Raw genomic sequence first — 288,358 nt, 5'->3', positions numbered from 1 at the left:
TGCTTTTAGACAATCCCTGAAAACCCTCCTCTTCTGAGAAGCCTACCCTACCCACACCTAACAACTGTTCTCTGATTTTATGCATCAGCTCATCCCCCACAGCTATTACCTTTTGAATCTATTGATAGATTGTAAGCTCTAAGGAGCAGGGCCCTCTAATTCCTCCTGTATTGAATTGTATTATAACTGTACTGTCTGCCCTCATGTTGTAAAGCGCTGCCCAAACTGTAGGCGCTATATAAATCATTTAATAATAATAATAATAAGACCTCATGCACACTGGTCATTATAATAACGTTATAAAAACGCCAGTGGCTTTGCAGTGAGTTTTTCAACATTTTTCAACGTTTTTTTTTTTTAAATCAATGGGATCAAAAACGTTTTTGAGGGTTTATCTGTGTTTTTTTGACGTTAGAGCGTTTTTACAGCTGAAAAACTCCAATCAGAACCTACTAGTTTTGGTTTTTTTTTTAACAGCCAAAAAAAGCCCCAGCCAAAAAACTGTTGATAACAGCCATGTGTGCATGAACACATAGCATAACATTCCCCGAGACAACGTCAGATTGTGACGAAACGCGCATAGGAAGGTTTGACGTTCTGATGTCATTGCAATATACTCAGTGGACGGGTGTTCGCAAGCCGGCCGGCTGTTTTCTTGATCGTTTTTAATCATCATTCTGTAAGTGCAATTTTTAAGCTATAATAAATCGTTTTGGTACGTTTTACACTATGGAAAGTCTTTTTACATTTCTGGGTAAAGCCCAGGGCTTTTTTTCAGGGGGAACTTGGTGGAACTCAGTTCCACCACCTCTGGCTCAGACCCCTTGGTGCCTGCTCACCACAATCCCTTGGTCTGGTTTCTGTGTTTACAAGTGACAGCTCTGCACTTTGTGTGTAACCCCCCATGAACTCTGCACTCTGTATGTAATGCAATACTGGTTTTTAATGCCCCTTTAAGACCCTTCTACTGTTTGTGAAATATGACCACATCCACTATTTGCTGTGATTTGGTGTGTGTGTGTGGGGAGGGGTTTTGGGGGGTCGTGGTTGGGTTCCAGCACCTATTGCTTGAGAAAAAAAGCCCTGGTAACGCCTGACCTATTCCCCTGGTGGTTTGACGTTTCGAGTCTCCCAGGTCGCTTGGTGCTTAGTCCAAGTATCTTCCCAATCAATAGCTGTGGATATTCAACACCACTCTGGATAGAGGCCCTGGCTGGGTATTTAGCCGCAGGCTCATAGAGTTTGCTTTTTGGTAGGCACGCATTTTATGTGGTGGAGGTGCACTGTCTTCGAGAGGTGTTCATCACAAGAATCTACACTGATGTGCATTTTATGGACTGTTTATCAATTGTTATCACTTATGGTGCTGTGTGTGTTGTAGTTTACACATATTCACTGCTTTGATCATTCACTATTTTTTTAGCGCTGCTATATTAAATTATATATTTGTACATGTGTGTGTGTCACGGTTTTAGCAGCTGCTTCATTTATATATTTTTTTCTTTTTATGGTATTTAGCGCGGTATTTTCCATTTTTTATAACTGTATCATAGGATGACATGCTGGAGAGTTTATTGACTGTAGAAAAAAAACGTCTGAAGCCAAAAACAGCAGCTGTAAAAACGTCCAAAAACGTCCTGTGTGCATGAGGCCTCATACTTCTGTTGGTTGAGTATATTCATGTTTGTCCACCAGAGGGCACTATTATACAATGATACCTGAACAGGAAATATTTTCTTTGAAACAAATACTATGTAACATGCAATAATCTGAACTCTTATTCCTATGTGTAAACCAGACATTCTCAATCTTTTGTTCCCCGTGGGAACCCTTGAAATAATTTTTCGGTCTCAGGGATACCCCGCTAAAATCAATTCGTTGGGAGACAAAGGGAAGAATGTCATTTACATTGGTGGTCAGCGCCCCTTACACTGGTGATCACAATGCCACCCTTTACTGACAGCTAAAGAGATCATTGGTGTCATGTATCTGGCTCTGCCAAGTGGCATTGGACACAGAACTATAAAGGCACCATCATATGGGAGGTCGACAGGCCACAGATCAATGAACCCTTAGCAAGCTCTTGGGGGAGCCCATAGCTTCCAACTGTCCCTGATTTCGAGGGACTGTCCCTGATTTGTCCCTCTGTCCCTCTTTCCTCCTCATTTGTCCCTCATTTTGGTTTAAATAGTTGTATAAAAAATGCACTTTTTATCTTTCAAAAAGTGTTTCCCAGCGCTAAACCTTTCATCCAATTTCTAAATTGCTGCATTTGTAAATTTCATAAGCCAGTATAAAGGAATAGTAGCGGTAAAAAAGCACTTGTGGCTTTAACTAATCTTCTTTTTATGTATATTTCTCCTTTAAGTGGGCGTGGCAGGGGGTGTGTCCTATGCCTACAAACTTTTCCTGATAGGTGTCCCTCGTTCCCATCTCAAAAAGTTGGGAGGTATGGGAACCCTAGGGTTCCATGGAACCATGGTTGAGAATGGCTATTGATATTATTATCATAGTAATTATTACATCGGAGGTATGGAGGAAGAGCGGTGTTCCCCTTCCTGATTGATGATGACAATATAGTGCTTTAGGGTCTGCGTTGATGGGCTTCAAACTAGTGTTGACAGCATCGGTTTGACATTAGTTTGAGACACTTCTGAGATCATTTAAAATTCACTGATGGGTGCATTTGACCTGAAGTGGACCTCCTTCTGACCTACAGTTGTCTTGCCTCTGAACTGCATTTGACTTGCTTCAAGAAGGTTATGCTTTCTTATAGACTTATATGTAAATGCAAAACTCATCTAAAGCATCAATGCAGGCCCTTAGCATGGCTAAATGTCTAAGCCCCCCGTTCACATCGGTGCGACTTGTCATGCAATTTGAGTTCCAAGTCGCATGACAAGTCGTACCCTATTGTCGGCAATGGAACCATTTAAATTGGTGCGACTCCAACTTTGTGGTGCTGCACCAATTTTTTTTAAAAAAAAGGTTCCTGCACTATTTTTTGCAATTTCAGGTGCGACTTGCATAGACATATGTGCATGAAGTCGCACAGATTTTAGGCAAGTCGCACCTTAAATCGCACTGACCTGCGGCTTTGAAATCGTGCTAATTCCAGTGAAATAGCACGATTTCAAAGCCGAATTAAGTGAGAATCAGGGATTACTGTCACATTTGTTCCAGAAGCAGTATTTTAATTTGCACCCACCTGGAGCTTCTCAATAAGAGGGGAACTCTTCACCTTGACCTTAGGCATCTGTGTGTGAGGAGGAGACACTTTCTGCAAGAACAGAAAACCACAAGGTGTAAATATTTAAGACACCCGAGCATTGATCAGTATACAATTAATACACAGGCCATCCCCTTCCTATAGGATCTACATGGAACACTGTTTAAAGGTCAGTTAACTCTAAGCTTGGATAGAGGTGAAGCTTGGTGAGATACGTCATAACTCTTGGATTCTCTGCTGCACATTACTAACTCTGTTCCTGTCCACCTGGGAGCTTTGGGTGTTCTTACCAACGTTGTATCCTGGCCTAGGCCAACAAGGCCCAGGCCTAGGGCAGCACTTTGCAGGGGGGCAGCACGGAAAGAGTCCCTGCCAGCTTGCGCTACACTGTAAGTGTAGCACCACTCTTTTGGGGCGGACTGGGCTGAGAGGCAAATTAGTCTAGCACCCCCATAAAGCAGCTGCACTGCTTCCGGTATGCAAGCGGCCAGCATTCTGCAACTGGGGGGGGGGGGCGCCGCTTCTAATTTTGACTGTCCTATCATCCTGGATCACAAGCCTTCCTCACTGTGCTCTATGTTTTCTGCTGCACCATTGGCATGGTTATATCTTCTTAGTCCTCTCCATAAAATTATCTGAAATTTGTGCTTAAAGTAGAACTATAGGCAACACTTTTTTTTCATTTTGGATAGAGTAAGGGAGGGTTATAGCCCCTGTCAGTTTTTTTTTTACCAACCTGTCCCATTGCAGAGATTTCCCTTCACTTCCTGCCCCATAGTCAAACAGGAAGTGAGAGGAAATCTATGCAAATTAAGGGAATCCATTCCCCCCAGGCCCTTAGAACTAGTGTCCCCACTCAAAAATTTCAGGGCAGGTCTTAAACGGCAAGGGGTGTGACCTTGACAGGAAGGGGTGGGTCATATTTAAATTAGGGGGTGCTCGAGCTTAGTCAAGGCTTGGGCAGCACAAAACCTAAATACACTACTGGTTCTTACCAACCTTTGTGTGCTCCATCTTCTGTCATATTCTACATAATATAAGATAAATAAAAATTTATGGTAGGCATGGTGGGAACCCCTTATAATAAACACAGCAGGTGTGCACATCTGGGAATCTTGGCACAAACATCTCACCAACAGGGTCCCTGGGAGATAGAGGAGACTGTCAGGTGGTTTAACTCTCCAGCATCCACCGAACACTGAAATATCCGTATTAGGGGACTGACCTTTAATTGGCAACCATAAGGAGGAACAATCAACCCAGGAAACACCACCATTATGAATGGCTACTTAATTATTTAATCGATAGTTGTCACTGTGCTTCTGGATAGGTTTGCAGCCTCCCATGACTGCTGAGTAGGGATGAGCTTCGAGTTCGAGTCGAACTCATGTTCGACTCGAACATTAGCTGTTCGCAAGTTCGCCGAACACCGAACAATTTGGGGTGTTCGCGGCAAATTCGAATGCCGCGGAACACCCTTTAAAAGTCTATGGGAGAAATCAAAAGTGCTAATTTTAAAGGCTTATATGCAAGTTATTGTCATAAAAAGTGTTTGGGGACCCGGGTCCTGCCCCAGGGGACATGTATCAATGCAAAAAAAAGTTTTAAAAACGGACGTTTTTTCAGGAGCAGTGATTTTAATAATGCTTAAAGTCAAACAATAAAAGTGTAATATCCCTTTAAATTTCGTACCTGGGGGGTGTCTATAGTATGCCTGTAAAGGGGCGCATGTTTCCCGTGTTTAGAACAGTCTGACAGCAAAATGACATTTGGAAGGAAAAAACACATTTAAAACTACCCGCGGCTATTGCATTGCCGACAATACACATAGAAGTTCATTGATAAAAACGGCATGGGAATTCCCCCCAGGGAAACCCCGAACCAAAATTAAAAAAAAAAAAAATGACGTGGGGGGGTCCCCCTAAATTCCATACCAGGCCCTTCAGGTCTGGTATGGATATTAAGGGGAACCCCGGCCAAAATTTAAAAAAAAAAATGACGTGGGGTTCCCCCTAAATTCCATACCAGACCCTTCAGGTCTGGTATGGATTTTAAGGGGAACCCTGCGCCAAAAAAAAAAAAAAAAAAAACGGCGTGGGGTTCCCCCAAAAATCCATACCAGACCCTTATCCGAGCACGCAACCTGGCAGGCCGCAGGAAAAGAGGGGGGGACGAGAGTGCGGCCCCCCCCCCCTCCTGAACCGTACCAGGCCACATGCCCTCAACATTGGGAGGGTGCTTTGGGGTAGCCCCCCAAAACACCTTGTCCCCATGTTGATGAGGACAAGGGCCTCATCCCCACAACCGTGGCCGGTGGTTGTGGGGGTCTGCGGGCGGGGGGCTTATCGGAATCTGGAAGCCCCCTTTAACAAGGGGACCCCCAGATCCCGGCCCCCCCCCCTGTGTGAAATGGTAAGGGGGTACTTACCCCTACCATTTCACTAAAAAACTGTCAAAATAGTTAAAAATGACAAGAGACAGTTTTTGACAATTCCTTTATTTAAATGCTTCTTCTATCTTCCTTCATCTTCTTCTGGTTCTTCTGGCTCTTCTGGTTCTTCCTCCGGCGTTCTCGTCCAGCATCTTCTCCGCGGCGTCTTCTATCTTCTTCTCCTCGGGCCGCTCCGCACCCATGGCATTGGGGGGGAGGCTCCCGCTCTTCTCTTCATCTTCTTCTTCATCCTCTTCTCTTCTTCATCTTCTTCATCTTCATCTTCTCTTCTTTTCTTCTGCGGGCCGCTCCGCATCCATGCATGGAGGGAGGCTCCCGCTGTGTGACGGCGTCTCCTCGTCTGACGGTTCTTAAATAACGGGGGGCGGGGCCACCCGGTGACCCCGCCCCCCTCTGACGCACGGGACATGACGGGACTTCCCTGTGGCATTCCCCGTGACGTCACAGGGAAGTCCCGTCAAGTCACCGTGCGTCAGAGGGGGGCGGGGTCACCGGGTGGCCCCGCCCCCCGTTATTTAAGAACCGTCAGACGAGGAGACGCCGTCACACAGCGGGAGCCTCCCTCCATGCATGGATGCGGAGCGGCCCGCAGAAGAAAAGAAGAGAAGATGAAGATGAAGAAGATGAAGAAGAGAAGAGGATGAAGAAGAAGATGAAGAGAAGAGCGGGAGCCTCCCCCCCAATGCCATGGGTGCGGAGCGGCCCGAGGAGAAGAAGATAGAAGACGCCGCGGAGAAGATGCTGGACGAGAACGCCGGAGGAAGAACCAGAAGAGTCAGAAGAACCAGAAGAAGAAGAAGATGAAGGAAGATAGAAGAAGCATTTAAATAAAGGAATTGTCAAAAACTGTCTCTTGTCATTTTTAACTATTTTGACAGTTTTTTAGTGAAATGGTAGGGGTAAGTACCCCCTTACCATTTCACACAGGGGGGGGGGGGGCGGGATCTGGGGGTCCCCTTGTTAAAGGGGGCTTCCAGATTCCGATAAGCCCCCCGCCCGCAGACCCCCACAACCACCGGCCACGGTTGTGGGGATGAGGCCCTTGTCCTCATCAACATGGGGACAAGGTGTTTTGGGGGGCTACCCCAAAGCACCCTCCCAATGTTGAGGGCATGTGGCCTGGTACGGTTCAGGAGGGGGGGGGCCGCACTCTCGTCCCCCCCTCTTTTCCTGCGGCCTGCCAGGTTGCGTGCTCGGATAAGGGTCTGGTATGGAATTTAGGGGGAACCCCACGTCATTTTTTTTTTTTAATTTTGGCCGGGGTTCCCCTTAATATCCATACCAGACCTGAAGGGCCTGGTATGGAATTTAGGGGGACCCCCCCACGTCTTTTTTTTTTTTTTTAATTTTGGTTCGGGGTTTCCCTGGGGGGAATTCCCATGCCGTTTTTATCAATGAACTTCTATGTGTATTGTCGGCAATGCAATAGCCGCGGGTAGTTTTAAATGTGTTTTTTCCTTCCAAATGTCATTTTGCTGTCAGACTGTTATGAACACAGGAAACATGCGCCCCTTTACAGGCATACTATAGACACCCCCCAGGTACGAAATTTAAAGGGATATTACACTTTTATTGTTTGACTTTAAGCATTATTAAAATCACTGCTCCTGAAAAAACGGCCGTTTTTAAAACTTTTTTTTGCATTGATCCATGTCCCCTGGGGCAGGACCCAGGTCCCCAAACACTTTTTATGACAATAACTTGCATATAAGCCTTTAAAATTAGCACTTTTGATTATTCATGTTCGTGTCCCATAGACTTTAACGGTGTTCGCGTGTTCGAGCGAACTTTTTTCCTGTTCACATGTTCTGGTGCGAACCGAACAGGGGGGTGTTCGGCTCATCCCTACTGCTGAGGTGCAATGGGCTTAGGTCCCACTTAACGTAACACCAAGGGATAAAATCCCCCACCACCCTTGCCCTTCACTCCATTAACTAAGACACTTACAACCATTAGGTTGGAAAGGGCAAGGCCACAGCTTTATTAAATTCCAACACATAACATGTGAACATATTTAACCAGTACCAGTCACAGTCGTACTATGAGCACTTAATCAAAAGAGGGAGGTTGGGCCTGTCCTTACCATAAGTGCTGGACAGACAGCCTATTTCCAATTTTCCATCAAGGTCATAGCCCATTATAGCAACTTTAACTTCTGGCAAGCTCAAGAAAACCGCAGCAAGCTGTGACATACCAAACATAGGAAAAAAGGGGGCGGGAGGGTGGGCAGCTCTTCCAACGACTCTTCCAAAAGACCCAGAATTCCCAGGTGCACACGATTTCCTGAGCTCAAGCCCATCCCATCCCCATGTCCCAACCAATCGTTCCCCTTGTCACACACCTAGCCATGCCCCCATCAGTCAAGGCTCTCTTTCCCTAGGGGGCTCAAGAGGCCTTCATGATGAGAGTTACAGAGCTCAGGGTTAGAACCAGAGAGCTCATGGTCTGTAGGTAGGCAGAAAGACTCAAAACCTAAAAGGTGGACAGGAACAGAGTCAGGAATTCAGGTCAAACACCGGAAATCCCCAAAAGAAATAAATGCAGCTCATTGAACTCAAGCTGGAATTTAGATATTAGTTTTGGGCTGACTGAACTGTTAACATGGGTGACTGTGATGGCAGTAGATGTTGGCATTATGAAAATGGTACAATGTCCATCACTAAGGTCATGGCTTACTGGAGATCAAACTAGTCCATTGCCCTTTTTTAGGTGTGGATGGGTAATGCAGCGTGTTTGCAGGTTTATTTAGCTTATTTCTGAGATCACCTTGAGATGCTTCTGAGTTCCTTTACAGTTCCATCTCACTTGTATTTGAGCTCCTTCAGACCTGAAGTTGATCCCCTTTTTACCTGAAGTGTATCTCCTTCTGACCAGTGCTTGATCTCCTTGTGATCTGAATTCGATCTTCCATCCTAAATTCAGTCTTTTCCTCACAGTTGCATCTCACTTGCAGTTGAACTCCTTCTGGCCTGAAGTTGAGCTCCTTCTGACCTCCAGTTGACTACCTTCTTTCGACCTGATGTTGACCTCCTTCTGACTTGAATTTGACCTCTCTCTGACTTCAAAGAGAAGTATGGGATTTTTTTTTTGGGGGGGGGAATCATACTTACCTAGGTGTACCTGTCCCCCACCGGCTTTAAAGTGGTTGTAAACCCTCTAGCACCACTTTTACCTACAGGTAAGCCTAGATTAAGGCTAGGTGCAACAAATATCTCCTAAACCTACACAGTTTAGGAGATGTTTGCAAAAGACTGGCACTGATGTCTACGGCGCATGCGCCGTAGACAGTGGCGCGCAAGTGCACTGAGCATCCCACTGCTAATGGCGATCATGCCTTTAGTGGCGGCTCCCTCGCGCATGCGCGGGAGTGATGTCATCACGGCTCCGGCCAGTCACACTGTCGGAGCTGCGATACCTGGAAGTCACTCCGAGATAGATGGCGGCGATGAAGGAGAAGAACGAGGGTCGCTTCGGGGGCTTCCATCTCAGGTAAGTTATTCATAATGAGCTAGTATGCTAAGCATACTAGCTCATTATGCCTTTGCCTTACAGGGTGTGTTTTTTTTTTTCCTGCCTTTACTTCCTCTTTAAGACTGAGAAGTGAGCGATCAAACAATGCCGATCGATCAGTTCTCAGAGCTCCCTGAGCAGAGAGCTGGTGACTGTCAGTCACAGGTTCTCTGCTCTGCCCCCACCCCATTTTCATTGGAGCACTGGGCTGTGGAGGGGCAGGAGAGGTCGGCTCAGCCTCTCAGTGGCTCGCTGAGTGGCTGAGTCGGGTGCCGGTCCAGGAATGCGGGTGGAACAAACTGCATTCTTGTGATCCTCAGGAGAAGTACAGCTAAACAAGCTTTGGCTGTACTTCTCCTTTAAGGTTAATCTCCTTCTGACCTGCAGTTGACCTTCTTCTGACCTGCAATTGACCTTCTTCTGACCTGCAGTTGACTGGCTTCTCACGTGAATTTGATCTTCATTTAACCTGCAGTTGACCACCTTCTGACCTGCAGTTGACCTCCTTCCAACCTGCAGTTGACCTAAGCTGCATCAAGCTGCTTCAAGCTACTTTTGTAATCCCATTGACTTGTATGGGGAAAGAAGTAGTTCTGATGAGAAAAATCATGTACACAGGTTCTTATGCTTTTAGATGGGAACTTACCTCTTCGCCATTGTTGGTGGCCTCAAGTTTGTGTAAGGGCAGCGAACAAGGAGGTTTCTTTCTTGTTGGCTTGTATGGTGGAGCCTGAGAAGGGACATGAAAACACCAAGATTATGTCAAGGAAAACATCACTAATATATTACCTTTAGAGAGGGAGCAGTGCTACTGTGCCCAAAGGACACCATATTTAAAGTGAACCTCTAAGGGCGTACTATACACGCAGACACCAAGAGGAGACTAGAGGGACCTATACAATTCTCAAAATTAGTTTCTTGTGTGGTCAGGATGCTCCTGATGCTGGAGACCTACTCAGCTATGAAATGCAGTGGAGGAAGCCACACACAGGAACAAAAATTCACATGGCCTAACATGTGGATGGAAGTTAGACCGGACCTTATTTACCATAACCAGGCTATTTATGGCTCAACTCAAATGACTAAATAGTAAGTTGACTTACATGTACGTGAACTGTTTTAGCTGCCAAATTATTTGTGACTCCAAATACATTTTTGGCATTCACACATTGTATAGCAGGAAAGGGCGGCACCACCTTTCTATAACAGCTAAGAAATACTGCGGTGTCACCTCCATTCCCTTTCATGCTGATTGCACAGTAAAGGAGCAGCAGAATACCGAATTCCCTGTGCTTTACCTTTCTATTATGCCGCATACACACGAGCGGACTTTTCGACCGGACTGGTCGGACGGACTAAGTCCGGCGGACAATTCGACTGTGTGTGGGCTTCATCGGACCTGCAGCTGACTTTTTCGGTCGAAAAATCTGACGGACTTTAGATTTGGAACATGCTTCAAATCTTTCCGACGGCCTCGAGTCCGGTCGAAAAATCAGTTTGTCTGTATGCTAGTCCGACGGACAAAAGCCGACGCAAGGGCGGCTATTGGCTACTGGCTATCAACTTCCTTATTTTAGTCCGGTGTACGTCATCACGTACTAATCCGTCGGACTTTGGTGTGATCGTGTGTAGGCAAGTCCGGTCGTTAGAAAGTCCGTCGAAAGTCCATCGTAACTCTGTCGGAAGTTCGTCGGAAAGACCGTCGGACCTTTGTTGTCGAAAAGTCCGACCGCGTGTACACGGCATAAGAGTTAAATAAATCCTGAGTGGATAACACTTTCAGCCCTCTCCTGTAGAGGGCAGTGTAGAGTGTTGCTGCACAGAATAGTACGAGAAGCTGATATACACATTTTTATTTAATACATAATTCTATTAAATAGTGTTTTATATTCGTGCATATATCATTTACAGCAGTCCCCAAAACATATAAAAGGATGATTTAGTGGGGTTTTTTTTAACAATCACCCAATATTGAAACTTTAGTTTTTGGGTAGAGGTGGCCCTTAAGGACCCTATTTTGCTATAAAGTACATTTCCCCTTTGGTCTTACGCTATCATCTTGCAGGCGATCACTTCCGATAGCCGGAAACAAGAAAAAGGAAGGGAGGGCAAGTCAGATTGCAACAATTCTGATTCACCGGCTGTGATGTGACCACAAACCGAAGAAGGAGATTTATAACACGTGCCACAGTCCGAGTGTGATGGAGTCGTCTTAAAGTGGACCTTGTACCTAAGTAACAAGGTCTGCTTATTCAAAGGTGCTCCCCTCCCCCTTCCTAAAAGAGCTGATGGGGGGAAAAAGTTAGATAACCCGGGGTGCCTAGACAAGGGTGACGTCATCTTCTTTCTGGCCAAATTTTGGACAATGTTATGTTGGCCATATTTTGTGAAAAGATAATTCTGCACTGTCCCACACGTCATCTTGCGAGATTTAGACTATCGGGGTATTCCCAGGATCTTGCAGGAGAATGACCCCCCCCCCGCAGTATAGAAGTCAAGAAGATAGATAGGATAGTTAAATAGATAGATACAGATAGATAGATAGATAGATAGATAGATAGATAGATAGATAGATAGATAGATAGATAGATAGATAGATAGATAGATAGATAGATAGATAGATAGATACAGTTATGCTCATAAGTTTACATACCCTGGCAGAATCTATGATTTATTGGCCATTTTTCTGAGAATATGAATGATAACACAAAAACTTTTCTTTCACTCATGGCTGGTGTTTGTCTGAAGCCATTTATTATCTGATTCAATAGATTTTTATTGTTTAAAAAATATTGTACAATGTATGCATTGTAAAATACGTGTTACAAAGAGGTGTGAACATGTCAATATACATAGGTTTATGTTCGATGAGATGTGTTAACATAAAACAACTGACAAAAGTTTATAGAAAGGCAGAACTTATACGTCTGGTATAGTTAATTAAATAGTTACCTTGTATTATTAGTAGTACTAGTAGTACCTGTAGAACCTACTCCTCCAGGAGACCCCCCTATGGGACCTCTTGTGTCCCCTGGGAGAGTCAACTCTAGTGATACATGCGTAACCAAGGTATGTAACCTACAAATTATTCATATACTCAAATGTTTACATATTCAAATATTCAATACTGATTTGGTGCTATATCATGACTGATCTAAGCGTAAGCTTTGTTATATCACAGAAATTTTTCAGCACCCGCCCATTGAACCCATGGTAGCCACAGTATTTTTTTTCTTTCGCTAGGCGGCCTCCACTAGATGCCATGGTTATTTTGTAGCTGTAATGTATGTTTACTAGTTCGAGCGTGTGTTCCACTGAGGGGACCTTATCTGTTTTCCATAGCCTTGTTATACTTAGTCTTGCAGCTAGTAGGATGTGTGTTGTTGCATGTCTGAAGGGCTGTGGTATAGAACCTATATTTAGGTTTAAGGTCGCCAAGTCAGGAGATAAAGGGATGTGTCGTGTTGTAATGTCTGTTAGGATTTTGAAGATATTTTCCCAGTAGTTTAAGAGATAGTTGCACTGCCAGAATATGTGTATCATGCCACCTATGGATGAATTGCATCTCCAAAATGTGTTAGGGGAATTTTTACTGAACGAAGCGAGTTTTGATGGGGTTAAGTACCACCTAAGGGACAGTTTTTGGGTGAGTTCCCATAGGGCAGACCATTTAGTTGCTTTGTAGATTGTTTGTAGTGCTCGTTGCCAATGGTATTCTGTGTATGTTCGTCCTAAATCAGTCTCCCAGTGTATGTGGGGGGCTGTCTTAGTGAACCTGCGCTTTTGGTGAAGAACATTATAGAACAGAGATGTTCCTTGACCAGTGTAGATAAGATGCACACCTCCCCTTTTAATGACTGCCACCATTTATTATGCTCCAACCTTAAACTCCCACTTAACCTTACCTATAATGACGAGACCACACTTTATTGGAGTACAACTGGCCATAGCAGCCTTTTCTTCACAAATATAAAATATATATATAACATTTTAACCATAACAAAACTCAAATATCAGTTTCTGCCCCCGGTGGTCTTTGATGGCACTTCCCAACATAACTGTTCCACTTTTACACTGCGGGCCTTTTTCCGTACTAGGCCTACGGCCGTGATAATACCAGCCCGGAGACAACTCGTTACCCGCAGTGTCACCATTACCATCTTCAGCTAACCTGTGTTAACTGTACACACCAAGGGGGCCCATACCACCAATGAGTCCCCCACACTTCCATCTCTTGGCTTAGTTACCACCATCAAAGACCACCACCACCGCCAGTTGTCCGCTGCCATGACATGTCCTGCTACACCACACCTGAAAATAAATAACAGTAAAGCAAACAAAAAAAAAAAAACACAGGGAGGGCGGGTGGGAAACTTCTCCTCCAAAACTCTCCCTGCAGTGTTGCCCGGGACACCCCTCCTGCCCCCTAAGTAAACTAAACCCCTCCCCTCTCCACACTTTTTAACCAATCCCCCACTCATCACCTTTCCTGAACAACTTTCCTTTAACCCTTGCTGTACCCTTATTACCCCTGTCATGCCGGCCCTCTGCTAGCTCCTTTGCAATCCTCTTGCTCCAGGCCTCTCTTTTGTGTTTGGAGACAGATTCATTAAAAATTTCCATGCTATTGGATGTATTGTGTATAAGGGGAGACGCAATTTATCAAGGCAGCATTTCACCCTAATATACGTAAAAAGTTCTGTATTGGGCAGATTGAATTCGTTTTGTAGAAGAGGGAAGGATTTTGGCTTGGAGTTTTGGAATAGGTCTTGAACGGATTTGATTCCCTGGTCAGACAACTTTGACAAAGATAAGTCTGGTGATAAGTGGTGGAGAGATTCAATTGGGATTGGTATCAGTGGTGTGTTGGGGTAGGTATGACTAGTTTGGGCCAAGATTTTCCATGCTATGGCCGAAGTTTTCATGGTAGGTGGTAATGTCGATGGTAGTTGTGATTTTAAGGGGGAACATCACTCCTGAAAAACTACAAAGTGACATAATATGTGTTCAAGAAACACACTTACTGCCCTCGTCCATAGAACTTTGCTCAAATAACAAGTACTCTGACTCTCACATCTATCATGCTACTTACTCCACAAAAAAAAGAAGAGTCCTAATAGCAGTAAAAAAAAAAAAAGATGTAGACTTCCACCTGCTTCAAGTAATATCTGACCCCAACGGAAGATACTTAATCCTAAAATGTATCATAAATAAAACCACAAATACACTGCTCAATGTGTATCAGTGATGGGAGTAAGTCACACATGTGCAAGTCACAAGCAAGCCTCAAGTCTTAACCTTCAAGTCACAAGCAAGTCCCAAGTTACTGTGGCAAAAAGCAAGCAAGTCAAGTCGAGTCCCTGCTAGAAGTCAAGCAAGTCAAGTCAAGTCATTTATTTCGGTCAAGTCACAAATTAAGTCAAAATACTGATCTACCCCGAAGCAGGGACTTGGGGGGAGCTTTCTTTTGTCTAGGCCAAGACACAGCACTGGTGGTGCCAGGTCATTGCAAGTCAAATAGCCCAAGTCAAAGTCAAGTCGCAAGTCATTAGTGACAAGTCAAAGTCAAGTCGAGTCATTTATTTAATTTTGTCAAGCAAGTCGCAAGTCCTCAAACAGGTGACTCGAGTCTGACTCGAGTCAAGTCATGTGACTCGAGTCCCCCACCTCTGATGTGTATGCCCCCAACACTCAACAGATGAAATTCCTTAGATCAGTAATTCGCAAAACCCAACCAGTCCATCAGGGACACCTACTGGTATGCGGAGATTTTAACTTGGTTTCAGATATACACATGGATACAACATCAGTAGTGAAAAGAAGAGAATCACCCCTGAAAAAATATCTTGCAGCACAAGATCTATTCGATGTTTGGAGATGTTACCATAGTTCTGAAAAGGATTATACTTACTTCTCCCCGCGCTATAAATAGTATTCAAGAATTGACATGTTCCTCAAAGACAAATGGCTGTTACAAAAAAATAAGCGCATCTGTAATCCACGCCGTGACGTGGTCAGACCACGCTCCAATCACAATTACTATAACGGATTCCAAACACCAGCTGAACACTTTCCTCTGGCGTGCCAACAATTACATATTACAACACCCACAATACTCCCAAGACATTGAAGAACAACTAATTGAATACTTCAACATTAATAACGGATCGGTGTCTGATCCCGCTATGGTGTGGAATGCGTACAAAGCTGTCATTAGAGGCACTATAATGAAACTAAGCTCTGTTAGCAAAAAAAAAAAAAGAGGACGCAGTGTTTTGACAAACTCACCACACAAATTGCCAATATTGAGAGCTTACACAAAGCTGACCCACGCCCTAAATACTTGGCACAACTAATGACACTGAGACAGGAATTAACGATACTTCTTCTCTATTCCTTCGAACATATACAACGTAAGATTAAAGCCACCACTAACTCTACAACCAATAAAGCGGGGAAAAAATTAGCCCAACGTCTCAAAGGGAATAGAACCAAATCTAAAAGCATTCATTTGTTCCATCACCACACTAAAGAAAAACTAACCCCCAAGAAATAGCAAAGGCTTTCAGTGATTACTACAGTGACCTTTATAATATCAGACAAGACACCTCCTCATTTCAACCCTCAGAAGACGATATAAACACATTTTTAGAGCAGATTAAACTCCCTATACTATCTGAGGCGCAACTATCTTCTGTGAATGAACCCTTCACTGAATCAGAGATCCTCTCCACAATAACCTCGTTACCCTCAGGGAATGTTCCCGGACCTGATGGTTTGTCTGGAGAGTACTATAAAAAATTCTCGAAATCAATTAACCCCACACTTAACACACCTTTTCAACAACGCTGCCTCCTCTTCAAGTTTCGCTAAGGAATCATTAAATGCTATTATCATTACACTCCCAAAACCAGGGAAGGAACCGTCCTTGCCTCAAAACTTCCGTCCCATATCATTACTTAATCTTGACATACAATTATATGCCAAAACCATTGCCACACGCTTATTAGAGTTTATGCCAGACCTCATCCACATAGACCAATCAGGGTTCACTAGAGGTAGACAAGCACCAGATGCCACAAGACGCAGAGAAGGCGTTCAACAGAGTTCATTGGTCCTACCTCCAGAAGGTTTTGGTTTTAAAGATCACATCCACAGGGCCATCATGGCACTTTATTCCAATCCATTAGCACAAGTATACTCAGCAGGTGTGATATCACAACCGTTCAACATAACAAATGGTACAGGCCAGGGGTGGCCTCTGTCACCCATTATATTCAATCTGATGATGGAACCTTTAGCAGAACAAGTAAGCTCAAACCCCTTAATTACAGGACTAACAATTGGTAAAACCTCACATAAGATCAGTCTCTTCGCAGACGACGTGACCTGATTCTCACCAACCCAACATCTTCCCTAGCAGAAGTCCAAAAACTAACAGAATGGTTCGGACAGGTCTCCTATTACAAATTGAATACAACCAAATCACACGTCTTGGATCTTATACTAGACGCCACAACCAAAAACGTACTACAAATACAATACCCCTTTACCTGGCCAGATAAAAACATATCCTGCCTAGGTGTCCTTCTCACAAGATCAATCAAACAGCAAATTTCAAACCACTACTTTCCAAATTGCGAACAGAAAGCCAATCCATAACAAAATTAGAATCAACATGGTCCGCCAGATTGGCAGCATTTAAAATGCTCCACCTGCCACAAATTCTGCACCTATTCAGGAGCCTCCCCATTCCACTACCAAAACACTTCTTCAAATCTCTTCAAACACTATTCAATAAATGTATATGGAAAAATACCAAACCTAGAAGCGCACACACCACACTCATGAAACACAAATCAGCGGGAGGACCAGGAACCATTGACTTTGAGGACTACTATTTAGCATCAGCACAAGAACAACTAATCGAATGGTTCCATCCATGCCCTAGTAAACTGTGGGGCACAATAGGGCCATTTATTATCAATCAACTGTGTTTACTCTTTTTAAATCATAATGGCAACAGAAACTACCCAAATGACTCTGATCAAAAGTTTACATACCCTGGTTATTTTGGCCTGATAACATGCACACAAGTTGACACAAAGGGGTCTGAATGGCTCTTAAAGGTAACCATCCTCACCTGTGATCTGTTTGCTTGTACAGTGGAACCTCAGATTGCGAGTAACGCGGTTAATGAGCGCTTTGCAATACGAGGCATTATTTTTTAAATCCTGGCTCGGTTTGCGAGTGTTGTCTCACAAAACAAGCAGGACTCAAGCCTCTGCAGTGTGCAGTACCACATTTGGCCAGAGGTGCGGGGGCGCCGGTGACACTCGGAACGGTTTGGAGTCGTTCGGAAGTAACTCGGAAAGATGCGGAACAGAGTGTTTCCGAGTCTTTCCGAGCCTTTACGAGGGTTTCCGAGTGCAGCCGAGCGATCCTTGAGTATTCCCGAGTGTCTCCAGTGCCCCCCACCTCTGGCCACATGCGGTATTGCATGCAATAGAAGTCAATGCGGAACGAATTATCTTCTTTTCCATTGACTTCTATGGGGAAACTCGCTTTGATATGTGAGTGCTTTGGATTACAAGCATTCTACTGGAACGGATTATGCTCGGAATCCAAGGTTCCACTGTAATTAGTGTGTTTGTGTTTATAAAAGGTCAATGAGTTTCTGGACTCCTGACAGACCCTTGCATCTTTCATCCAGTGCTGCACTGACGTTTCTAGGACTCTGAGTCATGGGGAAAGCAAAAGAATTTTCAAAGGATCTGCGGGAAAAGGTAGTTGAACTGTATAAAACAGGAACTGAGAATGCCAATCAGCAGTGTTCAAACTCTAAGAAGTGGAAAATGAGGGGTTCTGTTGAAACCAAACAACGGTCAGGTAGACCAGCTAAAATTTCAGCCACAACTGCCAGGAAAATTGTTCAGGGATGCAAAGAAAAACCCACAAATAACTTCAGGTGAAATACAGGACTCTCTGAAAACATGTGGTGTGGCTGTTTCAAGATGCACAATAAGGAGGCACTTGAAGAAAGATGGGCTGCATGGTCGAGTCGCCAGAAGAAAGCCATTACTACGCAAATGCCACACAGTATCCCGCTTACAATAAGCCAAACAGCACAGAGACAAGCCTCAAACCTTCTGGCACAAAGTCATTTGGAGTGATGAGACCAAAATTTAGCTTTTTGGCCACAACCATAAACACTACATTTGGAGAGGAGTCAACAAAGCCTATGATGAAAGGTACACCATTCCTACTGTGAAACACGGAGGTGGATCGCTGATGTTTTGGGGATGTGTGAGGTACAAAGGCACAGGAAATTTGGTCAAAATTGAGGGCAAGATAAATGAAGTATGTTATCAAAAAATACCAGAGGAACATTTGCATTCTTCAGCCAGGAAGCTGCGCATGGGACGTACTTGGACATTCCAACATGACAATGATCCAAAACACAAGGCCAAGTCCACCTGTCATTGGCTACAGCAGAATAAAGTGAAGGTTCTGGAGTGGCCATCTCTGTCTCCTGACCTCAATATCATTGAGCCCCTCTGGGGAGATCTCAAACGTGCCGTTCATGCAAGACAGCCCAAGAATTTACAGGAACTGGAGGCTTTTTACCAAGAGGAATGGGCAGCTTTACCATCTGAGAAGATAAAGAGCCTCATCCACAAATACCACAAAAGACTTCAAGCTATCATTGATGTTAAAGTGGGCAATACACAAAATTAAGAACTGGGGTATGTAAACTTTTGATCAGGGTCATTTGGGTAGTTTCTGTTGCCATTATGATTTAAAAAGAGTAAACACAGTTGATTGATAATAAATGGCTTCAGCCAAACACTAACCATGAGTGAAAGAAAAATGTTTGTGTTATCATTCATATTGTCTGGAAAATGGCCAAGAAATCATAAATTCTGCCAGGGTATGTAAACTTATGAGCACAAAGATAGATAGATAGAAAACACAGCATGGTCAGCAGTGGCGGCTGGTGGTTCTTTCTTTTTTGGGGGGGGGCGGCAAACAGCACCCCCCTCCCTTTGGGAGGACAGTCGGGACATCAAGGCCCCCGCACTTACCCCATCTAGGAAGCGGGCGAGCGGGCAGCATATCCGGCGAGCGGCAGCTTTCTTTCTTCCTCCTCCTGTGGATCACGGCGGCTTCCGTCATGCATCTCCCTCCTCCTCCCCCTCCTAGGCATCCAATAGGATCACCTGTCCTTTCAACCAATCGGGAAACGGGTATCAGACCCATGCTTCCTGATTGGCAGAGAGGCAATTCAGTGTTAGAAAAGCGAATATTCATTTGCTTTCCTAAGACACCTGAGTGGGCTCCGAGCGCAATGCTCTGCGCTCCAAGTCCACTCTATTTTGAAGCCTATTAGAGCATCTGGCCCTTTAAATCCTATGGAACTCCTGACACTGGTCCGTTGCATTTTTAGTTGTGTTTTTAAAAGTCAGATGTAAAAAAAGGCACCTCTCTATTAAAATCCTCCTCCTGTCAAGTTTAATTCAAGTACAGGTACTCTTTAAACTGATATGTGTTGCTCCACCATCACCAAGCAAACACTTGTTCTACAGGAGTCATTTACCATTGTTGGCTTCAGTAATTGATGGCAGCAGGGCAATAAGAGGATTTCTCTGCTGTGCAAATACAGGAATTGCTGGTTTCCAGGCCTGGTGTGGATACAATGGAGTGCAAAACAGAATTTACTGCATCACTTCTGATTACTACAAGAGAATGAATTGTCGTAAGTGTAGTTACCTCTTTCCTGGGGCTGTTGACCTTGTCACCAAATAACCCAGCAAGTTTAGCAACAGATGGTGGTGCTGCCTCTTCGGCTGGGCTGCTGTCCTCTGACTTCCCCTGGAAAAGAAACATGACAAATATATACTGGTTAAAAACCATTTACATTCTTGTTCTAGAGTACATTAAAGTGTATCTAAACACCAACAATTATTTTTAGCTTTGGATAGCGTGTTGTTAAAACCCTTTACTTCCTGTCTTGGAGACACAACAGGAAGTGCAAAAAAAATCTCTCTAAAGTGGAGGGAAATAGCTTTCGGTTGGAGGGTCACCCACGCGAATGAATGGAGACACAGCATGCATGCCAACAGAACATTAGCCTTGAAAAGGCCGAGTGGCTCTGGGGAGGGCCACACAGTGAAGATTACTAGAATTAGGAGAAACTTCTGGTGCCTTTACATGACTTCCCTTCCTTCATTGTTATCATCTCATGCTTTTACATAATTTACCTCCCTTACTTGGTATTCTCTGGTTCCTTTACACACCGTCCCATCTTCTGGTGCCTTTCTACACCTTCCGTTTCTTACTTGGTCTTCTCTGGTGCCTTTACACACCTTCCCTTCCTTACTTGGTCACCTCTGTTGCCTTTACGAACCTTCCCTTCCTTACTTGGCTTTTCTGGTGCCTTTATGTACCTTCCCTTTCTTACTTGGCCTCCTCTTTTACCTTTACGCACTTTCTCTCCCTTACTTCGCCTCCTCTGGTGCCTTTACGCACCTTCTCTTCTTACTTGGTCTCCTCTGGTTCCTTTACGCACCTTCACCTCCTTACTTGGTATCTCCTCTGTGCCTTTGAGAACCTTCCCATCCTTACTTGCTCTCCTCTGGTGCCTTTACGCACCTTCCCTTTCTTGCTTGGCCTCCTCTGGTGCCTTTACGCACCTTCCCTTCCTTACTTGGCCTCCTCTGGTCACTTTACACACCTTCCCTTCCTAACTTGGTTTCCTCTGGTGCCTTTATGTACCTTCCCTTTTTTACTTGGCCTCCTCTTGTGCTTTACGCACTTTCCCTACCTTACTTGGCCTCCTCTGGTGCCTTTATGCACCTTCTCTTCTTACTTGGTATCCTCTGGTTCCTTTATGCACCTTCCCTTCCTTACTTGCTTTCCTCTGGTGCCTTTACACACATTTCCTTCTTTACTTGGTCTCCTCTGCCGCCTTTAAGAACCTTCCCTTCCTTACTTGGTCTCCACTGGTGCCTTTACGCACCTTCCCTTTCTTACTCAGTCTCCATTGGTCCTTTTACACACCTTCCCTTCCTTACTTGCTCTCCACTGGTCCCTTTACACACCTTCTCTTCCGTACTTGGTCTCCTCTGGTGCCTTTACACACCTTCCCTTCCTTACTAGGCCACCTCTGGTGCCTTTACACACATTCCCTTCCTTACTTGGTCTCCTTTCGTGCCTTTACGAATTTTTCCCTTTCCAACTTGGTCTCCACCGGGGCCTTTACACACCTTCTCTTCCTTAGCCGACCAACTAAGGAAGGGAAGGTGTGTAGAGGCACCAGAAGAGACCAACTAAGAAAGGAAAGGTGTGTAAAGGCACCAGAAGAGACCAACTAAGGAAGGGACGGTGTGTAAAGGCACCAGAAGAGGCCAAGTAAGGAAGGGAAGGTGTGTAAAGGCACCAGAAGAGACCAACTAAGGAAGGGAAGGTGTGTAAAGGTACCAGAGGAGTCAACTAAGGAAGTAAAGGTGCTGAAAGGCACCAGAAGAAACCAACTAAGGAAGGGAAGGTGTGTAAAGGTACCAGAGGAGTCAACTAAGGAAGGGAATGTGCTGAAAAGCACCAGAAGAGACCAAGTATGGAAGGAAAGGTGTGTAAAGGCACCAGAATAGTCAACTAAGGTAGGGAAGGTTTGCAAAGGCACCAGAAGTCAACTAAGGAAGGGAAGGTGTATTAAGGCACCAGAGGAGACCAACTAAGGAAGGGAAGGTGCGTAAAGGCACCAGAGGAGTCAACTAAGGAAGGGAAGGTGTATTAAGGCACCAGAAGAGACCAACCAAGGAAGGGAAGGTGTGTAAAGACACCTGAGCAGAGGAGGGGGGCACCCTTTTCAACTTCTCCCTAACCCAACAGAGCACATAGTTAGATGGGGGAAAAGACTTTGTGTACTTTGTCCCCTGGCAACAGAACTCAACAAAAATGAAAGTGAGACTTCGTCTTTTTAAAAAAGGATTTAGCTAGCAAACCAGTCATAGTGTTTTTTGTCAAGTCAACAGAACTATATACAACGTTGCAAAATTGAGGTCTGGACGTCTAGTCATCAATGACCTTCAAAAACACTTAACAACCATCATCCAATTAACAGTTATAGGGCAGCACAAACAGTACACATTTCAGACACTTTAGGAAATAAGGAACAACATCTGTTTCCTGTATCCTGCCTCATTGATAAGAGGGCCAATGGAGGTTTTGCGTTAACTTATTTCTGTCCCCCAGAGATTTCATTCCGGCAAACAAAACTTATCTCCCTGTACTTAGTATATAATGGGAACTAGAACAGCTCATCGTGGGAAATTCTCAGAATGCAGGATTGTCTAAAGCAAGCCGCTCTGCTTTTATTCTGCCGCAGAGAGCTGCAAATTCTCAGAAATGTTGTACAGAGGCCTCAGAGCTGGTAAACATCAGAGAGAACTGCGACTGTCATCCCAACTGTGCTAAGGGCCAAGAGGCTGATTTTCACCACACCAGCAGATGTCACGTCCCATGACACAGAATGCAAGGCAGGGAGGATACAAAATCATTGTTACAGGCAACTAAAGTGATATTGCCTTCATTTTTTTTCTTTATTATGTTCAGAATCTTAGTAGATGAGTGTTCTTACGGCCCACAACAGCCAGTAAGATTCTTCCTTTCGTCTGTAAATGTCCCTTTATAACAATGACAGCTGAATTGAGACCCGGTCACAAGACATTCTGCGGCACTTTGGAGTTGACATTTAATTCTGCCTGGAAAGAGCTTTTTTCAAATAGGTGTGCAGGAATCAGCATATCACCCTTCGATCGCCTGCTAATTGGCAGGCAGGCCTCTGCTGAGAAAGTGATCCAGTGCAGATCACGAGTCAGCAGCTATGCCCATGTGAAAGGTGCCCACTTTTGAAAACCAAAGGTCCCCCCCCCCCGACACGCTCCCATGTCCCAATCTGGTGGCTCACACTGTGGGAGCTAGCTGGGAAGAACTCGCCCCGGCTCAGTACATTAAATCCAGCGAACAAAATATCCCATCAACATGCCCGACCCTCACTTGAATGAAAGCAGCCTCAGCCCAGCTCTGTCCTGGCCACATCCCAATGCGTTTTGCCCTGGCCATGAGTAAGCCCAGTGGGTGAGACGAAACGTGTGAAGATAGTGGCCTGGACAGAGCTGCTTTCAATCATTCATACTCTGTCAGGCTTATTGGTGTGTGGCATTTGGGATATTTTCTTTGCTAGATTTATGTGCATGTGGCATTATGGTCCGATGTCCCTGCATTATAGACACAAACAGGGCCGGGACAAGGGGTGGGCAGGAGGGATAGCTGCCTTGGGCGCAGTTGTATACTGCAGGGATGGGGGCTCCGCCAATCTGACTATATGCCTGACAGGACTAGTGACAGCGGCATCACTACTCCTGTCAGCTGCTGGAATCAGTGAGGAGAGCAGCAGAGAGACAGGAGGCTTCGAATATAGGCCCTGAGATTTGAGATGCTGAAAAACCCTTGGAAACAACTGTAGCACGACCCCCTTGGGGACTGCTTAGGTTTACCTGCTCATCTTCACCACCATGACCCTGTGAACATTCCAACCCACCTGACACTCTGGGTTCAGACATCTTTGCACCACCTTAAAGTAATAAGTGAAACAACTCAGTGAGTATATACTCTATAAACGTTTACTGAAGTAACTCAAAGAAGATCTTGTTGCACAGAGGAAGTAATAGATCAACTGAGCTTTGGATAACAATCCTAGCTCAGTGGGAGAATTCCTCCACAATAATACAAGTTAAGACAATTTGGCAATACGGTATATTATATACATGCATGTACAATGGAGTACCAGTTGAACAGGACCTAAAAGGATAAGCAAGAGTTTAGCATTAATACTGGGAAGACTTCTAAAGGGGAAACCCAGGCCAGCCTATTTAACCTTTAATCCTAATGAGAGATCAATATAACAAGAATGGTATGAGGGCCCTTTAAATAGTATTGACAGCAATGTCCCAGTTGCAGGCCTGATGGTCTTCACCGGCAGTTGGAGCTCATTAACTGTATCCAAAAGGTGCAATAACAAGGTAATGGTATTCCTTGAAATGGTTGATGCCATAGGTGTCTATGTACAGCGTTCAAATAGAAGTGCAGTAAAGTGTTTCCCCAGGGTAAAGCTGTCTGTACACAGTGTCCCAATAGAGCAACAAAGGGAGGTTTGCAAAGGTGGGCAATTGCCCTCTCACCAACGACCAGGCAGATACAGCTCCTTCTGGACAGCGGCTCCCGGAGAGGCATCCTTGCAGCGGATCACTTGCAACAAACGTCTGATAGGAAGCACGAGGCACAAGTTGTCGGACTGCTGAGGTGGTGCTGGATAGATGTCTGACAAACATCAAGCAGTAATAGGACCTTCTCGACCGGGTTGGGATGTTGTACACCGCGTGGTAGGCCTGCAACCTCACTCTCCGTGTACAGAGAGGTCCGTCATACACAAGGCCCGGGAGGAAGAGAGCGCGGGGCAGGTTTCCGGGCTCTTTTATAACTCTTCCCAGCAATCTCGCGAATAGTAGCAAAGGTCCCTGGGATATGTAGTCCAGGTGTATATGCATGCAAAGTAATTGCCATTCTGAGGTACTACCAATCCCGCAACCCCCTTGATTTGCATACCTCCCAACATTTGGAGATGGGAATGAGGGACACCTACTAGCAAACATATGTAGGCATAGGACACGCCCCCTGCCACACCCCCTTAAAGGAGAATTAACAAAAAAAAGGGTAATTAAATTCACGGGATTAAGGGCTTTTTTTTACCACTACTATTCCTTTATATTGGCTTTTAAAATTTACTACTAGAGGGACAATACATATATGATACGATACGATACATGGAGATGATCAGGAATCGCTGTACGGAGCAATTATAGTCCATATTGCTACACTACTGAGGACAGAGCAGTTATATAGAAAATTAAGGTTAAAGTTTATTCCCTGCACCGATGCCCGTCTTCTTCCCTGAAAACTTCTGTGCACAGCTCGTCATTAATGTTCTGATTATACTGACAGTTCTCCTGCCACCTCTCCCCGATATAGACATACTTTCAGATCAGTGACACTAGGGAGGTCCCCATTTTGCTATTCCCAGCCCTGAAAGGGGCCCTCCTAAAAAAAATATGTTTTCCTTCCACTCCTGATTTTAACACTAAGCAGAGCTTTTGCTCACAGCTCCTTTCATTCCGTCTTTCCCAACTCTCCACCAGGCCGTTCTACAGCTGCCAAATTCACTTTAATTCCAGCTCTGTGAAAGATATCACCGTGCGTCAGATAAAGGCCTAATCTCTGTCTATGGAACAATCTTCGGTCATCCGACAAAAGCCAAGAGAGACGTTTCGTAATGAAGATTACACAACCCTTCCTGAATTATCTGTAGACACCGAGCTCAGAAGTACACATGAAATGACAAATAAACGCACACTGTGCCCCATGTATGGGGCGTCTTCCTGACTGTAGGAACACAGTCAGTGTTCTCATAGCATCTCATAGCAGTGAAAATAATAAAACCGCAACCAGTGCCGTCTTTAAATATCGATTGGACCCTGGGCAAACATTTTCTTGGCCCCCCCCCCTCCCCAATCCACTTATCAACTATTTTCGGGCACGTGGGCTGAAGGGGCAGCTGCTTTGGGCCCCACAACAAAGACTGGGTTGGGGGCAGCTGCCCCTTATGCCCTGCGTTAAATACAGCCCTGACTGCAACCCATTAATATAGATATAAATTGCTCAAAGTAACTGTATTCATTAAAGGAGAAGTACAGCCAAAGCTTGTTTGCCTGTACTTCTCCTGTGGATCACAGGAGTGTAGTTCGTTCTGCATTCCTGTGACCTGTTTTCAGCTGACAGCGGGCTGAAGCCCGCTGTTGGTTGATGTCACACAGGCAGTTTAGGCAATACCTTCCAACATTTCGAGATGGGAATAAGGGACACCTACTAACAAATGTATGTAGGCATAGGATACATCCCCTGCCACACCCCTTAAAGGAGAATTAACCAAAAAAAAGAAGGTTCATTAAATCCACAAGGACTTTTTTTTTACCATTACTATTCCTTTATATTGGCTTTTAAAATGTACAAATGCAGCAATTTAGAAATCAGATGAAAGGTTTAGCACTGGGAAACACTTTTTGAAAGATAAAAAGTGCATTTTATGTACAACTCTATAGATCAGACCAAAATGAGGGACAAATGAGGGGGAAAGAGGGACAGAGGGACATTGCTCCAAATCAGGGACAGTCCCTAGAAATCAGGGACAGTTGGGAGCTATGGTCTAGGCTCGGGCAAGAACCCGACAATGAAGTTGGGATTCGCCCACATGCCTGGACTGGCACCCAGCTCAGCCTCTCAACGAGCTGCTGTGAGCCTGAGACGGCCACATAGGGCCCCCTCCACAGCCCAGCGCTCTGGTTAGAGAGGAAGGGGGAGGGGCAGAGCAGAGAGCAGGAGACTTGCAGTCACCAGCTCTCTGCTCAGGGAGAACTGAGCAATTGGCAGTGTTTGATCGTTTGGTTCTCAGTCTTAGAGCCAGCGGAAGACCGATGCAGCATCCACCTAGGTAAGTATGATTCTTAAAAAAATAAAAAAATAAAACCATACTTGTCTTTTAATACATTCATTTTTTTTTTTTAACAGAGAAGTTTTTATTGATCTCTAGTAGAGAGGATTTGCATTATACAATATAATCAGTGAACATAAAAGAAAAAAAATAAAATCGAACAGATGATAGATCCATCTTTTAATACATTCTTAAATGTGTTTATTTTAATGCAAACAGAGCTCAGGCTGCAGGGGGAGTAGCAGCACAAGGAGCTAATTAGTGCTACAATGCAAGAAGAATGCTGATAGTAGGAGAGAGAAGAGTGACAGAGAGATGAGCTCATCAGTCAGCTGCTTCTCCTTCACAGACAAACAAAAAAAGAAGTTGAAATTGCACTCACATTACAATTTTAACCTTTTGTTTCAAATAAATCTACACTTAGATTAGCCAGGGGTTTGGCTAAGGGGACGATGGTAGACCCCCCAGGAGGCACACAGTAAAACCGCAGGAATTCGCAAGTGTGCTGCAAATGGAGTCCATAAACAATCAATATAGCTGCACTTTAATTGGAAGCTGAATGAAAAAAGTATATAGAATAAATAAGGAAAAAGATCACTCACATTAAATATACTATATATACATATATATATACACACACACACACACACATTATATATATATATATATATATATATATATATATATATATATAACCAAAAGTATTGGGACGCCTGCCTTTACACTCTTGAAATTTAATGACATCCCAGTCATCCCTTAGTCCGTAGGGTTCAATAATGGGTTGGCCCACCCTTTGTAGCTGTAACAGCTTCAACTCTTCTGGGAAGGCTGTCTACAAGGTTTAGGAGTGTGTCTATGGGAATGTTTGACCATTCTTCCAGAAGCGCATTTCTGAGGTCAGGCACTGATGTTGGACGAGAAGGCCAATAAAAGAGTTCCCTTCACTGGAACTAAGGGGCCAAGCCCAACCCCTGAAAAACAACCCCACACCATAATCCCCCCTCCACCAAATGGTTTGGACCAGTGCACAAAGCAAGGTCCATAAAGACATGGATGAGCGAGTTTGGGATGGAGGAACTTCACTGGCCTGACCTCAACCCGATAGAACATTTGGGATGAATTAGAGCGGAGACTGAGAGCCAGGCCTTCTCGTCCAACTTCAGTGCCTGACTTCACAAATGCGCTTCTGGGAGAATGGTCAAACACTCCCATAGACACACTCCTAAACCTTGTGGACAGCCTTCCCAGAAGAGTTGAAGCTGTTATAGCTGCAAAGGGTGGGCCAACTCAATATTGAACCCTACGGACTAAGAATGGGATGCCATAAAAGTTCATGTGCGTGTAATGGCAGGCGTCACAATACTTTTGACAATATAGTGTATGTCTGTATAACATATTCAAGCACAAATGGTAATTCTTGTTTAATACTAATTCCATGGTATTTTATGTTATGTTGAGCGGTGAGCGGGAGGTACTTTTGCCTCTTCACTTATAAATCCATATGCCCCTATATTTTAGTATAATCGTGGAGCGCTGTTATGCCCTGTACACACGATCGGACATTCCAACAACAAAACCGTGGATTTATTTCCGAAGGATGTTGGCTCAAACTTGTCTTGCATACACACGGTCACACAAATGTTGTTGGAAATTTCGAACGTCAAGAACATGGTGACGTACAACACGTACGATGAGCCGAGAAAAATGAAGTAAAAAAATTAAGTACAATAGCCAGTGTGGCTCTTCTGCTTGATTCCGAGCATGTGTGGACTTTTGTGCGTCGGAAAAAATTTCCCAGAATAGTGTGGATTACATAAACGCAAGCCCATCCACAAAATCGTACATCCTACTCGCAGTGCAGCATTTGCTGCCAGGGCTGCAAAAAAGGTAAATCCAGCCGAGCCTGAAAAGAAGTAGGATCCTTCTAAGGCTGGAAATGGGTGGTGTCCTGCTGAGCCTGGAAATAGGTAGGATCCAGCTATGCCTGGAAATAACCAGGGTGTTGTTAAACCTGGAAATGGATAGGATCAAACTTAAGCTGGCCATACACCTATAGATTATCTGCAGATTTTTTATGGTTAGATAGAAAATGTGCAACAGATCTCTCCTTGTTCGCTAAACTGTGTGGATGGAGGAATCTCCCACTTTTTCCATCTAACCATAGAAAATCTGCAGATAATCTATAGGTGTATGGCCAGCCTAAGTCTGAAACTGGGTAGACCCCCACTACACCTGGAAATGAGCAGGATACTGCTAAGCCTGGAAATTGGTAGGATCACACTACACCTGGGAATGGGTAGGAATCCATCAAGCCTGGAAATGGGTAGTATCCCACCAAGCCTGAAACTGGGAGGAATCCTACTGAGCCTGGAAATGGGTAGAATTCTGCTGAGCCTGAAAATGGGTGGGATACCACCAAGCCTGGAAATGGGTAGGATGCTGCTGAGCCTGGAAATGGATGGGATACCACCAAGCCTGGAAATGAGTAGGATGCTGCTGAGCCTGGAAATGAATGGGATACCACCAAGTCTGGGAATGGGTAGGATCATGTTATACCTATAAATGGGTAGGATCCTGCTGGGCCTGGAAATGTGTAGGACCCTTTTAACCCTTGAAATGGGTAGGATCCCACCAAGCCTGGATATGGGTAGGATCCCACCAAGCCTGGAAAAAGGTAGGGTCCCATCAGATCTGGAAATGGGTATGATCCCACCAAGACGAAATGGGTAGAATCCTGCTAAGCCTGGAAATAGGAAGGATCCCTACAAGTCTGGAAATGGGTAGGATCCCACCAAACCTGGAAATGGGTAAGATCCAACCAAACCTGGAAATGGGTAGGATCCCACCAAGCCTGGAAATGGGTAGCATTCCACCAAGCCTGGAAATGGGTAGGATCCCACCAATCCTGGAAATGGGTAGGATCCCACCAAATCTGGAAATGGGTAGGATCCCACCAAGCCTGGAAATGGGTAGGATCCCACCAAGCCTGGAAATGTGTAGGATCACACCAAGTCTAGAAATGAGTAGGGTCCTTCCGAGCCTGGAAGTGGGTGTGATCCTGTCAACCATGAAAATGGGTAGGCTCCAGTCCTTCTATGTACTGTATATGATTGGATGCTTAGTGTAATCTTAGCCATGTACAATGGCGCCCCTGGTAAATATATAAGAATGGCGGGTCAGCGTTTTTCTTTCTCATATACCTGCTTCCAGTGAGAAGACTATCATGTCTAATAGTTGGCTGTAGGCAGGGTGAGCGGAGCTTTAAGGGTTTATTCATTAAGCTGTCAAGTGGCTGATCAGGCAGTAATCATATGAAAGCCGCCACTAATTCTGGCTCATTGGAGGCCAGGAGAGTGTGAATAAGCCATTTAGGAATTTATTTTAAAGTGTGTCACACTTCCAGCCAATTGTGCATTTCAATGCGTGGATATCCCAGGACGCACATATCCCAGGACGCACAAAGGAACTGATAAATACCTTGCAGTGATGCCTTTAACCCTTTCGCTGCCAAGAAACCCTGATGTCTCATCTGCTCTCCATTGTAGCTTATGGAGAGCATATCAGATTCCATTAGCTTCTTCTCTGGCCACAGCGGCCAGGGAAAGTGGCAGCTGAACCCTGAAGTGATGTAATGCACCTCCGGGTTCTTACTAAGTAGTGGGGATCAGCGCACAGACGTTCACTGGTCCCCCCCTCCCCTCTCCCCGCTAGCACTTACCATGGGGTTCCTGAGCCTGTAGGTGGGAGCGCACAGCCTGAGAAACATGGCGGCAGAATGCGAATGTACCAGGGTGCCAGGGAGCGATCAGGTGTCGCTGGCAGTGAATGGGTTAAGTGAATATAAAGTCAACTCCTGTCCTGGAGGATCAACAGGAAATCTCTCCGAAGTGGAGAGGATTCAAATCTTCCCAGTACAGACACAGACAATAGAATCCAACACTCTAACCCTAAAAATCCTTTATATACTGTACACATTAAGGCTTGATTCATTCTTGTATGACCTGTCATGCAACTTTGGACATCAAAGTCGCACAACAAGTCATTCCCCATGTTTTCCAATGATAACCATTCATATCTGTGCGGCTTAAAGTTGAAGCGACTTCAGAGTAGTTCATGCACTACTTTGGTCTGACTTTCATGGAACTTGAGGGCCTTAGATATCAATGTTAACCCTCAAAAGCTGCATGAGAGTCATACCTGGATGGACATCAAAGTCGCATGACAAGTCGTTCCCCATGTTTTCCAATGATAACCATTCATATCTGTGCGACTTAAAGTTGAAGCGACTTCAAAGTAGTTCATGTACTACTTTGGTCTGACTTTCATGGAACTTGAGGGCCATAGATATCAATGTTAACCCTCAAAAGTTGCATGAGAGTCATACCTTAATGTTATACAATGCAACAGTTATCCATCATCACTGGTCAAAGCTAAATTCGTATCCAAGTCGCACTCATCCAAAATTGCACCAAAGTTGCACTCCAAAGTCAGCGCAACTTTGGAGTCGTACAAGAAGTGCAAATGGAACCTCAAGTGTATCTAAACCCAAGAAGAAAAATATAATGTATGGCAGCTTAGATGTCCTTTTGGGCAGCAGTAAAGTTCAATCACTTCTACAGAAGGTGCCTCCCCCCTGCTTGCCATGGGATCCCTGGCTCTGCTCCCCCTCCTGGCACCCAGGACATCCGTGGTGGGCATCTGGTGGGGGGGGGGAGAGAGAGAGGAGGGAGAACATCTGTTCACTGATTTTCCCTGCGGTAAATAAAGCCGGAGGTGATAGACTTTTCATCATTTCTGGTTCAGTACTGTCATTCCCCGGCAACTGTGGCTGGGAAAAAGCTAGTCAAGCAGGCTTTGCGCTCGATTAGCTGTCACTGTCACTTCCACTTGTCATCTCCCATATTTGAGAGTAAAAAAAATTACAAAAAAATTAAAACTTAAATAAAATCAATTAAAAAAACAACTAAAAAAACTTTTTTTAAAGCCACCCACCCCTACGTACAGGCACATACGAAGGTAGACACACATATTGGGTGGGTCTACATACAAAATCAATGTTTAGGTCACACATATTCGGCATTGCTGTGCCTATTGGAATGAGATCAGTAATAATAGGGCCATCATAGGATTTTAGGGCCTCCTGCACACAGGATGTTTTTTTTTTTCCCCTCCCCTAGATGCCTTTGCTACAGGGGAGGAAAGCGCAACTGAAAATGTGCGTTGACGCCATATTAATTTATTCTGGCCATTAGAATGCATTAACGCGCAAACGCGCTAGCATCACTGTGCGTTTTTGCACGTTAATACTTGATTATGCGCATTACACCATATTATGCTGCTCCAGGTGGACTATGCATCGCACGAAAAAACTGTTGCGTCTCTGAAAAGCGATCCCCATTTGACAGGTGGTGAGGAGGGGGTATGATGTTTTCTTGCCTTCTGTTTTAACCCTGTAAATGCCACACCCATGGGCTGCAACTGTGCGCTTTGCACATGGTTGTGGGGCAAGTCCAGCAGCGGTACTGTAACAGGAACGATCGTTTCTGCCACAGGCGCGCAGCAAAGAATCATGACTTGCAAATACCGCTGTCTTCTGGGTTTGTAGCTTAAGTGGGGTGTTGGGGGGGGCCACTAAAAATGAGGCTTAACCACGTTTTTTTAACATGTCCTCAACCGTAAGTGTAAGGCCCCATTTACATTAGGAGATTTAGAATAGTGGGCAGAATCAGCGTGATTCTACCAGCAATTCCAAATCATGGAAAAACGCACTAGGCGCATTTGGGTGCCATTATTCTATTCACCAGTTGCACGGTAATCATGGCACATTTACCACTTCCATACAGGGCACTTTCACCTCCTTCCTGCCCAGGCCAATTTTCAGCTTTCAGCGCTGTCACACTTTGAATGACAATTGCGCAGTCATGCAACACTGTACCCACATGACATTTTTAGCTTTTTTTTTGAGACAGATAGAGCTTTCTTTTGGTGGTATTTATTTACCACAGGGTTTTTTTTTATTTTTTGCTAAACAAATGAAAAAAGACCAAAAAATTTGAAAAAAAAAAAAAACATTTTCCCAAGTTTCTGTTATAAAATTTTGCGAATAAGTAATTTTTTTCTTCTTCGCTGATGTGTGCTGAGAAGGCTGCACTGATGAGCACTGACTGGCACTAATCTACATTGAGGGGTACAGAGGAGGAGGCACTGATGTGGGGACACTGATAGGCACTGATATGATGCACTGATAAGTGCTGATGAGGCTGCACTGATGGGCCGTGATAGGCTGCATTGATGGGCACTGATTGGCACTAACCTCCATGGATGGGTACTGAGGAGAGGCACTGATGAGGCGACACTGATGGGCACTGATGAGGCGACACTGATGGGCACTAATATGCTGCACTGATAAGTGCTGATGAGGCTGCACTGATGGGCCGTGATAGGCTGCATTGATGGGCACTAATCTGCATTGATGGGTACTGAGGAGGAGGCACTGATGAGGCTACACTGATGGGCCATTATAGGCTGCATTGATGGGCACTGATTGGCACTAATCTGCATTGATGAGTACTGAGGAGGAGGCACTGATGGGGCTACACTGATGGGCACTGATATGCTGCACTGATAGGTGCTGAGGAGGCTGCACTGATGGCCCATGATAGGCTGCATTGATGGGCACTGATTGGCACTAATGTGCATGGATGGGTACTGAGGAGGAGGCACCGATGAGGTGACACTGATGGGCACTGATATGCTGCACTGATAGGTGCTGAGGAGGTTGCACTGATGGCCCGTGATAGGCTGCATTGATGGGCACTGATTGGCACTAATGTGCATGGATGGGTACTGAGGAGGAGGCACCGATGAGGTGACACTGATGGGCACTGATATGCTGCACTGATAAGTGCTGATGAGGCTGCACTGATGGGCCGTGATAGGATGCATTGATGGGCACTGATTGGCACTAATCTGCATTGATGGGTACTGAGGAGGAGGCACTGATGAGGCTGCACTGATGGGCACTGATATGCTGCACTGATAGGTGCTGAGGAGGCTGCACTGATGGCCCGTGATAGGCTGCATTGATAGGCACTGATTGGCACTAACCTCCATGGATGGGTACTGAGGAGAGGCACTGATGAGGCGACACTGATGGGCACTGATGGGGCTACACTGATGGGCACTGATATGCTGCACTGATAGGTGCTGAGGAGGCTGCACTGATGGCCCGTGATAGGCTGCATTGATGGGCACTGATTGGCACTAATCTGCATGGATGGGTACTGAGGAGGAGGCACTGATGAGGCGACACTGATGGGCACTGATATGCTGCACTGATAAGTGCTGATGAGGCTGCACTGATGGACCGTGATAGGCTGCATTGATGGGCACTGATTGGCACCAATCTGCATTGATGGGTACTGAGGAGGAGGCACTGATGGCCACTGATAGGCGGCAATAATAGGTGGCACTGATGGACACTGATGAGGCTGCACTGATAAAAACCGCAGAGGTGATCAAATACCACCAAAAGAAAGCTCTATTTGTGGGGGAAAAAATTCTATAAATTTTATTTGGGTACAGCGTAGCACGACCACGCAATTGTCAGTTAAAGTAACGCAGTGCCGTATCGCAAAAAAAAAATGGCCTGGTCATGAAGGGGGGGGGAGAATCTTCCAGAGGTCAAGTAGCGTCATGTTGTAGTATAATAAAATCCTATCCAGGATATATAACATTCACTAGATGATACAATGTTTGCTTTTGCAACTCCCTTGCCAAAAACAACATCCCTCATTCGCTGAGAACGCCGGTAGCGGTGGCGGCGTTACATAATATACCACGATTGCTTCAGATAGATAGCCGTTTGCCGGCTGCCACACACTTCCCTACAGACCGATCACTCTTCTACTCTTCTACAATACATTTTTGGAAGCTTTAAAGCTAAACTCCAGCGCGGCTGTACCGGCTCCTCTCCTGGACTGAAACGGCTTACTCTGATGTCACTGCACACTGTGAGCTTCTCACAACGTGCATTAAAAGCTGCAGCAAGTCAGATAGAGCTCCGCCTCATTTCTTGGCTGGCGGTCCCTGGCCCCGCCCCTCCATTATTTTGGATTCCAGCTCTTTGAAGCACTTGCCGAACAGATGCTGCAGTTGCACTGCGGCAGAATTGGCACAGGCAGGTGAATCGCCGTTATGTTATGTCGGTTCCTAAGGCGGCCACTAGGGGCGTGCACGCGCCCCCCTGAAGCTGATGCAAGTGCCCGGCGGTCTCGATGGCCGCCAGGCTCCCGCGATCGCTTGTAACATGGTGAGAACTGGGATCTGTGTGTGTGAACACACAGTTTCCGGTTCTCTGAGGGGAGAAGAGACTGATCGTCTGTTCATACCCCCCTACACAGTCCCCTCCCCCCTTCAGTTAGAACACACAGTCAGGGAACACAGTTAACCCCTTGATCGCCCCCTAGTGTTAACCCCTTCCCTGCCAGTGACATTTACACAGTAATCAATGCATTTTTATAGCACTGATCGCTGTATAAATGACAACGGTCCCAAAATAGTGTCAAAATTGTCCGATGTGTCCGCCACAATGTCGCAGTCCCGATAAAAATTGCAGATCGCCGCCATTACTAGTAAAAAAAAAAAAAAAAAAATAATAATAAAAATGCTATAAATCTATCCCCTATTTTGTAGACGCTATAAATTTTGCGAAAACCAATCAATATACGCTTCTTGCGATTTTTTTTTTTTTTACCAAAAATATGTAGAAGAATATATATTGGTCTAAACTGAGGAAAAATGTGCTTTTTTTTAAAAAAAAAAAATGGGGATATTTATTATAGCAAAAAGTACAAAATATTGTGTCTTTTTTTTTTTTTTTTTTTTCAAAATTGTTGCTCTTTTATTGTTTATAGCGCAAAAAATAAAAATCGCAGCGGTGATCAAATACCATCAAAAGAAATCTCTACTTGTGGGGAAAAAAAGGACGTCAATTTTGTTTGGGTGCCACGTCGCACGGCCGCGCAATTGTCAGTTAAAGCGACGCAGTGCCGAATCGCAAAAAAAATGGCCTGGTCAGGAAGGGGGTAAAATCCTCCGGGGGCGAAGCGGTTACTCATGGAGGCTCACCATCAACATCGGGTGGTCTGCATGCAAAATACATGTCTGTCTAGGAACGCCCCTCCTCCAGACTGGCATCCACCTTATCAAGGCATTTTGATATTTGCATAACTCCTCCCAAGAGGCAGCCCACTGCCTGCATCAGGGACCCTGAGAAGAGTGCTGAGGCTTCTCTATGCAATACAGGCAGATTATGGCTGTAGGGAGGGGCCTGAAAACGTCACAGCAACCCGCTAGCCCCTCCCATCCAGCCAAAATCTGCTTGCATTGCATAGAGAAGCACAGAGACCCAGTGACAACGTCACCAGACCTAAAATAAAATATGTAATAAAATCAAGAAAGGTTTAATTTAAAAAATGTAATTGGCATGTTGATGGGGAGGGAGGAACCAGGGAAGAGTACCCATACAGCACGGACACAATGCGAGATACAGATCTCATAGCGGCAATGCGTTCATGGGAAGCGACACGTGTTTCTGCTCAGTGGCAAAACATTTGTTGAACACAAGAGGAAGTGTACTCATTTCCGCTGATTGCCTTCAAATGAAAAACTCTTACAAATTCTACTGAAAGCTATAGCATAGGAGAGCATCATTAGAATGATGGGGGATGGGCAGAAATAAAGATTTTTGTTTAACTTCATTGGTAAAAACAGCAAAAGGGTCATTGGATTTTTTTAACTTTTTTTTTTTTTTTCTGATGAATTCATACAGAACTTGTCTATCATATGCAATACAAGGGAAGGAAAAATTCAGCCAATTCTAGCCAGAGCAATGTGAACCAGTCCCAGCCGAGTCCCATTGGACCCCCTAATTGGTTTAGTCTGGGATGGCCAAAAAGTGAACGGAATCCAATTAGGTTGTCAAGATTACCGGGGATTATATGGGGGGGGGGTTTTCCAGTCTCCTTTGTGATGTCAAAAAACCTAATTAGGAAATATAATGTAGGAGGTACAAGGCCGTTCCTGCCTGCTCTATACCTATAACCATGTATGTTCAGTCTATGGGAACCCAGACAACACCATTCTCCCTCCAGAACAACAAAATCCATCATACCCGGACATCCTCACCTGTGTCTGGTCACAGTGATCGTTATCATATACAGAGATTTCCAACATATTAGAGTTTTCCATATTCTATCAAATTTACATTTTCCATAGAGATGGCAAACATGATACAGGAGACTGTTAGAGAATGTAGACATGATACAGGAGATGGTCAGAGATTGTAGACATGATACAGGAGATGGTCAGAGATTGTAGACATGATACAGGAGATGGTCAGAGATTGTAGACATGATACTGTAGCCATTCCCACTCCATACCCCCTACTTTCTGCCCCATACCCACTCCATTCACCCTCCTCTTTTCCTCATTCCCACCCCTAACCTTCTCTTCTTTGCCCCATTTCCATCAAATACCCTCTTCTCCTTGCCCCATACCCACCCCATACCCTCTGCTTTTTGCTCCATACCCACCCCATATCCTCTGCTGTTTGCCCCATACCCTTTGCTCTTTGCTCCATCACCACCCCATACCCTCTGCTCTTTGCTCCATACTCACCCCATACCTTCTGCTCTTTGCCCCCTACACTCTGCTCTTTGCCCCATACCCACCCATACCTTATGCTCTTTGCCTCATACCCGCCTCATACACTCTGCTCTTTGCCCCATACCCACCGCATACCCTCTGTTCTTTGCCTCATACCCACCCCATACCCTCTGCTCTTTGCCTCATACCCACCCCATACCCTCTGCTGTTTGCCCCCTACCCACCCCAAACCCTTTGCTCTTTGCTCCATCACCACCCCATGCCCTCTGCTCTTTGCCACATACCCACCCCATATCCTCTTCTCTTTGCCCCATACCCACCCCATACCTTCTGCTCTTTGCTCCATACTCACCCCATACCCTCTGCTCTTTGTCCCATACCCACCCCATACCCTCTGCTCTTTGTCCCATACTCACCCCATACCCTCTGCTCTTTGCCCCATACCCACCCCATACCCTCTGCTCTTTGTCCCATACTCACCCCATACCCTCTGCTCTTTGTCCCATACCCACCCCATACCCTCTGCTCTTTGCCCCATACCCACCCCATACCCTCTGCTCTTTGCCCCCTACCCGCCCATACCCTCTGCTCTTTGCCTCAAACCCACCCCATACCTTTTGCTCATTGCCCTATTTACTCACCCCATAAACTATGCTCTCTGTCCCTTACTCACCCCATACGCTCTGCTCTTTGTCCCATACCCACCCCATACCCTCTGCTCTTTGTCTCAAACCCACCCCATACCCTTTGCTCATTGCCCTATTTACTCACCCCATAAACTCTGCTCTCTGTCCCATACTCCCACCATACCCTCTGCTCTTTGCCCTATACTCACCCTATACCCTCTGCCCTATACTCACCCCATACCCTCTGCTCTTTGCCCCTTACCTACTCCATACACCTTGCTTTTTGCCCCATACCCTGTTGAATCTATCTCAGCAATCTCGACAGACAATACAATTTCCACTACTATACACTCCGAGAATTTGGTTCATGTGTTGGTATTTGTAATAAAAGTGTCGCACGGCCTTTGTGAATTTGACGCAAGACTTCCAACGGCATCCCCAGTAAAGTGTCGGAAACACTTTGTCGAATTGCCTTGAATGAATGTGTGTGTGTGTATGTATATGTATATATATATATATATATATATATATATATATATATATATATATATATATATATATATATCTCTATATCTCTACACACGCTGTGTGGAACGCACACTGAACGCAAAAAAAATGTAAACTAAACCACAGACGGGGAGATTTACTGAAATGGTAAAGTGCAAAGTCTAGCTGAAGTTGGAAGCTGATTGGCTACCATGCACAGCTGCACCAGATTCTGAGTGCTCTGAGTTTTAGCAAATTTTCCTAAAAATGAATGTGAACAAATTATAATCAACAGCTGGCTGCATTAACCAAAATCAGCAAAGACGAGAGATCTTAGTTCATTGTAACGTGCATAGGTGTGTGCACAGGGTGTACTAGGTGTGCCTGGGCACACCCTAATCACCTTGTGCAGTGCCGATTTCCCTGTGCTTCCTGGCATCATGTCATAAGCCTAGGCTAATGACCGGACAAGAAACAGGAAGTGGGCTGTATAAGGTATTTACCAGCAGAAAAAAAAATGTTTTATTATCCAAAGTTAAAACAACAAGACCAGAAGATTTAATAGATGCATACCTCCCAACTTTTATAGATGGGAATAAGGGACACCTATCAGCAAAAGTATGCAGGCATAGGACACACCCCTTGCCACGCCCCCTTAAAGGAGAATTTTACAAAAAATAAAAGATTGGTTAAACCCACAAGTGCTTTTTTTACCGCTACTATTCCTTTATATTGGCTTTTGGAATTTACAAATGCAGAAATTTAGAAATCAGATGAAAGGTTTAGCACTGGGAAACACTTTTTGATAGATTAAAAGGGCATTTTATATACATCTATATAGATCAGATCAAAATGAGGGACAAATGAGGAGGAATGAGGGACAGAGGGACATTGTTCCAAATCAGGGACAGTCCCTCGAAATCAGGGATGGTTGGGAGCTATGTAGATGTAAATATGAAAAATGACTGAAGGTCTGTTTTAACTAAAGCATAGTAAACTAGGTTACTATGCTTCAGTTTGTGAAAGAACAGGAATCCGCTCAGCACAAAACTGAGACATCGGGGGTCTGTTTAGACTCTTGATATTTCACCAAAGCCCCCCCCCAACAGGGCTGCTAAAAAAAAAAAAAAAAATTGTAAAAAAATAAAATAAAGATAAAAAACGACTGACACCGTCCTCTGCCCTGCTGACATATACACACGTGTGTTTGTGCTCTGGGGGTACACACACCAATGCAATAGGCATGCGCACACCTATAATAACGTATGTGAGCACCGCGAGGGACCCGTCTTACGCTGCACGCTCTCCTCCAATCACCGCTCTCTGCCCTCCGACACATCCGACTCATAAAAATAGAGATCTGTTCAGAACGGAAAAAAAAAACTCACAGGATGGCGAAGAATCCCTCGGTGCCCCCAGAGACATTGGAGAAATGTCCGTCAGTCCTGGTAGATTACTGGCGGAATGTCATACCAGCTGGTCGGACCAGGTCATCTGTGACAATCTGGAGCAGAAGGTGGTGGGGAGGGGGGGGATCATCACTGGGTATGACTGTCACAAGAAGCAGCACACACACCACCACAGAGCAGCAGCCTGGCAGCAGCGGAGGGGGGCACACATAGGCATGTACATGGCGGACCCTGGCCACACAGGCCGAGGCCCCCCCTGGGAGGGAATTAATAAACCACCGGTGACCCGCTGTGAGTGGTATCAGCACAGGATAATAACATGTCACATGGTGTCTTATAGAGAATGACATTCCCAGAGTGCTCAGCTGATCCCCCCCCCCCCTGCTGTGAACCATGCCTGGCACGCTTAAAGAGCCAGCGACGGCGGTGTGCAGGCTGCTGGAGTCAGAGGGTGCGGTGTAGGGTAAATGTAATGTATTCAGGGGTCACCGATGTCTCATTCACATCAGCTGCTGTCCACAGTCTATACTCAGTGCAGAAGAGGAGCAGGGTGTCCCCGTCACTGTAAAAATGTCTGGAATTCCAGGGACAAGTGACAGTCAGGAATGTACTGTCACTGGATGAACAGCACGGTGCAGGCGTCCTGCCAGAAGGGTTTTAATAAAAGTGCGGAACTGCTGTTTGTCCCATACCCACCCCATACCCTCTGCCGTTTGTCCCATACCCACCCCATACCCTCTGCCGTTTGTCCCATACCCACCCCAAATCCTCTGTTCTTTGTCCCATACCCACCCCATACCCTCTGTTCTTTGTCCCATACCCACCCCATACCCTCTGCTGTTTGCATAGCTCCCAATTGTACCTGATTTGGAGGAATGTCCCTCTGTCCCTCTTTACCCCTCATTTGTCCCTCATTTTGGTCTGATCTATATAGATGTATATAAAATGCACTTTTTATCTTTCAAAAAGTGTTTCCCAGTGCCAAACCTTTCATCCGATTTCTAAATTGCTGCATTTGTAAATGTTAAAAGCCAATATAAAGGAATAGTAGCGGTAAAAAAAAAAAAAATCCCTTGTGGATCTAAAGAACTTTTTTTTTTGGTTAATTCTCCTTTAAGGGGGTGTGGCAGGAGGCGTGTCCTATGCCTACATAGGTTTGCTAGTAGGCGTCCCTCATTCCCATCTCAAAATGTTGGGTGATATGCTTTTGTCCCATACCCACCCCATATCCTCTGTTCTTTGCCCCATAGCTACCCCATACCCTCTGTTCTTTGCCCCATACCCACCCTATATCCTCTGTTCTTTGCCCCATAGCTACCCTATATCCTCTGTTCTTTGCTCCATTCCCACCCCATACACTCTTTTCTTTGCCCCATACCCACCAAATACACTCTGCTCTTTACTCCATTCCCACCACAAATCCTCTGCTCTTTGCCCCATACCCACCCCATATCCTCTGCTCTTTGCTCTATCACCACCAAATACATTCTGTTCTTTGCCCCATACCCACGCTATACACTCTGCTCTTTGCCCCATTCCCACCCCATACTCTTGTCTCTTTGCCCCATACCAACTTCATATCTTCTGCTCTTTGCCCCATACCCACTCCATATCCTGGGTGCGGTGTAGGGTAAATGTAATGTATTCAGGGGCCACCGATGTCTCATTCACATCAGCTGCTGTCCACAGTCTATACTCAGTGCAGAAGAGGAGCAGGGTGTCCCCGTCACTGTAAAAATGTCTGGAATTCCAGGGACAAGTGACAGTCAGGAATGTACTGTCACTGGATGAACAGCACGGTGCAGGAGTCCTGCCAGAAAGGTTTTAATAAAAGTGCGGAACTGCTGTTTGTCCCATACCCACCCCATACCCTCTGCTGTTTGCATAAACCAACTGTCCCTGATTTGGAGGAATGTCCCTCTGTCCCTCTTTACCCCTCATTTGTCCCTCATTTTGGTCTGATCTATATAGATGTATATAAAATGCACTTTTTATCTTTCAAAAAGTGTTTCCCAGTGCCAAACCCTTCATCTGATTTCTAAATTGCTGCATTTGTAAATTTTAAAAGCCAATATAAAGGAATAGTAGCGGTAAAAAAAAAATCCCTTGTGGATTTAATGAACCTTTTTTTTTTTTTGGTTAATTCTCCTTTAAGGGGGTGTGGCAGGAGGAGCGTCCTATGCCTACATAGGTTTGCTAGTAGGTGCCCCTCATTCCCATCTCAAAATGTTGGGTGATATACGTTTGTCCCATACCCACCCCATATCCTCTGTTCTTTGCCCCATAGCTACCCCATACCCTCTGTTCTTTGCCCCATACCCACCCTATATCCTCTGTTCTTTGCTCCATTCCCACCCCCTACTCTTGCCTCTTTGCCCCATAGCCACTTCATATCTTCTGCTCTTTGCCCCATAGCCACTTTATATCTTCTGCTCTTTCCCCATACCCACCCCATATCCTCTGCCGTTTGCCCCATTACCACCAAATACATTCTGTTCTTTGCCCCATACCCTCTGCTCTTTGCCCCATACCCAACCTATATACTCTGCTCTTTGCCCCATTCCCACCCCATACTCTTGCCTCTTTGCCCCATAGCCACTTCATATCTTCTGCTCTTTGCCCCATAGCCACTTCATATCTTCTGCTCTTTGCCCATACCCACCCCATATCCTATGTATTTTGCCCCATACCCATTACATACCCTTTGTCCTATACTCACCCCATACCCTCTGCTCTTTGCCCCATACCTACTCCATATCCTCTACTCTTTGCCCCATACCCACCTCTCCTCTTCACCCCATACCCACTCTATACCCTCTGCTCTTTGCTAGGTGTCATGCCACAATGGTTTTAATAGAAATACAGAGCTGCTACTTGCCCCATACCCACCCCATACCCTCTGCTCTTTCCCTAATACTCACCCCATACCCTCTGCTCTTTTCCTAATAGTCACCCCATACCCTCTGCTCTTTTCCTAATAGTCACCCCATACCCTCTGCTCTTTTCCTAATACTCACCCCATACCCTCTGCTCTTTTCTTAATACTCACCCCATACCCTCTGCTCTTTACCCCATACCTTCTGCTCTTTGCTCCATACCTACCCCATACCCTCTGCTATTTGCTCCGTGTCCATCCAGACCAATGATACCCCCTGGCTAGTATCTGAACAACATAACATGGCTGATTTACTAAAGCATTTTATTGATTGATTTTATTAATTATCATTACAGGTATTTATATACAGTAGCTCTGACAGTTTATGCAGCACTACATATTGAACATTAACCACAGTATGTCCTCTTTGCAAAGTGCATTTTCATTTTGCAAGGGGATTTTTACTTTGCTTAGTCTATGGGGTGATCCAGTCATGTGAAAATTTCCTTGCATTGATTGGGTATTCCCCTGCAAAGGAAATTTTCAACACAGTCATTACAAGAAGTGAAAATTGCTAAGCAAACAATGTGAACACATACATTGTTCTACATTAATAAAACCTTGTTGCAATAAACCCCATATTCCTCCTTTGTATATTAATGCTTAGAATTCAGTACTAGGATTGATTGCAAACCTGCGATCGAAGACCAAAGCACAGAATTTGTTAAATCTATAACAATTGATAAATAATCCTCCCATCTGTGATCAGTATCCGGCAAAGCTCGACTTTGATCGATCTTAATGATCTTTTTTATTGAGAGATACTTGTTTGATCTGAGCACTTTTGCTGATCATTTTGGTCAAAGGTTCACAAAAATTCACACCAGAAGAGGAAGAACTTCAGCTGGGATGATGAGGCTGTATATGAACTTTTTATTATATGTACTTATATAGCACCCCCAATTTACGCAGCCTATTATGCACATTCAAATCAGTCCCTGCCCTCAAGGAGCCTACAATCTAAGGTCCCTAACTCACATTCATATTCATACTTGGGCCAACTAACCTACCAGCATGTCTTTGGAGTGTGGGAGGAAACCCACACAGAGAACATGCAAACTCCATGCAGGTAGTGCCATGGTTGGGATTAAAACCGACGACCCCAGTGCTGCCATGCGGAAGTGCCAACCACTTAGCCACTATGCTGCACATACATTCATATCACAGGGTGCTGGTGCAAAGCTATGAGACCCTTTCCTTGATATAGAATATCTGTCAACTTGTGGAATCGGTTATATTAGTGTGTTCCCCCAGGGTGCCACAAGCATGGGATCCAGTTTGCCCTGGATCAGCGTTATGAGTTGCCATTGTGTGATCTGGACACCACCACCACAACAATCATGGACACTCTAGGGCCAGAACGGTGTCATTCATTGCTATGGTGATGGCGGCTGCCTCACCCACACCATGGCAATGCATGACTCCAGGGCAGGCGGCATGGCACCGCACCCCAATATTCAAAGAAAAGATGGATGTCCATCTCCTCCAGACCTTCTCCAGCTCCTGCCCTCTGCCATGCTGTTGGAGTCAAGAGGGAACTGTGTGATTGGGGAGCTCTGTGATGGGGGGACTGTGTTATTGGAGGGCATTGTGATTGGGGGCTCTGTGATGGGAGGACTCTGTTGCAATGGGGGGACTTATGTATGGGGGTCCTCTGATGTGCAGAGGTGACTCAGATGTGAAGGGGGATTTCATGTATAGGAGGGTTTCTGATGTAAAGCAGGACCTCTGATATGATGGGGGGACTCTGACATGATGGGAGACTTGTGTATAGGGGGCCTCTGATGTACAGAGGTGACTCAGATGTGATGGAAAGCTTCTGATGTGAAGTTAATTTTATAAAGGCAGTTGTGTGCACAGGGCCCAGACAAGGGGTGGGCAGGAGGGGAAGCTGCCCTGGGCGCAATGGATTATTGCAGGGATGGGGCTGCCCAGACCCTAACCCTAAGGGAAGTGGGGAGGGGGCGCAGTTTGGCATCTTTGTCCTCGGCGCTGGATGACCTTATCCCGGCACTGTATGTGCATTGTCCTAGGCCCAGGTTTATGGGGTTTCTTGAAATTTTGCATACGTTTAAATGGTTCCACAACTGGAATAAACAATATATACAGTTAGGTCCATATATATTTAGACACGGGCACAATTTTTTTTTCAGGCATTTACCAAAACATATTCAAGCTATAGATATATAATGGATATGGGCTGAAAGTGCACACTCTCGGGTTTAATTTGAGGTTATGTAAATCCAAATCGAAGAAAGGGTTTAGGAATTACAGCTCTTAAGAATAGCCCTCCCCCCCATTTTCAAGGGACCAAAAGTGATTCAACAATTGAATAAAAAGCTGTTTTATGGCCAGGTGTGGGCTCCTTCATTATTTCTTCATCAATTAAGCAGGTAAAAGGTCTGGAGTTGATTCTAAGTGTGTTTTTTGCATTTGGAATCTATTGCTGTGAACCTACATCACGCGTTCAAAGGAGCTGTCCATACAAGTGAAACAGGCAATTGTAAGGCTTCAAAAACAAAACAAATCCATCAGAGAGATAGCAGCAACATTAGGAGTGGCTAAATCAACAGTTTGGTACATTCTGAGTAAAGAAGAACGCACTGGTGAGCTCAGCAACATAAAAAGGCCTGGACGTCCACAGAAGACAACAGTGGTGGATGATCGCAGAACCCTCTCTATGGTAAAGAAAAACCCATTCACAACATCCAGACGAGTGAAGGACACTCTCCAGGAGGTGGATGTATCATTGTCAATGTCTACAATCAAGAGAAGACTTCATGAGAGCAAATACAGAGGGTTCACCACAAGGTACAAACCATTCATAAGCCTGAAGAATAGAAAAGCCAGAGTAGACTTTGCCAAAAAAACATCTAAAAAAGCCAGACTAGTTCTGGTAAAGCATTCTTTGGATGGGGGAAACTAAGATTAATCTGTACCAGAATGACGGGAAGAAAAAAGTGTGGAAAAGGCTTATAACAGCTCATGATCCAAAGCACACAACGTCATCTGTAAAACCTGGTGGAGGCAGTGTGATGGCATGGGCATGCATAGCTTCCAGTGGCACTGGGTCATTGGTGTTTATTGATGATGTGACAGAAGACAGAAGCAGCCGGATGAATTCTGCAGTGTTTAGAGATATACTGTCAGCCCAGATTCAGTCAAATGCAGCAAAGTTGATTGGTCGACGCTTCACAGTACAGATGGACAATGATCATAAACACACTGCAAAAGCAACCCAGGAGCTTTTCAAGGAAAAGAAGTGGAATAGTCTGCAATGGCCGAGTCAATCACCTGATCTCAACCCAATTGAGCATGCATTTCACTTGCTGAAGGCAAAACTAAAAGGCAGAAATAGCCACAAGCAAAGAACAACTAAAGACAGCTGCAGTTAGAGCCTGGCAAAGCATCAGAAAGGAGGAAACTCAGTCTTTGGTAATGTCCATGGGTTCCAGACTTCAGGCAGTCATTGCCAGTAAAGGATTCTCAACAAAATATTAAAGATGAACATTGTATGTATGATTTATATTCATTTGTCCAATTACATTTGAGCTGCTGAAAATGGGGGGGCTGTGTATAAAAATGGTTGCAGTTCCTAAAATTTGTACTGGATATTTATGTTCAACCCCTTGAATTAAAGCTGAAAGTCTGCACTTCAAATTCATTTGGATTGTTTCGTTTTAATTTTATTCTGGTGGCATACAGAGCCAAAAGTATGAAAATTGTGCCTGTGTCCAAATATATATATATATATATATATATATAGACCTAACTGTACAGTATACGCACACAGCACGGTTAAGTGATTATTCGTACATTTTTTTCCAGCATCTGAAACCTGTCTATTTTTGGTACAGGGCCCCAGAAATTGTGGCATGCAAATTTTGCACACAAATGCCATTTGTTGCATATGTTACATGCTTGTATTGACACAGACGGTAAAAGATTGCAACTAAAAAAAAGAAATACAAGATGCCAAATTGCGCCCCCCGCCCCCTCCCAATTATGATGTTCAAGCTTAGGGGATCCTACACCCAACAGTCACTTGTTAAAATCAATGCTGCTGTCACTACTTCTGTCAGCCTTGCAACAAAAGAAAGGCACCCCCATCCCTACATTAAACCATTACGCCCAGGGCAACCGCCCCTCCTGCCCACCCCTGGTCCCGGCCCTGTGTAGAAGTTTAGGTTTACAGGAAGGGTTAAAGTAATATAGAACCCTCAGTGTTTTTAAGTTTAACACAATAAGCACAATAAAAATATAATTCTCCAGTAAACTATTTGTTAAAGTTTACAAAATTATTAATAAAAAGAAATTTGCAAAAAAACCTGTTTGTTAAAGTTCTTACCCCAGCACTTGCAGTTTATAATGTTTAAATGTTGCTGGCTCCTGCTCTCTCAGTGCTGCTTCACTGACTTTCTGGCCACCACAGGTAATTGCTAACAGCGGACAGTGCAGTCTGGAGTCAGTATATTAGCTTGGAAAAAGGGGAAGGAAGAGGGAGGAGCAGGGGACTTCTTTGCCATACTAAGCTATGGGGCTGTGTGTTTCTATTGATGCAGACAGTGTAGGGAGACACAACTCTAGTCCCTGCCTGCAAGAGTTGCTCCATAGAATGCTGAAAGAGAAAGGAGCCACCCTAAAAAAAAGAAACCTGGGTCAGCAGTCATGACACCAGCCTTAACTGGAACATAGGCAAGGGTTAAAAGATAAAGAAGCTGCATACTCAGCAAGTGAATAAATCAGCTGCTGAAAGCACTTAAATAATTGAAGGATTAATATTGCTTTAATGGTAGTGTTACAGGCAGGGCTGTCTTTAATATTGATTGGACCCTGGGCAAACATTTTCTTGGGCCCTCTCTTCCATGCAATTTCGCTCTCCACATGCTTTGAGACATACAATAAATAGCAGCTAGACTCAAAATCAGTTTACTGAATCAGATCATACAGCGATTGCGATTGGTTGCCAGAGGTTACAGTGTATCATTACCGCTTACTGACTGGCTACTAGAGGTTACAGCACACATTATGGCTCACTGTTATTTTCTAGAAGTTACAGCACATGACTTCTGTTTGTTGCTAGAGATTACTGTACATCAGTACTGTGCACTGATTGGTTGCTAGTGGTTACTGAACATCTATACCACTCACTGACTGGTTGTTAGAGGTTACTGCACATTATTACTGCTCACTGGTTGATTGCTAGAGGTTACTGAACATTTATACTGCTCACTAATTGGTTGTTAGAGGTTACTGCACATTATTACTGCTCACTGATTGCTAGGTTACTGAACATCTATACCACTCACTAATTGGTTGTTAGAGGTTACCACACATTATTACTGCTCACTGATTGGTTGCAAGAGGTTAGTGCACAGCATTACTGCTCACTGATTGGTTGCTAAAGGTTACAGCACATCATCTCCTCACTGCCTGCCTGCGTATTCACATGCACCAAAATGCAGGGTGCTGTGGCACCATGTTATTTTGAAGAAGGGTTCCACCTCCAATTTGCTTACTTTTGCAGAAGAGGCTGATGTTACGCTTAATGACCACAGTTGTAGGCAGGACTTTCAAGCATGATCCTTTACCTCCCCAGTGGGCAGCATTCAGCAGAAGTGATGGTGGATGTGACCTCAGGGGGACATGATATACATATGAATGCCACCTCTATTTACATTATTGTACATCAATACTGCTCACTGATTGATTGCTAGAGGTTACTGAACATCTATACCACTCACTAATTGGTTGTTAGAGGTTACTGCACATTATTACTGCTCACTGGTTGATTGCTAGAGGTTACCGGACATCTACACCACTCACGAATTGGTTGTTAGAGGTTACTGCACATTATTACTGCTCACTGATTGGTTGCAAGAGGTTAGTGCACAGCATTACTGCTCACCGGTTGGTTGCTAAAGGTTACAGTACATCATCTCCTCACTGCCTGCCTGCGTATTCACATGCACCATGTTATTTTGAAGAAGGGTTCCACCTCCAATTTGCTTACTTTCGCAGAACAGGCTGATGTTAGGCTTAATGACCACAGTTGTAGGCAGGACTTTCAAGCATGATCCTTTACCTCCCCAGTGGGCAGCATTCAGCAGAAGTGATGGTGGATGTGACCTCAGGGGGACATGATATATATATGAATACCGCCTCTACTTACTTATCAATGCCACAGTCCATGACTATTTACATAAAGTTGGGCAGCAGCAGCAGAGGTTTACACTGAGATATCGGAGCACAGCACGGGACTAAAACTTCAAGGGATAAGGGAATTTAAACTGGGATAGTTGGCAAGTATGAGGCAGCTGCTTTGGGCCCCACTACAATGATGGGGCCCAGGGCAGCTGCCCCTTTTGCCCTGCCTTAAAAACGGTCCTGGTTATAGGGAGGGTTACTGTTGGGATTACAGGGAGGGTTAGTGTTAAGGTACTAAGGTTAGTGTTAGGGTTACAGGAAGGGTAACTGTCGGGATTACAGGGAGGGTTAGTGCGGGGATTACAGGGAGGGTTAGTGTTAGCGTTACAGGAAGGGTTAGGGTTACAGGGAGGATTAGTGTTGGGTTACAGGAAGGGTTAGTTTTGGGGTTACAGGGAGGGTTAATGTTGGGTTACAGGAAGGATTAGTGTTGGGGTTACAGGGAGGGTTAGTGTTAGGATTACAAGGAGGGTTAGTTTTGGGTTACAGGAAGGGTTAGGGTTACAGGGAGGGTTAGTGTTAGGGTTACAGGAGGGGTAGTGTTATGGTTACAGAAAGGATTAGTGTTGGATTACATGAAGGGTTACTGTTGGGGGTTACAGGGAGGCTTAATGTTAAGGTTCTATGGAGGGATAGTGTTGGGGGTACAGAGAGGATCAGAGTTAGAGTTATGGGGGGTTAGTGTTAGGGTTACAGGAAGGATTAGTATTGGGTTACAGGAAAGTTTAATGTTAGGTTTACAGGAAGGGTTAATGTTGGGGGTTACAGGAAGGGTTACTGCTGGAATTACAGGGAGGGTTACTGTTGGGTTACAGGGAGGATTAGTGTTAAGGTTCTACACAGGGTTAGTATTAGCATTACAGGGAGGGTTAGTGTTGGGTTACAAGAAGGATTAGTGTTAAGGTTCTAGGAAGGGTTAGTGTTGGGTTACAGGAAAGTTTAATGTTAGGGTTACAGGAAGGGTTAGTGTGAGTATTATAGGCGGAGTTAGTGTCAAGGTTCTAGGGAGCGTTAGTGTTTGGTTACAGGCAGGATTAGTGTTGAGGTTCTAGGGAGGTTTGGTGTCAGGGTTATAACTTCGGGTATCTTGAGGGGAACCATATGATGGAGCATAACCGTCTGTGCTGATCTCCTGGTGTTAAAAGCAAATGTATCACATAATCACATAGGTACAATCTAAGTGATCCTTGTCTAGTGAAAGGAGCAGACTCCCCCAGCAGGACAGAGTGTTTCAGACGACTATTATGATGATCTGCACTTCCATAGTATGTGGGTGAAAACAAAACACAGATGTTGCAGGTTTTCTCAAATGCGATTGTTTCTTCTTAACATGACTATAAAAACACAATGTAATGCCACTGCCATAATAAAACAAGTTTTACATAAATCACATAAGAGCAATTTGTCTAGGCTGATGCTTTAGCCTCCCTGAGCGCAGCGCTCTAGGCCTGAACCCAGCCACCAAATCATCAGCAGACATCTTGTACCCTAATCAGGGTTAATTACACCGGCTCCCCCAAGCTGCATTCTACAGGAAACATCTGGAGCACGAGCGGGAAATGAACTAATTATCAGACGACCAACAACATACTTCGCTGTGGACACGAAAATAAGGGGAAAGGCTGCCGTTCGGAGCCGGGATGACTTCACATGTGTATCAAAATAGGTTTGAAAATAGAACTGGTGCACAGGCCACTTCTTCCGAGAGAACAATTTGTACCGAGGAGCGCCAGCAGGTGCAGCCAAGAATGGAGCTTGCTTTAGGAAGGTCATGGAGGGCGCTTTGTCACTTTGACATGAATCTGTGCTATGCCAATGCAGAGTTAAATGCAGGGTTAGAGTGGAGAAAAATGCTCAGTACTTCCAGGTATGGTGGAAACATGTCACTCACTACCCTTCCTCTCATTTGACCAGCACCAGCAGGAGGCAGGAGGTCCTGGTCCCTCTTTGTAGATTTTTAGTTATCACTAGAGGGGTCACCAACAGGAGGAAGGAGGTCCTGATTCCTCTATATCGATCTTAAAACCCCTTCCCGCCGAGCGTATGCAGATGTGCGTACTCGGCTTTCCGGGGTTTTACCGGGATAATGCCCGCAGCTGCAGGCATCATCCTGGTACCGTTTTTTAGATCCAGCAATCGGCTATCCAGGTATAACAACCGATGTGGCTAAAAGCTGCTCGGCTGTTAAACCGGAGTGGCGGGAGGGGACGCCCCCCCTCCCGCTGCCTTCCGCCGCCTCCCGCTGCTCTTACCGGGCCTCCCGTTCCATCGGGAGACCCGATGACCAATCGTCCGCCTCCGGCGGCTGGGGACGGTCTGGAACGAAGCCATGAACGGCTTGGTTACAGCCTTCTAATCGTAAACACGGAAGCGACGTCATGACGTCACCTCCCGTTTACTCGGCTGCCAATGGCGCTGGTTTTAAAAAAATACACAGTATTCAGAATCGCCAAAAAGTGCAAAGGAGGGATCAGGGGTCTTTTAGACCCCCGATCTCTCCATAAAGAGTACCTGTCACCACCTATTACTGTCACAAGGGATGTTTACATTCCTTTTGACAGCAAAAAAGTGATCAAAAAATTTTTTTTTTAAAACACAATTTATTCATATAAAAATTAACCACTTACCAACCGGCCCATAGCCGAATGACGGCTGCAGGGCGGTTGGATAACTCTGGGAGGACGTACTATGACGTCCTCCCAGAATTCCCCTCTCGCGCGCCCGCTGGGGCACGCACCCGAACACATCCGTGACCGCCGGGTCCTCAGGACCCAGCGCATCACGGATCCCGGTAAATGGCCGCTGTAAACAGACCGTCGTCATCTGATGACGCCGGTTCCTCCCCTCCTGTGTACCGATCGGTACACTGTGAGCGGAGAGGGAGATGGATGGATGGCTGCAGCGCTGTGGGCTGGATGTGTAGTGCCCACAGCGCTGCACAGAGACATCCAGCCATCCATCCATCCATGCTCAGCCATCCCTAACGCTCTGCAATGCTGTGCAATACTCTGCAATGCCCCACATTACTCTGCAATGCTGTGCACTACTCTGCAATGCCCCACATTACTCTGCAATACCCCCACATTACTCTGCAATGCTGTGCACTACTCTGCAATGCCCCACATTACTCTGCAATACCCCCACATTACTCTGCATTGCTGTGCACTACTCTGCAATGCCCCACATTACTCTGCAATACCCCCACATTACTCTGCAATGCTGTGCACTACTCTGCAATGCCCCACATTACTCTGCAATGCTGTGCACTACTCTGCAATGCCCCACATTACTCTGCAATGCTGTGCACTACTCTGCAATGCTGTGCACTACTCTGCAATGCCCCACATTACTCTGCAATACCCCCACATTACTCTGCAATACCCCGCAGTACTCTGCAATACCCCACAGTACTCTGCAATACCCTGCAGTACTCTGCAATACCCTGCAATACTCTGCAATACTCCGCAATACTCTGCAATACCCCACAGTACTCTGCAATACCCCGCAGTACTCTGCCATACCCAACAGTACTCTGCAATACCCCGCAATACTCTGCAATACCCCGCAGTACTCTGCCATACCCCGCAGTACTCTGCAATACCCCGCAATACTCTGCAATACTTGGTGATACCCAGTCATACTCAGCGATACTCTGCAATGCCCCCCCATACTCTGCAATACCCTGCCATACTCTGCAATACCCCGCCATACTCTGCAATACCCCGCCATACTCTGCAATACCCCGCCATACTCTGCAATACCCCGCAATACTCTGCAATACCCCGCCATACTCTGCAATACTCTGCAATACCCCACCATACTCTGCAATACCCCGCCATACCCTGCCATGCTGAGCCATACTCGGCTGTACTCGGCCTCTCTATGTGGCCAGGCTGTAGAAGTCTCACACATGTGGTATCGCCGTACTCAGGAGGAGTAGGAGAATCTATTTTTGGGTGTAATTTTTGGTATGTACATGTTATGTGGTAGAAATATTGTATAAATGGATAACTTTGTGTTAAAAAAAAATAATGCGTTTTAACCACTTCCCGCCCACTGGCCGTCATACAACGTCCTTGACTTTGTGCGGTGATATCTGAATGATGCCTGCAGCTACAGTGAATGGTCAACTGGGTGAATGTCAACTGGGCTGCCTGAGAGGGCAGAGGACCTCTCCTCCTGGACAAGGAAAGGGCTGCCTCTAGGCCCAGACTATTTATGCACTCTCCATCCCCCTACTGGGCAGCCTACCCCAAGGTATTGGCTGGAATCACATTAATATTCAGACTACTTATTTGACTCTCCCAGCGCACTACTTTCCAGAACTCTGCAGAAAACAGGGGAAAACATTCAGACCTGCAGCCTGCAGAACCCAGAACAGCCCAAAGCAATCACAAGCTGCTCCACTGTTTACAAGGGAGCTACTAGAACTAAATTTACCTAGCTTATCTAGCAACCTATCTAAGAGGGTGCTACAGTTATCACAACAGGGATTACCAGCAGGAGGAAGAAGGTCCTGATTCCTCTATGTAGATCTTTAGTTATCACTAGAGGGATCACCAGCAGGAGGAAGGAAGTTCCGATTCCTCTGTATAGATCTTAAGTTATAACTAGAGGGATCACTAGCAGGAGGAAAGAGGTCCCGATACCTCTATATAGATCTTTAGTTATCACTAGAGGGACCACCAGCAGGAAGAAGAAGGCCCTGATCCCCCCCAATAGATCTTTAGTTATTACTAAAGGCATCAACAGGAGGAAGGAGGTCCATATTCCTCTATATAGATCTTTATATCACTAGACGCAGTGATGGCGAACCTTGGCACCCCAGATGTTCTGAAACTACATTTCCCATGATGCACAACCACACTGCAGAGTGCATGAGCATCATGGGAAATGTAGTTCCAAAACATCTGGGGTGCCAAGGTTCACCATCACTGCACTAGAGGGATCACCAGCAGGAAGGAGGTTGTGATTCCTCCATATAGATCTTTAGTTATTACTAGAGGGATCACCAGCAGGAGGAAGAAGGCCCTGATTCCTCTATGTAGATCTTTGGTTAGCACTAAGGGGATCCCCAGCAGATGTAAGGAGGTCCTGATTCCTCTTTAGAGATCTTTAGTTATCACTAGAGGGACCACCAGCAGGAGGAAGGAAGTCCTGATTTCTCTATGTAGATCTTTAGTTATCACTAGAGTGACCACCAGCAGGAAGAAAAAGGTCCTGATCCCTCTCAATAGATCTTTAGTTAACAACTAGAGGCATCGTTAACAGGAGGAAGGAGGTCCTGATTCCTCTATATAGATCTTTATATCACTAGAGGGATCACCAGCAGGAGAAAGGAGGTTCTGATTCCTCTATGTAGATCTTTACTTAGACCTCATTTAGAATATTCTGCCCAGTTCTGGAGACCTCAAATACAAAAAGATATTGATAAGATAGAACAAGTCCAGAGATGGGCAAAAAATGGTGAAAGGTCTGAAGTATAAAACATATTGGGAGAGACTGTATGAACTTTAAGGCTGGGTTCACACCGCCGATGGATGAGGCTCACAGCAGGGGTCCCTGTTTTCCATTGCAGTGATGAACCAGGAACAAATTTTTGCCCGAATTCGGCCCTGAAATGGAGCCAAAGACGCACAGGACTCCTGCGCAAGCCATAGAGAGCCAGTCACAATCTCCTGTCATGCGAATTGGCTGCAGGAAAACCCACATCCAATTGGCACTAGTGTGAGCCCAGCCTAAATGTAAAGTCTGGGAGAAAGAATAGAAATAGGAGACATGATTGAAACCTTTAAATACATGAAGAGTGTGAACAAGTTTCAGGAAGGCAATATTTTCTATATGAAGCTAAGATCAAGAACACGGGAACATGATCTCAAACTAGGAGGGAGGTTCAGAACTAACCTTAGAAAGTATTATTTTACTGAAGGTGTAGTTGATACTTGCAACAGAGTTCCAGGAGAGGTACTGAGTAAGGGCCGAATCGCAGCAGATGTAGTCCAGTATGTTTAAAGAGGAGCTCCAGCCCCCCCCCCCAACAAAAAATTAGCAATCAGCAGCTACAAATACTGTAGCTGCCGACTTTTAATATTAGGACACCTTCTGCACCCCAGCCAATTTCCCGATCGGCTCTCGGGTGCTGCCACCGCCATTCCTTGTAAGGGAAAACCAGCAGTGAAGCCTTGTGGCTTCACAGCCGGTTCCCTACTGCGCATGCGCGCTGTGCTTGCTGAATTGCCCGGTGGCTGGGGAAGAAGGAGGGGGGCCGAACTTGCTAGGGACCTAGGAAGTTCAGCTACACAGGTACTCGCCCTCCCCCCCCCCAAGGTGGCAAATGTGGCAGCGAAGCGGGGGAGGAAGCAAAGGGAAGCTTCCCCTTTTTGGTGGAGCTCCGCTTTAACATGGATTCCAATGGCCCTGGTTCACACCAGTGGAGTGTGTTCCAGGGCAGTCAACAAAAGTAGAACCTGATGCATTTTTTTTCTGTACAGAACGAAGCAAAACGCACCGGAACGCACATGTCCTAAATTGAGAGATAGGAAAAAAAGTGGGGAAAAAAATGCACCGGAATGCTTTAAAATCTTGCATGCTGAAGAGCACTCGGAAAACAAAGAAATTGTGGTGTGAACCGGCCCTAAGGCCTGATTCACACCGATGCATTTTTAGTGCTTTTTGCATTTTGCAGATTTGCACTGCAGTCCATTTCACATGGTTTCCTATGGAACACGTTCTGTGGTGCAAATCTGCAAAAATGCAAACAGTACTAAAAATGCCATAGGTGTGAACCAGGCCTTCGTCAACAGTCGGTGAATTCAAACAAGTATGTGAGAGACATATATCTATACTCAGACAAAAAAAAAGAGGCAGACTTGATGGACCACTTGGTCTATCTCTGGCGTCACTCTTCTATGGTAAACAGCTGCAGCCTCTGATAAATGAGCTGTGCTGTACTGTACGTTGTACATTGAATGTAGACCATATACGGCTATGCACAATATTTCCCATTCTCCCATAAAGTTTGGATGGAGTCCGCAGGGGATATCAATTCTCAGGAGATGGTAGTAACTGACTTTGGAAGGAAAATAGCTACTTATCAGGCAATAAACACTTTAAACCCCATTTACTGAGATCCCTTGTAATACCGTGAGAATAATCTGGCATTAGTTGCAGTAAATGGCTTCGGAGTTATTGTTCTATTTTCTCTGTTATGATGTGTAAGGCAGATATAGTAGCGGATAAGTATCACGTATCTGAATGTATAAATAGCTAGGGATTGGCCGCTAGAGAGCTGCAAGTGCCAAGTCATGGGGATGCAGGGGAGTCACATTAAACCAGGCCTTGCACTTCAGGCAAGCTCAGTTTATTCAGTGAGGGCAACATTCCCATCCTCAAAAGTTGCATAAAAGTATAAAAAAACCCCCATAAAAATAGTATGATCATCCTCCTACAGACAAGATCCCTGGGAATGTTGTGTAGGCCAAACTTCATAGAAGACACCATAGCATAGTCCAAGATTGTCTTCTCGCAAGATCTGGGCTACTCAACATTCTACGACATCTGGAGGATGATGTCACCCTTGCCTAGGCTCTGTAGGATCGTGCTAGAGAAAGGAAGTAAATTGTCCCCCCCCCCCCCCCATAGGATTTTTTGCACTTTCTTCCAGCTTTATAGGTAGGATGGGAAAGGGTTGGCATCTTGAATAGGTGGACCTTATTAGGGAGGTGCAAGGTCCACTTTAAAGTAGAGCTAAAGGCAATTTTTTTTCCTGATTTTTTTTCCTATCTCTTAACTTTCTGTTTTAGAGACATAAAAAGGAAGCGTAAAAAAAAATATTTCCAAAGTGAGAAGAAACACTTGTTTCTACTGTTGTCATCAAAACAGACATCGCCATTGGAACATTTCCTCTCTGCTCCTGTTTCGGTGAAAACTGTAAACATTTGGGATTTTTCCCACCACTCTCTATCCTGGTAACAGTGGTCAACCAGGACAGATAGAGAAGGGAAATTCCTCTCCCCCCGTGGGCACCTGACAGCAGTAAAAACCTGGAAGGGGTTCTAAAATGATATAACACCTCCTGCACACAAGTGTGGTGGACTAGGGTCAGTTCGCACATGCCTTTTGACTCAGTTTTTGTATCTGGGGTATCCAAAACCCAAGAAGGTATAACGATCTACAGATTAGATCATAAGATGTTATCTGTTTGTTTTCTCCCTCGTGGCTCCAGCTTTGGATCCTCGTGGATCCAATCGTCATTGCAGGCATAGATAATATGCAATTGAAATGTAACAGACAGTTTGTCATTTAGTTCAGATTGATGCATAGACTCCTGAAGAAGCCATAAGTTTTTTGGGGAAACATGTCGAGATTGATGCATCCTCTGTAACATGGAATATGTAAACTATGTCTGTTGAACAAACCTATTTGTCTATGTCTGAATTTTTTTTTTTAATGTTTTTTAATGATATGAAATAAAATAATGATGTATTAATGGTTGCTTTAGTTTGTGTTCCCAGAGTTCAGCTTTAATTGTACACAGACACTATAAAACCAGACTACACCTTCATCACCCTCATCCAGGTCTGCTCTGTTTTCCCTGGAAAAAATAGAACCTGCTGTGTCCTGGTGAAGTTTCCTCTGCTAATTATATCACTTACCTTTTTTTTTTAGCAGCCCTGTTTTTCGTTTAAATAAACATTTCCTGCCTGCAGTAACCTGGTGGGCCATTATATATCGGTAAGGATGACTTCATGAGAACATTGTACACTGGCTCCATTGTCAGCTCCCCTCCCGCTGATGTCACAGGAAGACATGACTTCATGACATATGATCGCACAGCAATCACACCCGCCGGACTTCAGGGCGACACCATTTTTTTATTTACCTGGCTGCTATCTGCTGACATATCATGACATGCTCCAACTGGCTCAGAGGTCTGGCCTCAGTACCCGTCAGATCTTCCCCTTGCAGAGACCCGGGGCGAGGTCCGAGCGACTATAAGTCTGGACACCCCAAGATTATTTGGTCTTGGCTTGGGACCTGATGTACTGGGGTTGAACTAAGACTGTTGGGGGGGCGCTGCCTTGCTGGCTGGGAATGCTGACTTGGTCAGTTATCAATGTGGTCATTGGTGAAGGCACCTACAGCTGTCCCTGGGGTGCTGTAACAAAGAATTCCTTTTCTTTTTTTCTTATTTATTTATTGACAGGTTCATATGTTTACCCTTTCAGATTTGTATTGGTAACATTTATGTATTGATACATATTGGTATTCTTCATCTGCATTCCTTATAGATATGGCCGGGTACTTTCTGGCAGTTGCATGGAGACTCCCAGCTAAGAAGTTTGATTTCTGGCTCTCTACACTGCTGGGAATTCAGTAGGGATTGTATTTCATTGGGTATTGCTTCCTTCTGATAATATAACAAATAGAGACATATATTGATACATATTTAAAAGAGAAGTATGGGAATTTTAAAAAATTCTTTTTTTAGAATCATACGTACCTAAGTGGATGCTGCATCTGCCCCCCACCTAAGATTGAGAACCGAGTGATCAAACACCGCTGATTGCTCAGTTCTCAGTGCTCTGTGAGCAGAGAGCTGGTGACTGTCAGTCACGGCTGTCTGCTCTGCCTCCACTCGCTCACTGGAGCACTGGGCTGTGGAGGGATAGGGTGGCTCACTTAGAGGCTGAGCCGGGTGATGGTCCAAGCATGTGGGCAGATCCCGGCCATATGGTCGCGATAGTTCCCGAGCCTGGAACGGCTCTGTGATGTCAGTGAAAATGGGTCACAGGAGTGCAGAACGAACTGCACTTCTGTGATCTATAGGAGAAGTACAACCAAATGATAAGGGGGATGGAGAAGCCAGGGGAGGGGGGATGGAGAAACCAGGGAAGGGGGGAATGGAGGAACCAGGGAAGGGGGGATGGAGGAATCAGGAAAGGGGGAAGAGAGATGAAAGAACCAGAGAAGGGGGATAGAGGAACCAGAGAAGGGGGGATGGAGGAACCAGGGGAGGAGGGATGGAAGAATCAGGGAAGGGGGGATGGAGGAACCACAGCGGGGAATGGAGGAACCAGGTGAGGGGTGATGGAGGAACCAGGGAAGGGGGTAAGGGGAATAGAGGAACCAGAGAAGGCGGGGATGGAGGAACCAGAGAAGGGGGGATGGAGGAATCAGAAAAGGGGGGTGGAGGAACCAGGGAAGGGGGGATGAAGGTACCAGGGGAGGAGAGATGGAGGAACCAGAGAAGGGGGAGAAGAGATGAAGGAACCAGAGAAGGGGAATAGAGGAACCAGAGAAGGGGGGATGGAGGAACCAGGGAAGGGGGGATGGAGGAACCAGGGAAGGGGGGATGGAGGAACCAGGGAAGGGGGAATGGAGGAACCAGAGCAGGGAATGGAGAAACCAAGTGAGGGGGGATGGAGGAACCAGGGAAGGGGGGTGGAGGAACCAGGGAAGGGGGGAGGGGAGGGGAAAAGAGGAACCAGAGAAGGGGGGATGGAGGAACCAGGGAAGGGGGATGAAGGAACCAGGGGAGGAGAGATGGAGAAACCAGGGAAGGGGGAGAAGAGATGAAGGAACCAGAAAAGGAGAATAGAAGAACCAGAAAAGGGGGGATGGAGGTACCAGAGAAGGGGGATGGAGGAACCAGGGAAGGGGGGATGGAGGAACCAGGGAAGGGGGGATGGAGGAACCAGGGAAGGGGGAATGGAGGAACCAGAGCGGGAAATGGAGGAACTAGGTGAGGTTGGGATGGAGGAACCAGGGAAGGGGGGGGGGGGGGGAGAGGAACCAGAGAAGGGGGGAGGGAAAGTGGAGGAACCGGGGAAGGAGAGATTGAGGAATCAGGGAATGGGGGAGGGGGGGTGGAGGAACCAGGGAAGGGAGGGTGGAGGAACCAGGGAAGGAGGCATGGAAGAACCAGGGAAGGGGGGATGGAGGAATTAGGAAGGGGGGGAATAGAGGAACCAGAGACGGGGGAAATGGAGGAACCAAGGAAGGGATGGTGGAGGAACCAGGGAAGGAGGAATGGAAGAAACAGGGAAAGGGGGATGAAGGAACCAGGGAAGGGGGGAATGGGAATAGAGGAATCAGAGAAGGAGGGGTGGAGGAACCAGGTAAGGGGGGAGGGGGGTGTAGGAACCAGGGAAGGGGGGTGGAAGAACCAGGAGAGGAGGGATGGAAGAACCAGGGAATGGGGGATGGAGGAATCAGGGAAGGGGGGAAGGGGAATAGAGGAACCAGAGACTGGGGGAATGGAGGAACCAAGGAAGGGGGGATGGAGGAACAAGGGAGGAGGGATGGAAGAAACAGGGAAGGGGGGGATGGAGGAACCAGGGAAGGGGGGAATGGGAATAGAGGAACCAGAGAAAGGGGGGGGGGTGGAGGAACCAGAGAAGGGGGATGGAGGAACCAGGGAAGGGGGGATGGAGGAACCAGGGAAGGGGGATGGAGGAACCAGGGAAGGGGGGAGGGGGATAGAGGAACCAGGGACAGGAGGATGGAGGAACCAGGGAAGGGGGAGGGGGGAGAGAGGAACCAGGGACAGGGGGATAGAGGAACCAGGGAAGGGGGAGGGGTGGAAAAACCAGAGGGGGGGGGGATGGAGGAACCTGGGAAGGCAGAATATAAGCAGATTAATCTTCAATGATAAACCCATCTGCAGATTTGCATTGTGGGAATCTGTTTCAACAACACAACTTCTCTTTCATAAACCAGGAAAGTTACATAGTCCTCATTTTGCAATATTGGTATAACGGAAGCTAAATAAGATAGAGATGAAGTCATGGATGCGTAAAAAAAGATTAGCAGTCCAAAAATGCTTTAAAGAAGTACTTCACCCAACAGTAAAAATTGTGTGGTAGGCTTTGAGAAAAAGCCTTCTGTGTGTTTATCACACATCGCCCTTTACTGAAACACTTTGTGCTTGCTTATATAAGAGTATCCGATGGGATCTGAACATCATTTTCAGTTCTGAGTGGAGTTTGTGGAATGTCAGATTGGCAGCCAGCTCTACTACTATGAACCTCTGATGGACCCAAGGCTAAAGAGATTTACAAATATTTGAATAAATGAAATTGCATTGAAATGTTAGCAGGCCATTGTTGCTTGTTGAGCTCTTCCTATCCAAGGCCAAGGCTGAGCCAGTGATGGCGGCCACTGGAACAGGAAGTGATGGGAAATCTCTCCAATGGGGGCATGCACAAAAAAAAAAATGTAGCAAGGTCTCAGACCTTGTCCAGTCTAATGAGGACCTCCAGGGCCAAAGATAGCTGATATCCTTTAATATGTGGGTTGTGAGGCAAAGTGGGTGCAAAGATGGTAAAAGTCATTGGGCGCCAGACACTTCTTGGATGTAAAAGAGGTTTTATTTCTTTTGACAGTCCTTTTTGTATTTTTGCGGGAAAGAGGGTTAGGATCAGGACACCCTTAAGTAATTGTATATTCAATTGGCAGACTCCGAGACTTCAATAGGAAGACAGCTGTGCAGGAAAGGTCCCAGCAAGGTGCCACATCTGCACATGCAGGAATGCTGTCTTCTATGGTAACAGTAATTAACAGTTCCTAACTCAAACATAACAGTCCTTTCAGCTTCACTACAACTGCCTGTTGTAGTTCTTCAAAACTGAGCTCCCGGTCTCTCACTAGACCCTCTGATTCACTGACTCTGAATCCCTTGAGCTCCTCCAAGGTTGGCGGTGGTATCCCCTCAAGCGTCACCCCTGCTTCTCTGCTGGGTCCCTAGCCTTGCACTCCAGATACTTCTCAAGCTTCACCCCTGCTAACCGGCGAGGTTCCTGGCTTGACACCCAAGGCTGCTTGCAAGCGTCTCCTCCACGGGTTGGGTCCCTGACTTGATCACCACCTGAAGTTTCCTGATTCTCCACCGTGCCCATTCGGTGAGAATGTGGTTCTGGTACTTGCTTCAGTTACTCACTGTGGTCCCTGGTAAAGGTGGTTGGCCCCTTTGTGGCAACAGTTTTCCTTCTACCTCCAACCACTGACAGGTTCTCCGGCCGACAGAACCATCACTTCTGGTTGGACTGCAAGCCACAATCCCAACCCTGCGCTGCTCTCTTGCTCCTAGATAAGCCCTCACACAGCCTAGCAGCCAGATGCCCCTGGCCCAATCTTCGGCCTAGCAGCCCAGGGCAATACAACACACGTCCACCCAGACAGCCGTCCAGGTGGCACAGAACCCCAATCACCTGACCCAAATATATAGGTTCTCCCAGCAGGCCAAAGGATTCAAGAAAACCCCTGCCCATTGGCTGAGATACCCCATATATTCAAAACCTGACCTTGGGTTGCCCTTCTCATATCTAGTACCACCAAGTACCCGGCCACCTAGTGGTAGAAGAGAAAAGTGCAACAAGGGCAAACTTAGGGAGAAATCAATAGATCTCTATCAATCAACCAGGATAACTACTCCTGGCAAGTAAATTTGTGAGGAGCTCCCTGCCTAAGCTACAGGGTGCTACAAAAATAACCAACCATGTCCCTCCAATTAATTCAGTGTAGAAGCTGCGGCAGGCTGGAGCCAATCTCATTTTGTCTGCCTGGAGGACACCTACCATCACCCAGCCTGTCTGTCCCTGGCCCAGCCCTTTCATTCACTGGATTTCAGTTTCATCAGTCACGGAGGCTCAGCATCAAATGTGGGTGGTCTGCATGTAAATACAGCCTGCCTAGGACTACCCACCTCTCCAGATTAACAACATCCACCCATCGAGGCATTTTAATGTTTGCAAGAGCCAGCCCACTGCTTGCTCCAGGGCTAAGGTACTGAGACAGGGCGCTGTGATGGTTTTAGGAAGTTAAGTACAGCATCCTGCTAGCGCCCCCCACCATGCATAGAAAAGCACAGAGACCCAGTGATGGTGTCACTGGGTTTAAAATAGGTATGTAGTGAAAATGGAAAGGTTTTATGTTGTTAGCATGTTAACACTGAGGGGAAGGGAGGAACTAGAGAAGGCCAAATATAAACAGATTAGGCACATCTGACTAGAGTACTGAGAGCTGAGTGCTTGATGAAAAATATAAAATCTATCATTTTTCTGATGTTTAGTTTAGGTGGTTAGGGGGGATAATTTGATGAAGGGGGGCCCTGAAGGCAGTGAAGTGAGGTATACATGATCTGTGGACAAGTTGCAGCTGGCTGGAAATATTTGTGATTATTTCATACATAATGTCTATGAGATGAGTTTAGTTGAACTATTTTGCCTAAATTAAACCCATCAATATCCCGGGGCATTCCAAACCAAGCATATGAAAAGAAAGGCCACCATCAGTGAAAACCACATGTCAAAATAATGAGTAGAATACAAGAAACGAAGATTGTGCAATCAGATTGTGAAGTGTATGGCCAGCTTTAGATGTACCAATGACTACATGATTAGAAACAAACTGAATGGATTGTCTCGCAATTTATTTAGCTGTTGGTAAACACAAATGAGGCTGTACAGAGATCATACAATAAGATGGAAAAGTGTGTGGCCAGCTTAGGAAATAATTAGAAATATGCAACCATGTTCTGTACTACTGAACATTCTTTCAAAGCCTTACAGTCCCTGTACTGCAAGAATATTCAGTATGAGCTTGCATCTCCTATAAGTAAGGATTCAGCTGACTCTTCAGGGGTGTGACCTTCATTTTACAGCTTAGCTCCTCCCCTGAAGCCTCCTGTCTCTAAAACTCAACTCCAGGCAGAAATATTCAGTATGAGCTTGCATCTCCTAAAAGTAAGGATTCAGCTGACTCTTCAGGGGTGGGATCTTCCTTTTACAATGCAGCTCCTTCCCTGAAGCCTCCTGTCTCTAAAACTCAACTCCAGGCAGAAATAATCAGTATGAGCTTACATCTTCTATAATTACGGGTGCAGCTGACTTTTCAGGGGTGTGACCTTCCTTCTGCAGATCTTAGCTCCTCCCCTGAAGCTTCCTGTCTCTAAAACTCAACTCCAGGCAGAAATAATCAGTCTGAGCTAGCATCTCTTATAAGCAGGGATTTTTTTCTCAGAGAATAGGTGCAGGAGTTCCCCCTTTTGGGAGTTACCCCTTGTCTTTGCCCCTACCTACCTCTGAGCACCAGTCCTTGGTTCCACCCCCTATCCACCTCCCAGCACTACCCCTTTTAGAGAATACAGAACCAAGTAACCTTTGTGGTACTAAGTAAATTGTATGGAATTTGTTATTGATAACATGAAAAGCAGTAAAATAGACCCCCCCACAGCCAACAACAATAGATCCACCAGCAACAATGGATCCCCCCTGCAACAATGGACCACCTACAACAAAATACCCCTCAGCAACAATAGATTCTCCCACCAGCAACTATAGACCTCCCCAGCAGCAATCAACCCTCCTGCAGAAATAGATCGACTCCAACAACAATAGATCCACCAGCAGCCAGCATCAATAGACACTGTAGCACAACCAAGCACTCCTTGCTATTACATACATTCAGTGCTGGAGGTGCCGGAACTGTGTTCCCCCGCGTCCCCGCTGAAAAAAGCCCTGCCTATAAGTAAGGGTTCAGCTGACTCTTCAGGGGTGTGCCCTTCCTTTTACAGCTCTTAGCTCCTCCCCTTAAACCTCCTGTCCCTAAAACTCAACTCCAGGCAGAAATCATGAGTATGAGCTTGCATCTTCTATAAGTAAGGGTTCAGCTAAATCTTCAGGGGTGGGACCTTCCTTTTGCAGCTCTTAGGTCCTCCCCTGAAGCCTCCTGTCTCTAAAACTCAACTCCAGGCAAAAATATTTAGTATGAGCTTGCATCTTCTATAAGTAAAGATTCTGATGACTCTTTGGGGATGCGACCTTCCTGCTGCGGCTCTTAGCTCCCCCCCTGAAGTCTCCTGTCTTTAAAGCTTAACTCCAGGCAGGAATATTCAGTATGAGCTTGCATCCCCTATAAATAAGGGTTCAGGCGACTCTTTGGGAGTGTGGCCTTCCTTCTGCAGCTCTTAGCTCTGCCCTGAAGCCTCCTGTCTTTCCGGTACAATCACTTTCTATTGAAGTCAAAAATAAACAGTACACAATGCATAAAGGAATGTTCAGTTTCCATACAAGGGAAATGGATGACAGGAGCAATAGTACAACATTGATGTTTACATTTGTAAAGAGATCCCACAGTAATATTGAAAAGTGTGTGGCCAGCTTAGGAAATAATTAGAAATATACAATCCTGTCCTATACTACAGAACTATTTTTTAAAAGCCTCACAGTCCCTGTACTACATGAATATTCAGTATAAGCTTGCATCTCCTATAAGTAAGGATTCAGCTGACTCTTCAGGGGTGCCACGTTCCTTTTTTAGCTCTTAGCTCCCCCCCCCCCCCCCCGAAGCCTCCTTTCTGTAAAATTCAACTCCAGGCAGACATATTCAGTATGAGCTTGTATTTTCTATAAGTAAGGGTTCAGCTGACTCTTTGGGGGTGTGACCTTCCTTCTGCAGATCTTAGATCCTCCCCTGAAGCTTCCTGTCTCTAAAGCTCAACTCTAGGCAGAAATATTCAGTATGAGCTTGCATCTTCTATAAGTAAGGGTTCTGCTGACTCTCTGGGGGTGTGACCTTCCTTCTGCAGCTCTTAGCTCCTCCCTGAAGCTTCCTGTCTCTAAAGCTCAACTCCAGGCAGAAATAATCAGTATGAGCTTGGATCTTCTATAAGTAAGGGTTCAGCTGACTCTTCGGGAGTGTGACCTTCCTTTTGCAGCTCCTGGCTCCTCTCCTGAAGCCTCCTGTCTCTGAAACTCAACTCCAGGTAGAAATTTTCAATATGAGCTTGCATCTTCTATAAGTAAGGGTTACGCTGACTCTTTGGGGGTGTGACCTTCCTTCTGCAGCTCCTAGCTCCTCCCCTGAAGCCTCCTGTCTTTAAAACTCAACTCCAGGCAGGGATATTTAGTATGAGCGTGTATCCCCTATAAGTAAGGCTTCAGCTGACTCTTCGGGGTGTGACCTTCCTTCTGCAGCTTATAGCTCTTTCCCTGAAGCCTCTTGTCTTTCTGATAGAATCATTAAATCAATCAAGTAGATCAAGTAAAAAGTAAACAGTACACAATGCATAAAGGAATATTTGGTTTCCATACAAGGGAAACGGATAACGGGAGCTATAGTACAACATCGATGTTTACATTTGAAGTATCCAACACTATAAACCAATTGCCCTGACCAACAGGGTAGTCTCAAGTGTTGGGCCCGAGGGACCCAGCTCAGTAATCAAGAGAAACAAAAAAATAAAAGGGAGGGATGGGTTCCCAAACTCATTGGAGCCTCCTGTCTTTAAAGCTCAACTCACAGGAATTCAGTATGAATTAACATCCCCTATAAGGGTTCAGTCGACTCTTTGGGGGGTGTCCTTCCTTCTGCAGCTTATAGCTCCTCCCTTCAGGCCTCCTGTCTTCAAAGCTAAACTCCAGGCAGAAATATTCAGTATGAGCTTGCATCCCCTATAAGTGAGGGTTCAGCCGACTCTTTGGGGGTGTGGCCTTCCTTCTGCAGCTCTTAGCTCTGTCCTTGAAGCTTTTTTGTCTTTAAAACTCAACTCCAGGACACCTCCTGGCCCCCTAGCATGAAGTTTGTGTTTTTTTTTATATATACTTACCTTGTCATTAGTCTAGTCACATGAGGTCCTCTATCTCAGCACTGGGTGGCCCTTACAATCAAGAAAAAAATAGCTGGACGACTCTGAAGTAACACCCTTATTGTATAAAGTAAAATCCACACAGTCAATCCATGGATAGGAGAGGTATAGCAAAGGCATCTAACGCGTTTCACACCATTATAGGCGCTTAATCATAGCTGAAGATCATATATATATATATATATATATATATATGTGTTAGACCAACCGAGAACCAAAGTTCCTCAGAGCCCCTCCCATAGACAATGAGATACGAATGGGAAACACATGCGTGAGAAGGACATCAAAGGAACAGAGACTTGTGAAACATCAAAGTCTGGATGCAATATGCAGGATGATCACCTATTCTGTGACCATAAATAAGCTTCTCATCACAATAAAATAAAAAATGTAGGAGTGGTCCTTCATGATGTAAAGATCAGCACTGCCCTCTGGATCATTGTACGTGAGTGCAGGGTGCCATAGGGACAAAAGTTGACAATAGGGGTCCAATAGATCCCTGGTGTCTCCTTAACCAGGAATCGTCATGTCCAATGTGCTATCACATAGAGGGTTTCAATAGTTGAGTAAAAAAAAAATGCATATTGTTTTTGGTGCATTTCCAGTGCATTTTCTGGGTGCCTATTACCCAGCATGCACCAGTGAAACTTGGACATGTGACTCAAAAAATGCACCAAAAACGCAATGCAAGTGCATTTCTGCTGCTGTTTTTATTCATTTCAGCGGGGACCTGTGTCTTCAGCACGGCTTTGAAAACTACACCAAAAATGCAGTATGCAAAATGCACTGCCCCTGCAGCGCAGTGGTGTGAAGAGTCCCCTTAGACATTGCGTTTTTAGCACGGTAAAAGGCAGCAAAAATGCATCAGTGTGAAAGCAGCCTAAGCTGGAAGAGAAGAGTGAGAGAAAGGCGGCTGCAGGACATTTTGCTGGCGCTTTCATGCAGCCACGGTGAGTCGGGGGAAAGCTCCATCCACCACCCGGTACAGCAGAGGACATTGTGATTGGCTACTGTGCAGACTGGGAGAGAAAAGAGACTGCTGGGAGCTGCCTGGAACTATGGGGGATGTAGTCCCCAGGAGACAGTTCTCTATTAAGCCTAAGCCAAAGACTGCATGGGACTACAAGTCCAAGGAGGAGGACAGAGAGTCATAGGAGGAGGAAAAAGGGAGAGAAGCCTAGGCTTGGGGTTGCCTACATTCGGGGTTTAGAGTATTTCCCGAAGTTAGACTTGGTGTGTCAGAGGTTGCGTCATTGCCAGAAGGGTCATTTGTCATCTGAGATCAGTGGACTGATCCATCAGTGGCTCCTTCGGGGATAAGTGCTACATAAGGATCACCCAATACTACAACTAAAAAAAACAAAAAAAAACAATTTTTTCAACATTCCACCACAAAACAAAAGCACAAGAAGACCGCACGCAACCTTCTAGTGTTTGAGCCTCTGCCCTAGTCCAACCTAACTGCCAACTTTCTACGAAACCTTCCAAGTGTGAACACAGAGCTCCCTGTGCTGCTATTCTGGGTGGAGTGTTAAGACTGAAACCTCAAATAAAAATAGCCCCGGCTCGGCTTTTATAGACAAGGATTATCGGAGGTCAGTGTGAAATTTTCCAGCTGTTTTGTGAACTGCAACTCCCATGATCCTACACCAGGCCTGGATGTAGAAGAGTATGTTCAAGTTTCATGCTTCTACCTCTGAGCATTTTTTTGGGAATAGAGAAATAATACTGGTATTTTATTGATATAATTGTTTAAAGCAGGGGTCTCCAAACGTTCTAAACAAAGGACCAGTTTAGGGTCCTTTAGACTTTATGGGGGGCCAGACTGTGGCCATTCGAATTAGATAATGTCCTGGCATCAGTGGCAGTAAACAATGTCCCATCTTTGGTGTCAGTGAGAGGACTTGTGCCACATCATTGGTGCCATTTGGTGGGAAGAATCATGCCCCGTCGTTGGTGTCACAGGGAGGAACTGTGCCCCATCATTGGTGTCATTGGGAGGAACTGTGCCCCATCATTGGTGTCATTGGGAGGAACTGTGTCCCATTATTGGTGTCATTAGATGGATTTGTGCCCCATCGTTGGTGTCATTTGGTGGGAAGAATCATGCCTGGTCGTTGGTGTCACAGGAGGAACTGTGCCCCATCATTGGTGTCATTGGGAGGAACTGTTCCCCATCGTGGTGTCATTTGGAACAACTGTGCCCCATCGTTGATGTCATTGGATGGATTTGTGGCCCATCGCTAGGGCCGGACTAGCCTACCAGGATAGCGGGAAATTTCCCGGGAGGCTGACTGCCCTGGGGCCTCTTTCCAGGGCCGATCTTGGGTTTGTGCACCCGCCCAGGTGCCGCAAGCTGAGGCGGGGGGGGGGGCAACCAGGGTCAGCCCTACCATGGGTCCCACTGGGTCCATTGGACTGCCTCTGAGGGGAAGGGGGGCTGCATTGATGGGCACTGGTGAGGCTGCATTGATGGGCACTGGTGAGGCTGCATTGATGGGCACTGATCAGGCTGCATTGATGGGCACTGGTGAGGCTGCATTGGATGGGCAATGGTGAGGCTGCATTGATGGGCACTTATCAGACTGTATGGATGGGCATTAATGAGGCTGCACTGATGGGCACTGGTGACGCTGCATTGATGGGCACTGATCAGGCTGCACTGATGGGCATTGATGAGGCTGAGCTGAAAGGCACTGACAAAGCTGCATTGTTGGGTACTGGTGAGGCTGCACTAATGGGCACTGATCAGGCTGAGCTGACAGGCACTGGTGAGCCTGCATTGATGGATACTGGTGAGGCTGCATTGATGGGCACTGATGAGGCTGAGCTGACGGGCACTGGAGAGGCTGCATTGATGGGCACTGATCAGGCTGAGCTGACGAGCACTGGTGAAGCTGCATTGATGGCCACTGGTGAGGCTGCATTGATGGGCACTGGTGAGACTGCATTGATGGGCACTGATGAGGCTGAGCTGATGGACACTGGTGAGGCTGCAATGATGGGCACTGATGAGGCTGAGCTCATCAGGTTGCACTGATGGGCACTGGTGATGCTGCATTGATGGGCACTGATGAGGCTGCATTGATGGGCACTGGTGACACTGCATTGATGGGCACTGAATAGGCTGCACTGATGGGCATTGATGAGGCCAAGCTGATGGGCACTGACGAGGCTGCATTGATGGGCACTGACGAGGCTGCACTGATGGGCATTGATGAGGCCAAGCTGATGGGCACTGACGAGGCTGCATTGATGGGCACTGACGAGGCTGCAATGATGGGCACTGCATCAGGCTGCATTGGTGAACACTGGTGAGGCTGCATTGATGGGAAATGGTAAGGCTGCATTGATGGGCACTGGTGAGGCTGCATTCATGGACACTGGTGAGGCTGAGCTGATGGGCACTGATGAGACAGCATTGATGGGCACTGTAAGCTCCATCTTGCATCACCACCCCCATCAAATCATTCTCTGCAGCTATTACCTTTTGTACCACCACCCCTTCCCTGTAGAATGTAAGCTCTACGAGCCGGGCCCTCCTGTACCTTTTGTATTGTACTATAAAATTGTGTTGTCCTCCCCTATACATTGTAAAGCGCTGCGTAAACTGTTGGCGCTATATAAATCGGATATAATAATATAATAATAATAATAATCACTATAAAACAGTTCTTGAACCACAGTCCAGTGACTTTGTCTAGGCTGAGACAATGTCATCAGTCTGCTGCAGGCATGAGAAAGCATTTCCTCAGTCTCCTCTTCCCAGTGATCAGACTGTACATTGTAACTTCGTAGCAAGTTAGGAGGTGAGAGGCTGCAGCAGGGGCTGATTTGTGTCAGACATTTGTGAACACAGCTAAGAACTACACATCCCAGTCCAGGAAGTAGATGGTGGCTCTGTATGACGCCTGAACAAAGATGGCTCCATCAGGGGTGGTAGTGTGGTCTCTGTGAAAAGCAGATGAGTGCATCACATAGCATGCATGCACTCCACATACAATGATATAGCTGATGCTAGGCCTTGGCCAGAGATGGATTCCCAGTTGTGTATCCTTATAATGGTGAACAGCACACGTCATATGGGAGTGTGACTTGTGAGTCGACACGTGTTGGGTATGTTTGGTACAGGGGGACGCGGCGTGGTCAGCACTCTCTGGGATAATGGGATTAAGGGAGGGTGTGACATTCCAGAACACAATGTTAAACTGGCTATGCGAGGCACAGCACAGCTGATGTACATTAACGTTCATGTGACAGGGCGGGATGTCCCCGTAGACGTGAAATGCCTGAGAACCGACGGACAGTAATTTCTGCATTAACCTCCTCTGACAGCAGTGTTGTAGCCCCGGGGGCCACAGCTGAAGCTGCCCTACTGCCTCAGGATGTCTCATGCTAGTCAGGTTCCAACATGACAGCTCGGCTCGGGGTGAACATCACACTCGCTGACGTGTCTGTCATCCCTTCTATACCATGGAACAGTTTATAGGCATATTTTACCCAATGGAACATCATGAACACAACCCCCATCTGATCATTGCAGTCCTGGAAGATGGTGGTCTTTTCAATTGGACCCAGGGGCAGTGATTTCATAGGCGGTGGAGGAGGCAGGATGGGCATCCGATCCAGGTTCAGTGTTTTCATATGGGGGGGGAGGCATTGTCCATCTGTGGTGTCACCTCCTCATTACCAGGGTGATGGTGGGCCTACGCTGGATCACTAATCGTTCCATCACCAGGTACTACTTCATTAGGCATCATGAAGAGGCATTGTAGATTATTGTACATGCAGAATGGCAGCAAACCTGCCATCAGTAAAGTCTTGTACTTCCTCTCCCCAGTCATGAACCCATCATATGCCTGAGGAGAGGAAGACTTTTCCTTCCCATTAGGGGCCCATACTTATAGCAGGCCTGAAGTAAGTGGAGCAATAAGTGATTGTATTCCCACAGTGCCCCCTGCCTGCTGCAGAGCCTCCAGCCCACCATAGTGCTACCACCCTCCAACAGTGTCTCACAGTGCCTCACAACCTCCCACAGCCCCCCCCCCCCCCCCCCTCACTCCTGAAGCCTGCTGCAGAGCCACCAGCACCCTATAGTGCCACCAACATCCAACAATGTCCCGCAGTGCCTCCTAACCTCCCACAGTGCCCCCAGCATGCTGCAGAGCCTCCAGCCCCCTATAGTGTCCAGTCCCCCTCCAACAGTGTCCCACAGTGCCTCCCAACCTTCCACAGTGCCCCCCCAGCCTGCTGCAGAGCCTCCAGATCCCTATAGTACCACCACCCTTCAACATTGTCCCACAGTGCCTCCCAGCCTCCCACAGTGCCTCCATGCCTGCTGCAGAGCCTTCAACCCACCATAGTATCACCACCCTCCAACAGTGTCCTATATTGCTTCTCAACCTCCAACAGTGCCCCCCAATCTGTTGCAGAGCCTCTGGTGTCCTATAAAGCCTTCAATTTCTAACAGTGTCCCACAGTGACTCCCAGTTTTCCACAGTGCCCCCCCCCCCATCCAGCCTGCTGCAGAGCCTCCAGTCCCGTGCCACCAACCTCCTCCAGTGTCCTATAGTGCCTCCCAATCTCCCACAGTGCCCCCCCCCCCCCAAGCCTGCTGCAGAGCCTCCAGCTCGCCATAGTACCACCAACCTCCAACACTGTCCGTCAGTGCCTCCCATCCTCCCACAGTGCCCCCCCCACCCTTCTGCAAAGCCTTCAGCCTGCCATAGTATCACCACCCTCCAACAGTGTCCTATATTGCTTCCCAACCTTCCACGGTGCCCCCTAGTCTGTTGCAGGGTCTCCGGTACCGTATAAAGCCACCAACCTCTAACAGTGTCCCGCAGTGCCTCCCAGCTTGCTACAGAGCCTCCAGCCCCCTATAGTGCCACCAACCTCCTACAGTGTCCTATAGTGGCTCCCAATCTCCCACAGTGCCCCCCCCCCACCTGCTGCAGAGCCTCCAGCTCCCCATAGTAACACCAATCTCCAAAAGTGTCTCTCAGTGCCTCCCAACCTCCCACAGTGCCCCCCAGCCTCCAGCCCCCTATAGTACCACAACCCTCCAACAGTGTCCCACAGTGCCTCCCACCCTCCCACAGTGCCCCCTCCCATCGACTGCTGCAAAGCCTTCAGCCTGCCATAGTATCAAGACCCTCCAACAGTGTCCTATATTGCAGTGACCTATAAAGCTTCCAACCTCTAACAGTGTTCCACAGTGCCTTCCAATTTCCCACAATGCTCCCCCCCAGCCTGCTGCAGAGCCTCAAGCTTGCCATAGTACTACCAACCTCCAACAGTGCCCCACAGTGCCTCTCAATCTCTCACAGTGCCCCCAGCCTGCTGCAGAGCCTCCAGCCCCCTATAGAACCCCCACCCTCCAACAGTGTCCCACAGTGCCTCCCATCCTCCCACAGTGCCCCCCCCAGCCTGCTGCAAAGCCTTCAGCTTGCCATAGTTTTACCACCTTTCAACAGTGTCCTATATTGCTTCCCAACCTCCCACAGTACCCCTCAGCCTGTTGCAGAGCCTCCGGTGCCCTATAAGGCCACCAACCTCTAACAGTGTCCCACAGTGCCTCCCAATTTCCCACAGTGCCCCCCAGTCTGCTGAAGAACCTTCATTCCCCCCATAGTGACACCAACCAGAGCCTCCGGCTTGCCATAGTACCACCAACCTCTAACAGTGTCCCACAGTGCCTCCCAACCTCCCACAGTGCCCCCCCAGTCTGCTGCAGAACCTTCATTCTCCCCATAGTGACACCAACAACCTACAGTGTCCCACAGTGCCTCCCAACCTCCCACAGTGCCCCCCACTCTGCTGCAGATCAATTACCACCCCCCCTCCATAGTGACACCAACCACCTACAGTACAGTGTCCCACATTGCCTCCCAATCTACCACTGTGTTTTCAGCCTGCTGCAAAGCCTCCATCCCCCTATACTACCCATAACCTCCAACAGTGTCCCACACTGTCCCCCACCTCCCACAGTGCCCTCTAGTCTCCAACAGTGCCCTCTCAAAAACCCCAGTCCCCCTAGAGAGACCCCCAGTCACCTCTAGAGACCCCATAGAACACAGCCCCTCGATCCAAGGTTCCTAGCATATATTTTTCCTCCCACTGACACCAATGTCAGGGAATCTTTTACCATTTATGCCAAAGCATTCTTCATCCTGCTGACCACCCAACACCATATTTTGCATCATTGTGGACAAAGGAGGCCAGGTCAGGTTGGGCAAGAAAAAGCAGGCAGCTGGGTGACAGTGAACCAACGGAACCTTGGTCAGTGGAACAGAGAGGCCAAGAGGAGAAAGAGCAATGGGTGACGGCTAGAGCCGGAAGGCCATGGCAGCAGTGTACAACATTCCAGTCCAGGAAGTAGATGGTGACCCTGGATGGTACCTAAACAAAGATGGAGCATGAGATGTTATATCCAATGCCAGGTCCACCTCACAAGCAACATTTTCATATTCCATGCTTTGCTTAAAGTCCTACATGGTTGGACGTGGCTTCTCGGTTGTGGATCCTGTAAGTTGATGTGTGTTGGATATGTTTGGACACAGTGTGGTCAACAAATGGGATTAAGGAGGGGTGTGACCTTCCAGAACATAATGTTAAACTAGTTTTTATGATTTAAAGGCAATTAAGCGCTCACCACAACTCGCCCTTCCTTCTATCCTACCGGGGTCTGTTGCCTTAGCCAAGAAAAACCTTCTCAGGTTTTTCTTCCTCACCAGCAAGGTGGTCATGCCTAGACACTGAAAACCCATCATTGATGGAAAAGGTGTATGTGATCACCATACACAATATTTGTCATATAGAGCACCTGTGTTCTGCCCCATTTTCATGTAATTTTTCAGTGTTATATTGAAGTGCCTCAGGTGACCATTGTTTTATAAGTATGCCGATAACTAGTGGCAGTTTTGGGCCACTACATCCTCTGTCTTCCCCTCCTGTTTAGTTCTAGTTGGTTCAGTTATAGCTAGACCTCCCCATTTCTTCCACGTTCCCTCAGTCAGTGTTACACAGGCATTGAACTTAGGAAAATCATCCACACCACTTGCGGACCCTCCACCATAGATATACATCGGCAGGGCGGCTGCTCTGCGCCAGATCACATACCTAGTACATGATCAGACACTTCCGGGTCTGGGGGGGGCGCCGCCGCTGGCCTGCTCCCGCTGTGATGACATTAAGTCCGCGGTACCCGCCGATCGTTCAGTACACAGGCAGAACGGCGATTTGTCAGTAGGGAAGGCATGGATCCTGTGCTCCTGTACAGCATCAATGCCTTCCCTTAGTAAAAACACCTCCCCCACAGTACACAAGCAATGGCTAGGAGCACAGTTAACCCTTTGGTCGCCCCTGATGTTAACCCCTTCCCAGCCAGTGTCAATAGTACAGTGACAGTGCATATTTTGTTAGCACTGATCACTGTATTAGTGTCACTGGTTCGCAAAAAGTGTCAGTTAGTGTCCGATTTGTCCGCTGCAATATTGCAGTCCCGCTATAAGGAGGTGCGCTTGCAGGGTGGTCTAAAAAGTCCTGCAAGCCGCATCTTTGGAGCGCTGTAGAAGCGGTGTATTTACCGCTCCTAAAGCGCCCCTTCCCATTGAAAACAATGGGGCAGCGCTCCAAACCCGCCTGCAAAGCGCCGCTGCAGCGGCGCTCTGCGGGCAGATTTAACCCTTTTTCGGCCGCTAGCGGCCGAATAGCGCCGCTAAAACGACGGTAAAGCGCCGCTAAATATAGCGCTGCTTTACCGCCAGCGCCCGCAACGCTTCAGTGTGAAAGTAGCCTTAAGTTGCCGATTGCCGCCATCACTAGTAAAAAAATTAAAAAATTTAAAAAAATATCCCATAGTTTGCAGACGCTATAACTGTTACGTAAACCAATCAATATACATGTATTGGGATTTTTTTTAACCAAAAATATGTAGCAGAAAACATATTGGCCTAAATTGATGAAGATTAGATTTTTTTTTTTCATTTTTTTTTTTATTGGGAATGTTTTATAGTAGAAAGTAAAAAAAAAAAGAAAATACAAACCGCAGTGGTGATCAAATACCACCAAAAGAAAGCTCTATTTGTGGGGGAAAAAAAAAGGACAAAAATGTTATTTGTGTACAGCTTTGCACGACTGCGCAATTGTCAGTTAAAATAACGCAGTGCCATATCGCAAAAAATGGCCTGGTCATGAAGGGGGGTAAATCTTCCGGGGGGGGGGTTAAGTGGTTAATAAAGTTGAAGACCGCAAAATCTGGTGCAGCTCTGCATAGAAACCAATCAGCTTCCAGGTTTTTTTGTCAAAGCTGTGAACGGAGCCTAAGGATGGCTCTATAATAATAAAAGGCGGGTCTTTTGGGGAAAAGAATACTGGTATGTGTCAGGAATGGATTCATGCAGAATTATCGATCAGTCCACTTTATTTGCTTCCGCTGGGGCTGTTCTGTGTCAGGCATTTGTGAATACAGCCAAGAACTGCGCCGGCAGCCAGGATTGAAATGATTCTTTCATCTCTGAGCCGGCATCTCAATCCAGGAAGTAGATGGTTACTTTGGATGATGCCTGAATAAAGATGGCTCAGTCCTTTTGGAGAGAAAAGCAGATGCAGTCAGGTAATGAATACATCACCATGTTACACATTATTTTATTCACACATGACTTAGCATGACTTCACTTAACATGAAAAGAAATATCTGATGCTGGAGCCACTTGCTTGCCGCTAAACTTTGTGTGAACCCACCCGGGGATTATCAGTGTCATCCTTCGGGGGGGGTCAGTTATTCAGCTGTAAGGTAACATTTTGTGTCACCGGAGGAAAAGAATGCGGTTCCACCAGTCCTTAGTCTTCGGTCTGTTCATCACTCAACGCATCAACGCAGAACGCTAAACCTGTGCTTAGCTTAATAGTGCGACACCATGAGAGCCGTAAATCATAGAGAACCATCTGCTGGATCATACTGCACTGGAGGAAACTGGTGTCAGCCTGGGAAAACTTTCTATATATATATCACAGAAGTCCGTCCTCTAAGTACACCATGATATGAGATAGATAGATACAGTTGTGCCCATAAGTTTACATACCCTGGCAGAATTTATGATTTCTTGGCCATTTTTCAGAGAATATGAATGATAACACAAAAACTTTTCTATCACTTATGGTTAGTGTTTGGCTGGAGCCATTTATTATCAATCAACTGTGTTTACTCTTTTTAAATCATAATGGCAACAGGAACTACCCAAATGACCCTGATCAAAAGTTTACATACCCCCAGTTCTTAATACGGCCCCCCTTTAACATCAATGATAGCTTGAAGTCTTTTGTGGTATTTGTGGATGAGGCTCTTTATCTTCTCAGATGGTAAAGCTGTCCATTCCTCTTGGCAAAAAGCCTCCAGTTCCTGTAAAATCTTGGGCTGTCTTGCATGAACGGCACATTTTGAGATCTCCCCAGAGTGGCTCAATGATAATATTGAGGTAAGGAGACTGAGATGGACACTCCAGAACCTTCACTTTATTCTGCTGTAGCCAATGTCATGTTGGGATATCCAAGTACGTCCCATGCGCAGCTTCCTGGCTGATGAATGCAAATTTTCCTCCAGTATTTTTTGATAACATACCACATTCATCTTGCCATCAATTTTGATCAAATTTCCTGTGCCTTTTGTAGCTCACCTATCCCCAAAACATCAGCGATCCACCTCCGTGTTTCACAGTAGGAATGGTGTACCTTTCATCATAGGCCTTGTTGACTCCTCTCCATATGTAGCGTTTATGGCTGTGGCCAAAATGCTCAATTTTGGTCTCATCACTCCAAATGATTTTGTGCCAGAAGGTTTGAGGCTTGTCTCTGTGCTGTTTGGCGTATTGTAAGCGGGATACTTTGTGGCATCTGCATAGTAATGGCTTTCTTCTGGCGACTCGACCATGCAGCCCATCTTTCTTCAAGTGCCTCCTTATTGTGAATCTTGAAACAGCCACACCACATGTTTTCAGAGAGTCCTGTATTTCACCTGAAGTTATTTGTGGGTTGTTCTTTGCATCCCGAACAATTTTCCTGGCAGTTGTGGCTGAAATTTTAGTTGGTCTACCTGACCGTGGTTTGGTTTCAACAGAACCCCTCATTTTCCACTTCTTGATTAGAGTTTGAACACTGCTGATTGGCATTCTCAATTCCTTGGATATCTTTTTATATCCCTTTCCTGTTTTAGACAGTTCAACTACCTTTTCCCGCAGATCCTTTGTCAATTCTTTTGCTTTCCCCATGACTCAGAATCCAGAAACGTCAGTCAGCAATGGATGAAAGATGCAAGGGTCTGTCAGGAGTCCAGAAACTCATTGACCTTTTATATACACACACACACTAATTACAAGCAAACAGATCACAGGTGAGGATGGTTACCTTTAATTGCCCATCAAACCCCTTTGTGTCAACTTGTGTTCATGTTATCAGGCCAAAGTCACCAGGGTATGTAAACTTTTGATCAGGGTCATTTGGGTAGTTTCTGTTGTGATTATGATTTAAAAGAGTAAACACAGTTGATTTATAATAAATGGCTTCAGCCAAACACTAACCACGAGTGAAAGAAAAGTTTTTGTGTTATCATTCATATTCTCTGAAAAATGGCCAAGAAATCATAAATTCTGCCAGATAGATAGATAGATAGAGCCTTGGCCAAAATTTTTGAGAATGACACGAACATTAATTCTCACAAAGTCTGCTGCCTCAGCTTTTATGATGGCAATTTGCATATATTCCAGAATGCTATAAAGAGTAATCAGATGAATTGCAATTAATTGGAAAGTCCCTCTTTGCCATGAAAATGAACTTAAACCCCATAAAAACATTTCCACGGCATTTCAACCCTGTCACAAAAGGACCAGCTGACATCATGTCAGTGATTCTCCCGTTAACACAGGTGTCAGTGTTGACGAGGACAAGGCTGGAAATCACTCTGCAATGCTGATTGAGTTAGAATAATAGACTGGAAGCTTTAAAAGGAGGGTGGTGCTTGAAATCATAGTTTTTCCTCTGTTAACCATGGTTAGCTGCAAGGAAACACGTGCAGTCATCATTGTTTTTCACAAAAAGGGATTCACATGCAAGGATATTGCTGCTACTAAGATTGCACCTAATTCAACCATTTATCAGATGATCAAGAACTTTAATGAGAGAGGTTCAATTGTTGTGAAGAAGGCTTCAGGGCACCCAAGAAAGTCCAGCAAGCACCAGGATCGTGTCCTACAGTTGATTCAGCTACGGGATCGGGGGGCACCAACAGTGCAGAGCTTGTTCAGGAATGGCAGCAGGAAGGTGTGAGTCCATCAGCACGCAAAGTGTGGAGAAGACTTTTGGAGGATGGCCTGGTGTGAAGAGGGGCAGCAAAGAAGCCACTTCTCTCCAGGAAAAACATCAGGGACAGACTGATATTCTGTAAAAAGGTACAGGGATTGGACTTGTTCTCTCTGATAAATCCTCTTTCCGATTGTTTGGGGCATCTGTAGAAAAATTTGTCCGGAGAAGAATAGGTGAACGCTATCATCAGTCCTGTGTCATGCCAACAGTAAAGCATACTGAGACCATTCATGTGTGGGGTTGCTTCTCAGCCAAGGGAGTGGGCTCACTCACAATTTTGCCTAAGAACACAGCCATGAATAAAGAATGGTACAAAAACATCCTCCGAGAGCAACTTCTCCCAACCATCCAAGAACAGTTTGGTGAGGTTACGGAACAATGCCTTTCAAGCAGGATGGAGCACCTTGCCATAGTTTCCCGATAGTAATTAGGCTCTATTACTGGCCAGAGTCGCGTGACGTCACTCCTGAGCGGGAGCCGATGACACGGGCACTATAGAAACACCACAATTGTGCCCTTTCCTCAGTGCGCATGCGCCGATGATGTGACACATCAGGGCCTGTATCATGTATATTTTTTTATATAGATGATTTTTTACTATCTTTTGTCAATGTCTTTGTATTGTATGTATTTATATTGAATAAAATTGATTATATTATTTTGATTATGCTTTCTCAGGTTTGTTGTGCCTCTAAAGTCTGCTCAGGGGGTCACCCCCTTCTCTTTTCTTATGACATAAAATTTATACAGATGTGGCCATAGGAGTGTTTTTTTCCCTGAAACTTCCCTATTAAATTGGGGTGCGTGTTATACGCCGGCGCGTGTCATACGCCGATAAATATGGTAATTTTCTAGCAAAAAATACTGATTTTAACTTGTAAACAACAAATGTCAGAAATAGGCCTGGTCCCTAAAGGGATAGTTCACCTTTTAACACAAAACTGCCTATGCCTATAAGGGGCATCTGTAGATAAAAACAAACTGTGCAGCTCTGACTAAATTTGAATAAAGCCCTTGGCTATAGGTGTGTAGGCCATTTACACACCTTATGATCATATAGATGATTTTTTACTATCTTTTGTCAATGTCTTTGTATTGTATGTATTTATATTGAATAAAATTGATTATATTATTTTGATTATGCTTTCTCAGGTTTGTTGTGCCTCTAAAGTCTGCTCAGGGGGTCCTTGTTGAACCCCCTTCTCTTTTCTTATGACATAAAATTTATACAGATGTGGCCATAGGAGTGTCCCTTTTTTTCTATTTTTTGTCATGTCCATCATAGGATCCAGGCCAAGGGGCAGGACTGGGCAGGACTGGGCGTGACTGGGCGTGACGCCGAGTACACAGGAGATCCGCCTCTATTTTGGCAGCGCTCGTCCCCTCCTTCCCCTTGGCAAGGCTGCAGATGGACACTGATCAAGCTGCAGCGAAGAGCAATGCTGCAGGTGGGCACTGATTAGACTGCAGGTGGGCACTTATTGGGCTGCAGATGGGCACTTATTAGACTGCAGGTGGGCACTTATTAGACTGCAGGTGGGCACTTATTCGGCTGCAGGTGGGCACTTATTAGACTGCAGGTGGGCATTTATTAGACTGCAGGTGGGCACTTATTAGACTGCAGGTGGGCACTTATTAGACTGCAGATGGGCATTTATTAGACTGCAGATGGGCACTTATTAGACTGCAGATGGGCATTTATTAGACTGCAGGTGGGCACTTATTAGACTGCAGGTGGGCATTTATTAGACTGCAGATGGGCATTTATTAGACTGCAGGTGGGCACTTATTAGACTGCAGGTAGGCACTTATTAGACTGCAGGTGGGCACTTATTAGACTGCAGGTGGGCACTTATTAGACTGCAGGTGGGCACTTATTAGACTGCAGATGGGCACAGATCAGGCTGCATTGATTCTCTGACCATTATTTTGCTTCAAAGTGGTTTATTTTTTTTTAAAGTTTTTTTCCCTGAAACTTCCCTCTTAAATTGGGGTGCCTGTCATACGCCGATAAATATGGTAATTTTCTAGCAAAAAATACTGATTTTAACTTGTAAACAACAAATGTCAGAAATAGGCCTGGTCCCTAAAGGGATAGTTCACCTTTTAACACAAAACTGCCTATGCCTATAAGGGGCATCTGTAGATAAAAACAAACTGTGCAGCTCTGACTAAATTTGAATAAAGCCCTTGGCTATAGGTGTGTAGGCCATTTACACACCTTATGAGGCCTGACTGGAATACTCCCAGGATGTTGCTAAGTGAGGCCTAGTCATCACTGCTCACCTCCACCATCACAGGAGGGAGCTCTCAAATGCTGAGCTCAGAGCTACTGCATCCGGGGAGAGAAAGAGCATGTGAGGGGGGTTTGAATCTGAGAAAGAGCTCACTCCTGTGATGGTGGAGGTGAGCTGTGATGACTAGGCCTCAGGAGTACTTAGAAAGGTCCTGGGTTGGGAGTATTCCAGTCAGGCTTCATGAGGTATGTAAATGGCCTACACCTATAGTAAGGGTATTATTTGTCTTTAGTCAGAGCCGCCCCCCACCCCTCCGTAGCTCTAATAAAACCAAAAATTAAAAAAAAAATGTAAAAAACATTAAAAATCCTGTGGTAATATCCCCATACAGTAAAGATAAGCCCATCACTTTACACAGGAGGAAGGTATAGGGATCATGTCTTCAGCTGAAAACTTATTGCATCATGTACACAGTTCTTACAGGATGCTGAGCTATTTCTGGTGTTTGAGAGTAAAAATTGCCGCGAAAAACAGAACAACCCGACAAGGTGCTGAACTTCTACAGGAAAAACACAACCACAACGCAGTCCCTGCAGGGGTTCGCTGATGAGCGGAGGAGGGGCGACCTATAGATCTGCCAACGTATGACATAAGAAACATTCAGTGCAGAACAAGATCACTTTTTATTTTATAAAAACAAAAAAAAAAGTACTTCCTCCGCTTTAACCACTTGACCTCCAGAAGATTTACCCCCCCCCCCCTTCATGACCAGGTCAGTTTTTGCGAAACAGCGCTGCGTTACTCTCACTGACAATTGCGCGGTCATACAACGCTGCACCCAAATAGAATTTCTATTATTTTTTCCTATGAATAGAGCTTTCTTTTGGTGGTATTTGATCACCTTTGCATTTTTTTATTTGTTGTCATATAAACATAAAAAGACCAAAAATTATGAAAAAAACAACTGACAATTGCGCGGTTGTGCGACGCTGTACCGAGATGAATTTGATGTCCTTTTTCTCCCACAAATAGAGCTTTCTTTTGGTGGCATTTGATCACCTCTGCGGTTTTTATTTTTTGCTCTAAAAACAAAAAAAATGCCGTCAATTTTGAAAAAAAAAAAGAAAAAAAACAATATTTTTTAATTTCTGATATAAAACACATCCAATAAAAACATTTTAAAAATCGAATTTCTTCATAAATTTAGGCCATTATGTATTCTGCTACATGTTTTTGTTAAAAAAGAAAAATCCCAATAAGTGTATATTGATTAGTTTGTGCAAAAGTTTTAGACCCCTTTCACACTAAGGCGGTTTCCAGGCATTTTAGCACTAGAAATGGCCTCTAAATAGCGCCTGAAAACCGCCTCCCATTCATTTCCGTGTGTCTTTTCACACTGGGGCGGTGCGCTTGCGGGACGTTAGGAAAAGTCGTGCAAGCAGCATTTTTGGGGCGGGCTTGTATTTAGCGCTCCCAAAATGCCCTGCCCATTGAAATGAATGGGCAGCGCTTCAAAATGCCTGAAAAGCGCTTCAGAAGCGCCGCAACACGGGCGTTTTTAATCCCTTCTTTGGGGTTAAAAGTGTCCCGCTACTGGACGAAAAGCCCAGCTTAAACAGCGCTAAAGCACCCGCTAAAACGAGCGGCGCTTTAGCGCTGACGCGGCCCTGGTCCCAGTGTGAAAGGGGTCTTAGTGCCTACAAACCATGGGATAAATATACTGGAATTGATATTTATTAATTTTTTTATGCTAGTAATGGCGGTGATCAGCGACTTATAGTGGGACTGCGATATTGCGGCAGACAGCCTGACACTAACTGACACTTTGTGGGAACCAGTGACATTAATACAGTGATCAGTGATAATATTATGCTGTACTAATGACACTGGCTGGTAAGGGGTTGAACATCTAGGGTGATCAAAGGGTTAATTGTGTGCCTAGCCAGTGTTTGTGTGTACACTATGTGAGGTGCTTTACTAAGAGAAGTGATGGATTTTATTCCCTGCTTTTCAGGGACACAAAATTCATCCCTCCCCCCACCCCCGTCAGAAGGGGGAATCTGCCTTGTTTACATAGGCAGAGCTCCGTTCCGTGTCTCTCCTCGGCGATCAGTGGGTGCCGGTGAACATCTATTATTGTCACCCGCTGATTGGCTGATGCTGCGTCAAGTCACAGCGCAGCCACGGCACCAGTGGGGCGCGCGCCCCCCTACCCCGGAAGTGCTGGATCATGTACTAGGTACAAGATCCGATGCAGGAGAGTCGCTCTGCTGCCGTATAACGAAGTTATGCAGTCGGCAAGAGGTTAAAGCTGAACTCCAGGATAAGTAAATATGGTCTAAATCCATTCATCATGTGTATTCTTTCTGGAATCTCGGTGTTCTTTGTGTATTTCTTCCAGATCTGTGCAGTCATCCAGTGTGAGACTTCCTGTACTACAGACCGCTCACTGCTGCTCTCTCTCCTTGTGCAGGGTGGCTGGTCTTGTCTCCGCCCCCTCCTGTAGTTTCCTGCTGGGCCCCTCCCACATCTCTGCTCTCTGCACAGACTATATACAGACAAGGCTTTTTGCTGATTTTGACGATTTTGGCTGCGACTTCGGTAGGCATCTGCGCATGAAGCCGCACAGATGTCTTTTCAAGTCGTACCCGAAGTCGTGCGATTTCAGATGAAGTTGCACGATTTCAAAGCCGTGTTCAGTGTGAAAGAGGGTTTAAAGATAAAAAAGTGCATTTTATATACAACTATATAGATGAGACCAAAATGAGGGACAAATGAGGAGGAAAGAGGGACAGAGGGAGCTTTGTTCCAAATCAAGGACAGTCCCTCGAAATCCGGGACAGTCCCCCGAAATCCGGGACAGTCCCCCGAAAACCGGGACAGTCCCTCAAAAACCGGGACAGTTGGGAGCTATGCAAAACAGGAAGCGAATCCCTCCTGGATGTCGCCAGAACTAGTGTCCCCATTGGAAGATTTCCCCTCTATTCCTGTTCTGGTGACAACCAAAAATGTAGAATTTTCTTTTATTTTCACTTTCAATGATAATGGTAAGCAGGACACATAGAGAGGGTGACTCCCCCTAACTGGGGGCACAGACAGCAATAAAAACCTGACAGGGGTTCTAATCCCTTCTCCACTCTTTCCAAAGCTAAAAAATAAAAGTTTAGCCGTCAGTTACACTATAAAGCATGCAGTGACGGCGAACCTTGGCACTCCAGATGTTTTGGAACTACATTTCCCATGATGCTCAACTACACTGTAGAGTGCCAGAGCATCATGGGAAATGTAGTTCCTAAACATCTAGGGGTGCCAAGGTTCGCCATCACTGGTATAGAGCATGGCAGACCCCCCCCCCCCCCAGCCATCTGTAATCCACAAGTGCCAGTATGTACTGAGCCCATCTGACGCCATTCTGGAGCGTTCGTTATCTCCTCTATGGCTCGTCACACATCAGCCCCGCATCGTTTCCAGTGCTGGGTCGCTGTGTTGCGATATATACATCATTCTACAAAGGATATCCACTGAACGGTGCAAACAGGATCCCACCCCCCCCCCCACAGGAAAAACGTGACTTATCGCCTTGCATCGCCCCCTATAAACTTCGCAGCTCGCAGCAAATAGGCACCCGCGTGATGAAACGCTGCAGATGTCGCAAGAAAAAAATAAACGCGGTCACAGGGGAAGGAAGAGGAGATGGGGGAGATACTGAAGATTTAACCCTCCGATGATCAACCTGATCACATGACAGTCTGTACATTGAGAAGACGACCCTTCCCCCCGCAGTTATTACTTTTATCTAACATTGCAAAGAGCACTCAGCCAATCACACGTCGTCTTCCCCTGATCTGGATACAATGTGACCATATGGAGCACTTTGCACTCATTTGCACTCCTTATTACGGCTCCATTCACACCTAGGCGATTGGAGGCGTGGGCGCAATCGTGGGGATTCCAAAATCTCGGCCAAAACGCAGGGTGCGTCTGCGCTGCCATGACTTTTTAATGGCACCCCAATCGCGGTGCGATTTTGCCGTGACAAATCCTGCTGCAATCGCAGCAAAATCGCAAAAAAACACAACGCCGTCGCTCAAAAGAAGCTCCTGCTCCTTTTTTGCGTGGCAAGCTTTGCGCGTTGAGATTTTTACCGCAATTGCAGCGCAATTAATTGTGGCAAAATCACACCAAGAATGGGGGTGCTATTAACAAGTAATGGCATTGCAAGCGTGCCTTGCGTTTTGCCGCAATTCTGGAATCACGGGCAGAATCGCGCGCCTGCAATTCCAATCGTGTCTTTAGAGATACATGTCACAATCTGATTGTACAATCTCCTTTAGTCTACGTTTCCACTATTGGGACCCCAAAGTCGCGCGATTTAGAGTGCAAGTTTGGAGTGCGACTTTGATGCAACTTTAAGTGAAGCTTTGATCCAGCTTTACACTCTCTGGATCAAAGCCGCATCAAAAGTCTCATAAAAGTAGTGCAGGCACCTTTTTAAAGTTGCTGCAACTTTAAGTCGCATAGATTGGAACGGGTGCCATTGAAATCAATGGGCCGTGACTTGTCATGCGACTTTATGTGTCCAAAGTCGCATGACAAGTCGCACTAGTGGAAACAGAGCCTACGGCTCCATTCACACTTGTACGACTCCAAAGTTGTGCAACTTTAACGCAAATTTGATGCATCTTAGACGCAACTTTGGATGGGTGCGACTTGGATGCGACTTTGGCTTTGACCAGTGATTATGAACAACTGTTGCACAACTGTCGCATGTATAACATTCAAAGTGTGACTTTCATGCGACTTTTGAGGGTTTACATTGCAGTCTATGACACTCAAGTTGCATGAAAGTCCGACCAAAGTAGTGAATGAAGTCGCTGCAACTTTAAGTCCCACATATATGAATGGTTATCATTGGAAAACATGGAGAACCATTTGTCATGCTTGACTTTGATGTACAAAGTCGCATGACAATCACACAAGTGTGAATAGGGACTTAGATCTACCAACAACTATGTGGTGCAAAGGGTCTTTCTGATTGGATACCCTCTATACCTAAGCTATCCAGTTCATTTCTATCCAATCAGGCAGGCCCTTGCAATAGATACTTGCTGGTAGATCCGAAGACGATTGTACAACCAGATTGTAATGTGTGTGGTCACCCTTACATAGACTTGGTAAATCTAAAGTTGATTGTACAAAGGTTGTACTGTCAAGTTGTAATATGTATAGCAAGCCTAATGAAGATCATCCAATCCAATTGTAGCATATGTGGCAAGTAGGCTCATCATACATGTTACAATCTGACTGTACAATCGGCTTTAAGCTTACCACACACATTGCAATCTGATTGTACAATCTCCTTTAGATTGGATATGGTGCTTATATTACATGGTTTTGGTAAATCCAAAGTTGATATGGTCAGATTGTAATGTGTATGGTGATCCTAAGAGCTGCCAAAACAAGGAGGACTGACATAAACTATCCAATCAACCTAAGTTATCAGGAAGCCCATTGCTTCCTGTTGGTCGTTCCAAAGGAGATTGTACAATCAGATTGTAACGTGTGGTGGTAACGGCATTGCATCCACCAAAATATGTCAAATGAGGACCTACCTAAAATATCCAATCAATGAGGACCTACCTAAACTATCCAATCAATGAAGGCCTACCTAAACTATCCATTCAATGAGGACCTACCTAAACTATCCAATCAATGAGGGCCTACCTAAACTATCCAATCAATGAGGGCCTACCTAAACTATCCAATCAATGAGGACCTACCTAAACTATCTAGTTAATGAGGGCCTACCTAAACTATCCAGTTAATGAGGGCCTACCTAAACTATCCAATAAACGAGGGCCTACCTAAACTATCCAATGAACGAGGGCCTACCTAAACTATCCAATCAATGAGGGCCTACCTAAACTATCCAATCAATGAGGGCCTACCTAAACTATCCAATGAACGAGGGCCTACCTAAACTATCCATTCAATGAGGACCTACCTAAACTATCCATTCAATGAGGACCTACCTAAACTATCCAATCAATGAGGACCTACCTAAACTATCCAATCAACGAGGGCCTATCTAAACTATCCAGTTAATGAGGGCCTACCTAAACTATCCAATCAATGAGGGCATACCTAAACTATCCAATCAACGAGGGCCTATCTAAATTATCCAATCAACGAGGGACTACCTATACTATCCAATCAATGAGGGCCTACCTAAACTATCCAATCAACCTGTTACCGATTAGGGAGGCCACTGCCTGGCTGCACCCTTGTTGGAGATTGTACAATCAGATTGTAACGTGTGGTAGTGAAGTTAAAGGGGTTCTAAAGGCATTCTATACACGAAGGTTAAAAACTTTCTCAGTGCAGCACCCCCCCCCCCCAACACTTACTTGAGCCCCCTCTCGATCCAGCGATGTGCACGAGACCCTTGGCTCTCTGGGGGACTCTCCCGCCTCATTGGCTGAGACAGCAGCCATTGGCTCCCGCTGCTGTCAATCACAGCCAGACAGCCAATGAGGAGAAAGAGGGGGCGGAGCCCCAGCTCTGTGTTTGACACACATAGCAGTGGCTCGGGAGCGTGCCTACTAGGGTGCCCCCATTGCAAGCTGCTTGCTGCGGGGGGGCAATGGGCAGGATGGAGGAGCCAGGAGCACCGGCGGACGACATGTTTGTTCTTTATTTTATTTTTTGGCCTTTATTATCACTTTAAGGCCCTTTTCACACTGCCGCGACTTGAAAGCCCTGGGATTTTGCCGCGATTTTGATGTGATTTCAGGGAATGCCTGTGACCTCAACTCGCATCAAAGTCGGACCAAAGTAGTACAGGGACTACTTTGAAGTCGGTGATATGAACGGCACTCTTCGGAAATCATGGGGTACAACTTGTCATGCGACTGTGCGGTCCCAAGTCGCAGGAAAAGTCGCACAAGTGTGAAAAGGGCCTAGAGGCAAACACAAGAGCTGTCACCGATCCTCTTTCTGAAAAAGGTAACTGCCTGGCTGTCTCTGGCTTCCATGCCTGCCGGGACGCTCACCTACAACACACAGGTAGGTCGGAGAACCTCAAAAGACCGGATTTCTTTCTTCTTCTGTGAAATCAATTTTTATGTTTCTGTTATTGGAATTTGTTTGGTGTACGGATTTTTGTCTCATGTTTTTCTAAGTAAGACGTGCAAAGAAACGATAGCGCACCGAATACATTAATAGCATTAATGGCGCGTTTTTGGTGCATCTTTGATGCGTTTTCGTTGCATTCAAAAACGCTTGCCTCTCGGCTAGTAACACTTTCTAAAATGCATCTCAAAACTCGCTGTAGTTGCATAGGGATGTTTGTGGCGTGGTTGCCGCATGCAATCCGAATCCGGTGCGGAAAAAAAAAAAAGAGTCCTGCGCGAGTTTGCTGCGAATGTGATATGAATTCAGCCATACAGTTTGTATGGCTGAATTCGCATTGCACAGACATCGCATGTGATCTACAAAGCAATGCGGTGCGAATCACATGCGATGTTTGGCATTGCACTAGTGTGAACCCGGACATTATTGAAAAAGCTTAATTGAACAAGATGAAGTTAGAAGCTGATTGGCTGACATGCACGGCTGCACCAGATTCCGAGTCCTCCTGTTTTACTAAATCTCCCTTACAGTCACATGGTCAAAGCCAAAGTTGCACTCGTCCAAAGTCGCATGAAAATTGCCTTAACGTTGCATCGACATCGCATCAAGTCGCACTGTAAAGTCACAATGGAAAGCGCGCAATTTTGAAGTCGCACAAGTGTGAATGTCATTCGCACTCAATGAGACTTTAAAAATCATGCGACTTCACTTGAAGTCACACAATTTCAAAGCCGCAGGTCAGTGCGATTTCTGGGGCAACTTGCCTGACATCTGTGCGACTTCATGCACAAGATGTCTATGCAAGTCGCAGCTGAAATCACAAAAAAATTGTGCATGAACTTATTTTTTAAATCAGTGGCGGCACAGTGCCAATTTGAATTGTTCCATTGCTGACAATAGGGTACGACTTGTCATGCGACATTTTAGAACTGTTAGATCACATGACAGGTCGCACCACAGATGTCTATGCAAATCGCACCTGAAATTGCCAAAAATAGTGCAGGAACCTTTTTTTTTTTTCGAATCGGAGCGGCACAGCAAAGCCAGAGTCGCACTGATTTGAACATTTCCATTGTTGGCAATAGGGAGCGAATTGTCATGCAATTTGGAAGTGTCAAATCGCATGACAAGTCACACCGGTGTGTTGCTTTTTTTTTTTTTTTGGGTTACGTTTGCGTTTGTATGGTTTTTATTGTCATTTGTTTGTTGTGTATTGTCTTATGTTTCTCTATGTAAGAAAAAGACTTTTTAATAAAATTAACCGGACAGATTTGCCAACATTAGGGTGCAACTTTGATTTGGAACTGTCAAATCGCATGACAAGTTACGCCAGTGTGAACTGAGGCTTGGCTTTTTTTTTTCTTTGGTTATGTTGGTGTTTGTGTTTTGTTGTCATTTGTTGGGTTTTGTCTTATGTTTCTCTTTGTTACATAGTTACATAGTAGGTGAGGTCGAAAAAAGACACAAGTCCATCAAGTCCAACCTATGTGTGTGATTATGTGTCAGTATTACATTGTATATCCCTGTATGTTGTGGTCATTCAGGTGCTTCTCTAATAGCTTTGTGAAACTATTGATGCTCCCCGCTGAGACCACCGCCTGTGGAAGGGAATTCCACATCCTTGCCGCTCTTACAGTAAAGAACCCTCTACATAGTTTAAGGTTAAACCTCTTTTCTTCTAATTTTAATGAGTGGCCACGAGTCTTGTTAAACTCCCTTCTACGAAAAAGTTTTATCCCTATTGTGGGGTCACAAGTACAGTATTTGTATATTGAAATCATATCCCCTCTCAAGCGTCTCTTCTCCAGAGAGAATAAGTTCAGTGCTCACAAAGTAAGAAAAATACTTTTCAATAAAAATAACCGAACAGAGAAGCAAAAAAAAAAACAACAAAAAAAACCCCCAAAAATACAAAAAACACAAAACAAAAAAAAACAAAAAAACAAAATAAAACAAAAAAGAAAAAAAAAGAAAAGAAAAGAAAAAAAAACAAAAAAAATAAAAAAAAACAAAAAACAAAATAAAACAAAAAAGAAAAGAAAAAAAACGAAAAAAAAAACCAAAAGAAAAAAACAAAAGAAAAAACAAAAAAAAGAAAAGAAAAAAAAACACAAAACAAAAGAAAAAAAAAGAAAACCCCAATAAAGTCATTATCTAGCTCCTGATTTTGGATGGTACCTCATAGTAAGGAAGCCTCTTGGTCACCATGACAGAGTGGTGATCTGTATTGGTGGAGCTCAGTGGTGGTGACCTCCAGGTACAGAGCACCGCCGGTAGAAAGGTCGCACCGGACATCAGCGCCCAATGCCAAATAAGCGCAAAACACGACACAATGCAAAATAAATCTAATACAATAATAAAAAATAAAAAAAAAAAAACAGTTACCTCCATTTCCTGAACGTTCAGAGCTGTGCCACGGTCAGACTTCTGCAGAAAACTGCGCAACTTCTGAAAACTTCTTGCTGGCTGCCAGCTTCCGCTCCTCGCCTGTCACTCGGCGTTCTGAGCCTTGGCGTGGTGTCCCCGGGGCTGAGATACGAGGACTGCGACCCTCCCCACCAAACTAGACCTGAACCCGAGAGAGAGAGAGAGAGAGAGAGAGAGAGAGAGAGAGAGAGAGAGAGAGGAAGGAGGGGAGGGGAAGCAATCAGGGTTTAAATATAGACACAAAATCTAAACAGATACTGAGAACAGTGAGCCGAGGAGACGCACCGCTCACCGCTCAGCTGCCCATACATGGGGACGCATGTCACCAATTTCCTCCCTATTTCTACCGTCTCTTCCGACACGCTGCTTTTTTTTTTTTTTTTTTTACTTTTTAATGATGAAACGTAGAAAAAAAAAAAAAAGTGACGGGTTGCTAAATCCATAAATAAAATTATTACTTTTAGCCCCGGTTCACACCGGTGCGATTCATCATGCGATTTGACAGTTCCAAATGAAAGTCCTCCCTATTTTTACTGTCTCTTCCTATCCGACACGCCGCTTTTTTTTTTTTTTTACTTTTTAATGATGTAACGCATTAAAAAAAAAAAAGGGACAGGTTGCTAAATCCAAAAATAAAATCTTAAATTGTTATGATGCGATTCATCATGCGATTTGACAGTTCCAAATGAAAGTCCTCTCTATTACCGACGTCTCTTCCTATCCGACACGCCGCTTTTTTTTTTTTTTTCACTTTTTAGCCTAGGCTTCCACTAAAAGTTGCGCAATTTTGTTACAATTTTTTTGCTGCGATTTTGATGAGACTTGAAGCGATGCCTGTGTAATCTTTAGGTCTATGGACCTCAAGTCGCATCAAAGTAACACCAAAAGTAGTAACGAGAGTACTTTAAAGTCGCTGCAACTTGAAGTCGCACAGATATGAACAGTACTCATTGGAAATCATAGTGTACGACTTGTCATGCGACTTTTGCAGTCCCAAGTCGCACGACAAGTCACACAAGTGGAAACCGAGCCTTAATGATGTAACTCAGAAAAAAAATGACAGTTTGCTAAATCCATAAATATCTAAATTGTTACTTTTAGCCCCGGTTCCCACCGGTGCGATTTGTCATGCGATTTGACAGTTCCAAATGAAAGTCCCCCCTATTTCCACCGTGTCACCTTTTTTTTCACTTTTTAGGCTCCATTTCCACTTGTGCAACTTGTCCTGCGACTTGGGACTTCAAAGTTGCATAACAAGTCGTCCCCCATGATTTCCAATGAGTACTGTTCATATCTGTGCGACTTCAAGTCTACTACTACTACTTTGGTCCGACTTTGATGCGACTGGAGGTCCATAGAACTCAAGAGTACACAGGCATTGCTTCAAAATCGCTGCAAAATTGCACGACTTTCAGGTCGCAGTAGTGGAAACCTAGGCTGAATGATGTAAGGCAGAAAAAAAAGTAACAGGTTGCTAAATCCATAAATAACATTTCTAAATTGTTACTTTTAGCCCCGGTTCACACCGGTGCGATTCGTCATGCGATTTGACAGTTCTAAATGAAAGTCGCAAGCCCCATTGTCAGCTGTGGGGCCGCACAAATTGCCGCGACTTACGTTGTAGCGACTTTGAAAAAGGTTCCTGCACTACTTTTTGCCGGTTTCATTGCAACTTGCATCCACTTCTGTTGTAGGACGTTGCAAGCCGCAAACTCGGCAGTGAAAATCGCACCAATGTGCGGCTTTAAATTTGCGCTGAAGTAGCACGATTTCAAAGCCGAATCGGTGTAAATGGGGGCTTAGGCCCCTCCCACACTTAAACGACCTGAAAGTTACGCGGCTTTGCCACGACTTGAAGCAATGCCTGTGTAACCTTGAGGGCTATGAACCTCAAGTCGCATCAAAGTCGACTACTTTGAAGTTGCACAGATCTAAACGGTATTAATTGGAAATCATGGGGTACGACTTGTGATGCGACCTTGCAGTCCCAAGTCGCAGGACAAGTCGCACAAGTGTGAAAGGGGCCTAAGGCTCCATTCATACTTGTGCGTCTTGTCCTGCGACTTTGGACATCAAAGTGGCATGGCAAGTCCTTCCCCATGTTTTCTAATGATACCCATTCATATATGCACAAAAGTTGCAACAACTTCACTACTTTGGTCCGACTTTCATGCAACTTGAGGGCCATAGCCTTCAATGTTAACCCTCAGAAGTTGCATGAGTGTCGTACCTGAGGCCCCTTTCACACTTGTGCCACCCGAAAGTCACGCAATTTTTGCCGCAAACTTTGACGCGATTTTGCCGGGACTTTGACGCGACTTGAAGCAATGCCTGTGTAGTCTATGGACCTCAAGTCGCATCAAAGTTGGACCAAAGTAGTGCAGGGACTACATTGAAGTCGCACAGATATGAACGGTACTCATTGGAAATCACGGGGTATGACTTGTCATGCGACTTTGCAGTCTCAAGTCGCAGAACAAGTCACACAAGTGTGAAAGGGGCCTACAATGCAACTTGTGTGCAACAGTTGTCCATTATCACCGGTCAAAGCCAAAGTCGTATCCAAGTTGCACCCATCCAAAGTTTTACCGAAGTTGATCTCCGAAGTCGGCGGAACTTTGGAATCGTACAAGTGTGAATGAAGCCTTAGGCCCCTTTCACACTTGTGCGACTTGTCCTGTGACTTGTAACTGCAAAGTTGCATGACAAGTCGTACCCCGTGATTTCCAATGAGTACCGTTCATATCTGTGCAACTTCAAGTCGCACCGACTTCAAAGTAGTCCCTGCACTACTGTGGTCCGACTTTGATGTGACAAGATTACACAGGGATTGCTTCAAGTCGTGTCAAAATCGCGTCAAAGTCGCGTCAAAAATTGTGCGACTTTCAGGTTGCACAAGTGTGAAAGGGGCCTTACGCATTCCGGATCGCAGGTGGAATCGCCACAATTCTGCCCGCGATTCCAGAATTGCGGTGAAATGCGGAAACGTGTTTGCGATGCCATTATGTCCTAATGGCACCCCAAACGCGGGGTGATTTTGCCGCGATGGTCGAGCTTCAAATCGCACTGCAAACGCTCCTGACTCTGTGCCAAGATGAGCTTCCTTTGAAGTGTTTTTGCAGCGGATTGAGGCCCATTGAAATGAATGACGCCGGTCAAAAAACGCTCCAAAAAAATAAATAAAAACCGCCGTACAAATTTCCGCGACTCACGTTGTAGCGACTTTGAAAAAGGTTCCTGCGCTACGTTTTGCCGATTTCATTGCAACTTGCATCGAATTCTGTTGTACGAAGTTGCAAGCGGCAATGGAATTGGCAAATCGCACCGATGTGCGGCTTTAAAATAGAGCCGACGTAGCGCGATTTCAAAGCCGCAGGGGTGTGAACGGGGAGGCCTAGGCTCCATTCACACCCTAACGTTACCAATCGCAGGTGGAATTACTGCAATTCTGCCCAACGCGGAACGCGTTTGCGGATGCCATTATTTCTTAACGACACCCCAAACACGGGACGATTTTGCCATTATGGTCGAGCGAAACAAATTGCGCTACAATCGCGGCAAAAATTGCTGAGTTTTTGGAAAGGCTAAGCCCCGGTTCACACTGATGTGGCACAAATTTGCTGCGAGTTCAGTGCGGATTCCGCATAACGGCCAAATCGCACCCTATTCATGCGAAACCGCTGTGTGTGTGTATGTGTTATGCTAACGACATCCCGATATCAGTTCCCGAAATGCAGTGCGATTTGCAGAATCGGATCTGATTCTGATGTGCCAAAAAAAAAAAAAAAGGGTCCTGCACGATTTTGATGCGATTTGCGCCATACAGAATGATGCCTCAAATCGCACTGATGAATAGTCGCTTGTGATTTGAACAGGAATGCGGTGCGATTCCTTTTCAAAATCGCATGCGGCTCCTGCGCCTTATAATGTGAACCGGGGCTCGGGGACTTTTTTTAAACTCAAAACGGTGCGTTTTTGATTCAACTTTTATGTCTTATTGAATTGAAGAGTTAAGCTGTCTGTGGATAATGCCGAAGTAAGCAGGTGCTAGGGCTCAACAAACCCCAGGCGCCAGGTTGCGGGCCCCGGGACCGGCATAGCAGGTGCTGCCGGGTGGAAGGGAGGGAGGAGAGCGGACACACGTCCCTTCTAGTTGTAGACCCGGAAGTGACGTGTGACGTCACTTCCGGGTCCCCGTTGACTGTTTCCCCGGCCATCAAGGCCAGTGAAGAATGTACTGCAGTGCGATGTGCATTGCATTACATTCAGTGGAGTACAGGGGAGACATCCAGGGTCTTTTAGACCATGAAGGGCTCATTAAAGAGAACCTGTCACCAAAAATATCATCACATACAGTGAGGGGGGGGGAAAGTATTTGAACCATCAGTCTATAATTTTAATGGTCGGTTTATTTTAAAGTGAAAGACAGAAAAACAACAAAAAAAATCTAGAAAAACGCATTTCAAAAAAGTAATAAATTGATTTGCATTTTAATGAGGGAAATAAATATTTGACCTCTTCGCAAAACATGACTTAGTACTTGGTGGTAAATCCCTTGTTGGTAATCAGAGGTCAGACGTTTCTTGTAGTTGGCCACCAGGTCTGCACACATCTCAGGAGGGATTTTGTCCTCTTTGCAGATCCTCTCCAAGTCATTAAGGTTTCGAGGCTGACGTTTGGTAACTCGAACCTTCAGCTCCCTCCACATATTTTCTATCGGATTAAGGTCTGGAGACTGGCTAGGCCACTCCAGGACCTTAATGTGCTTCTTCTTGAGCCACTCCTTTGTTTTCTTGGCTGTGTGTTTTGGGTCATTGCCATGCTGGAATACCCATCCACAACCCATTTTCAATGCCCTGGCTGAGGGAAGGAGGTTCTCACTCAAGATTTGATGGTACATGGCCCCCGTCCATCGTCCCTTTGATGCGGTGAAGTTGTTCTGTCCCCTTAGAAGAAAAACACCCCCAAAGCAAAATGTTTCCACCTCCATGTTTGACGGTGCGGATGGTGTTCTTGGGGTCATAGGCGGCATTCCTCCTCCTCCAAACACAGTGAGTTGAGTTGATGCCAAAGAGCTCGATTTTGGTCTCATCTGACCACAACACTTTCACCTCCTCTAAATCATTCAGATGTTCATTAGCACACTTCAGACGGACCTGTACATGTGCTTTCTTGAGCAGGGGGACCTTGCGGGCCCTGCAGGATTTCAGTCCTTCATGGTGTAGTGTGTTACCAATTGTTTTCTTGGTGACTATGGCCTCAGCTGACTTGAGATCATTGGCAAGATTCTCCCGTGTAGTTCTGGGCTGATTCCTCACCGTTCTCATGATCATTGAAACTCCACAAGGTGAGATCTTGCATGGAGCCCCAGACTGAGGGAGATTGACAGTTATTTTCTGTTTCTTCCATATGTGAAAAATCGCACCGACTGTTGTCACCCTCTCGCCAAGCTGCTTAGCGATGGTCTTGTAGCCCATTCCAGCCTTGTGTAGGTCTACAATCTTGTCCCTGACATCCTTGGACAGCTCTTTGGTCTTGGCCATGGTGGAGAGATTGGAACCTGATTGATTGCTTCCGTGGACAGGTGTCTTTTATACAGGTAACAAGCTGAGATTAGGAGCACTCCCTTTACTGCCGGTTCACACAGGGGCAACACGACTTGCAGGCCGACTCACCGAGGCGACCTGCACACGACTTCAGCGGCGACTTGCAAAACGACTTCTGTATAGAAGTCAATGCAAGTCGCCTGAAGTCGCCCCAAAAATAGTACAGGAACCTTTTTCTAAGTCGGAGCGACTTGCGTCGCTCCTATTAGAGCAGTTCCGTAGTACAGAACGGGACGCGACTTGTCAGGCGGCTAAGTCGCCTGACAAGTCGCCCCGTGTGAACCGGGGCTTAGGGGAGTGCTCCTAATCTCAGCTCATTACCTGTATAGAAAACACCTGGGAGCCAGAAATCTTGCTGATTGATAGGGGATCAAATACTTATTTCACTCATTAAATTGCCAATCAATTCATAACTTTTTTGAAATGTGTTTTTCTGGATATGAATGACAGCAATAATTCTAGCACCAGACCTCCTCCGTAACGCTAAACTGATGACCTATTGGGGGCTTTTAAAGCGTCACCTATGGAAAATATAGGGTACTGACATGTTTACGGGTTTGACATGGGTGCAGTGGCGGCCCGTCTGTGTGCCGCCCCCCTGTCCATGCATCCGGCCCTCTGATCTACATACAGGGTGCCAGATGCATGGATTCCAATGAGGAGGGGTGTTTTCTTTGAAGCACGTGATTAGAGCCAGAGGCTCTAATAGGCTTCAAAAAAGGGTGGTCTCGGGGCGCAGAGCACTCCGTTCTGATCTCACCCAGTTGTGTGACAATAGCGAATTAATATTCACTATTTTCACACTGAATCTCCTCCCCACCAATCAGGAAGCGGGTCATGAGACCCATTTGCCGATTGGCCAAAACATCATGCGATCCTATTGGACGCCTAGGAGGAGAAAGGAGGAGAGCACGGCCGGAGGAGAAGACTGACCGTCCCACCTACCGCTTCTGTGATCATGGATCGCTCACCTACAGCGGCTCAGCCACCCGGCACTCGTACGGGGCAGGGAGGGGAGATCAGGGTCATCCCGGGCAGGTAAGGAGGCCGTTCGTCTTGCGCGCGCGGGGGGGGGGGGGGGTGTTCCCCGCATTCCCCCCCCCCCCCCACACCTAATTATTGAGCACCAGCCGCCACTGGTTGGGTATTTATTTACTCAGTGCAACCTTGACGTTTAGATTTTATTAAAAAATTGGGTCATTTATTGCGTTTTTGTGCCCCCTAATTATCTTTTATTACTTTTTACGCCTTTGCGGTAATATCGCATGACATAAAAAAATTGGAACTACCACTATTTTATTCTCTGCTTTCTGAAAATATATAATGTTTGGGGGTTTTATATAATCTTCAGGCCTAAAATGAATGTTTAAACGTGTGCAAAAACACAATAACGTCTCTGGCTGTGAAAGAGTTAAAGGATAAGTTCACCTTCGGGAATATGTTACATGTTCCACCCATAAGATTTGTTAGTTACAAAAAAAAAATTGTCAAAACCCTGGCAGGTGACCATACTATCCACCACAGGCTGGGATTATGGAGGTATGTCAATGCCTTAAGCCGCAGTTGAAACAAAACAGTACTCTAAGGCTCAATTCACACCTATGCATGTTGCTTTTGAGCGTTTCTGCAGTGTTTTTTGAGGTGCTTGCCGCGTTTTTGAACATGTGTTTTTGCGGCGTTTTGCGTTTTTTTTTATTTACAGTTTTTTTATACTGTATACAGTTTTAAAAAAAAAATGCAAAAAAATGCGGCAAAAACGCGGTACTTGCGTTTTTGATGCGGGTCCATTGAATTCTATAACATGCAAAATGCTGCATTTTGCATTAAAAAAAAGTCCCTGACCCTTTCCAAAAACGCAGAAGCACAAAAATGCATTGATGTGAACATGTTCCATAGGAACCCATGTTAAAATATTCCCATGCATTTATGTAAAATGCAAAATGCATCAAAAAACGCATTAGTGTAAATGGAGCCTTAGTGGTACAGCCTACAAAGCCATTTAAGACAACTGTGCACCTTCAACCTTGTTGACTGCCGCTGACCACAGCGTATGTCCAGAGATTATGAAGGACCAATAGCTTTAATATAGATTCTTAATAAGGGTTCCTCTAGTTTTGATTTGATGTTTGAGTCCATTTCAAGTCTTTATTCCTGTGCTCCAAGCCCTGATGAAGGGAGAGTTTTGTTGGGTTTTTTGTAGCGCTGGAGTACGAGTGATCTTTAACCTGCTCCTGCTCAAACCCAGGGGTAGTGACCTTGTCTTCACAGAGTACCATGGGCATGGGGAACCCCAGGAGAACTATCCTACTTTACATTGCTTAAAGGGATGGCAGTGGGACCTTCTGTCCTGGCTTACAACCAAGGTATGCAGAAAACCATATCTGAACTCACAACACATCGAACCTTGAAGCAGATGGGCTACAGTAGCAGAAAACCAAACCAGGGGCCACTCCTGTCAGCTAAGAACTAGAAAATTGAGGTTACATTTCGCACAGGCTCACCAAGATTGGACAATAGAAGACTGGAAAAATGTTGCCTGGTCTGATAAGTCTCGATTTCAGCTGTGACATTCAGCTGGTATGGTCAGAATTTGGCGTAAACAACATGAAAGCATGGATCCATCCTGCCTTGTATCAAGGTGGTGGTGTAATGGTGTGGGGGATATTTTCTTGGCACACTTTGAGCCCCTTAGTACCAAATTGAGCATCGTTTAAAAGATACCTGAGTATTGTTGCTGACCATGTCCATCCCTTTATGACTACAGTGTCCCCATCTTCTGATGGCTCCTTCCAGCAGGATAATGCTCCATGTCACAAAGCTCCAATCATCTCACCACTGGACAATGAGGTCACTGTACTCCAATGGCCTCCACACTCACCAGATCTCATCCAATAGAGCACCACACTCACCAGATCTCATCCAATAGAGCACCTTTGGGATGTTGTGGAAAGGGACATTCCCATCATGGATGTGCAGCCGACAAATCTGCAGCAATTGCGTGATGCTATCATGTCACTATTGAGCAAAATCTCTGAGGAACGCTTCCAACACCTTGTTGAATCTATGCCACAAACTAGAATGAAGACAGTTCTGAAGGCAAAAGGGGGTCCAACCCAGTACTAGCAAGTTGTACAGTGGCCGGTGAGTATATTTTTGGCTGGAGCTGGGTCTTAATTAAAAAATAAAGCCCAGAAGACATAATTAGATGATAAGAACTTTAAATTGTAGAACAAAAAAAAAAAAAAAGTTTGTGGGTACAGGCAGTCAGTACTGAAACCAAGAAAAAAAAATGCTTGCAGGGGCAAAAATGTTGAATCCAGACCTTCAAACCTGATACTGTCCTCGAAATTTGCGACTTAAATGTTACTGTGACAGGAAGGAGATATTAAGTTCATTTCTGAGAATAACCAGCAGGTTCTAATCTGATCTCTGCTGTGGTAGCTATCAGAATATTCAGATGTTATCTGGAGTGACATCTGATAACTTGAATAGAAAATGCTGGACTGGGTGACTCTTATGCCCCGTACACACGGTCGGACTTTGTTCGGACATTCCGACAACAAAATCCATGGATTTTTTCCGACGGATGTTGGCTCAAACTTGTCTTGCATACACACGGTCACACAAAGTTGTCGGAAAATCCGACCGTTCTAAACGCGGTGACATAAAACACGTACGTCGGGACTATAAACGGGGCAGTGGCCAATAGCTTTCATCTCTTTATTTATTCTGAGCATGCGTGGCACTTTGTCCGTCGGATTTGTGTACACACGATCGGAATTTCCGACAACGGATTTTGTTGTCGGAAAATTTTATAGCAAGCTCTCAAACCTTGTGTGTCGGAAAATCCGATGGAAAATGTGTGATGGAGCCCACACACGGTCGGAATTTCCGACAACAAGGTCCTATCACACATTTTCCGTTGGAAAATCCGACCGTGTGTACGGGGCATTATACTGTAATACCATGTGGTCCATGGACTGCTGCCAACATCTTCCCTGCTCTCCAAGCCAAGAGTGTCTTAGGTGCTGAGATGTAAACCCTAACTTGGCAACATTTAGTTTCCTAAATATCAAAAATCATTTCATGGCAGAATCACCCATTAATATTTTATTGAAAGATTTAAAGAAATTACGTGAACACATCAAAGCTTATTTGTTATATTATGTTAAAGCTTGGATTTACCTATATGTTAAAGGATGATTTCACATGATATTTGAGCTTTGGATTGAGTGGGGAAGGGTTAGAACCTATAAGGTTTTTATTTATTTGTGTGTCCCTGTTGAGGAGTTCAACCACCACACCCTGGCCCAATGACAGTTTTCGACTACAAAAGTGAGGGGCAATCTCATGACGGGGGGCATCTGTTCCACTAACAACCATAAAAGGTGGGATCTCCTTTCACTTCCTGTAGTTATCACCTCCTACTTTTGCCTTTTGAGGACAAAGTGTCACTCACAAACTATCTGCACATCTGGGGAAGGTGTGAGCCTTAAAAAAGGGGAGAGGTTCTGAATCTAAGCATATGCCACCAGAACTTCATCAGTCCATCCCAAAAAAAGTGATGGACTTTCCTGGTGGGTGTGCCAGGTTGTAGCCCTCAAGTGGAATATCCTGGAGATGACTTAATGCAAGTGGGCAGTGGCGGCTGGTGGTATTGTTTTGGGGGGGGGGGGGGGCAACAAACAATCCACCCGCCGCAGCTCCAACCCCCCTCCCTCCCTGGTTGGTCAGTTGGGTCACAGGCAGCCCAACCCCCCCGGTCGGTCACCAGCCCCGTACTTACCCCAGCCAGGGCCGTCTTTAAGGCAGGGCAAAAGGGGCAGCTGCCCTGAGCCCTGTCATTGTTGTGGGGCCCAAAGCAGCTGCCTCATACTTGGCAACTATCCCAGTTTAAATTCCCTTGTCCCGTGAGGTTTTATTCCTGTGCTGTGTCCTGATATCTCAGTGTAAAGTTCTGTTACTAATGCTGCCCAGCTCTGCCCTATTGTTTTGTACAGATGACTCAACTGCAGACCCTGTGTTTATATGTAAATACCAACATTGATATGTAAATAGCAACGGCATTCATATGTAAATAGCGACAGACCAGCAGCATTCACATGTAAATAGAGGCGGTATTCATATGTATATCATGCTCCCCTGAGGTCATATCCACCATCACCTATACTGAATGCTGCCCACTGGGGAGGTAAAGGGGCATGCTTGAAAGTCCTGCCTACAACTGTGGTCATTAATCCTAACATCAGCCTGTTCTGCAAAGGTAAGCAAATTGGTGGTGGTGGTGGTGGTGGTGGGGGGGTGGGGGTAGTGTGGGATGTGCAGAGATAGGCAGAGAAGGAATTATAGTTTGGGGTGCACAGGTGAGCAAGAGCTAAGTAAGGTGGGTGCAAAGATGAGCAGAGGAGGCAGGTAGAGTGAAAGGGGAGGGGGAGTGGAGAGGATGGTGGAGGTCTGGGGTGCAGAGGTTGGCATGGGTTTAAGGATGCAAAGGTGTACTTGACTAGTGTATTCCAGATGTACCCACCTACTACCTCTTATCGCTATACCATTTTACTCTGACCCCTTTTACTTCTTATCTTAATTAACGAGACCACACCAACTTGCTGGAGTATAAACTGGCCACAACAGCCTTTTTATTAAACAAAATGAATAAATAACTCCAATAACTTAAAGTATAAAAATACCATATAACTTCAGTGCAAACGACATATTATTAACCGCAATCTGTTGGTCAATGGCAGAGCTACCCCCTTTTACCACATATCAAAACAATACACTGCGGGAACCATTTCCAACTTGATAGGCCTCCAGCTGTGCCGCTCGGAGACAACCCCTTGCCCACAGTGTAAACATACCGGTATTCCCATTTCGGGAATACACCGGAGGGGCCATACTATCGATGACCCCCCACCCCTTTTACCACATTTGTTTACTGCTACCGCCACCGACCAACAGAAACAACACAGCCAACCCCCCAGCTGTCATGACGACCTCTTCTTCCGAACCTGAAAAATAAACACACACGTTAACCACACTAAAACAGACCTAAAAAGGGAGGGAGGGTGGGAAAATCTGCCTCCTCGTGTCTTTCCTCGATCCACTGACCCAGAGCAAAACTCCGCCCCTCCTTTTGTATGGCCGCTCCCCTCAAGTTTCCTGCTGCCTCCGCCCCCCACCAAAACACAACCCAGGTTAACCCTGTGTGTCACTAGACACACTGTCATGCCCGGCCCTGCACTATTCTTTTCCTTCTTTGACGTTCCGGGCCTCACTTGACTAGTGTATTCCAGATGTACCCACCTACTACCTCTTATCGCTATACCATTTTACTCTGACCCCTTTTACTTCTTATCTTAATTAACGAGACCACACCAACTTGCTGGAGTATAAACTGGCCACAACAGCCTTTTTATTAAACAAAATGAATAAATAACTCCAATAACTTAAAGTATAAAAATACCATATAACTTCAGTGCAAACGACATATTATTAACCGCAATCTGTTGGTCAATGGCAGAGCTACCCCCTTTTACCACATATCAAAACAATACACTGCGGGAACCATTTCCAACTTGATAGGCCTCCAGCTGTGCCGCTCGGAGACAACCCCTTGCCCGCAGTGTAAACATACCGGTATTCCCATTTCGGGAATACACCGGAGGGGCCATACTATCGATGACCCCCCACCCCTTTTACCACATTTGTTTACTGCTACCGCCACCGACCAACAGAAACAACACAGCCACAGCCCGAAAGGATGAAACCTTATCCTTAAGGGCCCCTCCACACCCTCAACGCCCTTTGGATTCCATCCTGCAACCCCATGGTCCACAAATCTATCCCCACATCCGTGAGGTGAACACCATCCCTGCGTAAATAAAGGCCAACATTAATCTCCAGCTCTCTATGCCTTATCACCATACCCCCCTGTTGCACCAAAAACCTCCCCACTACCTTGTTAACGCGTATTCGTGCTTTGTTAAGCCGTGCAACAGATCTTGCCATCCGCCAGGTGGTTCGAGCCACCATGTCGGACCATAACAGAAGTGTATTAGGAAAAATCGTGCGGATATATAACAAATCCGACTTAACATCTGCCATTAATGCTCTGACCGTACGTACCCCTAGATCATTTCCTCCTGCGTGAATGACCAACACATCTGGTGGTCTGTCTAACCACGCATAACGTTCTACTTCTGGAACAACTCTACTCCACATCATACCCGGTCTCCCCAGCCACCTGATATAAGCCTCTCTCCTTGATATTCCCAGCTGCCGCCCATCGGGTCTCGCATCACCTCTCCGGGCCCCCCAACACACGTAAGAGTGCCCAAGAATCCAAACAAGGCGTGGAGCACCTCCTTCTGAAATGAAAAGATCACAAACCAAGGCATCGTTATTTATAATGAACTTGACAAGAACCCCCACTTACCCGGACTTTCTCTTTTTATATTATTTTTTTTTTTTTTTTTTTTTTATTCTACAATCAGCTGAGGTCGTATGTAGGTGCGGAACCTTCTCGATTCCCATCTACCGATCCTCCTCACGGCTGCCTCATCCAACCCACATCTGGCAGCTTCGGTAGCCGCCCCAATGCGGAAGGAGTGTGAAGCGTAAGCCTTCCCATCCAAACCCAACTTCATCAAACATTTTCTAAATACTGCTACAAATTGAAACCTAGATAAATAGGACCCGTCCTCATGACGCAAAAATGGTCCCCCACCCGTCGGCCTCACTCGTGCCAATTCCTCGACCGCCCTTACCGGGCATACCGTGGATCCAGGCAGAGCGAACAACCATACGTCTACCCCCTTCCCCGACTGATCAGTCTTTGACCTCCGCAATCGCAAACACACTTTATCCCTGTGTGACCTAACGTCCTTTGCCAAAATGCCACCCGCAGTCCCCCGTGTCGGGCTAACCAATTCCCCAATCCTGAACGCTCCAAAAAACGCTAATGAAAAAGCTGCTGTAAACAGCAAACGTTCATAACTAGAAGAACATATTGACCCTAACTGCCCGCAAATGGACATCAGGTTTGCAAAAGTGACGGGCCTTCTTGTATCTTTTCCTTTTTTCCCTTTTTTGTACCCCTTGAGGGCTTGCCTAACCCAAAAATCCTTCGTCCAGTCCTCCCTCCTTTGTAACTTGAAAAGAAATGACAAAGCCGCCATCTTCTTTTCAATAGACGAAACCGCAACCCCGTTTTCTATATGTCTGGACGCAAAATACAAGACCAGTAGTCTCACCTCGGACCCATCCTTCTCCACCCCAGCTTCTTGTATTAGATCTGCCCATTCTCTCCATACCTTCACATATGCCATCCAAGTTGAATTACTCACTGATTGCTGGATCCATCCTGCGGCGACTCCAATGCCAGCTCCCAAATCCACTCCGGGCAAGGAATCCCTTCCTTCTCTGCCGCAGGAGCTAGTTCCCTGAACTTGTCCCACTGAAAGCGAGACAGCGAATCAGCCAATGAGTTGTCAATTCCCGGTATGTGTACAGCATATATAAAGATATTCAATTGCAAGCACCGTAATACCAACTGTCGCATCAGCCTAATGACGGGTTGGGAAGACGCTGACATGCGATTGACCACCTCCACAACCCCCATATTATCGCAATTAAGCCTCAACTTTAAATTCTGGCAGGACCGCCCCCATAACTCAATAGCCAGCACCACTGGAAACAGTTCCAACAGTACCAGGTTACGAAGAAGCCCTGCCTTCCCCCATGATTGTGGCCAAGGTTCGGCGCTCCATTGCCCCTGAAAATATGCTCCGTAACCCGTAGAACCCGCCGCATCCGTAACTAGCTCCACGTCAAAGTTACTTACCGGACCTGACATCCACACTGCTCTTCCGTTATACACTGACAGAAATTGATACCATACCTTCAGGTCCTCACGATGCTCCCGAGTCAACCTGATAAAATGTGTAGAGGCTTTAACTCCCGCCGTGGCTGCGGACAGCCTTCTACAAAACACCCTACCCATAGGTATGATCCTACAAGCAAAATTTAGCTTACCTAGCAATGACTGCAGGGTCCGCAATTGCACCTTCCGCATGCCATGCATCTCCCGGATCTCCTTCTGCAAATCCACTAATTTTTCTTGCGGTAACCTGCATTCCATTTGTATCGTGTCGATAACGATACCCAGGAAACTAATCTCAGTTGTCGGGCCTTCTGTTTTCTCAGCTGCCAATGGCACACCGAACCTTTCCGCAATGTGCTGCAACGTGGACAATAAAATCGCACACACACTGGAGGAAGGAGGACCTATACAAAGGAAGTCATCCAAGTAATGGATAACCGAGTCCAGCCCTGACACATCCCTAATCACCCACTCCAAAAAGGAACTAAATGCTTCGAACATGGCGCAAGAAATGGAGCAACCCATGGGCAAACATTTATCGACATAAAACTGTTCTTGCCAATGGCAACCCAGCAGCCTAAAGCTGTCCGGATGCACTGGGAGAAGCCGAAACGCCGCTTCTATGTCGGATTTTGCCATCAGTGCCCCCTTTCCGTACCTCCTAACCCACCGCACCGCTGCATCGAATGAAGTATAGGATACAGCGCAGGCATCAGGGTCAATGAAGTCAGTGACCGAGCCCCCTCTTGGAAAGGATAAATGTTGAATTAACCGAAACTTATTAGGTTCTTTTTTGGGGACCACCCCCAGTGGGGACACGACTAAATCCGGTAGTGGCTTCTCCTTGAATGGCCCTACCATGCGGCCTAACGCCACTTCTTTTGCCAATTTTTCGCCCACCACCCCCGAGTGTTGCCATGCTGATTTTAAATTCCTTGCCATGGGGGGAACCGCCTCCAATGTGCATGGTATTTTGAACCCCTCCCTAAAACCTGCAGTGATTAGCGATGCCGCTTCCTTATCCGGATACTTACTTAGGAAAGGCAGCATCCTTTCCACCTTCACCGGCGTCATCCCTCTTGTTAGCAGGCTCCCCGGTACGTTTCCCTTTTTTGAAGCATCTGGCAAATGTGTGGGCTCCCCCGCACCCTGAGCATTCGTGCTTGAATTTGCACGAACCCCCAAACTTACAGTTGCCTTCGTTGTATTGCCAACACACTCCCCATTTTTTACCGGCCGGTAGTCCTGGGGAGTGTGTACCCCCGGCCCCCCCTTGAAAAAACTGAGGCGAGGCCTTGGCCGAGGACATCAGTCTCATCCACAGACTAATGTCCTTATGGTCCCAACGCAGGGCCGGACGAACCGCTCTGCGTTGCCGGAACTGCTCGTCATAGCGCAGCCAAGCCGTTCCCCCATAAACTCTGTGAGCCTCTCCGATAGCATCCATATAACAAAACAACCCTGAACAATGTTCAGGATTCTTTTCGCCAATGACGCTGGCCATGATAGCGAACGCTTGTAACCAGTTAACAAACGTCCTTGGAATCAACCTGTATCTCCTCTTCTCCTCCTCTTCCTTCTTGGAGTCATCGGGCCTAACCCTGTCCAAGTTAAACTTTTCCAACGGCAACAAGGAAAAGATTTCCACATATTCCCCTTTTTGAATTTTTTCCCGCACCTCCTGTTTCAGATGCGCACCCAGCGGGCCCTCAAAACAGACGTATACCTCGCATTTCGCTGCGTCCGCGATCCTGACAATGTCCGTTCTACCCAGAGCCTCCGCTGCCCCTCTTTCCCCCATCCTTTCCTTACTGACCCCCGATTCCAGGGTCTTGTCAGCAGACGCCCCTGAAGTGACTTCTACCTCCCCCCCCGCGGACACACCCCCGCCAGTCCCTTGCGCTCCTTGCGATGCTGAACTCGTGGTCGCCTGAGGAGGTTGTTCCCCAAAGCGCCCCACTAGTGCCCTCAGGCCCTCCAACAGCTCCTGAAGTTGTCCCCCTGACCCCGAACTGGCGGATCCTGGTCCCGCCAATTGGTGGTCCTGGCCCTGTCCCTGCAAATGTGGCGGGTAGGCGGCTACCCCTGCCGTACCCGAGGTAGCCATGGCCCATATACTTTGTAACTCATTGGTGACAGAAAAATTATTACTGGACTTACCGGGCCGACCCGGAGACCTCCCGACAGCCGCTGATCTGGTTTCCACCGCCGTATCTTGTGGGCGTGTCTCCACCTCACCTTCTTCTGACTCCTCATCATCCGACGGGTCCCCTTGAGATGGGCTTGCCGGCGTAGTGAGCCCCCCAGGCGCGTCTCTCCTGGAGGCCGTGTGTCCCCGCTGGGACCCGATCTGTCCGACCTCCGAAGCCCCGCCTCCCGACTGGAGTCCGCGCTGCCCTGGAGTGACTGACACCCGTCCGGCCTGATCAATCTTCTGGCCTTCCCTCTGCAGCTCTCTCCCAACGCCAGGTGACCGATGCCCACCTGCGGTGCCGGTCCGACTTCTAGTTACGGCCCTGGACGCCGCTGCAGCTGTCCTCTCCCTTCTGTCCTCCCCCCTCGGCTCGTGCTGAGCTGCTGGGGGGTTCGCTCGCTCTCGCCTAGGCCCTGTAATTGTGCCACCGGCGCCATGTTGCCTCGTAGCCCCGCCCACCGCGCCGTGGTCCCGGCGTGTGTTCCGCCCGGTCCCAGCAGCGGCCGTCGGGTGACTCCTCTTGGCCGGTGGGGCTGACTGTTCTCCCCTAGGGCTTCGTGCCTGGCGACCCGATCGGCCACCGGGTCCCGGCGAATAACGCGCCGGAGGCCGCGACCTCCGCGCACGCGCAGTCCCCTCACCTGCCTCCGCCGAACCGCCAGCCTCAGTATCGATGATCCCCGCCACCTGGCTATGGAGCCACTCCGGTCCCCTGGACGCCGCTGCCTGCCGCAAACGAGCCAGGATCAGATCAATGTCGGCCATAGCTGTAGAGGAGCAGAGAAAATCTGCCTCCTCGTGTCTTTCCTCGATCCACTGACCCAGAGCAAAACTCCGCCCCTCCTTTTGTATGGCCGCTCCCCTCAAGTTTCCTGCTGCCTCCGCCCCCCACCAAAACACAACCCAGGTTAACCCTGTGTGTCACTAGACACACTGTCATGCCCGGCCCTGCACTATTCTTTTCCTTCTTTGACGTTCCGGGCCTCACTGACAGGGTGGATAAAGATGTAGATCATGTGTAGGGCAGCCCATTCATTTCAATGGGCTGCTCTATGAGCTACAAATGCAGAAGAAACTCCCAAACACTTTTCCAAAATCACACGGTGCCAAGGAACATCAGCAGATGCGTGAGGGTGTCATTTAATTTCAATTAATGGCACTGCTGTGTATCTGCTAAAGGGTAGCACATTTCTGTGGTTTCAGGAAAGCGATTTTGCATGCTTTCCCAACACACACAAATGTGAACACAGGCTAAATGTCTCAGTTACATTGGTGGTCAGTGTAAATCTTCTCATTACATTGGTGCTTGATGTAGAATCCTTTCATTCACACTAGTGGCCAGTGTGAATGTCCCCCTACATTGGTGGTCAGTGTTGAAACTCCTCTTTATATTGGTAGTCAGTATAAAAAAATCAGCATTGCCATTGTTCACACCCTCCCCTGCCCCCAGCACTGCCACTGAGCCCAGGAGTCTTAGTATCCCTAGGAGTTTTCTGTCTATCAATGGGCCCCCTCACCTCCCCAGTCTATGGTGTGCAGGCAGTGAGGAGATGATGTACTGTAACCTCTAGCAACCAATCAGTAAGCAGTAATGATGTGCAGTAACTTATAGCAACCAATCAGTGAGCAGTATTGATGTACAGTAATCTCTAGCAATCAATCAACAAGCATAAATGATGTGCTGTAACCTCTAGCAACCAGTCAGTGAGTGGTAATGATACACTGTAACCTCTGGCAACCAATCGCAATCGCTGTCTGATCTGATTCAGTAAACTGATTTTGAGTCTAGCTGCTTTTTATTGTATGTCTCAAAGCAGGTGGAGAGCGAAATTTCCTGGAGGAGGGGGGCCCAAAAAATTTTTTTGCCCAGGGTCCTATCAATATTAAAGATGGCCCTGACCCCAGCTAAGTATAATAATTCGCTATTGTCACACAACTGGGTGGGCTCGGGGCGCAGTGCTCTGTGCCCCAAGCCCACGCTTTTTTTTAAGCCAATTAGAGCCTCATTAGGTTGGCCAGTTGGGTCACAGGCAGCCCAACCCCCCCGGTCGGTCACCAGCCCCGTACTTACCCCAGCTAAGTATAATAATTCGCTATTGTCACACAACTGGGTGGGCTCGGGGCGCAGTGCTCTGTGCCCCGAGCCCACGCTTTTTTTAAGTCAATTAGAGCCTCAGGCAAGCCTGATGAAGGCGTCCCTTAAAACGTTGCAATTTACTACTGTGATATGGTCACTTAAACCAATTCCCGACCGTGCTATAGCCAAAAGATGGCTATAATGCATTTCTCCAGTTCTAGAAGGGCTTTCATAGACGTCCTCCCAGGACCCCGCCCTCCCGCACCTCCCGTGGCACGCATTGGGTCCACTCTGTGCCCACTGTTGACAGGCTATGTCACAAACAGGGACAGGTTAACCACTTGCCGACCGCCGCACGACTATATACGTCGGCAGAATGGCACGGGCAGGCAAAAGGACGTACAGGTACGTCCTTGCCTGCCCGCGGGTGGGGGGTCCGATCGGACCCCCCCCGGTGCCAGCGGCGGTCGGATCGAGGTCAGGGTCGATCGAAGGTGAGGGGGAGGCTCATTCGTGGCTCCCCCCTCGCGATCGCTCCTGGCCAATGACAAGCTTCCTCGGCTTCTGTGAATGTAAACAGAAGCGGAGGAAGTGATGTCATCTCTCCTCGAGCCGGTCTTTTCGTCCGGCGCCGAGGAGAGAAGACATCCAAGTAAGTGCACCAACACTACACATACAGTAGAACACGCAGGCACACTTGTCACCCCCCAGTCACCCCCCGATCACCCCCCTGTACCCCCACACATACTGACACCAATAGCAGGTTTTTTTTTTTTTCTGATTATTGCATTGGTGTCAGTTTGTGTCAGTTATAAGTGTTAGGGCAGTTAGGTTAGCCCCCTTTAGGTCTAGGGTACCCCCCTTAGGTCCAGGGTACCCCCCTAACCCCCCCTAATAAAGTTTTAACCCCGTGATCACCCCCCGTCGCCAGTGTCACTAAGCGATCGTTTTTCTGATCGCTGTATTAGTGACACAGGTGACGCTAGTTAGGGAGGTAAGTATATAGGTTCGCTGTCAGTGTTTTATAGCGACAGGGACCCCCATATACTACCTTCTAAAGGTTTTAACCCCTTGATTGCCCCCTAGTTAACCCTTTCACCAGTGATCACCATATAATTGTTACGGGTGACGCTGGTTAGTTGGTTTGTTTTTTGTAGTTTATTATAGTTTTTTACAGTTTATTATAGTTTTAGGGCACCCGCCGTTTATTACCTTATAAAGGTTTAACCCCCTAATTGCCCGGCGGTGATATAAGTTAAGTTTTTAGGGTCAGATAAGGTCTGCGTCGCCCCAGGCAGCGTCAGGTTAGCGCCAGTACCGCTAACACCCACGCACGCAGCATACACCTCCCTTAGTGCTATAGTATCTGAGCGGATCGATATCTGATCCGATCAGATCTATACTCCCCAGCAGTTTAGGGTCCCCCAAAAAAACGCAGTGTTAGCGGGATCAGCCCAGATACCTGCTAGCACCTGCGTTTTGCTCCTCGGCCCAGCCCAGCCCAGCCCACCCAAGTGCAGTATCGATCGATAACTGTCACAAAACACTAAGCACACATAACTGCAGCGTTCGCAGAGTCAGGCCTGATCCCTGCGATCGCTAACAGTTTTTTGGTAGTGTTTTGAATCAGTCGCTGACAGTCAGGAGCTTTTTTGCCTGTGAGTCTCACTAGTGTACCCCTAGATTTAGAGCCCAAAATGGCAAATCGAAGGTACACTAGTGAAGAGGCCTACACGTTTCTGAGTATGACAGATAGTGAAGAGGAAGTCACTCATCTGTCAAGTTCAGGCTCAGAATACGATCCTGTAGAGGACAGCGGCTCCATGACAGATAGCTCTGACGACGGAGTTGTGGTCCCTGCTAGGGTCAGGCGTACCAGACCCCGAACTTCTTCTTCTGTCCTTGAAGTGCAAGAACCACAGGTCCCTCGTATGGAGCAGAGCAGTACTAGTGCCGCTACTCCTTCTGGTGAACTGGCAAGCACCAGCGGCCTAGTACACCCTGGTCGTACATCCAGCACTGCAGTATCACGTGGTGACGTGGCGAGTCCCATAAGTGCAGTTCAAGCTGGTGAGGTGGCAAGCACTAGTAGGGTCCCGCTGCCACCAAGAAGACAAAGACAGGCCCGTCGTGCCCATAGTGCCCTTCCTGCTGCATTGGCCAATCCGAATTGGGTACCCACCACTTCTGCAGCACCCGTATTGCCCCCATTCACTGGCCAACCCGGAATTCAGGTGGAAACAGTTGATTTTACGCCACTGGATTTTTATTCACTGTTTTTCACCGAAGATCTCTATAGATCTATTGTGGACCAAAGCAATTTGTACGCTGGTCAACACATCGCCACTATTCCCCAGTCCTCCCTTGCCAGAGATTGGAGACCAATTACGGTCTCCGAATTTAAGGTCTTTCTGGGCCTTTCCCTCAACATGGGCATAACCAAAAAGAGTGAGTTGCGGTCATATTGGTCCACTGACCCAATTCACCATATGCCCGTGTTCTCTGCCTCCATGACCAGGGCACGATACGAGCAGATTTTGCGGTTCATGCACTTCAACGACAATGAACTCTGTCGTCCTCGTGGAGACCCTGAATACGATCGGCTCTACAAAATTCGGCCCCTCGTAAACCACTTCAACCAACGTTTTGCAGACTTGTTTACTCCCCATCAAGTTGTCTGCGTTGATGAGTCCCTGATTAAATTTTCTGGCCGCTTGTCATTCAAACAGTACCTTCCCAGCAAGCGTGCCAGATACGGGGTCAAGATGTATAAGCTCTGTGACAGGGCCACAGGCTATACATGAAGATTTATGGTTTACGAGGGCAAAGATAGTCACGTAGAGCCGACAAACTGCCCTGACTACATAGGAAGCGCTGGCAAGATAGTGTGGGACTTGGTGTCACCCTTATTCGGAAAGGGGTACCACTTGTACGTGGACAATTATTACACGAGCGTGCCACTTTTTTAGTCACCTTTTTGATCATCAAATTGGAGCATGTGGCACCGTGCGACCTAATCGCCGGGGCTTTCCTCAGCGGCTTGTAGATTCCCCTCTTAGGCTGGGGGAGAGAGCCTGCTTGCAGTGTAATAATTTGCTCGCTATGAAGTGGAGGGACAATAAGAATGTTTTCGTTCTTACCTCCCTTCATGCAGACACGACGACCCAAATTACTACGGCGACTGGTGTTGTGGAGAAACCCCTCTGTGTCCACGAATATAACCAAAATATGGGAGGGGTGGACCTCAACGACCAGTTGTTGGCGCCGTACCTAATTGCCCGTAAGGCCAGACGCTGGTACAAAAAAGTGTCTGTATACTTATTTCAATTGGCTTTGCTGAATGCTCATGTGCTATACAGAGCTTCAGGACGGACTGGATCCTTCCTTAAATTCCAGGAAGAGATCGTCAGAGCCCTTCTGTTTCCAGACGGTGCTCCACCTCACCTTCCCCAACCAAATGCAGTAAGCCGGCTGCATGAGAGGCATTTTCCTTATGCCATCCCGAGTACCCCTACCCAACAAGCCCCCCAAAGAAAATGTCGTGTTTGCAGAAAGCGCGGATTTAGGCGTGACACTCGGTATTATTGTCCCTCCTGTCCTGGCAATCCTGGTCTTTGCATTGGTGAATGTTTTGAATGCTACCATACACTAGTTGAGTTTTAACGTAGGGTACAGCACTGCACAGACTAGGACACACTTTCACAGGGTCTCCCAAGATGCCATCGCATTTTGAGAGACCCAAACCTGGAACCGTTACAGTTTTAAAAGTTACAGTTATAAAAAAAAAAATGTAAAAAAAAAAAGTAAAAAAAAAATAAAATACACAAAAAAAAATATAAAATAAAAAAACCAAAAATAGTTGTCGTTTTTATTGTTCTCTCTCTCTCTATTTTCTCTCTATTGTTCTTCTCTTTTTTACTGTATTCTATTCTGCAATGTTTTATTGTTATGTTTTATCATGTTTGCTTTTCAGGTATGTAATTTTTTTATAGTTTAATGTGTTTTAACCATTTTTTTGTTTTCAGGTACGCCATTCAGCTGCAGCGCGGATTTATTTATCTTGACAGCAACAGCGTTTGCTCCCACGATACATAAAGCCGTGACTCCAGCGCTGTCGGAGGTGATTTCACCACCACAGTTACTTACATATATGCCAAAGCGTGGGGGCAGCAGTGGGTGGAGGAGCGATTTGCTCCTGCCTTTTGTGGGAGGATGCCCCCATGCTTCGGCATATATATATTTTAGGTAGGCACAGGTTGCGTTAAATGTTTTATTTTTTACTATGTTTTTTTTTTTTGTATTTGCTTTGCAGGTATGGTAAGTATTACTGTTATACTGTAATGTTACTTTGTTTTTTGTTAACCATCATTTGCTTAGCAGGTACGCCATTCAGTTGCAGCGCGGATTTATTTATCTTGACAGCAACAGCGTTTGCTCCCACGATACATAAAGCCGTGACTCCAGCGCTGTCGGAGGTGATTTCACCACCACAGTTACATACTTCAGCATATATGCCGAAGCGTGGGGGTAGCAGTGGGTGGAGGAGCGATTTGCTCCTGCCTTTTGCGGGAGGATGCCCCCATGCTTCGGCATATATAAAACGGTGCATGTATGCCCATCATTAGAAGTGGGTGGATGAAGGGAGGTATTCTAATGGTGGGCATACCCACCGATCAAGATCTTTTTTTCGTTCAGCCCACAGGCTGCATGAAAAAAAAGTTTACAATGTATGCCCAACAAGGACCAGCAATGTACTGGTATGTTGCTGGACTTTGAGTGGTTATACCAGAATGATGCCTGCAGGTTTAGGTATCATCTTGGTATCATTCTTTTCAGCCAGCGGTCGGCTTTCATGTAAAAGCAATCCTAGCGGCTAATTAGCCTCTAGACTGCTTTTACAAGCAGTGGGAGGGAATGCCCCCCCCCCCCACCGTCTTCCATGTTTTTCTCTGGCTCTCCTGTCCCAACAGGGAACCTGAGAATGCAGCCGGTGATTCAGCCAGCTGACCATAGAGCTGATCAGAGACCAGAGTGGCTCCAAACATCTCTATGGCCTAAGAAACCAGAAGCTACGAGCATTTCATGACTTAGATTTCGCCGGATGTAAACAGCGCCATTGGGAAATTGGGAAAGCATTTTATCACACCAATCTTGGTGTGGTCAGATGCTTTGAGGGCAGAGGAGAGATCTAGGGTCTAATAGACCCCAATTTTTTCAAAAAAGAGTACCTGTCACTACCTATTGCTATCATAGGGGATATTTAAATTCCCTGAGATAACAATAAAAATGATTAAAAAAAAAAAATGAAAGGAACAGTTTAAAAATAAGATAAAAAAGCAAAAAAATAATAAGGAGAAAAAAAAAAAAAAGCACCCCTGTCCCTCCCTGCTCTCGCACAAAGGCGAACGCAAGCGTCGGTCTGGCGTCAAATGTAAACAGCAATTGCACCATGCATGTGAGGTATCACCGCGAAGGCCAGATCGAGGGCAGTAATTTTAGCAGTAGACCTCCTCTGTAAATCTAAAGTGGTAACCTGTAATGGCTTTTAAAGACTTCTAAAAATGTATTTAGTTTGTCGCCACTGCACGTTTGTGCGCAATTTTAAAGCATGTCATGTTTGGTATCCATGTACTCGGCCTAAGATCATCTTTTTTATAACATCAAACATTTGGGCAATATAGTGTGTTTTAGTGCATTAAAATGTTAAAAAGTGTGTTTTTTCCCCAAAAAATGCGTTTGAAAAATCGCTGCGCAAATACTGTGTGAAAAAAAAAAATGAAACACCCACCATTTTAATCTGTAGGGCATTTGCTTTAAAAAAATATATAATGTTTGGGGGTTCAAAGTATTTTTCTTGCAAAAAAAAATAATTTTTTCATGTAAACAAAAAGTGTCAGAAAGGGCTTTGTCTTCAAGTGGTTAGAAGAGTGGGTGATGTGTGACATAAGCTTCTAAATGTTGTGCATAAAATGCCAGGACAGTTCAAACCCCCCCAAATGATCCCATTTTGGAAAGTAGACACCCCAAGCTATTTGCTGAGAGGCATGTCGAGTCCATGGAATATTTTATATTGTGACACAAGTTGCGGGAAAAAGACAAATTTTTTTTTTTTTTTTTTTTGCACAAAGTTGTCACTAAATGATATATTGCTCAAACATGCCATGGGAATATGTGAAATTACACCCCAAAATACATTCTGTTGCTTCTCCTGAGTACGGGGATACCTCATGTATGAGACTTTTTGGGAGCCTAGCCGCGTACGGGACCCCGAAAACCAAGCACCGCCTTCAGGCTTTCTAAGGGCGTAAATTTTTGATTTCACTCTTCACTGCCTATCACAGTTTCGGAGGCCATGGAATGCCCAGATGGCATAAACCCCCCCCAAATGACCCCATTTTGGAAAATAGACACCCAAAGCTATTTGCTGAGAGGTATAGTGAGTATTTTGCAGACCTCACTTTTTGTCACAAACTTTTGAAAATTGAAAAAAGAAAAAAAAAATACGTTTTTCTTGTCTTTCTTCATTTTCAAAAACAAATGAGATCTGCAAAATACTCACCATGCCTCTCAGCAAATAGCTTGGGGTGTCTACTTTCCAAAATGGGGTCATTTTGGGGGGTTTTGTGCTATCTTGGCATTTTATGGCCTTCGAAACTGTGATGGGTAGTGAGGAGTGAAATCAAAAATTAACGCCCTTAGAAATCCTGAAGGCGGTGATTGGATTTCGGGGCCCCGTATGAAGCTAGGCTCCCAAAAAGTGCCACTCATGTGGTATCCCATACTCAGGAGAAGCAGCAGAATGTATTTTGGGGTGTAATTCCACATATGCCCATGGCCTGTGTGAGCAATATATCATTTAGTGACAACTTTGTGCAAAAAAAAAAAAAATTGTCACTTTCCCGCAACTTGTGTCAAAATATAAAATATTGCATGGACTCAACATGCCTCTCAGCAAATAGCTTGGGGTGTCTACTTTCCAAAATGGGGTCATTTGGGGGGGGTTTGTGCCATCTTGGCATTTTATGGCCTTCAAAACTGTGATAGGTAGTGAGGAGTGAAATCAAAAATGTATGCCCTTAGAAATCCTGAAGGCGGTGCTTGGTTTTCGGGGCCCCGTACGCGGCTAGGCTCCCAAAAAGTCCCACACATGTGGTATCCCCGTACTCAGGAGAAGCAGCAGAATGTATTTTGGGGTGTAATTCCACATATGCCCATGGCATGTTTGAGCAATATATCATTTAGTGACAACTTTGTGCAAAAAAAAAAAAAATTGTCACTTTCCCGCAACTTGTGTCAAAATATAAAATATTCCATGGACTCAACATGCCTCTCAGCAAATAGCTTGGGGTGTCTATTTTCCAAAATGGGGTCATTTGGGGGGGTTTTGTGCCATCTTGGCATTTTATGGCCTTCAAAACTGTGATAGGTAGTGAGGAGTGAAATCAAAAATGTATGCCCTTAGAAATCCTGAAGGCGGTGCTTGGTTTTCGGGGCCCCGTACGCGGCTAGGCTCCCAAAAAGTCCCACACATGTGGTATCCCCATACTCAGGAGAAGCAGCTAAATGTATTTTGGGGTGCAATTCCATATATGCCCATGGCCTGTGTGAGCAATATATCATTTAGTGACAACTTTGTGCAAAAAAAAAAAAATTTGTCACATTCCCGCAACTTGTGTCAAAAAATAAACTATTCCATGGACTCAACATGCCTCTCAGCAAATAGCTTGGGGTGTCTACTTTCCAAAATGGGGTCATTTGGGGGGGTTTTGTGCCATCTTGGCATTTTATGGCCTTCAAAACTGTGATAGGTAGTGAGGAGTGAAATCAAAAATTTATGCCCTTTGAAATCCTGAAGGCGGTGCTTGGTTTTCGGGGCCCCGTACGCGGCTAGGCTCCCAAAAAGTCCCACACATGTGGTATCCCCGTACTCAGGAGAAGCAGCTGAATGTATTTTGGGGTGCAATTCCACATATGCCCATGGCTTGTGTGAGCAATATATCATTTAGTGACAACTTTTTGTAATTTTTTTTTTTTTTTTTATTTATTTTTTTTTTTTTTGTCATTATTCAATCACTTGGGACAAAAAAAATAAATATTCAATGAGTTCAACATGCCTCTCAGCAATTTCCTTGGGGTGTCTACTTTCCAAAATGGGGTCATTTGGGGGGGGTTTGTACTGCCCTGCCATTTTAGCACCTCATGAAATGACATAGGCAGTCATAAACTAAAAGCTGTGTAAATTCCAGAAAATGTACCCTAGTTTGTAGACGCTATAACTTTTGCGCAAACCAATAAATATACGCTTATTGACATTTTTTTTACCAAAGACATGTGGCCGAATACATTTTGGCCTAAATGTATGACTAAAATTGAGTTTATTGGATTTTTTTTATAACAAAAAGTAGAAAATATCATTTTTTTTCAAAATTTTCGGTCTTTTTCCGTTTATAGCGCAAAAAATAAAAACAGCAGAGGTGATCAAATACCATCAAAAGAAAGCTCTATTTGTGGGAAGAAAAGGACGCAAATTTCGTTTGGTTACAGCATTGCATGACCGCGCAATTAGCAGTTAAAGCGACGCAGTGCCAAATTGTAAAAAGTGCTCTGGTCAGGAAGGGGGTAAATCCTTCCGGGGCTGAAGTGGTTAAAGGTCAGGGCAGACTGCAAACAAGTGTAGTCAAAATACTAGCCAAAGTTGTTAACCAGAGAAACAGGCATGAAGAAGCACAGGAACTAGTGCCAACTGGATTATTGGGCTAGGAAATGAACCTATTGCTCAGGCAACGGGTGCTGGTCTGAGTAGAGCTAAATAGCGAGTTTGATTGACAGGCTAGGCAGGGACTGGCCTTGTAGGTGATATATTACTCATTAAAGCGGTAATAAACCACTGCAGAATAAAAAACAAAACAAAAAAAACCACTATGGCATAATGTGCTAGTACTAGCACATTACGAAATACTTACCTTAGAACTAAGCTCTTTCAGTGGTGCCCAGTCACTCCTGAGAGAGCTGATGTCTTCCCCCAGGCCTTTCTTCCGGGTTCGTGGGGCTCCAGCACCTTGAGTGGTCAGAGCCATTATGATGTCACTTTCGCGCATGCGCCTGGGAGCCCTCGGTTCCGGTGTTCTGTCGATTACTGCAGATCGTCAGATAAGGCCTCCGACGATCTGTGCATGCACAGTAGTGAAGTCACTCCAGCTGATCTGCTGAGACTTGCATGCGCGACACTTCATGATGTCATTTGCTGATCATCGGATAATGCCTCTGACGATCTGCACATGTGCAGTGTTGAGGTCACGCCAGTTTATCGGCAGATCAGCTGGAGTGATGTTACTATTGCGCATGCGCAGATTGTCGAAGGCATTATCTGAGGATTTGCAGTGATCGACAGAACACGTGCAAGGAGCTCTGAAGGTCTGGCACGGTATGCCGGGCCTTCAGAGTGCATGCGCCGGTGACGTCAGTGTACATATAGGAGATATTCATTTTACCTACAGGTAAGATTTTCATTCTGGAATTCTCCAACCCTTTGGGAACAGTTTGGTGAAGATCCTTTTCTGTCCCATCATGACTGTTCCCTTGTGTACAAAGCCAGCACCATGAAGACATGGTTTTGATTAGTTTGGTGTGGAAGAACTGAAGTGTCCTACACAGGGACATGACCTTAACCTCACTGATCTCTATCCATAAGGACATGATTTGATGAGTTTGGATTGAAGGAACCAAAGTGTCCCACAGAGACACAACCTCAACCCTTCTGATCACCAATTATAAGGATATGGTTTGATTAGTTTGGTGTGGAGGAACACAAGTTTCCTACTACACAGGGACATGACCTCAACCCTTCTGATTACCAATTATAAAGATATGGTTTGATTAGTTTGGTGTGGAGGAACACAAGTGTCCTCCTACACAGGGACACGACCTCAAGCCTTCTGATCACTATCCATAAAGACATGGTTTGATGAGTTTGGATTGAAGGAACTCAAGTGTCCCACACAGAGCCATGACCTCAACCCTACTGATCACCATCCTATAGGCTTACCTGTAGGTAAACATAACAAAGTGGGCTTTACTACTGCTTTAAGTGCAATACTTGACATCTTATATTGCCCAGTACCCAGTCCTGGAACAAAGCATGTTGTAGTAAGGTAGAAAAAAAAATACATGTCGAATAACAAGTAGCAGATCAGCTATGCTGCTAATCTGTTACATTATATATTTACATTTATTATTAGATGTTTTACTATGTTTATTGTTTCTTTTGTGTCTTTTAACATTCTCTAGTTCATTTGAGACAAATGAAGTTCATGTGACAAGTTTGTTGTTATGTTTGATGTTCTAAAATGTGTGGTATATACTCATATGAGGTGTGTCTATTAAATAACGAGACTGATTAAAAAACTCACCCTTGTATTACAGATGTAATGCTTGTCCCCTTCAATATATTCCCCATTTGCACTAATACATTGCTGCAGTCTTGTTTTCCACTGTCAATGGACACAGCAGCGAGACTCGGGAGCGCGCCTGCACAGGTGCCCCCACCAGGGAAAGTGGCACACAATGAAGAGTAGGGGCCTGGAGCACCCAGGTGGGTGACCCAAGAAGAGGAGGATCAGGGCTGCTCTGTGCAAAACCATTACACAGAGAAGGTAAGTATAGGCATGTTTTGTTATTTTTCTTTTTTAAATCAAACATTTACAACCACTTTAAGCAACCTGGAAAACAAACCTGGTTTGTCTGATTGGCTGATTCGTTTCTGTCATCGGTAGCGGGGATCGCTGTCATGTGACTTGAAGCCCATCCCCCCACAGTTAGAATCACTCCCTAGGACACACTTAACCCCTTCTTCGCCCCCTAGTGGTTAACCCGTTAATTGCCAGTGTCATTTACACAGTAATCAATGCATGTTTATAGCACTGATCGCTGTATAAATTCCAATGATCCCAAAATAGTGTCAACATTGTCCGTTGTGTCCGCCATAATGTCGCAGTCCCGATAAAAATTGCAGATCGCCGCCATTACTAAAAAAAAAAAAAAAAAATTAAAAATAAAAATGCCATAAAACTAGCCCCTATTTTGTAGACGCTATAACTTTTGCGCAAACCAATATACGCTTATTGCGATTTTTTTACCAAAAATATGTAGAAGAATACGTATCGGCCTAAACTGAGGAAAAAAAAGTTTTTTTATATATTTTTTGGGGATATTTATTATAGCAAAAAGTAAAAAATAATGCTTTTTTTTTAAAAAAAATTGTCGCTCTTTTTTTGTTTAGATCGCAAAAAATAAAAACCGCAGAGGTGATCAAATACCACCAAAAGAAAGCTCTATTTGTTGTAAAAAAAAGGACATCAATTCTGTTTAGGTGCAACGTCGCACGACCGCGCAATTGTCAGTTAAAGCGACGCAGTGCCGAATCGCAAAAAGTGCTCTGGTCGGGAAGGGGGTAAAATCTTCCGGGGCTGAAGCAGTTAAGTCGCAAGCCACAATAAAATAAATCGCTTTCAGCTGTGTGTCTTTGAAATTGTGATATTTTGGGACCTCTGATTTCATTGCGACTTGCAAACCATTTGCCAAAAAATCACCTACCTGTACGTTATTCTGCTTCAAGTGGTTGTACCGGGGGGGGGGGTCACCTGTGGCCCATTTTTAAGAGGCGACGGACGGCTTTCTTGTGATAACAATTGATGCGGATAAGCAGCCGCTGGATTGTTAATACGTTCTCCCCCTCCACCTCCTGCCACCTTCCGCCGCCTTCCGCCACTCCACCCGGGCTCTCCCGTCCCACCGGGAAGCCCGAGTGACCAGCCGGCACGTCCGCCGACTGGCCTGTGACCCGAACAAAGCCAGAATCAGATCTCGGATCTAGTAGCCTGGAAGCAACTTCACGTCACTTCCGGTTTTCTGGAGCCTTAAAGGCGCCAGATTTTAAAAAAATGTCAGTGTTCAAAACAGACAAACTTGATGAATGACTTTCCGATCGTGTGTACACAAGTCCGTCGCACAAAAGTCCACGCATGCTCGGAATCAAGTACGAGCCGGAAGCGCTCGGTCTTGTAAGACTATCATTCGTAATGGAGATATCACGTACGTTTTGTACGTCACTACGTTCATAATTGTTGGCCAACATTTGTGTGGCCGTGTGAATGCAGGACAAATCGGAGCCAACATCCTTCGAACAAAAATCCACGGTTTTGTTGCCGGAAAATCCGATCGTGTGTACGCGGCATTAGGGTCCATAAAGACATATATGAGCAAGTTTTGGGGTGGTGGAACTTGACTGGCCTGCACAGAGTCCTGACCTCAACCCGATAGAACACCTTTGGGATGAATTAGAGCGGAGACTGCGAGCCAGGCCTTCTCGTCCAACATCAGTGCCTGACTTCACAAATGCGCTTCTGGAAGAATTGGTCAAACATTCCCATAGACACACTCCTAAACCTTGTGGACAGCCTTCCCAGAAGAGTTGAAGCTGTTATAGCTGCAAAGGGTGGGCCAACTCAATATTGAACCCTACGGACTAAGACTGGGATGCCATTATAGTTCATGTGCGTGTAAAGGCAGGCGTCCCAATACTTTTGGAAATATAGTGTATACACTTCTCACTGCCTCCAGCACATCACTTGCTTGCAGAAACACAATCACAGATCCAGCTAGAACACTGTTTGGGTGGGATCTGACAGGGCACACTGTCAGATCCAGATAAAGCCCTTTACAGGCAGGGACCGCGGGCCCCTTTGGTGTTTAGCAAAGTCCCGGTGTCCAGCTACCTTCCTGTGGGCTACTGATCCCTGCACCACCTACCCCAGGCATTGCCGGCCCACCTGGCTGCAGCTGCCCCTTTCACTAGCCCTCCAGGCTATTCTTCCACAGTCCTCCCAGACTGTCTCTCAGTCCTTCCTGACTGTCTCTCAGTCCTTCCTAACTGTCTTACTCACCAGCTACCCAACTGTCTTCTCTCTGGACGTGCTCGCTGGTTCCTGCTGTCCTCACACCTTCTCCCGTGTCTCTGGACAGGACTCCTCCATGTGTTTTATAAGGATCCCTCCAGCACCCAAGCTCCCAGGCCAGAGGTCACCCCCCCCCCATACTAGGCCCCCTGTCAGCCTCCTCAGCACCCCATCTCCATCTTCCAACCCAACTCACTCTGCCCCTGCTGGCCTGACTCAGAGTATTCAGGAGGACCCTCCCCCTGCCAGCCCACTTGGCCAGGGATTGGTTGGGGCCCTCATCAATACTCCAGGCAGCTCCTCCTAACCTCCCTCCCATTCTTCTGGAAGTTTCTACATCTATCCCCTATTTTGTAGACGCTATAACTTTTGCGCAAACAAATCACTATACGTTTATTGCGATTTTTATTATCAAAAATATGTAGAAGAATACATAGCCTAAACGGAGGAAAAAAATTTGCTTTTTTAAAAGAAAAAATGGGATATTTATATAGCAAAAAGTACAAAATATTGTGCTTTTTTTTTCAAAATTCTCGCTATTTTTTTGTTTATAGCGCAAAAAATAAAAACCGCAGACGCGATCAAATACCACCAAAAGAAAGCTCTATTGGTGGGGGGAAAAAAGGACATCAATTTTGTTTGGGTGCAACGTGGCACGGCCGCGCAATTGTCAATTAAAGCGACGCAGTGGCGAAACGCAAAAAATGGCCTGGTCATTTAGCAGCCAAATCTTCCAGGGCTGAAGCGGTTAAGGAGCGCCGTTGGGGGGTTTTGGTGAAATATCAGCAGGGGGAATCTGCTCCGCACGGGGTGATTAGGGTGTGCCAGGTGTGATTAGTAGGCACACCCCCTGTGCACGCCTATGTACTAGGTTAACAGCTAGTTGAGCATATAACAGTGCTGCCTCTCTTTTCACTGTCTAGCTGCATACTTGGGGACAGGGCCAGGAGGACCTGGGTTTAAAGGAAGTGGAGGGAATGATGCTGGCCATCAGTCTGGACACATCTAGTGGCAGAAAAAAGTACTGCAGGGGAAATGTCTGCATTGAGGGTGAATGAATGATGTAACAAATGCTGATTTTGTTGTTTTATCTTTTAATGAGCTATTCGTTTTTAGCTTGATATTTTTTGTCTAGAGTACTGCTTTAAAAAATAAAAATAAACAACATTTGATGTTGTACGATTGAATACAGAGCTGCATTCATTTGTGTCTTTTGATCTGCACCGAGTTCAGCTCTAAATACTGGTTTTGCTATAGTTCAAAGAGCATGGCGGCAAAAATGTAATTTACGCGACAACGTGACTTGTTACTGTTTGTGCATCTCCCTGCAATTACGACCAAGAATATTTCAAAGTAGACATGTGAGGTTCGTTTAGTTCGGAATTGAAATTCAGACAAATTTTTGTTTTTCGGAAATTTGGATGTATCCGAATTTCCAAATTACAATAGTACCGAATTTAAACAAATCCGAAATAACAAAAAAGAAACATTCGGTCGAAATTCAAAATTCAAATAGTTTTCCAATTTCCAAAGAAAATAACATTTTACGGAAAAAAAAAAGAATAGAAGAGAACAGACTATAATAGAATAGAATTTATTCTAGACTATATAATAGTCTAGAATAATATTTATTCCAGACTATATAATAGAATTAAAAAAAAAACAAAACAATAGAATAAAATAGAAACAATATAACCATTTCCCAAAATTCAAATAGAATCAATTTGAATTTGAATAGAATAGAAAAGAATATATTAGAATAGAATAGAAAATAACAGAATAGTATAGAAAAAAAACTGAATACAATAGAAAGAAAATAACCATCTCCCAAAATTCGAATTTTGAATAGAATCAATTTAAATTTGAATAGAAAAGAATAGAATAGTAAATAATAGAATAGAATAGAAAATGCAATGGAATAGAAAAGAATAGATTAGAATAGGAAGATGGTTATATTCATTCTATTCTGTTGTTTTTTTTTCTGTTCTATTCTACTCTATTCTTTTCTATTCTATTCAAATTTGAATGGATTCTATTTGAATTTTGGATTATGGTTATATTATTTCTATCATTCCGAAAATGAATTAAACGGATTAAACAAAATTTAACTAAACAAATTCATGTTATTAACTAAACGAAACAAAACAAAAACAAATTTTTTGTTGTGCACATGTCTATTTCAAAGTTCCGTCTTCACCTAAAAGCAAAACCATTTATCAGAATGTCCCCTTTGTAGCCTCTCCCGCGGCGAGACGTGTGGAACAGGAACAACTTGTTCTTAACTGAATGTATAATATTTTTCAGAATTTGTTTTAATTTTTATTTATTTATTTATTTATTTATTTTTTACCAACTATGATTATAACTAAAAAAAAAAATGTTGTTCTTAGGTAGACATTACATTTTATAAATTATTATCATAACGATCGTGCAAAATTGATTTTGCTGCGAAATGACTAATTAGAGGAATTTCATCTACATGCAAACTCTCAATTTAAGGCTCCATTCACATCAGCGTTTGCCAGTGCGACTTTGATGCGACTTTCTGTGCTTCTTTGATCCGACTCTACACTCAATGGACCTAAGTCGCATCACAAGTCGCGCCAAAGTAGTGCAGGCACCTTTTCAAAGTTGCTGCGACTTCAGGCCACACACCGGTTTGAATGGGTGAAAATGGGCGACTTTGATGTCCAAAGTTGCAAGATGAATGGACGAGTGTGAATGGAGCCTTACTCATTGAGATGTCGAAAGTTTACTCGTGGAGATGTTGAAACTTGCTTGAAAAATAAGGCCTTGTTCACATGGGGCATTTCAGTACGCCCCCCATGTAAGGCCCGCACGTTACCCGCACGGGGATGCACAGGTGTATCCGTACATCTCTGTGCAGGAAGTCTGATTCATGTCAATTGGGATGCAGCAGCTGCACGGACACAGTCGCTGCTCTTACTTTGATACCCGCATGGGTGAACGGTCACCAAGCACAGACAGTGTGAGTTCCGGGACACTCACCCGCACCCTGTGAAGTCTGGAAGTTCAGGAAAGCAGTATTTAGAGAGCAGCATTGAAAGCTGAAAAACTGCAATTGCGGTGGTAAAATTTTTACCAGTTTAATGTGGAGTAAGCTAGTAGAACACTGAGGGTTGGCCCGCACAATACATAATTTGTCTCCATCAGTTAAATTCCCCCTCTCTTATTGTCCCAGTGACTGTGACACTGATGGAAAATCCTAATTGAATCCAATGATTTGCAGCCGCTGATCAGTGTGATGAGGGCCATCGATTGGAGGGTACCACCTGGCCTCCTGTAGGGAGCCCGGGCACATGGGGGGCTCAGACAGGAGGGGGATTGGTGTGGCGGGACAGAAGGATAATTACAGAACCATGCACTGGGTCTGTGTCTCTCCCTCCAGCAGCTGAAAGCCGGTTTCTCCCCCTCTCCCTCTCGCTGGCTTACAGCAGCTGGAGGGAGCGAAACAGACACAATGATCTGCAGCTGCTGATCAGTGTGATGAGGGCCGCCAATAGAAGGATACCACCAGGCCTCCTCTAGGGAGACCAGGCACATGGGGGCCCGGACAGGAGGGGCATTGGTGTGGCCGCGCAGAAGGACAATTACAGAATGATGCACTGTGTCTGTGTCTCTCCCTCCAGCAGCTGAAAGCCGGATTCTCCCCTTCTCCCTTCCGCCAGCTTCCAGCAGCTGGAGGGCGCGACACAATGGTCTGCAGCCTCTGATCAGTGTGATGAGGGCCGCCGAAAGAAGGGTACCACCAGGCCTGCTGTAGGGAGACCTGGCACAGGGGGGCCCGGACAGGAGGGGGATTGGTGTTGTGGGACGGAAGGACAATTACAGAACGATGCGCTGTGTCTGTGTCTCTCCCTCCAGCAGCTGAAAGCCGGTTTCTCCTCCTCTCCCACCCGCCGGCTTCCAGCTGCTGGAGGGAGCAACACAGACACAGCGCATCGTTCTGTAATTGTCCTACCATCCCACTGCAACAATCCTTCTCCATGTGCTGCCCACATCTGATTCCCCCATGTGCCCCCCCCGTAGGGCTGTCGGCTTTCCTCTCCCACCCGCTGCTGGGGGTGCACAGGCAGATAGAGAGTGGGGGAAGGGTAAATATGTCATATGCCCCTTAGCTGTAATTGCAGTGAAAGGTGGTTCTACAAAGTGTTGACTCAGGGGGGCTGAATACAAATGTACTCCACACTTTTCACATAGTTATTTGTAAAAAATGTTGAAAACCATTTATCATTTTCCTTCCACTTCACAATCATGTGCCACTTTGTGTTGGTCTATCACATAAAATCCATTTACGTTTTTGGTTGTAACATGACAAAATGTGGAAAACTTCAAGGGGTGTGAATACTTTTTCAAGGCACTATGCCTTGAGTGCCTTCAAAAATAAATAGTTATGGGAAAAACGGTTGAACGGTTATGGAAAACAAATGTTAATAAATGAAACAGCAGAGTTAAACTGCTTTGTTCAAAGGAAGTTCCTCCATCCCTTGTGATCTTATCGTAGCTTCTCTTCAATGTGTGAAGGTGCCTTGTTCAGTCACCGCACTCTGCAAATAGGAAGTGAAACAGCAACGCCTGCAGGTGGCCTATTATAACACAGGAGGCTGGTGTATGAGACGGGACTGAAGATATGAGCTCATCAACACATTCCTATAGTGAAATCAGAGGAACAAGTGACACATCAGTGGGGAAGCAAACATGGCAGCAGTGTCCTCAAAGTAGAACTATAGGCAAAACCTTTTTTTTTACATTTTGGATAGAGTAAGGGAGGGTTATAACCCTTGTAAGGTTTATTTTTGTCATCCGTGTCCCATTGCGTAGATTTACTTTCACTTCCTGTCCCATAGCTAAAACAGGAAGTGAGAGAAAATCCCTGCTAATTAATGCGGTAGTAAACCGCAGTTTAAGAAAAGAAAAAAAACCCCTACAAGGCAATGTCATAATATGCTAGCATTACATACAAGCTGATTATGAAAGACTTACCTCAAAATGAAGCCCTCAAGTGCCACGCTGTCACCGCAGAGAGGGCTTTCATCTTCCCCCGGTCTTCCTTTTGGGTTTGCGGCCTCCGGCTACATGAGTGGTCGGGGCCACGATGACGTCACTCCCACTAGTGCGCGTGGGGGCCGACATTTACGGCACGGGCCCTTAAGGTTCGGGGCTGTATGTCTGACCTTCAGAGTGCATGCGCCAGTTAGGTCACTGGCTGCATGCACTCCGAATATCTCCTAAACAGGGCAAGTTTAGGAGATATTCACAGTACCTACAGGTAAACCTTATTATAGAGATTTTATCTTCTGCACTCTCTGTGGGGACGGGATGAGTTCTGAGACCTTCCCCTTATAACAGTGGTCAAGGAGGGTTGCCAACCAGTAATCATCCTTCTCCTTTATGCCACGTATTCTTGGGTCCTTTCGCAGGCTTTGAAGCATGAGGTTGCCCATGCGCCTCAAATTTGCCGAGGCTTGAGAAGCAGACTCCTCGGGGTCACTCAGGATGACAGCATCTGTAACTTCCTCCTCCCAGCCACGTACTACTCCCAAGGATCCTGGGGTTGGAAAGCCATCGCTTACAGATTGACGCAAGTCTTCCTCTTCTTCGAAGCCTATGAAAGTGCCAGAATCCTCCGCCTCATCCTCCTCCCCTCTCTCCTCCTGTGTGTTCTGTGACATAGGAATGATGGTGTCTGAATAAAGTGGGCCTTGAGAGGAAAGGAAGTCCTCCTCTTCCTCCTGCTGCTCTGCCTCCAGTGCCCTGTCCATAATGCCACTCAGAGTCTGCTCCAGCAGGAACACAACAGGGATTGTGTCACTGATGCATGCACTGTCACGGCCCACCATCCTTGTGGCCTCCTCAAATGGTGACAGTACAGTGCATGCATCCTTAATGATCAGCCATTGGCATGGGGGAAAAAAAGTTGAGGCAGCCTGAGCCTGTCGTCATGCCGGATTCGCACAGGTACTCGTTGACAGCCCTTTGCTGCATGTAAAGCTGATGCAGCATTGACAATGTTGAGTTCCACCTGGTGGGCATGTCACAAATTTAGGCGGTTTTTACGTGCAGGTGGATTTCCCGCTGAATTGCGGTCAACCGAGCGCTGGCTGTGTATGACCACCTGAAAAGGCTACAGACTCTTCTGTCCAGCTTTAGCACATCTTGCAACCCTGGGTACGTATTTAGGAAACGCTGCACCAGCAAATTGAGGACATGTGCCAAGCATGGCACATGTGTCAACTTTCCCTATCTAAGGGCGGACAGGAGGTTTAAGCCATTATCGCACACCACCATTCCTGGCTCCAGCTGGCATGGTGTGAACCACCTCTGGGCCTGTCCCTGCAGAGCTGCAAGAATCTCTGCTCCGGTGTGGTTCCTGTCCCCTAAACACACTAGCTGAAGGACTGCATGGCACCTTTTAGCCTGACTCTGGGAATAGCCCTTTTGAATGCTTAGGGGGTACCTGATGTTCACAGGACCAGAGGAGGGCATGGAGGTGGCAGAGGAGGAGGAGCGGGTAGAGCTCACAGGTCTAGCATCATCACCACCAGCTGTATGGAGATGTGGGGGCACGACAAGCTGCAGCACCAAGCCCTGTCCTGCATCCTTTCGAGTTGCAAGCAGCATTACCCAGTGTGCTGTGAACAAAATATATTGTCCCTGTTCATGCTTTCTGGAGCACGTGTCAGCAGTAAGGTGGATTTTACGGCTGATTGCCTTGCCCAATGATGCCAGAACATTCCCTTCCACGTGATGGTAGGGAGATGGAACGGCCTTATGTGAAAAGAAGTAGCAACTGGGAACCTGCCATTGTGGTACAGCACATTGTGCGAATTTATAGAAGGGGGCAGAATCCACCAGGCTGAAAGACAGAAGTTGGAGAGCCAACAGCTTTGACAAGCTTGCAGTTAGACTCTGGGCATGTGGGTGGCAGGGACTGTATTTTTTTTTCCGCTGCAGCAGATGGGGCAGAGAAATTTGCCGGCTACAGTCTACAGCTGGTGGTGTGCTGCTGGCAGATGTGCTGCTAAGACCTGGGACACCTTGTGCTATACCATCATCCCTATCAGTGGAGGCTGCTGAGAGGTACTGACTCTGTATATCAGGGGCAGACTGAAGTGGGTAAGGAGGAGGAGGAGGGACAGATTTGTGCCCCTTTTGTGTGACTTTTAGGTGCTCTTGCCAACGGGCTGAGTGACTGGTTGGGCGTTAAATGCCTTGTTAAGCATGTGGTACCCAAATGGTTGGTGTTTTTGCCACATTTGAAGTGCCTGACACACAGTTTGCATATAGCAACAGTGCGATCTGCTGCAGATGTGCTGAAAAAGGCCCAGACAGCTGAGCTTTGGGGAGTTGGCCGGGAGATAACAGCTGCAGAATGTGATGGAATAGGGTAGCTGTTCTCTACTCTTTCTTGATGTTGGCGTCCTTGGGGTTGTGCCGCCTCACCTTCAGTTTCCTCCTCTGCTATATCTGGCACCCAAGTCGAATCAGTGACCTCATCATCATCATCTCCATCTCCTCCATCTTCTTCATTATTACTGGAAACAACTTGGCAATGCGCTGCGGCTGGGGGAACATGAATGCTAATTTGTCTACCAGTGTTCCTCCCTCTCTCTAGGTTCATGTTCCTGTCATCCTCAACCTCAGAACCAATATCTGAATCCAGTAATGGCTGGGCATCATCAAGGGGCAAGTGGCTGACGCAGTGGTCAAATAACTCAGCTGACTTCTCAATGGCTGATGTTGGGGCTATGGCAGGAATAGATGTGGACCAGGAGGCAGGTTTATCCACTCTGGCAACTGCAGGGACTGCACACTTGTCTCTGCTTGCGTGACAGAGGATGAGGAGGATGAGGAAGGTTTAGTAAGCCAGTCCACCAGCTCCTCTGCATGCTGTGGCTGGGGAAACTCACTAAACAGAGGAAATGATGCCCTGCCTGAAGACTGACCACCACGTCCACCTTTGCCTGTGGACACATTTGTTGCTGGCCCCTTTACATTGCCAAGGGAACGTCTGCCTCTCCTTGTTGTCCTCCCAGACATTATTGGAAGGAAGGGGGCGGTGCTTATAAGCAAATGTAAAGAAGAAGTTGAAAACTGCATTTTAATCAATGTAAAGAGGTGTTTGGTGCACTTGTTTTATTTTGAGTACTCACACTACACAGACACACTCCACGGATGCACTATAATATAATGCAATATAATGCGCCAAACGTACAGTGACACACAGAACTATATGGCGTTAAACTGGCAGTAATGCACACAAAAGTAAATGGCGTTAAACTGGCAGTAACGCACAAAACTATATGGCGTTAAACTGGCACACAGAACTATATGGTGTTAAACTGGCAGTAACGCACACACAAAAGTAAATGGCGTTAAACTGGCAGTATCGGACACAGAACTATATGGCGTTAAACTGGCAGTAACGCACACAAAACGATATGGCGTTAAACTGGAAGTAACGCACACAGAAGTAAATGACGTAAAACTGGCAGTAACGCAATCAAATAGATGGTGTTCAGCGGTCACTACACTGATGCTATCTGAACTGTCCCTACTCTATCTATACGCTAATGTAAAGATTACTGACACAGTCTCACTACACTACACTGGAACTATCTGAGCTGTCCCTACTCTACACTAATGTATGTATGAATGACATGGTCTCACTACACTACAGTGAAACTATCTGAGCTGTCCCCACTCTAGCTACACACTATGCAAAGCTGAATGATGGTCCTCCTCACTACACTCACACTATCCCTAGACTGACACTAAACTAATATTCTACACTGACAATTGAAGCAAAATAGCACAGTATAGCACACTAACTAATAGCACTGAACAGAGCCCTGTTTTATCCCTCTCCATGCCAAAATCACACTGAAAATGGCTGCCATTGAAAGAATACTGTTATACAGTGGGGCAGGAATGAGCCATGATTGGATGAAGTCATGATGACAGTGTCCATTCATGACTCTGACAGTACTCTGTGCCCTGATTGGCTGAAGCTTTCACTGCTTTAGCCAATCAAGGCTTGCAATGCACTGTTCAGCACCGCAATGCATTGTGGTCGGTTCGGGGGCGAACAAACGGTTGAACGACCCGTTTGTTCGGATGTTCGCAGAATGCACGAGCAGCGAAAGTTCGGCCCGAACTTATGCTCGGGCCTAACCGTTCGTCCATCCCTAATTATGAATAATGTATGTAAAGGGTGCTGCTTTTATTAACTGATCCTTAAGTTTCTCATCCCTACTTTGCAGGGATGAAAAACTCAGACACCGTTCCTGTTGAATGTCAACACACAGCTCTCAGCTGTGAATGTACACAGCCAATCAGCATGTCCCAGCCATGAATATTTGGCTGGGTCTTGCTGACAGGCTTCTGCTGTGCACAATCACAGGCACGGGGGGGGGGGGGAGGGAGGGGGCGCACGTGTGCATGCCCAAAACTCTGAGGTAAGCAGCGACATACGTACAGTACATTGTGGGTGGGCATTTTTCAAGTGGATAACAATACCCATAGCAGCCCATAGTCTGCTATGGGGCCTGTGGGTAGATGGAGACCCCATTGAGGGACCATTGAAGCAATTTAGCCACTTGTCCCTGGGTAAACGCCATGTCGTCCTCAAGTTCAAGTGGTTATACTGGGATGATGCCTGCGGCTGCAGACTTAAAGGGAGGATATAGTTGTTTTAAAATGTGAGTTTACAATTACACAGAATCCCACCAGCCTAACCTAATCTACCCTAGACATCCCATTCCCCAGTGCTTAAACTTGCCTGACAGCTCCAGTCTCTTCTGATCATTACCCTCCTCCAGCTCAAAATGTTAGGCTGACCGTACACTATACAATCCCCTTTAAATCTACCAACAACTGTTGTGTACGGGCCTGCACTTTTGGATACAATTAGAATAGATTGTTTAGGTTTGCTCTCCTATTTGGTAAAATGTAAAAGAGATTTATACAGATTGTACAATCTGATTGTAATGTGTACCGTCACCCTTTCCATGCATGCGCAGTAAGCTCCCATAGACTTTAATTGGGTTGTACTCCAACACTAGAAAAGCTCTGAGTAAAGCCCCATTCAAGATTATGGGGGACTCATTGCGTAGCTAGCACTGGAAAAGATTTCAGGTCAGAGGAGGCTACACACTGTTATAAAGGTAAGTAAGGAGACTACAAATGGCGAGCTGGTGGAGTTTTTATTAATAAGAGTAAATTTGCCATTGAAAAAGACAATAGGGTTCATTTACTAAAACTGGAGAGTGCAAAATCTGGTGCCGCTGTGCATAGAAACCAATCAGCTTCCAGGTTTTTATGTCAAAGCTTAATTGAGCAAGCTAAATTTAGAGGCTGATTGGCTACCACGCAGATTTTGCGCCAATTTTAGTAAATCAACTCCACAGTATTATGTGATTTGGCATTAGCAGTCTTTCAGCAGAGATGCTAATCATTTTCCCAGATGACCACTGGGGGGGCATTTACAGGTTTGCTTATGTCACACAATATTGAAATGATGGAACTACACACAAATAAAAAAAACTATTACTTTGCACCAAACATTGCAATAATAAATGTAAAACTTGAATGTGTGCTCACAAAAAATACTCTTTATGTAAGACTGGATTGTGTCAGATCCCCCAGAATTGAGCCCTTGCTCTGTCCACATACAGAGACGGTACGGAGTGGAACACGGAGGCTTGGTTGAAATGAGTCATCTTGGAAGGTCTGCTACATCCAGTGAAGTAACCTTTCCACTTCCACTTCATTGAATCCTGACCCAAAGCCAAACCTAACACCTTTCACTCCTCCTGAAGGAGCAAGAACTCTACAAACACAGTGTAGGAGGGATAAAAACTCATAACACTGTTGTATGTCTGGTGTACAAAGTGTGCCCCTCCAGGGCCTCCAAAAATCTCAGCCTTTAAAGAGAACATGAACCTCATGAATCTCTTATGCCGCGTACACACGGTCGGACTTTTCGTCTACAAAAGTCCGACAGCCTGTCCAACAGACTTCCGACGTACCTTCGGCGGACTTGCGGCAGACTTTCTTACGAACGGACTTGCCTACACACGACCACACAAAAGTCCGACGGATTCGTACGTGATGACGTACACCGGACTAAAATAAGGAAGTTCATAGCCAGTAGCCAATAGCTGCCCTAGCATGGGTTTTTGTCCGTCGGACTAGCACACAGACGAGCGGATTTCGGGGTCCGTCGTACTTACGACGTAAAGATTTGAAGCATGTTTCAAATCTAAAGTCCGTCGGATTTGAGGCTAAAAAAGTCCGTTGAAAGTCCGGAGAAGCCCACACACGATCGGATTACCAGCCAGCTTTAGTCCGTCAGCGTCCGTTGGACTTTTGTAGACGAAAAGTCCGACCGTGTGTACGCGGCATTATAGTTTTTAAGCTCTGTGCTCATGAAATCTCTGAATATAACATGAGTTCCTAGGCTCTACATGGGGCCTTGACTTCTACCCAAGTCAAGTGTAGCACTTACTCCTGCAGGAGCTTCTGGTGATGATGGCTCCTCTGTTCTGCCACAACTCTCTTAGCCGCTCAGCCCCCAATGACACACTTGGTCATATACTACAGCCGTCTACACCTGTGAACTTAAGTGTTGACAGTCTACCACTCTTTAAGGCCACAAACAGCTTAGCGGTAAATCAAGTGAATATATTATGGCAATTCAAAGCAGCACGGTAAAATTAAAATTACACAGACATAAGGGCAATATGGTCAATATGCCAGTAAAACTGGCAGTAACACACACAGAAGAAATGGCGTTAAACTGGCAGTGTGAGTGAGAATGTTTCAAATTTTCTATGCACTCCAACTCTGAATTTGAATTGCACTGAAGTTAAAGGAAGACCATTTTTGGTGGTCCCTTGGTAGTCAAGATATAGTAACCCAAAAGACACGCTAAGCCCCTTGCTGCTATGTAAGACCTTTGTGAAAAAAGAAAAAACAATGGTTACAGCATAAAAAATGGAGGAGGGCTTTGGAGGGGTCTTTATTTGGCTTCAAGGACAACAATGGGAATACACAAATTCTTTAAATTACAAGTTTGGGGGATGCCCTGAAGCTGTCCACTGTAAAGCCTTGGTTGCCCTCAAAGGCTCCTCTCCTCCAAAGTAATGTTTTTTTCTTTCCAGATTCTGGTGTTTTAATGCATAAGCAAAGGTCCCCCATAGCTGTGCTGTGAGAGTGAGATTAGCCTGTCTAACAGACCTCCAGAGGGCCAACAATGGACATCAAAAACAGTCACTCGTAGATTTCAATTCAAATTGAAAATTTAAATTCTGGAAATGCGGGTTTGACCCAAATTCGTATCCCAACACTAGAGTAAAAATCTTATCCCCAGGGCCCCAGCAATAGGAAGCTTCTATAAAGTTGTGAGTATTGAGCCCCTTGCCCCCATCATTGAATGTTCAGATGCCAAACCTTTAGTGGGCTCTGGTATTAGACAGTTGAATGGAGCTAGACTGAGTGACAGGCATAGGTGGATTAACTTGGTGGAGAGAAGTCAAGGCCCCAAGTACAGCCCAGATCTTGGATCCATGGTAGCTTCACATAGGCACAGGAACAGATTTGCACAGTACCACATGTATTTGCAAGCACCACAAGGTCTTGGAACTTTAGCACTATATCCTTAGAAGATGTTTAGTGCAGCTCAGGTTCGCTGAGTCAAGATGACCACCCAAATCTCATGGGATTTCAGCAACTAACTAGAGATGCCTGCCTCTACAAGATGGCCCCCTGAAGCCCATAATAGGGGACACATTAGTCCTCAATGGTTTTCTTGCCAGCCTGAAGAAATGGCACAGCAGCACCTTCAGGTGGACAAACTGCAGTCCACCACCTGCTTACACAAGTTAAAGCGGAACTCCACCCAAAAAGTGAAGTTCCGCTTCAAGTCCTCCTCCCCCATATTTGGCAGTTCATTTTTTTGGGGGGGGGGGAGCGGGTACCTGGTTTTGATACCCTCTCCCATTTTGCTGAGACGATCCAAGCAGAAGTTCTCCTTCCCCCTCCCGGGAGTCTTCTGGAACATGTCACAGGTCCCAGAAGACTGCGGGACCATTCGCAAAGTGTGCATGCGCAGTGGGCCGCCAGCTGTGCAGCCAATTGCCCAGTTAGGATGCTAGCACCGGGAACCTGAAGGCTAGTGAAGAACTAGTTTAGGCGAGGACGGCGTTGGATCCCTGGACAGGTAAGTGTCCTCATATTAAAAGTCAGCAGCTACAGTATTTGTAGCTGCTGACTTTTTATTTATTTCTTGCCCAGACTGGACAATCGCTTTAACTCCTCAAAATCCACGCTTGCCCAAAAATACTGGACTATCCCGTGCATGGAAACCACCCGGAAACTGCACCAGAAAGAAGCAGTGCCAAGCTGCCAGCACCAAAATGAACAACCAACGTCAGCAAAATGCCAAAAACAGCAAAGCAGCATTGGATCTGTTAGTAAAGGAAAGTCCACTTTAAGCTGTTACAAAAGACTTATTAGCTTGGACATCAGACTGAGTGCATTTCTCCCCGAGCGGGGGGCCCAGGACTGAACTATCCAGCTGCTGCTCCTAACGCTGACATGACATCAGAAGTATTATGAAAGAGTTGGCCCGGTGTCCTGGCTGTATTGGGGGAATTTGTGCATCAGACCTGGAGAAATATTATTCACTTTCAGTAGCCTAAAAAAATTATAAAGTAAAAGGAAAATGTATACCAGAGGCTTGCGACTCCAAATCGTGCTAAAATCGCAGCAAAACCCAGAACATATGCTTAGGTGCCATTTAATATTTAGTGGCACCCCAAACGCGGTGCAATTTTGCCACGATTGGCGGGCAACAAAATGCACGTGTGTTCGGGACCAAGATTTAGTCCGTGAGCAAAGGCGCAAAGGGCAGCCCAGTAACCACTTCAGCTCCGGAAGCTTTTACCCCCACCCCCTGACCAGGCCATTTTTTGCGATACGGCACTGTGTTACTTTAACTGACAATTGCGCAGTTGTGCGACGCTGCAATCAGATAAAAATTGATGTTCTTTTTTTTCCCACAAATAGAGCTTTCTTTTGGTGGTATCTGATCACCTCTGCTGTTTTTATTTTTTTGTGCTGTAAGCAAAAAAAAAGACAGACGATTTTGAAAAATAAAAACACATTTTTTCCTTTCTGCTAAAACATATCCACTAAAAAAATGTAAAAAAAAAAAAAAATAAAATTTCTTCATTAATTTAGGCCAAAATGTATTTTGATACATGTTTTTGGTAAAAATAAATTCCAATAGGCGTATATTGATGGGTTTGCGGAAAAGTTATCGCATCTACAAACTATGAGATATTTTTATGGAATTTTTATTTATTTATTTATTTTTTACTAGTACTGGCGGCGATTAGTGACTTAGAGCAGGACTGCGACATTGCGGCGGACAAATCGGACACTAAGTGACACACTTTTTGGGAACCAGTGACACTAATGCAGTGATCAGTGATAAAGATGCACTGTCACTGTACTAATGACACTGGCTGGGAAGGAGTTAACATCAGGGGCGATCAAAGGGTTAAGTGTGTGCCTAGGGAGTGCTTGCGAACTATGTGGGGAGGTGCATTTACTGTGGGAAGGCAAAGATCTGTGTTCCTGCAAAGCAGAAACACAGGATCACAACCTTCCCTTCTCAAAGAATGGCGATCTGCCTTGTTTACATAGGCAGACCGCCGTTCTGCTAATCTTCAGAACAATCGGCGGGTCCTAGACGAAAATCGGGTCCACTGGACCCACTGATTGGCTCCCGCTGTGATTGCGCGCCCAGGCCCGGAAGTGTCAGATCACGTACTAGGTATGTGATCTGGCACAGAGCGGTCGCCCTGCCCCAGTACATGTGCATGGGGTGGTTGCAAAGTGGTTTGTTTGTTTTTGACCGCAGTGACAAGCAATTCAAAGGAGGAGGGTGGAAAATTCTTCTCAAACTAGAGTCACAACTCTTCCCAATTGACCCCGGGACTACAACGGGGGGGGGGTGCCATAAAAAACTTGACAAAGTATGGTCTAAATAGCTTCAAGATAATTTCACGACACAAGTGCAGACATCCCAAGTCTCCAGCGAGCCGGGGAGTCTCCTGCATTTGGCTGCGGACTCACGGACACCTCCGAGCGCCGGGTGTCCTCCCGGCTGGGCCACTCACTCAGCCACAGACAGAAGACAGAGCAGCCTGAGCGGTCGAATGGGGTATGGCCGGGGCGGCCACTCATGCTGCTCTATCTTCTGTCTGTGTTGCCCATAGGAACCAATTATCTTCTGTCTGTGGATGAGTGACAGGCGGATGTGATGACATCCCCGTCTGTGCGAGGTGGAGGACTGTAACAAAGTCCTGCCTTCTAGATAGACAGAACACTGATCTAATGATACATTGAATCAGTGTGACGTGTATTATAGGAGGCGGGACTTTGTTACAATTGCCGCCGGGACACTGTATTCAAATCCATTCAGAGCTCTGTGTGATCAGGCTGTATTTCATGGGCAAAGATAAGGCTGCATTTAATTGGCACTGGTAAGGCTGCATTTAATTGGCACTGGTAAGGCTGAATTTAATTGGCACTGGTAGGGCTGCATTTAATTGGCACTGGTAAGGCTGCATTTAATTGGCACTGGTATAGCTGCATTTAATTGGCACTGGTAAGGCTGCATTTCATTGGGGTGGGGGGTTGGCGCCGGTGCGAAGCATCACCTCCCTGAAATAAGTTTTTGCTGGTTGGTATGTCGGTAAGTGGCAACCTCTTATGTTCATAATACTTAGAATATGATAGGGGGGTGGTTGAGGCCCTTGCTGGCCCCAGGCCGGGGGGTGATTTCTTCACCTATTTCTTTCTTAAATGCTGAGCGTGAGACACACACACACACATGGGTCATGTAGTTTGTTTTTAAAGGAGTGCCAACATACATAATGCAGTAAAAATGGTACCTTCGTCCCAACAAATGGAAAGGAGTTTTTGGGGGGAGGCTGGGGTGGACTTTAATGGTACCATAAAGACTTGAGATGACAATCTTATTATAAAAAAAAAAATTTAATTCAAAATTAAATTAAATGTAGCAAGATCCCGAGCCCCCAAAGGCCGAATGGTGACCTCCAGAGTTAGGGACAGCCGACAGCCTTCTGTGTAGAGTGGGTTACAAGGCATAGCGGGTGTAATGCAAGGTAGATTGATGGGCGCCAGACACTTCTTGAATGCAAAGAGATTTATTGTCTCTTAAACAGAACTGTGGGAGAGAGGGTTAGGGCCAAGACACCATTAAGTAGATGCAATGTTAATTGGCAGACTCTGAGACTTCTATAGGTAGACAGCCATGTAGGGAAAGGCATCCAGCATCACATCTGCAGGAGTAGAAATGCTGTCTCCTATGGCAACAATCTTGTAACAGTTTCTAACAAAAGTTTCAACAAACTCTTTCACTTCTTCTACAATCTCCTGTTGTAGAACTTCACTCAGCTGAGCTCCCGGTTTTTCACTAGACTAACAGATCCACTTGCCACTGGATCTCCTGAGCTCTTCTAATCTGCTCACCCAGTATCTTCCTCAAGCGTCACCCCCGCGTCCCTGCTGGGTCCCTAGTTTGGCACTCACAAATACTCCTCAAGCGTCACCCCACTGGCCTGCTCGGTCCCTGGCTTGGCACACAATAATGCTCTGCAAGCGTCACCTCCACTGGCTGGGTCCCTGGCTTGATTCCCACTGAAGTTTCCCAATTCTTCACCGTATCCGGTTGGTGAGAATACTGTTCCGGTACTTGCTTCAGCTACTCACTGTGGTCCCTGGTAACAAGGTAGTTGGTCCATTGGTGGCGACAGCTTCCCCTCTACCTCCGACCATGACAGGTTCTCCGGCCAGCAGAACCATTACTGTTGGTTGGACTGCAAACATGCAGTCCCAACCCTACGCTGCTCTCTTGCTTTTGGATAAGCCCTCAGACAGCCTAGCAGCCAGATGTCCCCGGGATAGGCCTCAGGTCTCTGGCCTAGCAGTCCAGGGCAATACGACACGCGTCCACCCAGACAGCCGTCCAGGTGGCACAGAACCCCGATCACCTGACTCCACCCAAATATATAGGTTCTCCCAGCAGACTAAGGAGCCAAGAAAAGCCCTGCCCATTGGCTAAAACACCCCATTCAATCCTAATCTGTCCTTGCAATGCCCTTGTTTTATCTGATGCCACCAAACACCCGGCCATCTAGTGACAGAAGAGAGAAGTGCAGCAATTCCAGAGTTAGGGTGAAATCAATTGACCTCCTGACGATTGGCCAACATTTAATAGCAACCCTGCCTAAACATCAAGGTGCTACATAGTATACATACCTTTAAAACAGACTTAAGCCTCATACACACGGTACGATTGTTGGCAGGAGATTGTCTGTTGTCCTAAAATCTGACAGTTAGTACGTTCCTTCTAATAATTGTTGTCCAATTTTTGGCCAACAAATGTTGGATGGCAGGCTAGTAAATTTTCGGCGGACAACGGTCTGTTGTCAGATTTTCGTATCGTGTGTACACAAGTCCGTCACACAAAAGTCAAAAGTACAAACACGCATGGTCGGAATCAATGCTCACCAAACACGAAATTAGCAGAAGGGGACCAAAGGGTGGCGCTCAAGAGCTGAAATTCCTCGTAGAACGTCACTACATTCGTGTTTGTTGGCCGACAATTGTGTACCGTTAGTAGACAAGATCCTGGCACACGCCCTTTTGACAAAAATCAGACGCTCGGTTGGCCAACAATCTGACTGTGTGTACGAGGCTTAGGACAAGAACAAGAGCTCTATACGGTCACAAATATTGTGACCGTATAGAGCTCTTGTTCTTGTCTTAGTCTGTAATAAAATTTTAAAAACTTTTTTTAATAAGATTGTTATCTCAAGTCTTTATGGTACCATGAAAGTCCACCCCCGTCTCCCCCAAAAAACTCCTTTCCATTGTAGTTTGTTTAATATTAATATAAATAACTTCTCTTTTTGTACCAGCATGATGCACGGCGGTTGCCAAGCAGTCTGCTTAGGTTTGGGCCCCTGCATGGGCATATTTTTTGTACTCCTCTTTAAACTCCAATAAAATGAAATAAATAAATGCGCACAGTCTTATAACACGCACATTCATTTTAAGAGAGAAGTTTCAAGAAAAAAACATAAGTTTTAAATTACGGAACTTTGAAGCAAAATAAGGGCCAGTGCCCATCTGCAGCCTCACCATTGGCATCAATGCAGCCTGATCAATGTCCATCTGCAGCCTCACAAGTGTCATCAATGCAGCCTCATCAGTCCGCATCAATGCAGCCTCAACATTGCCATCAATGCAGCAGCCTCACCATTGCCTTCAATGCAGCAGCCTCACCATTGCCTTCAATGCAGCAGCCTCTCCATTGCCTTTAATGCAGCAGCCTCACCATTGCCTTCAATGCAACAGCCTCACCATTGCCTTCAATGCAGCAGCCTCACCATTGCATTCAATGCAGCAGCCTCACCATTGCCTTCAATGCAGCAGCCTCACCATTGCCTTCAATGCAGCAGCCTCACCATTGCCTTCAATGCAGCAGCCTCACCATTGCCTTCAATGCAGCAGCCTCACCATTGCTTTCAATGCAGCAGCCTCACCATTGGCATCAATGCAGCCTGATCAATGCCCATCTACAGCCCTACAAGTGCCATCAATGCAGCCTCATCAGTCCACATCATTGCAGCCTCACCATTGCCATCAATGCAGCAGCCTCACCATTGCCATCAATGCAGCAGCCTCGCCATTGCCATCAATGCAGCAGCCTCGCCATTGCCATCAATGCAGCAGCCTCACCATTGCATCAATGCAGCAGCCTCACCATTGTCATCAATGCAGCAGCCTCACCATTGCCATCAATGCAGCAGCCTCACCATTGCCATCAATGCAGCGGCCTCACCATTGCCATCAATGCAGCGGCCTCACCATTGCCATCAATGCAGCGGCCTCACCATTGCCATCAATGCAGCGGCCTCACCATTGCCATCAATGCAGCAGCCTCACCATTGCCATCAATGCAGCAGCCTCACCATTTCCTTCAATGCAGCAGCCTCACCATTGCCATCAATGCAGCAGCCTCACCATTGCCATCAATGCAGCAGCCTCACCTTTGCCTTCAATGCAGCAGCCTCACCATTGCCTTCAATGCAGCAGCCTCACCATTGCATTCAATGCAGCAGCCTCACCATTGCCGTCAATGCAGCAGCCTCACCATTGCATTCAATGCAGCAGCCTCACCATTGCATTCAATGCAGCAGCCTCACCATTGCCGTCAATGCAGCAGCCTCACCATTGCCTTCAATGCAGCAGCCTCACTATTGGCATCAATGCAGCCTGATCAATGCCCATCTGCAGCCTCACAAGTGCCATCAATGCAGCCTCATCAGTCCACATCAATGCAGCCTCCCCATTGCCATCAATGCAGCAGCCTCACCTTTGCCATCAATGCAGCAGCCTCACCTTTGCCATCAATGCAGCAGCCTCACTTTTGCCATCAATGTAGCAGCCTCGCCTTTGCCTTCAATGCAGCAGCCTCACCATTGCCATCAATGCAGCAGCCTCACCATTGCCTTCAATGCAGCAGCCTCACCATTGCCATCAATGCAGCAGCCTCACCTTTGCCATCAATACAGTAGTCTCACCTTTGCCATCAATGCAGAAGCCTCACCTTTGCCATCAATGCAGCAGCCTCACCTTTGCCATCAATGCAGCAGCCTCACCATTTCCTTCAATGCAGCAGCCTCACCATTGCCATCAATGCAGCAGCCTCACTTTTGCCGCAATGCAGCAGCCTCACCATTGCCTTCAATGCAGCAGCCTCACCATTGCCTTCAATGCAGCAGCCTCACCATTGCCATCAATGCAGCAGCCTCACCTTTGCCATCAATACAGTAGCCTCACCTTTGCCATCAATGCAGAAGCCTCACCTTTGCCATCAATGCAGCAGCCTCACCATTTCCTTCAATGCAGCAGCCTCACCATTGCCATCAATGCAGCAGCCTCACCTTTGCCATCAATGGAGCAGCCTCACCATTGCCTTCAATGCAGCAGCCTCACCATTGCCTTCAATGCAGCAGCCTCACCATTGCCATCAATGCAGCAGCCTCACCTTTGCCATCAATACAGTAGCCTCACCTTTGCCATCAATGCAGCAGCCTCACCATTGTCATCAATGCAGCAGCCTCACCATTGCCTTCAATGCAGCAGCCTCACCATTGCTTTCAATGCAGCAGCCTCACCATTGGCATCAATGCAGCCTGATCAATGCCCATCTACAGCCCTACAAGTGCCATCAATACAGCCTCATCAGTCCACATCATTGCAGCCTCACCATTGCCATCAATGCAGCAGCCTCACCATTGCCATCAATGCAGCAGCCTCACCATTGCCATCAATGCAGCAGCCTCACCATTGCATCAATGCAGCAGCCTCACCATTGTCATCAATGCAGCAGCCTCACCATTGCCATCAATGCAGCAGCCTCACCATTGTCATCAATGCAGCGGCCTCACCATTGCCATCAATGCAGCGGCCTCACCATTGCCATCAATGCAGCGGCCTCACCATTGCCATCAATGCAGCAGCCTCACCATTTCCTTCAATGCAGCAGCCTCACCATTGCCATCAATGCAGCAGCCTCACCATTGCCATCAATGCAGCAGCCTCACCTTTGCCATCAATGGAGCAGCCTCACCATTGCCTTCAATGCAGCAGCCTCACCATTGCCTTCAATGCAGCAGCCTCACCATTGCCATCAATGCAGCAGCCTCACCTTTACCATCAATACAGTAGCCTCACCTTTGCCATCAATGCAGCAGCCTCACCATTGTCATCAATGCAGCAGCCTCACCATTGCCTTCAATGCAGCAGCCTCACTATTGCCATCAGTACAGTCTGATCGATGCCCATCTGCAGCCTAGAGGGGACAGGGAGGGGGGCGGGACAAGCGCCGACAGATTACATACAGTGAGAATCTCCTATGATAGACAGAACAGTGGTGCAATGGCGGCCCAGGAGACGGGAATTCCTATTACAGAGGCCACCAAGTAAACAGGAGATTCTTACTATATGTAATCTGACGGCGCTCATCCTGCCCCCTTCCTGTCCCCTCCGAGGCAGCTAAAATTGAAGTATTGGCGTATAACACGCACACGCTATTTGCACCCAATTTTCATGGTGAAAAAGTGCGTGTTATACGCCAATAAATACAGCAATTACACTGGTCCTGTGACCGGGCAGTCCGTCCCACCCTGTGGGAGTAAAAACCCAGGTAAAGATGCACCGCAGCGGGGTGAGAAATGGGTTAAAAAAAAGTAAACACTGATGTGTTAAAACGCAAACCAATGCACGATAACACGCATCTGCACTTGTGAGCCAATCACGTATTCTGCATAGAATGTAATGAGAAGGAATAAGCTGACACAAAGAAGTAGTAACCTCATTGGTCTTCTGCTACTCCATTATTGTCCATTCACAGGCTGTATGGCATTACTGCAGTGGAGGAATCTGACTCTGCTGTATGGCAGAGCAGTGCAAATCTCAGAACTGGATGGACAGAACTACAAATCGTTTTTTGGCAGGTAAAACACCTTCCATCTCATCTCATCTTTGTATTCAACCGATTGCCTGGAACTCAACAACTTCAAAGTTAAGGCGCTAACTACAACCGCCCGAATGTTTTCTCGGGATGGGAATTACGCATCAGTCAAAGTCGGGGTTGTTTATGCCTTTGATACGACTTTTGCTGTTTTTTTCCTGTTTGTTGGAGCCCCCACCCAGCTGTTTGTGTCTGGAAAGAATAGAAGCGGTTTTGCAGCGCGGGTCGGTTTTCTTGTGTTGCGGACGCGGTTACATCCTGTTTTTGTACACGGACCTTCTCTAAATCTCACCCATTGAAGGCCAGCAGGGAGGAAGTGTCAGCTCTCTGTACTGGGAGTGATCGGAGCGCCATCATCTCTCTCTGATTCTAAATGCTTTATTTATGATCTCATGTGTCAGAGCTGAGCACCAGGCAGAAATTACTGAAGCTCTGGAATCATTACCAGTGGCGGCTGGTGCTCAAAAATTTTTGGGGGGGCGCAAACTGAAAAATACTGAACCCCCCCATTGCAGCCTCACTGTGGCCATCAAATGCAACCACTTGTGCCCAGTATATGCAGCCACTTGTGCCGATCATATGCAGCCACTTGTGCCCATCATATGCAGCCACTTGTGCCCAGTATATGCAACCACTGTGCCCATCAAATGCAGCCACTTCCCTATCAAATGCAGCCACTTGTGCCCAGTATATGCAGCCACTTGTGCCCATCATATGCAGCCATGTGTGCCCATATGTAGCCACGTGTGCCCATCATATACAGCCACCTGTGCCCATTATATGCAGCCACCTGTGCCCATTATATGCAGCCACCTGTGCCCATCATATGCAGCCACCTGTGCCCATCATATGCAACCACTTGTGCCCAGTATATGCAGCCATTTGTGCCCATCATATGCAGCCACTTGTGCCCATCATATGCAGCCACTTGTGCCCATCATATGCAGCCACTTGTGCCCATATGTAGCCACCTGTGCCCATCATATGCAGCCACCTGTGCCCATCATATGCAGCCACCTGTGCCCATCATATGCAGCCACCTGTGCCCATCATATGCAGCCACTTGCCCATCAAATGCAGCCACGTGTGCCCACCATATTCAGCCACTTGCCTATCAAATGCAGCCACTTGTGCCCATCAAATGCAGCCACTTGTGCCCATCATATGCAGCCACTTGTGCCCACCATATACAGCCACTTGTGCCCATCAAATGCAGCCACTTGTGCCCATCATATGCAGCCACGTGTGCCCATCATATGCAGCCACTTGTGCCCATCATATACAGCCACTTGCCCATCAAATGCAGCCACTTGTGCCCATCAAATGCAGCCACCGTGCCCACCTACCCCCCCCCCCTTGTGGGGTTTACGGCTCTGGCAGCTACCCCCCAAACCCCCCCCCATGCAGTTCTGGCAGTAAACCCCCCCCCCCCCCCCACTGATTAATACATTATTACATTTTAATGTATTTTTTTAAATGCAAGCGCAGCATTAAAGTGGAGTTCCACACAAAAAAGGTACTTCCGCTTTTCGGAACCCTCACCCCTCCGGTGTCACATTTGGCACCTTTCAGAGGGGAGGGGGTGCAGATACCTGTATAATACAGGTATTTGCACCCACTTCCGGGCATAGACTCTTGCGGACAGAGACAACAGGGACCATCCAGATTGCGCAGCGTGACTCGCGCATGCGCAGTAGGGAACTGGGAAGTGAAGCCGCAATGCTTCACTTCCTGATCCCCTCACCGAGGATGGCGGCGGCAGCAACCAAGAGCCGAGCGATTGATCGGCTTCGGCTGCCGACATCGCTGGACCCTGGGACAGGTAAGGGTCCATTTATTTAAAGTCATCAGCTGCAGTATTTGTAGTATTGTAAACAATGCAGATGCCTGTCAGCAGGGAATAAAATCCATCACTTCCCTTAGTAAAAGCATCTCACATAGTCCACCAAAACACTGGCTAGGAATGCATTTAACCCTTTGATTGCCCTAGATGTGTACCTCCTCCCCAGCCAGTGTCATTAGTACTGACCACGGGAATTAGTGTCACTGGTTCCCACAAAGTGTCAGAATGTCAGCCGCAATATCGCAGTCTTGCTATTTGTGGTAAAAAATGACATACATTTTATTTGGGTACAGCGTCACACGGCCGCGCAATTGTCAGTTAAAGTAATGCAGTGCCGTATCTCAAAAATTGGCCTGGTCATGAGGGCGGGGGGGGGGGTAAATCTTCTAGAGGTCAAGTGGTTAATATTATATCTTTTGTATTATATTGAGTAAATATCCATCATAGTTTTTGTAGATATTTCATTTATAGATTTACCCGGTGAGTCCAGAATCGAATTGTGTGCGGAGAGCCCCTTTAATTTAAATTTTTCTTTGGTTGTCAGCAGGAATTTTTTACCTGTAGCATATTTTATATATATATATATATATATATATATATATATATATATATATATATATATATATATATATATATATATATATATATATAAAGCTCGGGTTGTCTCTTCATCAATCTCCAAAGGGGGCTCACAAAATTTGGGAATTATTGGCTATTTAAAAAACTGAATAACAAAATGGTAATTCTCTTGATTTATTTACATAGACTGTACAAAGAAAGATGTATCCAAATCACTATTTACAGTTCCTGTGTAAAATTCAGACAAAGGCATTAACAAAACATCAATAGTATTAAAAAAGGAAAAAAAAAATAATAGTAAAAATTAAACCAACTGCAAAAAAAAAAAACAAACAAACACAGGCACAGAATTGTTACTTGTATCTAAAACCTTTCCTGAGAATTTTTAGGAGCACAGCGCCATCTAGAGGAATGCTGGAAAAAAGGCAAAAATGATCTAAACCCAGGCACTAGGAACACTTTCACACTGAACCGCAGCCACGTTTTAGCGCTGCACTTTAGCGCTCTTTAAGCGGTGCTTTTCAGCTGCTAGCGGGGCGATTTTAACCTCAAAGAAGGGGTTAAAAGCGCCCGTGTTGCGGCACTTCCGAAGCACTTTTGTGGCGATTAGAAAGCACTGCCCATTCATTTCAATGGGCAGGGGCGTTTTGGGAGCGCCGTATACATCGCTCCCAAACTGCCCCAAAGATGCTGCTTGCAGGACTTTTTCTAACGTCCCGCAAGCGCACCGCCCCAGTGTAAAAAGTCACACTGAAATGATTGGGAGACGCTTTTCAGGCGTTATTTAGAGACTATTTCTAGCGCTAAAACGCCTGAAAACCGCCTCGGTGTGAAAGGGGGTCTAAAATCTCATATAAACTGCAACATATATTCAAAGTTTTCAGTCTTTTTAAGACCCCTTTCACACTGAAGCGCTGCTAAAACAGCGCCGGTTGTTTTTTGCGGTGCTTTAACGGCGCTTTCCAGGCGCTAGCGGGCCCCCTTTTGCGGCGCTTTCAAAGCGCTTTTAAGGCGCTGCCCATTCATTTTGATAGGCAGGGGCGTTTTGGGGGCTCTATTTATAGCGCTCCCAAGCCGCCCCAAAGATGCTGCCTGCAGGACTTTTTTCTAACGTCCCGCAAGCTCAGCGCCCCCAGTGTGAAAGTGCTCATTGCAATGAGTGGGAGGCGGTTTTCACTGGCTATTTCTAGCGCTAAAACGCCTGAAAACTGCCTCAGTGTGAAAGGGGTCTAAAATCTTTTTTAAACATTTTTTATACCCAAAGGTTGTCACCAGACCTCAGAAACGTTGTAGTAAACTCATAGTTGTGTTCCTCTCCACGTAAAACTTTAATAAAAAAGACAAAAGTTTTATTCGCTCTGAAGATAAACCAGAGTATTCCTGCTTTGACACTTCCTGGTACGGGGTGACAACTGTTTTTCAGTTGCCCCTGAACCCTCCTCTATGTTATCTTATCAGTACATGTAACACAGGGTCGTTTATAGTAGTTTCTAGGCAGCTGAGTTTAGAGGCTTTTTTTTTTTTTTTTTTTTTACTGCTCCCCTTTAAATTTTGCGCCTGGGGCAACTGTCCCAACTGCCCCCCCCCTCCCCATGCTACTCCCAACTTGGCTACTTGGAAAGCACTTAAGGCACAAAAAACGTGCTGGAACACACACGTCCTTATTTAAGGTTTAGGCTGCAGTCACACCAGAGCTTTTGAAAGTCGCGCGTTTTTACCGATTTCGCTTTGCCGCGATTTTTACAGCTTATTTTTGCCGCAATTTTGTACAGGTCATCAATGTAAAAAGCAGAAAAAATGCCTATAATCTGCCCCAAAGAAGCTCATGTTCTTTTTTGAGCTTAAGGCATTTTTCAAGGCAACAAAACGGTTAGATGTGAACAGGTGCCATTAAAATGAATGGGATTTTGCTTGTTGGGCGTTTTTACGAGCGTTTCATGAGCTGAAAACGCTCAGGTGTGAATGCAGACTAAGAAAAAAAGAGGGGGGAGAAAAAATGCACTGGACTGTATCAAAAACGCACTGGAATGCGCGGGAAACGCATCAAAAACGCAGATGTACAAAAGCATCCGGAACGCGTTTCTATGGTGTGAAGTGGCCCTAATAAAAACGTCTTGCCTTTAGTTATACTTTCCATGACTGCTGGCACCATCTAGTGGCCATATTGTGGTATAAAATAAGGTCAGAATTAGCGACAGTTGGGGAGAAGGCTTGTGACATTCGCCCAGCGAACGTTTTATAAATACACCCCTCAGTATCTTCCTACCTACCTCTACTTTAATGGCTGTTCTGGAATATTAGAGGCATTCATTTGTAAACTGTCCTGATGAATGTAATCAGTTTTCTTCAGCAATTAAAAAAAGTGCCCGGGGTGAGTGTCCCAAATAGTGCCCAGGGTGAGAAATAGTACCTGGGGTGAGTGCCCCAAATAGTACCCGGGGTGTGTGCCCCAAATAGTACCCGGGGTGTGTGCCCCAAATAGTACCCGGGGTGTGTGCCCCAAATAGTACCCGTGGTGTGTGCCCCAAATAGTACCCGGGGTGTGTGCCCCAAATAGTGCCCGGGGTGTGTGCCCCAAATAGTACCCGGGGTGTGTGCCCCAAATAGTGACCGGGGTGTGTGCCCCAAATAGTACCCGGGGTGTGTGCCCCAAATAGTACCCGGGGTGTGTGCCCCAAATAGTACCCGGGGTGTGTGCCCCAAATAGTGCCCGGGGTGTGTGCCCCAAATAGTGCCCGGGGTGTGTGCCCCAAATAGTGCCCGGGGTGAGTGCCCAAAACACATGGGGGTTCACCAGAAGCACCTAAGCTATAAAAAGGGGGGGGGGGCAAGGTTGGGCTCTATAAAAGGACCAGACGTTGACCTGTATAGGGAACATGACGCTCTATCAGAGCTGATGATGTCATAGGAAGAAGAAAGGTCACAATGTCGGAGAACACATGAATGAATGACACAAGTGATCAATAAAAAGGCCCATCTTGAGAAGAAGGAGAAAGTCTTGGCTTGTGGCACTTTATTTGGACAAATAGTTCAGCGGCAGAGAGGGGCGTCTGCCCCCGGAGCTGGAGAATTTCCTGAATTTGTCCTCTTTTTGTAACTTGAAGGTTTAAAGAGTAAAAAAAAAAAAAAAACTCCCCTCTGGGTGATCGATGTACTTTACAAGGATTTTAAGTATAGGTATCACCCAACCTACATCTACCTTCATTGCTGTTCTGGAATATTAAAGGCATGCATTTTTAAATGTCCTTATGACGCAGGGCAGCATGTATTGTCACCTGACTGGCCAGGAGACCACCGGATTTCAAGTAAGTATTTTTTTGTAAAGTGTCCGGGAAAGGGGGCTTTAGGGAGGGATAAGAAGGTGGGGCTCCTCTTCAACAAGCTGGTGTGATGTGCCCTAAAGTGGTTCTAAAGTCGGAATTCTATGCATTAAGATAAAAAAAACCTTCTGTGTGCAGCAGCCCCCCCCCCCCAATACTTACCTGAGCCCCCTCAGGTCCTAAACTGGCGGCCCTCCAACTGTTGCAAAACTACAAGTCCCATGAGGCATTGCAAGGCTGACAGTTACAAGCATGACTCCCACAGGCAGAGGCATGATGGGACTTTCACAACAGCTGGAGGGCCACCAGTTTGAGACCCCCTGCTCTAGATCCTGCCATGTTGCCCGAGAGTCTCGACTGTACCGGGACTCTCCCTCCACATTGGCTGAGACAGCAGTTTGGGGCGGCATTGGCTCCCGCTGCTGTCAATCAAAGTCGGTGAGCCAATGAGGAGAGACAGGGGGCGGCTCGGCTCGAAATGGACACACAGAGCAGTGGCTCGGCTCAGGTGCCCCCCAAAGCAAGCTGCTTGCTGTAGGGGGCACTCGGCAGGAGGGAGGGGCCAGGAGCACTGAAGAGGGACCCCGAGAAGAGGAGGATCCGGGCTGCTCTGTGCAAATCCAACTGCACAGAGGAGGTAAGTATAAAATGTTTGTTATTTTTAACCAAAAAATACATAATTTTAATGTCACCTTAAATCTGATAGTTACAGAGCCCTTAAATTGGCCATACATTATACAATCTCCTTTAGCTTTACCAAAGCTAGCTAATATAGGGACAACTCTAACCACTTCTGGACCACCCACCGTCGTTATACGTCGGTAATTTGAAGAGGAATATCGTTGTAATGGCAGCAGCTAGCTACCAGAACCCCGGTATCCTCTTTTTCAGCGGGCGGTCCGCTTCAAGATAAAAGCGGTCTCTGTGGCGGATTCGCCGAAAGATTACTTTTATCGGCAGTGGGAGGGGGGCCCCCCCCTCCCACCTCGCTCCAGTGCCCTCCGCTGCTTACCGGAGCCGCCGGCAGTGGAGGAGGCGATCGTATCCTTCGTCTGGCCTGACATGGAGACGAGTGAGGGGAAGATGGCCCCCACCCGTCTCCATATCATTGCAGGGCGGAAGCGACATCAACACGTCACTTCCGCCCATAGCTCTTAAAGGGACATTTTTAAAAAAAAATTTTTTTAAATGACAATTTTTTTTTTTTTTTTATGGCATTTTAGTGTAAATATGAGATCTGAAGTCTTTTTGACCCCAGATCTCATATTTAAGAGGACCTGCCATGCTTTTTTCTATTACAAGGGATGTTCCTTGTAATAGGAATAAAAGCGATACCATTTTTTTTTAAAGAACAGTGTAAAAATAAAAAATAAAAGGTAAAATAAATAAGAAAAAAAAATTTTTAAAACGCGCCCCGTCCCGCCGAGCTCGCGTGCAGAAGCGAACGCATACGTAAGTAGCGTCCGCATATGAAAACGGTGTTCAAACCACACACGTGAGGTATTGCCGCAATCGGTAGAGCAAAAGCAATAATTCTAGCCCTAGACCTCCTCTGTAACTCAAAACATGCAACCTGTAGAATTTTTTAAACATCACCTGTGGAGATTTTTTAAGGGTAAAAGTTTGTCGCCATTCCACGAGCGGGCGCAATTTTGAAGCGTGACATGTTGGGTATCAATTTACTCGGCGTAACATTATCTTTCACAATATATAAAAAAAAAATCAGCTAACTTTACTGTTGTCTTATTTTTAATTTAAAAAAGTGTATTTTTTTTCTAAAAAAAAGTGGGCTTGTAAGACCGCTGCGCAAACACGGTGTGACAGAAAGTATTGCAACGACCGCCATTTTATTCTGTAGGGTGTTAGAAAAAAAATAAATAATGTTTGGTGGTTCTAAGTAAATTTCTAGCAAGAAAAACTGTTTTTAACAACAAATCTCAGAAAGAGGCTCGGTCCTTAAGTGTGGCTAAATAACCCAATATATATTAGTATCAAGCAGGCCCTCGTGCAAAAAATAGTTGATGGTCGATCTACAGGAGGTTGTACAGTCAACATTGTATAGTGTATGGTCACATGTAGAGAGGTATCCCAGGAACAGATGTCCCCATTGGAGGATTTTTACTCACTTCCTGTTCTGGCGACAACTTCAAATTCTCCCTGACTTTCTGTTCTGGTGGCAATGGACTCCAGAACAAGGAAAAAAAGGGAGAAACATCCAGCAAGGACACAGAAATAAAAAAAAATTTTAAAAAACTTCCCTACTCCATCCAAATCTAAAAGAAACAAAAATACATTTTAATAATCCAACAATTCAAACAAAAACGTTCAGGCTTTGACAGTGAAGCTGCCCAAATTGCAACCAATCAGGTCAGCCATGCTCGGGATTGATCCTGATTGGCTGCTACAGGTGACGGCACCTGGCACAAAGCTCTTCCCTAAATAAGTCCATAGAGATTGTGGGTTCCGGAATTGTTTGCCATGCTCAGAGACGACTCAGGTTTTATTTTTATTTTTTTTTCTGGTTTTACTAAAACAACCTTCTCAGTCCTTTCCTTGTCGCAACACAGTCCATTAAATCATCATGCTCCTCCCGCTTCTGGAACTGGCCTGGTCCTGGAAGACATAGGTTTGGTTAATCTAGAACCGTACTTTATACATTGCTGTCAGATCACTTACCAAATGGGTTGCAGAACTTCTAACACTGAAGTCAACTTAAAGTGGACCTAAACCCTCCTCCAATCCTCCCAGGATGGCCCCACCTTAGGCCTCTATTTAGGTTAACAGTAGACATGTGCAATTCGTTTAGTTCTGAATTCGTTTTTTAACGAATTTCGTCAAATTCGTTAATCCGGAAACACCTGAATTAACGAAAACCCCTTTAAAAAATTTTCATAAATTTTAATATTCATAAATTCGTACATTCAAAAATTCCAAAAAAAAAAAACGAAAATCTGAAATAACTAACTATCAAATTATAGGTTTGCCGAAAAATGTGTTCGTTTTCGTTTCATTCGTTTTTTTTTTTTTTTTTCGTTTTTCGGGTAATTCGTATAATCACAATTCGTAAATTCGAAAATTCGTAACCCGCTCCTGCCCGAAAAGTGCCAGCACCGCCCCAGTGTGAAAGTAAACTAAGACTAACTTATGTGTGCTCTTGGCTGCCCCCAGAGGTTGGCGTAATAGTTGCTCAGGTGTGCAGCGCCATGGCCACTGCTAACTAGACATGTGCACTGCCGAAAAATTTGTTCGTTTTCGTTTTCATTGGTTTTTTTTTGTTTTTCGGGTCATTCGTTATGATCACAATTCGTAAATTCGAACATTAGAAAGAAAATGCAAAAATTCTAAACAATAACTAACTAATAATAATTAACTATTAAATTATAGGTATTGGAAGTTTCTTTCAAATTTTGCTGTTAGCCAATGTAACAAATACGAATTTATCCGAAGATACGAATCATCTGAAATAACGAATGCCGCATCTAATCAAATGAAACGGAAAGAATGAACAATAAATAATAATAAAACGTTTTTATTATTATTATTGTTCATTATTATTAATGCATTACGTTCCATTCGTTTTAGATACGGCATTCGTTATTTCGAATAACTTGTAACTTCGGATAAATTCGTATTTGTTACGTTCACCAACAGCCAAATTTGAAAGGAAATTCCAATACCTATAATTTTAATAGGTAATTATTATTAGTTAGAAAATCCAAAAATTTGAAATAATAACTAATAATAATTACCTATTAAAATTATTATAGGTATCGGAATTTCCTTTCAAATTTGGCTGTTGGTGAACGTAACAAATACAAATTTATCCAAAGTTACAAGTTATCCGAAATAACGAATGTTATCTCTAAATGATAAATTTGTATTCGTTACCTTCACTAACAGCCAAATTTGAAAGAATGAATAATAAATAATAATAAAACGTTTTTATTATTATTATTGTTGTTTATTATTATTATTAATGCGTTACGTTTCATTCATTTAGAAAGGGCATTCGTTATTTCGGATAACTTGTAACTTCGGATACATTTGTATTCGTTACATTCACTAATAGCCAATTTTGAAAGGAAGTTCCAATACCTATTATTTAATAGTTAATTATTATTAGTTATTATTTAGAATTTTTGGATTTTCTAACTAAAAATAATTAACTATTAAAATTATAGGTATTGGAATTTCCTTTCAAAATTGGCTTAGTGAATGTAACGAATACAAATTTATCCGAAGTTACAAGTTATCAGAAATAACGAATGCCCTTTCTAAATGAATGAAACGTAATGCATTAATAATAATAATAAACAATAATAAAAACGTTTTATTATTGATTATTATTCATTCTTTCAAATTTGGCTGTTAGTGAAGGTAACGAATACAAATTTATCCACAGTTACAAGTGATCCGAAATAAGGAATGCCCTATCTAAATGAATTAAACGTAACGCATTAATAATAATAATAAAAATGTTTTATTATTATTTATTATTAATTCTTTCCGTTACATTTGTTTAGATGCGGCATTTGTTATTTCAGATGATTCGTAACTTCGGATAACTTCATATTTGTTACACTGACTAACAGCCAAATTTGAGACCTCCAATATCTAGAATTTTATAGTTAATTATCATTAGTTAGTTATTATTTAGAGTTTTCGGATTTTCTTATTTTTGGATTTTCGAAAATTACGAATTGTGATCATAATGAATGACCCGAAAAACGAAAAAAAAAAAAAAAAAAAAAAAAAACGAATGAAATGAAAACGAACACATTTTTCGGCAGTGCACATGTCTAGTTAGTAGTGGCCACATGGCGCTGCACACCTGTGCAACTATTACGCCAACCTCTGGGGACAGCCAAGAGCACACATACCGTATATACTCGAGTATAAGCCGAGTTTTTCAGCACATTTTTTTGTGCTGAAAGTGCCCCCCTCGGCTTATACTCGAGTCAAGCACTTTTCTGGTGCAAATAATGACATTTTCCGAACCGAATTTGGACCCCGTATCTCGGGACCACTTGGTGCTAGGAACCCCAAATTTGGTGTGCAAACCCAGTGGAACTAGCACTACAACATATTCAAAGCTGGGGTTCCTAGCATCAAGTGGCCCCGAGATATGGGCCCCAAATTCAGTTCGGAAAATGTCATTCTCTGCTGCAGAAAAGTGCTTGACATTTTCCAAACCGAATTTGGGGCCACGTATCAAGGAGTCACTTGGTGCTGGGAAACCCAAATTTGGTGTGCAAACCCAGTGGAACTAGCACAACAACATATCCAAAGCTGGGGTTCCTAGCACTAAGTGGCCCCGAGATATGGGGCCCCAAAGTCGGTTCGGAAAATATCATTCTCTGCTGCAGAAGTGCTTGACATTTTCCAAACCGAATTTGGGGCCCCGTATCTCGGGGCTACTTGGTGCTAGGAACCCCAACTTTGGATATGTTGTAGTGCTAGTTACACTGGGTTTGCAGACCAAATTTGGGGTTCCTAGCTCCAAGTGGCCCCAGGATACAGGGCTCCAAATTCGGTCAACTGTGTCCACCTGCAGCAATGTCATTTCGGGACCCTTTGGGTCCAGAGACCCCAAATTTTGGCTGCAGCTAGAGGGCATCTAGGAACCCTTAACTACCGAGTTTGAAATTCGGGGGACCTATGGCTGCAAATGGGCACAGTGAGGCTGCAAATGGGCATTGTTGACCCTCTTTTCCACTTACAGTAGCTGCGCATTTCTCACCCTAGGCTTATACTCGAGTCAATAAGTTTTCCCAGTTTTTTGTGGTAAAATTAGGTGCCTCGGCTTATATTCGGGTCGGCTTATACTCGAGTATATACGGTAAGTTAGTCTTAGTCTACTTTCACACTGGAGTGTGTGCTGGCACTTTCCGCGCAGTAGTGGGGCGCTTTAAACCTCCAAGAAGGGGTTAAAAGTGCCCATGATGCGGTGCTTCTGGTGCCCATTCTTTCCATAGGCAGAGGCGGTGCGGGAGCTGTGTATACACCACTCCCACACTGTCCCAAAGATGCTGCCTGCAGAACTTTTTTTTCCCCGTCCTGCAAGCGTGCCGCTCCAGTGTGAAAGCACTCGGGGTCTCACACTGGGGAGGCATGAGAGGCACATTTCAGTCGCTTTACAGGCGCTATTTTTAGCGCTAAATAGCCTGAAAAGTGCCTCAGTGTGAAAGGGGTCTTAGTCTTGTGGGTTGAAGGGCTCTCAGAGGATGAAGCATTGAACGTGTGTGATGGGTGTCGTGGCTCTGCAGGGTGTGCGTGTGGGGCGGAGGGATGGCTGAGATCATCACACTAATTCTACTCTCTGTATCAGCCCACCACCCAGAAAAAGGAGAGGACCCTGCAGTTTAATGTGACTGGAAAAAATAAAATAAAAAAATATTGGCAACGGGGGGCCACAAGGGAAATTTTTTTGGGTGTTGGGCCCAGAGGTTTATCTTAAGCTGGCCATACATGGATCTAAATTTGGCCGGTTCAGCAGGGACTGGACTAATTTTGATCCATGTATGGGATAGCTGGTTGTACACAATGACTTGTGTATAACCAGCCTGTCGGGATTTTCCTGAACAATCAGTGTCACCGGCTATAACCGGCAACACTGATCATTGTATTCTGCTGGCAGGGAAGGCTTTAGTTCAACTGGTTGAACAAAAAAAAAAAAAAAAAGAATTATTTATGGCCTGCCTTAATTACATTAGTAGGTCACAGCAGCATCTCTCATATACCCATCATTAGCCTTGTTCTCCCATATACTTATCCTCATCCTTGTCCTCCCGTATACTGAATCCTCATCCTTGTCCTCCCGTATACTAAATCCTCATCCTTGTCCTCCCGTATACTAAATCCTCATCCTTGTCCCCCCATATACCAAATCCTCATCCTTGTCATCCCGTATACTTATCCTCATCCTTGTCCTCCCGTATACTAAATCCTCATCCTTTTCCTCCCATATACTTATCCTCATCATCCCATATACTTATCCTCATCCTTGTCCTCCCATATACGTATCCTCATCCTTGTCCTCCCATATACGTATCCTCATCATCCCGTATACGTATCCTCATCATCCCGTATACGTATCCTCATCATCCCGTATACTTATCCTCATCATCCCGTATACTTATCCTCATCATCCCGTATACTTATCCTCATCATCCCGTATACTTATCCTCATCATCCCGTATACTTATCCTCATCCTTGTCCTCCCATATACTAATTCCTCATCATTGTCCTCCTGTATACTAAAGCCTCATCCTTGTCCTCCCATATACCAAATCCTCATCCTTGTCCTCCCGTATACTTATCCTCATCCTTGTCCTCCCATATACTAATTCCTCATCATTGTCCTCCCGTATACTAAAGCCTCATCCTTGTCCTTCCATATACCAAATCCTCATCCTTGTCCTCCCGTATACTTATCCTCAGCCTTGTCCTCCCGTATACTTATCCTCATCCTTGTCCTCCCGTATACTTATCCTCATCCTTGTCCTCCCGTATACTTATCCTCATCCTTGTCCTCCCGTATACTTATCCTCATCCTTGTCCTCCCGTATACTTATCCTCATCCTTGTCCTCCCGTATACTTATCCTCATCCTTGTCCTCCCGTATACTTATCCTCATCCTTGTCCTCCCGTATACTTATCCTCATCCTTGTCCTCCCGTATACTTATCCTCATCCTTGTCCTCCCGTATACTTATCCTCATCCTTGTCCTCCCGTATACTTATCCTCATCCTTGTCCTCCCGTATACTTATCCTCATCCTTGTCCTCCCGTATACTTATCCTCATCCTTGTCCTCCCGTATACATATCCTCAGCCTTGTCCTCCAGTATACTTGTCCTTATCCTTCCATATACTTATCCTCATCCTTTTCCTCCATTATACTTATCCTCATCCTTGTCCTCCTGTATACTGAATCCTCATCCTTGTTCTCCCAAATATGTATCCTCATCCTTGTCCTTCCGTATACTTATTTTTGTCCTTTGGTATACTTATCTTCAGCCTTGTCCTTCCACATACTTATCCTCATCCTTGTCCTTCCATATACTTATCCTTATATTCACTTATCCTCCTCCTTGTCCTCCTATATACACCTATCCTAGGGGACTATATAATTCTACAAATTCCTGTCCAATTTTACAATTTCGTAGAACTCACCGACTGCCTCCCTCGCTGGTTTTTGCTCTTCCCTGTGTTGCTGTCGATAGATTTGTAGCTGGGAGGTTTGTCCTCTGGCCAGACAGACTGCGGGCGCCGTTCTCTCCTGCCGCGGGCGTATTGACTTTCATCGTCTGAGCTCCAGGAGTTACGTCTGTAGGGGGGCGAGTGGCTCCTCCTTCGCCTGGAGAAGTGGTCTGGACTGCCCCTTCTCCTTGACCTGTCTGGAGACCTTCTGCGATCGGAGTTTTGGTTGGAATGCCCACGTTGGTCCTCATAAGCTGACTCGTCGCTGTGATTAAAGCGGTCGAATCTGCGGGGAGGGGAGGGGTCTCTCCTTCCACGGCTGTCATTTGGCTGCCCTCTCCTATAGCCGTGGGACCGGTCGCTTCTATCTCTGTCGGGAAGGTAGGGGTCTTCCTGGGGTCCGTTCCTCCTCCTGTCTCGATCGCTCTCTAGGGCATCCCATGAGTTGTGTCTGCGATGTTGGCTGGAGTTATTGCTCCGTTGAGAGCTGACAATATGTTCAACGATGGGGGGAAGCTGAATCACCCTGCGATCTACTTCACGGACCCCAACATCGCTCAAGGAAGATAACATGCTGGGGTGGTGGCTGGCCCCGCTGTAGTGAGGGCCCGAGGCCAAAGGCTGAGCTGTATTGAAGTTCCTGAGCTCGTTCTCCAAAAAGTCAAGAACTTTGTTATTGGGGGGTGGGAAGTTTGGCTGTCTGGCCATTGGAATGCTCCCCTGAAGTGAGAGATCTGCAGAGGAATGAAAACAGTTTAATTAAATACATTTGCTTCTGAAAGAGGAGAGGGTATGACAGTGGGCAGTATGTACAGGAGAGGAGTGTGGAGGGTATAATGGGGGCAGTATGTACAGGAGAGGAGTGTGGAGGGTATAATGGGGGCAGTATGTACAGGAGAGGAGTGTGGAGGGTATAATAGGGGCAGTATGTACAGGAGAGAAGTGTGGATGGTATGACAGTGGGAAGTATGTGCAGGAAAGGAGTGTGAAGGGAAAGATAGTGGGCAGTATGTACAAGAGAGGAGTGTAAAGGGTATGACAGTGGGCGGTATGTACAGCAGAGGAATGAGGAGGGTATGACAGTGGGCAGTATGTACAGCAGAGGAATGAGGAGGGTATGACAGTGGGCAGTATGTACAGCAGAGGAATGAGGAGGGTATGACAGTGGGCAGTATGTACAGCAGAGGAATGAGGAGGGTATGACAGTGGGCAGTATGTGCAGGAGAGGATTGTAAAGGGTATGACACCAGGGGGGTATGTACAGGAGAGAAGCGTGGAGGGTATGACAGTGGGCGGTATGTATGGGTGAGGAGTGTGGAGGGTATGGCAGTGGGCAGTTTGTACAGGAGAGGAGTGTGGAGGGTATGACAGTTTGCTCTATGTGCAGGAGAGTATGACAGTGAGCGATATGTACAGGAGAGGAGTGTGGAGGGTATGACAGTGAGCGATATGTACAGGAGAGGAGTGTGGAGGGTATGACAGTGAGCGATATGTACAGGAGAGGAGTGTGGAGAGTATGACAGTGAGCGGTATGTACAGGAGAAGAGTGTAGAGGGTATGACAGTTTGCTGTATGTACAGGAGAGGAGTGTGGAGGGCATGACAGTGACCGGTATGTAGAGGAGGGGAGTGTAGAGGGTAGAACAGTGAACGTAGGTACAGGAGAGGAGTGTGGAGGGTATGACAGTGAGCAGTAGGTACAGGAGAGGGGTGTGGAGGGTATGACAGTTTGCTGTATGTACAGAAGAGGGGTGTGGAGGGTATGACAGTGAGCAGTAGGTACAGGAGAGGAGTGTGGAGGGTATGACAGTGGGCACTATGTACAAGAAAGGAGTGTGGAGGGTAGGACAGTGAGCAGTATGTACAGGAGAGGAGTATGGAGGGTCTTACATTATGCTGTCTGTACAGAAGGGGGGGTTTGGAAGGTACAATGGGGGGCAGTATATGCAGGACAGGCATGTAGAGAATATTACGGGGTTGCAGGCAGTACACGCAGCATTATGGAGGTGTGCATTTGGTTTAGTACATAGACAGCAGCTGTCTTTCCAGCATACACAGACATCCAGTGTAAAGTTCTGTCCTCACCTCTCTGAAGTAAGGGGTTGAGCTGATAGGAGGAGTGTTGAGAATTGCGGTCGGCTCCGGCGTAGAAAGGTTTCTCCATCATCCAGGGGACGTGGCTTTGTATCTGCTTCATGTACCGATGACGGGCGAGTGCTGTGGGAGACAAATGCAGAGCGCCATACAGAAAAGGCCACTTAAAATACTCTCAGGGGGTCTCATCAGTGTGCGGACAGTAGTACCCGTTCTCATTACAGCAATCAGATTCAGTTTTCTTTATTCTCCAGCGATGGGAATGATTTTTGGAGAAGATTGCAAGCAGATTGTCAATTTAAAACAGAACTGTAAAATAATTCCTTAGCGCTCACTGCAAGCCAGCAAAGAGAACTTGCTTTATGCAAACCCATTACAAACCTTGGACCATTCAAACCTAGAACATGATGCATGCAGCCCTGATGATGTCACACGTAAAAGGGGGTGCAGCAACGCGTTTCGGGGTGGAGTCCTCTTTCTCAAGTCACTGGTCGCCACAAAACATGTTGACACAACCCCCTTTACATGTGACATCATCACGGCCGCAGGTTGCTTCCTTGTGTATTCAGCTGATTCAAGCTGGCTTCTCCTGGTTCCTGTCTTGTAGTGCTGCCTCATCCATCCACTAGATTAGCTCCTGTACAGCTGCCTAATGGGACCAAGAACTACACCATCTGCTGGTATTATTTAAGTACTGCATGTGTCCATTGTATTACATGTGCATTACTATCCATGTTTAGCCATATTGTCAAAAGTATTGGGACACATGCCTTTACACACACATGAACTTTAACCATCTGACGTCCGCGCTATGGTCGAATGACGACCACAGCGCGGACCTGCATTCCCGGGAGGCCGTCATACGACGGCCTCCCCTGTGCACGCTCCCTGCCGGTCCCGGTCTGTCAGCCAATGACAGCTGATCACATGATGTAAACAAAAGATCGGTAATTGTTTTTTTTTTTTTACTCACGCTAACAGCGTGAGTAGAAAAAAAAGCCGATCACCGACTGGGATGGAAGAGGCACATCTGCCTCATCAGTGCCACCTACTAGTGCCAATTAAAAGAGCCCACAGTGCCACTAACAGTGCCCACAGTGCCACCTAACAGTGCCCACAGTGCCACCTATCAATGCCAACAAGTGCCACCTATCAATGCCCACCTGTAGTGCCAATCAGTGCCACCTGGCAGTGCTGCCCATCACTGCCACCCATCAGTGCCCATCACTGCCACCTATCAGTGCCCATCACTGCCGCCTCATCAGCGTACATCAATGAAGGAGAAAAATGACCCATTTTAAATTTTTTATAACAAAATATAAAAAAATAATAATTTTTTTTTTTTTTAAATTCAGTTTTTCACATTTTTTTAACAAAAAGTAAAAACTGCAGAGGTTATCAAATACCACCAAAAGAAAGCTCTATTTGTGGTGAAAAAATGATAAAAATTTAATTTGGGTACAGTGTTGTATGACCGCGCAATTGTCATTCAAAGTGCATCAGCGCTGAAAGCTGAAAATTGGTCTGGATAGGAGGGGGGTTTAAGTGCCCAGTAAGCAAGTGGTTAATGGCATCCCAGTCTTAGTCCGTAGGGTTCAATATTGAGTTGGCCCACCCTTTGCAGCTATAACAGCTTCAACTCTTCTGGGAAGGCTGTCCACAAGGTTTAGGAGTGTGTCTATGGGAATGTTTGACCATTCTTCCAGAAGCGCATTTGTGAGGTCAGGCACTGATGTTGGATGAGAAGGCCTGGCTCGCAGTCTCTGCACTAATTCATCCCAAAGGTGTTCTATCGGGCCAGTCAAGTTCCTTCACCCCAAACTCGCTCATCCATGTCTTTATGAACCTTGCTTTGTGCACTGGTGTGCAGTCATGTTGCAACAGGAAGGAGCCATCCCCAAACTTATATATATATATATATATATATATATATATATATATATATATATATATATATATATATATATATATATATATATATATATATGTATAAACCTTGTGAGCTACCAAAACTAAAAACTCAAAAAACAAAAACTTTTAAATAAAGTCCTTAAAACCCCCCCCAAAATAAATAAAAACAAATGAAAAAAAAATACTAGGAAATAGCTGCCAGCTAAGACTGGGATGCCATTAAAGTTCATGTGTGTGGAAAGGCAGTCGTCCCAATACCTTTGACAACATAGTGTATATAAAAACTAACTGAATCACAATATTAAAAATCCATGTTAAAAACAAGTGAATTAATGACAAAGATCCATTATATTCCTTTACACAGTGGTACAAAAGGTAAGTGCTCCCAACATATTTCGCCCACTCGGGCATCTTCAGGGGCAAATGTCTGCCGACAATCCAAAAACTGTATCACAAACACACAATATAACCAACCCAATCTAGCAAGTGTGTACAACATAATTTCATAAATATATTTTACTTATACAAGTGACTCGGCACGTGACATCAAACGGAGACAAGATTGTTCTGTTAATATATTGTTGACCATTCCAAGGGTAAGCACGATTGAGCCAACACTGTGAATGTTGAACATACGTTGTACACTTTTTATAGATTGGTTAGTTATATTTTGTTTTTGTGATACAGTTTTGGATTATCGGCGGCCATCTCACCCTGAAGAAGCCAGGGCGAAGCGAAACATGTTGGAAGCAATTACCCTTTGTACCGCTGTGTAAAAGGATGATAATGGATCTTTTTATGAATTCACTTGTTTTAACATGGAGTTTTAATATTGGGATTCAATAAATTGTTCATTTTTATATATGTAGTAATTTACTGTGTACTCTAAGCACCTTAAAAGTCTTATAGCAAACCTGTCTAGTAAAGGATGTGGTGCTGACAATTAGCCATCATCCACCCACATTACTCAACGTATTCTTTTAACCCCTGGAATGCCATATAGGCTACACTCAGACAGTGACGCTTTCTCTCCCTCTTTCGTATTTTTCTTCACATGCTGAATAATGTCTCAGTCTAATGCCCCGTACACACGATCGGACATTCCGACCACAAAATCCGTCAAGTTTTTTCCGACGGATTTTGGGCCAAACTTGTCTTGCATACACACGGTCGCACAAAGTTGTCGGAAAATCCGATCGTTCTGAACGCGGTGACGTAAAACATGTACGTCGGGACTATAAACAGGGCGGTAGCCAATAGCTTTCATTTCTTAACTTATTCTGAGCATGCGTGGCACTTTGTGCGTCGGATTTGTGTACACACGATCGGAATTTAACCGATCTGATTTTGTCGTCGGAAAAATTTTATATCCTGCTCTCAAACTTTGTGTGTCAGAAATTCCGACGGAAAAAGTCCGATGGAGCCCACACACGATCGGGATTTCCGACAACACAATCCGATCGCACTTTTTCCGTCGGAAAATCCGACCGTGTGTACAGGGCATTACACTTCCCAGTATCACAGTACTCTCCTTAATGAGTTCATCTGCTTTTCTCTCCAGAAGGACAGCACCATCCTTGTTCAGGCATCATCCAGGGTAAGACACAGATCCTCCCCTGCTGCAGCCTCTCACCTTGTGACTTGCTACAACGTTGCAATCTAATCACTGTCGGAGAGGAGACCAAGGAAATGCCTCCTACTGCCTGCAGCAGACTGATGGCATCATCTCAACCTAACTCCTTGAACTGGAACTCAAGGACCTTTTTTTTTTTTTTTTCATGGTACAGTTGCTGTATATTGTAATGTGTCAGGAATCTATTAATACAAATGTGTTAAATTCCGAGAGGTCCACTTTAAAAAAAAAAAAAGGACGTACCTTCCTCTGGACAGCAGCACTTGGTAGGGCAACAGGGACAGCGGACGTAGCAGCAGCAGCATTGGGGGCAGCACTGACACCAGCATATGCAGAGGAAGAGGATAAGAAGAAGTCCTCCCATTACGATGAACATCACGGTCAGCCAATCTGTGTAGGATGAAGAGGTACAACGTTACATCAAGGAACAAGGACATTTACCATAATTGGCTTCCTCCTGGTGCGGGAGAGTGAGAGGACAAAGATCCATTGTACCTAGAACTTTGACACAGCATTTGACACAGTTCCCCATAAACGTTTACTGTACAAAATAAGGTCCATTGGCATGGACCATAGGGTGAGTACATGGATTGAAAACTGGCTACAAGGGCGAGTTCAGAGGGTGGTGATAAATGGGGAGTACTCGGAATGGTCAGGGGTGGGTAGTGGGGTTCACCAGGGTTCTGTGCTGGGACCAATCCTATTTAATTTGTTCATAAACGATCTGGAGGATGGGATAAACAGTTCAATCTCTGTAATTGCAGACGACACTAAGCTAAGCAGGGCAATAACTTCTCCGCAGGATGTGGAAACCTTGCAAACAAATTAATGGGGTGGGAAACTACACGGCAAATGAGGTTCAATGTAGAAAAATGTAAAATAATGCATTTGGGTGGCAAAAATATGAATGCAATCTATACATTGGGGGAGAACCTCTGGGGGAATCTAGGATGGAAAAGGACCTGGGGGTCCTAGTAGATGATAGGCTCAGCAATGCCAAGCTGCTGCTAACAAAGCAAACAGAATATCGGGATGCATTAAAAAGGGGATCAACTCCAGAGATAAAACGATAATTCTCCCACTCTACAAGACTCTGGTCCGGCTGCACCTAGAGTATGCTGTCCAGTTCTGGGCACCAGTCCTCAGGAAGGATGTACTGGAAATGGAGCGAGTACAAAGAAGGACAACAAAGCTAATAAAGGGTCTGGAGGATATTAGTTATGAGGAAAGGTTGTGAGCACTGAACTTATTCTCTCTGGAGAAGAGACGCTTGAGAGGGGATATGATTTCAATGTACAAATACTGTACTGGTGACCCCACAATAGGGATAAAACTTTTTCGTGGAAGGGAGTTTAACAAGACTCGTGGCCACTCATTAAAATTTGAATAAAAGGGGTTAAACCATAAACTACGTAGAGCAGTGGTTCTCAACTCCAGTCCTCAGGGCCCCCCAACAGGCCAGGTTTGCAAGATAGCTGAAATACATCACAGGTGATATCACTTGCTGCTCAGTGATTGCAGTATTCTAGTCTGCAACTCCCCAAGGTAATACTTAAAATCTGGCCTGTTGGTGGGTCCCGAGGACTGGAGTTGAGAACCACTGACGTAGAGGGTTCTTTACTGTAAGAGCGGCAAGGATGTGGAATTCCCTTCCACAGGCGGTGGTCTCGGGGGGGGGGGGGGGGGGGAGCATTGATAGTTTCAAGAAACTATTAGATAAGCACCTGAACAACCACAACATACAGGGATATACAATGTAATACTGACATATAATCACACATGGGTTGGACTTGATGGACTTGTGTCTTTTTTTTTACCTCACCTACTATGTATGTAAACTTCACTTACGTAAAACAATCAGCTTCACCTCCTTATCGCGGTCGCCGGCTGTGTCCCCCTGGGCCTCTACAGAGCAATAATAAACTCCGTGATCCCACCACATCACCTCGCTGATGACCAGGTCGGCTTCTGGAGACAAAGAAAAGGAGAAAACTGGTTATGGAGCTGTGTCAGGGGTTCCAGCGATAGGTCTAGACCAGGGGTCTCCAAACTTTCAAAACAAAGGGCCAGTTTACGGTTCTTCAGCCTTTTTTTTAGGGGCTGAAGTCTGGCCAGTGGGATTAACAATGCCCCATCTTTAGTATTAGGGGGAAGAATAGAGCCCCATCATTGGTATCAGTTGGAGGAATAGTGCCCAATCATTGGTGTCAGTGGGAGGAATAGTGTCCCATCATTGGTGTCAGTGGGAGGAATAGTGTCCCATCATTGGTATCAGTGGGAGGAATAGTGCCCCATCATTGGTATCAGTGGGAGGAATAGTGCCCCATCATTGGTGTCAGTGGGAGGAATAGTGTCCCATCATTGGTGTCAGTGGGAGGAATAGTGCCCCATCATTGGTGTCAGTGGGAGGAATAGTGCCCCATCAGTGTCAGTGGGAGGAGTAGTGCCCCATTGTTAATGTCAGTGAGAGTAACAGTGCCCAAACAGCCAGATAAAAGCAAAGGGCAGCATCTGGCCCCCTGGTTGCAATTTGGAGACCCCCGGCCTAGATTATCAAAGTGTCTGCAATTCAAACTGTCTGTGCTTTACAACCATGACCAACCAATATTCAAAATGTATCAAACTCAAAAAGAGGAAAGAAAATATTGGCTCTCTTATTGCTTCCCAACTCAGCGCAAAAGTGGTTCCAATATATAAATTCAACAGGCAGTAATGCTGTAATTGCTCACAATACAGAACAAATTATATTAAGCTGCCACTTAAACTAAAAAAGCAGACATGTACATGAAGGATAAAAATGATCTGTCACAGTTAAAACCTCAAACGTAAAAAAGAGCATCATATCCAAGCGGCGCTACTGTCAAAATGATATTATATGTATTGACACATCTGCATATAAATTGGTACAGTACATGCAATAGTGATAGCAAAAACAATCAATCGCAGAAACAGAATTGGTGATTTGTGCACTATCCGATTATTTCCCCTCTATGAAGCCTACCACGGACTTGATCTTCGCGTTTACGCAATTCTGTTTCTGCGATTTATTGTTTTTGCTATCACTATTGCATGTACCTATTTATATGCAGATGTGTCAATACATATAACATCATTTTGACAGTAGCGCCGCTTGGATATGATGCTCTTTTACGTTTGAGGTTTTAACTGTGACAGATCATTTTTATCCTACATATACAATATTCAAATGTATGTTTGAAATTGACTTTTGGGAAATAAAAAAGAGAATACTCTTCCAGGTCTCCACAGTGCCAGAGAACTGACAGAGAGCACAGCAGGTCTGTGCATGCGCAGGGGATTTGGCACATGCACATAACATACATGTTGCGGGCATCTCTGCCAGGTCCCACAGACCTTCCTGAGCCTCGCAGTGTGTCTGCCCATGTGCCGGGTCTCAATTATGGTGAGAGTTGGAGAAGGGAGAGCTTTTGCATCAAGCAAGACAACGCTGGACTCTGTGGTGCAGTAAGTAGGGCTGAAACAACTAATCGATTATGAAATTAATCAATTACTATTTTCATAATCGATTAATCGGACATTAACATAATGGGGTTAAAAAAAAACTAAAATGAGCCCTTTATAGCACAAAAAGAGCAAATAATCGTTACTGTAAATCAAACTTTCACAGTTCTACAGTAAAAAAATGAACCCCTTACAGTAGTGATTATCTAAAGGGCTAATTTTATTTTTTTTAACCCCATTATGTTACTAAATGTCTTAGACCTGCTTCACATCTATGTGTGTTTTTTGGTGCTTTTTGCATAAACGCACTACAGCTCATTTACATGGTTTCCTATGGGACACGTTCACATCTATGCTTTTTTCAGCCAAGTCAATTTTCAGACGAGAATATTCAGACGAAAAATCTTTGTACATTCGCTGAATGAAAGAATGAAAAAAATTGATCTTGACCCCAGATATGAGTTAACGACTGTATTATCTTTACTTGGTCTGTTATTACAAAATTCTCAATAAACATATTGAAAGAGAAAAAAATTGATCTCTGAGTCTGATGATATTTACCAGATTCACCCTTTAATAATATATATCCTCTAATAGTATATAAAGTATCTCTTCTAATAGTATATACAGTATATCTCTTCTAATTGTATATACTATACTATATACTACAGTATATCTCCTTTGTCTTATTCTCAGAGTGGATTAGAGCTTTTGCTCCCTAACCATAAAGTTGGTAATTTATATTTACCACTGCATTGAGATATTTAGGAATAAATTTCCTTTTTTTTTAAACTTTAAATATTAAACTAAATTATACACCACACTTTTTTTTTTAGGTTATTAACCGAATAATCGATTAATCGAAACAATAATCGGCCAACTAATCGATTATGAAAATAATCGTTAGTTGCAGCCCTAGTAGTAAGTATTTTTTTTTTAAAGCAAGGACAAGCATGAGATTTTTTTTTTTTTGGGGGGGGGGGGGGGGGGGGTGATTAAGCTGAATGAAATTCCCTTTTTTTTTTTTTTTTTTTTTTTTTTTTATTCTTTTGTTTAAGCAATTATTATTCACAAAGCCGACAGGCAAATTGCCAGTATACACAGAGTACTGGGTATTAGTATAAGAGAGAGAGAGTGCAATGTCATACAGTCAATAATGAAGTTCCTCTTTAGCCCTTGTAGAGTATTTCACCAAAACTGAAATTCCCATTGCATTGAATGCCCAAAATCTGACTTGTATGTTAGTGCAGATTTCTGGGAAAACCTGTGAGCCAATCACACAAGAAGGAAATTACATTTCCAAAGTCGCTCTGTACACCAACGGTACGCCTCCAAGTTGTCATGTTGCATTGAATAGAGAGGGACATTTTTAATACCATTAAATTATGACATGACTTGCTATACATATATATATATACACACACACATACACAGTGGGGACAGAAAGTATTCATACCCCCTTACATTTTTCACTCTTTGTTCTATTGCAGACATTTGCCGAAATCATTTAAGTTCATTTTTTCCCCTCATTATTGTACACACAGCACCCCATATTGACAGAAAAAAAACAGAATTGTTGACATTTTTGCAGATTTATTAAAAAAGAAGTGAAAAAGAGTGAAAAATGTAAGGGGGTCTGAATACTTTCCGTCATACATATACATACACACACACAGTGGAACCTTGGATTACGAGCATAATCCGTTCCAGGAGAATGCTTGTAATCCAAAGCACTCGCATATCAAAGCGAGCTTCCCCATAGAAGTCAATGGAAACGAAGATAATTCGTTCCACATTGACTTCTATTACATGCAATACCTCATGTGGCCAGAGGTGTGGGGGGTGCCAGAGAGCCTCGGAAATACTCGGGGACAGCTCGGCTGAACTCAGAAAGCCTCGTAAAGGCTCGGAAAGACTCGAGAACAAAATATTTCCAAGTCATTCCAATTATTTCCGAAAGGCTCCGAGTTTCCCCGCCGCCCCCGCACCTCTGGCCAAATGCGGTACTGCACCGCCCATTAGCTTGAATTCTGCTCGTTTTGCGAGACAACATTCCCAAACCGAGTCAGAATTAAAAAAAATAAATAAAAAGTTGTTCGTCTTTCAAAGCGCTCGTTAACCGCGTTACTCGTAAACCAAGGTTCCACTGTGTATATATTATTATATATATATATGCTTTTATTTATCATTGCAATTTATTTAATCAAAATTGCATATGTTGGTATAGATTTATCGATGACGCCTGCCTTTGCAATTTGGTCGGGCGACTTAAATCTTAAATATAATCAACATGCATCTCTCTATTCCCAGGCTTGAATTTTAATAGGACAGTCAGTGATACTCAAATATCTTTTTTGGATACTTTATTAAGCATCAATGAACAGCACATGGCCATTGATTTATACACAAAACCTACAGAGCGTAATCAATAATTATTATATTCCAGTTTTCATCCACCAGGTGTTTTCAAGTCCATTCCTCGTAGCCAATTAGTTTGTGTGTCCCGCATTGTTAGTGATCCAGATTTAATGAAAGTCAGACTGGATGAGATGGAGGGGAAATTACAACAACGAGGTTATCCTAAGCAAATTATTAAAAAAGGAACGAGATGATCTGATTGGTCACAGATCTATACATAGTAACACTTGCCGTCTCCCCTTCATCTCACAATTCCATCCTTATTCCTCCAGGGTTTATAATATACCCTGTTTCCCCGAAAATAAGACCTACAAGGAATTTAACTACCCTGTTTCCCCGAAAATAAGCCCTACCCTGAAAATAAGACCTACAAGGACTTTAACTAGGGCTTATTTGGGGGGGTAGGGCTTATAATGCAGCCATCACCGACAATCACGCTAGGTCTTATTTTCGGGGAAACAGGGTAGTAAATAAACACTGGCCTATCTTGCATGACGCTCCGTCAGTGCTTGAATTTCAGCGTCCTTCCCTACCTTCTTACTGTCAAAGTTGGACGATATTTGACAGATTGGTTAAATATGATCGGTATCGTCCTCCCCTCGCCTCTTACAACCTTTTTGGGACCACGTCACTTTGGCTCTTTCTCCCTGTTTATGCTGTATTCAATGTAACAGCATGATAAAAAGGGAAATCATTTTCTCATCCACACAAAGGCTATAATATTAACCACTTCAGCCCCGGAAGAATTTACCCCCTTCCTGACCAGAGCACTTTTTGCGATTCGGCACTGCGTCGCTTTAACTGACAATTGCGCGGTCGTGCGATGTGGCTCCCAAACAAAATTGACGTCTTTTTTTCCCCACAAATAGAGCTTTCTTTTGGTGGTATTTGATCGCCTCTGCGGTTTTTATTTTTTGTGCTGTAAACAAAAATAGAGCGTCAATTTTGAAAAAAACGCATTATTTTTTTACTTTTTGCTATAATAAAGATCCCCCAAAAATATATAAAAAAACAATTTTTTTCCTCAGTTTAGTCCGATACGTATTCTTCTACATATTTTTGGTAAAAAAAAAAATAAAAAAAATCGCAATAAGCGATTATTGATCGGTTTGCGTAAAAGTTATAGCGTTTACAAAATAGGGGATAGTTTTATGGCATTTTTATTAATAATTTTTTTTTTTTTTTTAATGGCGGCGATCAGCGATTTTTATCATGACTGTGACATTATGGCGGACACATCGGACATTTTTGACACATTTTTGGGACCGTTGTCATTTATACAGCAATCAGTGCTTTAAAAATGCACTGATTCCTGTGTAAATGACACTGGCAGTGAAGGGGTTAAATACTAGGGGGTGGGGAGGGGTTAAATCAGTACTAGGGAGTGTTTTATAACTTTCAGGGGGATGGGCTGTGTGTGACGTCACTGATCTCTGCTCCGATGACAGGGAGCAGAGATCGAGTGACACTGTCACTAGGCAGAACGGGGAGATGCTTGTTTACATCACCATCTCCCCGTTCTTCCTCCCCGTGAGGTGATCTAAAAGGGCAACGTACAGGTACGTGATTTTGCCTGTACGTGCCCTTCTGCCGCAGTATATCTGCGTGAGGCGGTCGGCAAGCGGTTAACATTAAGACCCCTTTCACAACAAGGCGCTTCAAAAACGCCCTAAAAACGCCTTAGCGTTATTACCGCGTTTCTACAGCATTTTAGGGGCGCTAGCGGTAAAATTAACGCTGCAGGTGTTTTAACAGCGTTTTTCAAGCGTTATTGAAGCATGTGTTATTGATGCTATCTTTCTGCTTGCATGTTTATCCTTTGTGAGATCATGTAAAACAAGCAGTGTCTTGTAAAGTAACAAGCAGCGTCTTGTAAAGTAACAAGCAGCGTCTTGTAAAGTAACAAGCAGCGTCTTGTAAAGTAACAAGCAGCGTCTTGTAAAGTAACAAACAGTGTAACAAGCAGCGTCTTGTAAAGTAACAAGCAGCGTCTTGTAAAGTAACAAACAGTGTCTTGTAAAGTAACAAACAGTGTAACAAGCAGCGTCTTGTAAAGTAACAAGCAGTGTCTTGTAAAGTAACAAACAGTGTAACAAGCAGCGTCTTGTAAAGTAACAAGCAGCGTCTTGTAAAGTAACAAACAGTGTCTTGTAAAGTAACAAACAGTGTAACAAGCAGCATCTTGTAAAGTAACAAGCAGCGTCTTGTAAAGTAACAAGCAGCGTCTTGTAAAGTAACAAGCAGTGTAACAAGCAGTGTCTTGTAAAGTAACAAGCAGCGTCTTGTAAAGTAACAAGCAGCGTCTTGTAAAGTAACAAGCAGCGTCTTGTAAAGTAACAAGCAGCGTCTTGTAAAGTAACAAGCAGCGTCTTGTAAAGTAACAAGCAGCGTCTTGTAAAGTAACAAGCAGCGTCTTGTAAAGTAACAAGCAGCGTCTTGTAAAGTAACAAACAGCGTCTTGTAAAGTAACAAACAGCGTCTTGTAAAGTAACAAGCAGCGTCTTGTAAAGTAACAAGCAGCGTCTTGTAAAGTAACAAGCAGCGTCTTGTAAAGTAACAAGCAGCGTCTTGTAAAGTAACAAACAGCGTCTTGTAAAGTAACAAGCAGCGTCTTGTAAAGTAACAAGCAGCGTCTTGTAAAGTAACAAGCAGCGTCTTGTAAAGTAACAAACAGTGTCTTGTAAAGTAACAAGCAGCGTCTTGTAAAGTAACAAGCAGCGTCTTGTAAAGTAACAAGCAGCGTCTTGTAAAGTAACAAGCAGTGTCTTGTTTTAATTAAAATCTTCATTTTTCTGGGATTCATTCTTTTTTTGGCACTTTGATGGTCTGTTTAATCATTCTGACCTTCCCACAAGTTCAGTCCTGTTGTTGTAGATGCTCTCTTTTCTGCTTGCATGTTTACCTTTTTGTGAGATCATGTGACTTTTCTACAGCTCAGGGCGGACTATAGAGAGGGGCGTTTTTGAAGCTCTTTTTTCAACGCCCAAAAGCTGCTCCAAAGATGCTGCTTGCAGGACTTTTCTCAACGCCCCGCCAGCGCAACACCTCAGTGTAAAAGGGTCCATTGAGATGCATGGGGAGCGTTTAATGAGCGTTTTCATATCGTTATTTTTAGCGCTAAAACGCTGCAAAAACGCTTTGGTGTGAAAGGGGTCTAAAAACCATTCTACTTGCCAATCGTCTTATGTTGTATACATCAATCAAATGTCCATGTGGGTTATTATATGTGGGAAAAAACACCCAAAAAGTGAAGATAGAATTGCTAGACATAAGGATTCCATTAGGGATAAATTAGACAAAATTACCCTTAGCCCAACATTTTAAAGAGAAAGGACATACCGTTTCTCAATTAAGATTCATGGTTATAGATGGCATACCTAAGAACAGACGTGGAGGGAACAGGGAATTAACCCTTAGAAAGCAGGAGGTTCAATGGATACAGTGTATAAAATAATTATGGCCAAATGTATTGAATTCTGATTTTGATTTATATTTATTTCCTTAAATTATTTTAGATTTTTAGGAATGTTTTTCTTTTTTTACACTTTTTTTCTTTTATAGAATATTTTATATATATATATATATATATATATATATATATATATATATATATATATATATATATATATATATATATATATATATATATATATATATATATATATATATATATATGTGTATATATGTATATATATATATATATATATATATATATATATATATATATATATATATATGTATATATATATATATATATATATATATATATATATATTTATTATTCTTTCAGCTGGTTATTGTTTTGTTTTTCTTAGTGCATACCGAATGTAATAGGAAAAATAATAGCGCCTGATGACCCAAGATACCATACATACCTACATGTTTTTTATTGTATGTTTCTTGCTCTGAAGATATGTATAGCCCCAAACCGTATGCATTTGACAATCAATGGAATTTGAAATTTTGGAACACTTTTTTAAGTGCAGCAATCCCATCTGATTTTTATACATATATATCAAATATTATCTCTCTCTCTATATATATATATATATATATGTCAAATATTATCTCTCTCTATATATATATATATATATATATATATATATATATATATATATTTTGATAGATAGATAGATAGATAGATAGATAGATAGATAGATAGATAGATAGATAGATAGATAGATAGATAGATAGATAGATAGATAGATAGATAGATAGATTGATAGAGATATATATTCAAAAGTATTGGGACACCTGCCTTTACACACACATGAACTTTAATGGCATCCCAGTCTTAGTCTGTAGGGTTCAATATTGAGTTGGCCCACCCTTTGCAGCTATAACAGCTTCAACTCTTCTGGGAAGGCTGTCCACAAGGTTTAGGAATGTGTCTATGGGAATGTTTGACCATTCTTCCAGAAATACATTTGTGAGGTCAGGCACTGATGTTGGACAAGAAGGCCTGGCTCGTAGTCTGCGCTCAAATTCATCCCAAAGGTGCTCTAGCGGGTTGAGGTCAGGACTCTGTGCAGGCCAGTCAAGTTCCTCCACCCCAAACTCGCTCATCCATGTCTTTATGGACCTTGCTTTGTGCACTGGTACACAGTCATTTGGTGGAGGGAGGATTATGATATGGGGATGGTTTTCAGGGGTTGGACTTGGCCCCTTAGTTTCAGTGAATGGAACTCTTAAGGCTTCAGCATACCAAGACATTTTGGACAATTTCATGCTCCCAACTTTGTGGGAACAGTTTGGGGACGGCCCCTTCCTGTTCCAACATGACTGCACACCAGTGCACAAAGCAAGGTCCATAAAGACATAGATGAGCGAGTTTCGGGTGGAGGAACGTAATTTTTTTTTTTTGTTTTTTCATGAAAGTGGTGTTATCCTATTAAAAAAAAGCAAATAAAAAAAAAAAAAAGCTGTAAATCGAAGCTTAAAAAGGAGGAGACACTACACTACCAGATTCTGGTAGTGTGAAAATACAAATCTTCCCCGGTAAGAGGCTTCAGAAACCCAGCTTCATAATCCACCGCCAATTCACCAATCCATTTAGATAATGTGTAAAACCATCCAGCCTGCTCCCATCATCCAATCTAGTTACTGCCGGCGGTTAATCTTTCGAGCTGCTGCGGTTTTATGGAGATAGAGATTCACCGATGTTAATCTGTCAATTGCTTATTGACCCGGATTATCACGAGGTATCCACAGCTTAATTGCCTATCTCTAGCCAAGCAAGTTCAACTACCCACAGGGCTAATGGATGCAGAACACTTATGTTGTAATTGAGCTGAAAACAATTCCTCATTAGCGAGTGTCACCACGTGGGCGGGGGCACACAAGAGATTTTAAAAAGGTGGCGTAGAACAAGAGGCAAGCTTAGCTTGCTATTGTGCATCTGCCCTGCATAGGAAGAAATGGGAGCCCCACTTCCGGCATAAGAAGAAACCCCACCGCCAACATAGGAAGAAATGGGAACTCCACCGGCGACAAAGGAAGAAATGGGAACCACACTGCCGGCATAGGAAAAAATGGGAACCCTACCAGCGATATAGGAAGAAATGGGAACCCCACTGCCAGCACAGGAAGAAATGGGAACCCCACCAGCGACATAGGAAGAAATGGAAGAAATGGGAACCCCGCTGCCGACGTAGGAAGAAATGGGAACCCCACTGCCAGCATAGGAAGAAATGGGAACCCCACCGGCGACATAGGAAGAAATGGGAACCACACTACCAGTATAGGAAGAAATGGGAGCCCCACTGCCGACATAGGAAAAAATGGGAGCCCCACTGCCGGCATAGGAAAACATGGGAGCCCCACTGCCGGCATAGGAAGAAATAGGAACCCCACCGCCAACATAGGAAGAAATGGGAACTCCACCGGCGACATAGGAAGAAACGGGAGCCCCACTGCCGGCATAGGAAGACACGGGAGCCCCACTGCCGGCATAGGAAGACACGGGAGCCCCACTGCCGGCATAGGAAGAAACGGGAGCCCCACTGCCGGCATAGGAAGAAACGGGAGCCCCACTGCCGGCATAGGGAGAAACGGGAGCCCCACTGCCGGCATAGGAAGAAACGGGAGCCCCACTGCCGGCATAGGAAGAAACGGGAGCCCCACTGCCGGCATAGGAAGAAACGGGAGCCCCACTGCCGGCATAGAAAGAAACGGGAGCCCCACTGCCGGCATAGGAAGAAACGGGAGCCCCACTGCCGGAATAGGAAGAAATGGGAACCCCACCAGCGACATAGGAAGAAATGGGAACCCCGCGGCTGGCATAGGAAGAAATGGGAACCCCGCTGCCGGAATAGGAAAAAATGGGAGCCCCACCAGCGACATAGGAAGAAATAGAAACCCCACCAGCGACATAGGAAGAAATGGGAACCCCACCAGCGACATAGGAAGAAATGGGAACCCCACTGCCGGCATAGGAAGAAACGGGAGCCCCTCTGCCGGCATAGGAAGAAACGGGAGCCCCACTGCCGGAATAGGAAGAAATAGGAACACCACCAGCGACATAGGAAGAAATGGGAACCCCGCTGCCGGCATGGGAAGAAACGGGAGTCCCACTGCCGGCATAATTCCCCCCCCCCTCTTTTGATGACCACATACAAGCATATGTGTATGCATGTATATGTGTATATGTATGCATGCATATTTACTCATATATATTTTTTGCTGGGTGGAGTTAGGGAGGGTGACAGTCCTATAAACCAATGTAACATACTCCACCTCTTTGTCTTTTCTTCTTTTTTCCCATACTTTTACAGCAAGGGGTATACCTCCGAGGGCCAACCTGGGTTGTCTTTTGTGTGGGACTCTGTTTTCTTTTCCCCCTCCTGCTGCCGATGGACCTACCTACTTGTGTTGGTGCATTGATTTACCCCGCCAGGCCGGGGGCCTCGCAGGCTGACAGCTGCAACACACACTGTTTTTAAATGACAAATTCTGGATAGGAAACTAACTCAAGAACCACACAGTTTGCACGGTCAGTTTCCAAAACATTTAAATGCAAAGTATGGTGTGACTATATACGTACCTACTTTTTGAAAACTGCAGTTTTTGTACAATCAATATTACGCATTTAATTTGTGTTCATTTGTTTAAATTGCAGACGTTTGCACGTTCTGCGATAAAATCGCATACACCTCTGATGAAGAAATAGCAATTTTGAAACGCGTTGGGTTTTTTCTGTTGTGTTCACTATCAACCCAACAGATCTCTGCGATTATCAGCTGCTGGCATAGGAAGAAATGGGAACCCCGCTGCCGGCATAGGAATAAATGGGAACCCCACTGCCAGCATAGGAAGAAATGGGAACCCTGCTGCCGGCATAGGAGAAATGGGAACCCCGCTGCCGGCATAGGAAGAAATGGGAACCCCGCTGCCGGCATAGGAAGAAATGGGAACCCCACTGCCGACATAGGAGAAATGGGAACCCCGCTGCCAGCATAGGAAGAAATGGGAACCCCGCTGCCGGCATAGGAAGAAATGAGAACCCCACTGCCGGCATAGGAATAAATGGGAACCCCACTGCCGGCATAGGAAGAAATGGAAACCCCACTGCCGGCATAGGAAGAAATGGGAACCCACCCGCCAGCATACAGTAGCACTGAAAACTATGAGTGCTGTATTTTAGTGTTGATGATCTACAGATGTAGGACCTCGTGGATCATTCTGGAACAGGGCCTGTGCTTAGTGCACCTACCCTGCCAGTGGTGGAGGTCGTCAGCAAAGGGCCCCCATGCAAGAACAATTATTGGGTCCCCTTCATTCAAATAAAGTGGACCTTTGCCCCTATAGCAGTATTAAACCCAAAAGCAAACATTCATTGTGTTGCAGCTTACCAATTCTTGAATGTGGTGGCTGCATTAGTTTTATTTTAAAGCTTTCCTTCTTTTATTTTCACCTGATGATCCAGCCAGTAAGTCAGTTTTATAAAAGAACATGTTCTCTTGCAGGTACAGGGATGAGACAAACCATTTACCACTGGCATGGGTGCTTAAAATGATCAGCTTTTATTTTTTTTACGTAAAACCTTTATCCCAAAAGGAAAAAAAATGTTTTCTGTACTTGCTTACAAGGTATTAGCTGGAGTTTGCCTTTAATTGTTTAGTGTATTTAAATCTGCTAGTAAATCTAACACTTCCCTCCCCCCAGAGTAACAATGCTGCTGTCCAAAAGAGGCCCATGTGCTCTTTCATTAGTGGGACTCTAATAAAGAAGGTGTGTTACCGGGCAGATCACCTGGAGAAAACAGAGGGGAAAAAGCTTAAAAAAATGATTGGTAAGCTACAATATATTACATTTTTGGTTTCAGGTCTAATGCCGCTTTAAAACTGGTTACTAGTGGCTTAAGCATATGTAAAACACAGGATAGACATATATAATCGATACTATCATATCTCAGTGATTTGGACCTCAATATAAACAAAGTGTCCAAATTCACTATAGATTGACCGACGCGTTTTGAATACATGAAATCATACAAAGAAACACAACTAAATGGTATAAATGCAGAAAAAAAAGCCAATCAATATGAATATATTTTTTCTGTATTTATACCACTGATTTCATGTATTCTGTTTTTTACATCAAAGTTTAATTGCCCCTGAAAAAGAAAACTGGAAACACTTCGGGCATCTATAGTGAATTTGGATACTTCATTTAGTGCAAATTACGGATCCTGCTGAAGGTGATTGCAGGTATGGACCTTGATGTCTCTGGCATAAGTGGAGAGCGCTTTGGTAACATCGGCATAAGGATGAATGGATAGGTCATTTAGGAAAAGAGAAGGTGAGTGCAGGTATGCACCCTGTTGAAAGTGGGTGCAGGCACGAACCCTGGTAAAGGCGAGTATCTAGGTGAAGTTGAGTCCAATGTACAGACCCTGATGAAGGTGAGTGTGGGCATGGACACTGGGGATCGTGAGAGCAGTTTGGGCCCAGGTAAAGGTGAGTTCAAGGTATGAACCCTGATGAAGGGGAGTGTGGGTACAGACCCTGGTGAAGGTGAGTGCAAGGTACGGACCCTGGTGAAGGTGAGTGCAAGGTACAGACCCTGGTGAAGGTGAGTGCAAGACGTGGACCCTAGTCAAGGTTAGTTCAAAGTACAGACACTGTTGAAGGTAAGTGCAAGATTTGGACCCTGGTGAAGGTGACTGCAGACCATGGTGAAGGTGAGTGCAAGGTACGGACTCTGGTGAAGGTGGTTGAAAAATGCAGACCCTAGTGAAGGTGAGTGCAAGGTACAGACTCTAGTGAAGGTAAGTGCAAGATGTGGACCCTGGTGAAGATGAGTGAAAGGTAAAGACCCTGGTGACGGTGAGTGCAGGTACAGACCCTGGTGAAGGTAGGTCCAAGGTACACAGACCCTGGTGAAGGTGAGTGCAGGTGCGGACCCTTGGTGAAGGCGAATGTAGGTGTGGACCCTTGGTGAAGGTGATTGCAGGTGTGGACCCTGGTGAATATAAGTGTAGGTACAGACCATGCTGACTCTGGCATAAGGATGAATGGGGAGGACCTTGGTAACTTATATATAAGGATGAATAAAGAGGTACTTTAGGAAAAGCAAAAGGTAAGTCCAGGTACAGACCCTGGTGAAGGTGAGTGCAAGGTACAGACCCTGGTAAAGGTGAGTCCAGGTGTGAACCCTGGTGAATTTTAGTGTAGGTATGGACCATGCCGACTCTAGCTTAAGGATAAATGGAGAGGGCCTTGGTAACTTTGATATAAGGATGAATAAAAGGTCATTTAGGAAAAGCAAAGGTAAGTCCAGGTACACAACCCTGGTGAAGGTGAGTGCCGGTTTGGATCTTGGTGAAGGGGAGTGCTGGTATGAACCTTGGTAAAAGTTAGTGCATGGTATGGACCCTAAGAATGAGGAACACATAATTGAATGAGCTCCATTAATTAAGCCTTGCCTAACAGGCTTTAGCTGGATTATGACTAGCTCCCCTAGATTGCTTGCAAACATTGCACCTAACCACTTGACCTCGGGAAAGTTTCACCCCTTCACGATCAGACCACTTTTTGCTAATCAGCCCTGTGCTACTTTGACTGGCAATTGCACGGGCATGCAACACTATAGAGATTTCTTTTGATGGCATATGATCACTGTTGCGTTTTATATATATATATATATATATATATATATATATATATATACACACATATACATACATACATACATACATACATATACACACACACATACTAAAAACCACCGAAAACTTTGAAAAAAAAAACCCTATTTTTTTTTGCTTTCTGAAAAAAAAAATTATATTTATATATATATATATATATATATATATATATATATATATATATATATATATATATATATATATATATATATATATATATAAAATCACATTTCTTCATACATTTTAGTCAAAATGTATTCTGCTACATGTCTTTGGTAAAAAAAAAAATCCCAATAAGTGAAAAAATAAAACCCTGTAATATTACTAAATAACCGTTAGGTGGCAGCATTGCTATGTCAGATTTTCTTGTATTATTCAGTCTGGCTTTGTATATATCTCTAATGACAAAATGTAAAATGTATTCAATTTGCTGGAGTCCACTTAGCGCACATCCCCATTCACGTTACATAGAAACAACAAATGGGGATTGTCACTGGCCTTCAGTTTGGTAAGGCAAGAGATCAATCATTTTACTAGTCGTTAAGATTTAAAAATTATCATCAGGAATAAAAACTGTTTGCATTTAAAAAAGAAAAAAGCCACATAGAAGCTCAATGTTTCAGGATTTTTTTTTTCACTGAAAGAAAAACAATTACATCTGTCTTGCTTGTTGCAATGGGAGGGGGAGGAGCACAGACACAGAAGACCTCCCACTGACTCGCAATGATTCTAAATGTGCACCAACACTAATCATTCTCAGATAAGGAGATCATCTCCATTTGCATATTAGTTGCCATAAAATAGAGGGCATGTCGCCAACATAAAAAGCGACAATAAAAGCACAGGACATTCCAATATTCCGAATGCTTGTAATAAAAGAACTAGTGGTTGCAAACTGCAGGGCACACACCTAGACTCTCAGTTGCACAAAAGTGTTCGGCAGCCTTCCAAGTATCAGACACTTGTGCAAAAAAAAAAAAAAATATGCTTTGAAACATCCATAACAGCTCTGCCAGGAGTATAAAGGGTTAACACTGAGGGTGTCAGCAACTTCTCTGCTCGAACAGGATTGGGCTATCCTCCTTAACAGGATCATATGAAAACACAAAGAAAGAGAGACAGGAGTGTAGTAAATGTATTAAAAGTGAAAAAAAAAAAAAACGGTACATTTTCACTCACAAAAGGTGTATTCCAAACAGGATACAGTATACTCCAAGCCAGCGATAGCAGCCTCTCCACAGCCAGGCCAAAAGTGTCCTGTAAGCAGCCTCTTGTCAAGCATGGGATTTGAAAAAGGGGTAGCGCCACCCGGAAACACGTTGCCATGCCCCCTGTGGCATCATCACTCCCTTCGGATGCTCACAATCAGCCCTGAGGGTCAAGTTGGTTGCTGATTCAAGACAAGAGGCTGCTTGCAGGACACACTTGGCCTGGTAGTGGAGAAGCCGCCATCTGCTGGCTTGGAATATATGTGCTGTTTGGAGTACATCTTTTTGAGGGCATATTTGCCTTTTTTTTTTTTAAGTTTATTAAATTTACTACACTTAGTTGGTGGTGCTTCCGTCTCGCTCTTTCTTTGTGCTTTCATATGGTCCTGTCTGAAAAAGGATTGGGATATCCTTTTATTGAAACCATAGGGACCATATAAAAGCACAAAGGAAAGGAGAATGAAAAAAAGGCAAATATGGCCTCAGTAAGATGTACTCCAAACAGCACAAATATTCTAAGCCAGCAGATGGCAGCCTCTCCACAGCCAGGCCGAGTGTGCCCTGCAAGCAGCCTCCTGTCCTGAGCAGCCTCTTGTCAAGCTCAGGGTTTGACAAAGGGGTAGGGCCCCCCTGAAACACGTCATCACTTCCTCCGGATGCCCAGATTTCGCCCTGAGAGTCTGTACAGTGTCTAGTTGGTTGCTGATTCAGGACAAAAGGCTTCTTGCAGGGCACACTTGGCCTGGCAGTGGAGAAGCTGCCATCTGCTGGCTTGGAATATATGTGCTGTTTGGAGTACATCTTACTGAGGCCATATTTGCCTTTTTTTCAAATTCACTTTTGATAAATTTACTACACTTAGTTGGTGGTGCTTCTGTCTTTCTCTTTCTTTGTGGGACTTGGTGGTGGTGCTTCTGTGTCTCTCTTTCTTTGTGGGACCATATGGAAGCACATATATGGTCCGGGTGGCACAGTGGCGCAGTGGGTAGCACTCTCGCCTAGCAGTAAGAAGGGTCGCTGGTTTGAATCCCGACCACGACACTACCTGCCTGGAGTTTGCATGTTCTCCCTGTGTCTGCGTGGGTTTCCTCCGGGTACTCCGGTTTCCTCCCACACTCCAAAGACATGCTGGTAGGTTAATTGGATCCTGTCTAAATCGGCCCTAGTATAGGTATGAATGTGAGTTAGGGACCTTAGATTGTAAGCTCCTTGAGGGTATAGGGACTGATGTGAATGTATAATATATATATGTAAAGCGCTGCGTAAATTGACGGCGCTATATAAGTACCTGAAATAAATAAATAAATAAAATATATCCCAAGCCAATAGATGGCAGCTTCTCCACAGCCAGGCCGAGTGTGTCCGGCAAGCAACCTCTTGTTCTGAGCAGCCTCTTGTCAAGCCCTGGGCTTGACAAAGGGGTAGTACAACCCTGAAACGCGTTGTCACGCCCCCTGTGATGTCATCATGCCCTTCAGATGCCCGGCATCTGCCCTGAGAGTCTGTACAGTGCCTAGTAAACTACTGATTCAGGACAACAGGCTGCTTGCAGGACATACTCAGCCTAGCTGTGGAGAGGCTGCCATCTGCTGTCTTGGAATATATGTGCTGTTTGGAGCACATCTTTATATAAAAAATGTATTCACTTGCCATGTGCCTTTGAACTTTTTAGCAAATTTGACTTTTTCAAGAAGAGTTAATTCTCTAGTAAAGCCCCACTTCCCCCTTCTTGCCATGTCATAGCACTATCCTCTTCTTGGAATGTATAATTACTGCCTGTGCTGGCCCAGCTGCTCTGCCCATCCCTTTAACTCCCCACATAAACTTATATAGCAGCCAGGAGAAAAGTGAATGGGAATACTATAGATTGTCGCTTGAGTGGCAGCTCTAAATATCATGGGGCTGCCGACATCTCATCGAAGACCGGTGGCACCCCAGCACCCAGCAGCAATTTTGGGGCTTTTGAGAGGTCAGGAACCGCCACTGCTGGCCCACTTCTGATAAATGCCTGGCTGTGTCTGAGGTCACAAGCCCAGAACAGCAGACGAGTGTCAGAATCACTCATTTCTTTGCTGGTTCTGCATAAGTGACTCAAAGTACTGAAGCCGACACATCCGAATGACAGCCAGGCAACCAGCATTTTCATAAAGGGGGATCAGCAACTGGCAGTCTCCATATTTCTCTGATGGCTGGTGACCTAAAGTGATCTACCTTTAGAACATACTGAAATGTTTTTGCTTGGCTCTCCTGTAACAGATGTCACACACCCTCTAATGACAATGACATTACTGGCTGCTTCCCAAGAGGTACTGCAGCAGCTGAGCAGAGATTGAAGTCTCTGTAATAAATACGAGAAGATAGGAAAAATGGAAAGGTCACCAGGAGTCGCAGCGTAGCGCTCTGTAACGCTGGAAAGGTCAAGAGATGTTATTTTCAGCCTGCTGATCCTGGAAAAGCTCACAATTATTTTTTTTTACAGGTCTTCAGAAATGCTGCACCCCCAGGGAGAGGAGTTCCGCCATTCTGATCATGATTTATTGGGTTACTGTCAGGGCTGTCTGATGCTTGTTATAAAATGTAATACATATTATGCATAAAGAAAACTTGTTTTAAAAGAAATATGGAGGCTGCCAGGTAAATCGGAAATATTGCAAATGAATGTCTACAACTTGCAGCCAGCAGATGGCACTCTGTGCTTTGTGAAAGCTCTCTCTGCATCAATTCTGCTTAAAATAAATGGACAAACCCTCCTTCCTCTCTTTCCCCTTTAACAGAGATAGTGCCATCCTAAAAAAAAGTCACCAATATGAAAGCAGCTAGTGTTGGGCTTTCTTATTAGAAAGCCTAGCATTTTATTCAAAGGGCCATGAATGCGCCCTGTAATAAATGTATATTAGTAACAGTAGTGGGATCACAAAAAAAAAAACTGTATATAAACTTGCAGAAAATCAATAAATGAAAGAATAAGAACAGTTGGTGCTGGGCTTTCTTATTAGAAAACCTAACCTTTTTTCTCAGAGGGTCATAAATGCATCCTGTGGCAAATGTATACTTGTAAAAATAGGGATTTTACACAAAAAATAATGTATATAGAACTTGTAAAAAAAATAATCAACAAATGAAAGAATGAGAGCAGCTGGTGCTGGGCTTTCTTATTAGAAAGCATATCATTTTAATCAGAGTGTCATGAATGCATCCTGTAAGAAATGTATTTTTGGAAAATAGTGATCTTATACACAAAATACTATATACAAACTTGGAAAGATCAATTGATAAAATAATGAGAGCAGCTGGTGGTGCTCTTTCTTATTAGAAAGCCTAGCATTTTATTCAAAGGGTCATGAATGCACCCTGTAATAAATGTATATTAGTAACATACAGTAGTGGGATCACAAAAAAACTGTATATAAACTTGCAGAAAATCAATAAACGAAAGAATAAGAGCAGCTGGTGCTGGGCTTTCTTATTAGAAAGCCTAACATTTGATTCAGAGGGTAATAAATGCATCCTGTGGTAAATGTATACTTGTAAAAATAGGGATTTTACACAAAAAATAATGTATTTAAAACTTGGGGGAAAAAAAAAAAAAAATCAACAAATGAAAGAATGAGAGCAGCTGGTGCTTGGCTTTCTTATTATCATTTTAATCAGAGAGTGTCATGAATGCATCCTGTAAGAAATGTATTTTTGTAAAATAGTGATCTTACACAAAAATTACTGTATATAAACTTGGAAAGATCAATTGATAAAATAATAATGAGAGCAGCTGGTGGTGGGCTTTCTTATTAGAAAGCCTAGCATTTTTCAAAGGGTAATGAATGCACCCTGTAATAAATGTATATTAGTAACAGAGTAGTGGGATCACAAAAAAAACAAAAAAAGCTGTATACAAACTTGCAGAAAATCAATAAATATAAGAATAAGAGCAGTTGGTGCTGGGCTTTCTTATTAGAAAACCTAACATTTTATTCAGGGGGTCATAATTGCACCCTGAGATGAAGTCAGGAAGTGACGAAACGCGTCAGAGACGTGATCTACAACATGATCTACGACATTTACTGGAAGTGACGTGTGCGCTCCACGGGCCGAGTAACCAGGAAGTGGATCGTTGATGTACACAGCGGCACCTCTCCTTTCATTACCGGCGACCGGGTGAATATATTTGCACATCGCACTTTATCATTGCTCTAAAATTACTTGAATTTTGTACGTTTAACTTGTAAGGGGGGGTTCTTTGGCTTATTAAAACGTTTATGCAGTATTACACTATGTGGACAATTTATTTCTTCACATGGTTATACTGGAGCCTTGTATAGCGTGACTAGTGTTCGGTGGAAGCTTTGGTTGGAGCGGTGGAGAAGCAATTTATTACTATAGGCGCATTTCAACTGTATTTTTGGTGAGTGTACCCCCAAAGGGGAGAACTCCTCACGTGGTGAAGTGTCTGGTTGATGGTGTTTTGGACAAATCACAGCACAAGTTATAATTGATCTCCTTCGCTTATTTGACTCATATATAAACTGTATATGTAAGCTTGTCATTTGATTATCTGACAAGAGCGCTGCTACAATATTGGAAAGGACACCATAATTTAGAGTGTTTTTAGTATTGTTTTTGACACATTTTATATTTTTTTTTAGCGGCTGCTTTTAGAGCGTAATTTTACAAACATCATTGTATTTTCATGTGTATGACTTTACTACTACGTAGAGACCAAAGGTGTAATTATCCTGGGCGCAGATCGGTGCGTTTTTAGGTGGGCCAGTTTTAAGCATCCTTGTAGCAATTCATGTAATAAATGTATACTTGTAAAAATAGGGATTTTACACAAAAAATAATGTATATAAAAAACTTGGAAAAAAATAATAATCAACAAATGAAAGAATGACAGCAGCTGGTGCTGGGCTTTCTTATTAGAAAGCATATCATTTTAATCAGTGTCATGAATGCTCCCTGTAAGAAATGTATTTTTGTAAAATAGTGATCAAACACATAAAACGCTGTGTATAAACTTGGAAGGATCAATTAATAAAACAATGAGAGCAGCTAGTGGTGGGCTTTCTTATTAGAAAGCCTAGCATTTTATTCAAAGGATCATGAATGCACCCTGTAATAAAATGTATATTAGTAACATACAGTAGTGGGGATTCAAAAAAAAAAAACTGTATTTATACTTGCAGAAAATCAATAAATGAAAGAAAGAGCAGTTGGTGCTGGGCTTTCTTATTAGAAAACCTAGCATTTTATTCAGAGGGGCACAAATGCATTCTGTAATAAATGTGTATTTGTAAAATAGGGATTTTACGCAAAAAATAATGTATATAGAACTTGCAAAAAAATCAAAATTTGAAAGAATGAGAGCAGCTGGTGCTGGGCTTTCCTATTAGAAAGCATATCATTTTAATCAGAGGGTCATGAATGCATCCTGTAAGAAATGTATTTTTGTAAAATAATCTTGCACAAAAAAAATGTATAAAAAACTTCCATAAAAATCAATAAATGAAACAAACTTAGAATTTTATTCAGCAGGTCATCAATGTATCCTGTAATAAATGTTACGTTGTAAAATACTGTTTTGAAACTACAAAAATACTATATATAAAACTTAAAAAAAAAAAAATTATAGAATAAGAGCAGCTGTTGTTGGGCTTTCTTATTAGAAAGCTTAGCATTTTATTCAAAGGTTCAGGAATGTGCCCTGCAATAAATGCATATTTGTGAAATGGTAATTTCACACCAAAAATACTGTATATAAAACTTGCAAAAAATAAATAAAATCAATCAATAAACAATTGAGAGTAATTGCTGCTGGGCTTTCTTGCTAGAAAACCTAGCATTTTATTCAGAGGGTCATGAATGTATCCTGTAATAATGTATATTTGTAAAAAAAAGTCACACAAAAAATGCTGTATATAAAACTTGAAAAAAAAACAAACATTTAACAAAAGAATGAGAGCAGATAGTGCTGGGCTTTCTTGTTAGAAAATCTAGCATTTTATCAAGAGGGACTATGAATGTATCCTGTAATAATGTATATTTGTAAAATAGTAATTTTACACAAGAAATACTATAAATAAAAGTTGCACAAAATCACTAAATGAAAGAATGAAAGCAGCTAATGCTGGGCTTTCTTATTAGAAAGCATAACATTCCATTCCGAGGTCATGAATGCATTCTGTAATAAATGTTTTTTGTAAAATACTGATTTTACAATAAAAAAAATCCTATGCATAAAACTTGAAAAAAATTAAAATAAATGAAAAATGAGAATGAAAGCAGCTGGTGCTGGGCTTTCTCATTAGAAAGGTGAACAATATATTCTAGGGTCAAGCATGCATCTAGTTTATTTTTAAAATACTGATTTTATATGAAAAATATAAAAAAAAAAAAAAAAAAAAAAACCTGCCAAAAATAAACACATGAAAAATATAGAGAGCAGGTGGTGTTTGGTGTTCATATTAGAAAGCCTAGAATTCTATTCAGAAGGTTATGAATGCATCCTGTAAAAAATATGTATGTGTAAAACACTGATTTAAATAGACCCCTATGTGTGCATAGAGGGCCGTTCTTGATTATTTTGTTTGCATCAGCTTTAAATGATAAAACTGCATTATTTTTTTTATTTTTTTGTCCACTTCAGTGTTTACCTTTGAGAGACTCATTTCAACCCTGCATTAAAAGGTAATTATGGTGGGGTTTTTTTTTTTAGCACATAGTTTAAGTGATGAATTCAGTGTTTACTTTGAAGTCTTTTTGTTATGCGATTTTTATATTTAAATATTTGCATTCCATATTTTCCCTACTGTATTGAATATATAGATTTGTAGATTAACCACTAGAGGGAGCTCTGTTTTTGCCTCGATCAACCTCCCTGCTTCACAGCTGCTGACAAATCAGCCATAAAGGAAGTGCATTGTTTTTAACCACCACAAGGAAGATCACCTCTCCCCCCTCCCTCCCTGCAATCTTCTGGGACACGTGACACGCCCCAGAAGATTGCCCGGCCAATCACAGCGCACAGCACGACTCGCGCATGCCCATTAAGCCACAGCCGGTTGCCCACAGTAACAATGCTGGCGCCGTGGAGAGGAGGGGGAGATGAGCGGGGCTCTGTGCGCCCACATCGCCGGACCGTGGGACAGGTGAGTGTCTGATTATTAAAAGTCAGCAGCTAAGCTTTTCGTAGCTGCTGACTTTTAAATGGGTGGAACTCCGCTTATATTTAGAGATTTGTAGATTAACCACTAGAGGGAGCCCCTGTATTCAACTCAGCCTTGATCAACCTTCCTGCTTCACAGCTGCTGAGATACAATATAGGCCACACAGGGAGTGCATTGTTTTTAATGGGCTGGGCTACTCGTTGACTTGAAATGTGGAAAGGAGCAGTACAGCACAACTGTTGTGAAAAGACAATAAATTAATTTCAAAGAGGGATCTCATGACCAAATGCCATTCCCTGCTTCTCAAAATTCTCCAGCTGTAGCAGGTTGATTGCAGAGGTACACAATTGTGTTTCTTCATTTATTATGAACAACGTGCCATCTACGGGCTCAACATGCTCAGGATCTGTCCCTGTGGCCGCAGATAAGACTGAACAGCCTGCATTTGAAAAGCAGCTGGAGAGACAACTAAGTGGAAAGTGTCAGGGGCTCCCCGGCGTGACAAATCCTCTTTTATCCGATCGGCGAGGCGCGGACACATTGGGCTCCCAGTTAACCAGCCCGAGATGCATCGAGCAACGAAATCCACTTAAATTGCATCTGGCTGCTAAGATGTGAAAGTGCGACGTGCGTCGCGATGTGACAGCGGCCTACGAGCATGTCTCATCAATTCCCACCGAGGATAAAAAGGAGGCCTTGTACTGCACAGACGCTGTACATCCTGCTGCTTTCCGAGAATACCCGCACTCTACACTACGGCCCATCCTGCCGGGAGGACATGCTGGGGGGAAGCAGTCAATCACTGGCCATGGGAAGGTGCTTCCAAAGTTTATTTGTAGTACAAACATATTCAAGTTATTTTTATTATTAGAGACAGTATTTGTTAATAACGTGTTTATGCAACTTTTACATTTATACTTGTTTGCTGTTCCATATTTTTGATTATTGTGTTTTTATACAGATCTGTGCATGCACCCCATTCCCGTATCAGGGAATTTGATTTGCTTTTCAGCTTAAAGCCCCATTCATACTTGCGAAGGGGGCCGTCTGCATCCAGGGCCGATTGTCTGCAGGCAATTATTACATGACCGATAACCTGCGAACTGCGGGCACTGTCAGCCTCCCACTGCTTTGATTGGGGCATGCTGCAACTAAGGGCACATTTACAGTACTGCGGTACGTTGGCGTGCATTATTTCATGCATCAAACTGAAGTCAAGTCAAGCTTTATTGTCATTCTACTACACGTGAGGACATACGGTAGAACGAAGTGTCATATCTCACATGGCCATGGTGCTACATACGAATTAAACATAATTATAAATATACAATATACAAAGAAGAACATGGGCTGTCAACTGCACCAAAAAGTAGTGCATGCATCATTTCTGGTAGCACACCACAATTACTTCAGTGCGTTGTCACATGCTGTGCTGCAGTGCAGATCAATCAACAAAGTGCATTGGGGTGTCATTCAAAAAGAATGGTGGAGAAAAGGTGGTGGTGGTGGTGGTTGAGTGTGGAAATTTAGGAACATACTAGTCTTTCAATGACTGTGTATGAGCCAACCTTAGGGGGTGTTGGGCAGGTGTTAGCACAACTGCTGCACCAGCAAGCCCTCCCTACCCCCCCCCCCCCCAGACATTGGAAAACTGACTGGGCGTAAGCATGAAAAAAATGCAGATGCACCCCACTCTTGGCTTATTTATTAGTTGTCAAAAAAGTGACTGCATACAACAATGTCTCCACTAAGGAACCAACCTTCCTTGATACTTTTTACCACATCTAGCTTGCCCAAAAGCCAGGAGAAGTGAAACGCATCAAGGAAGGTTGGCCCCCCAGGTAAAGACATCACAAGCCACAAGTGGTGAAATGCGTCAAGGAAGACTGGTTCCCAAGTGGAGACATCACAAGCCAGAAGTAGTGAAACCCATCAAGGAAGGTTGGCCCCCAGGTAGAGACATCACAAGCCAGAAGTGGTGAAATGCACCACGAAAGGTTGGTTCTCAGGTGGAGATATCACAAGCCAGCAGTGGTGAAACACATCAAGGAAGGTTGGTTCCCAGGTGGAGACTTCACAAGCCAGAAGTAGTGAAATGCATTAAGGAGGGTTGGTTCCCAGGTGGAGACATGACAAGCCAGAAGTGATAAAAGACTTCAAGGAGGGTTGGTTCCCAAGCGGAAACATCACAAGCCAGAAGTAGTGAAACGCATCAAGAATGGTTTGCTTTCAGGTAGAGACATCACAAGCCAGAAGTGGTGAAACACGTCAAGGAAGGTTGGTCCCAGGTGGAGACATCACAAGCCATGAGAGGTGAAACAAAATCAAGGAAGGTTGGTTTCCAGGTGCAGACATCACAAGCCAGAAGGGGTAAAACCAATCAAGGAAGGTTTGTTCCCAGGTGGAGACATAACAAGCCTGAAGTGGTGAAATGCATCAAGGAAGGTTGGTTCCCAAGGGAGACATCACAAGGAAGGAGAGGTGAAACACGTAGAGGAAGCTTGGTTCCCAGGTGGAGACATCACAAGCCAGAAGTGGTGAAACACGTCAAAGAGGGTTGGTTCCCAGGTGGAGACTTTACAAGCCAGAAGTGGTGAAACACGTCAAAGAGGGTTGGTTCCCAGGTGGAGACATCACAAGCCAGAAGTGGTGAAACGCATCAAGGAGGGTTGGTTCCCAGGTGGAGACATCACAAACCAAAAATGGTAAAACACGTCTAAGAAGGTTGGTTCCCAGGTGGAGACATTACAAGCCAGGAGAGGTGAAACAAATCAAGGAAGGTTGTTTTTCAGGTGTAGACATCACAAGCCAGAAGTGGTAAAACAAATCACGGAAGGTGGTTCACAGGTGGAGACATCACAAGCCAGGAGTGGTGAAATGCACCAAGGGAGGTTGGTTCCCAGGTGGAGACATCACAAGCCAGAAGCAGCAAAACATGTCGAGGAAGGTTGGTTCCCAGATAGAATCAAAAGCCTGAAGCAGTGAAACGTGTCAAGAAAGCTTGGTTACCAAGTGGAGACATCACAACCATCACGGTTGGTTCCCAGGTGGAGACATTATATGCAGTCACTTTGGAGTGGAGATGGACTACAGGCCATTTTTTATATACAGGAGGAGCGAGTCTTGAGCGAAGCTGTGAATTTGGGTGTAAATATGGGTGAGCAAAAACAAAACTTAAAAATCAAAAGCAGAACTAGGCCCATCCCAAACAAAACATGTGTGACAGCACTTCATTATACATGCATTGGCACCTACAGTTCCCTTTGAGTCCCCCAGAAAAGTCCTGCTCATCCTGCCAGTTAAGTCCTAATGCAGCTTTCTTGTTATGGGGTTGCCACAATGCTTCACTGCTCCCGAATTTGGAGCAGAGTTGCCACTCTCTTGTAGGTGGGGCTTGCTACACTACAATGAGTTGAGAAGATATTGCAGGGGGTGTGGCTATCAGTATTGTCACTGTAAATTCATAAGCCAGTAGCTTGTCAATCAGCCCCTGGCCACACCCAGACCTGCCCTCTGCTTTCCAGATTAGCAGCACTGAAACCTCCCAATGTGAGCTGCAGTGCCTGGGAGGGGCGTGTGAGAGACATAAATGAAGGAGGTTTCGGCTCAGTCAGAAAGTTTATATTTACATTATGAGACCGGGGGCTGGCGAAAGCAGTGCATCATGGGAGGAAGGAGGGGTGGTCACATACTTCCAAACACCCAGAAGCACCAGGGGTTTCGGCAGGCAAACACAGCGACCTAACAGTGCAGAGAACGGGATAGTAATGGGTTCACTTTCAGCACTTACTATTCTGTATGGTGATCTTGCGCTGGCGGTAGTCCATGCCCAGCACAGGCTCGTTCTGACCACGCTTCTGGATAACGATGCGCACTTCCCTCTGGTTGTCGTTACAGTCAATGCTCGGGTCTTGTCCCAGGGAGACACCTGCCTGGTACGCTGCAAAACAGAGCAAGGGGATCATAGGCAGCAATTACAAGATCAGTGATCTGTTTATGATCTTTGTAGCCCGGAAATGTTTTTTTTATTTTATTTTGTGTCTAAAAAGATTCTACTTGCTCAATGATTCATTCTGACACCCGTCTTGTGCAGATGGCGCTACTTTTTAATTAAAATGTCAGCGCAAACAAACCCTTGAGGTCTAACTATAAAGTAGCTGGGTAGAGTAGCATGCTTCTCCACTACCGTTCCAACTTTGCTTTTTATTTATAAAGACCATTAAAATCTACAAAAGGTAAGTCAGGTGAGAAGTTGTGACCCAGTTTAAATAAGCTGTTATCTTTACACAGTTAGTCTGGTTGAAAAAAAGACCTTATACACTATATTATCAAAAAGTATTGGGACGCCTGCCTTTACACGCACATGAACTTTAATGGCGTCCCAGTCTGAGTCCGTAGGGTTCAATATTGAGTTGGCCCACCCTTTGCAGCTATAACAGCTTCAACTCTTCTGGGAAGGCTGTCCACAAGGTTTAGGAGTGTGTCTATGGGAATGTTTGACCATACTTCCAGAAGTGCATTTGTGAGGTCAGGCACTGATGTTGGACGAGAAGGCCTGGCTCACAGTCTTCGCTCTAATTCATCCCAAAGGTGTTCTATCGGGTTGAGGTCAGGACAATGAAGTTCCTCCACCCCAAACTCGCTCATCCACGTCTTTATGGACCTTGCTTTGTGCACTGGTCCAGATCATTTGGTGGAGGGGGGATTATGATGTGGGGTGATTTTTCAGGGGTTGGGCTTGGCCCCTTAGTTCCAGTGAAGGGAACTCTTAAGGCGTCAGCATACCAAGACATTTTGGACAATTTCATGCTCCCAACTTTGTGGGAACAGTTTGGGGATGGCCCCTTCCTGTTCCTATATGACTGCACACCAGTGCCCAAAGCAAGGTCCATAGAGACATGGATGAGCGAGTTTGGGGTGGAGGAACTTGACTGGCCTGCACGGAGTCCTGACCTCAACCCGATAAAAGACCTTTGGGATGAATTTGAGTGGAGACTGCGAGCCAGGCCTTCTCATCCAACATCAGTGCTCAAACATTCCCATAGACACACTCCTAAACCTTGTGGACAGCCTTCCCAGAATAGTTGAAGTTGTTATAGCTGCAAAGGGTGGGCCAACTCAATATTGAACCCTACGGACTAAGACTGGGATGTCATGTCAAGTTCATGTGCAGATCATCATAAAAAAAGGGGGTTATTGTTGTGAATAAGAAAACAAGTCTACAAGAGGTATTCAGAGCAGAAATGTTGACTGCTCCAATTCATACAGTGGGAAAAGCTGGAGGCAGTGGTGTGCTCCCAAATGACAATATCATAAAGAGTAAAGAAAAGAGGGGAAATGTTGAAGAGACATTGTGGGAGAGGAAGTGCAAAAAAGGAAGAGGTGGTGCGGGGAAATGTTGAAGAGGTATTGCGGGAGAGGGAGAGGTGGTGCAGGGAAATGTTGGAGAGGTATTGTGGGAGAGGGAGAGGTGGTGCAGGGAAATGTTGGAGAGAGAAAAGAAAAGAGGGGAAATGTTGGGGAGACATTGTGGGAGAGGAAGTGCAAAAAAGGAGAGGTGGTTAGGAAAAATGTTGGAGAGGTATTGTGGGAGAGGAAGAGGTGGTGCAGGGAAATGTTGGAGATCTATTGCGGGGGGAGGTGGTGCAGGGAAATGTTGGAGATCTATTGCGGGAGAGGTGGTGCAGGGACATGTTGGAGAGGCGTTGCGGGAGAGGGAGAGGTGGTGCGGGGAAATATTGGAGAGATATTGCGGGAGAGGGAGAGGTGGTGCGAGAAATGTTGGAGAGGTATTGCGGGAGAGGGAGAGGTGGTGCAGGGAAATGTTGGAGAGGCATTGCAGGAGAGGGAAAGGTGGTGCGGGGAACTGCTGGTGAGGTATTGCAGGAGAGGGAGTGGTGGTGCAGGGAAATGTTGGAGATCTATTGCGAGAGAGGGAGAGGTGGTGCAGGGAAATGTTGGAGAGGCATTGCGGGAGAGGGAGAGGTGGTGTGGGGAAATGTTGGAGAGATATTGCGGGAGAGGTGGTGCAGGGAAATGTTGGAGAGGTATTGCGGGAGAGGTGGTTAGGGGAAATGTTGGAGAGGTATTGCGGGAGAGGGAGAGGTGGTGCAGGGAAATGTTGGAGATCTATTGCGGGAGAGGGAGAGGTGTTGCAGGGAAATGTTGGAGATCTATTGCGGGAGAGGGAGAGGTGGTGCAGGGAAATGTTGGAGAGGTATTGTGGGAGGGGTGGTGCAGGGAAATGTTGGAGATCTATTGCGGGAGAGGGAGAGGTGATGAGGGGAAATGTTGGAGAGGTATTGCGGGAGAGGTGGTGCAGGGAAATGTTGGAGATCTATTGCGGGAGAGGTGAGGCAGGGAAATGTTGGAGAGGCGTTGCGGGAGAGGGAGAGGTGGTGCGGGGAAATATTGGAGAGATATTGCGGGAGAGGGAGAGGTGGTGCAGGGAAATGTTGGAGAGATATTGCGGGAGAGGGAGAGGTGGTGCAGGGAACTGCTGGCGAGGTATTACAGGAGAGGGAGAGGTGTTGCAAGGAAATGTTGGAGAGGTATTGCGGGAGAGGGAGAGGTGGTGCAGGGAACTGCTGGCGAGGTATTGCGGGAGAGGGAGAGGTGGTGCAGGGAACTGCTGGCGAAGTATTACAGGAGAGGGAGAGGTGTTGCAAGGAAATGTTGGAGAGGTATTGCGGGAGAGGGAGAGGTGGTGCAGGGAAATGTTGGAGAGGCATTGCGGGAGAGGGAGAGGTGGTGCAGGGAAATGTTGGAGAGGTATTGCGGGAGAGGGAGAGGTGGTGCAGGGAAATGTTGGAGAGGCATTGCGGGAGAGGGAGAGGTGGTGCAGGGAAATGTTGGAGAGGCATTGCGGGAGAGGGAGAGGTGGTGCAGGGAAATGTTGGAGAGGTATTGCGGGAGAGGGAGAGGTGGTGCAGGGAAATGTTGGAGAGGCATTGCGGGAGAGGGAGAGGTGGTGCAGGGAAATGTTGGAGAGGTATTGTGGGAGAGGGAGAAGTGGTGCAGGGAAATGTTGGAGAGATATTGCGGGAGAAGTGGTGCAGGGAAATGTTGGAGAGGTATTGCGGGATAGGGAGAGAAGTGGTGCAGGGAAATGTTGGAGAGGCATTGCGGGAGAGGTGGTGCGGTGAAATGCTGGCGAGGTATTACGGGAGAGGTGGTTAGGGGAAATGTTGAAGGGGTATTACAGGGAGTTTTCAGTGGATTTACACAAGTACATTACATTATAATAAATGTAACAATAATGAGTTAGGGCGAACAAATATCCTGTAGTGTGAAACAGTAACAATCATGCAGGTGACCACATCACAGCTCTATAAGAAAGCTGCTATAGTCAAGCTATATTGTGTAATATATATATATATATATATATACACACACACACAGATAGAAAAGTCTTCTGGGTGGGTACATACAGGCAGAATAGTAGTCGAAGATGGGGTCTTTGCAGAAGGACTTGAAGACCCAGGAGACGGACACATCTTGGATGGCAGCAGAAGTGCTGTAGTCACACTTGAGGATCACAGTGGAGAATAACCAGGAGTATCTCTGGGTGTCCTGTACAGTGACTTGCAGAGCCTGACATCCTAAAACAAAAAACAGAAGAGGAGACGTCAGAATTCACTCTCAGCAGCTGAATTATATATCATTTTGTCTTATCGAGTATAAAGAGTTATCATGATTTACTACACATAGTAGGAGGCAGATGTAAAAGAGCCGTGTGGGGACCGCCAGGGTACAGCATGTGCAATTTGCTTAAAAATGTAAATATGTATCGAGGGCTTTCACACTGGAGCGGTGCGCTGGCAGGACGGTAAAAAAAGTCCTGCTAGCAGCATCTAAGAAGCGGTGTATACACCGCTCCTTCACCGATCCTTCCCATTGAAATGAATGGGGCAGCGCAGCTATACCGCCAGAAAAGCGCTGCTGCAGCAGCACTTTGCGGTGGTTTTAACCCTTTCTCGGCCGCTAGCAGGGGGTTAAAACCGCCCCCGCTAGTGGCTGAAATACCGCCGCTAAAACAGCACTAAAAATAGTGCAGTTTTACCACCGACGCCACTCCCGTCCCAGTGTGAAAGGGGCCTAAGTGTATGTAAAACCCCATCTATAAATTTCTCTTATTTGCTTCCTTTTGGGCTGTTAAATATACCATTGCAAGTGTAGCATTCACATCCTGAGCAGAAAAGTTGGTCCCCTCCTCCAATCAGAAGACAGCTTGCATTCAATTAAAAAAAAAGTATAAAGACATTCTATAAATGTCAGCAGTAGCAAGTGAGCGCCCCCTTGTGGTCAGTGTGCAGAGGGCAAAACTGGAGCAGGAGCTGGGAGATTGCAGCGATCACTGTAGTAGCTTTCCCACCAGAAGTATACAAAGGTCTAAAGCTTGACCAAGTATACAGTAAAAATAATTCCTTGAGTGTAGTTTTAAACGGAAAAAAAATAATTCCATGGCTTTGTGCAAAAAAAAAAACGTGCACAATCTGTCGCAACTGTGAAGTGTGAACAGAACCTTACTTAATTCCCCCTTTTTTTCACTAAACCTCCCCATCTTTCTGTGTCTATTATTCCATATGGATCTTCAGCTAGAGTGTCAGGTCTTTATTTTGTTAAGCACTGTGCAAACTGTCGGCGCTATATAAAACCTGTATAATAATAATAATAATAATAATAATGTCTGAAATTAGGTAGGCTAGTTCTGGGCTAATATTTTGAAAAGCCCAGAATGCTCCAGGCAATATGTTTGAGGTCACCTGTAAGAGCCCTTGCACACTGGGGCGGGGGGTGGCGTCGGCGGTAAAACGCCGCTATTATTAGCAGCGTTTTACCGTCGGTATGCGGCCGCTAGCGGGGCGGTTTTACCCCCCGCTAGCCGCCGAGAAAGGGTTAAATACCACCGCAAAGCGCCTCTGCAGGGGCGCTTTGCCGGCGGTATAGCCGCGCCGTCACATTGATTTCAAAGGGCAGGAGCTCCTTCACCGCTCCGAAGATGCTGCTGGCAGGACTTTTTTTACCGTCCTGCCAGCGCATCGCTCCAGTGTGCAAGCCCTCGGGGCTTGCACACTGGATACACAGCAGCGGCACTTTCGGGGCGGTTTGCAGGCGCTATTATTAGCGCAATAGCGCCTGCAAACCGCCCCAGTGTGCAAGGGCTCTAAAATTTTGGATTTTCCCATCATTTTCTGTCCCAGTGACAAAAGCCAACACGACAAACATGAATCTCCCCAGCAGTAGTAAAAGCTCAACAGGGGTACCAACCCTCCCACACTACCTCCCCCGAAAAAATGCTTTGCCTTTAAACCCCTACATGCCTAAGCCTTTTTCTGACACTTGTTGTCTACAAGTTAAAATCCATATTTTTTTGCTAGAAAATTACTTAGAACCCCCAAACATTATAAATATTTTTTTTAGCAGAGACCCTAGAGAATAAAATGGCGATCGCTGCATTTTTTACATCACACTGTATTTGCGCAGCGGTCTTTCAAACACAATTTTTTTTTTTGAAAAAATACACTTCAATGAATTAAGAAAGAGCGAAACAGTAAAGTTAGCCCAATTGTTTTGTATAATGTAAAAGATGATACACCGAATAGATAACCAACATGTCACGCTTTAAAATTGCGCACGCTTGTGGAATGGCGACTAATTACGGTACTTAAAAATCTCCATAGGCGACGCTTTAAAAATTTCTACAGATTACCAGTTTAGCGTTACAGAGGAGGTCTAGTTCTAGAATTATTGCTCTCGCTCTAACAATTGCGGCGATACCTCACATGTGTGGTTTGAACACCGTTTACATTTGCGGGCGCGACTTACGTATGCGTTCGCTTCTGTGCGCGAGCATGGAGGGATGGGGCGCTTTTTTTTTTTACACTGTACCTTTAAAAAAAAAAAAAAATTATATATATAATATATATATATATATATATATATATATATATATATATATATATATATATATATATATATATAAAATCACTTTTATTGCTGTCACAAGGGATGAGCGTTTGGCGTTTTGAATGTTGTAATTTTTTAAAATTTATCGCCTTTAAGTCTTCAGTAAACCGGAAAGGATGTCAAAACATCGCTTCTGGGTTACTAGGTCCGAGACCCGATCAAAGCCGATTCCGGCTTCGTTAAGGTCTCCGGCCAGCCGGCGGACATGATGGTCGCTTGGGCCTCCCGGACGAGCCGCGGAGGGTGCTTAGGATAACGGTCGAGCGGCTGCTTAGCCGCATTGATTGTTATCATAATAAAGCCAACCCTCGGCTCCAAAAAAACGGTACCAGGGTGATGTGTGCAGCTGCATGCCCCTTCAATCTGAAGGCTGCATATTTGTGTACGGTCGACGTGAAGGGGTTAAATACACTGACATAAATCAGCTATAGTTTGGACCAAAACTCGTTATATTCCCACCCACATTTTAACCACTTGCCAACCAGCCGCCGCAGTTTTACTGCAGCAGAATGGCACGGCTGGGCGAAACGTCACTTCGCCCTGTGGCCACTAGGGGCGCGCGCGTCCGCTGCTCGCCCCCGGAGCCGATGCGAGTGTCCGGCGGGCACGATGCTCGTGACACACCGAGAAGCGGGATCTGTGTGTGTATACACACACAGATCTCGGTTCTCTGAGGGGAGAAGAGACTGATCGTATGTTCATACAAGGTATGAACGGCGATCTGTCATCTCCCTTAGTCAGTCCCATCCCCCCTTCAGTTAGAACACACATTCAGGGAACACAGTTAACCCCTTGATCGCCCCCTAGTGTTAACCTCTTCCCAGCCAGTGAAATTTTTACAGTAATCAATGCATTTTTATAGCACTGATCGCTGTAGAATTGTCAATTGTCCCAAAAATGTGTCAAAAGTTTCCGATGTGTCCGCCATAATGTCACAGTCCCAATAAAAATCGCAGATCGATGCCATTACTAGTAAAAAAAAAAAAAAAAAACATTAATAATTAAAATGCTATAAATCTATCCCCTATTTTGTAGCCGCTATCACTTTTCCCCAGACAATCAATATACGCTTATTGCGATTTTTATTACCAAAAATATGTAGAAGAATACATATCGTCCTAAACTGAGAAAAAATTAGCTTTTTTAAAAAAAAAAAAAAAAAAAAAAATGGGGATATTTATTATAGAAAAAAGTACAAAATATTGCGTTTTTTTCAAAATTGTCGCTCTTTTTTTGTTTATAGTGCAAAAAATAAAAAACGCAGAGATGATCAAATACCACCAAAAGAAAGCTCTATTTGTGGGAAAAAAAAGATGTCAATTTTGTTTGGGTCCAACGTCGCAAGACCGCGCAACTGTCAGCTAAAGCGACGCAGTGCCAAATCGCAAAAAAATGGCCTCGTCATTGAGCAGCCAAATCTTCCGGGGCTGAAGCGGTTAAACTTTTCGCCCCTGCATTGGTGACTACTGCTCGATTTATCATTGAGCACTTTTTTTTTTTTCCCAGCAATGTATGTACCTTAAATCGCCGGGCAATGCTCCCCTTTCGCTATTCTGCACCTCAGTGAGGTAGGTCATTTCGACCCGGCGGCCGTGCATTGGCTCTTGGGATATCATCCCAGGAGCCAATAGGCATCTTCCACCTGCAGCATTGCGGTATCCGAGTGCCGCGCTCTCCACGTATGCGTGAGCGCCGTATCCCAGAAGAAGCGACGAGTGAACTTCAGATGCCCGCGCTCAAGATGGGAGCGAGCTCACTGAGAAAATCAAAGTAAGACTACTAACACATACATATATAACCCATACTGATTTATATATGTGTAGGTGCAACCATCACATCTGTGTTTAAAAAAAAAAACAAAAAAACAGCTGGAACTCCGCTTTAAGTAATTCATGAGAAGGCTGAAAGCAGAACAATGTTCGGCCAATGTTCAGACTTTCACTGTTCAGGTGTGAAAATCATAACAGCCGGCTTCCCTTTGAGCGTTGCTGCAGGGAGATCTGTACGCCGGCCAGGCTCTTGTCTCCCTCAGTGCCACCGTTTCTGCGATGTTTATTTAAGGTTCTGACATTGCAGAAGGTTATTTGTGAAGAAAACTTCTCGGCACGTTTATTCAGCAAGACAGAAATACACAATGCGACAGACAGGACGAGACACGCTGTCAACCTCTCCGCTGTGCTCGGGCATGTTTCTTGTCGCATAAATATCTGAGATACAAAAACACGTAAATAATGCGCAGGTCTAGGATTAAAGTGCACCTGCTTAAAGTTTGTGATCTTTTTAATCTAGCAGTTTTAAAGAGATTTAAAACATGCCATCACTGACCTCTCTAGCTGCATGTACTGTGAAGTAATTCATTCTTAACCATCACAAAAGAAATTGCATTTTAGTAGTTTCTAGCAGCTTATAGCACCTAGTGATTGTTTACATGAAAAAAATCATCACTCTGCTGCCATAGAAGGCAGTTTTAAAGATATTTAAAACAAGACATCACTGACCTCTCTAGCTGCATGTACTGTGAAGTAATTCATTCTCAACCATCACAAAAGAAATTGCATTTTAGTAATTTCTAGCAGCTTATAGCAAAAACACGTAAATAATGTGCAGGTCTAGGATTAAAGTGCACCTGCTTAAAGTTTGTGCACATTTTTAATCTAGCAGTTTTAAAGAGATTTAAAACATGCCATCACTGACCTCTCTAGCTGCATGTACTGTGAAGTAATTCATTCTTAACCATCACAAAAGAAATTGCATTTTAGTAGTTTCTAGCAGCTTATAGCACCCGGTGATTGTTTACATTAAAAACAAATCAACACTCTGCTGCCATAGAAGGAAGTTTTATAGATACTTAAAACAAGACATCACTGACCTCTCTAGCTGCATGTACTGTGAAGTAATTCATTTTCAAAGACCACAATAGAGATCAGGTTTCGGTCCTTTCGAGCAGCTTATACATTAGAGAGAGTCAACATTCTGCTGCCATAGATAAAATAAAATAAATTTGAAGATTAATTTCCCCACGATGACTAGAGCTACACAGGTGAATTAGGAATTGTAAAGTAATGCTCAATCAGAATATAGCAAGACCCCTTTCACACTGAGGCGATTTACAGGCGCTACATCGCTAAAAGTAGCGCCTGCATAGCGCCTGTAAAGAGCCTCTCCTGTCTCTCCAGTGTGAAAGCCCGCTGCGCTTTGCGGGTGGTTTTAACCCTTATTCAGCCGCTAGCAGGAGTTAAAACCGCCCCGCTAGCGGGCGAATAGCACCGCTAAAACAACGCTTTACCGCCGACGCCCGCCCGCTCCAGTGTGCAGGGACTCTAATACTTGACTGGGCAACAGGTTCACTTTAAAGTAGCCTTCACTATAACTTTGTGTACCTGATTTGAAACAGCCAGGTAACCAGAATTATAAAATAGAGGACAGTAGCCTGCATATCTCTTGTTCATGTACTTCCTTTCCTTCAGTGAAATACCAGAGTTAACCTTAGGATCAAAATCCTTTTTAAAACTAGAACATTTTAGGCATTCCTCATAAATCTATGAAAGTGTGATAAGATGGATGTTCTGTCAAGATTTCTTTATCCTTTACAGACCTTGCTCGCTGGGATACCAACTGATTTCTTAAAAAAAGGTTTGCAATTTTCGGTATTCTGCAGGTTTCTTTGGGCCCATAAATCTCACAGAATAGGTTTCTCCCACTTGATGAGGGCGAAGTCCTGCGGGGGGGGGGTATGAGTTTCCCATACCCTTACATGTAGCACAGGGCAATCCATATGACGAAAATATTTGAATGGGGTAGGCACTCCTCCATAAAAAGATGGGTTCATCTGGAGCAATCCAGTACAAATATCCCATTCCAGAACTTACTTTGGTTAGATTAATCTATACCACACAGAGTCAAATCTAATCCCCCAATAGGAAACATGCCTAAAGTGGTCTCTCAGGTATGCTCTTGAATCCACTCAAATGCTTTTGATATCTTTATGGTGTCCATCACTGGCAACCCTGCCTTCCCACCAGGTATGCAGGATGGAGTACTCTAGCCAATGTTTTACTCCAATTAAAGGGGACAAATTAAACATTTTGGAGACACAGTGTCAGGTCACCTTGAGGCTAGGTGACAGATGCACTCTGTAGGAGTCAGAAGTGCACCGCTAGGTAGTGGACCCTAGGACTGACTGCTGTGGATTGAACCATGGGAGGTTCAGGAAGCAGGTCTACTGGATCACTGACACAGATCCCAGTGGGAGCTAAAGCATAGATTCCCCAGGGCGCGGAGTCTAAGAGCCAGCAGGTGTTCACCAGAGCCTCTAGTGGTGAGGATGGACTGCGCTGCAGTCTGGATCCAGGTCACGGCCCCCAGGGTCTCACAGCTCACGCCCACGGTAGACTACAGAAGAGGAAGGAGGCAGCAGGCTGGAACAACAAGGAAAGTAAGGGACAAGCCAAGGTCGGGGCCAAAAGCAGACAAGGTAAACAGAGTTCACGCCAAGGTTCAGGGTCCCAGGCAAACAGGGATGGTCGGGGACACGGCAAAGGTCAGGGTCACGAGCAGACAGGAATAGTTAAGAACAGGCCAAAGTCGGTAACTGGAATCAGACATAGGAAACACAGCAAGTACACACGAAAGCGAACACACAATGGTTGATCAGCACTGCTGGCTTGCAGTGCACAGGTTAATATAGGGTTCCCTGATAGGGCCTGGGGTGGGGCCATGCTTAGAGGAGAGTTTACAAAAGCAGTCAGGTGAGGGTCAGCTGGTCTTTAGAGATGAACACATGGAGACAGGTAAGCTGACAAACAAACTCTATTGCATAACCATGACACACAGGTGGAAGGAAATCAATTCCGCATATACAGAATACGACTAAACCTCCCCTCTCATTAAGGAGTGCTATGTAGCTCCACCATTTCCGTATCCAAAACTTCAGAGATCAAATATTCAATTGTCCCACTTCTCCATTTAAAAACCCACGTTTTAACACTGGTCCTTTAAGACATGAAAGTAATCTTATGCTGGCCATTTTCCTTTGAACATTCATAGAAAATTTGTTCTTGGGAACATTCTTTCTCGGTATCATTGAGTAAACTGATCTTGTTCCAATGCTCCTAAAGTCTTGTCTATACCCATATCTGCTATTTGAATGGAATCCCAGATATATTAGACAGGTTTCATTACAGTACCAAATAATGGCGTATAAATTCTTCCTCTGACACCATTGATGGGACACCTTCCGCTAACACCAATGACGGTGCACCATTTCTCCCACAGACACCAACGATGGGGGCACTATTCCTCCCACTGACACCAATGATGGGGCACTATCCCTCCCACTGACACCAATGATGGGGGCACTATCCCACCCACTGACACCAATGATGGGGGCACTATTCCTCCTCTACCTAACCTAGTCTTTCTCAACCTTTTTACCCCAGAGGAACCCCTAGTAAGGATTAGTCCATCAGGGAACTATTCCTCCCACTGACACCAACGATGGTTGCACTATTGTTCCCACTGACACCAACGATGGGGGCACTATTCCTCCCACTGACACCAATTATGGGGCACTATTCCTCCCACTGACACCAATGATGGGGGCACTATTCCTCCCACTGACACCAATGATGGGGACACTATTCCTCCCACTGACACCAATGATGGGGGCACTATTCCTCGTCTACGTAACCCAGTCTTTCTCAACCTTTTTACCCCATAGGAACCCCTAGTAAGGATTAGTCCATCAGGGGAAATTGGGGAAAAAAGCCCCCTATATTAGTGGTGGGAAGTCGGAAGACTGCCCCCCTTACAGGCCCAAAATGATACCCTTCCGGTGGTGCAGCTGGCTCTGCCAAGTGGCGTTAGATCTGGAACTATGCAAGCACCATCAGATCGAAGGAACCAATAGCCACCCCTGGAGGAACCCTGAATGGCTGTCCTAACCACAGGGGGGGACCACTAAGCCTGAGGCATTATCCACTGCTACTAACCACAGTCCAATAAAGTCTGACGGACAGTAAACTGGTCCTTTGTTTAGAAAGTTTGGAGACCCCTGATCTACAAACAACCTCCTAACTCCTTTATGGTCATTATCAACCACGTCTTTCCACTAGGTTTGCAGGATGGAGTCTTCCATCCAATGCTTCAGTCCAATAAGGGGCGAATTAAACATTTCAGAGACACAGGTGGATGAAAGTCCATTCAGGATATACAGAATATGCCTCAACCTCCCTATTGTTAGGGAGTGCTGTGCAACTCCACCACTTCCTTATCCAAAACTTCTGAGATCAATCCTTCTACTGTCCCAATATTTCATTTAAAACCCTCTGTGCAAACACCAGTCCTATACGACATGAAGTACTCCCTACTCAACGGCCCTCCTGAACACTCCTTCCAACCCCATTTACAAAACGTTAGCGATATAATCAAAAGTAACAACGCAGAGCCTCTATTTTCAGCAAAATCCAGACATCTTGACTCAAACAGTTCACATGATTTTACAAGGTCCCATCGAGCCATCACAAAAAGGTTTCCAAACTGCTACCACCTTTGCTGCAGATGTAATTGACATTCTGGCACTTTGCCGTCTATCTTTTGGAATTGTCCAGGCCAACAAAAGGTCCTGGGCCAAGGTAAAATGAATTATTTTTAAATGAAATGGACATAAACCTCTGACAGCCCTGAGGCTTTTCTTCTCCACTTGACACCAAGCTCTAAAAAGGCAATGCGGGAGCTCCTTGCTCATTCATTTCATTAACACTTCCTTGTACTGGAAGCTGACCAATCCATTCACTTTGGGCTTTTGGTTTTCTGCAGTTATTAAGATTAAGCAAGACAGTCCATTTAACATGGTTTCCTATGGGTCTAGTCCACATCTGTGCTTTGTGAGCCAGTACGTTTTTTGGAAAGGGTCAGGGACTTCTGCAGCAGATTGTGTTTTGCATGTAATAGAAGTGTTGCGTTTTTGACACTTTTTTATGCATTTTGCTGTTTTTTTTTTTCCGGTTAGTTCTGTTCATGTAGTGCGCCTGATGCGACTTTCCACTCTCTGGCACTCAAGTAACATCAAAGTCACATCAAAGTAGTGCAGGGACCATTATGTGTCCAAGGTTGCATGTTAGGGTTAAATATTATGGTTAAGGGCTAGGGTTAGGGTTAAATGTTAGGGTTAGTGGTAATTGTTAGGGATAGAACGCTACCTTAACAGTTACCGCTAACTTTAACCACTTGCCGACCGCTGCGCGCCGATATACGTCGGCACAAATGGCAGCGGTGGGCAAATGGGCATGCCTGTACATCCCCTTTAAAAGGCGGGGATGGCAGGCGCGCGCGCCCCTGCCGCGTACAGCATGACCGTGCCCGCGGGACTGACGGACTCTATGTCCGCCGGTCTCCCGGCGATCGTGTCACGGAGCCTCAGAACATGGAAGTGCCTATGTAAACAAGGCATTTCCCCGTTCTGCCTAGTGTCATGACAGAGATCACTGCTCTCTGTCATCGGGAGTGGTGATCGCTGTCATGTGACTTGAAGCCCATCCCCCCCACAGTTAGAATCACTCCCTAGGACACACTTAACCTCTTCATCGTCCCCTAGTGGTTAACCCCTGCCAGTGTCATTTACACAGTAATCAGTGCATTTTTATAGCACTGATCGCTGTATAAATGACAATGGTCGCAAAATAGTTTCAAAAGTGTCCGATGTGTCTGCCATAATGTCGTAGTCCCCAAAAAAAAAAAATAAAAATCGCAGATCGCTGCCATTACTAATAAAAAATAAAAATGCCATAAATCTATCCCCTATTTTGTAGACGCTACAACTTTTGCGCAAACCAATCAATATACACTTATTGAGATTTTTTTTTTTACCAAAAATATGTAAAAGAATACATATCGGCCTAAACTGAGGAAAAAAAAATTTTTTTTTATATATTTTTAGGGGATATTTATTATAGCAAAAAGTAAAAAAAATGTGTTTTTTTCGCATTCTTTTCGAAGATTATATTTTGGCCTAAACTGATTTTTGGGGATATTGGGGGGTATAAAATATTTCTTTTTTTTTTTTAAAGTGTCGCTTTTCTTTTGTTTATAGCGTAAAAAATAAAAACCGCAGAGGTGATCAAATACCACCAAAAGAAAGCTCTATTTGTGGGGAAAAAAGGACGTCAATTTTGTTTGCGTGCCACATTGCACGACCGCGCAATTGTCAGTTAAAGCAACGCAGTGGCGAAACGTAAAACGTGCTCCGGTCAGGAAGGGGGTAAAATCTTCCGGGGCTGAAGCGGTTACCGCTAACCCTAACATTTACAGCTAAGCTTAACCCTAACCAGATCAAAATCACACTACATGAACAGAACTGTCATACTTTCCTATTAGCCCAAAAAAAAAGCAAAACGCATCAAAAACACATCAACTGCAACCTGCATAGATGTGAACCTAGTCTTAGACCATGGAGGATTTTATGTCCTCATTGTACCATAAAGAGGAACATTTCCGAAAGACGTGGTTCTACCAGTAGAACCACATGTTTTCAGAATTGTTCCCCTTCATGGTACAATGAGGACGTAAGATCCTCTGCACACTCCAGAGTATTGTCTGCTCCTTGCTGATGAATAAACTATTGGTCTTTATTTAAAGCATTCTGCTTGCACACTTCTAAGCTCTGCACCAGGTTTATCCAACCCCTACATTCTTATCTCCACCCCCACCCCCCTCTTATTTTTTTTTCTCTCCTCCACTTTACCTATTGGTGCCTTTCTAGTCTTAAATCTTGTTGTCTTCTGTTTTTTTTTTAAGCAGAATGTTAAAGAAGAAGAAAAAAAAAAAAAGAGAAAACCAAACACATACAAATCAATGGTAATAAAGATAGCAGCAGAGTTAGTGAGATAAGACAGAGGGAGAGCTAGGGGGGAATGCAGGGGGGGGATACTAGTCACAGAGCGGTCGTAAAACTTTAGCATAATGTGTAAGGAAACCAATATCTAAATTCAGGCCATTATTCTTCGTGTCAAAAAGAAGTATCATTCTTAGTTCAAACGTTTTCCTTTCCTGGATAGTTCTGAAATTCCCTTTAAGAACTAAGACATTGAGGTCTTCTATAGTGTGGTCCGATTGTGAGAAATGATGTCCCACAGGTGTGCATAAACTGTCTTCTTTATGTTCTTTGATGGTATGTCTGTGCAAATTCATCCTCGCTTGCAACTTCTGTCCTGTTTCACCAACATAAGATCCTTTGCTGCACCTTTTGCATTGGATGAGGTACACAACATTACTTGAGGTACAGCTGTAAGATCCCTCACAAGGATGGGTTGGCGGCATGTCACAGATTCTTATCATCCTCACCAGACCACAAATACACTGCTGAGGATGTGACACGGCTCATTGAATTCATTCTTACACACAACTACTTCACTTTCAATAATGACATCTATCTCCAGTGTATGGGTACTGCTATGGGAAGCAAAATGGCACCCCAATATGCAAATTTATTTATGGCTGACCTGGAGGACAAATTTCTGAACAGCATACAACAAAAGCCATACAGATATTATCGCTATATTGATGATATATTCATGATATGGACTGAAGGTGAAGAAAATCTAAACCAATTCTTCTCATTGATCAACACTTTTCACCCATCTATCAAACTAAAAATGGACTATTCAAACACACATGTCAACTTCCTGGACACTACAGTATACATCAGGGATGCTTCACACGTCGATATACAGAAAACCTACTGACCAATGCAGCTATCTTCATAGTTCCAGTTTTCACCCCCAACACACCAAACGGGCCATCATACACAGCCAGGCCATCAGATACCATCGAATTTGTTCAGACCCAGAAGACAGAGATAAACATCTCAGAACACTGGCAGACTCCTTCCATAAGAAAGGTTACAAAGACAAAACCATCAACAGCATAAACACAGCCTTGAAAACCCGAAGAGAAAATCTCCTCCAATACACAGAGAAAAAAAAACAAATAACCGAGTACCTCTAGTCACCACATACAACCCAGCACTTGAAGGGATCAAAAAGATAATCAAAGATTTACAACCCATTATAACAGAGGATGAAACTCTGAAAGGAACAACCCCCATTATTGGCTTTCAGATAACCACCCAACCTCAGACACAAACTAATCAGCAGGAAACTTCACTCTGATTATGGAGTCACAAATAATGGTAGCAAACCCTGCAATAAAAAACGCTGCAAACTATGCAACCAGATAAATCTATCCAAAAGTGTTACACACACAAATGGGACCTTCAATATCATGGGATCTTACAACTGTATCTCCAGTAATGTTGTGTACCTCATCCAATGCAAAAGGTGCAGCAAAGGATCTTATGTTGGTGAAACAGGACAGAAGTTGCAAGCGAGGATGAATTTGCACAGACATACCATCAAAGAACATAAAGAAGACAGTTTATGCACACCTGTGGGACATCATTTCTCACAATTGGACCACACTATAGAAGACCTCAATGTCTTAGTTCTTAAAGGGAATTTCAGAACTATCCAGGAAAGGAAAACGTTTGAACTAAGAATGATACTTTTTTTTGACACGAAGAATAATGGCCTGAATTTAGATATTGGTTTCCTTACACATTATGCTAAAGTTTTAGGACCGCTCTGTGACTAGTATCCCCCCCCTGCATTCCCCCCTAGCTCTCCCTCTGTCTTATCTCACTAACTCTGCTGCTATCTTTATTACCATTGATTTGTATGTGTTTGGTTTTCTTTTTTTTTTTTTTTTTTTTCTTCTTCTTTAACATTCTGCTTAAAAATTTGTGAATCAGTACTGCTTGGACCTTGAAGAAGGGGACATACCCCGAAAGCTTGTCCTGAAAAATTGTATGTTAGTGCAAATAAAAAAAGCATCACGGACAGTACTCAATTTTCTCTGTCACAATTGCACTAATACGGCTACAATCAAATCAAGTTTTTTTTTTTTATAAGCTTTATTGTTCTAGAGATAATAACCCCTTCATGCCTAAGTCTTTTTCTGACACTTGCTGCTTAAAATCCGTATTTTTTTCTAGAAAATTACTCAGAACCCCCACATTTTTTATATATAAAATAATATATATATATATATTTTTTTTTTTTTAGCAGGGACCCTAGAGAATAAAATAGTGAGTGTTGCCACATTTTTATGTCACACTATATATGTGTAGCAGTCTTTTAAATTTTATTTTTTTGGGAAGAAATACACTTTCATGAATAAAAAAAAAAACAAAAAAAAAAAAAAACAGTAAAAGTTACCTAAACTATAAAAAAAAATCCCAATAAGCGTATATTGATTGGTTTGCGCAAAAGTTATAGCGTCTACAAACTATGGGGTAGATTTATTTTTTTTTACTAGTAATGGCGGCGATCGGCAACTTATAACGGGACTGCAATATTGCGGCAGACAATCGGGACACTGACACTTTTGACATTTTTTGGGGGCACAATCACAGGGGGGAGCGGGCCGGCGGTGGCGCCCTGGACCCGGAAGTGCAGGATCATGTACTGGACACGTGATCCTGTGCAGCAGACCTGCCGCATAAATACACAATATAAATATTATATATATTTTGGTATATATATATTTTTTTTAACAGAAAGGTTTATTTAGGTTTTTACAAAACAAACAAACTATATCGGGTTAAGCAGCGATACAGACATCTTACAAAGTTTCTTACAGTTTCTTAACAGATGTATAGATTTAACAACAGCAGCAGCACATGAACATGAGTTTTGCGTCAGATTTCAAAAAGAATTTACAAGCATATGCAATACGGCCCCCATCTAAGGTAGAGGCGTGGATGGACTCATTGGTCACCTCTGGCAGAAAATCTCCTATCCCACATTCCCCCCCCCCCAAAAAAAAGGGGGGACATAGATAAGTTTGTTGTTGGTAGGAGGAGGTTTGTGTCAGGTGTAGTGGGCACTGGCCCGTATAGCTCAGTCAATAGTTAGATGTTTCGCCTTCACCCATGCCTCCCAAATTTTCCCAAATTTTTGGGGGCAATTTCTTCCCATGTATGTCATTTTATATAATGGCAGTGCCTTGTTAACCAAGGACTGCCAGAGCTGTCTGGTAGGTGGTTGAGATTGATTCCATTGTAATAGAATTGCTTTCCTAGCATATAATGTGGTGTAGAAGACAAACAGTTTTTTCCCCCATGAGACCTCAAGGAAGTCACATATACCTAGCAGAAGAGGGATCGGGCTGTAGGGGATTTTCATTTTCCCAAAAGAATTAATATCGGCAAGTATATTTTTCCAAAAGTCTTCCACTCCAGGGCAGGACCAGACCACATGGGAAAAAAATCAGCATTATCAGAGCCACATCTAGCGCATCTCGCCGATCTATCAGGGTAGATTCTAGCTAATCGAATTGGAGAGTAGTATGCACGATGGAGAAACTTCAATTGCATGAACCTATCTCTAGCGGAGATTGTAAGGGGTAGAAATTGCTGAATTCCCTCTTCCCAGTCCTCATCCGTCAGTTCAGGAACATCCCTCCGCCACAACTTGCATAGCTGGGAGACTCTAGATGTGTCGAGGGACGCAAATATATTGTAGAGTGTGGACAGTGTTTTCCCTTTATCCGGGGATTTAAGCGTAACCTCCACAGTTGACCGCTCCAAAGTCAGTGGACTAGGGAATTGGGACCTGAAAGCATGGCACAGCTGAAGGAACCTAAAAAACATGGGATCCGGGAGATCTTTATCTCTTTTCAAGGCATCGAAGGAAATTAATTGTCCCTGGGATACTATATCCCTAAGGGTCGTGACCCCATATCTAGCCCACACGAACGGATAAGGGATTGAACAAAAATGAGGCAAACGAGCGGTGCCCCACAGGGGGGTTGCTGGGGACCAATCCCTAGGCCCCATGAGCTGTTTTCCCACACCTTAAGGGTCGTTCTCATGGGGAGAGTCACATGGAGATTTGATCTAGGGCCTCTATATACCAGATTCCCCAGCTCCGCATAGGAACCAATCAGTGCTGCTTCTGTGGTGCAAGCGGGGTTGGTTGGGTCTTCTGAGAACCACCATTTTACCGTTACTAAGACCGCCGCCCAGTAATATTTCAGGAAGCAGGGCAAGGCCAGCCCCCCCCCCCAACATACCTGGTAGTTGTAAAGTCGATCTAGCTATTCTAGGGGCCTTCCCCTTCCAAATAAATGAGGTAATAATGCTGTCTAGGTGTTTAAAGAAGGCTATCGGTATAGAGACCGGGGTTTGCCGGAACAAATAAGTAAATTTGGGTAGTACCGACATTTTAATTAAGTTAACTCTGCCTACTGGCGTTAGGGGTAAAGATTTCCAGGTATTGCATCTTAAGTGATTGACCACTGGTTTTAGGTTAAGGGTAATATATTTTTTTAAATCACAATGAATTTCTACACCCAAATATTTAAACTGGGGGACCCTACGGAGCTGGCCGTCTGACTGCAGGGAGGCGGATCTAGCATGAAGAGGGAACAGAACCGACTTTTCCCAATTTATACATATGCCAGAGAACTTTCTGAAGCTGTTAATTACAGAGAGGGCTGCCTGTAGAGAAGCACCATTGTCCCTAAGGTACAATAAGGTGTCGTCAGCGTACGACACCTTTTCTTGTACGGGTCCCCTTGTGATCCCTCGGATTTCAGGAGTAGCCCGAAGGAGGGCGGCCATGGGTTCAATCGCTAGGGCAAAAAGTCCCGGCGAGAGGGGGCACCCCTGTCTGGTCCCTCTGCACAAGGGGAATGTCGGAGACAGCACAGTACCTGTGCGTACTCTGGCCGTCGGGGCCCTGTACACCATCCTGACCCAGGAGATAAAGACTGGACCGAACTCGAATCTGTGGAGGACCTCCCAAAGATAGCCCCACTCCACAGAATCGAAGGCCTTCTCTGCGTCCAGTGAGGCCACAATTTCTTCCTCACCATCCTCCTTTCCCGAGGCCAGGACCGCATACAGCCTACGGATGTTTATATCCATGCCCTTACCTGGCATAAAACCTGACTGGTCTTCATGAATAAGGGTGAGTATTGCTTCGTTTAGACGCTTGGCGAGAATTTTGGTCAGTATTTTCGCATCAGAGTTAAGCAGGGATATGGGTCGAGATGAGGGGCATAATTGGGGGTCTTTCCCTGGTTTGGGTATAACCACTATAATGGCTTGTGCCATAGACAGCGGGAGCTCCCCAGTCTGCAAGGTCTCCGTAAGCATTGCATGCATCCTACTGGCTACCTGTCCCATATACTATACTGTTTATAGAATTCGGGAGGGAGACCATCCACTCCTGGGGTCTTTCCCACCTGCATGCAACTCAATGCCCGCTAAACCTCCTCCAGAGTTATTGGGGCCTCCAAGCCCTCCCTCGCTGTGGCTGTAAGGACCGGGAACGTTACCCTGTCTTTGGTATATATATTTTATATATATAGTGATTTTTTTACCAAAAATATGTGGAAGACTATATATTGGCCTAAATGGTTTGAAGAAATTTGTTTTTTTAAAACATTTTTGGGGATATTTGGGGGTAAACATTTTTTATTTTTTTTTCTAAATTGTCGCTCTTTTTTGTTTACAGCGCAAAAAACAAAAACCGCAGAGGTGATCACATACCACCAAAAGAAAGCTCTATTTGTGGGAAAAAAAAGGACGCAAATTTTGTTTGGGTACAGCATTTCATGACCGCGCAATTGTCAGTTAAAGCGATGCAGCACCAAATTGTAAAAAGTGCTCTGGTCAGGAAGGGGGGGGGGTAAAACCTTCCAGGGCTGAGGAGGTTAAACTCGAACACATTATTCAGACAGGAATGTGGCTCAGAACAGGGCCTGACAGGAGGGTGAGGGGGCACTATGTGTGCCGCATTACTATTCTGTTTGGAGTGCGAAAAGGTGTCCAAGGTCTGTTACAATCCTATAGGAGACACAGGGGTCTCTTTCTGCAGGACTGGACCCAGGAACACTGCCCTTGCTGCTCAGGTCTCAGACTATTTATGGGCTCTTTCACCACCTTCTGGGCACACCTCCCCAGGGATTGGCTGGAGTTCCATAAATATTTAAGCTGTCTGCTCCACTTTTTCTCCCACTATACGTCTAGAATCCTCTAGAAGACAGGGAAAAGTAACAGAACAGCAGCCTGTGACAAACGGAGCAGCCCGAAGCAATCAAACCCTGCTCCACTGATTACAGAAGAGCTAAACTAGATTTACCTAGCAGCCTACTCTATACTGGGAGGGTGCTACACATTGTTTGAGATTTCAGTTTAGTCCACAGAATTTAAAAAAGGTGCAGGATTTCTATCACAATCAACAGTGTACTTGAAGAAAATGAACTTGGCCTTAAGAAAACAAATGCAGCCACCACAACTAAGGATTGGTAAATTGCAATAGATTACATTTATTTCCTTTGGATTAAATTTACTTTCACCGCTTGCTGACCATATAATATATATATATACACATACGGTGGCAAGGCGGCTCTCCTGCGCAGGATCACGAACCTAGTACGTGATCCTGCACTTCCGGGTCTGGGGCGCGCATGCGTGCCGCCGGAGACCTGCTCCCACTGTGATTAGACTCAGCGGGAGTCGGTCTGCGGGCAAAGCAAGGACATGGATCTTTGCCTTCCTATAGTCCAAGTACCTCCCACACAGTGAGTAAGCACATGTTAGGCACACATTTAACTCTTTGATCGCCCCTGATGTTAACTCCTTCCCAGCCAGTGTCATTAGTACAGTGACAGTGCATATTTTTAGCACTGATCACTGTATGAGTGTCACTGGACCCCCCCCCCCCCCCAAAAAAAAAAAAAAAAAAAGTGTCAAAAATGTCAGTGTCCCGATTAGTCCGCCGTAATATTGCAGTCTCGCTGATCACCGCCATTACTAGAAAAAAAAAATTCCATAAATATAATAGTTTAGACATAGACGCTATACCTTTTGCGCAAACGAATCAATATACACTTATTGTGATTTTTTTTACCAGAAATATGTAGCAGAATACATATTGGCATAAATTGATGAAGACATTTTTTTTACATTTTTTTTTTTTTTTTTTTATTGGATATGTTTTATAGCAGAAAGTAAAAAATGTTTTTTTTTTTTTTTAAAATGGTCGGCCTTTTATAGCACAAAAAACAAAACAAAAAACGCAGAGGTGATCAAATACCACCAAAAGAAATCTCTATTTGTGGTGAAAAAGGACATACATTTTATTTGTGTACTGCAGGGGTAGGCAACCCCCGGCACTGGTGCCGCAAGCGGAACGCGAAGCCTCTTTTGCCAGCACTCGACTCCCTCCCCATCAGCAGAGCAGCGCAGGGAAGTGTCAGTGAGACACTAATGCATTCCAATTTCAGAATTCCCCACACCGCACCTGCACTGAGGGGGAGGCACTGCACCCCCACACATTGTAAAAGATGGGGAACATTGTTTGGTTCTCTAACTTTGCTGTAGCTGCGATCGTCAGCTTATGTGATGGAAAGAGATTGGGTGCAGTTCTGCTGGGGGGGGGGGCGGTGCTAAAGCCAATCACAGTCCTGCTAGCCCCGCCCACCATCTAGAGGAAGATGACTCGCTTTGTTGCCACTACCAATGTCAGAAAGAAGGAATTTCACTGATTGAGAAAGCCACAATCAGGTGACAGTTTGTGGAATTACTGTTGAGCTTCCGGGAACTTTGTTGAAATTATTCCTGAACCTTGGCGTCACTTACTACTGAACCCCGGCACTCTGTGTCCCTTTAAGACACAGCCAGTATTCAGCACAATGAAAATCACACTTAACTTTTCCTGTGGTGCAGAGAGCCCCACTTTTTCTCAGCTGCGGGGGCCCAACTTCCTGCATACAGGCCCACTGCTTTCAGAAAATACCCGACCTGAGCTCATCATTGCATCATATACATCCCATACATCACACACATTACACACCCCCCATGCATCCCATACATCACACACATCACACACATCCCATGCATCACACACATCCCATGCATCACACACATCCCATGCATCACACACATCCCATGCATCACACACATCCCATGCATCACACACATCACACACATCCCATACATCACACACATCACATACACATCACACACATCCCATACATCCCATACATCACACACATCCCACACATCCCACACATCCCACACATCCCACACATCCCACACATCCCATGCAGGTTGATGTGCAGGGTGGGACAGATGTGCAGGGGGTTACAGTGGTGGGGCAGATGTGCAGGGTAGTACAGTGGCGGGGCAGATGTGCAGGGTAGTACAGTGGCGGGGCAGATGTGCAGGGTAGTACAGTGGTGGGGCAGATGTGCAGGGTAGTACAGTGGCGGGGCAGATGTGCAGGGTAGTACAGTGGCGGGGCAGATGTGCAGGGTAGTATAGTGGCGGGGCAGATGTGCTGGGTAGTACAGTGGCGGGGCAAATGTGCAGGGTAGTAGAGTGGTGGGGTAGATGTGCAGGGTAGTACAGTGGTGGGGTAGATGTGCAGGGTAGTACATTGGTGGGGCAGATGTGCAGGGTTGTACAGTGATGGGACAGATGAGCAGGGGAGTAACTTGGTGGGGCAGATGTGCAGGGGGTTACAGTGGTGGGGCAGATGTGGTATTGGAATTTCCTTTCAAATTTGGCTGTAAGTGAACATAACGAATATGAATTTATCCGAAGTTACGAATTATAATCCGAAACAAGGAATTCCGCATCTAAACGAATGTAACTTAGTGAATTAAAAATAATAAATAACAATAATAATAATACTAATAAAAACTTTTTATATTTATTAATTAGCTCTGTTCCATTTGTTTAGATGCGGCATTCGTTATTTCGGATAATTTGTAACTTCGGATAAATTTGTATTCATTCGCTAACAGCCAAATTCGAAAGGAAATTCCAATACCTATAATTTAATAGGTATTTAGAATTTTCGGATCTTATTTTTTATTTTCGGATTTTCGAATTTCGATCATAACGAATTACCCCCAGAAAATTAATGAAAACGGCAATGCACATGTCTAATCCACATCATGGATTTTCTCATTCACCATTATTTTACTTTCAGAAAAAGAGAGACGGAGGAGACGGTGGAATATGATGGCGTTATTGTAGGATAATAACCACTCAAATATCTGTCGCTGCGAGGAGACGGGAATTGGGTCACTTACTGAAGTACATATCAGCACCCGCTGCTCTGTATACTTTAAAAATATAAATTCTGCAGTCTGATAGGGAAAGTAAATAATCTCATTCATACTTATCAAGAACAAATGCTGCTAAATAAGTTTACTTTGGTTACTAATGATAAAGGCGCTTGATAGCAAACCGCGTTCAGTCTGGAGCTCGCAGCCACAAGTACTTACTGCCTCTAAAGCTGAACTCTGGGGATTGCACAAATAAAAATAAATACCCTTGCAGTATAACGTAATGTGTTGTATTGTAATGTATTCTTTTATTTCCAAGCATGCGTGGTCTTGCTCTTCTGAATTTTTTCGGGCGAATACTGTACTGGATTAACCACTTCCGGACCACCCCACGTACGTATACTGCAGCAGAACGGCCCGGCTGCACAAAAACCGCATACCTGCATGCCATGCACGGGGTCTGGGGCGCGCCCGCCGCCAGCGAGCTGCTCCCGCTGTGATTGGCCTGCACCCCGCAAATCGTCCACCATTCTGTCAGAGGGGAAGATGGAGATCTTGTGTTTCTGCTAAGCAGGGACACGGATCTCTGTCTTCCCCCCAGTCAATGCATCCCCCTCACAGTTAGAAAGCACCCCCTAGGAGCACATTTAACCCTTTGATTGCCCCTGATGTTAACCCCTTACCTGACAGTGTCATTAGTACAGTGACCGTTCCCTTTTTTTTTTTTTAGCACTGATCACTGTATTAGTGTCGCTGGTCCCCAAAAAGAGTCACTTAGGTGTCAGATTTGTCCGCCGCAATGGTGCAGTCCCCCTAAAAATTGCTGATCGCCGACATTACTAGTAAAATAAATAAATAAAAATTAAATAAATATATCCCATAGTCTGTAGACGCTATAAAACTTTTGCGCAAACCAATCAATATACGCTTATTGGGATTTTTTTTTTTTTTACCAAAAACATGTAGCAGAATACATATTGGCCTAAAATGATTAAGAAATTAATTTTTTTTTTTTGGGTATGTTTTATAGCGCAAAAGTAAAAGAAAAAAAAATTAAAATCGTACAACCGCGCAATTGTCAGTTAAAGTAACGCAGTGCCGTATCGCAAAAAATGGCCTGGTCATGAAGGGGGGTAAATCTTCCGGAGTTCAAGTGGTTAGCGAAGTTACTGCAATGGCTTGTCTCCGTACCTGCAGAACAGAAGTAGGTAAATATCTGCAATAGTGGTAAAAACGAAAATCGTGCGAGAAAATATCTTTTGCGTTTATCCCTTTGGATAGTTTCGGATGAACTGCTCGGCTCTCGAAAGTTGTGTACTAAAACGATCGTATTATCGCACGATCGCTCCAAAAGCGGTATTTTTGGTCGGATTTTCCGATCGTGTGTTCTAGGCTTTACCGACCCGGGAAAAAAGGACTCAGCTAGCGAAGTTGCAGGTCTCTCTACCTGCATGCGTCTCCGTGGAAGATGGTAAACCACGATCTTAGAGCAATGTGTTCCGGGACGTCTGGGTTTACAGAAAACAGGGTTCAGGGTGGACTTTTCCTTTAAACAAGAACTGTAACTGATTGAAAAATAAAACTGCCAGCCTCATTTTAAAATATACAAGGTGTCAGAGAAATGGCAGTGCCAGTAGATCTGTAGCACAAGCCCGGTGTCAGAATTATCTACGTTCTCATTGAAGTGCTCGCTGGACCGTGGCCGCTGCAGATGAGGCCAGATAGAACTGGCTGATGTCCAGGGCAGTCGCATAAGGCTTGGCCGAAGCCAGCGAAATCCCAGCAAACAACAGCCTGGCGCAGCCAGGAAGACGGGTCTGGCAGAGGGAGCCGCCATCAGCTGCTACCCTTCAGGTACTGTGTATATGCCGATAACGAGCAGGGCCCTCTGATTCCTCCTGTATGGAAGTGTATTGTAACTGTACTGTCTGCATTCATGTTGTAAAATGCTGCGCAAACTGTTGGTGCTATATAAATTCTGAATAATAATAATAATAATAATAATAATAACACTGCAATGGTGTTAAAATTAAAACAAACATTCACGTAGAACTGGCGAAGGATGCCGCACTCCCACCAGTCGGGATAGTAAGATAAACAGTGAAATGGCCTCAGCCTTGGCCCCTCTCTGGTCATTTGTATAGAATTTGTTAATGATAACAAGAAAAGCAGTAAAATATACCCTCCGTGTTCAGCAACAACAGACCCCCCCGCAACAACAGATCCTCACCAGCAACAATACATCTCCCAGCAGCCAGCAACAATAGACCCTTCCCTCAACAGTAGATCCCTCCCAGCAACAACTGACCCCCAGCAGCCAGCATCAATAGACCCTCCAACACATCATAAAAACATGGCTTGATGAGCTTGGTGTGGAGGAACTTGAGATCCCTTAAGAGAGCCCTAACCTGAACACTACTGATCGCCATCCATAAAAACATGGCTTGATGAGCTTGATGTGGAGGACCTCGAGATCCCTGACCTCAACACTACTGATCGCCATCCATAAAAACACGGCTTGATGAGCTTGGTGTGGAGGAACTCGAGATCCCTTAAGAGAGCCCTAACCTCAACACTACTGATCGCCATCCATAAAAACATGGCTTGATGAGCTTGGTGTGGAGGACCTCGAGATCCCTGACCTCAGCACTACTGATCGCCATCCATAAAAACATGGCTTGATGAGCTTGTTGAGGAGGACCTCGAGATCCCTGACCTCAGCACTACTGATCGCCATCCATAAAAACATGGCTTGATGAGCTTGGTGTGGAGGAACTCGAGATCCATTAAGAGCCCTAACCTCAACATTACTGATCACCATCCATAAAAACATGCCTTGATGAGCTTGGTGTGGAGGAACTCAAGAGCCCTTAAAAGATAAGCATGGGGTTTTCTTTGATTTATTCATAGTTACCAAGGTGCAGGTCGCTCGGTTCTCACAGCTCCCTGAGCAGAAAGCTGGTGACTTGCAGTCACCTCTCTCTGCTCTACCCCCCTGCGTGCTCACTGGAGCACTGGGCTGTGGGGGGGGGGGGGGTAGCGGCCAGCTCAGCCCCTGAGCGGATCTCTGAGAGGCAGAGCCGGGTTGCCGGTCCAGGCATGTGGGCGGATCACGATTCTATTGTCACGATATTGCCTGAGCCTGGACCGGTTCTGTGACATCAGTAGACTTCAGTCCGCCGTCTGCTGAAAACAGGTCAGAGGAGTGCAAAACAGACTGCACTCCTGTGATCCACAGGAGAAGTATGGCCAAGCGAGCTTTGGCTGTACTTCTCCTTTAAGAGTTTAGCAACAAAAAGAAAAAAAAATGTGGAAAAAAAGGAGGAGGTGCTGGAACTGCGTTCCCACTGAAAAAAAAGCCTTGCCTGTGCATAGTCAAACACTCCAAAAGATTGGCTAAACTAGTGGTCTCCAAACTGTGGCCCTGGGGCCGAATGAGGCCCTTTACTTGCTTTTATCAGGCCCTTGGGGCATTATTCCTCCCACTGTCAAAAATAGTGGGGCATAGTTCCTGCCACTGACATCGACAATGGGCCACTGTTCCTCCCACTGACACCAACGATGGGCCACTGTTCCTCCCACTCACACCAACGATGGGGCACTGTTCCTCCCACTGACACCAACGACGGGGCACTGTTCCTCCCACTGACACCAACGATGGGGCACCGTTCCTCCCACTGACACCAACGATGGGGCACTGTTCCTCCCACTGACACCAACGATAGGGCACTGTTCCTCCCCCTGACACCAATGATGGGGCACAGTTCCTCCCACTGACACCAATGATGGGGCACAGTTCCTCCCACAGAGGACTATGTTTAAAGTGCTCTCTGGGGTTTTGTAATCCTGGATCAGGGCCTGGAGCTTAAAAGGCTTCAAAGTTTCTTGGGTGGGATGAAGCCTTCAATCATCTGTCCAGGTCTTACTAGAGACCTGCAGGTTGTGTGAGTGTGCCGATGTATACACTTGTTATAAGCAAAGCTTGGGAAAAGTTTAGGGCTCCGGTCAGTATGGAGATGTGCTCCCGTTTGAAGACAGGTTTGTGATCCTGTCTGGAGATAAAAGGTGCTCTAATCAAGAGACCGCATTCCATGGTGGAGAGGTTCCATGTCTATCAGACTGAGAGACCTTGGGGTGACTAGCGAGCGAGAGCCCAGGGTGTCAAGAGAACCCCTACAGAGCAGCAAGGAGTGGACCTGTACAGCAGGAAGCTGTAACTAAAGGCTGAGAAAGCCAGGAGAGCTGGTGAGAAGGTCTGAGGGACCAGTGATGAGAGCAGCAGTGCTGATGAAGAGAGAGACAGATGACTTAGTACAGGCATGTCCAAAGTCCGGCCCGTGGGCCAATTGTGGCCCCTGGTCCGGTTTTTAATGCGGCCCCACTGGTAATTTGGATATATATATATCTTTTGTGGCCCCCGCAACGTATCCCTGAGCGCCGCGTGGCTCTCTGGGATTCGTTGGGGGGCCACAAAAGATATATACTATATTTATCGTTCCTCGGAAGGGACAGGGAGGGGGCTCGACAAGTGCCTTCAGATTACATACAGGAGAATCTCCCGTTTACTCGGCGGCCTCTGTAATAGGAAGTCCCTTCTCCTGGGCTGGCATTGGACGACTGTTCTGTCCATCATAGGAGGCGGGACTTTGTATTAAAGAGGCCGCCGAGTAAACTGAAGATTCTCCTGCATGTAATCTGTTGGCGCTCGTCCCGCCCCCTCGCTGTCCCCTCCAAGGCTGCAGATGAGCATGATTCAGGCTGCCCTGATGGCAATGGTGAGGCTGCATTCATGGCAGTGGTGAGGCTGCATTCAAGGCAGTGGCGAGGCTGCATTCAAGGCAGTGGCGAGGCTGCATTCAAGGCAGTGGCGAGGCTGCATTCAAGGCAGTGGCGAGGCTGCATTCAGGCAGTGGCGAGGCTGCATTCATGGCAATGGCGAGGCTGCATTCAAGGCACTGGCGAGGCTGCATTCATGGCACCGGTGAGGCTGCATTCATGGCACTGGTGAGGCTGCATTCATGGGACTGTGAGGCTGCATTTATGGCAATGGTGAGGCTGCATTCATGGCAATGGTGAGGCTGCATTCATGGCAATGGTGAGGCTGCATTCATGGCAATGGTAAGGCTGCATTCATGGCAATGGTGAGGCTGCATTCATGGCACTGTGAGGCTGCATTCATGGCAATGGTGAGGCTGCATTCATGGCAATGGTGAGGCTGCATTGATGGGCACTGACCCTTATTTTGTTTCAGAGTTCTTTATTTAAAATTTAAGTTTTTTCCTGAAACTTCCAGCTTATGAAAGAGTGAAGGTGCGTGTTATATGCTGATAAATACGGTATATCCAAATAACACGCCCGAGCTCTTCCTTAGACTTTTCACCACACACAGCGACAAAGGCAAGATAATTCTTGTTGGGCGGTGTATTAGTTAATTTGCATTTAATTTTTATGGTTCAAAGAATGTCAGGCAAAATGGTCGGCCCTCACGCACGTTCACTTCATCAACTCTGACCCTTTTGAAAAAAGTTTGGGCACCCCTGGCTTAGTATTTTCAAGAACCTGTTTTGCTGTGTGAAACTGAAACCCCTGGTTGGGCGTGTTTTATGGACTTTCGTTTTGTTTAATAAAAGCAGGCTGGCAAGCCATAAAACCAAGTTCAGACTGGCATTGTTCTCACTTAAAAATGCTTCTACCACTGAAATAACGATCTCCATATCACAACATATATAATTGAATACAGGACATGAACAATGGGACCCAGTCACCCTATGGCCTACTCTCACTATGCTATACTCCTTCCTGACGCTCTTATTTTGTCTTTTTTGCTGCAAACTGATGTATAGTTGTTGATCTGGTGTGACCTAGAATCAAAATGTTGGAATTGCAGGATGTAACCTTAGAATTACTTGGGTAATTGCTTGAGATTCACCCCACCTTGTTATTCGTATTCGTAATTGTTTTCTCTTTTTTCTGTCTATCATTTATGGTGCCGATGTTTTACATTACAGGGTTGCTTATTGTATATGTATACCTCTAATTTAATTAAACCTCCTAGCATTGGTTTTGGATGCCCCTTTGTTACCCCTAGACAATATGCCTCTCTCTTTTAAATGGTTTATATTGGTTGCATTCAGAAAGGAAAAAAAAAAAAAGAACAGGGTTTCACAAAAGCTGTACGTATTGTATAGAACTGTCTGTCAAATATCCTGATTAAATGTTACCTTTTCCCTGTTTTCTTTCCCCTTTGGATTGAGAACGAGCAACTTGAACCAAATGCAGTACCATTGTACATGTAATTTTATACTGTGCCTTTGAAAAAAAAAAAATGCGATTATAAAAAAAAGGAGACATGCACTACTTCCTTTTCAGTGTGGTGTGATGCAAAAAAGAGAGAGACGTGCACTCCTTTTATTTAAGTGCAGTGTGGTGTGATGCAGTACACCACATCACAACCTGTTGCAGTAAATAACAATGAAATGTTATTTTGTAAAATTTCAATAAAGGTGAAAAAAAAAAAAAAAAAGAAAAAGAAAAAGTGCAATGGATCATTTATGATGGATAGACAAGGCTATCTTCACAACGCACAGCAGCGGCTGTGGTATAACACGGCTGTGGTATACATGGTCTTGGACTACCATACATACAATTTTATCTGGTTACTTTTTAAAAATCTTTAATAAAAACACAATTCTTTTTTTTTTTTTTAGGGGAGACATGCACTCCTTTTATTTAAGTGCAGTATGGTGTGACGCAGTACACCACATCACAAACCACTGCAGTTAATAAAAATAAATGCTATTTTTTTGTGAAATTTCAATAAAGGTGAAAAAAAAAGCAAAGTGCAATGGGTCATTTATGACGCATAGGCAAGTATAGCGTAGCTGCTGGTGCGATCATGCCCTAATACACATCATCTTGGACTACCATGCATTATTAATGGTACAAATTAACCTCGTCTTCTCTATTAGATTTAAATATATTGATATAATTAAAATAATATTGCTCCATGCGGTACTGTGATTTTTGATACCATTATCCATGATATATCATTCATATTAATTTAGCTCATTAATTCATGAATTGATTAATCTATGTGATCTAGCATGAATGTGGCTATTAATATTAACACATAAGAATGAATTTAAGGGTTAACTATGAACTAAGAAATGTGTGCTATTATAATTCCCCTGGTGCATTTGTTTTACCATATTTATTGCATTTGATATTTATTATGGTGCTGAATGAAATCTGAAATCTCTACTACAGTAATTCCCTTAGGATCTTTGTTTTACCATATTGATTGAATTTGTTATTTAGTACTGACATACTGAATCAACATAAGTTATATATTCTTAGATATCACACCGTTTAATTATAGTTCATCTTTATTTTAACAATACTACTTTTTTACATTTTTATTCCTATATTATTTTATATATATTGATTTTATATCTTATAATTTTATTTTACAGTTAATCTATACTATTTTTTTACCCTAAAACTCTTTACACTTTTTATTTTATCTTAGAGATAGATAGATAGATAGATAGATAGATAGATAGATAGATAGATAGATAGATAGATAGATAGATAGATAGATAGATAGATAGATAGATTTTATTTTATCATTAGTTTGTTTATACTACATTTTTGCCTTACGCTTCTAAACTGCTGCTACACTTTTATTTTGTCTATTATATTAATTATATATACTGTATAAATATTTGTTTTTTAATATCTAAATGTTTTATCTTATAATTTATCTTTAGTTTATGTATACTACTTTGTTTAACTTAAACTTCTTACAACTTTATTTTATCCTATAGTTTGATTGTTTTTTTTATTATGCAACATATTATTTGTGTTTAGATTTGTTTTATATATTTTAGTTTTGTTTAATTTAATAGCTTTTTTATATTTTCTATACTACTTTTTTATCTTTCTGATATTTTACCTTTATATCATTTATATAAACCTTACTACATCATTTAAACTTGTGCAGCTTGCTGTCTAAGCAATGCTTTTGCAAGATAGCTGCCAAGCCCTGTACAGGTCCCTGCTATTCAGCCTGTATCCTTCATTGATTCCTGTGTACCGACTTCTGGCTCGTTCCTGCCTATCTCCTGCATCTTCCTTGGATTTCTTTGTACAGACTTCTGGCTAGTTCCTAGTAGTCCATGAACTCTGCCCACCCTGACCTCTGCTCCTTTCCGGTTATACATTTCTGCTGCCCACCCAACCTCTGGCTTGTTCCTGGTTATCCATGTCTGCTGCCTGCTCTGACCTCTAGCTTGTTCCTGACCATCCATGTCCTCAGCCTGCCATGACCTCTAAACCTTCTCTGGTGACCTCCAACTCATGGTCTGTGGTATTTAGAGCAGGGTGAACCCAGAGGGTGAAAGCTAGGGTCAGCAGGCAGTGAAGGCCAAACCCCTATGAGAGGGTCTTTGGGGAATGCCGGCTGGCTTTTAGACTCCAAAATGGGGGGGGGGGGGATCCTGTGTCACCTGCTCTAACTTGAAACCATCTTCCTGCTTCTTATACCACTTTATTCAGCTCTCCAGACTTATCTGTTCTAGAATTATCCTAGTCCAATTTCCAGGATCTCCTTTTTCCAAGGGGCTCCAGTGTGGTTCCTACTCCGCAGATCCAGGTCTAACCTCCTTCATGGTGCTCTTCCCTACCGTAAACCATCTATCAGCCTTCACTTCCTAGGTAAGCCTACCATCTTCTCATTGGGTATCCCATACAGTGTAGGGCAGTGATGGCGAAGCTTGGCACCCCAGATGTTTTGGAACTACATTTCCCATGATGCTCAAACACACTGCAGAGTGCATGAGCATCATGGGAAATGTAGTTCCAAAACATCTGGGGTGCCAAGGTTCACCATCACTGAGCTAGGGGGTCCACACCAGCACAGGTGGCACCCTGATAGATGGTGTCAATAAATGCCGGTGCAATGACATTTCATGCTGTCCTAACTGGAGGATTCAGATTGTTGGACGATTATACTAAGCAGCCTTGGATTATTACCCTTTGACTGTTATGTTCTTCAAATATCTGAACATGAGCTTTAAAATCATTTATGTCTGCATCAAAATTGCTCCAAGGGCACAACAAAGCTGTTTTTTTCTTGTTCGTTTGTTTATCACGTCTCTAAAAGACTCACTGTGGCGCATACCACGCTTTATGTAGCCTGCTCTGTGAACAGTGGCTTACTATAAATTGTGCTATTAGAACCTCTCAATGGTATTTTAATGGCATTTATGATAAAAGCAATGTAAATGGCCAACTCACAAGGTAGACTTCTCAGTAACATTACAAGTCTGCCTGGATACATTCCTGACCTGTCACAATATACAGAAACCAGATCTTTTTTTTTTTTTTTTAAGCTCCACCTTTTATCATTAGGCTCCAGGCAGTTTCTGAATACAAAAATGAATGCAGCTCTGTAATCATTAATACGTCGTTAACCACTTGACCTCTGGAAGGTTTTACCCCCTTCATGACCAGGGCATTTTTTGGTATTTAGCACTGCGCTACTTTAACTGGCAATGCAACACTGTACGCAAATTAAATTTATAAAAAAAAAAAAAAAAAATTCACACAAATAGAGCTTTCTTTTGGTGGTAATTGATCAACAAAACCCAATTTTCATAATATAAAACAAAAAACAAAGACCGAAAATTTTGGAAAAAAACATTTTATACTTTGTTATAAAACATATCCAATAAAAAAAAAAAAATAGAGAGAGAGAGAGAGAGAGAGAGAGAGGAGAGAGAGAGGAGAGAGAGAGGAGAGAGAGAGGAGAGAGAGAGGAGAGAGAGAGGAGAGAGAGAGGAGAGAGAGAGAGAGAGAGAGAGAGAGAGAGAGAGAGAGAGAGAGAGAGAGAGAGATCTATTTGAGGCCAAAATGTATTTTGCTACATGTCTTTGGTAAAAAAAAAAAAATCCTAATACTAAAAATTACAAACCATGGTATATATACTGGAATTTATGCAGCTATAGACGCTATACTGTAATGGCGGTGATCAGTGACTTCTAGTGGGACTATGATAGGGTGGTGGGAAATCTGGTGCTAACCGACACTGGCTGGGAGGGTCACTAAATGACACAGACATTACTAGAGACACCAATACAGTGATCAGTGCTAATACTGTACACTGTCACTGTACTAATGACACTGGCTGGGAAGGAAATAACATTTAGGGGCAATCAAGGGGTTAACTATGTGCCTAACAATGTGTAATGCATGCTGCTTTTTAGAGATGCATATATTGGCCGAAAATGGTGTTATCTGCATTTTGCCTATAAAGAAAAAAAAAAAAAAAAAAAAGGGGGACGATAATGGCACTGAAAACGCATGTGACTTTGCCACGATTTTCTGGGGTTATGGTTTGTTTTCCATTGGTCATGAGACTCAAAAAACGCATAATAAACGTAACACAGGGTGTTATTGATGCGTTTTCAATGCATTTCAACAGGGAGGTGCGTTTTGTTTTATTTTAACTGGCCAAAAATGCAGCAAGCAAGATTTTTAACATCACAGCGGAAGCGCAACGGACCAGTGAGAAGACATACAATTCAACCACTTGCCTACCAGGCCAATTCTGACATTTCTCTCCTACATGTAAAAATCATTATTTTGCTAGAAAATTACACAGAACCCCCAAACATTATATATTTTTTAGCAGAGACCCTAGAGAATAAAATGGCAGTTGTTGCAACTTTTTATCTCGCACAGTATTTGCGCAGCAATTTTTCAAACGCGTTTTTTTTTTTTTTTTTTGGGGGGGAAAAAAAAAACCTTTTTTTTTTTAATGCATAAAACAGTAAAGTTATCCCAATTATCCCAATATTCATAATGTGAAAGATGATGTTATCTAATAGATAACCAACATGTCACGCTTCAAAATTGCACACGCTCGTGGAATGCCGCCAAACTTCGGTACTTAAAAATCCCCATAGGCGACGCGTTAACATTTTTTACAGGTCACATGTTTTCAGTTACAGAGGAGGTCTAGTGCTAGAATTATTGCTCTCACTCCAACGTTCGTGGCGATAACTCACATGTGTGGTTTGATCGTTGTTTACATACGTGATCGTGACTTACGCATGCATTCGCTTCTGGGGGCAAGCACGCGGGAACAGGGGCGCTTTAATTTTTTTTTTTTTTTATTGTTAATTTTACTTTTATTTTTCTAGTTTGATGCTTTCTTTTTACGTTTTTATATCACTTTTATTCCTATTACAAGGAATGTAAACATCCCTTGTAATAGGAATAGTGTGCGACAGGTCCTCTTTACAGTGAGATGTGGGGTCTTATAAGTCCCCACATCTCAACTCTAGGCTGGAAAGCCTGAAATCACAGAGGTGGCGGCATTTTTTTGAAATGCAGAGGCCGGGCGTGACATCATAACATTGCTCCCGGCCGCCGAACGATCATAGAGACTCCGGGGACCATCTGGCCCACCGGAAATCTCTATGGTCAACATCCCCCGCAGGTCCGGTTCGCCGATGGCAGGGCTGACCCGGGAGAAGTACCGGAGGGTGGCAAAGGGGGGGGGGGTCCCCTCCTGACACCTATAAGAAAAGCCGCTATGATTGTTCTTATGGTGAAGGGAATTGTCGGCTCTAAAAGAAGATATCTGAATGATGTCTATAACTGCAGACATAACTCAGATATCACCGCTCAATATGACATTGGGCGGGCGGGAAACGGTTAAAGGGATGCATTTTTCTTGAGCTTTGCTAAAGGTGCCGATAATGGCCGACAAATCCTTATTCAATTAAATGCTTGATATTAAAAGTCGAATATAATACTGATATATATATAAATATTTTTTTCTGTAAAAACGGTAATTTTCGGTAAAGTGCATCCTACATTTTCGGTACCAAAATTTCCATTTGTTGCATTTCTACTGCTTTAACCTACTAAATCTGGCTGTTCTTTTTCCCTGCTTTTCAGAAACAGCCAGATTGCGGTTCTGTGTGTTTGTAAACACAGGAGTTTCTATGTGATTGGACTCAGCCAGCCAATCAGCGGGTTTCAGCCAAAATCATTGGCTGAAATCTGCTGCTGAACTCATGCCGTGTCCAATAACAGCATGGGTCAGCAGGGGGCACGCATATGCACGCCCCAAACCCGGATGTACATGCACGTTGTCATACCTACACCTGCCTCCCACTCGCAGTATATTTACTATAAGTGGTCTGCAGGAGGTTAAATATATTTTCAAATGCAGGCAGGGTAAGCACCTGAATTTGACTTGATGACCATACCAGAACTGCTGAGGGAGGAAGAAGCAGCACAAAAAGCCAATCATTCATGACCAACAAGCAGCTTGTTGATAGGAAGAGAGAGCAGAATGACAGATGAGCTCATCGCTATGCTACTTCTCCTTTCACTGTCCAGTCATGAACGGGGGGGGGGGCAGGTCCACGACTTGGGCTTAGAGGAAGTGGTTTGAATGATGAGAGAGAATGATGTGGTCCAAGGCACCATAAGTAATTGGCCTCCATCCCAAATTTAAACAAAGAAGAGGGAAAGTTGTCAGCGTGACTTTGAATGAGGCCAATCACTATATAGAGTAAACATGTGGGATATAAAACACAGTGTTGCTTTTATGGGTTCCAACAAAAAAAGGGGGGAGTTTTTTTTCGGGACTTTGAATGAGAGATGTATACCAAAGAGCAGTCTTGGCAAAGAACATTTTATTATACCTTGCGAAATCATGTACAGCATACTGAATGACAAAAAAAGGCATATACAGAATCGGGTGCGTTGCTAGGTCTACAAAAGATCTGGGGCTAGAGCCCATAGCAGCGTAGTAAAGAAAGTCATACGCTTGGGTGGGCATACACATGTAAATAATATACGTGTTTGTGTATATATCCCCAGAGAGGCCCCCTTAAATCAGGGTCCCCAGAGAGCCTCCCCCTAAATCAGAGTCCCCAGAGAGCCCCCCATTTACATCAGGGTCCCCAGAGAGTCTCCCCTCCCCTTGGGGACCCCTGCCGAGACTCGAGGCTATGGGCCCCAGATTCGGGGCTATGGCCCCAAAAGCCACCCCCTAGCGACACCACTGCACAGAATCGCATACAGGCAGGGCATGCTAAAAAACGCATATAAATATTGACACAATGGTACTTAGCATATCATAAGGTATAAAAAAAGTCCTCAACAACATGGGCCACTGGAAGGGCTAAATGGTGTTGGAAAATCTAGCGTAAAACAATATAAGAGACATAAAATCATCTGTATAGACATCATGCATCTTTGTAAGCCCGACGCGTTTCGTTTGGGGTATACCAACTCTTCAGGGGCGAATACAATGGTGATCTATAAAGAAGCACAACCATATGGTGTAATATTGTAATATTGTCTTTTTCGTGGTTTGAATGATGCTGGTTATCATTCAATCCAGGGGTCGGAGGACACCTAGTAGCAGAAAAGAAGTACTGCAGTGGACAGCTCTGGAGTATTGCAGTAAAAGGTTTTTTTTTATGGACCATTATTCACGCAACTCTGTCCCAAATAAGTTGATGTAATTTTTCAAGCGACAATCGTCGAACGAGTTCCATTGAATACAATGAGAACCTAATGATGAGCGTTGAAGCATTTCGTGGAAATGCGCTTCTAATAGCTTAGGTGCCAATGGGGTTCTTAGGCACCCTGCAGCACGATGCAATGCACAGCAGTGGTTTTTGTTGTTGTTTTTTTTTTAAGCAATAAAGTCACGTTACGGTACATTGAGAGTCCATTAATTGGAATAGGATTCCATAATGCAACAGATAAATATAAAATGTCCCTTTACTGGTCGTCCATCTGCCGGCTCCCCAGTCTTAAGGTCAGGTTGTTCCAACCTCTGAGGGTGCTGAACCCCTGAGTGCTCATGTTACATTTTCATACATAAAAAAAAAAAAAAAAAAAGAGAAGAGGACCTGTCATACTATCACAAAGGTCCTTACTTCTACACTGGATATTTATGTGTCTTGTCTCTGTTCAGCCAACTGACATGTAGCCATTGTTTTCCGTGCTCAGACGCAGCGCAATATCACCATCTCCTCTCCAGCTTATTTCATTCAACATCTCAAGGTCAACAGAGCCGCTCCATTACCGCAACAGTTCCATATTAATCATCTATAAGAGAGGAAGCTGTTTGTAATTCAGTGTAAGCGGGGCAGGCAAGGACAACATTCATTCAACCTTGTGATTCCAAAAGACGAGAGCACCAAACCTGCGTCATTGAGAATAAAAAAAAAAAGGTAAAAATGTCGTGTTAGAGCAACTTAGTGCCAGTTCAACGAGGGAAAACGTTCACATGGATTCCAGAAAAAAAAAAAATGTCCATTCCGTAAACATGAATGGAAGAGCCTGAAAAACAGAGAGCTGGGAAGGTCACCTTAACCACTTCAGCCCCGGAAGGATTTACCCCCCCTTCCTGACCAGAGCACTTTTTGCGATACGGCACTGCGACGCTTTAACTGACAATTGCGTCGGTCGTGCGGGGTTGCACCCGAACTAAATTGACGTCCGTTTTTTTCCACAAATAGAGCTTTCTTTTGGTGGTATTTGATCACCTCTGCGGTTTTTCATTTTTTGCGCTATAAAAACACAAAAAAGCGCGACGATTTTGAAAAAAAATGCAATATTTTTTACTTTTTGCTATAATAAATATCCCCAAAAAATATATATAACAAAAAAAAAAAATAAATAAATTTTCCTCAGATTAGGCCGATATGTAGTCTTCTACATATTTTTGGTAAAAAAAAAAAAAATAAAATAAAATAATTTGCAATAAGCGTATATTGATTGGTTTGCGCAAAAGTTATAGCATCTAAAAAATAGAGGATAGATTTATGGCATTTTTATTATTTTTTTTTTTTTTTTATCAGTAATGGCGGCGATCTGCGATTTTTATCGTGACTGCAACATTGCGGCGGACACATCGGACACTTTTGACACTATTTTGGGACCATTGTCATTTATACAGCGATCAGTGCTATAAAAATGCATTGATTACTTTGTAAATGACACTGGCAGGGAAGGGGTTAAACACTAGGGGGCGATCAAGGGGTTAAGTGTGGCCTAGGGAGGTGTTCTAACTGTGGGGGGGATGGGCTACATAGGACATGACAGCGATCACTGTTCCCGATGACAGGGAGCAGTGATCTCTGTCATGTCACAAGGCAGAATGGGGAAATGCCTTGTTTACATCTCCCCGTTCTGTGGCTCCGGGACACCGGAGGACATAGAGTCCGTGGGGCATGGTCACGGAGCACACGGCGGGCGTGTGCGCCCACAATGCAGCTTCTTAAAGGGGGCGGTTGAGGTGGTTGTAAACCTCGGAGAAAAAAAAAAAAAAAGTTAAAAGGCATAATGAGCTAGTATGCATCGCATACTAGCTCATTATGAAATACTCACATTAAAACAATGCCCTGGATCGGCGTCGGCCCTCCGAGTAAAACGCGGACATCTTCCACCGGAGTTACTTCCGGGGTTCACGGGCTCCAGGGCTGTGATTGGCCGGAGCCGCGATGACATCACTCACGGTCATGGCACGACTCTTGAAGAAACGGCACCAGCGGCCTGTTTCTTCAGTGCACATGCACCGATGACGTCGCAAGGCTCCACTGCCTGTTTCCCTTAGTTCGAATGGCGGCGCCGGGACCCGATCCGATGGACGTATCGGCCTCAGGCAGCCAACATTGCGGGCATCCTGGACAGGTAAGTGTGCTTATTAAAAGTCTGCAGCTACAGTGTGTAGTTTTGCAACAGCTGGAGGACCGTAGTTTGAAGATCCCTGCTGTAGAGGATATAGATCCAAGGAATACTGGGATACCTGTAGAGGATATAGATACAAGGAATACCTGTATACCTGTACAGTATTTAGATCCCCGGAATACTGGGATACCTGTAGAGGATATAGATACAAGGAATACCGGGATACCTGTAGAGGATATAGATCCAAGGAATACCGGGATACCTGTAGAGGATATAGATCCAAGGAATACCGGGATACCAGTAGAGGATATAGATCAAAGGAATACCGGGATACCTGTAGAGGATATAGATCCAAGGAATACCGTGATACCTCTAGAGGATATAGATCCAAGGAATACCGGAATACCTATAGAGGATATAGATACAAGGAATACTGGGATATCTATAGGGGAAATGGATGTAAAATTCTATGACTCCAGAGGTGAAGGGGGGAGGGGTGATATAGTCCAGGATGTGAATATGCAGTGCTAATGATGTCATTGACACACAGCTCCTCTATCCTGCGGGCTCATTACAGGAGAGACTTTTATCTGCATCATTGAAAGCACATCGTGATGTATAGAGCATCCCTTCACAGCACCCACAATGCACCTCTTCCACCAGCAACAACAACAAAACGCTTGCATCATGCATAATCCTCGCTATAATAAGCAATGCACTTTTCTCTTTAACCATTTCAGGATTGGAGAGAGGTTTGCCTTCCGGTGTTGCACCAGTTTTAGGTGATAAAAAAAAATAAAAATAAACTATGCAAGATATCCAACATCTACATTTGGCATAGTTTAGGCCTCTCCTCCAAAGTTAAATTATGGAAACATCTGCTGGATTTTAGTAAGAAAAAAATGGAAATGTGTAATATTTTGCAAACGAATTAAAAAATGAGTGCATATCCAAAACAAAATGACATAATATTTACTCAGCTATTAATGTGTTTTTTTTAAAGGACTTCATCCACATGAGCGCATTCACCTGTACAGCTAAACAAAATGCATATCTTTGTGCCCGGGATATTCCGCAGCTGTTCATAAGCATGAGTGGGTGAAGGCGGCTGTATGCAGCTATGCACCGCTACTTCCGTAAAGTGCCGCATGTGCACCAACATAATGTTCCAAATGCACACTATGTGAATGTAGTGATGACTGGTGGGAATGTGAAAAGAACAGAAAGAGAGTTGGAGGAGACACAGATCCACAGAATGGATGAAGCAGAAGCAGGGAGATCCTTGCACTGCAGCTCCTCAGGTACAGCTTCCCCTCCAGCAGCAAGAAGAACGGTGAGCAGCACAGTCGTCACATCACCAAATATCCCTGCAAATCTGGTGAGAGACTAGCAGTCAGAGGAAGCATTGCCTTGGGTTGGCCATACATCAGTAGAGTTTTGCTCAAACTTTTTTGAATTTATGAAAAATCATTCATCAGACCATTTCATCGTGAAATCCTTGAGTCAAAAAATTATATTTGAAAGCCCTTAATATTTCTTCCGGATCTGCTACTTGAATGGGATTCCAGTCAGGTCTCTTTTGTGCCTAAAGCCGGGCCATAGATGGAGCGATTTTCTTTGCTGCAACCACGGGTTGAACGGGAGCAGGACGGGAGCCGTTCCATTTGGGAGAACACAGTGATTATTGCCAGTGGCTATAGCCGCAAGCAATAAACATAAATGGGGGCCGGGGGCCGGGGGGAGACAGTATCACCAGCTGATTGGGTACAATCAGCCTGCCCATACATGGTTCAAATCTCATCCGGTTACATGGTTCAAGTCCCTTCTGAACAGGCCGAGATTTTAACAGTCTATGGCCAGCTTAAAACATGCACTTTAACAATATGATTGGTTTTTCACTAACAGGAATCACATTCAATAGTAGAATTTTGCCCAATCAAAGAAGAAACTAGAAAAATTGTCCATCCTGCTCCTTCAAATTTTCTTGTCACTATGATCAAAAATGTGCAAATGGAGTGGTGCTGCACCATTTCCAAATGCTATAATTCTGGGAACACTATAGGTGCCTACAGCCGTTCATTTATCTATCACTTTTTGGAATTAGGTCCTTAATTGATAGAGCGGGAATAACACTCATTTTTCAAATGATCATCAGTTTGGCTCTATTAACAATTAGAAAATGTAAAGTGTAACTCCATTTTTGTTGAGAAAACAAAAAAAAAAACATTCCCCTCTGGGTGATCTATGTACATTGCAAGGATTATAACAACCTTTGTTGCAGATTCCTACCTTCTGATATTCTGAAGAAATCCTTGTGCGTTTCTCTGTGCCTCTGTTCTGAGTGGGTCTAATGGGAGTGGTTTCATAATTATCTATCAGCTGTGCACCTACACAGCACTAAATGAGGAAATCTGCTGGGCCTGCATCCCTTTAGACGGTGCTCCCATTGGGAGTATCTCATCAAAAATGACATTTTTGTTGCAGGGGATGCCTGAAATCTGACTTGTATCTTAGTGCAGAATTCTGGGAAAATTGGTGAGCCAATCACACAAGCAGGAAATTATGTTTCTGGGGGGCGGTGGTCAGTACACATTCTGTGTGTACAGAACGACTCCAGGTTGCCATATTGCACTTTATTTACAGAAAATTACAGTGGCTGCAGATTGACAAGGAAACGTAATTTTTAATAACATTCAATTACAATATGACTTGTTTTGCAATTGTATATGCTACATTATTTTTTCTTTATTTGTCTTTTTTTGTCCCCACGAAAGTGGAGTTACCCTTTAACCACTTCCGGACAGCCCACCGCAGTTTTACGTCCTCACTTTGAAGGAGGATATCATTGTTATGGCAGCAGTTAGCTGTCATAACCCCGGTATCCTCTTCTTCAGTGGGTGGTGCGCTACAAGATAAAAGTGGTCCCTGCGGCGCATTCGCAAACAGGAAATATGTCATCAAAATGGGACGCGTTTCGGAACTACTGATTGAAGAAGGAACCAATCAGTAGTTCCGAAACACGTCCCATTTTGATGACATATTTCCTGTTTGCGGTCCATGCTGGTTGTTGTCCCCTCCCGCTGACGTCATTTCCGGGATTCATGCTCCACGCTGACTCAGACATCGCAATTGCTTCACCAGTGTTCCCAGAGCCTGGGGTGTTCACCTGCTGGTTATCCTGGGACATTCTGCTGCTGCATATCGTTATCCCTGGAAAGCTGTGATGCACTGGGACCTCCTGATGCCGGATCACCTGCTTCATACATCCATGTTATGCCTCTTCTTATCCTTGATTCTGTAAGTGTTTTTAATCTTGTTTGGGGATTTAATTCTGCACTTAGGAGGTGCCTTTTTTCTTTTATTTACTTTTTTACAAATTTTGTTTGTGTTCAGCGTCGCGTGACCGCGCAATTGTCAGAAAGCGACGCAGTGCCGTAACGCAAAAAATGGCCTGGTCATTAAGGGGGCAAATCCTTCTGGTCCTTAAGCGGTTAATAGGGGTGCATTTTTTCTTGAAGTTTTCTTGCTCTAAAAAGATGCCAATAATGGCCGACAAATTCATATTTATTTAAATTCATGATATTAAAAGTCGAATATAATGCAATTATATATAAAAATATATATACACTGTATACTGTATATACTCGAGTATAAGCCGAGTTTTTCAGCACATTTTTTAGGCTGAAACCCTCCTCCCCCCGGCTTATACTCGAGTGAGGGTCTTGAGTGAGGGTGCAGCCGTACCTTTGATAACTAAAACAGCGGGTGTCTCCCACTGTTATGCAGTCTATTTTGCGGCCGTCCATTGTAACAAAGCCCCACCTCCTCCTCATCCGTGATAGACGGAACACCGACACAATGCTGGAAAACTGTATCAGTGTTCCGTCTATCACGGACTAGGAGGAGGCGGGGCTTTGTTACAATGGACGGCCGCAGAACCGACTGCATGACACAGCGGGAGACACCCGCTGTTTAAGTTAGTTATCAAAGTATGGCTGCAGAAGGGCACAGTGAGGCTGCACCCTCACGCGAGTATAAGCCGAGGGGGGTGGGGGTGTTTCAGCCTAAAAAACTCGGCTTATACGGTATATATTTTTATATATAATTGCATTATATTCAACTTTTAATATCATGAATTTTAATGGATATGTATTTATTGTCGGCCGTTATCGGCACCTTTTTAGAGCAAGAAAAGTTCAAGACACCCGCTGTTTTAGTTATCAAAAGGTACGGGTGCAGATGGGCAAAGTGAGGCTGCAAATGGGCAAAGTGAGGCTCCAGATGGGCACAGTGAGGCTCCACCCTCATGCAAGACCCTCAATCGAGTATAAGCTGAGGGGGGGGGGGGTTAAGCCTAAAAAATGTGCTGAAAAACTCGGCTTATACTCGAGTATATACGGTATATATTTTTATATATAATTGCATTGTGTTCGACTTTTAATATCATGAATTTAAATGGATATGTATTTATTGTCGGTAGTTATCGGCACCTTTTTAGAGCAAGAAAAGTTCAAGACACCCGCTGTTTTAGTTATTAAAGGCACGGCTGCAAATGGGCACAGTGAGGCTACAGATGGGCACAGTAAGGCTGCAGATGGGCACAGTGAGGCTGCAGATGGGCACAGTGAGGCTGCAGATGGGCACAGTGAGGCTGCAGATGGGCACAGTTTACCCAGTAGCGGCTGCATTTCCCACCCTAGGCTTATACTCGAGTCAATAAGTTTTCCCAGCTTTTTTGTGGTAAAATTAGGTGCCTCGGCTTATATTCGAGTCAACCTATACTCGAGTATATACGGTATATATTTTCTTTTTAAGGCTAGGTTCACACTGCTGCGAATTCTATTGCGAATTTGAGCCGTTGCGATCGCTCGAATTCGCAAGTCATTTAAATTTCATAGATTAACATTAGTGCCGTTCACATCGATGCGTTGCGAATATAACCTGCGTGAAAAAAAGGTCCTGTGCGAGTTTGATCCGTGTGCGATGCGAATTCAGCTCTATAGACTGCAAAATTTGCAGTAGAATCGCAAGAACACATATAGAATTCGCAATGCAAATTCGCAACGCAGTCGGAACAAAATCGCGCTAAATTTGCACTGCAGCAGTGTGAACCTAGCCTTAAACGGTCCTTTTCGGTTTCGTCAAAGTGCATCCTAAATTTTCGATTTCGGCATCAAAATTTTCAGTTCGGTGCACCTCTGGTTTATTACGCCAGGTCTTGGCGTTAGCGTAAGGTCACATGTCACCTGCGGCAGATTTCACTGCTGGGTCGATAGTGAAATCAGCACTTTGTGCGTTGGCGTTCATCTGCTCCAGCGCCATGCTTTCTCTCAATCCCATTAGCTGGTGGCTGTACTGAGCCCCACCCCCCCTGCCGCTCAGACTGATCTAGGACTCCGTGCATTGCCGATTGACTACATTGACTCTGTTAGTAACAGATGAGATGACGGTTTATGTTCAGCCTGCATAGTTATGTTGATAAGTAATATTTAATCATCTGCCAGATAAGGCTGGCACGCTGGCACGCTTCCTAGTCATGTTGTGGAAATACACAGCTCACCTCTAAACCCTCCATAGAAGACCCGAGCAAAGACATTGCTTAAGGCAGGAAAATGATTCACACGATAATAAACGTGTGCCGATCTCACAGCTGATTATAGAAATCATAACATTGGCGTCACTAAATTCCCACGTGTGCCCAAAACAGGGCGCCTGGGAACGGAGATCACTGCCAACTGACATTTCTGTAGGGCCCATTCAGATATTGGCGTCCTGGTGCGTTTTAATTAATCATACACATATAGATTGCTCAATTCGGGTGAATTCCCTCGGCAGGGCTCCCTGTTTTTTTTTGTGGAGCGCATCCAAATCGAAGCCATTGGGCTGAGCTTAGGACTTGGCTTTGTATGGGTGAGAGATCCAGGTCCGGAGCCTCGCCCTTACCTCCTCTCTGTCGCACATGTAGTTAAATTGGCTGCCTTAAAGTTGTATTAATCCCAAAAGCAAACATATTATTTTAAAGCTTACTAATGCTTAGATGCGTTGGCTGCTTTCGATTTCTTTTTGGGGCTTTCTTTCCCCTATTTTCACCTGATGATCCAGCCAGTAAATATTTTATTTTTCATCAGAACAAGCTGTCCTGCAGATGTAGCCAACAGAAGGTTGAGGCAAACTATTTACCACTGACAGGGGTGCTTACAATGATCGGCTTTATTTATATAAAACCATTATCCCAAAAAGGAAAAAAAAACTGTTTGCGGTAACTGATTATGAAGTGTTAGCTGGAGTTCAGCTTCAATTTGTCAGTGAATCTAAATCTGGTAGTCCATCTAATAATCCCCTCGTCCGAGTCGGACAATGCTGCTGTCCAAAGGTGCCCCTGTAGCGTCACATATGGCGACCCATCACGTTTAGCTACCCGCTGGACTGCGCATGCGCGACGTCCCCATATGCGTTCCAACACTGTGGCGATCTGCGCTTGCGCAGAATTTTGTGGCCACACCCCTGAGTCCAGGTATAAGCCCCACCATCCAAGTGGACATAGAGCCAGATTATAGTTATGCCGAGCAAAGCGAGGCCGTGCCCAAAGAGTGGCGAGCGAAGCATGGCGAGCGAAGCAAGCCCGTGAGGGGCCCTGTGGCGGAGTGGTCTTACAACAGTGTTGGAACGTATATGGTGGCGTCGCGCATGCGCAATCCAGCAGGTAGCAAAATGCGATGGGTAGCCGAACGTGACATGACACCCCCTTTTCTCCTTCATCCAGAGTAGGAGCACTCTAATACAGGAGGTGTGTTACTGGCCAGATCTCCAGGTGAAAACGGAGGGAAAAAAACCTAACAAAAGAAAACTAATGCAGCCACCACATCTAATGATTGGCAAGATACCAAGTTCCCGGGTCTGTACACCTGCTGTGCCCATTATGAGGGGTTCCCACAATCCATGTGCTGAGTTCCCAGGTCTGTACACCTGCTGTGCCCATTATGAGGGGTTCATTGAAAAATCTTACAAACAACTTACCCTGTTTCCCCGAAAATAAGACTTAGCGTGATTGTCGGTGATGGTTGCAATATAAGCCCTACCCCCCAAATAAGCCCTAGTTAAAGTCCTTGTAGGTCTTATTTTCAGGGTAAGGCTTATTTTCGGGGGAAACAGGGTAGGGCTTATTGGGGGGGTAGGGCTTATATTGCAGCCATCACTGACAATCACGCTAGGTCTTATTTTCGGGGAAACAGGGTACATACAATAAAACCATAATAAATAAATAAAACATAATTACAAAATAATTGAATAGGAGTATACAAAACGAAAAAAAACCAAAACAACAAAATAAATGGTGCAAACCAAATTGGGCACAACATAATCCCTACAAGAGAGCCAGACTAAGGAACATCACCGTCACCATGCATGTAGCCTTTTATCAAAAATATATTTGATCTGAAAATCTAGTGGATTGAAACAAGAATACAAAGAAAAGCCGCACGCCCCGAGATCAACAGGCAGCAGCTACAGAGTCCTGATATTGCCCTTATCCAGACCTCCTGCTGCCACCTGCCTTTCTCAAGACCCTGAATCTTCCCAACCTCACCCAGAATGTCCTGCATCACCACTTCGACAGGGAAGATTTTACACCGTAAGGATACCTGACACCGTGCACTCCACGTGAAATAACGGACTACTAGACTAACTAAAAAAACTTTTCCAAATCATAATCCTGACGAGTCTGGAATGCCCCATACACCCACTCTGCATAACTCATATGGGGGAGGAAGGGTATAATCAGAGCCCTCTACACCCTCTTGTACACCTCTATATTAAAAGGGCACTGAAGTAGAAAGTGATCCATGGACTCCACCACTCCTCCACACTCCATTCTCGGGCAGTCCCGATCACTCATGGAAAGAAACTTCAAGTTGCCCTTCACATATAGTTTTCCATGAAAAGCAAGCCAAGCCTGATCCCTAAACTTCATTGGGATTCTGTCTAAATGAATCAATCACAAACCCACCCCCAAAACCGGGCTTGGGCAATTCCTCAAGGCCAGTGGCTCGCAAAAAGCAGAGCTCATGATCCGCTTCTCGAGAAGTTTCCTTGGAAGAGATCTGACTTCTCCTGCTGTTACTTGCCACTGCCGAAGCATTTTCAAACACGGGCCAACATAAGCCGGGAGCGTATCATGCTTGACCCTCAGGCTTTTCACTGGCCCACCATTTTCCCAGTGTCGCAGAAAAGGCCTAAACCAGGACTGGAAAATACCCACCCACCCAGGCGGTCTCTCTGCCAACATGTTAACAAGATTGTATTTCACAAACATCAGAGAGAAAAAGACTACAGAGTTGATGATCCCTACACCATTCTCCCGCCTAGGAAGGTAAGTCACATTCCTTTTGACAAGGTTTATTTTTTTTTTCCCCCATAACAGCTGGAAGAAAAAACTATAGACCCTGGTATAGAGAGAAACTGGCAAAACGCAAACAAAACTGACATACAGAAAAATCGGAATCAGGTAAGTCTTGATAAGATCAACCTTTCCCTCAAGGAAAGCCACCAACCTTTCCAGCTTGCCACCTTGGAATCGGCATTCTCCAGCCTGTTCAGCCAATTTGCATGACCATAGTCACCTGGGCCAAATTCAATGCCTAGATCGCTAATTTTTTGTTGGGGCTCCAGGAAGTCATCCGGAAGAACAAAGCTCTCACCCCATCTCGCCCAAGCTTCACACTTGACCCGGTTGACCTTTGAACCTGATGTCTCTGTATACTGCCTCATCATTGAGACCACCTCCCCAGTTCCAGAGACAAAAACCAAAAACATCAGCATAGGTCACAACCTTCAAAGGAGGCTCACCAGCGATGCCCAAAAGGTACCCCACAAAATGGTCCACTCTCTAGCCTTCTAACGAAGGGGTCAATTGCAAACACATATAGTAGAGGACTTAATGGACACCCCTGATGCACACCCGAGCTGACCACAAAGGGCCGCCCGACCCAACCATTAACCAGAGGAAAGCTTTCAGCCCCTTTGTACAAAATCTTGAGTCAATCAATGAAACCCCCCTCCAGGCCATATTTGCCAAGAAGGAGCCATAAGTACTTATGATTAACCCGATCAAAGGCCTTAGCCTGATCCAATGTCAGCAAAAATGTACCCCAACCAGCAGCCCTACAACACTCCAAGGCCACCCGGACAGCTAACACTGCTGAGAAAGTGCTTCTACCTTGGACCGAACAGTGCTGGTGGCGGGATAACAAACTGCCTGCAACTGGTGATAATCGCCAGAAGAAAATCTTTGCCAGTATCTTTCTATCGACATTAAGAAGACTAATGGGGCGCCAATTCCCAATCATCGAAGGATCTTTACCCTTTGACAGAAGGATCACTGCAGATTGCCTCATGGGAGGGAGGGAGAGAACCCTCATACAAACAGCCATTAAAAACCTCCGCAAGGTAGAGATCCAGGATCGTCTTAAAATATTTATAAAATTTGGCTGTCAAACCAACTGGCCCTGGCGTTTTCTTGATGGCTAGTTCATAAATAGCCTGGATTACCTCATCGGCAGTGATTTCATCTGTCAAATTCATCAAATGAACATTACTTTCTAGACCTGGTGTAGAGTCCAAAAAACCCAACGACAACCTCCAGGATCCCTGACCTAGACTTCGTCAGAGTCCTTCAGGCCATTGACCGTCTTAACTGCTACGCTCAGTTTACAGTTCTGGTAAGGGTCAGGCGAATGGTATTTCCCATAATCCCTCTCCAAAGAGGCGTGTCAGTCATATTGATGTCTCCTAAGGAGGAGCTTCACCTCAGAGATCGCCCCAGAATCTCCTCCATTCGAATCAAGGCAGTCAAGTTTCCTCCACAAACGCTGGTAGGTAATATACTTATCTTCCTGCTTCCTATGGCTTTGAAAAGCCCAACAGTTCGCTGTTTTACAAGCTCCCACCATTCTGACTTACTGTTGCAAAAGTATGGGATAGTTACCTGTGTTTGAAAAAAAAATCCTCAATCGATTGTCTGTCTCTCTCATCTTCCAGGAGTTCCAAATTCAATTTCCAGATACCCCTCCCCCTAGGTGGCATGTCTGAGGCATTCAGAGTCACAGATAGAATACAGTGATTGGAAAACTCCACTGCCCGACACACAGGTGCCAAAAAAGCGGAGTCTCCCTTTAAGAAAAAAAAACAAACAAAAAAAAAAAAAAACACACCTATCAATCATACTCGGACTTCTACCTCACTGAAAATTGAACACTGTGCTGTCTGGGCAGCGCTTAATGTGCACATCTACCAGACCTCATTGAGAAAAAGGCTGTCATAGCCCAGCTTATCTCTGAAACCTCTCCTGTCTTTAGACCTAGTAATGGTGTTGAAATCACCTCCAAAGATAACCTGCTGGGCCTTAAAAAGAAAAGGCTTAATCTTTGTAAAAAGGCATTTCGTCTGGGGACCATAGATGTTAATCAGGCGCAAGTACTGCCCCCTCACAGAGACATCCAAGACCATGCATCTCCCAATCTCTACCTCAATCACCTGCCAGAACGTTACCATACCAGAAAAAAGGACCGCAACCCACGCTGTAAGGCTCACCCGCAAGAGACCAAAATGAGGGACCGCGTCTCCACTTCTTCTTTGCCATATGTATATCAGCCAAACTACTCAGATGGGTCTCTTGCAAAAACAAAAACGTCAGCATCAAACTCGCTGAGCAAAAAGAAGGCCAAACGACGAGCACTTACTGATGTTAAGCCGGAAACATTAATGGTTTATACTTTTAAACGGAGTGGGAACTGCCATTAGGTAGTTTGAGGCAGCCGTTTCTTAGCCCGACTACTCCCTCACCCTGGAGAACCAGCGCGCTTCATTGCACCCTGGGACTCCTTGTGGGTCATTGTGAGGGGTTCCCACCATCCCTGTGCTGAGTACCCATGTCTGAACACCTGATGTGCCCGTTAGGAGAGGTTCTGTACACCTGCTGTGCGCAATATGAGGGGTTCCCACCATCCCTGTGCTGAGTTCGCAGGTCTGTACACCGGCTGTGGCCATTGTGAGGGGTTCCCACCATCCCTGTGCTAAGTCCCTAGGTCTGTACACCTGCTGTGCACAATATGAGGAGTTGCCACCATCTGTATGCTGAGTTCCTAGGTCTGTACACCTAATGTGCCCATTATCAGGGGTTCACACCATTCTTGTGCTGAGTTCCCAGGTCTGTACACCTGCTGTGTGCAATATGAGGGGTTGCCACCATCCCTGTGCTGCGTTCCCAGGTCTGTACACCTAATGTGCCCATTATCAGGGGTTCACACCATTCTTGTGCTGAGTTCCCAGGTCTGTACACCTGCTGTGTGCAATATGAGGGGTTGCCACCATCCCTGTGCTGCGTTCCCAGGTCTGTACACCTACAGTGCCCATTATGAGGGGTTCAAACCATCCCTGTGCTGCGTTTCCAGGTCTGTACACCTACAGTGCCCATTATGAGGGGTTCCCACCATCCGTGTGCTAAGTTCCCAGGTCTGTACACCTGCTGTGTGCAATATGAGGGGTTGCCACCATCTCTGTTCCAAGTTCCCAGGTCTGGTCAGTTTCTAGTTGTGGGTGGAGTGGGTCAGTTGTCTCTGGATGATGTTGGTTATATTCAAGGAAGTGGAGTTTCCCCGCACAGTGCCGGTAATGTCCCTCACACATCACTCTCTCCGAAGGTGGAGACGCTTCATGAAAGCTCCATTCAGAGAACAGAGAAGTTTGAGGCGTTCTCCAGAAAAAATACGAGTTATTCCTGTCTGAAAGAACACTTTGTAACACTCAAAAATACCCGGCAGAAGTTTCCGTGTTTACCGGGATACTTCACAGAAGGTGGAGCAATTGGCAACTGCTGATCTGCTGAACTACAATTACCAGCAATACCTAATGAACTACAGATAGCAGCAACACCTGCCAAACTACAGACAGCAGCAACACCTGATGAACTACAGACACCAGCAACACCTGCCAAACTACAGACACCAGCAACACTTGTCGAACTACAGACATCAGCAAGAACTGCTGAACTACAACTATCAAAAAAAACCTGCTGAACAACAACAAATACCAGCAAGACAGCCAGCGAAATGCCAATTTTTTTTTTCTTTCTTCACCTGTTATCATCTATTTTAGGACTTGTCCACCCGCTTAGGTTACGGCATGCGTTGTCTTGAGGGTCCCTACATCAATTCAAAAAATATCCCCCATTACCTTTAGATCAGCCAGACCTGGGTATCTATGACAGTTGATGGTTACAAATAGACATACAATCTTGTAGTCTGACTTATCAGCCAGGTGGAAGTCATCTTATCCTAAAAAGAATTATGTCCTAACTCCGCCCCAAATTTAATTTCAGATCAGATTTTTTTCAGGCTTTTATTTCTGTCTTTTGACCCCACTGTGGAAACTTTCTTTCACTTCCTGTTCCTGTGACACCCACAGAAGAATGAGATGGAGGAGGGGAGCATAAGGACAGAGCGGTACGGTCAAATGGTCTAACCCTTTCACACACAGCTTGAAGAACTGACCCTTTAACTCCTATAGAAAACCTCTTTTGAATTAAATACAGGGGAGGGGGATGGGTGGGTCACCATTAATGACCAACTTCTTCTGAAAATGCTTGTTTCCTGGCTGTCTCTGTCTTCAGTACTTTATAACTAAAATCAAATACACAACCTATAAAAAGTCAGCATTCCTGATCTGCATGTTTGTATTGGAGTGCATTCAAGTCAGAGGATCCTCATTCTGAACATGCCAACTGCCTGGCTGTCATAAGTCAGTGATAGCGCATGTAGGGTTTCCCCAGCACAGAGAAGAGATCATCTATTTACAAACATCTCTACATCAGATGACAACATCAATATACCCCTCCGATGTCCCCTGTGTGTCACCATATACCCCTCCAATGTCCCCTGTGTCACGATATACCTCTCAGATGTCCCGAGTCACCATATACCCCTCCCATGTCCCAATATACCCCTCCAATGTCTCGTGTGTCACCATACACCCCTCCGATGTCCCCTGTGTCACCATACACCCCTCCGATGTCCCCTGTGTCACCATACACCCCTCCGATGCCTCCTGTGTCACCATACACCCCTCCGATGCCTCCTGTGTCACCATATACCCCTACGATGTCCCCTGTGTCACCGTACACCCCTCCAATGTCCTCTGTGTCACCGTACACCCCTCCGATGTCCTCTGTGTCACCGTACACCCCTCCAATGTCCCCTGTGTCACCGTACACCCCTCCAATGTCCCCTGTGTCACCGTACACCCCTCCAATGTCCCCTGTGTCACCGTACACCCCTCCAATGTCCCCTGTGTCACCGTACACCCCTCCAATGTCCCCTGTGTCACCGTACACCCCTCCAATGTCCCCTGTGTCACCATACACCCCTCCAATGTCCCCTGTGTCACCATACACCCCTCCAATGTCCCCTGTGTCACCGTACACCCCTCCAATGTCCCCTGTGTCACCGTACACCCCTCCAATGTCCCCTGTGTCACCGTACACCCCTCCAATGTCCCCTGTGTCACCGTACACCCCTCCAATGTCCCCTGTGTCACCGTACACCCCTCCGATGTCCCCTGTGTCACCGTACACCCCTCCGATGTCCCCTGTGTCACCGTACACCCCTCCTATGTCCCCTGTGTCACCGTACACCCCTCCAATGTCCCCTGTGTCACCGTACACCCCTCCAATGTCCCCTGTGTCACCGTACACCCCTCCAATGTCCCCTGTGTCACCGTACACCCCTCCAATGTCCCCTGTGTCACCGTACACCCCTCCAATGTCCCCTGTGTCACCATACACCCCTCCAATGTCCCCTGTGTCACCATACACCCCTCCAATGTCCCCTGTGTCACCGTACACCCCTCCGATGTCCCCTGTGTCACCGTACACCCCTCCGATGTCCCCTGTGTCACCATACACCCCTCCAATGTCCCCTGTGTCACCATACACCCCTCCAATGTCCCCTGTGTCACCGTACACCCCTCCGATGTCCCCTGTGTCACCGTACACCCCTCCAATGTCCCCTGTGTCACCGTACACCCCTCCAATGTCCCCTGTGTCACCGTACACCACTCCGATGTCCCCTGTGTCACCGTACACCCCTCCGATGTCCCCTGTGTCACCATACACCCCTCCTATGTCCCCTGTGTCACCATACACCCCTCCAATGTCCCCTGTGTCACCGTACACCCCTCCAATGTCCCCTGTGTCACCGTACACCCCTCCAATGTCCCCTGTGTCACCGTACACCCCTCCGATGTCCCCTGTGTCACCGTACACCCCTCCAATGTCCCCTGTGTCACCATACACCCCTCCAATGTCCCCTGTGTCACCGTACACCACTCCGATGTCCCCTGTGTCACCGTACACCCCTCCGATGTCCCCTGTGTCACCATACACCCCTCCTATGTCCCCTGTGTCACCATACACCCCTCCAATGTCCCCTGTGTCACCGTACACCCCTCCAATGTCCCCTGTGTCACCGTACACCCCTCCAATGTCCCCTGTGTCACCGTACACCCCTCCGATGTCCCCTGTGTCACCGTACACCCCTCCAATGTCCCCTGTGTCACCGTACACCACTCCGATGTCCCCTGTGTCACCGTACACCCCTCCGATGTCCCCTGTGTCACCATACACCCCTCCTATGTCCCCTGTGTCACCATACACCCCTCCAATGTCCCCTGTGTCACCGTACACCCCTCCAATGTCCCCTGTGTCACCGTACACCCCTCCAATGTCCCCTGTGTCACCGTACACCCCTCCGATGTCCCCTGTGTCACCGTACACCCCTCCGATGTCCCCTGTGTCACCGTACACCCCTCCGATGTCCCCTGTGTCACCGTACACCCCTCCGATGTCCCCTGTGTCACCGTACACCCCTCCGATGTCCCCTGTGTCACCATACACCCCTCCGATATCCCCTGTGTCACCATACACCCCTCCGATGTCCCCTGTGTCACCATACACCCCTCCAATGCCTCCTGTGCACAGTGTCAGGTTTCTGTATTTCACCTGTTGCTCCTCCACCTGTCCTGAGTGTGTCTGCGCATGCTCACTCCCCCCTCCCACTGACCCTCCTGGAGACAGGAATCCTCCTGGAAGTGATACAATTACAGAGATCTCCATGTCCTCCTTACCTGAGCACAGCCAGGTGCAGAGCAGCAGCAGGTAGAGAGCAGCCATGGTCCAGGTGAGCCCCCCAGATGATCACTGTCCCCCTCTGGATGATCCTCTCCAGCAGCCAGTCTTCATCCCAGCTTCTCCTTCCAACTGAAACTTCATCCAGAAACCAGCTGCCCCTCCCCCACTGCCTGGCAGGGGTGATTGTGCCCCTCCCTGCAGTGCAGGCACCTCCTCCACCCTGCCTGCTCATCCAACCTGTTCTGACACTCAGCACAGCCTCAGCCAGACTCTGTGCACACAGGTCATCACCTACCAGGAACTGGGACAGGTAGACGCTGCCAGGTGTACGTCACCAAGGACCACCTGCCACCGTATACCACCTTCCACCGCTTTCTTTGTGGTCTTCTAGTTGGTTTATTACGTTTTGGGCTTCACAACATAAATATCTTAAAACTTTTTTTGTTGTTGTTTTTTTGTATTAATTTATTTTTTAGATTTTTTTTTTGTTTTCATTTTCAGGGTTTTTTTTAAGTTTTGTTTAATATTTATTTTTTTTTTTTTTATGGCTATGTGTTTTTTTTGTTTTTTTTTACTAGTTTTTGTTTGATTTCATGTTTCTTTTTCCTTTTTAAGTTTTTTGTTTTATATATATATATATATATATATATATATATATATATATATATATATATATATATATATATAATATTATTATTTTTTTTTTAGTTTGTTTGATTTTATGTTTCTTTTTTTCTTTTTCTAGGTTTTTTATCTAATATTCATTTTTTTTGTTTTTTTGTTTAATATTTATTTTATTTTTTTATGGCTATGTGTTTTTTTTTTGTTTGTTTTTTTTGGGGTTTTTTTACTAGTTTTTGTTTGATTTCATGTTTCTTTTTCCTTTTTAAGTTTTTATGTATGTATGTATGTGTATATATATATATATATATATATATATATATATATATATATATAATATTTTTTTTTTTTTACTAGTTTGTTTGATTTTATGTTTCTTTTTTTCTTTTTTTAGGTTTTTTATTTAATATTCATTTTTTTTGTTTTTTTGTTTTACTATTTTTTTTATTTTATGTTTATTTTTTTAGGTTTTTTGTTTAATATGTAGTTTTTTTAGTTTTTTTATGCTTTTTTACTAGTTTGTTTGAATTCATGTTTCTTTTTCTTTTTTTAGGTTTTTAGTTTAATATTTAGGTTTTTTTTTTTTTTGGTTTTTTTTTTGTAGGTTTTTCATTTGTATATTGTTTTTTTTTGTGTTTTTTTTTTTTTTTTTTTTTTTTTTTTTTTTTTTTTTTTTTAGGTTGTTGTTGTGTGTGGTGTTTTTTTTTTTTTTTTTTTGTCTGATTTTTATTTATTATTCTTTAGGTATTTTTTTTTGGGGGGGGGGGGGGCTTAGGTTTCTTTAAGGGTTGTTTTAGGGGTTTTTTTTTTGGTTTTTTTAGTTTAGAGGACGTAGGAAAGGGGTAAGATGACTTGCCATGTTTCCTATTAGATTGTAAGCTCTTCTGAGCAGGGCCCTCTTAATCCTCTTGTATCTTATTGTATTATAACTGTATTGTCTCCTTTTTATATTGTAAAGCGGTGTGTAAACTGTTGGCACTATATAAATCCTGTATAATAATAATGTCAGTGTACCCCTGGGGAGATTTCCCTTCACTTCCTTTCCCAGGGACACAACAGGAAGTGAAAGGAAATCTTTACACAGTGAGGGGGGATTCCCTTTATTAGACAGGTTTCCCTATGGGAAGATTTCCTTTTAATCCTGTTCAGGTGGATAGTTTTGGATTTCCCGTCTCCTTCAGTCCTGGTGACTAGTAAGTGGCAATCTCACCAATGGGATCCACATCCTGTCCATGGTTTAAGGGGAAAAAAAAGTGCTTTTCTTGTTCCCCTAGATTTAAAGTGATCACCTGTACAGAGAAAATGTAAAGGTGAACTAATGCTAAACCCCCCCAGTCCCTTGGTACCTGCTGTACTTACCTCTGGGGTTGCTGAGCTGTCAGCACCAGTCCGGGGGATTGGAATCCCCTCCCTCCTCTGTGCAGGATGGATGCGATCGATTCTGATAAGCCAGCACAGTCACGGGGGGGATCGATCTTGTCCATCCCGGAAGGGCTGCACAGAGAAGAGCGGGTACTTTAAATCCACCGGCAGTGGGGGCGCTGACAGCTCAGCAACCCTGGAGGTAAGTACAGCAGGGAGCGGGTGGGTGGGGAGGGTTGTACTGTGTTATTTCATTTTTATATTTCAAGTAACCCTATAAAACGAGCATTAAGGCTCCATTCACACTTGTTCCACTTGTCGTGCGACTTTGGACGCATAAAGTCACAGACCATGTATTTCAATGGATGCCATTAAAAAAAAAAGGTTCCTACACTACTTTGGTGGGACTTTTGTGTGATTTGAGTGCCACAGACTGCAATGGAAACTCGTGAAAGTCGCATCTTAATGTTATCATTGTGACAGTTGTGCAACAGTCAACAGCCAAAGTCGCATCCAAGTCCCACCCATACAAAGATGCATCAAAGTCAAAATGGAAAATCGCACAACTTTGGAGTCGCACAAGTGCGAATGGAGCCCTAAAGCGGTATTAAACCCACAACCAAAAACTTTTTAATCATTCCATGTGGTGGCTGCATTCGTTTTTTTGGGTGATCCTGCCAGTAAGTCTGTTATTTTTCCAGCCAAGACCAAGCTGTTCAGCAACAATGGCGGTTGCGGCTCATTGACATGTGCGGGTAAAGGGCGGTAAAACCAAAGCGGGTAAAGGGCGGTAAAACTCAGCCGCCCATCGGAATGAGGGCATGCAGCCGCTCGGGGCTGGGCATATGCAAAAATTAAAGCGCACGTTACGTTCTTTTGGGGGCTACAGACCCATGTAAGTCTATGGTGGTGTGGCATTTACAAGGTTAAATCAGGTGGTGAGGAGGCCACATAATCGCCGCCTGTCAAACGCCCTCTGAGCAGTGACCCACCACGGATCCCTTTTTCGGAGAGGCAACGAGGGCTGCCGCACAACGAACCCTTAGACCCGGGACACACGGATTCAGCAAACTGTTTGTGGTCTTTCTTGTGCATCATCTTTAGAAGAGACTTCCTTCTGGGACGATAGCCATGCAGACCAATTTGATGCAGTGTGTGGTGTATGGTCTGAGCACTGACAGGCTGACTCCCCTACCCCTTCAACCTCTGCAACAATGCTGGCAGCACTCATACTTCTATTTCCCAAAGACAACCTCTGGATATGACGCTGAGCACGTGCCCTCAACTTCTTTGGTCGACCATGGTGAGGCCTGTTCTGAGTTTAACCTGTCCTGTTAAACCGCTGTATGGTCTTGGCTACCGTGCTGCAGCTCAGTTTCAGGGTCTTGGCAATCTTCTTATAGCCTAGGCCATCTTTATGTAGGGCAACAATTCTTTTTTTCAGATCCTCTGAGTTCTTTGCCATGAGGTGCCATGTTGAACTTCCAGTGACCAGTATGAGAGAGTGAGAGCGATAACACCAAATTTAACACACCTGCTTCCCATTCACACCTGAGACCTTGTAACACTAATGAGTCACATGACACCGGGGAGGAAAAATGGCTAACTGGGCCCAATTTGGACATTTTCACTTAGGGGTGTACTCACTTTTGTTGCCAGCGGTTTAGACATTAATGGCTGTGTGTTGAGTTATTTTGAGGGGACAGCAAATTTACACTGTTCTACAAGCTGTACACTCACTACTTTACATTGTAGCAAAGTGTCATTTCTTCAGTGTTGTCACATGAAAAGATAGAAGAAAATATTTACAAAAATGTGAGGGGTGTACTCACTTTTGTCAGATACTGTAGCTCAAGCTCTTTCAGATTGGATGGAGAGCGTCTGTGAAGAGCAATTTTCATGTCTTGCCACAGATTCTCAATTGGATTTAGGTCTGGACTTTGACTGGGCCATTCTAACACATGAATATCTTTGATCTAAACCATTCCATTGTAGCTCTGGCTGGATGTTTCGGGTCATTGTCCTGCTGGAAGGTGAACCTCCGCCCCAGTCTCAAGTCTTTTGCAGACTGTAACAGATTTTCTTCTAAGATTGCCCTGTATTTGGCTCCATCCATCTTTCCATCAACTCTGACCAGCTTCCCTGTCCCTGCTGAAGAAAAGCATCCCCACAGCATGATGCTGCCACCACTATGTTTCACAGTAGGGATGGTGTGTTCAGGGTGATGTGCAGTGTTAGTTTTCCACCACACATAGCGTTTTGCTTTTAGGCCAAAAAGTTCAATTTTTGTCTCATCTGACCAGAGCACCTTCTTCCACATGTTTGCTGTGTCCCCCACATGGCTTCTCACAAACTGCAAACAGGACTTCTTATGACTTTCTTTCAACAATGACTTTCTTCTCATCACTCTTCTATAAGAGCCAGATTTGTGGAGAGCACAACTAATAGTTGTCCTGTGGACAGATTCTCCCACCTGAGCTGTGGATCTCTGCAGCTCCTCCAGAGTTACCATGGACCTCTTGGCTCTTCTCTGATGAATGCTCTCCTTGCCCGGCCTGTCAGTTTAGGTGGACGGCCATGTCTTGGTAGGTTTGCAGTTGAGCCATACTCTTTCTATTTTCGGATGATGGATTGAACAGAGCTCAAGTGCTGCACTTGAGTGCTGGTGTGCTAACATTGTTCTGCAGTGCTGGTGTGCTAACATGGATCATGCTGACAGGAGGAGAGACCAGAGTGATAGATGAGCTCAAAGGTCTGCTGCTTCTCTTTTCACTGTCCAGTCACAACAGGCTGGGGGACAGACAAGAGCTTTAGGGATTACCTAAAATATACCTAAAGACAAACTTTTTTTTTTTTTTTTTTAGACTGAGGGGTGAGGGCTTGCAGGGGGTCTCAAACTGGTGGCCCTCCAGCTGTTGCGAAACTACAAGTCCCATGAGGCATTGCAAGGCTGACAGTTACAGACTCCCATAGACAGAGGCATGATGGGACTTGTAGCAGCTGGAGGGCCACCAGTTTGAGACCTGCTGGCTTAGAACCTTTGTCAGATATATATTATTGCTGTCTGTGTCCCCGATAAGCAGATTCATTCCTGATCACCAGGATAAAAGTGAGCATCTATCCAAAATTATGAGTTGTCACCAGAACAAAAAAAGAAGATAAACCTTCCAATGGGGACACTTGTTCCAATGACCCCTCTCTACCAGGGGGCTTTCTTCACATTGGAAAGCTTTCCTTCCACTTCCTATTGTATCTACAGGACAAGAAGGGAAAAGTCTCCCCAATGAGACACAAATGGCCAAAAATTCGATCTCCTTACAGAAGTTTTAAGCCAAAAAAAAAAAAACGTTTGGCCTTAGATATTCTTTAATCACTTGCCGACCAGCTGCCGTCATTATACTGCGGCAGGTAGGCTCGTTCCCGGCAAATCACCGTAGGTGTATGTAGGCTCCTTTAAGAGCCATAGCAGGCGCGCACACGCCCGCTGCACGGCGGGGGGGGACCTGATGCGTCGGCGGTCGCGACATCCACCTGCGATTGTGGAAAAAGAGAGCCAGAATGGGGATATGTCAATGTAAACGGACAGATTCCCGTTCTGACAGGGGAGGAGAAAGTTCCTAGTAATCAGGAACAGTGATCTCTCTCTCTCCTCCTGCAGTCAGCCCCCCCCCCAGTTAGAAACACCTCCCATAGAGGCACATTTAACCCCTTGATCGCCCCCTAGTGTTAACCCCTTCCCTGCCAGTGACATTTACACAGCAATCAGTGCGTTTTTATAGCACTGAACGCTGTATAAATGTCAATGGTCCAGGAAAAAGCGTCCGATCTGTCCGCCGCAATGTCGCAGTCCTGCTAAAAATCGCAGATTGCTGTCATTACTAGTAAAAAAAAAAAAAAATAATAAAGATGCTATAAATCTATCCCCTCTTTTGTAGATGCTATAACTTATGCGCAACCCAATCAATATACGGTTATTGCGAATTTATTTATTTTTTTAACTAAAAATATGTAGAAGAATACGTATCGGCCTAAACCGATGAAGAAATTTTATTTTATTTTTTTTTTTGGATATTTATTATAGCAAAAAGTAAAAAATATTGTTTTTTTTTTTTCAAAATTGTCGCTCTGTTTTTTTTTTTGTTTATAGCGCAAAAAATAAAAACCACAGAGGTGATCAAATACCACCAAAAGAAAGCTCTGTTTGTGAGAAAAAAAAAAGTACGTCAATTTCGTTTGCGTACAATGTCGCACGACCGCGCAGTTGTCAGTTAAAGCGGCGCAGTGCCGTATCGCAAAAAAATGGGCCTGGTCATTAAGGGCGAAAATCTTCCGGTCTGTAAAGTGGTTAACTGCAGTAGAAAAAAAAAAATCAGATCTCTCATGCCAGACAGGGCCGTGCTGTTTGGCGGAGCTGTGTAAATCTCAGGGCTGGATAGACAAAAAATACGAATAATTTGGCAGGTACAGCTCCTTTTTATATGTATCTCGTTTGTGTATTTTTCCCGGAGTTCAGCTTTAACATCTTCTGTCCCCGGCCTCTACGCTGGCCCCCAGACTTTCACCTCCCAACAATATGTCTGGCCTCCATCCCCCGTCCTTCTGTTACAGAACAATGGAGTGCTCTGTGTTTTCTGAATTACACGGATCTCCCGCTGTGTCTTCATCACAATTTATTAACTTGTCAGAAAAATATAGGTTTAAACAAGTTAAATACCATTTATAATTACTGTTTGTGCTTTGCTCATAGTACAGGATTCAGTCCTGGAGAAACTTTACTGATGGGGATTATTGAAGGGGGACAAGGACGGGACAAGGGTGAAGGTTATATCAAAAAATAAAAATTACCCAACTATTAGAGCCCTATTAGACTCACGGGGCCGTGCTCCGGGTGCGATCTGTCACCCGCCGCTGTCCCCCGGGGGTTTGGCCGATGACAGATCGCTGTACCGGCCCGCTGCCGGTACCCCGTGATCGCTGTGGCCAATGACAGCAGGTCACATGACAGTTCTACAGGGCTTTGATTCGTGACATTCATTGTGTACTATTGTGATGAGCTCTGCGATTGGTCACAGTGATCACATAGTACACACAGGGCCAATCACAGCTAATCACAATAGTAAACACTGAATAAATAGCTTTCATTCAGAAAAAAAATGGTTGCTTATAACTGCAAAATTCACAGTTATAAGCAATCATAGTGTGTGTAAAAATAGAAAAAATATCCTGATCACCTCCCCAGAGTAGAGGAGGACCACCAGAGAAAGCCATCAATATTCTGCCAACATCCCTATGTTAAATGGAAGAAAAGGTAGTAACCCCCAAGTGCTATATGGGACTTTAAAGGCAACTAAAAAGAATTATCTTGCGAGTATATATATATATATATATATATATATATATATATATATATATATAAAACATAATTGTATTACTTCCATATAAAATGTAAAAATATCAATACAAATGATAAAAACAAAGTATACATATGCTGGGCATTGCTAGGTCTACAAAAGATCTCGGGCTAGAGCCCATAGCAGCGTAGTAAAGAAAGTCATACGCTTGGGCGGGCATACACATGTATATAATATACGGGTGTGTGTGTGTGTGTATATATCCCCAGAGTCCCCCTTAAATCAGGGTCCCAAGAGAGCCTCCCCCTTAAATCAGGGTCCCAAGAGAGCCTCCCCCTTAAATTAGGGTCTCCAGAGAGCCCCCAACTTACATCAGGGTCCCCAGAGAGCCTCCCCTCCCCTTGGGGACCCCTGCAGAGACTCGGGGCTATGGGCCCCATATTCGGGGCTATAGCCCCAAAAGCCACCCCCTAGCGACGCCAGTGCTGGTGACACTACCTTCTCTATGTCCCCGACGCGTTTCAGGAAGAGTTCAATCCTTACTTCAGGGATATTATGGGGAGAAGGTTACACAGTTTTATTACTATAACAAAGCATAACAATCATCATGACAAGGAAATGGTATCCTATAGCACTTGGGGGTTACTACCTTTTCTTCCACCTCCCCAGAGTACAGTGCTACTATGGTAACAATATATTGCTCTGGTCACTGTAAAAAAAAAAAAAAAAAAATTGTAAAAAAAGTAATAAAAAAATACAATTTACAAAATTGAAAGAAAAAAAAAATTATATATATATATATATATATATATATATATATATATATATATATATATTTTTTTTTTTTTTTTTACATACTGTCACCAGTCAGTGTCTCTGATCACCGCTACACCAGTTAAATGATGACGCTGTACTGCACTGGTGCAGTATGTAAAAAAATTGTGAACATTTTTTTTTTTTTTCCAATTTAATTTTCCAAAAAATTGTGATAAAAAAATTACAACTTCAAAAAACTCGCTATGCCTCTTACTAAATACCCTGGACTGTCTACTTTCCAAAAGGGGGTCAATTGGGGGGTATTTGTACTGTCCTGACATTTTTGGGCCTCAAAAAAATGAGATAGGGTGTCAGTACATCAGGATTGATCAATTTTCAGATATACAATATCTCACAAAAGTGAGTACACCCCTCACATTTTTGGAAATATTTTATTATATCTTTTCATGTGACAACACTGAGGCTCCGTTCACACCTAGGCGTTTTTGGGCGTTTTTCTGCTCTAAGCCTCAGCTCTAAAAACACCCAACAAGACAAATCCCATTCATTTCAATGGCCCCTGTTCACATCTGAGCGTTATGTTGCCTAAAGCAAAACGCCCGTGGCTCAAAAAAGTACAGGAGCTTCTTTTTTGGCAGATTACAGGCGTTTTACTGCTTTTACATTGGTGACTTTTTAACCTTGAAAACGCCGGTATAAAAAGGCTGCAAAACTCTGCAAAAATGCCTGAAAAAACGTCTAAAAAAACACCCGAAAAACGCCTGTAAAATAGCAACGCCTAGATGTGAACAGAGCCTGAAGAAATGACACTTTGCTACAATGTAAAGTAGTGAGTGTACAGCTTGCATAACAGTGTAAATTTGCTGTCCCCTCAAAATAACTCAACACACAGCCATTAATGTGTAAATCACTGGCAACAAAAGTGAGTACACCCCTAAGTAAAAATGTCCAAAATGTGCCCAAAGTGTCAATATTTTGTGTGGCCACCATTATTTTCCAGCACTGCCTTAACCCTCTTGGGCATGGAGGTCACCAGAGCTTCACAGGTTGCCACTGGAGTCCTCTTCTACTCCTCCATGACGACATCACAGAGCTGGTGGATGTTAGAGACCTTGCGCTCCTCCACCTTCCGTTTGGGGATGCCCCACAGATACTCAATAGGGTTTAGGTCTGGAATCATGCTTGGCCAGTCCATCACCTTTACCCTCAGCTAAATTAGAAAGGCATTTGAAGTGTGTTTGGGGTTGTTATCATGTTGTAATACTGACCTGTGGACCAGTCTCCGAAGGGAGGGGATCATGCTCTGCTTCAGTATGTCACAGTACATGTTGGCATTCATGGTTCCCTCAATGAACTGTAGCTCCCCAGTGCCAGCAGCACTCATGCAGCCCCAGACCATGGCACTCCCACCACCATGCTTGACTGTAGGCAAGACACACTTGTCTTTGTACTCCTCACCTGGTTACCACCACACACGCTTGACACCATCTGAACCAAATACGTTTATCTTGGTCTCATCAGACCACAGGACATGGTTCCAGTAATCTATGTCCTAAAGCCTTGTACACATGGTACGAAAATCAGAAGGGGATTGTCGTTTGACAGACTGTTGTCCGAAGATCTTACCATTAGTACTCTCCTTTCAACAATTGTTTTCCAATTTTCGGCCAACAAATGTTGGATGACAGGCTAGTAAATTTTTGTCAAACGACAGCTCCACGTCAGACGTTCAGATGGTCAGTATACAAATCCGTCACACAAAAGTTGAAAGTACAAACACGCATGCTCGGAATCAATGCTCACCAAACACGAAATTAGCCAAAGAGTGGCCCTTAAGAGCTGAAATTCCTCGTAGTACATCATTACGTTCGTGTTTGTGGCACAACAATTTGTGTAACGTTGGTATGCAAGACAAGGTCCTGGCACACGCCCTTTTGACAAAAATCAGACGCTTGGTTGGCCAACAATCGTACCGTGTGTACGAGGCTTTAGTCTGCTTGTCTTCAGCAAACTGTTTGTGGGCTTTCTTGTGCATCATCTTTAGAAGAGGCTTCCTTCTGGGACGACAGCCATTCAGACCAATTTGATGCAGTGTGTGGTGTATGGTCTGAGCACTGACAGGCTGACCCACCAACCCTTCAACCTCTGCAGCAATGCTGGCAGCTCTCATATGTCTATTTCCCAAAGACAACCTCTGGATATGATGCTGAGCACGTGTACTCAACTCCTTTGGTTGACCATGGCGAGGCCTGTTCTGAGTGGAACCTGTCCTGTTAAACATCTGTATGGTCTTGGCCACCGTGCTGCAGCTCAGTTTCAGGGTCTTGGCAATCTTCTTATAGCCTAGGCCATCTTTATGTAGAGCAACAATTCTTTTTTTCAGATCTTCAGAGCGTTCTTTCCCATGAGGTGCCATGTTGAACTTCCAGTGGCCAGTTTGAGAGAGTGAGAGCGATAACACTTTAACACACCTGCTCCCCATTCACACCTGAGACCTTGTAACACTAACGTTTCACAAGACACCGGGGAGATTGTCATTCAAAGTGCGACAGTGCTGAAAGATGAAAATTGGCCTGGGCAGGAATGGGGTGTAAACAGTGGCGTCGCTAGGGGGTGGCTTTTGGGGCTATAGCCCCGAGTCTCTGCAGGGGTCCCCAAGGGGAGGGGGGGCTCTCTGGGGATATATATACTCACACACACACGTATATTATATACATGTGTATGCCCGCCCAAGCGTATAACTTCCTTTACTACGCTGCTATGGGCTCTAGCCCCAGATCTTTTGTAGACCTAGCAACGCCCCTGGGTGTAAGTGTCCGGTATTGAAGTGGTTAAAGAACCCGCTATATACAATCCTCACATTGTAAATATAAAGTGGAGTTCCAGGAAAATTTAGTCTTCTCTTCCACTTGTCTACACTTCACTGGCCTGCTTCTCCTAAACAATACATGATCGTAATGCATGGGATACTGGGAGAGTCCCAAAGATCTTTTCCTGGCCTCTGATTGGCTAATCAATCAGTTGGGAATTTCTGTGGTTTACTTTGAATTGCAGCATTGGAACCTATCAGATCCTCCTGTGTCCCTATGATACCTTCCCAGTGCGCAGAACTGGAGCCATTAGAAGAGAAGTCTCCGGCTTTTTAATTAGTCCCGTGTTCCCGCTCGATGCTCTTTATACGGGGTAAAGGAAAATCGCTTTAGGTTTCGCTCGGTTAAGTGTTATAAAGAGATTTATTTTCCTTGTTCCTAATTGAGTGGAACGGATGGAATTTACATTAAGCTGTTCATTAGAGAGAGGCCGACCCGAGTGCCAATCAAAAGACGGGATTTCTGCAATAACATTTCACTCGTGCTAAAATCAAATTTAGTCGCCAACCGTGTCCTGTCTGAGCCACTGTTCTGCCGGCTGTCCGACACCAGGCACAATTATTACAGTCAAATCAATGTGGCAACTCCAGACAGAGCTATTTGATTTTAAATGGTGTAGGGTGATTGTTGTCTGTGTCCCCATTGGAGAGATTCCTCCTCACTTCCTGTGTGGTCACTGGGACAGAAAGTGAACATAGTCTCCCTAACAAAGGCATAGGCCGGATGAATAGGAATAGGAGCACGGGGGGGAATCTCCTCACTGTCTACATGATGAATACAAGAACAGGAGGTAAGGGCAAATCTCCCCACATTGACAGAGTCTGAAATCCATGGAAAATCCCCCCTCTTCTTGTCTCTTTAAGTGGCAGATAGAACAGGAAGTAAGGGAATATCTCTCCACTACCCATATCTTTGATAAGTGACAGACAGAACAGGAAGTAAGGGACAATCTCCCCTCTTCCTGTCTCTTTGATGAGTGACAGACAAAAGAGGAAATAAGGGAACCTTCCTTCCTCCCCCCTCTTTCTGTCTCTTTAAAGAGTGACAGACAGAACAGGAAGTAGGGGGAAAATCCCCACTTTCTTTCTCTTTGATGAGTAACAGACAGATCAGAAAGTAAGGTTAAATCTCCCCTTTTCCTGTCTCTTTGATGAATGACAAACACAATAGGAAGTGAGGGAAAAATTTCCCCACTTCCCTTCTCTTTAAAGAGTGACACACAGAACAGGAAGTAAGGGGAAGCTCTCCACATTTCCTGTTTCTTTGATAAGTGACAGACAGAACAGGAAGTAAGGAGAAGCTCTCCACATTTTCTGTTTCTTTGATAAGTGATAGACAGAACAGGAAGTAAGGGAAGCTCTCCCCATTTCCTGTTTCTTTGATGAGTGACAGACAGAACAAGAAGTAAGGGAAGCTCTCCCCATTTCCTGTTTCTTTGATGAGTGACAGACAGAACAGGAAGTAAGGGAAGCTCTTAGGGTTGCCACCTCATCCCTTTAAACCCCGAACACACATGAACACAGGTTCTGAGGAAAATGTAAGGCACCAAGGGAGTTTAATTACCACCTTAATCAGCCACAGAACCTGTGTAATTATTATGTGTTAGGGTTTAAAGGGATGAGGTGGCAACCAACAAAAGCTCTCCCCATTTCCTGTTTCTTTGATGAGTGACAAACAGAACAGGAAGTAAGGGAAGCTCTCCCCATTTCCTGATTCTTTGATTAAGTGACAGACAGAACAGGAAGTAAGGGAAGCTCTCCCCATTTCCTGTTTCTTTGATGAGTGACAAACAGAACAGGAAGAACGGGAAGCTCTCCCCATTTCCTGATTCTTTGATTAAGTGACAGACAGAACAGGAAGTAAGGGAAGCTCTCCCCATTTCCTGTTTCTTTGATAAGTGACAGGCAGAACAGGACATAAGCTAAAATTTCCCCACTTCTCATCTCTCTGATCTAGTTGATGAATGCCACACAGAACATTTTTTTTTACATTTGTGGATAGCATTGGGAAGAGAAATCACACCACATTACCCCAATAAGGATGTAGCCGACAATATTAGCACATTAGCAGAATTGGGAATCTCGTCAGGTTTTTATTGCTAGCTGTTTCCCCATTAGATTTTCCCTCACTTCCTGTGCAGCCACTGAAACACAGTGCAGAGTCTCTAAGGTTCGATTCACCAGGATCGGGAAGCTGGCCTCCGCGTCCTTAACAACGGATGGCTCATCAGCTGTCAGCGGGCTTCCCCGCTGAATGTAAAAAAAAAGAATTGCCAGATAAAAAACACAATTGTGAAAAGTAAAACAGTGTGGGGTCCCCCCCCAGGTCCATACCAGGCCTTTGGGTCTAGTATGAATTCGGAGGAGACCCCCCATGCCAAAATTTAAAAAATAAAATGGCGTGGGGTCCACCCCAAAATCCATGCCATACCCTTATCTGAGCATGCAGCCCGGCAGGTCAGGAAAGGGAGGGGACGAGTGAGCGTCCCCCCCTCCTGAGCCATACCAGGCTGCATGCCCTCAACATGTGGGGGTGGGTGCTTTGGGGCGGGGGGCCCTGCGCCCCCACACCCCAAAGCACCTTGCCCCCATGTTGATGGGGACAAGGACCCCTTCCCGACAATCCCTGCCCGGTGGTTGTCTGGGTCTGCGGGTGGGGGGCTTATCGGAATCTGAAAGCCCCCTTTACCAAGGGGGGCCCCCAGATCCCGGCATGCCCTCTATGTGAATGAGTATGGGGTACATTGTACCCCTACCCATTCAACAAAAAAAAGTAGTGTAAAAAAATACAGTAGACAGTTTTTGACAAGTCTTTTATTAAAAATATCTTCTTCCTCCCCACTTCTTCCTCTGGTCTTCCTCCATCTTCTCCCGCATTTTTCTCCTCCAGGCTTCTCCTGCTTCTTACGCTCTTCTACTTTCTCCTGTCTTGTTTGTTCGGTGTTCTTCCTGTGCCGCCGCCGACCCTCCTCCGATGCTGCGTCCCGCTAATCTGTCTGCGCTGATGTCAAGCATTTCTTAGATAACGATGGGGGCGTGTCCATCGGATTACGTCATCTGGAGGCCTGCCCCCTTATGACGTCACCATCCAGGGCATGATGGGTCCGTGACGTCACAAAGGGGGCGGGGCCTCCAGATGACATAATCCGATGGCCATGCCCCCATCGTTATCTAAGGAATGCTTGACATTGGCGTGGACAGATCAGCGGGATGCAGCATCGGAGGAGAATTGTTGGCGGCAGAGGAAGAAGAAAACCAGACAAAGAAGACAGGAGAAAAAAGAAGAGCAGAAGAAGAAGCAGGAGAAGCCTGGAGGAGGAAGGTGCAGGTAAAGATGGAGGAAGACCGGAAGAAGAAGCAGGGAAGAAGAAGATATTTTTAATAAAAGACTTGTCAGAAACTGTCTACAGTATTTTTTCACACTACACTACTTTTTTTGGTGAATGGGTAGGGGTACAATGTACCCCATACTCATTCACATGGGGGGGGCAGGGATCTGGGGGCCCCCTTGTTAAAGGGGGCTTCCAGATTCCAATAAGCCCCCCGCCCACAGACCCCGAAACCACCGGGCAAGGGTTGTATGGAAGAGGCCCTTGTCCCCATCAAAATGGGGGCAAGGTGCTTTGGGGTGGGGGGCACAGAGCCCCCCTGCCCCCAAGCACCCACCCCCCATATGTTGAGGGCATGTGGCCTGGTACGGTTCAGGAGGGGGGGGCGCTCGCTCGTCCCCTCCCTTTCTTAACCTGCCGGGCTGCATGCTCGGATAAGGGTCTGGTATGGATTTTGGGGGGACCCCATGCCATTTTTTTTTTAACTGTGGGGGGGGTCCCTCTGAGTCCCTACTAGACCCAAGGGCCTGGTATGGACCTGGGGGGAACGCTGTTTTTTTTTAGCATTCAGTGGGAAAGCCCGCTGACCGCTGATGACTCATCGGTTGTTAAGGGCGCGTTGTCGGCTTCCCAGCCCCCTCCTTAGCAACTAGTTATATACAGTGAATGTACAGCTAAAAAAAAAAAAAAAACACAAATCGCGGCAAAATCGTGGTTAAAAACGCGGTACTTGCGTTTTGGATGCGGGTCCATTGAAGTCTATTACATGCAAAATGCTGCATTTTGCGGTAAAAAAAGTCCCCGACCCTTTCCAAAAACGCAGAGGCACAAAAATGCATTGATGTGAACATGTTCCATGGGAACCCATGCTAAAGAATTTCCCTGCATTTCTGCAAAATGCATCAAAAAAAGGCATTAGTGTGAATCGAGCCTAACAAAGTCATAGACAGGAAGTAAAAAGACAATCTCCTTACTTCCCATCTATTTGATGTTTGTCAGAAATGGGTAAGTAAAGCGAAAATCTCCCCACTTCCTAACCATAGGATGTATGTCAGAACAGGAAGTAGGGGAAAGTGTTCCCATGCTTCGTCTATATGATGTGTGTCAAAACAGGAAGTAAAGAAAATCTTCCTACTTTTTATCTATACAATATGTACCAGAACAGGAAGTGGGGAAAAATCTCCACACATCTTGGCTATATAATGGAAAATTGTATCAAAAACTTACTGTAATTTTCCTTTCCTGACGCCAATACATGGCAGCATACATATGATATAGCTCCGCCCCTATATCCACCCACAGGACCTGTTTAGCTCTATATAAGTCTGACTGAGAGCTACCTGCCCCATTCTTTGTATAAAGCCCAAAGATCAGAGGGAGGGTTCGTATGCTGCCATGTATTGGCGTCAGGAAAGGAAAATTACGGTAAGTATTTGATACAATTTTTCATTTTCCTAACGCTAACATGGCAGCATACATATGATACATAATGAGCTTTTGAGAGGGAGGGTTTAATGCTGCAAACTAAGTCTTTGTTTGACAATAGACATAGAAGCTTGGATAGTTTTCCTCCCAAACTCCACTGTAGTAAGAGCTGCTGGATCCACCCTGTAGTGTTTTAAGAACATATGATGTGATGACCAGCTAGCCGCTTTGCATACTGTCTCCAGAGACACTTCTGCCCGTGCCACCCAAGAATAAGACATCACCCTGGTTGAGTGGGCTCTAATCACCTCCAGAGGATCCTTCCCGGCCGCTCTATATGCCCGTGTGAATAGTTTCTATTATCCTGGCCAATATGGTTCTGGCCGAGGCCTCTTTCTCTTTAAATTTTCCGGTAGGTATGATGAGAAGTCTGTTAGAACGTCTGAATGTAGAAGTACCCTGGAGATAGCTTTAAAGACTTTTGGAATGTCCAACTCGTGCAGATCAGCATCTGATGCCGCTGGGAAGGCTGGAAGCACCCATTCACTGGAGAGATGAAATATCGATGTCACTTTTGGGACAAAGTGATCCAATTATCTCAGCACAACCCTGTCTGGCAAGAACATGAAATAAGGTTTGGCTGCCCCCAATTCTTGAGGTTTCTGACCCTTCCCTGAAGTTTTGGCTATTAGGAAAGCCGTTTTTAAGGTGATATCCCATAATGAACAGGCTTCTGTCAGAGCACAAGGAGGGTTTGCTAGAAAATTGAGGACTACTGCCAGGTCCCAATGAGGAAATAGATTTCTCTTGGGAGGGCGTAGTCTAAGTACTCTCGTGCTCTCGTGAAGTGCTCCACCAGCAGGTTTGCTGTCCATTTCTTTTGGGTAAAAGCCGAGATGGCTGAAATTTGCACCTTAGGCTGAGCCCCAAGTCCAATCTGGATTGCAGGAAAGACAGGATTTGAGATACATTTGGGTAATTAGGGTCAAACTGACGTCTAGCTGCAAAGCTTGTGCACCTATTCCATATTCTGGAGTAGATGGCATTGGTTGACCCCTTTCTGGAACTCTGTAATATTCTAACAACCTCTGGAGTACATCCTAACTCTTGTAACCCCTTGCCTTTCAATCTCCAGGCCGCTAAGGCCAATTGTGATGGTTGCGGATGTAGGATATCTCCTTGCGACAGGAGAGGAGGAGTCACCGGCAGAGTGATCGGTGGGCACAACCTGAGATCCATTGCCATAGTCTGCGAGGCCAGTAAGTAATACTGCTATGACTGTCAAATTCTCTGTCAACAATCTCCTCAGGAATTTTAGGATTAAAGAAATTGGAGGGAAGGCATAGGCCAGTTGCTCAACCCAAGGATGGGTCAAGGCATCCGTCCCCTCCGCTAATGAATGAGGGTAGCGTGAGGGGAACCGGCTCACCTTGCAGTTGATTGATGAGGCAAAAAGATCCAGTTGCGGACACCCCCCCACTCGTGGATGATCTCTTTAAACACTTCGGGGTGAAGTGTCTGGATAGGCGATCCGCTTCCAAGTTCTGACAGCCTGGCAGATATATGGACCTCAAATCTGGAAGATATTGTGCCAATGTCATGATTGGTTCCACCTCTCTCAAGAGGGATTGGCTGTGCTTTCCACCTTATCGCTGTATGTAGGACACTGCTGCCGTGTTGTCAGGACGGAGCAGGATTGGCGACCCTGTATGTGAGGCAGCAAGGTGGCCAACGCCAAGAATGCTGCTTGAAGTTCCAGAATATTGGAAACTAGGCCCTGAGTGGGAAATTGTCCTTTGCCTTGGATCTTGAGTTGTTCGCAGGTGGCACCCCTCCCTGCTGCGCTAGAATCTGTGGTAAGGGCGATCCATGGCTGCGGCCCTAATGGACGATGCCGTCCAAGTTCTGCGCCCACACTTGCATAGCGCTTAGCCTTAGCCACACTCGCATTGCTGAAACTGAGCTGCAGCACGGTGGCCAAGTGGTTTAACAGTGGTTTAACAGGACAGGTTCCACTCAGAACAGGCCTCGCCATGGTCGAACAAAGAAGTTGAGTGCACATGCTCTGCGTCATATCCAGAGGTTGTCTTTAGGAAATAGACGTATGAGTGCTGCCAGCCTGTCAGTGCTCAGACCATACGCCATCAAATTGGTCTGCATGGCTGTCGTCACAGAAGGAAGCCTCTTCTAAAGATGATGCACAGGAAAGCCCACAAACAGTTTGCAGAAGACTAAGCAGACTAAGCACATGGAATACTGGAACCATGTCCTGTGGTCTGATGAGACCAAGATAAACGTATTTGGTTCAGATGGTGTCAAGCGTGTGTGGCGGCAACCAGGTGAGGAGTACAAAGACAAGTGTGTCTTGCTTACAGTCAAGCATGGTAGTGGGAGTGTCATGGTCTGGGGCTGCATGAGTGCTGCCGGCACTGGGGAGCTATAGTTCATTGAGGGAACCATGAATGCCAACATGTACTGTGACATACTGAAGCAGAGCATGATCCCCTCCCTTCGGAGACTGGGCTGCAGGGCAGTATTCCAACATAACGACCCCAAACACACCTCCAAGACGACCATTGCCTTGCTAAAGAAGCTAAGGATAAAGGTGATGGACTGGCCAAGCATTACTCCAGACCTAAACCCTATTGAGCATCTGTGAGGCATCCCCAAACGGAAGGTGGAGGAGCGCAAGGTCTCTAACATCCACCAGCTCCGTGAGGTCATCATGGAGGAGTAGAAGAGGACTCCAGTGGCAATCTGTGAAGCTCTGGTGAACTCCATGCCCAAGAGGGTTAAGGCAATGCTGGAAAATAATGGTGGCCACACAAAATATTGACACTTTGGGCCCAATTTGGACATTTTCACTTAGGTGTGTACTCACATTTGTTGCCAGTGGTCTAGTCATTAATGGCTGTGTCTTGAGTTATTTTGAGGGGACAGCAAATTTACACTGTTATACTAGCTGTACACTCACTACTTTACATTGTAGCAAAGTGTCATTTCTTCAGTGTTGTCACATGAAAAGATGGAATAAAATATTTACAAAAATGTAAGGGGTGTATTCACTTTTGTGAGATACTGTAGATGGGAAGTTGGGAGATTTCCCCTTACTTCCTGTTCTGCCACATATATAGATGGGAAGTGGGGAGATTTTCCCTTCCTGTTCTGACACAAATAGATGGGAAGTTGGGAGATTTTCCCTTACTTCCTGTTTTGGCACACATATATGTGGCAGAACAGGAAGTAAGGAAAAAATCTCCCAACTTCCCATCTATTTCTGTGCCAGAACAGGAAGTAAACAGAACTTTTTTCTTTTTCTTTTTTTTTGAAAACAGTGAGTAAAATGTGGAACATTTCTATAATGTAGGCATGTAGGCATACACAGAGAAAAAAAAGTATCTAGTAAGTGGGGAAACGTTAGAACCTCTGTCAGTTTTTTAATGCCGTGTTCCCATTGGAGGGATGTCCCCTCACTTCCTGTGTGGTCACAAATACAGAAATTGAGAAGGGTCTCTCTAATAGAGGCATCAACAATAAATATACTTTAAGAAAAGTGGGTGGGGGGACTCCAACCAAAATACCTCTATAGGATTGTATTACCTTATGCCCATCCTGAGAGTTTTATCTCAGGGATACATTCACATATTGGGGTCAATGTTGGTTATCAATGTTTAAACCAAAGATTTGCCCAGTTTTCACTCAAGATTCAATTATAAGAAAAAAAAGTTGTGTGAATCTTGGGTGAAAACATTGATACATAGTAGACCCCCTATAGTTTTGTAAATGGTCCTCCTAGCTATTATATAAGACGTCTCGTGTATTAGGTCTACCGATCTTCTAACAAGCAATTGAATGCAGAGAAATTATGCTGAATGGCGTGTTGGAAATTAGCGAGTATTTGGCGCCTAATCCCCTCGCTCGCTTCTCGGCTCATTTGTTCTAAGATAAATAAATATCAACTGTTTCTTTACTGTTTGTTTTATGTCATTACGTCCCTCTACACTTACTCCGATCAGTCCTTGTTTTTTATCTCCCCGGTAATAAGTATGTGATTAGGAAGATGTAGGTGGACGCTTAGCATGGAAATTGTAACGCGCTTTTCTCGAAATGCGGAAGACGGATACCTCAGTCATCTGAAATAATAAATTCTAACTACAGCCGATTCTATTTTAGTTTGGAAAATTGCGGAGAGGAGTTAAAATTTGTCCAATTTATATCTGTCTGTGACCCCAATGGGGAGATTTTCCTGTCTATATGCTCAGCGCCAGAGAGAACAGGAACATTCTTACAATGAATAATCTTTGGAATCTCATTTAGGAACTGATTACTTTACCAATGGTAGTAGTGTCCAAAATTATTGATTTAGTTATTTCATTTTGGGGTACAGTAGGGTAAAACAGCCAACCCGTTTTCTTGGGCTCCAGCATTCCCCTTTCATCAGTATTCTGCCCTAATCTCATGTATTTTTTTACATATTGTATTGAACTGAATGAAGTTATCTTATTTTGTAGTATGCTGACATCTAGTGGCGGTTTTTGGCTACTGCAACTTGTTTACTAATGTGATTTTGGTATCTTCCTCTGTCCTCCCCTCCTGTTTAGGGCTAGTTAGGTTAGTCTAAGAGCCCTTTCACACTGGGGCGGTTTGCAGGCGCTATTGCGCTAATAATAGCGCCTGCAAACCGACCCGAAAGTGCCGCTGCTTGCATTCCAGTGTGAAAGCCCCGAGGGCTTTCACACTGGAGCGATGCGCTGGCAGGATGGTAAAAAAAAGTCCTGCCAGCAGCATCTTTGGAGCGGTGTGTATACCGCTCCTTTACCGCTCCTGCCCATTGAAATCAATGGGACGGCGCGGCTATACCGCCGGCAAATCGCCTCTGCGGAGGCGCTTTGCGGTGGTATTTAACCCTTTCTCGGCTGCTAGCGGGGGGTAAAACCGCCCCGCTAGCGGCCGCATACCGACGGTAAAACGCCGCTAATAATAGTGGCGTTTTACCGCCGACGCCGCCCCCCGCCCCAGTGTGAAAGGGCTCTTAGCTATAGTCCCCTTCACTTCTTCCAGGCTCCCTTAAAGCGGAGTTCCGCCTTCCCCTCAAAAAATTTAAAGTCAGCACTTACACATACTATAGCTGCTGACTTTTAATATTAAGACACTTGTCTTGGAGTCCAGCGATGTTGGCACCGCAGCCGATGTTTTCATTGGCTGTCGAGTGCTGCCGCTGCCATTGCCGGTAAGGGAACCTGGTCGTGAAGCCTTTCGGCTTCACGGCCGGGTTCCCTACTGCGTATGCACGAAGCGCAGCTGCGCTCTCCTACTGGCCCGGCAGTAGGGGAAGGGCAGAGGAGGGGGCCGGACTTCTGATGTACCTTGCTGCGGTGAGGTCCGATGGAAGTGGGGACAGGGTACCTGTCAAAAGCACATACCCATTCCCCCCCTTCCCCTCGAAAGGTGCCAAATGTGGCACCAGAGGGGGGGGGGAGACAGATAAGCGGAAGTTCCACTTTTGGGTGGAAATCTGCTTGAAGCCGGCAATAGATGGTTCGAAATTTGGACAGTTCAGCAGGGACAAGTCAATTTTCAAAACAATTTATGGGTGGCTGGACAACTAGTCTGTCTGTTTTTGTTTTTTTGGAAGTGAAGGCAGACGTCACAATACTTTTAGCGAACATATGAGAGAATCTATCCATTTTTCTGTATGAAAATACCTTCCATGGAGACTACTACCCTAATGACCACTTGAGGACCTGGCTTGCTCGTCAAAGGTCTCCAGATCTGATGTTTCTAACTTTGGCGTTCACCAATACAAGCTTGTTTGACTCATAGGACGTACGTCCTTTCGATTTCAAACCATCTGGTAAGCCTTCATCCAATCGGTGGCGGATTGCTCACCTTCACATATTGTCTCATCGTCTATCCACTATTTTGATGTCATAATGATGTTATGAACACTTGGCGTATTGCCCTTTAAGGGCCATTTGGTTTCACCACGTTTTTGGTTTTTCATCTCACTTATGGACTTTATGTTTATTTATTTTTTTCCTTTGATTCTTTTTCATACAAAATCACTGTGTATTCATTCAATTAGAGTTCCACATTGTTTGTATTGACCATTGTGAGACCTGTCCAATGGTCTTTGTTCACTTGAAGTTTTAGCGCTGCACTTTTACCTCTATTACCATTATTGCAATTGTCTGTCGTGTTAGCTGCTTTATTTTAGGGCGTAGCGCGGTATTATAGTTGCACTTTTCCACTGCAATTACAGCTGCAAGTCTTTTTGGGGATGTCTCTACCAGCTTTGCACATCTAAAGAGTGACATTTTTTCCCATTCTTCTTTGAAAAAAGCTCAAGCTCTGTCAGATTGGATGGAGAGCGTCTGTGAACAGCAATTTTCAAGTCTTGCCACAGATTCTCAATTGGATTTAGGTCTGGATTTTGACTGGGCCATTCTAACACCTGAATATGCTTTGATCTAAACCATTCTACTGTAGCTCTGACTGTATGTTTAGGGTTGTTGTCCTGCTTCAAGGTGAACCTCTGTCCCTTTCTCAAGTCTTTTGCAGGTTTTCTTCTAAGATTGCCCTGTATTTGGCTCCATCCATCTTCCACTCTGACCAGCTTCCCTGTCCCTGCTGAAGAAAAGCATCCCCACAACATGATGCTTCCACCACTATGTTTCACAGTTTTCTTTCCCTAAGTTGGTGTGTTTTTGGCATGTCAGAATGTAATGGGCGTATGCTTAGTGACGTAAGTCTATACTAATTAAGTTTAATTAATCTGATAATATAAGGAGCTCCTTATCCTTGCTCATTCATGCTCTGAAGAAACTCGAATTTTCCAAGTGAAACGCGTCAGCAGGATGCCACCACATTGTGTTCTATGATGTCACAGTTCCCCTACCATGGACTTCCCTCTTGGTGACAACAGCGGATGTTTAGCGGGACTTGGTAGATGCAAGCAACGGAAGTACTTCCTTGACCTAAGCGGTGTTTGTCGGGTTAGATGCCAGCCACCAAGGAGGCTTACAGAGCCAACGTACTCACGCTCCATCTATATCCTCGCCATTGGGATTGTTTGATGTCCAGCCTGATTCAACAAGCCTATACTCTGATAGCTGGTGAACAGCTAAACTAGTATTGCCAGCCTATTCCACTTTAGTAGTCATTCAGCCAGTATTTCAACCATTCAAAATTGATAGTGCGTGAATGTTCTCTGGTAGCTACCTGTGTAGTGACAACGTTGTCAACTTTTAACTTAATATATATTTTTGATACACACCATTGTTCCTTTTTGAAGAATCTCTTTCTGGACTTTTGTCCTTTTTGTTTATATGCCGCCTGGATTCAGAGAAACACACCTCCGTTTGGTATTTTGGATTGGTGTTGGCATTTCTAACCAGGTAGAGGGAACATTCTTATTGAATTTCCTCCCTGGTTAGTATTTATTTGAGGTGAAGCTCGTGTGGCAGGTTTTATCTTTTTATTAGTTCAGGGTGATGTGCAGTGTTAGTTTTCCACCACACATAGCGTTTTGCTTTTAGGCCAAAAAGTTCAGTTTTGGTCTCATCTGACCAGAGCACCTTCTTCCACATGTTTGCTGTGTCCCCCACATGGCTTCTCACAAACTGCAAATGGGACTTCTTAAGGCTTTCTTTCAACAATTATTTTCTTCCATGGGACTCTTGGCTGCTTCTGATGAATGCTCTCCTTACCAGGCCTGTCAGTTTAGGTGGACGGCCATGTCTTGGTAGGTTTGAAGTTGTGCCATACTCTTTCCATTTTTGGATGATGGATTGAACAGTGCTCTCTGAGATGTTTAAAGCTTGGAATATTTTTTATAACCTAACCCTACTTTAGACTTCTCCACAACTTTATCCCTGATCTGTCTGGGGTGTTCCTTGACCTTCATGATACTGTTAGTATCATGATACTGAGATTAAATTACACAAATGTGGACTCTATTTACTAATTAGGTGGTTTCAGAAGGCAATTGGTTCCACTAGATTTTAGTTAGGGGTATCAGAGTAAAGGGGGCTAAATACAAATGCACACCACACTTTTCACATATTTATTTGTAAAAAAAAATTGAAAACCATTTATCACTTTCCTTCCACTTCACAATTATGTGCCACTTTGTGTTGGTTTATCACATAAAATCCCAATAAAATACATTTAGGTTTTTGGTTGTAACATGAGAAAATGTGAAAATTGTCATAGGGGTATGAATACTTTTTCAAGGCACTGTATCATCAGTGGACATTCTGGCCCACTTTTATGTCATTTTTCTGTGTTGTATTGAATGATAATAATTGGTATTATTTAGTAGCATGCTGACATCTAGGAGGTTCTGGCCACTGTAACTTAAAGTGGAGTTCCACCCAAAAATGGAACTTCCGCTTTTCCGGTTCCTCCCCCCCTCCAGTGTCACATTTGGCACCTTTCAGGGGGGAGTGGGGAGCAGATACCTGTCTAATCCAGGTATTTTGCTCCCACTTCCGGGCATAGATACCCAAACCACCCGCGGGTATCTACACCACTTCCAGTGCTTTCTCCGTCCCCGTCCCCCTCCCCTCGCTGTCTTCTGGGAGACACACAAAAAAAACATTGGCAGACCTTCGCTTTAATGTGACTAATGTAATTTTGGTATCTTATTCTGTCCTCCCCTCCTGTTTACTATTAGTCCTAGTTAGACCCTCTCCACTTCTTCTATGGCTCTTTAGTCAGTGTTAGTTATTCGCAGAGACCAAATCACCAATACAGAGCAGCATGGACTAGCTGTATCTATGGTGACAAAGTGACAAGCTGCATCTGTGGTGACAAGTGACATGCTGCATCTGGTAGCAGGCGATGTGGCAAGTGACACGTTCAGGGCTCCCACTGATTCTACATTATGGTGTGTTGAACAATTTCATTTTATATTACAATGTAATATAAGAAATAATGCGCTTCAATCATTCTGACACCATAACAACCTTGATGGCGGGATAATTGAAGTGCCAACACCAGGTGTTTGGAGTATCTTTATCTGCTGATTGTGAAACGTTCTATAATACACATATTTCTATTGTGGTGTAGGATCTGGGCCTGCTGTCCCTCCATCCCTCTTTCTTTCCTTCCTTCTCTCTCCTTCTTCCCTCCCTATCTCTTTCTTTCTTTTTTTCTTTCTCCCTTTCTTTGTTCCTCCCCCCTTCCCTCTTTCAGCTCACACTCTAACCACACCCCTTTAAGCCATGCCCAATATTTAGTTTAGACCACGCCCCTTATTTAGCCGCGGTGCATTACGCATTTTTCCACCCTCTGCTACACCACGCCTACACATGGGTGCCCCGCCCCCTAATTATAATAAGACTCTGCCTACAGACAAAAAACTCTGCCTATAAATTTTTGGAGAATGTTGGCAACTATGTCGGTGATGATTTGGGGAGACATGACATCTGCTGGTGTTGGTCCACTGTGTTTTATCTAGTCCAAAGTCAGCGGAACCCTCTACCAGGAAATTGTAGAGCACTTCCCTCTGCTGACCAGCCTTATAGAGATGCTGATTTCATTTTCCAGCAGGACTTGGCACCTGGCAAAAGTACCAGTACCTGGTTTAATGATCATAGTATCACTGTCTCTGATTGGCCAGCAAACACTCCTGACCTAAACCCCATAGAGAATCTGTGAAGTATTGTCAAGAGGAAGATGTAAGACCCCAGACCAAACAATGTAGATGAGCTGAAGGCAGCTATCAAAGAAACCTGGACTTCCATAACACCTCAGCAGTGCCACAGGCTGAACACCTCCATGCCACGCTGCATTGATGCCGTAATTCATGCAAAAGGAGCCCCGACCAAGTATTAGGTGCATACTATACTGTACGTGGACATACTTTTCATTAAGCCAACATTTCTGTGTTAAAAACCTTTTTTTTTATTGGTCTTATGTAATATTCAAATTTTCTGAGATATGGAATTTGGGATTTTCCCTAGCTTAAAAGAAAGAAATGCTTGAAATATATATTGCTCTGTGTGTAACGCATCTATAGAAAATATATACCACTTTTTGAATTGAATTACTGAAATAAATTAACTTTTTGATGAGATTCTAATTTTTGGAGATTCTCCTGTATCTCCCTAGCTGCTGGTCAGCAGTAGTCAGCCTGTCTGGTCCCTTTAGAGATGGTGCACAATGCATTATAAAAGCTTCAATTTCAGAGGCTTGGCTGATTGTAGTCTTTAACCCACGGCCGCAAACGCGGCCACTTTTAACCCCTGCTAGCGGGCAAATAAAGGGTTAAAAGCGCCTGTGTTGCGGCTCTGCTGAAGCGCTTTGCCCAAAGCACCCGTTTCAAAGCGCTTTCCCCAAAGCGCCCATTTCAATGGGCAGGGCGTTTTGGGAGCGGTGTATACACCGCTCCCAAACCCCCCCCAAAGATGCTGCTTGCAGGACTTTTTCTAACGCCCCGGTGTGAAAGCACTCGGACTTTCACACTGGGGAGGCATGGGAGGCGTTTTTCAGGCACTTTACATGCGCTATTTTTAGCGCTAAAACACCTGAAGACACCTTCAGTGTAAAAGGGGTCTTAGTCTTTTAGTCTTGAACATACTAAAAACTCCAGAAAGTCCCCCCCCCCCGGGGTATGACACATCACAAACTATAGGGTGTATTTATGAAAAAAATCTGCATAGCAATTCGCACTGAAAAATGTGCATGTACATGTATTCTTTGTGAATAGGGCAAAAAAAAAAAAAAAATGTATCGGGCTATTTACTGTGCTGCTTATATTGATTTCTAATGGAAAATACTGCATTTGGCTACTAGATGGCGCTAAGTGTCATAGGAAATTCCTATGATAGAGTGCCATCTAATGGCCAAATGTGGTATTTTAACGTTTTGAATTAATGAAAAACATTCAGCCAGCACAGGTAATGGCCTAATAACATTCTTTTTGTCCTATTTGCACAGAAAAAAATGTTATTATACAGGATTAACAGTGCTTTACAACATGAGGGCAGACAGTACAGTTACAATACAATTCAGTACAGGAGGAATCAGAGAGCCCTGCTCATTAGAGCTTACAATCTAAAATATAATAAATACATTATAATAAAATTTTATTGATATATAATTTGGTTAAGCAGAGATGTCCTTGGTGCCTTTCTGCCGCTTGCCGGGGATGCTGGGACTCTCCGGACTGCGAGGCCGGGGATCGTATACAGCAATTGCTCGGAAACCGTTCAGTGGGATACAGTATGGTGTCCAGGCTGCGGCTCCACCGCCTTCCACCTAAACATTAAAAAGAGATTAATTTCTCATTTGGAAGTTAGTAGGATCGTCTGTCTCCTCCTCCCCCGCTGACCCCGGCTCTCTCCCGCATCCTTGATGACTAATCTGCACACTTTAAATGTAATTACGTTCATTTGGGCATAAAGTGTAAGGCGGCGGGCCAGCATTGCGGAGAAGCTGTCCCGTATTATGGATCAATGTCTTAGCAACAAGGGAAAAAAAAAAAAAACGAGAGCGGCTTAAAGGGGAACTCTACTCCAAACTTTAAACCCAGCAAAGGAGGCTCCCTGACTTACTGCAGCTTCTAATGCACATTGCTCACAGTGTGCGGTGAAATCAGAGTAAGCACTATCAGTACAGGAGAGGAGCCGGTACAGTTGTGTAAGACTGAAGGGAAGGCCGGAGTTCTGCCATAACCTGGCGGTTATGAAGTGTTTTTTTCCGGCAGTAATTGGAGATCCGCATTCCCAGCACATTGTTATCTCTCCCGGCACCCCTCACCCACCTGCTGTGCGCTCATGACGTCCGCATGGCTCGGGTCCCCTGACGGAATCCATATTTGCAGACAAGGTATTTCATTCATTACCGGCAGCATTGCAGATGACATCCAACAAGACGAGCAAATGATTCCCTGTGTGCCCTGTGCTCCGCACCTATTTAGGCAACATTAGGTGTTCTGTTCCGTCTCCGTGACGCGTCATCTTTACTTTACTAACGGCAGACGAGATCCGGGCGCAGCTGCATCTGCAGGAAACCGTTAAATCCACCAGAAAGGGATATTAAACATTGCTGAGAGGTTTGCTCTGGGGGGGATGGGCACAATGTGCTGGAAAATCTGCGTGGGGAGGAATTCGCTGACTACCTTTGCTGACCTATTCCCCTAAAAAAAAAAGATGGTTACCTTTGTATCATGGTGATCCTCTGGTTTCATTACCGAGTCACTTAAAGTATAACTTTTAGCAAAAACTTATAGCAAAACTTTTTCTTTTCCAGTTTTGGGTAGTGGAGAGGGATTAGAACCCCTGTCAGGTTTGTATTGCTCTCTGTGCCCTCCTTGGGGAGATTCACCTTCTCTCTCTAGTGACCAGAACAGGAATGGAGGGGAAATCTAGTTCTGGTTGTTAAGGGGCTTGTGATTGGCCAGTGTTGGCCCCAATTGGTACAAGTCCCTGCCCTGCTTCGTTCTTGCTAGAACAACAATCTGTATTGTGCGTTCCTATACCTTTAACGCTTTCCCGCCTGGCCTATAACAGATTGGCGGCCAGGCTGGACTTTCCTTCCTTTGGAATGGATGTTATATGACGTCCTCCCAGAATGCGGCGCTCTCGCGGCCACAGGACCGCGCAGGGGCACGATCTGTCACTGGCTGTTTCCACCAGACACAGCCAATGATTGATCACTATACCGGCCCGCTGCCACTGTCATGTGATCGCTGTGGCCACCCAAGGGTGTGGCCCCACCACCCCGCGGTACCCACACCCCCCCATGCTGTTTGCTGGTCGGTCTGGCACTTACCCCATCGGCAGCGGCGGGTGGCAGGCAGCAGGCAACCTGGTGCAGCCGCGCCATGTCCTCTCCTCCATGGCGGCTTTCAGCTCCTCCCCCTTCTAGGCATCCAATAGGATCGCCTGTCTTTTCAGCCAATCAGGCGACCGGTGTCAAAACCGGCTTCCTGATTGGAGGAGGATCAGTGTTACAAGAGTGAATATTGATTCGCTCTTGTAACACACCTAGGTGGGATCAGAGCGCACTCCCTGCAACCCGAGCCCACCGTATATTGAAGCCTGTTAGAGCCTCTGGCTCTAATTGGTGCTTCTAAAAAACAGCATTACCACATCCTGATGGCAGCTAAACTTAACATAGCTAGACACTGGAAGTCAGACACATCCTTAACCCTAACCCAAGTCGTAGATTTGGTATCATTACACTACAGTTATGAGCACACATCTGCTTCTGACACGAACCATTATAAAAAAATACAATCCAGCTGGCAACCATGGACCACCTGGACTAGAGGCTGCGCAATTCACGTCTAAGTTACTGCATTAAAACCCCTTCCTCTTGACCGAGCAATACTATGAATAGAGTATGTTTACATGTATATTTTCAACTAACAACCTTCCAGAACATTTTCTTTCTTCTTTCTTTGGAATGCACTAACACAGATGGTCCACTTCACTCCTGTGACTCTAGTGATCCCACTTGGGGTGTCACACTAGTGAAGTGGATCAGCAACGACTACAGTATACCGTTACTAGAGATACTGGTTATTATGTACTCAATGCATTAATTCATTGTGTATGGACAAAGTTTTACTCTACCCAATGTGGAGCTGTTTTCAATGCATTGTCCACTTTTACGTCGTGCACGACGTACAATGTTCAATTGTACAATGTATACTATGTAAAATTAATAAAAATTATTGATTAAAAAAAAAAAAAAAAACAGCATTAGAATTCATGCGCCGGTGTCCTGAAAGGGGCCGGACACATGGATAAGGGGGCGGTGATGGACAGGGGGGGCGGCACCCGTGTGCTCTTAATGGACGGCCGCCCCTGGCTGTAAGCCATTCACAGCAGATCACATGACAGTTGTAAACAATGGATGGCTTTCTTTCATGCCATCCATTGTATACAATTGCGTTGCTAACTGTGATTGGTCACAGTGATCACATGGTACAAACAGGGATAATCACAACCCATCTTTACCATGTGATTAACTTTGGCCAATCACAGCTAATCATAACAAAAGACACTGAATGAATCAGTTTCATTCAGTAAAAATGGTTGCTTATACCAATGAAATTCATTGGTACTATAAGCGATCATAATGTGTAAAATAAAAAAAAAATAAAAATCCTGATCAAGTCCTGTATTACCCTGGACACCGTGTGAAAAAAAACATAAAAAGAAAAAAATTTAAAAACAAAAAGAAAAAAAAATATATTTGTTATATATATTATTTATTATTATATATTATTATTATATTATTATTATATATTATATAGTAACCAGTCAGTGTCCTTGATCACCGCCACACCTGTTATATGATAACACTTTACTGCACTGGTGACAGTATTTAGAAAAAAAAAGAAAATGCAATTTTTTTTTCTTTTTTATTTCTTCATTTTCCAAAAAGTTGGAACAAAAAATTATAACTTTAAAAAACTTGCCATGCCTCTTACTAAATACCTTGGACTGTCTAATTTCCAAAAAAAGGGTCATTTGGGGGGTATTTGTACTGTCTTGACATTTTCGGGCATCAAGAAATGAGATCGGCCGTCAGTACATCAGGATTGATCAATTTCCAGATATTTATACCATATATTTGTGGACTCTATAACTTTCCTACAGACTAAATAATATACACTGATTTTGGTTATTTGCTTTAAATAAATCTAGCAGAATTCATTTTGGCCTAACTTTATGAAGAAAGATTACTTATTTGCAAAATAACAAAAACGAAGAAAAACTTGTTTTTTTTTTTCAAGATTTTCAGTCTTTTTTTCATTTATTTTGCAAAAAAATAAAAACCCAGTGGTGATTAAATACCACCAAAAGAAAGCTCTATTTGTGTGGAAAAATTGATAAAAATTTCATATGAGTAAAGTGTTGTATGACCGTGTAATTATCATTCAAAGTGTGACAGCGCTGAAAGCTGAAAATTGGTCTGGGCAGGAAAGGTGTGAAAGTGCCCAGTATTGAAATGGTTAAGGAGGGGTGAGCTCCCTCCAGGCATACCTGCCCTTAATATATCCATTATTATATACAGTGCCTTGAAAAAGTATTCATACCCCTTGAAATTTTCCAAATTTTTTTCATGTTACAACCAAAAACGTAAATGTATTTTTATTGGGATTTTATGTGATAGACCAACACAAAGTGGCACATAATTGTGAAGTGGAAGGAAAATGATAAATGGTTTTCAACATTTTTTACAAATAAATATGTGAAAAGTGTGGGGGGTACATTTGTATGGCGCCCCCCTGAGTCAATACTTTGTAGAACCCCCTTTCTCTGCAATTACAGCTGCAAGTCTTTTGGGGATGTCTCTACCAGCTTTGCACATCTAGAGAGGGACATTTTTGCCCATTCTTCTTTGCAAAATAGCTCAAGCTCTGTCAGATTGGATGGAGAGCGTCTGTGATCAGCAATTTTCAAGTCTTGCCACAGATTCTCAATTGGATTTAGGTCTGGACTTTGACTGGGCCATTCTAACACATGAATATGCTTTGATCTAAACCATTCCATAGTAGCTCTGGCTGTATCTTTAGGGTCGTTGTCCTGCTGGAAGGTGAACCTCCTCCCCAGTCTCAGGTCTTTTGCAGACTCTAATGCCGCGTACACGCGACTGGTTTTGTCGTCGGAATAAACTCTGAAGGTTTCTCCGATGGAACTCCGACCGAATTTTGCTCAAGCGGTCTTGCATTCACACGGTCACACCAAAGTCCGACCGTCCAGAACGTGATGACGTATAACACGTACGACGGGACTAGAAAAAGGAAGTTCAATAGCGAGTAGCCAATAGCTTCCGTCTTGTACTTGCTTCAGAGCATGCGTCGTTTTTGGTCCGTTGGAACAGCATACAGACGATCGGTTTTTCCCGTATAGGAATTGGTTCCGTCGGAAATATTTAGAACATGTTCCCTTTCTAGGTCCGTCAGAATTTTCGAAAAGAAAAGTCCGATGAGGCATACACACGATCGGAATAGACGATGAAAAGCTTCCGTCTGACTTTTTCTGTCGGACATTCCGCTTGTGTGTACGCTGCTTAACAGGTTTTCTTCTAATGCCGCGTACACACGAGCGGAATTCCTGACAGAAAAAGTCCAACAGAAGCTTTTCATGGTATATTCCGATCGTGTGTATGCCCCATCGGACTTTTTACATCGAAAATTTTGACAGACCTAGAAAGAGAACATGTTCTAAAAATTTCCGACGGAACCAATTCCTATCGGGAAAATCGATTGTCTGTATGCTGTTCCGACGTACCAAAATTGACACATGCTCTGAAGCCAGTACGAGACGGAAGCTATTGGCTACTGGCTATTGAACTTCCATTTTCTAGTCCAGTCGTACGTGTTGTACGTCACTGAGTTCTGGACGGTTGGACTTTGGTGTGACCGTGTGTATGCAAGACAGCTTGAGCGGAATTCCGTTGGAACGCCGTCGGAAAAACTTTCAGAGTTTAATTCGACGGCAAAAACGGTCGTGTGTACAGGGCATAAGATTGCTCTGTATTTGGCTCCATCCATCTTCCCATCAACTCTGACCAGCTTCCCTGTCCCTGCTGAAGAAAAACATCCCCACAACATGATGCTGCCAACACCATGTTTCACAATAGGGATGGTGTGTTCAGGGTGATGTGCAGTGTTAGTTTTCCACCACACATAGCGTTTTGCTTTTAGTCCAAAATGTTAAATTTCAGTTTCATTTAACCAAAGCACCTTCTTCCACATGTTTGTTGTGTCCTCCACTTGGCTTCTTGCAAACTGCAAACAGGACTTCTTATGGTTTTCTTTCACCAATGTCTTTCTTCTTGCCACTCTTCCATGAAGGCCAGATTTGTAGAGAACACGACTAATAGTTGTCCTGTGGACAGATTCTCCCACCTGAGCTGTGGATCTCTGCAGCTCCTCCAGAGTTACCATGGACCTCTTGGCTGCTTCTCTGATGAATGTTCTCCTTGCCCGGCCTGTCAGTTTAGGTGGACGGCCATGTCTTGGTAGGTTTGCAGTTGGGCCATACTCTTTCCATTTTCGGATGATGGATCGAAGAGAGCTCCGTGAGATGTTCAAAGCTTGGGATATTTTTTACAACCTAACCCTGCTCTAAACTTCTCCAAAACGTTATCCCTGACCTGTCTGGTGTGTTCCTTGGTCTCCATGATTCTGTTTGTTCACTAAGGTTCTCTAACAAACCTCTGAGGGCTTCACAGAACAGCCGTATTTATACTGAGATTAAATTACACACAGGTGGACTCTATTTACTAATTAGGTGACTTCTGAAGGCGATTGGTTCCACTAGATTTTAGTTAGGGGTATCAGAGTAAAGCGGGCTGAATACAAATGCACGCCACACTTTTCACATATTTATTTGTAAAAAAATTTGAAAACCATTTATCATTTTCCTTCCACTTCACAATTATGAGCCACTTTTGTGTTGGTCTATCACATAAAATCCCAATAAAATACATTTACTTTTTTGGTTGTAACATGACAAAATGTGGAAAATGTCAAGGGGTATGAATACTTTTTTAAGGCACTGAATGTGCTCCAATTTCGGAGGCTTCCAAGTTAGGACTGCAGTACACTGGCGGGGGGGGGGGGGGGGGCTGTGATATGGCCGCTGCAGCTTAGGCCTATATTTTCAAATGTGTGCAAGGGAAACCCCTGTTTTTAACGGAAACTGACAAGATTTCCTCCGGGTACTCCGGTTTCCTCCCACACTCCAAAGACATGCTGGTAGGTTAATTGGCTTCTGTCTAAATTGGCCCTAGTGTATAAATGTGAGTTAAGGAGCTTAGATTATGAGGGCAGTGTCTGATGTGAATGTATAATACATGTGTAAAGCGCTGTATAAATTGACAGCGCTATATAAGTACCTGAAATAAATACGCTGTAGAGGGCCGCACTGGCAGGAGCCCCGTATTTACCTGACATCCCAGGCTGTGGAGCCATACAGAAGAATAATGTCACTTGTCAGCAGTCCTTGTGTTATATTAACTTCCCATAGGGAGTGCTCAAGACATTATGCTCGACATGCTCCTTTGTTCCTTAATATGCGCCCTACAATGGCTGCCATGGAAACGCTGCACCGTGTACAACAGGAAGCCACTGGCACTGGACGGGCTCCAACTTGGACACAGTTCACCAATGAAGTTGTCTAGCAGACAAGCTCGCCGTCTGTCTTCAGGACCATTTATTTCATCAGATCGAGGGTATTTCCACTTCATGAAATCACTGACAGAACAACCTGATTGCTACACAAGCTTAGTTTAATACTTTTCTAAAGCTAGCAAAAAAAAAGAAAAGAAAAAAGCAAAATATAACATCTTTGTGAGCATAACAACCATGAGGGTATTTTATAGGTGTATATACTATGTATAAAAAATGGAAAAAAAAAAAAACTCACCCAGAAGTGTCATTCCTGTCCATGTGATTGGCTGACTCATTTACAGTATAGAGCAGCTTTTCTTTTATTATGACAATGAGACCAGATGAGGCGGCCTTTCACAAACTTTTCCTTCAGCAGAAACCCTTGAAATATTTTTCAGGTCTCGTGGAATCCCTAATAAAAATAATTTATTGATGGTCAGTGGGAAGAATGTTCCTTACATTGGTGATCAGTGGGAAGAATGTTCCTTACATTGGTGGTCAGTGAGAAGAATGTTCCTTACATTGGTGATCAGTGGGAAGAATGTTCCTTACATTGGTGCTCAGTGGGAAGAATGTCCCTTACATTGGTGATCAGTGGGAAGAATGCTCCTTACATTGGTGATCAGTGGGAAGAATGTTCCTTACATTGGTGATCAGTGGGAAGAATGTTCCTTCCATTGGTGATCAGTGGGAAGAATTCTCCTTACATTGGTTCCTTAATGTTCCTTACATTGGTGATCAGTGGGGAAGAATGTTCCTTACATTGGTGATCAGTGGGAAGAATGTTCCTTACATTGGTGATCAGTGGGAAGAATGTTCCTTACATTGGTGGTCAGTGGGAAGAATGTTCCTTACATTGGTGATCAGTGGGAAGAATGCTCCTTACATTGGGGATCAGTGGGAAGAATGCTCCTTACATTGGGGATCAGTGGGAAGAATGTTCCTTACAGTGGTGATCAGTGGGAAGAATGTTCCTTACATTGGTGATCAGTGGGAAGAATGTTCCTTACATTGGTGATCAGTGGGAAGAATGTTCCTTACATTGGTGATCAGTGGGAAGAATGTTCCTTACATTGGTGATCAGTGGGAAGAATGCTCCTTACATTGGTGATCAGTGAGAAGAATGCTCCTTACATTGGTGATCAGTGAGAAGAATGTTCTTTACATTGGTGATCAGTGGGAAGAATGTTCCTTACATTGGTGATCAGTGGGAAGAATGTTCCTTACATTGGTGGTCAGTGAGAAGAATGTTCTTTACATTGGTGGTCAGTGAGAAGAATGTTCTTTACATTGATGGTCAGTGGGAAGAATATTCCTTAATTTGATGGTCATTTAATTTGATGGTCACTTAATTTGATGGTAATTTGATACACCTTACATTGGTGGTCAGTGAGAAGAATGTTTCTTACATTGGTGAGAAGTGAGAAGAATGCTCCTTACATTGGTGGTCAGTGGGAAGAATACACCTTACATTGGTGATCAGTGAGAAGAATGTTTCTTATATTGGTGATCAGTGGGAAGAATATTCCTTACATTGGTGATCAGTAGGAAGAATGTTCCTTACATTGGTGGTCAGTGGGAAGAATGTTTCTTACATTGGTGATCAGTGAGAAGAATGTTCCTTACATTGGTGAGAAGTGAGAAGAATGTTCCTTACATTGGTGATCAGTGGGAAGAATGTTCCTTACATTGGTGATCAGTGGGATGAATGTTCCTTACATTGGTGAGAAGTGAGAAGAATGTTCCTTACATTGGTGATCAGTGGGAAGAATGTTTCTTACATTGGTGATCAGTGAGAAGAATGTTCCTTACATTGGTGATCAGTGGGAAGAATGTTTCTTACATTGGTGATCAGTGAGAAGAATGCTCCTTACATTGGTGATCAGTGAGAAGAATGCTCCTTACATTGGTGATCAGTGGGAAGAATGCCCCTTACATTGGTGATCAGTGGGAAGAATGTTCCTTACATTGGTGATCAGTGAGAAGAATGCCCCTTACATTGGTGATCAGTGGGAAGAATGTTCCTTACATTGGTGATCAGTGAGAAGAATGTTCCTTCCATTGGTGATCAGTGGGAAGAATTCTCCTTACATTGGTGGTCAGTGGTAAGAATGTTCCTTAAATTGGTGGTCAGTGGGAAGAGTGCCCCTTACATTGGCGAACAGTGGGAAGAATGCTCCTTAGCTTCACTGGAAGTTACCTAGAGGAAGTTGAATGGACACAACTGCTCCCCTGGTCTAGTGAAGACTGCTTTACTGCAAGATCCTGGTGACTGTGTACTATTGGGATTTCTGGGTCTCGTAGTTCCGCTCCTGAGAGGTACATACCAACCAGTCCCCTCTAGTGGAAGGACTTTAAGCTAAGTAGTTCCTGAAGGGTACATACATTAGTGTCCACTAATTTCTTGTGGGAGGAATGTCCTTTGAAGCTCGGTCAAGTAGTTCACCTCTTGAGGAGTACATACCTCTGTCCCTTACAAGTATCTCATGGGAGGATTGCATTCTGGGCTTTGCAGAAGAATTATTCCTGAAGTTTACAATATAGTGAAGACTGTCCTCTTGTTTCTGTTGGTGCTTCTGGAGTATCCCATAAAACCCTACACCCCATCCATGTTACCTAAAATAAAACCACAAAAAGACAATCCCTAGCCATGTCAGCGTGCCTGGACTGTGCTCTTTGTAAGCTGGAAGCCTCTGCATTAGTGAGGGAGAACTCTGGTCATTGTCATCATCATCTGCACTGGAGTTTTAGAGTGACTGTGTCTTTGACCATCATCAGCCTAGTGCAGGATGGTGTGTCGGCGAGTAGGCAACACACAGAGGCCGAGGTGAATGAGAACGGAGTATTAAGAAAGTTTAAACAATGCACAATTAGGCCCAGTGTGTAGGTACAGCCAACCGGAGCCACTTATGAAACTGTAACAGCAGAGCGTTATCTTGAGATGATGCCTGCAACGAGGTCTGGCCGGTCCACACCCAAATGGGAAGCTTCCTAAAACTGAGTGTAGCACCCTGGAGTTTAGGCAGGGACACTCCTTACAAAATGACTTGCCAGGAGTAGTCCACCTGGTCGATTGTTAGAGATTCATTGATTTCTCCCTAAGTTTGGCCTTATTGCACTTTTCTCTTCTACTACTAGGTGGCCGGGTACTTGGTGGTACTAGATATGAGAAGGGCAACCCATGGTCAGGTTATGGATATATGGGCTATCTCAGCCAATGGGCAGGGGTTTTCTTGGATTCATTAGCCTGCTGGGAGAGCCTATATATTCTGGTGGAGTCAGGTGATCTATGTTCTGTGCCACCTGGATGGCTATCTGGGTGGACGTGTGCCCTGTTGCCCTAGGCTGCTAGGCTGTCTGAGGCCTATCCAGAAGCAAGAGAGCAGTAGGGTTGGGATTGCGGCTTGCAGTCCAACCAGAAGTGACGGTTCTGCTGGCCAGAGAACTTGTCAGTGGTCGGAGGTAGAGGGGAAGCTGTTGCCACAAAGGGACCATCCGCCTTAATACCAGGGACCACAGTGAGTAACTGAAGCAAGCACCGAAGCAGTATTCACCAGATGGGGACGGTGGAGAATCAGGAAACTTCAGACGGTAGTATTGGGAGTGCCAAGCTAGGGACCCAGCAGAAAAGTGGGGGTGACGCTTGAGGAAAATACCACCTTAAAGATTGGAGGAGCTCAAGGGATTCAGTGGCAGTGAATCAGAGGGTCTAGTGAGAGACCGGGAGCTCAGTGTGTTGAAGAACTACAAGGAGAAGTTGTAGTGAAAGAGATGGAACTGTTACGTTTGGTGTTAGGAACTGTTAAAGACTGTTGCCATAAGAGACAGCATTCCTGCACGTGCAGATGTGGCTTCTTGCTGGAGGCCTTTCCCTGCACACCTGTCCTCTTATTAAAGTCTCAGAGTCTGCTAATTTAACTTGCAACTATTCAAGGGTGTCCTGGCCCTAACCCTCTTTCCAGCCATAAAAGTTTGTAAGAGAAATAAACATCTCTTTTGCATTCAAGAAGTGTCTGGTGCCCAATAACTTCCACCTTGCACCCACTATGCCTCACCACCCACCACATACTGAAGGATGTCAGCTATCCCTGGCCCCGGAGGTTCTCATTAGACTGAAGGAGGTCGGAGACCTTGCTACATGAAGAAGGGCCTCGTAATTTCCCTACTGCTTCTGAACCTTTCCCTACCTCTGAACACTCTCCCTGACAGACTGGAAACCTGCCCCTACACTATTCACTCGCAAACTGCATGCTAAACCCAGTAGCCAGCGTCCTTAATAGACACTGCCCTGACCCAAGATGGTAACCAAGGTCACAAGGGGCATCAGTGTCCAATCAGACAGCTGCTTTTCAAGGAGGTTGGGAATTTGTTTTTGGAGGGGGAATTTGCAGGGCGGCAGGGGATAAGAATTGTTCTAGGATGGGAAATTTGGGGAGGTGTGTTAGCAGTGGTGATTTGAGGGGATTTGTGTTGGGAGGGGGGATGAATATTTGTTCTAGGAGGGGGAAATTTGGGGGGTTTGCGCTAGACAAGGTAATATGGTGGGGGCGGATTTGTGATAGGAGGAGATTTTTGGGGGGGGGGGGGATTTGTGATAGGAGGAGATTTTTTTTGGGGGGGGGGATTTGTGCTAGCACTGATGATTGGGGGTATTTGTGTTAGGAGGGGAAATGTGGGGTGGGGGATTTGTGCTGGGATTGGGAAGAATTTGTGCGGGGGGGGGGGGATTTGGAGCAGACGGGGAGGATTTGTGCTCAGAGGTGAAATTTAAGGGGTAGGGTAAATTTGTTCTGGGGGCATATGGGGAATGATAAGATTTGAGCTGGAGGGGTTGGGGGGGCAAAGATGCGTGCTGGGAAGGGGATTTCAGCCAGGGGGTGGATGTGTATTGGGAAGAGGGGGAATTTATGCTTAGGGGGTAGGCATGCAGATTAGTTCCCCGGGGGGGGACATAATGCTCATTCATCTTGGAGGGGGTGGAATTTGGCATGTTCGACCTGGTCTCTAGATGACCTTGTCCTGGCACTGCCGTGTAGTATATTTGAAAGACCCGGATCCAAAACCTTTTTTTTTACTTTCGAACAGTCCAGGAGGAGTGAGTCAGTATTGTGTGGGAGCTTCTTAAAGGCACCAGGGGGAGCGAGTCAGGATTATGTGGGAGATTCTTGAAAGCACCAGGAGAAGCGAGTCAGGATTGCGTGGGAGATTTTAGAAGGCACCAAGGGGAGCGAGTCATGATTGTGTGGGATATTCTTGAAGGCACTAGGAGGAGTGAGTCAAGAGTGTGTGGGAGCTTCTTAAAAACACCAGGGGGAGCAAGTCAGGATTGTGTGGGAGCTTCTTGAGGGCACCAGGGGGAGCAAGTCAGGATTGTGTGGGAGCTTCTTGAGGGCACCAGGGGGAGCAAGTCAGGATTGTGTGGGAGATTCTTGAAAGCACCAGGGGGAACGGGTCCGGATTGTGTGGGAGATTCTTGAGGGCACTAGGGGGAGCGAGTCAGGAGTGTGTGGGAGCTTCTTAAAGGCACCAGGGGGAGCAAGTCAGAATTGTGTGGGAGATTCTCAAAGGCACCAGTGGGAGCGGGTCCGGATTGTGTGGGAGATTCTTAAAGCACCAGGGGGAGCGAGTCAGGATTGTGTGGGAGGTTCTCAAAGGCACCAGGGGGAGCGAGTCAGGATTGTGTGGGAGATTCTTGAAGGCATCAGGGGAGCAAAGTCAGAATTGTGTGGGAGATTCTTGAAGACACTAGGGGGAAGCGCGTCAGGATTGTGTGGGAGATTCTTGAAGGCACCAGGGGAAGCGAGTCAGGATTGTGTGGGAGATTCTTGAAGGCACCAGGGGAAGAGAGTCAGGATTGTATGGGAGATTCTTGAAGGCACCAGGGGAAGCGAGTCAGGATTGTGTGGGAGATTCTTGAAGGCACCAGGCGGGGTTAGTCAGGATTGTGTGGGAGATTCTTGAAGGAGCCAGATACCAGTGGAGAAGAAGCGTACAATTTGAATCCATCGCCACAACCTTGGCGCTTTACTTAATTTGGTGTCTTGCATGACACGGAGACATCTTTAAACTGATAGCAAGCAACTTCAGAACAGTTTAGCAATTTCTCACATGAATGTGGAACTGTATACCTCTTACCTGCTCCTATTAGTTCTCTGAAGTTGGGGTATTTATATTGTGTACAAAATTGTGTTGCTTCAATAAAGCTTGAACACCTAGAGAGACAGCAATGACCGCACAGCGAGCCATCTTGTTCTTGGCAATCAGATCCCGGTATCAGATATACTTATCTTCAGCCGATATCTCTGCACCTGCGGATTATCCTCCAGCTCCAGCCTTTGTCATTCGTTCTTCCCGCATCTGGTGAAATTACCCATCTTTAAAAGCAGAGAGCTTTGTCTCTCCAACAAGCAGCCTACGGATTTGGGGATCAGAGCTCAGGCAGGCCTCGGCTGAGCATATGAAAATGATCCCACACAAATGACTGCCTGCCTCTATTTACATTTGAATGCTCAAACACAAAAGCCGATAACTGTCTTTTCAGTGCGTCCGTCGAACATAAAGGCGAGAAGAATGGCTGGAGATGCATTCGAATACTTGAGGGCTTTTTTTTTTTTTTTTTATGCGCTGAGAGACGGGAATGGGAACAATTCCTAATTAAAGCCGGGATTTACTCAGTAAGTTCCAGTAAAAAGTGCACGGTGACTCCTAAAGTTTGCCTTTTTTAAAATAATGTAGAAAAGTAAATGCCCTGTTCACACACCATTGGGCTCCATTATTGCATAGAAAATTCCTCTCCGTGCACCTTTCTGAAACTCTTTCACTAGTGTTAAAGTGTTACTAAACCCACAACAGTAAAATCAGTCTGTATATGCAGTAAAGCGTGCTTGTTATACTAACTGTGGAACCTAAGGGGTTAATCCTCTGCATTGTGCAAAAAGCCTGTCTTTATCCTGTATCCATTGATCCTCCCCTTCCTTCACTGTCTATCTGGGGAAGGCCAGCTAACACAGGCAGGGTAGCCAACCTGCACATGCTCAGTTGTGTCTTTTATGCTGGAGAGAACATTTACTTGTTCTCAGAGCTAGCCAGGTCACATGATATTGACATCACACATGTGGGCTGTAGTGGAAATCTCCTCCTACCTGAACTCTCAGCACTGGACAAACTGTGCAGTTTA

General features: G+C 44.9%; 2 protein-coding genes and 1 non-coding gene across 3 annotated transcripts in view; all 3 read right to left on the bottom strand.

The window, feature by feature from the left end:
* RCSD1 (RCSD domain containing 1) overlaps positions 1–91,266 on the bottom strand; it is a 101,690-nt gene extending 10,424 nt beyond the window's left edge. The window contains exons 1-4 of the mRNA XM_073617380.1: positions 90,885–91,266; positions 19,962–20,063; positions 9,838–9,921; positions 3,209–3,280 (exon numbers count right to left, since the gene is read on the bottom strand). Coding sequence (XP_073473481.1) covers positions 3,209–3,280; positions 9,838–9,921; positions 19,962–20,063; positions 90,885–90,890 — 264 coding nt within the window. The 5' untranslated portion in view covers positions 90,891–91,266. The remainder of the gene's footprint in view (positions 1–3,208; positions 3,281–9,837; positions 9,922–19,961; positions 20,064–90,884) is intronic.
* A 55,612-nt stretch (positions 91,267–146,878) lies between these two features.
* ILDR1 (immunoglobulin like domain containing receptor 1) lies at positions 146,879–247,498 on the bottom strand. Its single transcript, XM_073617379.1, has 8 exons — positions 247,302–247,498; positions 195,722–195,892; positions 192,082–192,231; positions 165,727–165,846; positions 164,122–164,268; positions 160,326–160,457; positions 158,215–158,975; positions 146,879–152,653 (listed from the first exon to the last, which is right to left on the bottom strand). Exons 1-8 carry the CDS (start codon positions 247,345–247,347, stop codon positions 152,612–152,614), a joined length of 1,569 nt encoding a protein of 522 aa, XP_073473480.1. The 5' UTR covers positions 247,348–247,498; the 3' UTR covers positions 146,879–152,611.
* LOC141130217 (U5 spliceosomal RNA) lies at positions 147,984–148,098 on the bottom strand. The gene has a single exon (XR_012242038.1). It is a non-coding gene; the product is annotated as a U5 spliceosomal RNA (small nuclear RNA).
* Positions 247,499–288,358: the final 40,860 nt, after the last annotated feature.

Source organism: Aquarana catesbeiana, linkage group LG02, assembly GCF_042186555.1.
Source record: "Aquarana catesbeiana isolate 2022-GZ linkage group LG02, ASM4218655v1, whole genome shotgun sequence".
NCBI classification, from domain to species: domain Eukaryota; kingdom Metazoa; phylum Chordata; class Amphibia; order Anura; family Ranidae; genus Aquarana; species Aquarana catesbeiana.
Note: the sequence above shows the minus strand (reverse complement) of the source record. Positions and strands in the feature narration are given on the sequence as shown.

Bases quoted from the DNA above. Each gene is read 5' to 3' on its own strand.
- ILDR1 (XM_073617379.1), bottom strand. From the start codon at position 247,347: ATGGCTGCTCTCTACCTGCTGCTGCTCTGCACCTGGCTGTGCTCAG. The intron at 192,232-195,721 runs GTATGTACCCAC...TCTGTTTTGCAG, and splicing joins CTTCGACTACTATTCTGCCT to CGTACCAGGCAGGTGTCTCC. The intron at 152,654-158,214 runs GTGAGTTCTACG...TATGTCTTCCAG, and splicing joins ACCAGCGAGGGAGGCAGTCG to GACCAGGCCAGTTCCAGAAG.